Below are 286,660 nucleotides of genomic sequence, written 5' to 3'. Positions count from 1 at the left end.
ATATATATATATATATATATATATATATATATATATAATTACAATTTCATGTAGAAGTTTTTGTATTAAATTTGGATTTTGTTCGCTCTTCATATCTTATTCAGTCGGTAAATTTGTTCATGTTTGTTCAATCGTCATGGACTAGAGAACAATGGCCATACCTTTTCTATTTCTGAACTCTAATTAAAAAAGAAAAACTATTAATTATATTAGTAGGTTTTTCCGTAAATCAATATAACTAATTTAAATTGTAATTAATTTAAGATAATATTTATTAAGTATTCAAATATATTTATTGATTATTAAATTTACAGAAAGACATAAATTAAAAATTAAATTAATAATCTCGATTAAATTTTAAACTCTCAACTAAAAATTAAATAAATAATCTCGATTAATTAATTGATTAAAAAATTTACAAATAAATTTAAATAAGTTATTTTATTATTTAATGCTGAATATTAAATATATATCGTTCATTAAGTAAAGATATTTTTTAAAAACTGAAAAAGTTAAACAGCATTAAATAACACTTTACAATTACGTAAATTCACATGTAACTGAATTATAAATAAACAAATACAGCTACTAACCAGATATAATTAGCAGACACTTTTTCTTGTTATCACGTATTTTTCTTAGATTTTCGATGGTGTTTAACACGCTGCAGTGAATGTCTAATGCCATTCACGGCGGGATACAGAGCGATATTCACCTCATCGGGTAATTTTGTTGCAACCGAGCGAATAGTTACATGTTTAATATTCATTTTATCATTCTCCAGAACCCATTCATCTGGCTCACTGTAAATAAATTAAAGATGCTTTTCTTATTTGTTAATTATATAATTTACTACCTTATAAATTAGTTTTAAGTTCTTGAAAAACTACGAAATGTTTAAATATTATAACAAATTAATAAAATGAATAAAATAATCTAATTATTTTTTAATTAATATAATTTTTATTATAATACAGATTTTAATTAAAATGTAAATCAAAATGTATATATACAGTTTATATCTATATCTAAGAATGTTAACTATGCATCGATAAAAAATTAATTTCTATGAGGTTTGTGTATATACTATTTATTCAGTTTCAATATAACAGAAAAATTAAATTAATTCTATTCAAATAAATTCTATTCAAAAGAATATTTTTTTCTAATATTATTGAAATATTTCATTAATTTTATCCTTATTTTATGTTTGTTTCAATTTTTAATTTAATTTTTCTTTATAATAATTTTTATCCTTAAGAACTTACATGTCTTGTGGGTACCATCGTAGTAGAACTCTAATTTTACCATCCATCTCTACTCTTTTTGCTAATACCTATGAATAAAATATTTGTTGCATCTTTTTTAAAAGTTATATTCTTAATAAATTAATATTTTAATAATAAATAAAAAAATATTAAATAAAATAATAGAAATAAAAATATTAAATTAAGAATATATATTAAATTAAAAATCAATTCTAATTTAGTTTTTACGTATTGAAATAATATATTTTACAAATTTTTTATATATGTAACATTTATTTTAATTTAATATACAATTATAAATAGTATTGGAAGATAAGCATTTAAATTGAAATAATTCAGTTCTATTACAACCTAATTATCTTTTTAGAATAAAATTGAAATTATTAAGAAAAATTAAAATAGCCAATTAATAAATTTTCATTATTAATTATAAATGTCTAATGTTATACATACTTGACTAGTAAGAGTCATCGAGTCTCCTGGAGTTTCAGCCAGTTTACCTCGTGTTCTCATCTTTGCTAACTCTAGTAATCTATGCTGAAGACCTTCCATGACACCAGAATCGAAATAATCGAAAATTCGAGCTGTAATTGAATAAAAACTAATTAATTTTTTGTTTTGTTTATTGAAAATTAATGCAATTGTATAAAGTGCGAGAATAAATTTTAAAAAATTAAATTTCTAAATTGTTATTAATTTAATACCTATACAAAATTTGCTTTACTGTTATTAATATTTTGAAAAAGAACTAATAAATATTAATTACAAGTCAATAACTTGTTGCAATAAATCTATCAAACCTACCAGACCATGGTTGTCTTCTGTATCTTAATTTTTTTCCATTTCTCCTGACAAGTTTTCCACTAACATCAGTACTCTTTCTTGATGTGGTACTGCTTGTTTCTGATTGATTAAAATGACCATTTACATGTCTCTCAAGTGCGGTCTGTAATAAAAAAAGATAATAATTTTGTAAAGAATAAATCTTTTTTCGAATTTATAAAAAAAAAAAAAAATTTATTCAAACATTCAATATTTTACTTGAAACTTTACAAACTCAATTTTAATATTTTAATTTATAATTAAAATAATTGATACAACTTAATGCAATTATATATTAACAAAATATTCTATATCAAAATATCAATATAATATAATATAATATTAAAATAATTTTGAAAGTAACAAAATTTAAAAAATATTAAAATTGCAAATAATCTCATTGTAATAAGTAATCAATAAACAAAAAAATGTTTGTATTTTTGAACTACAATATATTGCATGATTTTTATAAACATGAAGATAAAGATAATTAAATATATTTAACGATACTTTTTCTTGAGTTCAATAAATTAACAGATGATATATTTAAATCACATTTTATTTTAAAATATTAAAATACATATATCTTTTAAATTAACAAATTGTTATTGAAATTTTTTCTTTCGTTCTTCCGTTTCTTTGGGTCATTATTTCTTGTTATTTCGTGAGAGTATTTATGGACAATTACAAATGAAAGTTGAAAACAGTTTTAAGCATCTTGAATTTTTAGAATCTTTGAAAACCAAAAGAAAATGAATTTTTTGAGAGTACAAACTTTCTATTATGAGAAGAAATACTCACATAATTTTTTATATAAAATATTTTATCTAATTTCTATTATTTTATTTTATTTTATATCACATTTTTTATATAAAATATGATAATTTGTTAAAAAATACCAAACGTCAATAAAACTTTTACAATACATAAATTTATAAATTTGAAAGAATAATTAACAAAATGTAAAATATAACATGAATGGTCTTAAATTTATAATTGACTTAAATTTTATATTTTCTAAAATCAAGAAAGAAAACAAAAGTATCAAATAGCGTCCCTGCGTTGATCTATTCAAAGTTAAAATTAATTAAAAAATCATAATTTTTGTAAAAAAACATTCTTAATTTTTCAAAAATATATGACAATAAATGCATTAAAATTGCTATTATATTATACAAATATATTATATGTATATAATTTATTAAAAGATATTACTGTTAAAAATTTAATTTAAAAGATGAAAATCAATTTTGTATATAATTGAAAAAATTCAATTATTGTGCATGAGTACAAAAGAAAAATATGAAATTCTTTGCTTAATGATACTGATAATCTAAATAAAATAATTTTCAGTAGAAACCTATCTAAAATATCTGTCTAAAATAAATTTCTTAAATATTACTAATTATCCAAAGTTACAAAAGCAACATATCAATGAAGAAAAATATGCCTTTCTATTTAAAATACACTTTTATACAAAACAATTGAATGTATATTCATATTTCTTATATAAAGGTAATGCGTATTCGCATCTTCATAAAGGCAATTATAAACAATTATAAACGTGGTTCAACTATGGCATCCGATTATTTATAATCTTGTTTATTTCTATTTCTATTTCCAATTAATAACTTTTTAACTAACATTGAAAAGCTTGAAAACTTAAATAATGTGATTTTAAAATATGTAATTTATAAATGAAAAGTTAAATAATCATAATTTCTAAAATATTAATTTCTGTAAAATTTATATAAAAACATATTTTAAATTTTAAATATCGATTTAGTTTCAATTTTAGGAAATAAATCTTTAGAATAGAAAATTTCAAACTGAATTCTATAAATTTAAATATGTAGAAAACAAACTAGTTTGATATGTTCAGAAAAAAAATACGTACCTATTTTTATTTTTCACCTTTACTTTTTAAACTTTAATTTTAGGTAAAATATTAAAAGTGAAAGTTGAATACGAAAATAATTCTTATATAAAGATCGTGGTTAAATACTAACTAGGTTAAACTAAAGTTTGTCATCTTTATACAATATTAACTTTTACGTAAATAATCTATATGACTCGTATGAGTTAATATCTTTTACTTAAGATTCTTTTCGAGTCACATTTAGGTAAAATATGTACCTTTGATAATTTTCTAAATTAATAATTCAAAAACATACCTGCGAGCTAAACCTATTTCCACATCCATCAACGATACATTGGAAGGGCTTATTACCACCGTGCGAAAGTACGTGTCGCTCCAGCCATCTTCTTGAACATGAAGTCCTACCTTGAACCTTACATCCCTGCCACTGACACACAAAGTTATCGCCGCCTGTTTGTGTATTTATGTGCGCTATCTAAAAATACGATAAAAAGTTTAAGCACTTTTGAATTAATGATTGATTATGTCTATTTAAAGAATATTTAATGGCATGATTAAAAATTAGTATCAAACAAAAATCAAATAGATTTCATCTATATTTTAAATGAAATAATTAATTATAAGCTTTCAAATTGCAGATCGATTCATATAACAAATATTTAACCAATGTAAAATAAATCAAAATATTCAAAAATATTAAACAAATGTATTGAAGTATAAACTTTAATATTTAGTAAATAATTTGTGTTTAAGTTTAAACTTGTGTTTCAATATGCGATGATTAAATAAAAATTACACAAAAATGTATCGATTAATTCATACATTAATAAAATTTGCAAACATAATAAATAATAATAACCGAATATAATTTTAATTGGTACAAAATATAAAATTATAAAATTCAAAACCAGAAACAAAACAATGCAGATGATTAAAGTAATTAAAAAATATATAAAATATTTATGCAATAAATTTCAAAATATTCATATGATTTTAAATGATATTAATATATATTTATAATGAAAAGATGATTTGACATACAATTTTAATTTTATAATTTTAAAAACAGAAAATTAACATAAATTATGAAAATACTATAATTTTGAGCTAAATTCGTTAAACTATGTATTAAAATACTCTTCATATATTTTATAGTACTTTTAAATTAATGTACATAATGCACAATACCTTTCAAAATTACACTCATGCATACATACTTGCAACACTCATACATACTTGCAAATGTTCGAGCAAGGCACTGCTAGTATCATAGTTGATCTCGCACTTGTCCCATCGACAAAATCCGCTATCGGTTGTTGGTCCTCTGTTCTTACTGGGCATCTTTGCTGGGAACCTGATAGTCGCTGGTGCTGAAAGTATAGGTAAAAGCGAAGCAAGGGACGAATTTTTAGATTCGGCACTGTCTCTAGAGGATTCTTCTTCGTCATCGTCATCTTTAATAGAACTGCTCGCCGTTGAGGTTAGACTTAGTCTTAATAGTAAATCCGTATCTTTGTTACAGTTGCTGTTCGTCAGATTATTATTCTTGTTCATATGCATTGGCTGTGGTAAAAGCGAATTGTCCTATAAATCAAAGCGACATACTATTAATCGTTCTTCAATAAATGACTTAATTATTTTCTATGTACGACGTACATACTACTAATCTCTGAATTTATCTATAATTACATTTACTATATGTAAATTTTATATATCTTTTTATATATAATTTTATAAATATTTTATTTTGATTTGAAAAATCAAATTACAAAAAATTAATAAAAAGTATGTTTCTATCTATGAATTTTTATTCCCGAATGTAAATTATTTATCATACTTCTAAATAAGAATTTATCTACATTAGTAATGACTTATTAATTAAAATATTTCTTAAATTTATTTATTTGATTGTTTATTAAATAATCTTTACATCTGATAATTTATGTATTATATGAGAGTAATAATGTTGATGTATATCTCATATTTTCAAAATTATATTTTATATATTAATATATATATATAACTCTTTAATAGCTTAAAATTTATAAAAATTAATTGTGTTTTTGTAAATATTTATTAATAACATCTTAATAAATCATATAAATATCAAATAAATATTTTTGAATATACATTAATTTAATACACATTCTCTTACGTTCTTAATTTGAAAAGGTTTTATAGTTTCCATTGCTTTTAATTAATATATATTTAATTAATTAATATATATGTGAAAGTAAAAATAGAAAAAATATATTAATATATAATTCTGTGGAAAAGGTAGCCACTTCATCTAGTAGTTATAAACGCAGTTGGTTAATTTTTGAACCCAGTAATTGGTAACGAATTATTTTCGATTATTGAACTAATAAAGTAAAAATTATAATGTATTAGGTATAATAAATTATTTTTTGCATTTTATCTACCTCATGCTGGTTAGTTTGTCCGGTAAGTAAATCAGTGGACGTTTTCAAGATAAGATGTGGAGATTCGCTAGGACTAGCCTCAGACGTAAGCCTCAGGTTGGAGATCTTGCACGAGGGCAATGTTGAAAGAACATCTCTAGAGATAGGCAATGACGGTAAACCCCTACAATCAGATGATGTGGTTGTAGTAGTGACAGCGATTGTGACAATGCTCGTCGCCGTTGAGGTGGATGTCATGAATTTTTTCTCATGGTGATGCTTGAGTCGCGATTGTAGACCGTTTATTCCTTGGGCTAGGGTACGTACTTCCCAATCAGTAGTACGGCTGCCACTGTTTGCTCCAAGATGGTATTTCGCCAGACCATTTTTGTTGTTACGCTGTACAGTCGCCGGTCGACGAAACTCGGGCGAGTTCTTGGCTACAAGGATCGACATTTCGCTTGCTTTTTTAAGCTATAGAACATAATTTATATGTGATTAATCTTTGACGGTTATGTACTAAATTAACTATGATAAACTTATATGTTGTCCGGTGAATTATAATGTTCTCAGATTTATGAAATCTTTTACTATGGATACTTCTAGTTTAATATTTGAAACTTACTATATAAATTGTTTATCAAATGAATGAAATTTTGAAAAATAATCAATCCATATTTTTTTAGGTTTTTTTCTTATATATCCTAAATTATAAAGTAGTAATATCGTTATATTATCAATATTCAATACTAAAATTAAAATTTTTATTGTATAGTTAAATTACTGCAATATATTCATAATTTTTATAATAAAAATAAACATATTGATTAACTAATGAACTAAGTCATATACATGATTAAACTGCTACTTTCAAACGTATCTTTCACGTATAAAAGTAAATAATGATAATTAATTCGTTTGCATCTGCATCAATATAATACTAATGACTCAATTTTATTTTTATTAATGATAATAGATAAATTATAATGTGAGAAAGAGAAAATACTGTGTCTAACATAAGTATAATTTATTAATAAAGAATTAACTTATATACAATGGATCTAGCGTTTCTCATATTTTCCAATATAAACTTTAAAAAGTTGTTTTTATCCTTACATTAATGAATTTGTTTTTATTGCATATATAATATACGTTTGTTTATATAATACAATAATTAAATATGTTAAAACAATATAATATATGAATGCAAGTCAAATTTTTATTTTATAAGCACTTAATTTTTAAATTAGCAAACTTATTTCATTATCAATACATAATATTTTGCACATATTGCTTTTAGTTTTTATCGTATAATTGAATAATAATTATATTAATTTTAAAGAATATATTTTGATCTTATAATAATTATTATAGATAGTTTAAATTAATAAGAATTGTATATAATCACACGAAATGAATTTTAAAGAGTATAAAATTTACTTAGTACAGTTTTAAAATTTTTACAATTCAATTAAAGGAAATAAGGACAACTCAAATTTGCAGTTTCTTTTCAATTTTGAAACTTATTTGCAAGAAAGCTGAAACTTACTTTAATTTGCTGGGGTTTAATCTGCGTTTTAAAATATTCGGTGATCTTGCCCTGAGAATCCTGGTGAAGATTGTGGTGATGCTGTTTAATAGGCGCACTAGATTTGGCGTGCCTAGGTCCCGGATCGGCTTGTCTAGGTAAACAACCGTGCTCTGGCTCGGCTTTGAATCTCTTATAACTGTTGGAGCAGGCGGTAGCAGCCAGCGGGGGTGTCCAAGGCCACTGGGGTCTCGGCACCGGCAGCAGCGGCAGAGGCGGTTGCTGCGTGAGCGCCAGTTTACAGCCGGACTGCTGCTCTTGGTGTTGTCGCCCCTGCTGTTGCTGCTGTTGCTCCTCAGTGCTACTATTACTCCCGCCGCCTCGCACCCCACTTACACCTTCATCACTACTAGTAGTGCTACAAGGTGATCCGGGCTCGACAATATCACTGCCACTAGTACTGCTACTGCTACTCAGACCACTGCTACTGCTTCCGCCGCAAGAAACAGCAACACCACTGTGAATACAACATTAATAACTTAGATACGAATGTCATGAGATTATGTTAACGAATGATCAAAAACAAACATTTACGTTCATTTGATTTCATGGAAGTGATTTGATTTCTTTTATACAGAAAGAAAAAATGGTAATGAGTTAAAAGAATGTCGGCTTCTTTTAATTTTTAATTTAACCCTTTAAATATATAAAACATTCAAAGAATATTGTTGTTTTATAAACATAAAAAATATTATAAATGCATAACATAAATTAATTTCTTGAAAATAAACGAAAAATTTATCTGAATTCATAAAATTATATTGTTACATTTATCAATTTTTCAATTTATAATTTAATATGAAATATTGATAATTATTACCAATTGTAAAAATGATATAATTTATTTTAATTATACAATATAGAAATAACGGGTTTTATAAATGAATTATTTTTTCACATAAATATGACATTTATAACTTAATAAATGATTAATATGGCTTTTCAGTAATTTAAAAATAAAAAATTACACACTTATAACATATTAAAAGTCTTATCAAAATAAAAAAAAAGAACTACAAAATCATAATTTAAACAATAAAATCGAGAATTTCGAATCAACAATTTCAATTTAAAATTGTTTTTAGTTTTATATCAAAAGTCTCAGTAAGTAACAATATTAAAATTGAAAATCTTAGTATAAAACATAATTAGTTTTACAATTATGTTTTCGCGGTTAGAAAAATTACTCGCTCAATATGTAGGTCTATACAAGCCGTTAACATTATATTTAGTTCAACAAAAAACAGATCAGGGAGGAAAAAGTAGAAAATATTTTATTTAAAAACCTTAATATTATAAAAGAATGTCAATTAAACTTGCAAAAATATCTTATCATATATACAATGATTTATAAGGCCTCTACTATGAATTTATTCTTTGGGATACATTTAACAACAAGTTGTATATCTATAAAGTAATTGTTAAGTAGAGAGAAAAGTAAAAAAATTTATTAACGAACTTCAAATATTTCATTAGATTAACAATCTTTTCTGACATGTCGATAGTTGCGAAGGTGGGGAGGTAAAAACTATTACGAAGCACCCATTCACTGCCCGACACTTGCAGCAACATCGACCCGTCGCCACGAAGCATTTCGATCCCCCGTTATATTATGGAAGTAGCATCGGTGGCTCCGCTCCGCGCCCATGCACTGTGACTCGCACGATTCATTAAACATCTCTACAATCTTTCTTTACGTTCATACATTCGCAAGGACATAGTGAGTCTTTCTTTCGTGCTATTTTTGCAATTAGAAAACCGCACATTTATTCACTTGATTTTTTACTTTTATTATTTTCTTATTAGATAACTGAAACAAAAATATTTCTATCTCTCTTTATGAAACAGATATTTTTTAATAGCTTAGCAAATTTTTCACTGTATAATTATCCAAATATCGGCATTACATTAGAATTAAATTAACGCATTACCAATAAAACCAATCTTGAATACTTATCCAATATGTAATTAAATATGCTTTACAACAGACTACTTTCAATAATTAAATTATGTAACTTAATGTTCTTGGACCTCGTAATACACCATTGAATTCTCTTCAAATATATTCAAGTTTAACAAGGTTTCACATTTATAAAAGTTATTGTCATCATTTTTATTTTATAGTATTATTAAAATATTGTAAGATCTACTATATCTTTTAACACATCAAAGATTTGCCATTATATTTGGACAAGTTTTTTGTATTAAATAAAAAATTACTGAAAAGTGAAAATTTTAAGTCATCAAAGTTCACAACAAATAAACGATTATTTCTTTTATGATATTTATAACGTATATCCATTATACTTTATATACTTTCATGCGTGAAAAATAATTTTTAATTTCAGTTAACTTTTATAAGTTGAAATTGCATTTTTTCCAAATAAAAACTTTCCTAAGAGGTAACTAAAGGAGTTTCCTTTGCTTGTAAAATTGCATTTTTTTATTACTCCTTTTATTTTTCCCCTAATTAAAATAGTAATAATATTAAAATATAAAGAATACATTAAACTGCAAAAGGTATTCTACATTATTATAAAAAATATCTTAATGTTCAATAATGCTTTTGCAATTTTTATGTACAAACTATATATTACGAAAGGTGTCGTGGTACTTTGATTAACTATTATTAATAATTATTTAATTATTCAATGAATCTTTATTTTTATAAACTTATAATAGTTTAAATTAAATAATATAATTTAACTTAAAATAATTTTATTACAAATACATTAAATAATTATAGAACAATTTATGCATTCAGATTTTATATTTATAAATACTTGTTTTTTTTTCAAATACAATATTTTTAATTTTTATAAAAAATATTAATCGAATCTTCAATATTTTTCTGATAATTTATAAGCATTTGCCTAATAAAGTTATGAAATTGAAAAACATCTATTAAAACCAAACAAAGAATTGATCAATTTTTTGCGAGATATAAGTATTGGAACACACAAAATATAAAGAACAAAATATAATTTTAATTATTTTTAATTATTATTATAAGTATATAAATAGGTAATTAAAAATACAAAAAAAATAGACAGGAATTGATCTTCATCGATCTCAACGATACAATAAATGAAAAAATGCAAAAAGTAGAGAAATAAAAATAAATAAATAAAAACTAGATTTCCTGAAAAATTCTCGATTATTTTAATGCATTAATTATCAATTATGAAGAAAAAGCAGGATAATTTTAAAAAATGTTTATAACTATTTGTGTATTCAATCGAAATTTTTCTACATGTGAATTCATCAAAACGAAACCTCTGAAAATTCTACAAGATTAACTTTTCTTTTTCACGGTGGATTCATTATTTTTAAATATAAAAAAACAGCAAACACTACATACTTTCAAACCTATTAAAATATTATTAAAAACAAAGCTTTCCTCATGATGTAGTTTATTATATTATTCATTTTGTTCATTTTTTTCCCACTATATTTTCATATAAATTATTATTTTAGAGTGGAAAAAAGAGAATGAAAGATAAGATCTTTAATTAAAGCGAAAAGACTTACGATTATTTTTTCATAAAAAACAAGAATTTTAAGTTCACTTCATAAATTTAACTATTACAGTTAAAATGTTAAAAATATATTAAAAGAAATTACTGTGACAAATAAATTCAAACAGGAACATAATATTATAAACAATATTTGCTAGAAATCATTTGTTAACATTGAGATAATATTAATTAATTAAACATTAAAAATTTTAAGTTTAACTGTTTCATAAAAATCATAAAAGTACGTATAATAAATTACGTATAAAATTACGAATAAAATCAATAATAAATTTTTTTTATTTGAAGTTCCTTTATACATATATTTTCGAGATTGATATGTGCTTGGAATTACAAAAAAAAAATATATATACTTAGCAGTAAATAAAATTTGATTAAATGAATTAAAATGAAGATTAAATGAAAAATCGAAGGAAGTAAGAAAATAATAAAATGTATGTATTCTTAAAATATAATGTGCATATACAAAATATTATAAGACACGAATACATATAATAAATATGTAAGTGTGGTAGTATATCATTACATAATAAAAACGAAAAACATGACATTTTATAATAAGCTAATATATAATCTTTTTTTTGTAAATTTTAATTACTGTAATAACAGATATTTGAGTAATTTACAAAATAAAAATAAACATAAATAAACATGAATATTAAAATAAGCAATTAATGTAAATAACACTGGTTCAAAATTTCCATAATTTAAACAATATTAATGTTTTATTATTAATGTATGTTGTAATTTAATTGTTTAACGGTGTAAGTGTTACAATTTAATTTAATTATACATCGGTCAACATCATTTAACTTGATACACTCATATACTGCAGTTTCAAGCTTCTGCTGACATGATTTGCAGGTGAGCATGTTACGACGGACTTGCAAAATCTGAAAGAAAAAGCCTAGCACTTCAAACAGTTTCTCAGGGATCGAAGTTACTCTGGCTGCATATTAGAGTAGATTCGCGATCATGATAACCACAGAAAAATGGAAGCATGCTTACGTTTTCTTTACCATTATCTCTCCATTATTTTATAATAGTATTATCTTCTGTTTCTTGTTGATTAGTGCTTCAAGCAACCATAAAATGACTACCATAGCTATAAAATTGTTACGGAAATTAAAATATTTTTACGTTGCCACCATAAATTTGACTATGATGACTAGCTTATGAACATATACAAGAAGTATATACAATAAGAACATATACATCTACATAAGAATTTTTTTTATTCCCATTAATGAAATTCATTTAGATTTATAGCTATAATACTTATTCTAATCGCGTGTGTATATTCCTTAACTGAGAAAATCTGCAAAAATTAGATTGAAAACTTCACGTACTCGTTATGTTTATTGGTCTCGTAATGCATTCTATGCAACTTACATTATTTATCCAGCCCTTTAGAATTTGTAATCAGTAATTTTTTATCTCGTAGTATTTTTATCTATTCATTTAATTTTTAGTGTAGATCTAATTGTATTATAAATTATAAAAAGGAATTTATAACTTCTTATATTAATTATATATCAATAGAATGTATATGTAATATAAGTTCACCAACTATTCATTCGTATAATATTTGGCATTTATTTCATATTGTAGATTTTCTAAAACAAAACAATTTTGCTTCGTAATGAACTTTTGTTTATATTTATAAAAAAATCAAGTTAATTATATATATATTGTAAAGTAATACAGATTTTTAATATTTGAATCATTACTAAAATAATAAATATAAGAATAAAGAAACACGCCTTTTAAATTATAATGTAATTTGGTACCAGTATTTTTAAATATAATTGATATTTAATTGCTTTTAATGTATTAAAAATATATTTTTTTATAAATTACAACGTAAAAAGCTAATTATGAAATATAAATATCAAATCTTAAATTTATAATTCATCACATGCCTGATTAAATAAAAAAATAATAATTTTGAAACATATGAGTAAATCTGAGTTGTTAAAAAATTGTACAAGAAACTCTTAATTTTTAATAAAAAAGATTGTATATTAATTATATACTTAATGTTACAATATTTTTCCTTTTATGTACTAAATCTATTAACGAAGTTTATCAATAATTAAAATAATATAAAATGCTTATTAAAATATCTACAATTAAAGTATATGTTTATAAAAGTATTTTTAATATGTACGAATAAAAAAAATTAGTTTTAATTTAACATATACATTTTTTTTTCTTTATAAAACTATAAATTTTGCCTCTTGCTAAAATTATTCAATTGTAAATTTCAAATACTTAAATTAAGATCATAAATGGATTTGTTTTTTAAAGTATAAAATTATCTTTAAAATATATTGTATTTTAATTCCTAATTTATAAAAACTTATAATTCTAATGCATTAAATTAATTATGTTTTAATGGTTTTTGAGTAATTTGAAATTATATACAAATTTTATAAATATGACGTACTGGATACATAGCTTACATAGATTATTAGTTGAAATTTTAACTATTATAAATATTAAATTGAAAATAATTATTTTGTACGTAAAACAACATACAGGTATTTAATCAAAAGTAAAAATTTTAAAAATTAATTGTCAAATACAATCATACAAGATTAATATTTCTTGACTTTTCTAAATATTGCAAAACTACTACATTTAACCGTCAATGATTACAACTTCGTATTGGGATAATGATTATTTAAATTAGCTATAAGCTATACAATTAGTATTAATTTATTTTGACATAATCGTGAACTTATAGTCAACTTATATGTATTATTTTTTTAAATATACAAGACATGTTTAGCAAATAAAGATGCGTTTCTTATTCATAGAAGTAATTTATAATTCATATAATGTAGCTGACAATTGAATTTACATGAATATACAAATTTATATACATATGCAAATTAAAATGATGCCGTATTGTTAAGAATATATTTCTGTATATTATATTAGAGAATTTTACTGGTAAATGAACTAACTGTGCCTACTCATATGCACTAAGTATCTCTAATACATAGCTTCAAAAGTGTTGAAGTTTGTGACTAACAGTGAAATAATTCAATTAAATAGATATATTTAATAATATTCATAATCTATAGAATAAACAATATATACTAACACTAAATTAATGGATTTTTTTATGAGTATTTTGAAAGATACATTCCAACATTTTCATATTGCTCACAATGTAGTATATTAAAATTATAAAATTATAAAAAATTATTATTTCAATATTAACCAACAATTACTCCAAGATTTAATAATAGAGCACTCTTAAATATTTAATTAAAAATGTTGTGCTCAATATTTTATAAAACAAATATAAAACTTCATTTCATAAAAATTATAGCTCTTGGAACTCAAATAAATATTGTATTAATAATACTTTATATGCATTCATTTACAATTATTTTCAAAAATATTTTCGAAGTTCAAACATCAAGATGTGTTTTTTTTTAATATCAGTAAATAACAATAAACGCGCATGCACATGCGCGTCCCGTTACTTCCAACGAATCCTATTTAATTTTTAATAATTGTAATTCACTTATTTTTATTTCTATTATGTGTCCATTATAATTGATATCTGCACTAATTTATGACTATAAACGTAAAAATGAACCAAAAAATATTTTGATTTATAAATTAAAATTTCTTAATCTTTTTAAAAACTACATATAATAAATATTTACTTAATATTTAATATAATAATATTGTATATCTATATTTATATATCTATATTTTTATCTATATTTGTATATATATTATTTATATATATATTTAATATAATAAATATAAGAGTTTAAATAGTACATTATTTAATTACTAATAATAGTACATTTTTAAGCACTTTTAAAATTCATAATAAAAATTTTAAAAAAATAAGGATGACTAGTGATGTGCGAACGCAAAAGTATTTTCGATGAATGTACTTAATCATAAAAGCTACTACACAGGATATTTATTTTAACCTTGATCATTGCTCTCTAATAAATAGTTGACTTTTCTCGGATGCACTTTTATAATTATTGGCAAATACGATCCATAAACTTAACAGACAAAAAACTAACGTAGAATAAACAAAATCTACCTTCGTCGATATTTTTACATTTAAATTATACTTGGGTAAATATGTAACTGAAATTATATTTTTAAAGGATTTGCATTAAATATTTAGTATTATATATGTAATATAAATAAAAAACAAAAAATTAAAAACATAATTAACTTATCTAATTTACATCTAATTCTTATCTCTTTAAATCGCTCATATATATATATATATATAAAGTTTAATTAACATTGAAATACTGAAACTAGGTTATCAAGATTATAATATATTCTATATATACTTATATATAATATATATATATATATATATATATATAATATAAATAAATATAAAATACTAAAATTATTTCGTAACAAAAAATATTAATCTAATTTCAAAAAAATGTTGAACATATTAACGTGTCAATCCATTTATTTTAGAAAATATTTTACTGAAGGAGTCTAATTATCTAGATATGAATGAATTTGCGAGTATTGTCCAATTAGTTTAAAATGCGCTTAATATTACATGATGACGAGTAATTACACTGTAAATAATAAATTCTTTATTTCTTTCATATTATCTAGTAGAATAACTAATATTTATTTTACAATTCTAATTGATTTTTTCATATCTGTTCAAATATTATTAAATGATATTATTCATTTCATATTTAGTTATGTATGTTTACTTATCTAAATAGAATGATTTTTTGCATGAATTGGTACATTAATATATTAAAAAGTTTTCAATGTCTTATCAATATTTTATAAAAATATTTATAATAATTATATACATAAAAACATTAGGCATTTAAAAGATAATATTTTATATAGGTTTTTAGTTACTTACAATATCATTAAAGGCTTTATAAAAAACATATTCTATATCCCTTATACATTAATAAACTTCTTATATTAATTAATATACTGTAATATTATTCATATCAAATAAAATTTTCTAGTATACAAGTATTCTCTTACACTAATATTTTTAATCATATTATAATTGACTTAACCGCACTCTTTTAAATTTGAAAAAGCTTGAACATATAACATTTTTCAATTTAGATCAGTGAAGATTTAGTATAACGGACCATGATTATGTTGAATGCTGTATTTCAGAGTATAACATTATATTTCACATCTAAAATTAAAATTCAAAACTTATTTAGTAAAAAATTCTTACACACCCAAATAAAAATAGCACATATAAAGCAAAACTAGAAGTAAAATTAAACAATCATAGCGTAATCGTTTGCCGAGTTATTTATTAAACAAGCATTGTTTCAATAATTATCATATAAAACACAAACAAAGAAAAGCATATTGCATTAGTATTATTAAATAACAATAAAGAACTAAAAACATCGCATCGCAAAATAAATTTTATGCAATGCGCAAGAGTTTGCACTCATAGACTTAATATTGTAAATTTGTTATTCTAAACACCCATTTAATACTAGCTATTCTGTAGTTTATTGATACTGCTGGAATACATGTAGAAAATGAACAATAGTTTCTCCCAATCGTTATATTTTCAAAATCCAAATACCCAGAGTAGCCTTTTTTTGACTATAGTGGAACTGAGATTCCCGTATAAATATAACTAAGTACCCTAGCGTTGTTTCTGACCAGGGGAGAAGCTGTGATCCCTTGACATGGTTACAATAATCGCCGGTTGTGTATAGCTTAAAATAAAAATCACCCCCCCCCCTCTCTCTTACACAAAACAATTAATTGTCTGTACTTAAGTTAAAGTATTTGATTTACAATCCTCGTTTATATTTAATTATTTTTTATTATTTTTATAATGCCAGTATATAAAATTTCGCGCAATAGCTGTAAATGAAATGCAAAAACTATTCCAGGTTTTAATTTTAGTAGAATTCGTTATAAACTTTATATTAAGAAGAATCTCTTTGTCTAAACTTATGCATTGTATTATTAAATTTTTAATAACTATGTACGCGGATCAAAATATTTTTACTGAAGATATTCAAATAATATATATAATCATTAGGATTATATATATAACTTTAGGAATATATAAGGAATATATAACATTAGGAACAAATAGCACCATTACTTTACCATATAATTTTTGTTCAAATTAAATTTTGTAATTAATGATTTGTATAATATGCTTTACTATATGCTGCATTGTTCTAAGTATACAAACATTCAGTCTTAAAAATGTACAACTGATTTTAACAACTATAATATATACTAGGCATATTTATTTTTAATCATGTAACAAACCGCTTACTATCATTTTAAAAAATCACCAATTGATCGTGTATAATCAATTAATTACCAATTTTACGTATAAGAAAATTATATTTACATGTTAGGAGTTTTTTGTTTAGATGATTTCGAAAATCTAAAGTAACTTGTCAATTATCCCATTAGTAAAAACTTCTCATTAATTTTGTTTGAACATATATTTCAGATGCTGCTACAGTATAAGTGATAAAAGTAATCGTTAATCAATTTTAAAACAAGATCATACACATCAGAAATCCTGTTATTCCAAAAATAAGAATGAAATAAAAGGAAATACTAAAAAAATGGTGGGTAGAAGAGGGCCCGATAATAGAGAATTCGGGAAGGGCCCGAAGCAGGAAAATCCTTAACCTGTTTGCCTGTGAACGCCGGCGGATATATTCACCATCACAAACCGACACACATACGCATAGCCTGCGCAGCTGTTCACTCTTCCCTTTCTCTTACATGATTATCGCTTCACGTATTGGTTTTGCCAACCCAGTATTTATGGTTTTTTCATTTTCAATTATTTTATAAGTGTGAGCCAATAGTTTTTTAACCTCACTTGGGATTTCGTGATACAAAACAACGCGTAAACATACTACTGGTATGAGAAAATTAAGGAAAAGTAGGTAATGTTTACAAATTTCTCGTAAATCATACAATCTTTTCTGTACAATATAAATTTGTTAAACAAAATACATGGCGAAATGCGTCAAAATACTGGCATTGATGAAAAATAAAATTCTTGGAACATCCTACATTTAAATGTGATATGGATGCCTAAAAAATGAGAAAATAGGAATATGCGTAACGAGCAGCCGTAAACACGTACCTTTAAGAATGCAGCTAAATGTACGAGTGCGCAGTCGCCAATAGTCCTAGAACGCCAGCGTCGTATTCCTGATTTCCTTTTGTATTTCTCACATTTGATCATTACATATAACTTTTTTTATAAACATATCTATTCTAAGAACAAGAACCACGAAATCGATGATAGCGGACCATTTTTAACACATAAACCTTGTATGTACAAATTCACACGCATGCACTCTGCTTCGACTGAGACTAGACTGCGACCAAGATGAGAAACGTGGGAGCCCCTTTCGTCCTGAACAAGCAACTCCAGGGTTATAACATGGACGGATAGAGGGAGGGAGAGACAGCAGCTACGAAAGAAAGGGAGGGGTACTGATGACTGCCCGAGGGTCGAGTTCTCTTCTTTGCCTAGATGCAGCGTCTTTAGGCGCATTTTACAATGATGTCTACTCGTGTTTTATATTATAGGGCGGCCATTACATCCCATCGTTTCTTAATCTTCCTTCATTCATTCCCTTCCTTTTTTCTATTACCTATAACAATTTGCAAGCAGAAAATAAAATGTTTCAAGAAACATTTAACACTAACGTGATGAATTTATTATTTGTCAATCTATTAATTATTCCTCCTTTATCTCTTAATATAGATTTCTACAACTTATAAATTAAATGTAGAAAAACAAAATTAAAAATAAAAATAATTATTTTCTTGGGTTCAACATTATAATATCAAATTGGAGAAAGGTAAAAATAAAGCATATACATTTCTTGGGATAACTAAGTATAATTTTATTTTATATGTATTAGTTTTATTTGTAATTAGTTTTATATGTAATTAAAAGAAATGACAGATAACATATTTTAAAAATCTATCAACCGTTATGCAGTTAAACATTCAATTATTATTATTTATATAATTAGTATCACTAATTAAATAATTATGTATTCATTGTGAAATGGCTTATTTTCTTTTCACCTTCATCAATTTCAACAATTGCTACAAAATAAATACAAAATACAAAGATTAATAGTTGCTTTATCTTCAGGAATTGTATTCAATGCACTAGTTGAACAATTCGAGGAAGGATATATATATATATATATATCTTTGAAAAATAACAAAATAATTTGTAAGAGAACTGAGCTTAAATCTATCAATATATTAAAAACTTATTTTGAATTTTGAGTTGATAATAATTAGCATATAAAAACTTCATTTAATAATCTTTAAATTTAAACCAGGAAATCAAAGAAAACAAAATTTCACTGTAATCAATTTTGAAAATATAATACGAAAAGAAAAAACTTAGCGCGATGCTTCAAATACAAATAAAAAGCATAAATTCTTCGAAGTTAAACACATAGATTTTCAAATTAATGACTTTTCGATCTATTACTTATCTCCCATTGATAGTTAATGAACCATCAACAGAGTATTTTAGTAGTATACCAAGTAGAAGTGTTAATTATACAAATTGATTATAAATCCATTTTAATTTATAAAAATTCTTGTATTTTTTTTCTCCTTTTACATCGCTAAGATATTTTAAGCTGAAACGACATTTCTTTTTTGTATTATTTTCTTTTATTATTTTCTGGTAATACTTAACTTGTTTATTTTTTATTGTATTTTAATTTAATTATAATATGTTTATATTTAATTTAAATATAAATGTGATTATGAAACATGTTTTTTAATAATTAAATTTTCATTAATTTTCGTCTTTTAGAATGAATTTTTCTTAATATATTTTGAAATTACTTTTATCTATTGCAGAATTAACACTATTTTTAAATTTACCATATAAATACATCGATATTCAACAAATTTTCAAAATTTAATAAATTTAATTTCTTGTATTGGCAGTTGCTTAAAATATCTCATTTGATTTATAATAAATGCAGTTTATTTTAAAATTGTTGAAATTAGCAGATAGGCACAAAGATTATTTATGCATTTTTTAAATTAAACTTGTTTTGTATATAATTTGTATAAATATATCAATTAAGATTATGTATTACTTTTATAACCCTTTTTTAAACAATCAACATATCTTTAATAAAATAAATTAATAAAAATAAAGACAATGTATAATATATAATATAACAAAACTTTTTTAAAGATATCGTTGAAAAACAATTATCCAATGTTTATTTCTTTATTAACAATTACATTTTATTAATAGTTAAAGGTCATCATATAAACAATTTATAAGAGTTATAAAACTAATACTTTAAAAAGCACAATTTGTATTAATTATGATATTACTTTTATATATAATTTGTTAATTTTTAATTTTTAAATTGACTAACTTTTCGATCAATTTAAGAAAACTGTTCTTTATACTATATATAAGTACTAAAATTCTTATCATTTAATCATCATCATTATCGTTTCTAGTTAAAGAATTCTACGATAAAAAAATCAACACCAACGTATTCATATGCAATGTATATACGCGAGGAGGTTATCAAATATAAGACAAAGATTAACTAGATGTTACTTAAAAATATAACTGCATAAAATTAAAGAAAATAATAAAAAAGATTCCAAATAATATTAGAAGGAAAGTAAATAATTACATAAATTCAATAATAAACAACAATAAATTAAATAAATACTACAAAATAAATTTTCTAATGATTAGCGGTAGCGTTGTCATAATTAATTAATAAATAATCAAGATAATACTTTATTAGCTCATCAAAATAAATTTTTCATTAACCAAATTCATGTTTCAATTTACTTTTATATGCCGTAATTTGTAAGGAATATACTATATAAATTGTGTAAACAATTTTGAAACAATTTTGCTACATATACTAGTAAGAGATGTTTTACTAATAATTAAAGAGAAAACAAAATAAACCCGATTCATTTTATAATCAAAAATATTATCACATTCTATATATGTGCATTATACAATATTATGATGAAGCTTATCGTAATAAAAAATTATATTTATATACTTTAAATAAATAATTGTAAATAATTATAAATACTTATATATTTATAAAAATTTTCTATACGAGTATTGGCTGTTCTATTAAGTAAGATAAATAGAATTTTTTATTTAAATCAGAATTTATAGGATAATAATAATAACATACTTATTTTATTGCATTTTATTAATAAATCTGACGTTAAGTAATTAACATTACCCATTAATGTTAAGCCATTACTTGAATTCATTGGAATTTATTAACAATCTCTTTTTCATTTACATTTAATATTTTTGTAGAGGTTGAAGTTGCTTGCACATTTTATTTTGTAATTTTGTTACTTCTTATTCGTATGTACATAAATTATCTACTAACAACAGTTAATAACAAATTTAATGTTATTAAGTAAAAAATATAATTTTTATTTAAATTAAGAATAGAGATTATATTGCAATATTCTTGTACTTTTATATTTGAACTATTATACAGTTAAATATTGTATGATTGTATAAAATTAAGAATGTATTCCAAAATAATATTGTTTTTACATTCAAAAGTAAGAAAACAATGAAAAGTTATTATTTTTATAAAAAAGTTGAATAATGCATATCACTAAAATATACTAAAACTATAACATTTATTGAATTTTAAAATTCAAATTATTAATGAGATTGAAATTTGTAAAAAGATAAAATTCTTCAATATATGAATTTTGAAAGAACTAAAAATTAAACAGCTAATAAGATAAAAAAACTAAAAGAATCAATTAAATAAATAAAAATTGAAATATTTTATATTTCCTGCATTTGCCATATATTATTAAGATAGACTTTTCCTGCTTTCTGTTCTTTTTAAGACTCAGACTTTGTTTATCCATTCTTTGTTCATTCTCATTACAAAATACGGAAATAATCACACGACTTGATTAAAATTTTAGTTTTTTTTTGCATAAATTTTTTCTTTCATTCACGCCTTTCTTTTTCCAACAAAGATAAATTTTTTTTATTCTAATTAAAAGATATTTCTGTAATATTAACAAAAATAATTATTCATGTAGCATTTCTCCAATGTCGTATGCATGCTTGCTTGAAATACAAAAAATTAATATATTTCAATTTATAATCCATTATACTACTAAAAATAGACATTGTGATCTATGGATTATTTCACAAAATATGTTCATATAAATTTTTTCAGAAAATACAGCATCAATATTAAAGATTTAGAATTAATCTTACTATTAGTTCAAGTAATATCTATACAGTTCAAAATATGAATTACTATATTATTTATTATAATTTACAATATTTAAATATAAAATACACGTAGAAAATAAGTAATACAGAAATAGAAAATAAATAATATTTTTTAAATATATTTAATTTAATACATTATTATTCATTGCTAATACATTTAAAAACTTATTTTTTTGTAAAACATAATTTATATAATTCTGTTTAATAATATTTTTAACATTTTAATATTGAAGAAACAATATATTTTACATTCAACATTCTTTAGTTAAGTGAAGATATATATTTATTTAAAATTTTTACGTATTAAATCCTAAGCAGGGTACAACAAATTCCGGCTTGTAAAACTTATAAAAATAGTACAACGATAGAAAACAATTCATTTTCACTTCTAAAATAAAACGAAAGAAATCTATTTATTATATACATAACTCGCCTCCCAAAATCATGAACTTCATCTTAATTTGGTAACTCTCTTTTTCGCTATCTAACTATCTCTGCAATATATTATACTGTCATTGGTATTTTTTACGAATACTATCATTTTTTAATTCTTGTTTATTGAAAAATTGACTCGTAAAATAAATCTATTTACCACAAGTAGTCAATATAACTATAATAATTATTTTATATATTTTTTTAATAATATATTTTAATTGTCAATAATATTTTTATTACACGTAAGAATAATAGTGAGAAATATTATTTTAATATGTTTTTTAAATATTTAAACGCTATTCGCAAGATTCAAATATCGACTTCCTTACCTTCTTTCCATCACTAGTTCCAAATCTTGTTACTATATGCTAACCACTTAGGTTAATTTCACATACAGTTTTCTTCTTTTATCAATCTTTGCATGTGCACCACGTTGTATGCCTTCATTTGCTAATTAAATACTTCATATTCCTATTTGGTCATTCTCATATTTGGCAATATCAATAAAAAAAATTTGAACTCGTTTAAATTAATTTAATTTAATTCATTTATAATTGAATTATTCTTATTATGTAACATATTGACGGTAACTTATAAAAAATATTTCATATTACTTAAAATAATCCATTTTCAAGATTTCTAAAAAATGAAGTCGCCGTTATGTATTTTAATAATATTAAATATTTCCATAAAATTTAGTAAAAATTTATTTTGTAGGAAATAAATTTAAGTTTTAAAAAATGAAATTTGGTATATACTTATCAAAATTAATTTCTGAATGAATGATTGAATTTTTATTAAATATATTATATTTATGATTAATTTCTGGTGAATTTCATAGTACCAAATATTTGAAACTTTCATCCTATTACTGTTGAATAATATCGTTATATTTAAAAAAAAATTTTTATTTTATATTACGGCCATTTTTCTTCATTGCATCTACAACAAAGCATGCATAAGTTAAATTTCTTCAGTTACTTTTTTTAGCAAAATGACACTCTAAAAACTTCTGTTTTATTATTAATCTGTAATATGATTACAAACTGTGACTTCTATATCGATTCCCACATACCTTCAACTTTATTCTCATTCATCAAATATGCTTCTTCTTCTTCGTTGCTTTTTAGCTGTTTTCATTGCTTGCTAGTTCTTGTAATTAATAAAGAATAATAAAGCATAAAGATTATCAAATTAATGTAGTATTTATATTTTTATGAAAATAAAATAATTTCAATGAGTATAATTTTGCATATAATTGTAATTAAAAAAAAGATCAAACGAAAAAGAATAATAAACATATGTAATAGTATGAAACAAAATTTATTGTTATTTATTCAAACAATCGCAATTGTATTAATGATTTTTTTTTCATATCTCTAAGAATATGGAAAGTATAAAATTTTACACTATTAAAATTACTTTCAACTCATATATATTCTATAAATATGACACCAATTTTTATCTTAATAATTCTGGAAAATGATAATGATCCAAAATTCAAATTCGCTTCTCTTCATTGAAATGATATATTTTACAGAGCAATATTTAAAGAAAATTAATTCTTATGAAGAAGCAATGTTTAAATATTTGAAATCAACATTTTTTTTTAATTTAGAGTAAAATATAGTACATTTTATCATTTATTATAGAATAATAATAATTCACAAATTGTTGAAATTAAGAAAAAATGCAATTATTTTATTTAATAGCAAGTAGTCGATATTTTAATGAAAGAATAATATAGTTTTATACATATAATGCCACGGGATTATAACTAAGTAAAAAATCTTTTCTATTAAATTATAAACACAAACAATAGTTAGCATATGTATAATAAATTATTACAGTGTATATTATATTAAAATTACTTGACGAAAAATTTTTATTTTTAATTAAAAAAGAATAAAACCTTAAAGATGTTTGAAATAAATGAGGCAAATAAATACGGGAGTAGATAAATCAATGAAGAGATTTACAAGTAAATTAAAGGATACGAGCATCATAAAAACGGAAAAATGTATTGTAAGAAAGATTAAAATTGAAATTTTAGTTTAAATCTCGAAATTACATCTCCAACAATAGATTACACAACTTTAATAACACAGATACTTCAGTTTTTCCCGCAATTAAACAAAGTATTTATTAATCTCGCCAGCACAATTAGTTTGAAATTGTATTTTCGTTTACGTTAGAAGGTGCGCGTTAATTCCGTTCTTTCATGAACAGGACTGCTTCTTAATCACAAGTATAGAATTTTCAATCTTCTCTTTCTCTATCATCTGTTCTTTATCATTATCCACTTTCTTCCTACATCCGATTGTTAATATTACGTATAACCACTATTGTGATATTACAATACAAACTTTGAAAAGTCATTTCCAATTTATAAGAAAAATGTAAAAAGAAAAGATAAAAAAAAGTATACTTAAAATATTATGACACTACTTTCAATATCATTTTCAATTCAATGTCATTCATACTTATTTCAATAATGATTATTATCTTAGAAAATATTGAATAGTGTTTAATTTGTATTTTTTTTTAGTAAAAAATGAATATCTAAAATAAATTAAAGCGATTTCTTTATAACTTAACAATAAATGATTAGTAGTGATAAACGTTTTTGCATGCAAAGAGATATAATTTGAGTTTTATTGTTAGAAAAAAGATAAAAATTCATTGTTTATAAAAAATTCGATTTATAACGATCAGACAGTGAAGAGCACCGAATAGTTATATTAGAGTTGAAATGCTGGAAACATTCGCCGAGAATTTATTCAAAATGGAATCTAAGAACAATAAGAAAAGAAAAGTGGAAAATCATATATTAAAATTATCGTTCTTTATTTTACTTCTTCTATATAGTATTTATATATATAATATTTACATATACGTTAATATATTATTTCATTGGAATAAATTTGTACAATTAATAAAATAAAATTTTAACTATTTGTGATTGTATTAACAATAAAAATATACTAAAATTTAAAAAGGTGTCGTAACCATATGCATACTGAAAAGTTATCATCAGTCGTTGTCTGAAAGAAGATAATCGCAAAAATATAATTAAAAAATTTTATAGAAAAGATTAAGGTAAAATGTTGATGAGTGATTATTGGAGCTGGAATCTCGAATTCATGATAGAATAATAAAAATTCATAAGGTGACGGAATATATAAGAATATTAGAAAATAATGCATTAATGTATTGTACCAATTACATAATACCGTAAACAATATTATATTTATTCCTACATAAAATACGTACTTATGAACTAAAACTATTAAACATTAACTTTTTCATAAACGATTTTGTCTATTATTATAAATATATTTCGACAATTATTATAATGATAAATATATTTGTTATAAATATATTTGTTATAAATTTCTTATATTACTATGCAACAAAAATTTTAGTATGTTCGTGGTTAAAATTGCAATTTTTCACAACGCAGTGTTGAAAACCTGTAACACACACACACATATATATATATATATATATATCGGTTATATGTAATATAAAAACTAAATATGGTATATTCAAACAATTAATCATATGAGTTTACTAAAAGTACATCTAGTGTATTTTACTTGTTTATATAACTTACATTTTGAAAAACTGAAAAAAATATCAAGGGCAGCTATTATGATACTAGATAAATATAAAATGTTCTATAATATTTATTGTATACATTATTTAATTAATTTTTATAATTTGATACATATATACAAGTGCAAATGCTTTCCATTTTCACATATTATTCATATTGGGTAAGCTTTATTATGTTTCAAATAATATAATAGTTTTCAAGATACATAAATAAAAATGTGATATATATGGAAAATGTTGTGGTAAGCCATCAATTAAGCGATAACAATAACTAATTTGATACACTTGTTTTTTAATGCATCTAATATGTAATATTATATATATACACATATACGTGTGTGTAACCAGTTTTACTTTATCATATTTTAAATAGTGCAAAATTTTGCGATAATTGTTACGATTCGTTTTGTATATTTGTAAATATCTCAATCAAAATTCAAATTTATTAAAAATAAATGTAATGCACTTAAACATAATTGCTTTATAAATTTTATGAACTACGAAAATTAGATCTTTAATAATTCATAAAATTTCATCTTCTTTTAATACTGAATTATTACTTGTAAAATTAATGTAAATTAACTTTTGAAATATACAAAATACTATGTAATATGAAATCAAATAACAAAGAGTTAGCCTAGATAACTTTAATCAAATTGAAGTGATGCAGTATCATAAATATAAAATTCATTAATTACATTTTTTTAACTCATTAAAATAGGAATTTTCGTTTCTATTTTTTACTTTATAGAACACTTTATATGGTTCATTTTTATTAAGATCAGAGTGTATAGATATTTCATTATATATATACGTTATCTAATCCTAACTTCTTTGGAATTGATACGTACAATTTTAAAAACCAAATGAAATACACTTAATCAAGAAAATGAATTGTGAATTTTTCTCATGATGTAATGTTAAGTCAGAATTTGTTACTTCTGATAATAAAATAAATATTGTAATATGTTGCATAATTTATATATGTGAAGAAAAAAAAATAGTCAAAATTTTCTTTAAAATATGATTACAATGTGATAAAAATAACTCGTTATGAATTACTTTTTAATAAAATCCTATTATTGCAATATTTAATCATGAACAATACTTATTTTGAGCTTTTAATAAAAATTAGAATATTAATTTTAAATAAAATCATACATGATATACTACGACCTTTCCTATCTAATGATTTTAGCACGAATTATTTATACTCATTTTTGATCGTAGTAAAATTCGCTTATTACCATATATTAATGAAAAGTCCATATGAAAACTGTTTCTTCACGTTATGACAAAACCAAATGTAATTAACTTATTTTTAAATTTAATATTGCATATATAAACTATAATTTAGATAGATTATTAATATAAGAGCGAAATATATATTATAAATAAATATATATAAATATATAGTTTTATATTTATAAAAATATTTAATAAATCATGAATACTTTAAAAACTAATGAAAGTATGATTTATTTAAAAATATATAAATATGAAATTAATTAGAATGTTTTTTAAATTCATGTTTCTTAAAAAGGCGTGGGAAAACGATAATTAAGACTATTAATTAATCTAACTAAACTAATACTAATTAATCCCAAATTGATAACACATTTTTAAAATGGTCTTTTTTTAAAAAGGATATTATAAAATTGAAACCTGAAATGCTCGTTCATGTGGATTTTCAATTTTCAATAGAATTATCCAAATACGTAAAATGCAAAATAAATATTCAACAACAATAATTATAAGTTAAAAATGCAGTCATACACTTCGTTTGCTATGATTTTGCTATAAATTAAAATAAATTAAAGGAAAATAATATGCGAAATCAAATCTTTACATAAAATCTTTTAAAATATAAATATGAAAAATGAATTTCAAAATTAAATATTTATCAATCTTAAAACTTAAATTGATAAAATTTGATAATATTAAAGTTACATAAAAACTATAATGGAACATTATATCATATAGTGTAATTAAATAAAAAATAAAATGATGTTAACGCTAAAAAGTACCAATAGTACTTAATGCAAATATTAGTTAAAATGTTTTAGCGATCAACGAAACAATTTTATGAACAATTTAAAAATTTGGAATATAATATAACTAGGAATTCAAATTTAACTATAATAAAAATGTATTTTATTCATTAATTTTCACAAATCTTTAAATTATTTAATTATTTTCTAAAAATTACATTAATAATAAATAATTGAAAATAAATCATTAATTTAAATACAATTTTATTAAAATAATAACTTTTTCGTACGCAATAACATACATTTTAAAAAATAAAACATTTCTTATTAATAAATTAACGAAAAATTAGATTTATCTATAACAATAAGTTATTAAAATGAAAAATTAGACCATGAATAATCAACATAAACGAACTTAAATGTTTATTTCGTTGTGGAATATTTTATTAAATTATTCTATATTGAATACTTCGACGTTAAAGCCAATTCATGAAAGTTAATATTTAATATTTTTGAAAAATTTCAGCTTTTAATATTATGTGAATAACATTACAATATAAGGAGTAATTATTGCTATCAAAATAATAGTTCTCCGTTGTAATTTAAATAATGATATATTTAATTACAAATTTTAATGAAGGCATTTAATTCTTTTTTTTTAATAATTTAAATTAGTCACAAAAATTTTGAATATATAAACATATTCGTATGATCTGATAATTATTTATTTTTTATTTGTATTCCAAAATACTGCTCTCATTGTATTAATAATGTAAAAATATTTAAGCTATTATTGTAAATTATTATAAAATAATGAGCAAAACGAAGATTTAGTTAATCAGTATATTAAACTGCTATCAAAATTATTTTGAAATCAAATGATATTATCTCAAAATCCAGTAATCATATTTATTTTTCTCGCTGTTTAGATAATGTTTTTATTATAATACCTTATTGATATTATTAAACGAAAATTTATATTGTTAAATGATGAACAAGCATTGTAGAGTTATTAAAAGTTTATTTGTTTCTGATTTAGAATTAAGTTTGAAAATTAGCACAATAACGAAGTTACTTATTTACAGTGATAAATTTCCAAATTGGTAGAGGATATTGAAATTAACTAGATGTGCAGATATTATATAGGTATTTATTTATATAGTAGTTATTAATTTATATTGATGTTATTGATAATGCATAAATAAAAATAACACATTTTTATCGAAAAAAATGTACTTTTCGAAAATATAAAATAACAGTATCTGTAATTGACAAAAAGAGTTCAATTAAATTGTGTGTCTAATAGTATTCCCCCAATAGTATTGAATTATAGGAATAATATAATAAGATGAAGACCTTCACTTTGTAAATTCTATGTAGACATTGATTTTGTATTCAATGATTTGGATGAATCAACAATTTGAAAATGCTATAATCATGAATCGTTCGAACCCAGCAAATGAACGTGACTACAGTAATCGTTGAATACGTTGCTTCATTAGATGAACTATGGGGATATTTTATAAATAAGTGTTGATCTGTTTTTGCTAATGAGGTATGAAACGATTCACAATGTTGAATTTTGTTTTTAACAATGATTAATTTACTAGTATTAAGATAAATATGCTACATTAATTAATTGGTGCAAAATTATAGTTTAAAAAATTTAGAATATTTTATAATGTATTTCTAAAATTATCAAGGATATCACTAACAATATTTAAAAATAAGTTTAAAATAATTGACTGTCATCGATTACAAATTAGTATAATCAATCCTTTCAACAATACGACTATCAATATTTAATTATATTAGAACTATAATAAGTTCATTACCTGTTTACTTAATCAATTCATTATGCTATATTAATATTTAGCTGAATTAATAAATAATTTTATAAAATATTTTTTAAATTTTGATATTTTATTTTTCGGACTATAAATTATATGTTATGCATAAACATATTCCTACACAAAGTAAGATGTCAGGTTAATATTGATTAGGTCTTTTTCGACCCTTCTTTTACAAGAACTTTTGCAGCACATCTGTAATAAATACAGAATTTTATAATGAGATCCTTATATACGCAGGAATTTGGGAGAACCAGGATATATATTGCTAATGAAGTCTAAAATGAGCCATATAGCACTGGTTCTTCTCATATGCATTTAAGTCTAAAATACTTCCTCGCTTCTCTGAAATGAGTATCTATATCAATTCACATTATAAATTTTAAATTCTTTTATATCGGTTGATAAACTTATAGTATATGTATCAATCAACTACTCGTATCAATAATAATTCAATACAAAACTCAACTTTATTCGATAAAATTTAATATATAAAATTAACGAATATGAATACACATTACAAAAACAAATAACAAAGATGTATTTAGTATTCAAAGTTTATAAATTATTTATAGATTATCTACATTTAATTTCAATGAAAAAAGAAACTGAGTATAATTAGTATAAGAAAAGTACTAAATTCAATTACTGAAAAATAATAAGTTTCTCTTTTTGCAAATCAAATAATGAGATAAAAGAAACTTTTCGTTCAAAAACTTACTAGATTTATTTCCGAGTATTTTTAATCAATTTTGTTTCTATAAAAATATATACATTTTTACAACTAAACAGATCATTTAAATTTTAAAATAATATCTTTGGAAACAACAATTGTTGAAACTTGAAAAACTATTAAATTTATTTATTTTTCTTTTGTTAACTAAATTCTTTTAAATGGTTTTCATTTTAAATAGTCTTATTAGAAACCATCAGATTCATAAATAAAAAGCTACTGAATAACAAAAAATAAACTGTAATAACGGTATTAGTAAAAATATAAAATGAATATTACAAAAATATTTCAGTTATTCACATTTTTCGGATTTATTCTAATACTCATATAAAGCATAATACAATTTTAAACGACTGTTTAATTTTCTTAAAAAAATCATAGACATCTTAAGTTTTCAAATTTATTTGGTACGGTTATTTCCTATGCAAATCAACAATCAACAGAAGGTGCTCCAATATACAAGTATCGCTGGTTTATTGCGAATAATTTTTGATTTTTTTATCTATATCAAATGATTTAATGTAAAATCAAATTATCAATCACCTATGAGTAATAAATATTTGCAATTTTATTCATAACAATCTCGATAAGATACAATTACACTACACATATATTCACTACTGCAAATTTATTTTATATAAATATTTTATGTATTAAATTTTTTATAAATACTACATTATTATTGATGATACTGGTATAATTAAATTAATATTTGTGTATAAAATGTATTATAATAGAAGTAGTTCTTATATAAGAATGTTAAAATATTTTAAGTATTTATTGCTAATATTAAATTTATTATTTAATATTATTTATTAAATTATTATTTATTAAATATTACTAATGATTTAGTGAAATTAAGAAAATTGTTCTGACATTATATGGACAAAAGCCTACGTGATATTAATAGTTAAATTATTGGTAATATGACTATTTAGTGGTAGTATTTTCATTCATGAATCAGAAGTATAGTGCTACTTCATCAAATATCATAATAAAATAATTTTAATTCATTGCTTTATATAAGCTACGAATAAAGATTTTTATTCACTTTCAAATTCATTCTTCTTTCTACAGTTATATGCTTATCATTAAGATTATGGCAACTTAATATTTATAAGATATAATGCATTCTAATATGACCATATATATTATAAATTAAAATACACGGCATCTTACTTTATATCAATTTAAAAAAAGAAATATTTTATTATGCTAAGGTACATATAAACAATATCCGGTTGTTAATTTGCAATAAATATCAATTGTATGCAAATTTAATATAAAACCTCTTTAAAATATCAACCTTTTTTTAATTTAAAGACATTTCTTTCATGTTTATGAATAGAAGAAATTTTTTTTATTATTATTAAAGAGAAGTTTTATTTAAATATATTTTCAAATTAGTATTACTCTATATTATTATTTACCAGTGATTTCGTTTGTTCTTTCCATACTGCGCTGCACGAGTTAGAAACTCACAAAACATCTCTCTTTCTACGGTAGATATGGGTAGCTTCCACTATAATACTACAATAGTTCCCATTTTTTCCTTTTTATTACCTTAGCACGAAACACAACATTGACGTATCTTTTGGATTTGATAGTTATGACAGTTAAAATTAAGGAAAAACTCTCTATTAATGATATTAAAAATATGGGAGAATAAAAGGAATGTAAAAAATAAATAAGTTCGCGCACTTAATACTAAAAGAAATTTAGTTTTTAAATATTTTTTACAAATTGTATATTATGCTATTAATATTGGTCATTTTATAAATAAATGAAAACTTATTTCGTAATATTCGTTAACTTGAAAATGATTACTTTAATAGGTTTATACAGGAATATACAAGAATTAATGGATTATTTATAGTTTCGATATAGTTAATAGATACGTTTATAATTACCATAATAAAATAACGATTATGCAGTAGTTATTCTATTTTAATAATCTATAATTAACTAATATTATATATAAAAATACAACAGATGCATTAAGTAATATATAAATCTAAATACTTTCCACTGTAATGATTTGCCAATTTAAAATATAAAATACTAACAATTTTTTTATTCCATTTAGTGGAATAAATATTAGTGAATTATTATAAATAAATCATATACAAAGTTACAGACAAATGCGAAATACGAAGTATTACATCTTTATCAAATAATATCAAATAATATCATTTACGATTATCGGTGCTTGTAAAATAAAAAATATTTTATAAACATATTGATATATATAAAAATATAAATATATTGAATAATGGTTTCAATTAAAAACTTTTGCTCATGATAATTGAAAGACAGAGAACGTGGCATATCAAAAATAGTCCTACACTGTATATATGCTGCATATCTACATATTTTAGGTTTTTATTAAAATTCAGACTATAAGTTTGTCTTTTCCTTCCTTGTTTTGATTTTATCACAATCATAGATTCAAATGTATTTTGAAAATGTGACGACGACAAAATAGAAATATCGAAAATTTTTCGAAGTACTTTATATTTGATAATAACCATCTGAAGGTAAATACGTTCTGAACGCAAAATATATTTATAAATATATAATATTTATTATGCAAAATATGTATAAGTTTTTATAAAATATGGACTCTATTTATTCATACATTTTTTATATGTATATAACATATCTGTAATCATGTAATTATTAATAGTTCATTTTAAACGAATTTTGCAACTCCATTTTTAAATATACATACATTCTAAAAGGAATATAAATGATTAAAGTCTAAATAGCGCTTTTTAAAATTATTATTTAAAAAACTATTTGTATTAAATATTTTAAAGTGAAGTTTATTGTGATCACAGTTTATTATAACCTCTATAAAATGAAGTAATTCTTCTTTTATAAAATTATGCAATTTTAGCTTCATAATAAATGTAAAAAAATTTGTATAATTTTTCGTATATCGTTTTAATTAGAACAAATGTAAATTTTTAATAATATTTCGACCAAAATTCCAATTCAAAAATCCAAAACATCAGTCCAGAGTCAGGTCCTTCCTTGTTCTAATAGGTTTACGTTAATAATAAATGCAACTTTTGTAATTATGAAATACTAAGCATCCTTCTCTCGAACTATGTAAAATGAGTAATTTCTAATAAAGATTTCTTTAAAAATGTTTTTGTAATTTGAAAATCATGTGTGAATATATAAATTCTAACCACAGCCGTCAGAATCGATCTACTCAGAGTAGGCTTCTTTAATTAAAGGCCATTGAGCATTTTTTTTCCGCTACAAGTGAATCTAATCGTTAATCAAATAATTTTCAGACTACGATGATATTCAGAAATAAATAAATATAGTTTCTTCGACTGCTTAGATCAAATTACCTATGACACTGTTTGTCAAATTACTTTGGATCATTATTTTGGAAACGCATGTTATCAGAGGATTGGAACTTACTTTAAAAAACTTTTAAATTAAGAAAAATATTGTCATGTTAAAAATTTAATACTACTAAATTTAATACTAAAAAAAATATTAATTTTAATCAGTTTTCATTAATTACATTACTTTCCTCATTCAAAAAGCTGTTAATAAAGAAGATAAAATTAAATTAAATCAAATATTTAAAAGTATAAAAGAAAGTTGGTTTTTACTTATACTAAAAGTTTAATAAACTTACACAACCTACTCTAACTCAAATCTACTATGTCTCAAACTTTCAATACCTTTTCTTCTTTATAAATCCTACTTATTTTTGTAATACGATTCTCTCGCAACAGTTAAATTCCCAAAAACTTCCATTATTATGAATAACGGAAATTAAATTAAAATTTTTCATATTTATATGAAATATGCTAATTTATAAAATTTAGTATATATGCCTAATAAATCATACCTTGTTTCCATGCTTCTATGTAACAATTTAGAACAACCTTTTTTATTTAGAATTTACTAACATTCATTTTACAAAAGCGCACTCGAAATTCTTGTTTGCATTTCAATTCTCGATTGCATATAAATAATAATGATATAAAATGCACATTTTTAATAACTTGTGCTCCTTAAAAACTTTAAAATTTAATGTATTAAATGCAAATAATCGTCATGCGTTTAAAGCTTTATTTATCAATATTTTATATTTAGGTATAATATATAATATTTTAAACCAATAAATTATGAATATCTTTCATTATCTATTGAAATATATAATTACATGATGATAATTCATAAGATTTTGAAATGATAACAGGTACTTTGATGTAATTTTATACGTTTCTGTTATAATACCAAATAACAATTACAAATTTATCATTTTATAAAACATACATAGTTTTATAGGTGAATATAGGTGAAGTGCAATATCAAATTTGTTTTAATGTTTTTATAATCATTTTCTAAAATATATAATGCTACAGTAGGTAAAATAGTTATCCGTTATCTATTACAATGTCAAAATACTAATGAAAAATAGTATTATTCATTGATAAAAACACAACATGAACTCTATAAAGTATAAATACATAAATGTAAACTCAAACATTTCTTGAATTTTACATATAACGGATATATAATAATTGTGTATTTGCAGAAAAGTAGATAAATTAATTACACATTTAATTAGAAAAAATAATTGAGTACCCTATTTTGATTCTATTAACATTAAATTAAATGAATCAATTCTTATTGGATCTAAATTCAAATATTTCAATTTTTTTGGAAAAATTCTATAGATTAATATACTCAAAGTTCAATTATACGTACACAAAATTCTTGAAAGAAAAAAAATTGATTGATATTAAAGATATTATTTATAAATAATATAAGTATTCGAAAAATAACTTCTAAAACATGTTGAATAACTCACTCGTTCCAACATATAATATTACCCAATAATTGAATCAGTATATTACTTTACTTAAAATACAAACATGAAAATGATTACTTAATTTGCATTTATTAAAATTTCATTTTAATATAAATTACCTATATGATATTATATTTCATTCATTCAATAATGATTTATAAGTTTTTCTCACCTATAATTATTGTTGATTGAATGAAGTAGGTCATTTTCTACTTAAATGAAAGTTGAGACTTATATACTATAAACTATGTTTGAAAAAATAATCCGAGTAAATATTCCACGAAAATAATCTTAACTATATACGGCCTTGACCACTACTTTGGGGGAAAAATAAATTGCTGCTAACGTATTTTGGAGGTCGATTGAAGAGAATGAATTAAAAATGCCAAGAAACTTAAGAAAAGCTCTGAACAAGATACAACAAGAATTAAGTGCCTTTTCTTACCGTACTTTCAGTGGAGCTCTAATTAATATAAGGTCCATTTATGCTTTATCCGTTCTTCCGTACATCTAGGGTTGGCTTTTATAATTAAATAGATGGAGCTTAATGCAGACATTTGCTTTACTAGCTAAGAAAGGAATCCTCTAACGATAAAACTCTAATTAATACTGCTTTTATGCTATTCTTGTATGACCTGGAATTAACTTGTTCATTCAACTTTATATTTTTATGAAATAAGTACTTACGGTCAATATAACTTTTTATTTTTCATTCTCTTGTCCTTTTATCTTTTCTCTTCCCCTCTCACAAAATAATTGTTTATATATTCTATGTTATTATATTCAATTTATTATTTCTTATTATTTTTTAATTTATTTATTATAGAAAATTCATAATAATCTCACAAATAAAAGGAGAATTTAATGTCTATCAATTATCTATTTATCCGTTATTCATATAAAAATATTTTATAAATATTTAATAACTTCATTTATTAAAGTATCATGCTTAGTATCAGAATTAATGACAACTAAATAATTTATATTATACCATACGTAGTTACGTAGTTATACCGTGTAGTTATCACGATGTAGTTATATATGCTGTTATATACGAGTTACATATTAGCAAATAAAAAAAAATTGTAGAAAATAAAATATCAAACCGAATCATACTATTTTGTTTGATATTATAAAAAGCATGTATAATGTAAAAAAAGGTTCAACAAATAGGAAAAAATTCCATTAGAGTAATATTTATATAGAGTAATATTTTTTGTTTCCATAAGTCTAGTTTCAAGAGATTATTATTGGTTATTATAATAGTATAAAATTGCAATGGTAAAATAAATATTTGAATGTAAGATAGCATACAAACCGACATATTTGCTAAAATTATTTTGTAATAAAATAGTTTTTTGTTATTTACAAAATTCTTTTAAAGAGTAATAGTATCTATGAAAAGTGACTTATCAACATGGAAATTACAATGAAATATATACAATAAAATGAATCAATTTCATTTAACGTTATTAATTACTAATTTTTCATATTTTAATAATATCAAAGAGGATACCAAACCTAGAACTATAGAAATTAATAATATTAAAAAATTATCATTAAACAACTTATCATTAAAATATATATCTATAGTAGTATATATACGTAGTATTAGATTTTGCCTTTGAAAACATTATTATTTAATAATTAGAAAATTACGAATATTTTTAATATATCAAACATTATTTTACCAAAATGCACCTTGTTTATATTGCAAAATATTGTCTTATTTCCATTAAAGAATTTTTTGCGATACGAAGCATATTTAAAATAAAGGTTTTATATTATAATCTTACAATTATTTCACGTAACAAAAATGTCATCTTTGAAAATATTATTCTCTAATACAGCTAGGTTAAGTATTTATAAATATCCATAATTAAAAGGTTGTGTATTGTTAACTGTATACATTTCAATAACCTTTAATAGATTGGCTACCTGTGCAACTTTTCATTTGACGTTGACGTCTTATCCAGTCTGTAACTCTTGTTTGTATTTTGGTGTTTATGTGCACGTACTAAAAATATATTTATTAAAAATTAACAAAATCTATAAAAAAAAATGAAAGTGAAATATCTAAAACACATTTTTTCCAAGAAATGTAAAGTGTGTTTATGTTGTGTGTTGCAAAAAAATGACATATTAATAAAAGCAGTGCGCTCGGGTAACATTAGTCTTATTAAAAATTTAATATCGGACAAAAAAATAATGCGTTATTTCAAATTACACGATAACAGTATTCTTCTTCAATCCGCAGTATCCACGAATAACATTAACATGCTTGAATTTTTATTAACGTTTAAATCTAAGAATATGCTGTTCAGTTCAAAGCAGCTGTCGTTATGTTTGTATACAGCAATGATGAACAATTTCTTGGAGATCGCCAAGTTGCTCATTCGATATGGTGCCAATGTTTCCGAACGACTACCTATACAATCCAGTAGGTTGGATAATAAATACCAAGTACCTTATTTACATATGGCATTGAAATGTAAAGACAAGGACTTGATTAAACTACTTTTAGATCATGGTGCAAATGTGAATGACGTGAACAATACAGGCGAAAATTCTCTGCACCTCGCACTACACACGCACGATCTTACAATTCTCGAACTTTTACTCGAAAAAAGCTGTGATTTACAGGCAATTTCCACTTGGGGTGTCACGATTTTAAATACCGCTATTCTAAGAGGCAATATTAACGCTGTATCAATGATACTCAAAGCTGGAGCAGACATAAAGGCCCAACATCACACTGGACTAACCCCTATGCATTTTGCAGCGATGTCTGATGTAGACAACACGAATATTGCCGAATTACTACTAGCGAGAGGCGTACCAGTAGATGACGGAGATAAAGATCTCGTAAAGCCATTACATCTTGCTTTAGAGTATAATAATAAAAGAATGGTAAGTACTTGCATCTAACCAAGTATATAGATAACAATGAATATTATTGATTATTCAATATTATTATTATAATATTATTAATTAATTTTAATTAATTTAATTAATTTGTCATTTAATATTATTTGATATATTATAAATACATTTAGATTGATATTTAAATAGATATAAATCTAATATATTCATGTAATTTCGAAATAGCATTTTAGAAAATATTTGTAAATTTTTCAATTAAAATATGAAGCCATAAATATCATTGTTTGAATTTTTATTTCATATTCTACGAACACGCGAATCTTTGTTTTTAAATTGTATTGTATTAAATAATGATTGCAAATAAAATTTCCAGATGTATTTTCTTGTAAAACATGGAGCAAATATAAACTCAAAAACGGAAAGCAGTTTATTTCCATTATATTTGGCTGTTCAGTTCAATCACTCATCGACAGTCGAATTCTTATTAGATAAAGGAGCAAAAATAAATGAAGTTGCAGAAAAGTATAGGCTGTTTTCAGCGCTCCATATTGCCTGTATGATGGAATCAGAAGAAAAAATTAATGTATTGTTAGAATATGGTGCTGACATTAACATTGGTAGCTCAAATAAAACAGCCTTTTCGATGATTGAAAATAAATGTACGAGATCCGCTCATATTATGATTAAACACATGGTTAAAATGAATGATCAGCACTTGATGGTGAATGAAAAGGACATGCAAAGTATCTGTAAATCGAAAAACTTAAAGTTATTTTACGAACAATGTTGTAATGAAATAATAAGGATGAAGTACTACAAGGTTTACAATAATATTTCATATTATTATGTATTAATTTGTCATAAAAAAAAATTAATACCTTTAGCCAGAAATTTGAATTTCACTAAAGCATTCCAATTTAGAGACAAGTTAAAAATGTTTCCTATTTATGCTGCTGAAATGAAAGTTAAATTTAGAAGAGCTGAAATTATGAACAAGGCATCACAACGTATGGAGAATTTTTTAAGTACAATATTTCAGTTGTATTTGCCCCGTACTGTGCTGCGAAAGATTGCAACATATTTAATTGTCGAAGATTTACAATTTTAATATTAATTTATTAATATATATAAATATATAATATTATTATTCTTATTTCTGAATGCAACAAAACATTATAATTTTAATAATGAATAAAATTTTTTTAAATTCTATAAAAATTATAACAATTTTAACATAATTTCAATGAGCTAATAATTTTTCGTAATTTGGTTTTATAATTTTAAATCTTATGTATAAATAATATAATTATAGTATAATATAATAAAATCTACGCTATTATTAAAAAATTCTAATTAATTCCAATTAAAAAATTGTTTACATAATAGTTTTTGTACAGAAATTGCAAAAATATATTTCAGAAAGTCAAATAAAAAAAACGAAAGTCATAGTACAATACAGAACATGATAGTGACAACAAAAGTAGTAAAATTCGAGGTATAGCCACAATAATACTGTACCCAATCTTTTTGGATTTTTTACCACTAGAGTTTGAATAATTAAAAATAAAAATTATTCATTCCTGCATAAATCCATTTAATATTTGTTCTCCGTCCTTCATTATTTGTTTATTATCTAACGAGTTATTTTCTTTTTTTCTCTTGTAGTTATTTTATCTGAAGTATTTCGTACAAAATCCCAAGCAAAATTGTTAAAATGACCAGTAGTTCAATGACACTATACAATTCTAATAGTTACTTCTAAATAATATTATAATTTAAAAATATTATTTCATAACTCTTTTAAGCTACTTACTTATATCTCTAAGTTATGCAATTCAATAATTAAGAAAAACAATTGAAATATGAATTATGAAATCTCTCTTAAAAACCGAGAAATATATTAAATTTAAAAGTTTATTATGTAAATATCAAAGGAAATAATATTTACAAATGCATATTACATATCTGTACAATTACGCAGGTAACTAAAAGTTTATATCAAAATTAATTCTTTTTAAAATAATTAAACATGATTCATTTTAAAAAAGTTTTATTTTAAATCAAGTAATTTAAAATTATAAATCTACAGTAAAACTGAAACAAGAATGTAAAAGTTTGTATAAGGCGGTTTGAGTAATTTTTATAGTTGTATTTTCATCATCTATTATTGCAATTTTTTATATCTTTTCCTTGAATTTTATATCTTCTCTTATATTTATATCTTATGAAAATATTACGCAACTGATATTATCTAAAAATAATTATAATTTAATTACCTACAAAAGAGATGTGATCGAAAACAGATGCACTACAGATTTTAATATATTTAAAATAAGCATTAGGAAAATTTCTGTAAGAAAAATATTATATATATTCATTAGCTATACATACAAATTTATTTATTCAATTAATTAAATTTTTATTTAACTTTAATTATATTTATTAAAAATACCTCTACGATTATTATAATGAATTGCAATAATACCGAATTATATCATTAGTCGACATTTATTACAAGCAAACAAATCACTTATCATCTAAGTAAGAAATATTTTAGTAGGAGTATTCTTAGAACAAGATTTCCTAAGAAATTAAACGACTTATTTCTCGATACTTTGAAATAACGGTTAGCATATTTATTTCCGGTTCTGAAATATCTATTTGCCCTCCAAATTTTGTTTATTTTTTTTCCTATAATAGCAAGTTTCCTATAATAGCAAGTACATATATTTTAAAATTTTGTTGGTTCAATAATGAATTGTAGTTTAATTTTTATATGTGCCCAAAAGAATTATTTATTTTACCCTTTAAAAGTATATTTGAATCATTGTAGTTATGCACAATTTATAAACCATGTCTAATGATATAAGTTCTTGTAATTTATTATTAAATTTTTTTTTTTTTATAAATATTAGCCTTCCACGTATACAATTAAGAGTTGATGAGTAATTTCATATAACTGTTTTCAATGATGTGTGAAGTTATACAAACATAATTTTTTAAATAAAACTATAATATACTAATTATTAATAAATTTGATAGTTTTTTAAATATTAGTTAATAGATTTTTAAATAAATAATTGTAACTTAATAAATTTATCTCTCTAAAATTAATTAAAAAATTGATTATATTTTATTCACAACTTTAAAAAATATTAAAGATAAAATTCTATCATAAAAAATACGAATATAAATTTTCGAGCAATAAAGTATTTTTCTGTCTTTCATACACTTATTCTTATGAATACATATGTAGAAGGTAATAAAAAACAACGCGAATCCATAATTTTTGCTTGGACCCACAATTCCAATAAAATATTAATTATTTAAGTGCATAACGATATTTTCTTTTTCGTAGTAGACAGAGAACAGTTTTTTATTATACATATTGTAAGGAAAGAATGAAGAGTGTTGTAAAACGGCTTAATTAAATAAACATAAAATGCTAATAATAGACAAAAGTAAGATAATTAAAATATGAGGATTTGCGTTTTAAGACCGAAGGATAAATTTTTCATTTGCTTCAAATATATAGTTTTTTCTTGGCTGAGCGATTATGTTTGTGTTGTATGAATATCTACACAATACTCTTTAAATACAACTTAATTGATAATGAATTTTTCAACTTGAATAAACAATTAAATTGCCAAAAATAAAAAAATCAATTTAATTCTATTGAATTATGCTTTGTAATTCATCAATTTCTTGTCCATAACTTGTCCTACTATAAAAATTGTGCTCATTAATCGATTTTAAATGTGAAATTGTACAATCAAACCTATTAATTCATTTATACTTCTTTAATGATTAAATATGGACCAATAATCAATTATTCTATTACAGGCTCATCGTAAGACGCATTTTATAAGTTAAATTAGCAAGTTATATGAAATAGTATACAATAAGCTAATTTTAATTATCAACAAAATTTTAATCCATTTAATTATAGATAAAGCATTCATAATAAAATATTCTATTTCATTATTTCATTTTTTTTAATAATATTTATTAAATGTTTTATATTTTATATAATATTACAATATATACTATAATATTTTATAATAATAAATGTTAGTTATTTACAATAATGGTAGGGTCAATTTTTATAATATTCATTAAAATAAAATAAAATCATGAAATATAATATTTTATTATATTTCATTATATTATTGTAAATATTAAGCCTACCATTATTCTAAATAACTAACAATTAATATTTTACAATAATAAACAAAGGTTAAAATTATACTGAGCACATTTAATGCAAAGTTATAGTGAAAAACTATTATGTAAAGCAATCGAAATTAAATATAAAATTTAAAAAACGGGAAAAATAAATAAATACATATGTAGAGAAAACTGAAAGAAAATCATATTTTTCATTGTCTTCGAAATGCTGATTATCAAACCTAAACCAAGTAAAAACAAAAACTTTGCAATCCACATTCATAAATATTGATGTATTATTTAATTAATAAAAAGCACATAATATTTAAAGATAAATGACTATACTATTATTAAAATCTAATAACTAAATATGAATACTTTCCCTTTAAAAATTAATGTTTAGAAAATCAAAGGAAAATCCCTTCAATTTAATATTATTGATAATAAATGTTTTTTTCTAATAATAAGAAACTATATTATTTGTTACTATTATAGATTTTTACGAATTTTATTTATTATTCTAATTTATATTCATATTTTTATTGTATATTTACATTACAGATTATCAGACAAAACACATTTAAAATTCTTTGTTGGGTACTAAAAACAGATTATACATTAACACTTTTATATAAACACAATCGTCTCAAATAGAATAATAAATTATAGCGTTACATACAACAAAAATAGGAAGTTTTCTCTTATTTACATAATTCATATGTCATACATAATACAAAGAATGTAAAACTAATACGAAATCTTTTGAAATATTTCCTTCCTGTATTTATATATTCAGAAATTTCAGTAAATATTTAAAATTACATATAAATATTAAAATTTCATAAAATATGGTTTACACTACATTTAACACTGATTTAAATATGTTAATAAGCTTAAAAAGTTTTCTGCAACATATTAATGAAATTTAAATAAAATATAGTGTTATATAAATTTCTCATATAATTAAATAATTAATAAATATTCAGTAAATACAGTATTTATTCATTTAAATTTTTGAATTCAATATTTTTTAAAAATTTATTTCATTTAAAAGCAAATTTTAATTAAATAAAAATTACGGATCATATCATTATTTATAAATTTCTCATTAACAAAAAAGGATCCATAAAATAATACGATTTTTCCTTCAATTTTTATATATTGGTGTTATTTTATAAATTATAACCGATTTATTAAAATTTTTATAATACATATAATATGTAGAAAGCACTTAAGTGAAGTGTTATTACATTAGAAAATAGCACGATGCTTTGCTTTTCAAAATTATTTTTGTTTACTTAAAAAGTGCTTTATAGAATATAAGACACTATTAAGTGAGAAGGAAAAATCATATATTATCTCAAAATTTATATTATAAACGTACAAAATATATTCTTCTCATTAATTGGGAGATTAAAAAATATTGGGCCTGAGTAAGTTACTGTCAAATAAAATCCCGTACGTTCCACAAAACATGTGCACTGTATCTAAAAGAGTAGAGAAGAGAAGTCGAATAATGAAAACATTTTATCATTGGCATTTATATATAGGCTACTATCTTAATCATTGATATACGGAAAAAATATAAATAAAAAAAACAGACTAATTAGAGGTACTATTGTTTACTTGTAGTACTACTTGTAATGGTAGACGTACTTATTTACCATTACTATAAATAGTGATCAATCTTTCATAAAAAATATTACTTAAAAAATGAATCCCGTTAAATACAGATATAATATATTCAATACAAAATATAGAAAAGTTATGAGTTGAGAAAATACCAGAATATAAAAACTTGATGGATGTAATTTTAAGTGCACATACACAAGTCTCGAAAACTAACAATACAAAGTAAAACAAGATGAAAAAGGATAAGCAAAAGATGTAAACCTGCAAGTAAGAGTTGATTAATTTGAGATGAACGAAAAAATCGATGGCATCTAGAAAAATCTTTTATTTTTTGATCTTATAATTATAATATATTTTTTGTTCTGTTTAATTTTTTAACACTTTATACGAATTGAACACATATAAATAATTCATTACGTTTATGTCGACTATATTTTGATATGTAAATTTGAATATTATATATGTTGACTTGATTATTGAAATTGTAATCAATAATTGTTGTAAAATAATTGTAATATGTTTTTTAATACATAATTTAAGCTATATTTATTTACGTATCCTAGAATTATCATCGAGTCATCTGTATTTCTAAAGAATTTGTTGTAGGTACCTTCAAAATCTATCACATTCTGTATTTGTATTTAATTAAAGAAAATGAAATAATATTATTATTTCTACTCTTCCTAAATTCTCGTAGTGAGTGTAGTGCTGAATATACATATACGATGTTAACTGATTGTTAACAATGAAAGAACTCAATGAGATGAAATGGAACAGAAATGAAAAGGGAGAGAGACAAAAAATCTCCAGTAAAAAGAAAAGACAACAACGGCTCTTGTGGCTGTATATTGGCTCTAGCTAGTACTAACCAACCTAAAAACATTAATTGTAAGTAGAGCTATCTTTGGCACTAATAATATTTTTAATTATAAAATTAGTCAATATTTCTACGTTTTTATTCCTTGTCTGCTAATATGTTAATCATTCCGAAAGAAATAAACAGAAAATTTGAATCTCATTGTTAGTCGAACATTTGATGCACGACATAGGTTGTATTATTTACGAAATTCTTACGTGTTATATTTAAATATATAAGTCGATATCAATAGAAGTAATATGTATAATTAATTAATGAATTTATTTATGAATAATTATTTTATACGTGTTGCTCTATATTAAATATATAATCATAATATTAAGTTACATTTAACAAGGTAAAAAAATAATATATCCACGATTTTGCCATTTTGCTATTTGCCAATATTTCAATTCCATTTTTAATGTCAATAACCAAAGATACGCGGCTACATTCTCTCATTTTGTACATTCTGGTAATTATATTTTAAACAAAGTAAAAAAGAAGAAATTATAATCGTGAGAATGATGATTCAATAATCTTTACATTACAAGTAATAAGAGAATAATATATTGCGCATAGGCGACAATAAATTTGATAGACACAAGACATATATACACTTCATTTAAGCAAATTTAATTATTATATTATGTGCAGTACTTTTTAATATATAATTTTAAAATATTCAATTAACCGCTATGATCTTGTTATAGAATAATATTGTATACAAAATATTATAAACTTCAATATATTCAGATTGTACAAATCAAATATTGTATCATGACATGTAATTCTTAGTTCCATTTATAAATCTTTCATAGATTGTAATAAAGAAAGTTCAATAAATAAAATAAGGTATAATGTAAAATATTGATTAAGCTTTATAATAATTTTCAACTTCATATGTGTGTATATAAATCAATATGATACGAGCATTATTTATTTCATAAATTAAAAAAAAAGTATTTCCTATTATGCTTAAAAAAATTTGTAAAAACAAGTTAATAATTACAAATGATCTAAACAATCAAATTAAATGATAAAACGATCCTAGACTCTTGGAATTCACAAATGATTTCTTTTAAATATCAATAGCAAGCAGATATTATTAACTTAATACTTGTAGTATTTCATTCAAAATTCATCCAATCGAAGAAAGCAATTTTTTATGGATGTTCCGAGATTTACGTATAAATATACTAACAATTATCAATACATTTTATCAAATAATTAATTTATAATAATTATACATCTAATTTTTAATTATATATATATATATAAGAATACATAAGAAACGTATAGAAAACTGAAATAGAAGGAATATAGTACAAGAGTATATAAAGTGCAAATAATACAATATCAGAGAAAAGTATCGAAAAAATTATCGAAAAATGATCTATAATTTCTATACATGAAATAAAAAAAAGATGAAGAGAAAAAGACAGGTTGAATAAGAGAAAGAGAAAAGGATAAACAAGCATTTTTATCTTTATAGAAAAATATGAAAGTGAATTTGTTAGTGTTAAGTCTCATTTCATTTCAAATATTAATAAGAAATTTATTCTAAAATTATTCAGTGAAAATTTATTTGATTAGTTGATATACAATAATTATTTATTCTTCTATATATATATACACAATTTAATATAATTGTAAAAAAATAAATCTAAATAAGTTTTTTACTTATCACGAATTATATCATAAAAATATAATACTAGTTCAATTTTATGAAATTAGAACTGAAGAAAAATTGAAATGAGATTTAAGTTAATTGGTAATGTAAATTATAGATTAAACAGCAAATAATTATGAATGCAGTTTAAATTAATTCTATCAATTTTTATAAATTGTATTCTGATTTCCTATAAATCCTACATTCAAGATATAATAACTAATCTAAAATGTTTTAATGATTACAACTGTGTTATTTAAATTTTAAAGTCAGCACACACGCGGTAATAATTTCCTGCAAATAAAATAATTTTCTATTTAAAATAGTTTCAATTATGAATTTACTCTACCAAAAACTGAATTTGTTAGTCGGATTATATAACCCACCTTTTACAATAATTTCTCCATGTATTTATTTCATTATAGTAAAAAGAATTTACATAATGATAAAAGACATGCTAAAGACACCCTATCAATTACTTCATTTCTCCTCTCGTATCTCGATCCTTAATAGTATTTTATCAATTCACTTATGAAATCTAAATATTTAAAGCAATCCATGACTTGTATTCTGCTCATCGGATGATCATATATTTCCTAGTAAATACGTTTTGGTAAAATAGGTAACAATTTAACTCGACACCGACAACTCTCTTTTACTTTCTAAATACTGCTTATATAATTATTGTATACCAACGTATGTGAATGTCTTATTTTACATAATAAAGTTATGTTGTAATATAATACCGACTATTATTAATGCACTGTTTATGAGGTTCGTACGTACATAAAATGTAGTATCATTTCATATTAAAAGCTTTTTACATTTAATAAACTACCGCGATATTCAATTAATGTTGAAATTTTACGGTGAAATTCATATGTACGTATTTTTTTAGGCTTTCGAATTTTAAATATTTCTAATGATTTATGTTAATGCACTACAACGCAAGTTCACACAAAGTTCTTCAATGTTCAATGTTTAAAAAGGTCACAGAATCATCACATCTTTATTAACCAAAGAAATAAATTTTAATTCTTAGAAGATTGCTATTATAAATGTCTATGTTTGTGATTAATGTAGCTTTTAAATATCTATCATGCGTTTCAATTTATGTATAAATACTATATTTTTTAATGTTACAAATATTAGTATATATGAATAAGTTATATAATAATTTCATCATATATACTCGATTGTCATGGAACCGAATCTCATCCTGAATTATTATCGATTGCTAAGCAGAATTTACAGTGAAATTCAATATTGTTTAAAAGTATAGCAAACATTTATATTTTCAGATGCATTTTTTAATAATTACCGAATTGGTTATTACATAATAATTCTATGCTTAGTACTTTTTCATTATAAATCAGGTTCTTATAAATTTTATATTTTCATTTATTTTTTTGTACAATTACAAAAATTTTCATCAATTTTTATTATCTTATTAATATATATAATCAAATTATATAATATGTAACAGAATAAAATAATATATAATTTTAAATATTAAAATTTACTTTAAAATTTACTTAAAACTTAAAAAATACTAACTGAATTTATTTATTAATACTTACACATATTTTAACAATTTTGAATGTTTACCTATTCATATTTATTATTTTATTGCAATTTATATTGATTAAAATAGTTGCGAATAGAATATAAAAAAAGGTTACGAGTGAAATTATTTTGTAAATTTATATTTAAATTAGAAATTATTATAGAATTTAATCTTTAATTTAATCAAAATATTCGAAATGGTCTTGTTTTATATAAAACTTTGTTCATCAGATGTTAATTTATTTATTTTATAAATTAAAAGAAAATTTTCATTTCTACTAGTAAGAAATTGTTTATGAATATAATGTACCACAAATATAATAGTAATTCTAAGCAAGATTATTGATTAATTCGAATGACTAAATACTGAAATTAAGACATCACTTTTATACAACGAATTTATCAACGATTGGAGTAGAATAAATTTGTAGAAGAATTTGTATATAACTTCTATAGTATTTCTTGTTAGTGTAATATTCTGCTTATTTGATAATAGTGCAGACACGATTATTTAAAAACTATAAAGTTTGCTTTTTTGATAGATTTCAATAGTTATTCTCAGGTAACACGTTAAATTTATATTTTTTGAAACAAAAAACGATCATTTTTCAACAGTGTAATGCTTAAATGCATTTATATAAATACATATATATATCAATGGGAGATACAAAAAGTAATTATAAAATTTCTTATATTCTTAAGTTAACATAATGCATTCAAAATTACTAGAAAGGATGTCGTAACATTCTTTGTTAAAAACATTATTATAAGTGTATTCCGATTTAAGTTCAAAACAAAATGTCTGAGTACAGTAGTTTTCAAATATTGCTAGAATGCATGAATATATATCACGTTTTCTCATACTATTTAAAATTTTTCTAGAGATCAGTAGTACATACATTAAATGCATTCAGAATTCAGAAATTCATCGGAACCTTTTGTCAGCTTTATAAATAACTTAAATTCATCATCATAATTTAAATCAAATTTCTAGGAACAACGAATACAATAAAAATCGTGGACTTCAGTAATAAAAAACAAGAGATTAATAAGTATCTATAGATATAACAATTCAATTGTCGATATTAAAAATTATACATGAGGTAATAGTCAAAAATAAACGAAAACAAACTAAAAGTAAATTTTTATAAAGGATAATATTTATAAATTTATATGAAATATTAAACTTAATATATTTAAAATAGGCTTTTGCTTCAATATAAAGAATATCATTTGTATAAAGTAAATGTAGTTTTTAAAGTTAGTTTGTTTGGTATGTTAGTCATCAATTTGCTGTATCAACAATTTGTAAGAATAAAAATTCTTACCTATATATCAATTCAATAATTAACTTTACTGTTTACTAAATGTAGATTAATATTAGATAGAAATGATAATAGTAGCTCGTGTTGTAAATAAAGAAAAAGATAAAACATAAAAATTGTATACATTTTCCTAGTAATAAAGTAACATCCTAAATAGGAAATTTCTAATTTTGTCGATTTAAGGTTTTATTTTATCCTAAAATTTATAATTATATATATTGTACAAATTTTAGATACATTATTTTTTAAATTAAAATATAACAAAATTCGAAGAAATGAAAGCTTTTTATTTTTATTAAAATGTTTTTAAAATTTAATACCGAAAATATAATCAGTTTATTTTATAATAAATCTTGTAGAATTTTTATTTTACATATAGCTGAATTTCTTATAAAATTTACGAAGTCTTAGGAATATATATGAAATCAATATTTTATTTTACTTTAATTGAATTTTTATTTTATCATTATGAATATCCCTAGAGTGACAATCCTTATTTAGTATTTTAAATCTGTTTCATTGACTCGAATAATAAGAAAACATAGTTTCTTAATAATTCGTAATATGGTAATTAAAACATAAGAAATATAGAAAAATAGTACATCTAACTGAATTTAAATTACTTAACTGGATCCGCAAGCATGAAAATATGATAAAAAGTATGATGAATATATAAAACAAAAAGGAAACAAAAACAAAAATATCATACTTTAACTTTAAGTTTTAGTTCCGTTTTTCGTTTTCATGGCAACTGAGACATATCGCCTGCAAATTCTTTGCAATTAAAAAACCGGTCAAACAGGTTTCCAAGTTCTGGACATTCCGCAAATTTTGTTTATTCCTTTCCTCATCCTACATCGAACATCACCACTCAACACATTGAAATCGAACAAAACAAAGTGATAATGTTCTAAGAAAACAAGCTTACAAAGTTTCCACAATTTTATTATGACTGTTCACTTGAACACAAGAAAACAATTATTTAAATAGAATAAACGGAGTATAGTATTACAGAGGAAAATGGAGGTATAGTATTACAGTATATAGTATTATAGTATATTTATTAATTAATATATATATATATATATATATATATATATATATATATATATATATACTATATATTATACATATTATAGTATATAGTAATACAGAGAAGAATTACAGAGTACAACATAGAGAATAATATTACACAAGGTATTTTCCATTAGAGAAATGGTTGACTTAAGTATTCTTTTGAAGACGTATTAAGTACTGATTCAAGTACAATAATCAACACACATTATATTAGAATTTTTATAGGCAGTTACTGGATTATACTCTCGTAATATACCAAGAAATTAATATCGTAACAAAAATGGGTTGCTTATTTTGTTACTTATGTAATTTAATTGTTACATGTATACACATAAATTTATACGTAATTCATTATTTTTGTTTTTCTATACTTCTTATGCGATTAATTATATAAAAAACATAATCCTTATTTGAATATACATTTTTTGTATTTAGTTCATCAATACATGTTTGTTGATATTGATACTTTTGTTTTTAAACATTAAGAATACAAAAGTTTTGGATAATTATTGATTTATAACACATTATTTATGTATTAAACAGAAGGTAATTTTACAAGATATTAACGCATACTAGTTTGTTCATAATAAATATTTGTTGGAAAAATTAATACTGGTGTATTCCGATTTAAGCATCAATACAAAATGTCTGAGTATAGTTATTTTCAAATATTGCTTGAATGCATGAATAAATATCACGTTTCCTCGCACTATTTAAAATTTTGCTAGATATCAGCAGTACATGCATGAAATACATTCAGAATTCAGAAATTCATCAGAACCTTTTTGAGCATTATAAATAACTTAAATTCATCATCATAATTTAAATCAAATTTCTAGGAACAATGAATATAATAAAAACCGTGAACTTCAGTAATCAAAAACAATAGATTAATAAGAACCTATAGAGATAACAATTCCATTATCGATATTAAAAATTATACATTCAATGGGGTAAGCGGCAAAAATACATGGAAACAAACTGAAAATAACTTTGGCAATATAAAGAATAGAAAAAGAAACAATATAAAGAATATGATCTGCATTTAGATTTTGAAGTTAACTTATTTATTATAATAGTTATCAGTTTGTTTTCACTTCTATTGTTAAATAAAAATAATAGTGAGTTTATAGCTATTGAATATTTCCTTCTATTTTATCTGATAAAGTAATAAAAAAAATGTAGTTTCAATTTTATCAAATTAAATAACATAAAAATGTACCTGTAAAAATTTAAGCTATAACTAAAAGTGTTTGATATTCTTATAGTTAAATAATTATACATTTTTATTTTATGTTAGCCCTAATGTATTATATAAGGTTTTTAGAAATTAATAAATTATTTTACATAATATGTTGTCTAAATAACAAATGGATTATCAAAACAGAAGATGGAATATTTATACGAATATATAATTTAAAGATCAATGTTTCATCAATTAAGTGACGTGTTTTCTAAGTTTACGGTATTAAAAGCCTGTATTCAATGTATATTTATGTTTAACCCAAGTGAATTTACAATTTGAATTTTTCTCAAATTAATTTTTATAAATTCCTAAAAGTTTCATAAATATATAACCAAATTTATCAACTCCTTAAAATCGGGATATAAACACCAACTATATATTTACATATTTGTATATCCATCCACTTAACTACCTAACTGTTTAACATGAATCTATTCAGATATATAAAATAAAACATAAAAATTGAAGATAAGTCATTTGAAATAGTAAGATTTCAAACTTTGAATAAAGTATACCCACAAAACTTACTAGGTATAAAAGAGATCTCATATATATATATATATATATATATATATATATATTAATAATTAAAGAATTATAAACCTAAATAAGTTACTTTTTTCGAGTTTTTGACATCAAAATACATTTCTTTTTTATGAAACATGAACAATGTCTAAATAATTTAAAAATAATTATTTTCGTTTTTAATTAATGTTGTAGAAATCACCAGATAGATAATTGATGATATTTACATTTATTCATTTTTCTAAAAGCAATAAACATGATTTAAAAAATTATTTATAACTTGTTAGATGGAATGTACCGTACAACCATCATTTTAATTGATATATTATAACTTATACTAACTAATTTATATTATATTTTAATCTTTTTATTTATTTTATACATAAATAAGTGTATTCATTTTCAATATATACCATTTTTTAATATAAATTAAAAATTATTAAAATTTGTTTAAAATAATACATATTATTACATAGTTGAATATTACGTAATGAAGAAAAAATAGCATTGCATTTAATCAAATAAAAAAATATTTATGCCGCAAAATTATATGAAATTTTATAAACAATGAATAGTTGAAACCTAACAGGAGAAAAAGTAAACTTTTTGTTAGTTAAGATAATCAATATAAAATCCAACATTCTGTAAGGGGTAAAAATTCTTATATCTTTATTCATATCGGATATAAGTATTAGATAATTTTTGTTACATTTAATTTTCTTAAACTATCTTTATTATTAGAGTTGGTATGTTATAAATGAATATGTAATAATATGAAATGTATATACTTATGCGTAGACTTTATCGATCGTATAATGAAATATAAATATATTTAATAATAATAATTTGTAATGGATAATAGAACTAAATATTAAATGAATTACTTATTGTACTATAAACAAGTTAAAATTAATTCAGTCGTCTTATTAAAAATTACCTTTAATTATACAGTTTCATTAGCTCAATTGTCTAAATAAAGAGAATAGTTATGTTAACATATGCATACATATATTTTTCAATCACTTCACTTTAATTCATTCAAAATAAGAATCATTTATAGATAATCTTCTCCAAGTAATATTTAAATCGGTATGAAAATATAAAGTAACAAATTTTAATTCTGATTACAAATAAAAATTTTTAAATAAGATTTAATTAATAATTAATTGATTGATAACAAGTCTACAAAACTGAAAGTGATTAGCACTGATGAAAGACTGCAATATGTGTAGTTGGCATACGTAACATATAATGTCACAGACAAGTACACATTAAAAATATTTAATTGTATATAATAATGTTAAGTTCAACGAAGAACAGATGCAATAAGTCATATTTAATATATTTATAAAAGTTAAAAAATATCTTAATGGAGTACTTCTAAAAATTCAAATTACTTATTAATTATTTAATCGTGTAGAATTTTTTTCTGTACTTCTTATAATAACCATGAAATGAATGTAATAATGTATATAATACTGATTATATAATATATTATATATTATAATACTGCACATAATTTGACAAAAAACGATAGAGTCTAGTATATATAAGCAGATATAATATCTGTAAAAGTAATGATATAAAAGATAAGGTGACCAAAGCTTATACTTATAGCTATATACTAAATAACTACAGATTAAAAGTTGATATAATTTAGATCAACTCAAAAGAATTGAAATGAAAAAACGAAAATAAATATCAAAACATCCATTTAATATAATATTGAATTTTAGTTTTGAATTAATACCTCGAAAATTGTCATAAATCTAATACAAAGTTCTTTACTAACATTTTCAAATTCATATTCTAAAGAATGACCCTATATTAAATAAATAACTTTGTTTTAAAATCTAAAAAGAAAAGTTAAGAATCAAGATTTGTTATATATTACTATTGACATTATAAACATTTTGAGAATATAAAGAATTTTATTATTAGTTTAATATAATAATAGGTACAGTATTATTATTTATAAAATGTTGGGATTTTTAGAAATAATAAACATACGTTTTTGTATATATCATTATACAGTTAAACATGTTTAATTGACAAGTAAATTAATAATTTAAGGAAATTATTTTAAATAAAGTATCCAGTATGCAATAGACTGTTATCCAATTTATTATTTAATAAATATTCACTGTGTATTCTGTCTACTTAATTAATGCTTAATATTTTAATTATAATTTACTAAATTATTTTTTTTAAATGAATCATATTTTTACAATAAATTATTTTTTTGTTCTACTAAATACAATTAAGCTAGAAAGTAATAGAATATTTTCTTTCATTTCAATTTATTTATTATACGTCTTATTCTCGCAATATATGCTCTATATTATTATTTTATATTTATATCTTGTATATTTTAATAAGTAACAAAGAATTTCAACGTTTATTACTGAAGGTATGGTAAATACAAAATTTTATTAAACGGAAATAACGTTGTGATTGATATTTTGATAAAAACTCTTAATAATTGTTTACATATAAAATTAAACTTCTATTGCGAACGTGATATTGAAAATCTGAATAAATGAATTTAAATATTCTTGTTTTCGGTTTAAAATTATTTATTACATGCATAAGTATAAGCAAAATTACTTGATCAACAGAATAATCTATAAATAAGGAAGAAGAAAAAAGGATTCCATATAATTTAAAAGCTCCAATATACCGCGTAGTACAGGCTCAATAGTTTGGTTAAGAACAATAATCTATTGCCTCGATTATCAGCTGCTCCAGAATACATTATTAGAGAAAAAAAGGATAGTTGACGATATTTTATTTCAAGTATACAAAATTCAAATGTTCATTAATATAAAGCGAGATCAAAGTTAATATTATATTGTGTAAGGGTGAGAATGTTTTTACAATTAAGTAATATATTGTTTCAAATACGATTTTAATAAAGATTTAAACTGAATATTTTCTCTGAAATATTTCAAACTCGACTGTAGTTTAAATATCCTCTGATTTTTTAATACATTATTTTTAATTATTGATACAAAAGAAGAAACTAGATTGTTTGATTTTATATTAAAGAACTTTTCCTTTTACTCGCATATTATTAAAAAAAAGTAAAAAATAATTAAGAAAACAGTAGTATATAAAAACTACTATAAAAAGTAGGCTAATATTACATAATCCATTTAATAATCCAGAAACATTTATATTAAATTAAATATAATTATTACTAAAATAAATATTTACATACCATTTAATTCATAAGAAACTTCAATATATTCATCTATTTACTTCTCATATAAATGCATATATTTATGAATACATTAAAATAAATATACATACCAAACAATGAATATAAATTGTTTATTTAATTATAAGCATATCACTCAACATTTTATTTACACATCCGTATATACATACACATATATATATATATATATATATATTACAATAATACTCTTTTCATACCTTCGATGTAAAGAAATGAATGGCTACATACATGTTCATATATTTTTTATATAAACATAGGGTAATTACAATATCGGAAATATAAATTTGAATTGTTATTCATCAACTTCACTTGACGTAATATAAATTATTCAACAATTTTGAAAAACATTTAAACTTCTTAATTAATTATACAATATAAAATATAAGTAAATTTATGTAACTATAAAAATATAAAAACAAAAAAACAATATAAAAATTTGATTAAATATCCAAACAGGCCAATAATAAAATTCTCTAATTTGATGATAATATTATCTATGCAGGCATCAAACAATTATTTATCAAACAACTTCAATATTAGACAGAGAACTAAAAACAACTCAGAAGTACTTTAAGTTAAACATACCATAGTTAAACAATTCCATCTAGTTAATACATTAATTTTATTAAAATTAATTAAAATCCTTTGCTATTTATAAATTTTTAAGTTGAGTATTTAACAAATAATTCTCACTATTAGAAAAGCGCGATGAAAACATTTTTCCACGTTAAAAATTTTGTAAGTTCTACAACCATTTAACGGTATTTTCAATGACGATTTGTCATGAAATAAATATAAAAAAGTTTTATAATTAAGCTGTTCACCTTAAAACTTGTCAGTAACTAACTTTACTATGCTTTCTAATAATTTATTTAACTGACAAAATTCATATTTTATAATGTCAACATGATTTTTATTGACACAAAAATTATTCTTTACATTTAAACTGTACTTTTCAATTTTATATTTTAACATTCAAATTGAATATCACTTTAGCGAAGACAATCACTGTAAAGAAAAATTATATTTTTAATTACTAATTTTTATAAACATTAAAGTATAAAAATTATGGTTGAAAAAAAGAATAAACACAGTTAGGACAAACATTGTTTATTTTAGAAAGATATTTTAATATCAGTTAGAGAAAATATAAAATAAAAAAAAATTAACGTAACAAAAAATAAGCTGAAATGTATGCAAAATAAAATAAACAATTTACTAGTATATTTTTTGTACACAATTTTTCAGATACTTGAAGAATATTTATAAAAGAAAAAGGAAAACTCAAATAAGATTGATCACGGATTTAGATTTCTTAGATTAACAAAATAAGAAGTGTGTAAAATTGATCGAATGTAACGAATAAAATACAGCGTATTTTCAAAATATCTTAACAAAAATCAGTCACATTCGTCAACAAATTTCTTATTTTCTGGTTATATTACTTCTATTATTCTATAATCGTAGAGAAATATTCTTAAATTCAATTTTTCATGAACTCCTACGACACAGATAGAATAGAACTAAAATTTATTATACAAATTATAATTTCAAATCAATCAAATTAAATTAAATAAATCAAATAAATGAAATAAATAAATAAATCAAATTAAATTTAATGTTGAATTTTATGTATTATTTTATAATAAAACTTAAACTATATAATTCAAACAAATTTTTTTTGATTTGCTAATAAGTATATTATTTAATATTTAATTTCTTTAAATAAAGTTTGTTTAACACAACAATACAATAACACAAAAACACAATAGTGTGCAAATATATAAATATTCAGATATATAATCTTATACGAACGTGGCTAGTTTAAAAATAAAAAAATTTATTTAAGCCTCCGAAAATATTAAAAATTATATTATTTTTAATAAATTTATCTACTTACTGAAAATTGACACTATTTAAATAATAATTAAAATTATTCCAGCAAAGTCACACTTAAATTATTAATAAAAAATATTTTTATGTTCATTCTAATAGTATAATTGTTAAATTTTTTACAAACTTTTTTGAGTAAACATAAATTAGTAAGTAAGAATTGTGCATCATTACCCAATTCTAGACATATTTGAAAACAAACTAAATTGTTTATTATCGTGTATGAAAAAATATTTTTGTAAACTTTGTATATTGTGGTAATTGCGTTAAAATAGTAATGCAATAATACTTCGGAAATTGCTGACAAAAAAATAGAAATCAAAAATAATCTTCTGGTACTTACAAGTGTTTTAAGGAATATTGGAAATGTACCTTCAATAAAATAGACATACTTGAAATAAAAAATTATATAATTATTATTCATATTCACTATTGAATAGTTTACATATATTATAATCTATATATGGGTTAGAATACTTTCCAAATTTAAAGTGTAAATTTTTATATGATCACCTTATCTATAAGATGCAGTTTTAAGTGGAACATTAATTGCATATATAAGCTTTCCTTCCTTAAATTGGTCAGTTATGATATATTAAAAAAATTACTAGTAAAATGATTTTCTAGGGAAGTACTTTTTTACAATGACATACTATTAATACCGAATTTTATGAAAAGAAGATGCGTACAAATAATTCTATTATAGCGCAGGTAACAATATAGTTATGTGATCTTTCTCAAATATTAATTATCTTCTTAACAACGAAAAAAATTTAACTCATAATCTGTAATGAATTTTTATGGAGAAATAATACTTATTCTAGTTGATATCGGTAAGGGCTACCTAATGCTCGTAAATATTACGTACCTTTTTCACATTGGTGACCAATATATTATGGAAATTTACTACTCACGAAATTATTCAGAACATTTAACTGAACAATGATAAGCAAATATTTAAACACGGATTTTCTATTTAATAATTATTAAACACTAACTTTTAAATATTTTAATAATACATTAACGTAAATAACGCACTATAACAATAAGAAAAAGCATTTGTTGTATATTCTAACTTACAGTTACAATATATGTTTTTCCAATCTTTATTACATTAATATATTTTTAATTATAAAATTATGATATAGACATATTATTTATGTTAAAATCTAAGGTATAAAAATAATCAAGTAAATATATTTTATAAATCATATATTTTTCAAATATTAAAATATATAGTTAACTTACAAGTTAAATAAAATAAAAAAATTTGAAATAATTTTCAATATTATTCCACTAGCTTAAACTTTTGAATAAGTCTATACATAAAATGTACTTATGTGTAAAATAATTATATAATGCAATACAACGTCAAGAAATTGCTCATTTTTTTAAATTGAATTTTTATTTTAAGTTTTGTTCAAGAATAAAAATTGTATATGTATCTATATTAATCATATCAGATTTCAATATTTTTACATTTTTATTTAATAATTTAGTCATAATAATTAACGTCATTTATTATTTTATAAGAAATAATTAGTCAATATATTCTTAATGTATTTACCTAAAATTAAGTAATATAATATTATTATAATAATATTTGCTATTATAAAATGATAAATAGAAAATAGATTAATGCATATACTTTGGATGAGTGCAATTTTATATCTTCACTATTTTAAAACGTTTTTAAAGTTATTTATTCAATAACATACTAACTGTTAAAAATATCGTTTAATATTTGTATTTAAATACGTAAAAAATAACTATTAAAAATCAGTACTTAAACATTGCTAAATTAAATTTAAATGTATGAGACTGCTAGTATTATGTGTGTATACGGAACAAGATATAAATAAAAATCTTGGCAAAACTCCAAACTGGCGAATCTACACAAATATAGTTAGCTAAATTAAATTGATTCCTCTATGATATTTTTTAATGCTCGTAAACAGCTAAATTAATAAGTGTATATTCGAATACATATCTTAAAATGATTTTATCATTCATTTTGTCATTTTTAAAGAGTACTATATTTATTATATTCATTTTATATGTTAAAGAAATGTTTTATAGCAAAATTGCATAAATTGTTTTATTAAAATAATTAAATTATTTTTCTATAAATTTAAACACTGATATGACAGTAAAAATTTATTTATGTATTAAACTATAATTTAAAGTTTGATTGAACAGCAAATTAAGAAAAGAATTTTCTTTCTAGAAGTTTATATTTGTAGAGAAGTATAGTACTTCTATGGAATTATATATTCTATAGAATTTTAATTATTTACTGATTTTATCAAATATAAATATAATCGAAAATCTTAGGCTAAATTTTAATCATTTGTTATGCATGCTCTCTGTATAAATTAAACAGTTTATTTTTAAATAGTCAAGTATACTTTGATCTATTTTATAATTACATTATTACATCAATTTAAAAAATTGATATATGTCATGAAAATTACATTTGTAAAAAGAATGCAATACCAAAATTATATGCATTAGGTACGAGTTTATGTGATTTAATATTCGACAGCTCCACAACGGCATAATAATTTATAAATAATTTAATTAATAAGTAATTAATAAGTAATTATTGTTTTATTATTGATAGTAAAATTAATAGTAAGTGTTGATTCTTCAAATCCTTACATATCAATTTAAAAAATGTTGGTACAGAAAAGTTTGAGTGAGTAATAAAAAAATGTGTGTATAATTAAAACAATTTTAAATTAATACATTTAGAAACGTGCCTTATAAGATAATTCGTGTTCTCAGTTGCTCACACTTGCACATTGCTACGAAAAGTAAGTTGAGAACTTATAAACCTAGAGATTACAAGTTCAAATATAATTTTAGTATAAGCCTATTAAGGATACTTAATTTTATATAGGAAAAGAATCAAAAGATACTTATAGCAAAATCAATTCCAGTAAGGTATCAAGAAACAAAGAAAGGGCGTGCCAAGGACTTTTATGCACGATTTTATTTACGTATACCCAGTCTCATTGGCTATTTGAACAAGTCGCAACTGCGGATTATTATGGCCTTTTTCATGTGACCGAGATAACATTACATATGTAGACGAAAACATTCATTTAAGGTTACTGTAGAAATATTAAATGTGATCATTTTTATTTATTTACTTTGTCTTTTTTGGTTTGTTTCTAAATATCAACTACAGCGTTGGACATGTTGACATTTATATACAAAATCGTATACGTAAACAAAACAAAATAAACAAAAACCTTAAAGAAATTTTCTATTGAAAAAAAAACTGAAAATTATTTGTACGTATTTTTATAAAAGAAATAGATTAAATATTTACTTTATTATAAATAAGTTAAAAGAGCACTCAAATTGTATATATGTACCAGTTAATTACTCAGAATGTCTGATCCTTTGAACATCAACTGCGTTGTAACAAAAGTGTAGATAAACAGTATTTAGAATTGAGTATGTTGAGTATTGAGAATTTAAGATTTATTTTAACAACTATTAGTTTTAAATTGTATTTAATGCATAATATAATTGGCTATTGTGCATATAACAACTATACAATGATAAAAACGGCATATTAAAAATAATACTTCACACTAAACAATTTTAAATATTTTTATTTTTCATATAGACCATGTTATAAAAGAAGTTTCTATTATTACATATCCAATGGTGCGATGCATAAAATAGTCTTATTAATATTATCGTTTTAATCAGTTTATCATACTAATTATAGGTTGTCATCATGTTCGTTTTTAATTAGTTTCATTAAATTCAATTTTTATATACTTCAATATTTTTGTTGCTTTCTTACACCAGTTCATTAAGTGTCTCAGCGTGAAACGTGGTATCATATTACAAATCACATGAACCAAGTAAAAATAACAAGCTTACTTGTTTTATTATTTAAATAAAAACTAAAATTATATTTATATTATATTTTCACTTGAAATAATGTTATTATCTTCAATATGTTCAATAACCCCACCATTATCTGCAATAGACAATTGGAATGGCTAAACACGAAGACCAACCAAGGGAATAAATGATATCGATCCCTTATAATTATTACACTTTAAATAATGTATTAAATTTAGTCTATTTAAATATAATTATTTATCATAATATACTTCTATTTCGTTTAGTTTAATTAGTATTTTTTATAATATTTACAGCTAAAATTATATTATAAAAAATATTGTGAAAAACATTATACATGATAAATAATATAAACCATTTTAGTTAATATAAATTTATATAAAATTTTTGTTATTTAATACGAAGTTTTTAATATATTTCAGTATTATATTGACAAGGAATGCAACTTTAATTCTTAATATATATAACGTATGAATTTGAATAACAAATTTGATAAAATCGATTGACTGCTGATATGTATATTTCTTTCATTTTATTAGAACATTGCGTAGAAAGAGTTCCCAAAGCAATTTTTAGCAAATATTAAATAATTTAAAAATTACTTGTTTATATTAAAAATGAAAACAAATTTTACTAATGAAAGATTATTAAAAAATTATTATATTAAAAATCCATTATTTTGTCTACTATAACAAATTTGATACCTTTGATTATTTTTATTTAATCAGATTTAATTAAAAAGATATTTAATCATAAAACTTATTTCCTTTATTACATAACAAACAATCAAGGTGCAATATTTATAAATAAAAATTAAATAAATAGAGAAAGTCAAAGTTTTATTAATTATGATTTCAGCACGTGGATATAAATTTGTTATCGGCAACTAAAATGCATTCGCTTATAATTAATTAAATGAATTTTTCCCAGGAAATGATTATTACTTTTGTAATGTAATCCAATCATTTCATATTCAATGTCATATTAAAAATATTACAAGTTTTAGATTGACTAGTTATTCTATGCACAAAATTTAATGTCTCTTTTTTTAAATCAAAATTTTGTTGAACTGAAATCGTATTTTCAGATGCAATTAAAATTAAATGTTGTATGTAAATAAATAGTATTTATTCTAAAAATACATGAACTTGTGAACATTTTGTATGCAATATCGATCTTTTTAAAAAGAAATATCGTTTGTTCAATAAATGGATTATTTTCGGAAGCGCTAATTTTTCGATTTAATGAAGAATATCGTTATTTGAGTAGTTCTATTTAAGCAATATATTTGATGCATTTAATTATAATACTATAAAGGCTCATATTTTATATCAAAGGAATAGTTGTTTTGCCCTTTTTAAGTCTGTATTTGCTTTCGGATGGCTTTTTATATTATAAATATCATAACATGGCCGAATTAATAATATATTACTTGTCATTAAATTCATTTATTAATTCATTAAATCCAAAATTTATTAATAATTTGGATTTGGTATTATTTAATCAATTAAGCAAATTTAAAAAATATTTTGATATTGATTTGTACAACTGTATAAAATATGAAAAATCAATGTTAAATCAAAAGCACACGGTCCATGTAAACAGTGCTCAACAGTAGTAAAGCAAATACAGATTAGTTAGTTTTAAACATTTTGTAAATGAATTATATGAAAATCCATCTTGATTGAATTTCTATTAGAGTATTGTTTACTGATAATCCATTTTCATTAAGTAATAATTCATGTGCAATACGTACATAGTTGTATTATGCTAATTTTATAAAATATTAGTACTTGGTGCTTAAGATTATTTATATTTATTATAAGTATAAGTATTTCAATAGAATTTCTAAACTAACTTAATTACTTTTAAACAACTTTTTAAAGTTTTTAAAAATGCAAATGAAGTAGCCATTTTAGAATAAAAGAATCAAAATAAGAATTAAAATACTAATAAAGGTAAGCCTCTAAAAATAATAATATTCTTTTAGAATTATCAAATAAATATACAAATAATTACAACCTAGTAACAGGCCTTTTTCGCAACAAACTAGCCAGTTTCGAGCAAAGGAAGTATTTACGTATCCATCAACGCATACCATTAGCTTATTTCTCACCGTAAACTTAATAAACAAGTCTAGCGTTATCTTGCGCCTTATTGCTTCTGCGCAATGAGTGTGCTTTTATTGTCGTCATCGTATTTTACAGCAAAGACAGCGATTGGTGCGCCCTCCAAGACTCAACAAACGATTCCCAAAAAATCGATCCCTACTTCGGTGTTTCTTCGGTTTTTGTATCAACTCTATGTGAATATTTATTGAACGTATTTCAGATATCACCCTTTTTAAACGAAAAGGTTTTTTCTTATAATGTATACTTTGATCACCATTTGATCCTTCTTGGTGTTTAATGGACATCATTAAATTAAACAAAGATCGGCCACTTTTGTTTAGTTTTATGCAATATTAAAGGATACATAAAAATTGTATTACAGCTACTTTGATATTATTAATTAAATTATATATTACATTTTTATCAAAATACGTTTTTCTATAAATGTATTACATAACCGATATTATAAATATACGATTATTTATAATAATAAAAATAACGTTAACAAAATATATTAAAATATTCAATTTTATATATAGAATTGTCGAAACAGTATAAGATACTTACAATTTTAAATAATTTCAATGTAGTATACATTAAATAAGAATCATGAGTCTAATGCATAATAAGGAAATAAAAATATTTTGGCTGAAAATCATATTTTAGACATTTATTTAATTTATACAATAATTTAGGCTCACTGAATCATTTAAAGATTCCTAGATTTTTAGCATTGTAAATTCTATAAAATTAATAATTAGTATTTATTAATTGCATAACCTTAATTGCATTAAATAATGATAAACCTGTACCATAAAATATATATATACAAATATGAATATGTTTAATTTTACCTGTATTACATAGAATACACATTGCTTAATTGTATTTCTAATTTTGAATGTGAAATATAATTGTAAATATTATATTTATTTTTTGTAAATATAATATAAATGTAATTGTATAAAAACAAATTTTTAATTACATTTTATACAAATAGTACAATCAAATAACAACATTTAATTTTCTTAAACAATAAAAATATTTTTTAATGCAGATATAGAAGAGACAAAGCATTAAATAAGAATATTAAAGAAAATTTTTTTTATAAATCATTTATATACTTTTTTATGAACTTAACTGTAAAATCAATCATTATTTTTAAAAAATTCCAATGATTTTGACTAATTAGTAATGTATCTTATCATGTTAATCATTACTTTTTGAAAATATAAAAGTATTTGCACTTTCATATTCTAAAAGCTTAAAATTTATCGTATAAATAAAATCACATGACTTTAACATAGATTATTAGATATCGTAGTTCCAATTCTTGTTAAATAGTAATTATACAATAGCGAAATAATTTCTTTCGAAATAGCAGCAGACCATAAACCAAAGTACATAGTGATTCGTTACATTATTTCGAGACAAACTTATCAAAAGTCGTGCACCTTTTTATTTACATTAAATTAAGACGTGAATTCGATGTACGAATGGAACGGATGGCTAGTGACTTATATCAGTGCATACAGTAAAATGCAATCTAATTTTTATTTTATAAAGTACAAGAATCGATACGAGCAAAGAGTATCGAAAATTATAAGAAACATCTCATGCCACTGAACCGTCTAGGTTAGCTATGGGAGCATTGAATGAACAAATACGAGATTAATAGTGATAATCAAGTGACGGCAAAGGCTTTACCTGTCAGAGCTTTCAGAACTGTCGTATCGATCGGCACAACGTTTTTTGGTGCAAGGCCCGACATTGAAGTCGTCCTGACGCTTAGCCCTCGTTCCCTTTTTTGACTGATGTCCCTCAAGTTGTTGCTCAGCATTGTAATCCTTGATTATCGCTTTAGTCATAATCAACTCCTCGGCCTTTAATTTATCCCTATTTTTATTTTTATCCTTGTCTTTGTCTTTTTTCACTACAACGCCATTACTACTAGCACCACTGGCGTTCTGGGCTTTAATTTTTTTTCTACTCTCAATGTTTGCAATATCACTGCGCTCCACCAACACCACAGCACTCGCGATCTTGATACTGCCGCCAAGGTTGAGTCGTCTCAATTCCTTACGACGTGGAGCTTCCTTCTCAGGCTCCAGCGTCGAGGGCGAAGCTACGATCGCGACCGTCGATGAAGACGACTCCTCAACGAACATCGCGTCTGCCATCTTGCGAACGAACGCACTGAGTCTGGTTTGCCAAGCACAGCTCGAAACATGAAACGCGGCGCAGTCGAGCCGTCGATCGAGACCCCTCCCCGCTGACGTTCGTCGTCGCTGGAGGATCGGCTTGAACGTGACGCCCGTCCCCGCTACCTTCTTCTTTGATATAGGAAACTACCAACGCCCCGTATACTCCGTACCTGTAGGCGACTGCGCGTGTAAATCGTGACGTTGACTCGTTTAGTCGCGCCAGTTTGCTCGGTCACTCCGCCAGTTAAGTGCTTGCAGCTATGAATATAATATTTTTTCCATTTCTCACACACAAACCCGATAGTGTTCACCTCTCTTTCTTTACTCTCCAGTCTTATTCTACGAAGTTCTTTGATTTGCAAAATTTTACCCGTCATGTACACTCGATAAAATCATGTACCGTTGACGCTCAATCTCAAGTACTATTACAATTGTCTATGGCAACCATTACTATGATTATGACTTTTTATTAAAAAATTTCAAATTACGTACAACAGTACAACTGATTTTAAAACATTATATCATATACATATACAGTGAATAAATTATATGAGTAGTATATTAGCCATCGCCTGAATAATATCATTTATTTTAAATAATACTTTTTCAAGCGGACCATACAGATGATCGGAGGATACAGCTATTTTGTTATAAATTATATATTATAAATTAATAATTTTTTGTTACGTATCACATCAGTTTAAGATTTTTAATTATTTCATGAGCATAAACATTTTAAAAAATATTTAAAATTTTATGAACGTAACTATCCAATTATTTATTTTAGATGTTTGCAGCGTATTAAAAATCGATTTACTTTATAATGAATTGAAATTTATTCGTTTAAATTAAATGATATATATAGTCCTTAAATATTTATTAAAAAAAATATTCAATTTTGTTGTCACTAATTAAATAAAGAAGGATATAATATTGAATCTTGTATATGTTAAATTAAAATGTAAATAGCAATGGATCATACTACCAATGATCAGCTAAACATTTTCTTCCACAATTTGGTAGTGAAATAAAAGTGCCCAAAGGTCTAATCTACAGTTTAAACTATCGTCATTTACATATAGAATTATGATTTTAGGAAATAACGTATTCATTTTTCCATCAACTCTATAATTTTACATCCTACTATAATACCAATTCATTGCGCATGCGTTCACTCGTAGCTAGAATTCCACCGTATTCATCGGTTTTTTGCTTACCCACATATTTTTTCATTCCATTTAATCACACCTAGTTATCCTAGTGCCGTTCATCCCTCTTGTCTTTTCTCGCATACGAGTGTGTTACAATTGATTACGAAAATTATTGTACTTTAATTTTTACCTAAGAGAACCTGTAATCAACGAATTTCACGTCACTTTTTTAAAATTTACAACGATTTTCAGGCTTCCCGCATTTTCCAAAATTCTCTTATTTTTTACTAATGCATCAACATAGACGCTTTATATTAAAAAATCGTATCTTTCTATGCTAATAAATTAGTGGTCGTTATTTGTGTTCGAGATCTTGTCAAAAATGAAAGAGAGAGAGGATAGAACGAGGGAAAACTCATCGACATAATAAAAAAATTTATAACTTTCCCTTTTTCAGTTTTAAAACATTCTTAGTACATAAATATAATAAATTAAGCTTAACATTTTTTAAATATAATATACAAACTATATAAATATAGATTGGATCAATTAATGCATTCTTTAATATTTCCTAGAAATTATTATTTAGAAAAAGATTTAAATGCACTTAAATATTTCACCTTTAACCGATAATGTCTTATTAATTATAAAAAATATAAATATAATATTTATGAACTTTTTCATTATTTGTAAAAAATAATAATTTATAGGTTTATTGATCATATAGATTCAATGAACTTTAATGAATATTCAATTAATTAATAAATATTATCATAGATAATCTACTTTTAAAAGATTTTTAATTTTAGATGGAAAAAATATCAATTTGTAATTATTCATTAAAGCGTTATTAAATGAGCGTTCAAAACTAAATTAGAGAAAAAAGAAAAAATATCTTATTGATTAAACTATACAAGTATTTTTAGAGTATGAAGGCAATCATAAACTAAAAGCTTTATCAAATTTCATCCTATTTAGCATTTAAATTTCCCGCCGTTTTCTGCTAACTACTATAAGCCAGTAAGACTTAGGCAATTGCAAAAGATATATTGATGAATATATAATTCATCGGTCTTTTTAATGTAAACATGTGTATGTTTATTGTTATGTTGTTATTGTTATATTTATGTATTATAATCGAAATATAAAGCACATTACAATTTCGATTAGGGAATAACAAAATTTTTAAGAAATTTAGGTTAATTGAATTTAAATTAATGATTGAGCACAATTGAATATAGACAACAAAATTTATCATTGAATTTACTTTGTTCATTTTTATAGATTCCAAAATATTGTTTTGATATGTATAGAATTTATATTGTTATTTTTTGTAGTGTTATTTTTTGTATATAAACTCTATTGCGTTTAATATTAAAATATTTCCAATTAAGATCGGATATGGTGATAAGTGCAGAAGTTTGAACTCTTATACAAATAAACATATTCATTCATATATGTACAGTTCTATGTATTCATATGTATCATTGCATGCATACGATAAACTAATTCATTATAATTTAATATGATATAAACTAATGCAATGATTTCGCAACCTACAAATATGCATGCATACGTAAATAAAAGTGTAAATACGCACGCGCGTTTAGCAACGATAAATAAAAACAGAAATCGAAATACTCGTATTGTTATCATGTATTTCCAGAAGATGCTAATGTAAAAAAAATGCCCTTACTTAATGCAGATTTATCAACTACTTGTTTTATGGCTATTATAAAAATTTAAGAATGTAGGATTTTTAAATGTACTCGAAGTAGCATGCTAAAATATTTATTATAGCATAATAATAGCATACGAAACTATTGGTAAGTGATATAGATGATTAAACTCATTAATCTATTAATAAAATAATCTATTTGAAATAAGAATGTTAAAATAAAAAGAAACTACCTAGCATAGACGTAATAATTAAATTATCTATCGAAGCCTACTAAACTTAATCATAATAAACAGCTGACCTATTAATAATTTATTAATAAAAATCAATCCTACTTAAACGTTTAAAAAACAAACCATATCTGCATTTACATATAACGTGAGTACTTGCGTAATTAAGGTGTAAGAAGTGAAAGTGATTCTTTGAAACAAACTAACAAACGCTATTTTCTTTACATTGGAACTTTTAACTGGTTTTTCGAAGAAAATTGTATACATATTGCAATATTCTATAAATGATATTTGACTCGTTTAAATTCCTTATTTTAATTCCTAAAAGTATCTAATTACATATCATAATAAAGATAGATTAACGAAACAAGCCTAAACAACTACATAAGCAAAGTTGATGACAAACTCGATTCTAGAGTTGTACAGATATATTATGCAAAGCAATTGTATTACAGATATATACATTTTTTGTTCAATAACTAATATTTCTTTTAACATTTTTTATCAATAATTAAAATATTAATATTTTTAACAATTTATCCAATATTTTAGTTTTGTTAATTTCATTTATGATCATTCAATTTCGAGTATTTATATTTTTGTTTTTTATATTAATTATCCATTACATTAACGAACTAGAAAAAAAAACTAAAATAACTATATAATAATAATCATTTGCTATTGCTAATAACTCATTTGCTCTCTGTTACTTTCTTACTATTCATCGTAGTATATTATTTTTTACCTCTGTATATTTTATGTTCCCTTTTTTTGCTTTCTTGATGCTTTTCTATTATTTTCTCATATTTATTTATATATACGGATATATATATATATATATATATATATATATACATATATATATTCCAAAAATTAGACAGATTAAATAATGAATAAGAGACTAAAATTTAATTTAAAGTTCTGTGGATGAAATAACTCGTTAAAATGCGAAACTAGATGAGTATTACAGTGATTTAATAATTCAAATAGTTATATATAATATTGACAAGTAAATGAAATATTATAATAAAATTTTTAGTTCCTAATATGTAATATATCTTAATGTTATTTCTTTAAAAATTTCTATTATTAGTAAATTTATTATCTTAGAAAATTTGAAATTATTTCTACTTTTCCCTACCGAAAGGAAAAATTTTTTATCTAAAATTGTACAGAAATTGTATAAAAGTTTGTATTTCTGAAAATTATTTAATTAATTTTAGATTGTTCATAGTTATCTTTCTACAATATCACCAGCAATATTTTCCAAAAGATCCATTTACAAATTTGAGTATAGTTTATTCAAATATTTACATTAAATCATTTTTAAAGAAATAAATAAATATTATATTGCACAAATATATAACAATAATACAAAAATATAATAAATATAAAGAATAAATATTTATGGTTTTAAAAAATTTATTAAAGTATTAATCAAATATTAAATTAAAATTGAATAAATAACAGATCATTTAATATTAAATATTTTCAATCTTAAATTTTGTATTTGAAATCATCAGTTATTTGTCAACGCGTTCTTTTAGAAGTTTTAAAATCATGGATCAATGCAACCATTAAATTATAAAAATAAATATAAAATTAAAATCTTTATTAATTGATTATAATAATTTTATTCATTAATACTTTATTTAAACAAAAAAATAGAAATATCTATTATCTAAAAATAATAACTAGATATTTTTTTACAATACTTCTTATATAAAAAGCGTAATAAATAATACACCACATTATGTAAAAGCTATTTCAACGTATATAATAATATATCTAATATTATTTTTAGCTATAACAAAACTACTTATTATCTATAACTCAATCCTATTGTATTTGAGATTCATTGTGTTCAAGAAAATGATTTATAATTTTTTCTAGAATCCTGGGAAATCATTTAATTGCTATTTTTTAATATTAATTCGGTACTTACATAATCTATTAATATTATTATTAAGATAAAATTATTTAAATATGGGTTTTGTGATTTGATAATAATCAGAATTGATATTCTTGTAATAAAGTTCCAGTAATTTTTTTTTATCATTTATTATAGAAAAATATTATGTTAAAAAATAAAAATGCTTTTAATAACAGGATTTATCTGATATCTTAAACTATTCATTAGGTACATTTATTTTAGTTCTAAATAATAATTAGAATAAAGTAAATAATCGAAAAAATTTAATCATGTTGATATTTATTAAGCATCCTGATTTTAAATAACATAGCAACACTATAAATAATAAATTATATTTATATTCATATTCTATAATAAATTAAAAATTTACATTTTGTTTACATATTAGTATTTACAGTTCCTTGTTTATGAACAGTTCCTTGGTTCCTGTATATGGTTTGAAAATATAAACTTTATGGTCAATAATTTATAAAATTTCGGAACCATAGTATTATAGTTAGTGTCATCTTAAATTAGACAGAATTATATTATACTGTTACTATGAAGTGACATATTTTGTGTAGTCTGTATGTATAAAAGAAACGAGAAATTTGATAATATTTTTGTAATAAAATTCGCAGTGCAGTTTAGGTACATAAAATGTTTATAAAGATTTAACAGTATTTTATGTTTTTTATTGCATACAACATTAAAATATAATACATTGCTTTATTTTACTAATAAAATTTTAAATATAAAATGATCAAAAGTTTTCCCAATCATATTCTTATTATATAATATGTTAATTGTCTTCATATAGAAATAAAATAAGACTTAATATAATATGCAATTATTTTTATACATTGTTCGTATATAAATTTATTCTTTTAAGATTTGTTTTGATAGTTACATAAGTGAAGGGATATATATTCCTTTATAAAATTATTCGATAACGTATGCATTTATTAGTTCTATTAAATATAAACAAAATATTTAAATAAATAGCATAATTTATAACATTTTAACAAATTAAGAAATTATTAATTTTATAAATTATATCATTTTGATTTTGTAGAAAATAAATTGAGTGTTGATATTTTGATTATTTTTATACAATATAATTTTTAAGTATAAAAAATAATAATAATGATGCACTCAATATTTTATAAATAAAATTTAATAATTGATATGCTTAAAAATATTTAAAATTAAATAATTTAAAAAAATTTGAATATCCTATAAATTTAGTAATTATATAATCTATTAATTATCACGTGTTGGTATTATTTGCTTAGATTTCTTGTAAAAATCATAATATGTTATTTTATCAAATATATTATTATCAATATTAACAATTATATCGCTGATAGTGAATATAATTTTAAATTTAAGTATACTCTAGATAGAAGAAAATTATGTATATTTATTTATCTTTTTACAAGTATATTTTTATGCATAGTTTTTTTAATAAATCTGACTGAATAATTTAAAATACTATTCATAAGCAATTACAAATATAATACAAATACATATTTTTATAATTATATTCAACTAAAACAAATCTTAATGCGATTAATATACTGTTTGATAATGTTGAAATATTTTTTCAAAAATATAAGTATAAAGTAGTCTTTTATTATTAAAGTCTTGTGCATTATTTTATAAGTGATACTAATGATGAATAAATATAAGGCTTTTCAACTTATACAGTACATTGAATTTAGGATCTAACTTATAGTTGTAAGAGAATTTCGCTAGGTTTCACTATAATTTTTCGAAGGTAAATTTTCCAAGCTCCTTTTTAATGGCAGCGATAAATGATACTGCAGAATCTTCAGATTGCAGCTGTGAGTCGGCTAGTACTCGTACAACCTCGACTTCGGGGAAGGTGGGCTTATGAAAGGGTCCGGCACTTAGGGGGCAAGAACCCCAAGCTCCCCGAGGGTGCGGACCCATGTACTCCGATTCAAGAATATGCTTATATATGTTGTTACGCGGTACTGATATATGAGACCGCAATGTTTCCTCGAATGTTGGTGCCACCTCTTCACTGCAATAATTCGTAATTGCAGTTATACGGTTCATATTTTATTTAAATATGATTTTCATTCCATGAATAAAATAGCATATTTATTATAATAAATATTTGGTAAGGCGATGTCGTGTCAAGTGGGATATTCTTAATTAAGAAATGTAAAAAATTTGTTTGAGAATAGCTTAAAAAATTTGAATTACCAATAACATTATGATTAATCTTTACATTTCATTAGCTTATTTTGAATGCAATATATTGTCGAAAAATGGCTTAGATTAAAATTTCATTGCAGACAGAAGGTTGGTTTTATAACATTAAAATTAAATTTCGTTGATAGTGAATTTTTATTTTCCATGAAGCTCACATCAGGTAATTGTTAGCAATCAAATTTCTATATAATTTTCACTTGTTCTTACTTAATCGTTAGATCAACGACAGATTTATCATTGCCTAATGTAAAAAGATTACTTACCTTATGTATACGATCTTTACACGACTTTCCGAATCAAGGGAATACCATTGTAGTGAACACCTGGCATCGGACTGTTGTTGTTTTTCGCAAGTCGATTGTTGCTTTGTCTCTCGTACTTCAACCCGACCGGAGGAATCCTCGAAAAGTTCGTTGAGCCGCTTACGCGCTCGTCCCACAGGCCCTTGAGGCACGACCTCAGATTCCAGCTTTGCTGGCGTTGGCGCGATATTGCCTTTACATGGGTCACATCTTTTCAACGATTGAACTTCTCAAGCTCCACTGATTTATCTCAATAACGCATGCGAAAACATGGTCAAAGCGTTCCCCATTTCTTTTCGTTTATATTTCACCAATCGAACAATTGTTTAATATCTTCGTTTATACAACCAATATAGAATACTTTGACTATGCTTACGCTTAATATACGAATCGATGATATCGATATTGTTAAAAAATTAATTAAAAAAGTTTAAAATATTGATTAATTTATAACCCATACCTTCCACAGCTCTTTTTCTTTTCAAATCCCACACGATGGGCCCCAAGACTCCGGGATCTTTACCGGCACTCAATGTTCTTGAAAAACCATAATCATTTTCTTTCCCAAGATTATAGCCCCTTGCTTGTATTTCAGGAGGTTCAAACTCTACATCTAAGTTCTTCATCTTGATAATATGAAAATTGGTTATTTTTTTATGGCTATGTTCAACAACGTATTCAAAATTACAATATATTTTTAATTGAAATATAATACTACGATAATGATTTTATTGTTGCTATATCGTATTACTATATATTAGATTACTTTTGTAATAGCAGGTGCACTATGTTTCTATGAATCTATAAATATACACGTATAAAACATACGAAATGTGTATATAAAATTGTTACTTAAACTGAAATATGCTAATTTATTTTGAAGATAATAACGATTATTATTTTATTTTTAAGCATAATATCTTTAATATTTAATTATATATTGTAATTATTTTTAATACTTTTTAAACAAATACCAAAGGTCATTTAATACATTTTGTTTTTTTTTTAATACTTGGTTTATGTTGGTATCTTTGATCGTGCCATCCAAGATATTTTATCTTACAATATTTTATATTTTTCTATATTGTACATTATTAAGATTTTGTTTACTTCACCTCTAAATGTACGTTAATTTAATCTTGTATTAAAAATTAGAATCATTAGAATAAAAAATTAGAATCATTAGAAATATCTTCATTTGAATTTTTGCATCCATAATGTGGAAATCAATCGATTAGATAGATTGCTATTCATTATGGTATATAGTACGTTATAGAGTACGATTAAAATCTTGAAACAACATACAATGGTGGATTCGAGGACCTTGGAGAGTGGTTCGACGCTTCTCATACTTGGGAACTGTTTACACGAAGGCATGGACAAATAAGAGTATGGCGATCCCATACTTTCTTCAAGCACTTCTTCAGACAACAAGCTCTTTTCTAAAGGATTGAGATTATCGATTTGAATTCCAGTCGAACCAATAGACTCCGGACTTTGCGAATCATTGACGATATTTGCCCGCTGTACATGCCTAAATACGAGCAAGGGCACAAAATCTTAATTATTAATAGTACGTAGTTATTGCCCCATTCTTTATTCGAATCAGTCAGTAATGGCTATTACCCAACGTATAAAATAAATATCAATAGAATAAAATTTAAATAATTTTCTTTCTGTTATATATTAATATGAAAATGAAAATAGCTTTATAAAAATTCAAAATATAAGTTTTAATATGAATTATTAATTCATAAATAGAAATTTATTTCATTAAATTAGTATTATTAAATATTAAATATTAGTACATATATAGAAGCATTATGTAATAGTCGCATTATGTAGTAGGATTATGTAAGTTATATAAATAATGTTTACAATGACTTACAGAACACTTTTAAATAAAAATATTTGAAGTAAAACAAAATTAAAGAAACAAAAAGCTATTATTAAATGGATCGAAGGTAGTGCATACGTACTCTGGTCTGGAAATTCCAGTGTAGTTTTCCGTATTCCAGGATTCAACATGTTCCTGGCGTCTTTTCAGTTCTTCTAGATTATTTTCTCTGGTAGCATCGCAAACATTTTGTTTGGCGGTATTCTGGAAATATGACTTTGAATAACCTTTGTAAGTCTAAAGTATTATTATATATTATTGCTTTATTGAACTTGCAGATCATTAAATTTTGTTATGTTTCTATTTAGTTTTTTTAAGCTTTGTGTTATTTAAGCTTTTCTATCATCACAGAATTCTTTGTTTTCAATGAATAATAAAACATGTTTTCAGAAAACAAATTTAAAATCTGTTTTTATATTTACAGTTACATTTTTTATATTAATTATTTACTTTAATTAATGTGAAAATAAAATTTCATAAAATTTTGAGAATAATAAACATAACTTATCAAAGAACATATTGTACATAATGTTTGCATTAGAACTTACATAAATATTATCATTGACAATAAATAATTCTCTTTCTTCGAATTTCCAATAATAAATTAAGCATAAGTAAACATACACGTCTCTCGGTCTCAGCAATGTAGGCGGTATTGTCAACATCAGAAGTCATTGGAGCATATTCCTCGTCCTTTATAAGTATTTTATGATTGGGCTGTATAACACCGGAATCCTTAGCGTGCTTGTGTTTGGTGAGAACAAAGAGACCGAAAACGATGATGAGTAACAGGAATACGCCGAGGGAAGTCGCCCCGACCAGTAATAAGGCGTCTCGCTTCTTCGAGAGCGCTAGAGGACGAGATTCTTTTAGATAGGCTGTAATTAACACATATGCAAAATGAAAACATTTTTAATGATTTTAATACTACGGTTCATTTTAATATGAGGCGAATAATGTCTATCAATATGAATAATGGAGGTGAGATGTATTAAAGATAAAGCCGTAATATTACATTAATTTCATAAATGATAATATTATGATACAATAATGATACAATATGAATTTTTAATTAACAAAAATTAAAATATTATTGTATTAATTACATATTTCTAATATACAGAGCATTCCCACTTATTCTTATTTTTGGTAGTGTAGTACCAAAAACATACAAATTCTATCACATGTCTGAAAAGTATAAAACTTTGTTTCTTTAAGATTTTTACATATAAAGAAAATAGATTTTATTGATATTTAATTTTCATACTAAACATACATTAGTTGTTAAATATGAAAATCTATATTTAAAATAATGTTCCACGTTAATATTTTCACACTATTATAAGCAATTTTCAAGTTTAATACGACTTTATTACTTTTCATATTAAATTATTTATTAAATTAAATACTTCATTGAATGTATAAATTTTTTTCAGAAAAATGTAAATAACTTTACCATTAAAATAACAATTATTTAATCGCGTGTACACAATATGAACTATTATATGAATTTTTTCTTTATATTCATAAAAAAGTTATTTTTTTATTTTTTGTAAAATTTAATACAGAGTAAATTTATTATTTCCATGGCATCAAACGAATTAATTTTATCCAAATTAATTTTGTTTTAATACAATAATAGTCTAATTATAATGGCAATTATGTGTATATTAATTATTGATTTAAAATATTTAATAAGAAATCAGGCAGAAAATTGCATTATCTTTTTTATGAATTTCACAAACAATAAATATCAATATAGTTAGTCAATAACATTGACTGTTAGTGTTTAATATAAATAATATTGCCTATCCCAATGAATATTAATATCTTATAAAAGATCTGTATGCTTGCATAGTTAAAATATCCCTTGCCCTCGTGTAAAAGAAAATAGATAAATAAAATAATGACTTACGTTCACTCTGGATGAGTACAGGTGTACCAAGTTCGAGAGCAACCTCCTGGGCAGAGAGCAGCGCCATGTCCTTGGCCGCGGTTTCTGCTGGCACAGGTTTGCCGCCGAGGTGGACCGTATAGATGAGCTTCGTGGCGCCGGTCTCCATCAGAGAGGTGTTATGCATACGCACCTGGACGAGACCGACATTGACGTTGGAGACTGGTTTAGAATGCGTGTCATTCCGACTTTCGAGTTCCACCAAGAGTGCTCGCCTAGCCTTAGCTATGTGCACGGGTCGCATACGTAATAGTGAGACTCTCCGCACTGACGTCCTATTCAACCATATCCGTGATGCTGAGTTTGTTGTCTTATCCCTTATCTAAGGTTAACGTATGCGTCAGCGAGTAGGAAGGTATGCATTTTTTGCGCAATCGTGCCTCGCGCTTAGAACGGATTGTGATGTCTGAATATCATCTGTGTCGCACGTTTATTAGTCAATCAATCATAAATTTAACAACTGAGACACACTACGGGTGAACTAAAAAAATCAAATCGAATACAAATTTAACGTTTATATTATAAAATGAATATATTGACTTACAATTTCATTTACAAAGTGTATTTGAATTTAATTTTATTACAAAATCAATTAAAATTTTCGCAATAATTCAATCAGGTTATAATCAAATGTACATTATTGTTCGAGATTGCAAGGCCTTTTTCAATGCAATATAACATCTGGCAAAACAACATCGTAAATTTGTGTTTAGATTTCAAACTTTCTGGCTCGCAACTATCTAGCAATAGTGTCATAAAACATCTGGAAAAACAAAACAATAAACACGGGAAAAACCCACTCTTTAGGCATCTGTACGAATTCGTTCCGCTCGGTCCCCCCTCCCCTTTGCCGTTGTCTACAAGTTGTCATGCTGTCGCCAGATGCGTCAGCGACAACGAGAGCTCTTCTTGCCGAAAAGGCCAAGAGACGACTACGTCCTTAATTAACTATGAAGCCAAAAGAGGCGCTGCCTTCGCTCTGTATGGGTGGAGTCTCTGATTGGACGAAGAATAAGGGAAGGGGTTCAAGTGAAATTCATGGTCAGCAAATGTATTTAAGGGGCGGATTTTTCAATACTCATCACTCTTGATATAACACTCTCGATATAACTCTCAATGCAGTGCTTATTCAAATAAGTGAAGCGGAAGTCCATTAACGCTGCGAAGGGAACAGTGCTTACACGTCCTAGAGGAACGACGACATACACTCATATGTCCACTAACGTAGTTCAAGAAACCGTCGTTACAAGTTCAAAGGGAGCAACGACAATCCGCATATCAGAGTCCGAAGATGCTGGCAGTTTCCTATTAACGCAGTTCAACACAGCTATCATTACAAGTCCTATTGGCGGGCGACGCATTCCAACGACAAGTGTCCAGTGACAAGCCCCCTTATAAGAAGAAAGAACAAGGAGGTTCCCATTTTAAATAAACCAGCAGTCTTCGTAAATAATATTATTATTACCATAATTACATACTTTGAGATTCAGAGTATTACATCGACAAGCAATCAAGGGCGAAGAAGCTCTCCCCAGAGCAACAGTGCGGAACAGATTCCAGTACGCGTCGTCAATTTCGCGCCCGCAAAAAGGGCGTCTTTTCGGCAACCCTCACCTTCGTTCAAGTTCGGACGCTTATGAAATTAAGCAACAAACAGCGCGAGTGTCGACGAATCAAGCTTCGCGCCGCTCTGCGGTAAAATTCAATCATTACGCTGCATCCGTAACCTCAACCACACACGTGCTCATTCAAACAGCGCTAGTGTCGACGAATGAAACTTTGTGCCATTCTACATTCACATTCAAACAATCGAGCTGCATAGATGAGTATACGTTTTCCACTGCAAACACATCACTTCAACCCAAGAATTATTTCAATTATTAATAATATTAATACTAATCAACCTTGACATCAATAAATAACAGAATAAACAGCATATACATCAGCCATACTTGTATTGTATTATTATAATATTCCTTCCACTTGTGACCTTTCATCGCTACCACACAACACCCGTGGTCTCTGAGTTGTCAACGGCATCAAATTATATCCTTCGAACCGGCCTTGGTAAAACAAGCCGGAACGGCGAATACATTTTGTACAATTATATATACATATATGTTATGTATTTTGTATAATTTTTTAACGTACTATTATTCATAATGTATTAAATTATATATTATCTAATTAAAAGCCAGTATAATAAAAAAAAGACAATGTGGTTTTAAAAATCTCAATATTTTTATGATTTTTAAAATTTAAAATATAATTTTTTCACTATGTTTTAATATAACAATCGTGAAATGTAACACATAATGGTAACAAAAAATTTTAGTGTTATTGTCAATTCTATTAACATTCTGAAATAATGAGATGATACTATACAGATAAATTATTAAAGTATAATATTTTAAAATATAACAAAGAACGATAGAGATGTATTTGGGTTATTATCCAAAATACAAAATTACCTTCAAATCTCCCGTCGTTTGATTCTGCGTGATGGTTTCACGCTTAGAAAAGCTGTTACGCACATGTATTTCAGGCAGTAGACCTAAATGTTTTTGCTGTTGTCTAGTAAAAGCTGCTTTGTAAAGTCTAGCTAGTCGAAGCTCAACTTTTGACGGAACGCTTTCTCCTGCTTTCAATACCGTCAATAACCAATATCTGCAATGATCATGACTTGCGTTAAGCATGACAGTAAAATTATTTTTAAAACTAGGTCGAAGCTATCGTGTACTTATAATTTTTTTAGGGTAATTCAGTATTTTTATTACAAATAAAAATTGAGTCTACGATGATACATCTTCCAGTAAAAAATTAAAAATTTATAATATAAATATGTATGTATTTCGAGCAAAATAAAGTTTGATTTGATAGTAAATTTCATCATTTTATACTATAGAAACTTTAACAAAAAATATCTTTTTCATTGAATTTTTTTAAATTTAATAGTTACTATTTATTTGAGTATTATTATAGTTAATAAATATTAATATATATAATATAATATTATTTACACATTCACAAATCGAAATACACCTTTTGAATTAATAAAAGGTATTGTATACATAATGTCGAATGTATTATATCTATAATAAATAAAATATGTTGAGTCAACAATAGTTACTACAATTTTATTTCTATTCAAATGAATAATTTAACCAATAGTATATAAAGAAAATAAGTTTAACCGTGGTCCAGGATCGTTATCAAGTAGCATATTAACGTTTTCATTAACGTTGTCAATGAATGTGGGTGTCGGTTTAATGCAAGAAACACATTCCAAAGATTGGTGATTGTGCATATCTCCCATTTGCTGCTGGATTGAATCCTCTGTTACATAAATTGTCGTCGTATGTTGAATCGTGTGTGTCTTATAAAGCGTGATAATGGGACTTAGCCACGTAGGTGTGTCCTCCGCAGCTGTCCAGAAAAAGTCTTGAAGATGGACGCGTCGTCCTGGTAAATGCTCAATCAGTATAATTTCATCTTCTAAGAACCGAACGTCAGCGGTGTGTATCGATTTGTAACAAAACATAATCCTTATTAGAAATATCAATATAATCTTTCTAAGATTTTGTTATAATGTGTTAAATTTAGTACAATGATTAAATAAACTATTTTCAAAAATAAAACTGCAACATTACGTTAAAACATGTTAATTTAAATTCTATATCTTACTAATTCTATTTATATAATAAAGAAACAAGTAAATATGTTTAAATTGTGTATACCAATTACATTAGATAATCCTAATACTTCTAACGACAATATGATGATTAATATTTTCATAATATTCAAATCCAATTATATGTTTTGAAATTTAATTTATTATTTAATAAAATATTTTAAAAATATTATTAACGCAATAATGATTTCATTAGCATTTCATTATATTCAATATTAAGTATAAAAACGTTTTGTAACAGATTATTGAAGTATATATAATTAACAACTCGGTTTATGTATATTATTATCTAAAATTAATTAATTTAATATCAATTTTAAATTACATTAATTTCAAATTTAAAAGATGAAATATATTTTTAGTAAATTTGTATCCAGTTTATTTTTTATGTTCATTCGATCGCATCATAAATACTCAAACAAATATATGTATATATATATATATATATATATATATACATGTTACATTACACATATGACTATACTTTCACTCTAGCAAAGACCTTGATGTATTAAAAAGAGTTCAATGTAAATAATAATGAAGTAATTTAAGTTTCAATGAAATATGTAATTTAAAAAATGCATTTAATTTTCATAAATTAAATTTTATTTTATTTATATTTGTTGTATAGTCACTAAATTTTTTTATTTAATTAATGCATTAATAAAAAGAGAAAGAATAATATATTTGCAAATTTTGTTTTGATTATAATGATTTTTAGTTATATGTATTACTCAAGATATTAAATATTAAAATATATTATGAATAATAATTCGACGAACAAGATATCTACGTAAAATTATTATGTAACTTAAAATGTTAACTATTTAATTATTTTAATTAATAACAAATGCATTATACTTATTACAAATTCATTGAGTAACCTGATATTATTTTTGTTAGTCACTAGACCTTGAAATGCATATGAAGTTTTTAAATAATACATATTAATACTTTTTAATTTCTACAGTGACTCTATGTTTGATATACTTTATCATATAATTTTAGTTATAATGATATTAAATTGAAAACTAATTAATATAATATATAATATATTAATTATACATTAAAGTTTATTTTAAGATAAATAAGGAGTTAAGATTCAAATCTTTTAAGATACATTCATACTTTTCATGTTTCAAAGATTAAAAATTAAGCAGCGATCTGTCATTGAACAATTCGTAGTTACGGAAGAAGTGATAAATACGAATAGAATATAAAGATGAAATCACAAACAAGAATACAATATATATATTTAAATTAAAAAATGATGACATGGTAATTAATAGTACTTATAACTTACACAAAAAACAGATACATAAATTAGAAATGATAAATGTATTTAGCATACACAGCATTGTTCAGTATTCGAATACTGATAAAAACGGACAGTATCGATCTGCTAAGTATCAAATGTGTCAAATATATAAACTTCAAGTCTTAATAGTCTGCTTACTAGTGCAAGGTGAGCTAAAAGTTAAAAATTTTATTTGACATCGGAAAACAAATGGTGTGTGCACCTCCCTTTTAATGATCCATTGTTTTTCCTAACTCGCAGGTCTAACCTAATTCCACGGTCTGCTTACTATTTCCTGGTCGGAAGTACCGCAAACGTTTGAATATAATTTCTCAGTTGAATCAGTATTTCATAAATTTTATGCAAAAGTAACTTTTTTGTATAGCTATCAATGATTGTTTTATGGCTCAATGTTGCTAATGATTTTTTGTTAAGATGTTTCAACAAATGCGATCGTAACTTTGGCTTCTACGCTTCGTGTTGAATCATAATTACCATATAGATATATATAATAAAAATCAATGGCTTTTCTTAATTTAGTCACTTTTTATAAATGTGCAACATCTTTTCAACTTCTCTAAAAAATGTTAATGTATAATAAGTATATTAAATATAATAAATAACTTATAGTAATGGAAAATATGAGTTATTTAGTTATTTATTCGATACATATGTACATATGATAAAATATAAACTTATAAACTTATTACATATATACGTAAACTCTTGCATTTTCGGTATATTTAACACGAAATGTAAGTATTAAATCAATAGAAAACTGAGTTTCTATGGTAAATGCTTGGAATTATTTTTAATACTATAAATCCTTTTTAATCTCAACATATTAATAACAAACTATGAAAATCTTTTATTCAACATTCTCTGTATTTAGACAGTTGTAAAAATACTTATAATAAAAGCCAATTATAAAATAAAGCTTTATATGATAAATGTATAATGGATTGTAATTGTAAATATATAAATATAGAATTTATTCAAACTATACTTTTCAAAACCAGCAAAGAAACAGTAAAACTATAATTTATGTGGTAAGTACTAGTATTAATAATAATACTAATAACATGAATAATATTACTGTTAGTACAAATACTGCTACTTAGGTAGTCATTTTATATTATCACTTATTTTCATCATTAACAAGAGTTGAATATCTTTAATATTATAATCATTTAATAGCTTAATAATTAATACACAATTCATTTAAGTCATTGTTTAAATATGATTTAATAATATTTTCAAGGAATAACTATATAAAAATAAATTTATAAAAAGAATCTTCTATTAATTATTAATAAAAATCTTAATATATCTATGAAAGCTTACAAAAGGTATACACCAATAAGAAGATTTGATATACCAATAGCTGTAAATATTGAGTCAGTCGAGATAAAAGGAAGTAAAGTTATATAAGCTAAACAGCTTTTTTATTCTATAAATCATCATATAGAATAAAAACGGAAACTAACTAGAGGATAAATTTATATATATTAAACTACTATTAATATTTTAGTTAAAGGACTAACTTGAAGATACTCTAACTTTAAAAATCTAAATGTCTGGCACTTGTTTCGTGACTGGGGCACCTATATATGCTTTCAAGCATCATCACAATTGATGAGCATATGAATTTTATGAAAGACATATATTTTGTATTTATTTTAAATGAACCGCTATATTGTTATATCGATCCTTTGTGATAACAAAATTTCACGTTTTTTATTTCTAAAGTTTGACGAATTTTTCTTTTTCACTGAATATATTTATTTGATTCATTTATATTATACTGGTTTTTATCATTGAACAAATTATTCGATTGTAATGATGAGTTATATGAATTTTTTAATTATAAGATCACAATTGTAATGTATTTTCAAATAAAGTGATTTATTGTCATCATCATTTCAATTAACATCATATTGATTCATATAATTTAAATTGTACATAACATAATTTCAATTATAAAATATAATATCAATTAATTCATTAAAATTTATCTAATTTTTCAATAGATTAATGTAAATTTCATTTAATTATAGTTATCATCAAAATATTAATTATTATTTAATTACTATTTACTAAATATTATTTGATGCATAATCTAGGCAAGAAGCTTATATATTTATTATAAATATAAGAGTCGTCTCGTTTGAATGTTTTAACGCTCTAATTTCCATTCATTGCGATCTATAATATATTTTATCAATTTACTATATTATTTAATTATGTGAAGTATATATTTATATATTTTAGATTCAATACACGTATAAATATTTAATAAAATATATCTCTTAATTATAAATATTTTATATTTAACGTACAATATTTAGAAAAAAATAAGCAAATATAATTAACGTGAAGTTGCTGTATTAAATAATCAGTTTTCAGTAAAAGTATTTAACATTTAACAATTGAACTCTATCTAAAAAATATATATGTTTATAAGTAGTTCATAAGGATACTATTACTCTAGTACATTTTTCTTAAAAAATCACATTTTTTAAATCGTAATAATACAACAAAAGCCCTTCAATAGACAATATCATAAAAATAATGCACTTTAGCCTTGTATGTGACTCATAAAACCTACATTGCAATATATGTTCGAAGCAGAAAATAAGTCGTGCGCTCAAAAGATGTATTAAAAAATATTTGAATACGCCTTCTAAAGAATTAAAATCCAAAGGATGAATTGTAATTCATTATTAGTTTCCATCTACAAATATGATGTTTTCTCATAGCTGAGTATATTTATACCACTGCCTTTACTTTTATTTTCATTTCTTTCCGTGAATAGTGAAAGTATACTGGAAATAGAACCAACTAAAGCGCATTAATTAATGACCTCGTATTAAGCAGTACCTTGTATTTTTAAAACTGTATATTAGTACATGTTTTCATTTATTTTTTATATTTGTATATACAGGTACGAAGGCCATTTTGGCGATAGTTTCGGATTGTAAATATAAAAATTACGTTAAAGCAACAATTATTTACTTTATATAATATTTAAAATTAAATTAAATTTTCACTAATTAAAATACGTGAAAGAAATTTATTAAATGAGATATTGGTTCATATTTTTAACTAAAAATTTAATCTATATTACCTTTCGATGATTCAACACTAACGTTTCTAATATTACGTTTATAATTTTGTTGCATTAGAATATTAAAATTCTTTCACAAATTCATTGGAATTATATTAAATTACTAAATTTGTCTAGAAGAATATTAAGATTTTAATTAAATAAAATATTTGTTAATACGTAGAAACTAATAAACTACCAATTCTAAGTTGTTAATTATGCGAATTACCTAATTATATTATTTTTTTGTAATACATCGCTCTTTTATATCATTATAAAAAGTATTTATTTCATTATTAAAAATGTGTTATCAATTAATAAATAGGTACTAAATATATTTAGCATTAAAAACAGAAAAATCGATTACGAAACACATTTCATAACTATTCTGCTTGAAATAACTTTTTGTTTTCTTTCTTTACATCGAATAAAAAGAATTCATTTGCCAATGTTTTTGTAAATACAAAATTTATAAAATTCCAAATAAATAAAAATTTGTTTACATTATTTTTGTACATTTTGGTCTGAAACTTATTCTTTATTTACATTGAAATAATTAATTATAATTTCAATACAATTCAAAATATATAAAAAAATATCTTGATATAATAATAAAATTTCAACTAATAATATATTTAAAAATATTACTTATTAAATAACATTGCATTTTATTTAATACATTTATTACACTTGATAGTGTTAGTTTAACTTATCCTTTATTTACAGAAATTACTGGCCAATTGTATTACAACTATTTAGGGCTGATCATGTACCTGCGCCGGGCGGTAATGCAGCTAATGCCAACTCCAAAAGGAACACGAAGTTGACGATGGTTGCAGTTTGGCACTGGACGTAGTAGACGTATGTTACGGCTACCCAAAGCATCGCAAGGCACGCGTTACTTCCAACTGATATCAATGATAATCTTTGAACGGCCGTTAAGTAGTGCTACGCATGCGCTTCTTTCACTCACTCCTACTTGCCTAGCGATCGATTCCTCTTTTAACGAGAGGTCCGCTGAGTATTCTGAGAAAATATTTCTCTACGAGTATTTTCAATCGATTTTCTCAAAAAAATCACTTTTGTAAAAAATCCGTCATGTTAGTTATCTCCTTGAGAAAAAGTGAAAACAAAAAGAGATGAATAATATCGGTAGAAAACCATAGTTAATTTAATAAATTGTACTGCTAATTGCATTGGAAATTCATGATAGTAGACTGCAATAATATGATTAATAAAAATGATTAGATAAAGAGAGAAGCATCAATTTGATAGTGAGTTACGTTTTAAAATAGTAATGTTACTGTATTTGCAAAAAAATTAGTTTCATTTACATTACGTAACACGATATACTGGGTATATGAACATCAAGTACGCACATGCACGTGCGCACAAATATTTATATTTATTGTGATAATATGGAAAATGATTATCTATATGACACCTATACATTAATTTAAAGATTCAGAAACTTGATCGATTCTTTATCAAAATAGTTATTTCTAGAAATTTTTAAATAATAGAAAAATACTGTTTTACAAATATTAAAGTCAGTTTGAATTTTACAAAAAATTGCATTAATTTTTTTATAAAAGATAAACTATAGATTTTATAATATATATTTTTTAATTAAATATCTATAATATAAAGTTTAAAGAAAAGATTTATTTCACATATATTTTTCAAGTAAAGAGATAGAATAAGAAAATTCAGAAAGAGTATGTAATAGATTTATATATTTTTATTATTACTGTTTAATTTTATAGCAAATGCAATAACGCAAATGAATTTTTAAATTTAAACAAATTTTTGAAAAAAATTAAAATTTTTGGTATTTTTTTGTACATCGTGAAATTTATTTTGAGCGGTGACAAAATTCAAGTTGAAATAGAAATGATATTATAAACACTTCCTATTTCTAATTCAATATTTAATATTAGATGATATGATTATTTTTATTAATATTACTACGTTAAATATCACATAATATTAAATAATCGAATAGGTTTAAATTTGAATTTGAATTATGCTTATGTCTAAAATTACGATAGAATTATTGATTGTTCATTATATGACTTGCTTTTATATTATTTATAATGATATAACAATATAACGATAATGCTTTTATGTTATTATATGATATATATATGATAACTTTTTATAAGATTTTAATAAAATATTAATATAATATTAAAATAACAATAAATAGTAGTGGTAGTGGTAGTGGTAGCATGAACAGCAGCAACAATAATAGCAGCAGTAGCAGCAGGAACAGCAGCAGTAATTCATATTAAAAATGATAATTGAAATAATTAAAATAATAATTATAATAGAGATAATAATTCTTGATACATAAATATTATATGGACGCTGTCCTAACAGTTCGTAGAATGACTAATATTTGAATAAGACAATAATATTTTAAAAAGACAATTGACGCAATACAATACAACCATTGCATATTATATGATACGTTATAACCAATATTTTTGTAATTATAATCTTTATGCTTAAGATCTTATGTTTTCTTCTCTTCTCAATGATATTAATATACTCAATAAATATACTCAATTTAGGTACTCATATAAGTTGATACACAGATTTTTTTATATACAAACAGTACAGATTAATTGTACAAATGATTTTCCAGTCTACATAATTTTAAAATTAAATTCTTTTATTAGATTTCATCTTATCCACATTGTTTTCAAAACATATGAAAAATAATAATTTTCAAATTATAAGTCTGTGAATAAGGCTACAAGATAAATTTTAGCATCTTTGTTTTTCTACACTTAATCAGTTAAAAATATTTGTATAAAATTCGGTATAAAAATTCTCTATTTTTTAGTTTATAAATTAACTTCATCTCCATTATAGTATTTTTATTTCCATTTCGTACATTTTTCATGCTTTACTCATTTTAAAATCGCACGCACATTAAACAAATGACATTTTAACCAAGACATATATTTTCAATGAGATCAAATACTGTACGAATTTATTATTAGGTTTATAATTGTTTAAAAAATTACGCAGAAATAGTTTACCGGAATACATAAACATGTATTTATAAAATGTAAAGAATCTATTAAATCATTTTTCATAATTTTAATACATTCGGCATTCGAATTAACATTATGTTGATGTTTAAATAAAAATCGATATCTTTATAAAGGAGTTTATAAGACATTTACCTTTCATCGGTAATTTATGGCTTATTCGTTAATTTTTTTCTTAATTGAAATATAAATAAATTAGTCTCACAAATTTACTTTTTTAAAAGTACCTTAGATTATTCAGACTATATTGAATCATTTTTTAAAAAGACAGACCAGCTGCTCGGTGGATTTTTAACCCTATGCTATGATTACTTATTTATTTATTAACTTTTGTATAGAATAACGATTTATTAAACAATTTATTAAAAATGAAAATCCATATTTAAATTTCTGACGTTTATGTATTTTAATCATGCATGGCACCTGACTTTTTTTTACATTACACAAGACTCTGGTAACCATGAATATTAAAGATTCACTTTTTAAATAGAGATTTTATTTTAACTAAAAACTTTAAAAATCAGAAATTAAAAAGTTCGTATTACTTACATACGTGTACTGAATTCCAATTGAGCCTCATTTAAGTCTCATTATGAGTCTTTATTCTTTCGAGTAATTTGATCCCGAAGATGAATTAGAAAAGCGATTAGCAAGGATTCTTTCCTTTTATCTAAAACGCCTATTTTATTCTATCTCTTGCTCTGTCACTAAAAGAAAGTTTTTAAATAAACAAAAAACTTATCATATTCGTAAAATAGTATAACAGTTTAAAATTTATTAAATGTTGATCATTTTTGCAATCGTATATAGTTTTTTCAAATTTTTATTGAATGTAGTAATATTTCTTTATGAAAATAATTATACAGATGAAAAATGTATTTATCAGTAATTTTATGATATAAGTAAAATTATTATTTTTTTTTTTTTAATAAAAATCATGGTTTCTAATCTTTATAATTGAACATAATTTTTATATTATTACATTATTAATTAATAATACAGTTCGATACACCCGCATAGAAAATTATACTTGTATATGTAATTATCAATTAATTACATTTTTTTATTGTAAGTAATTCTAACAGTATCGTCTAAAAGAGATAAGTTTTTAATGACATATTTATTACAGCCTTTTTACATTTTTTAAAAATAATGCTAAAATATATTCCTTTGATAAAAATGATATCATTTATAAAGGCACAGTGGCAATCGTACGATTCAATAATTAAAATTTAAAATGTTTTTCGCGCAACAGCCGAAAGGAATATTGTTTATATAATTTCAGATCTCTTAAAATATAATGCCAGCTATTACACTTTTCCAATATTTATTTCTGTACTATTTACTTATTTCAAATTTTACTATTCTACGCCTCTCGAATATTGACATAATCGTTTTAAAATTCATTCTTTTTGTAGTTTCAAGTTCGCATTTTAAATTCACTTTACCTTAAAAAAAATAATAAAAAAATAAAAAAACTCTTATGGCCTCTTTATAAAAAATAATTTTCCGAAAATGTGAAGAAAGATAAGTTTATAAAATCTACAAGCCAGTCAAACAAAGCTCATTATATCTAATTGACTGGATAATACTACGTTCTCCCTACATTTCTGCAAAGTATTTTCAGGCTGCTTAATTGATTTAATAATTCTGGAATTTATTTTTAAAATAATACAAATCATATACTTGAAAGTACAAAAAATTGTTAGCGTGATGATTTGCGTGTATATATACTTATATATAAATAAAAAGATTTAGTTACAATTTTGATTCTTATCATTTTGTTACCATATAAATACTTGCATTAAGATTTAAAGAATACAAGTACAAGACTCTATTATGTCCATTCCTTTACATATTTGATTAGAATGAGAGTTGCAATAATGCTGTTAGCACAGTATACCAATTTAATGTTAAAGAATCATCTTTAAATGTGATTTTCAACGATATTACTATTCCAATTTCAATAGATAAAGTTTAAGGTTCTATCTGTTATTATAACTCCAATTATAACTACATTGATTGCATTACGCAATTAACATGAGTTTCTTTATAATTTGATTCAAGCGAGAGATACTTTCTTTGGTGGCATATTCTTCAATAGTTAAAAAATTGTTGATTAAAACAAACAACAATTATAAGTAATATTTAATTTTTATGAAGTGTTTATATTATTTTACGATTTGTAGCAGTAAATTTCATGTATTATAATAATCAATAGTTAAAAGAATGATTTATTAAAGATTGCAATCAATTCAAAGTTTAAAAGTTTTAAATATTTGAAAAAATATGTTGGTATTTTTAATTAATATTTTATATTTAACTAGCTTAAGAGATAGTTTGAATTTAGCTATAAAACAGAAATTTTAAAACGCATAATCAATTCTTCCATAACTATTTGAAGTACAATATCGTCAATTAAGAGTTTGAAACAACTTGAACATCATACGATTAACATACTCGCACGATTAACAGCTGACTGTATGTTTTTTTCAAACTTCGACTCCGAGCACTCTATCGACAACATATTCGTACCTCTTCGGTTCGCCGTCCTCTTCTCCAGTCACTTTCTGTCCACCGACTATTTGTGGTTCACTTTTAATCACATCCCTTAAAATCTTGCTACTTCTGTCACTATTTGTTGCGATGCTCGTATTAATGATGGTTGGAACTTTAATGATAGTGGTAGTCGAAGGTCCACTGATTTTACGACTAACATGATTGTGTACTGCACCGCTTCTACTAAAACTTGTCTTCACCGGTTCAGAAGCATATCTACGATGGTCTTGACCAAGTACTAAGTTTCTTTCCAATGTTAACTCATCGGCTGGAAGTACTGGTACATTTAAGTTTACTCGTGTAAAGAAAGCCATTTTCTCTCTATAAATAAACGAGAAAAGTTGATTTTAATGCTATATATTTTTAGTTCCTTTATAACACATTCAAGTATTTTAATAATAACAATAATTATTAGTTTCGCTTCCTAAGTCTTTGAAATTAAATCTCATTTGCATGGATAAAAAGTTAAGGACTTACTTAAAAGATATGATATCTGGTTTGCCTTTGCCAGCTTTTGTCTTCCTAAGCTTATAAATCTCTTTGCTAGTCTTCCTCAGCATTTTCTCAACCTTTTTATCCTCAAGGCTCTTGCCGTTTTTGCCGTTCTCGGCCTGTTGCATAAGTACTTGAAACTTGTCGTCCTCGAGAAGCCAACTAGCCATGTCAACATCACCTTTTTCGCGTGCTTGCTCGAGCCTCTGTTTGAGTTCGCGTAACCTGTTGAGCTCGTCGTGCAGGTTAGTAAGTCGCGCGTGTTGCGCTTGCAGATCTAGCTCGAGGTCAAGGGAGGTGCGCGTCGTCGCCGAAAAGTGGTTCGACCTGGATTTCGATGACGAAGAAGGTAACTTGCAGTTAAGAACAGATGACGGACGCCTCCAGCGCAATGAGCGCCGCTCTACTGAATTTCGTTGGAAAGGGCCACCGCGACGGTACAGTGGCATACTGCTATCGCTATCACTACGGTTCAACTGTGAACAAGATACAGTTATATATATATATACAGACACACACATACAGACACACAAAAACAATAATACGATATATTTGTTAATTTAGTTCAAATTGGTATTTTATTGCTATTATTTATATTTTATCATTAATGCCGTAATTGTATCATATACATGTTTATTATTCTCTGTAATAAAACCGTAAAGGATATTTACTCGACAGATGTAATGATTTCTGCTGACTGCTGCACTTGGTGAAAAAGTCTGGCTTCTTTTGATCACAATGGAGTTTTTATCGTCGTGTACTGCACCAGGTACGACTCCTGCCGCCGAAAGCTTCCTTTGCTTGCCCTGCTCTGGAATAAAAACACATTCAGTGTTTGTTTCCTTATCTAAGGTGCGATTTGCTACCGCTACTGTTGTTTTCTCTTCAATCAGCTCTTCATCCTCCTGAAACAATTTTTTAACGAAATAATTCTCATTGATATTAAGTTTCTTCTAAACGAATAGTTGGAAAATATAAAACGGTAAAATGCATACATTTTAAATTAGAAATAATCAACAAGCTATGTAATAAATAAATAAATATATATATAACTGATTTGACCGATTTAAAATGATAGATGGTTTAAAGAGCACCATATAGTAAATTTTATACTGATTTACTTTCTTTTACAATATGAAATATTTAATTATAACATGCGTTTATAATATAGTAACATACATGCTATATTAAATAAGATAAATGCAAAATATACCTCGTGCTCTAATACATCTTCAAGGATATTTTCTTCAATCATAAACTCAACAATAATGCCTTCCTCATCGCTGTCCTCACTTTCACCGCTTTCACTTTCACTTTCACCAACCCCCTCCTCTTCTTCCTCAGGACTCTTGAGGCAATTGGCAAGCTCTTCAAGCCTCAATGAAACCGCGGTTTGGAGCTCTTCGCAACCCTGATTACGCGTCAGGGTCGATGTTTGCGAACTTATAATTGTGCTTTCGTCGCTGCTTTCTTCTTTGGTGTTCTGTACGCTGCTGCTCTGACTGCCACTTCGATACATCGAGATATCTGATTCTTGTTTATCGTGCCTTGTCAACAACTGTTGCTGTGAATTTGATAACGACTGCGAGGGCCGAGAGTCACTGTCAGCTGAATGCTGCATAAAACGAAATGATAAGATGTTGTACCATTTTACGCTCGGTGTCTCTGGATTAAAGTCTGCCAGGGAAACTTGAGCTGAACCCTACAAGAATATTTTTGTGTTCATTGGATTTTCTGTTTATATCTGTTTTCTTTTTTTATTTGACAAAATTTATTTAGATAAAAATAAGTTATTGCTAATAAACAACGTTTTAATAAATATTAAACTTACTAAGCATTCCTCGGACTCTTCATTAGTACACCACACATTGACTTGTAATGTTTTTGTATATAGTTTATTTAATGGTACGGCAATGGGGAATGCTTCGCCAAAAGTGGGCTTACGTAAATCCACAACTGGTTTCGTACAGCATACATGATTTACTGATAGTTGCATCGGTAACAAAGCTGCTTTTATATATCTGCAAATATTATGAAATACATATTTTAACATATTTAAAATTTATATATATATTACTGCTCTTACAAACTCAACTTATTATCTGAAAACTTAATATATTGATTTTAATGTTACTATTTAAATGAAAGAGAATAATTGTAATTTAATATAAATTCATCTTAAATAATTAAAAATTAAGAAACATTATTTCTATAGTTTTAAACATAATATATTAACATTATAAATCATATATTATTAAAAAAAATTTAATTTATTTAAACAATTAATTGTAAAGAATATGGAAAACTTTAATTCTATAATTTACTCAGCAATAAAATTGTAGATATATTTTTTAATTATATGCCAAACATATTAAATAATAATAAATTATTTAATAAATTAGTTATGCTTTTATGGTAGATTCTTAAAAATTATTTTACTTTATATCATAATGTATTGATAGTTTAAACTCCATTTAAAATACAACACAATTCGAACATATAATGCAAATCATTAAATAAATCAAAATCTATTACGATAAAGAAATTGATCAAAGAAGTCGGAAATTGAAGTCAAGCTATTATTATTGTCTGATATTACTAGGACTCACAAGTAAATTAATCCACTCTAAACTAAGTTACTTACACTTGCATGCTTTCGGGAATTAAGAGGGCGCCAAGATTTCTTGCACGTTCGATACCGATGTGAAGGAGTCCGTCGCTAACTGAATATCTGTAAACGAAGAAAATATTCTTGATAACAATAAATAAAATTCATTAATTAAATAGAATTTTATTGTTTAATTGCTGAGTTACAATTTTTTAATTATTTATATCTGATTATTAAAAAATGTAAATATAATTTACAAATTTATAAAATATTAAATAAATGATCTTGGAATTGCTTTTTAAAGATAATTCAAAGTTTCTCGATTTAAATGAGTTTAATTGATGAAAAACATGTTTATAAAAATTGGTGATACAATTATTAATTGCATTCTTTATGATTTTTTAAATTCTATTAACAGCTTATTTAATTGATTTGAAATGTTTTTAGAGAAATCAATAAACATTCATTAACAGTTGATTAATATTTATTAAGGGGTAATTATATAAATAGTTATTTAATTTAGTATCTACATCTTTTGAAGTTCTTTGCAAATCCTTCACATTTATTAAAAAATATATTATAAATTATAAAACATTTTTAATACGTTTTATTTAATATTACCACAGATATCTTTTATTCCAAAAGAATTACTTTTTTTATTTATTTAAGTCAAAGAAATTTGTAGTTAAGTAAACTATGTATTTATTTTATTGTTATGAATCGAATTCTCAATTTGTTTGTAATAGTAAATTATAATTATAGAAATTAAAATGTTAATAAATCGCCTATTTTTTGTTGAAATAATTTACTTAATATATACTAAAATACTACATATCAGACTTACCTAAGTTTAATTTGGACTTGAGCGGTTTCAAAGTTGACGTCACTTGTAATAACAGTCTCGGGACCCACTATCCCACAAAACCTCCTGTTGGAAGCCTCAAATACGCCAGAATCTCCGGCGACACTTTCGTCAGACACAGCTGCCGACACAGAACGCGTGTTTGTGCCCGACGAGCTCGCACGTGAGCATATGCCCGTCGGGGGTGGTGTCTCACTTATAGGAGACAATGGTGGCTCCTGTGTCAATCCTATGATGGTAAGGAATAGAAATCTTTGTACAATGGGTTTCATTTATAAGATATTTAACATATGCTTTGATATTGGATTTCGCCTTTTTTTCTTATTAAATTTTACATGTAAAAACAGGTTTTAGTTTAAATTTTCAAATATTTTTTTAATTAATAAAATACAGTAATTTCAAGAGTTTACTGTTTTATAAGTGACAATTGAGAAAGAAATTGAAAGTTAAAACCAACCAATAAGGGCCGGCCTGCCAAGTCCACTACCCTGCGACATGTTACATGATTGTAGATCTATGGGTGATAGGAGAGTGTGTTTAGGTTGTTGTTGGAGTAATTGCTGATGGTGCTGCTGTTGAGGCTGATTTGGATGATGCTGATTATACTCGACACTAGAGCATTGTTGCTCTTGGATTGTTTGCTGACTTAGTCGTAGCTCTACAAGCTTATCTTCCAATTGCGTTCTGTCAAGATGCGTTGACGTTATTGAGGAAAGGAGACGCTGCTGCTGTCGACGTTGCAATTCAATCTGCTCATAGGCCGGCGGTGGACCAATCTACGAACGCAATTTGTAACTTAAATTTTTTTATCTTTATTAGATTATAATTGATAATATTTTAATATATAATTTAATGGATCGTATCGCAAAATTTTTATAATTATAAAAATTATTGTCTTTTTAGATAAACTGGTTAATATTAAAAGAATTAATTAAGGTAATATTATTAATTTAAATAATAATGTTAATAATGCAAAATTATATAATTCATTGGAATTAGTATGTAGTAGTAAAATATATGATATAGAATATAATCATTTTTAAGGATTTGGCTCATTTTTAACCCAAATTTATTTGGTTTTTATTCTTTTTTATTTAAACCACACCATAAAATATAAAGAATATTATTCAATAGTGGTAATATATGAACAAAATTATAACCATGAATTATTAGGTGCATTGCTGAGTATTTTATATTTAGGAAGTATAAACATTAAAAATTTTAAATATGCTCTTTGTAAAGTTACAATTTAAAAATTTATTAACAACAGATCAGCAATGGTTTCAATCTAATTCAATTTCAATTTTAAAATTTCGTTGAAATTAAAATTCTCAAAATATCTTTATAATTTATTTTGTGTTTAAAAGTTATCAATTGTAAAAATAATATCGAATTTCATGAAACAAATAAATCACGAATAAAAGCGTTTAATATTAAAAACAAATGTTTAATACTCACACTTAATTTAATCACAAATTTTGTATAATTAATTATAATTGTTTCTTAAATTTAATCAAAGAGAATTTATATTAGACATAATGCAATGAATATAAAAAATCCGTTTTTTTATTCTAACAAGTTATTCACTAATTTGTTAAATATTGAAATTAAGAAATTTTACTATATATTTTAACAAAGTAATGTAAAATATATTTGTACTGTATTTTGTATGTAGTTTTGATACAAATAACATTTGAACATACTAAATTTTAAGTAATTTATTATCATTCAAAAAATTCTTGGTATACCTTAATAAACTAAGCTGATAAAGAAAAAAATGAAAAAATGTTCAAATCTAATATAAAATATTTTATCAATAATATTATTATAATTTGTAATACAATAATTAAAATACATATGCGGTTGAAAAAAAAATATATATTTGCAATGTTAGAAAGTGATTTATTCAAGGAAGTTTTTTTTTTGCTAATAGAATTTCATTAATAAACAAACACATTTTAAATAAAATAAAAATTTATATGGAAATAACCAAACCTAAACAAATTGCATACAAAAACGGACAAACTTACTGGTGCGTTTTCATAGAGAGGCGAGACTGGAGGCGATACGCTTGACAAACTGGATCTGGGCGAGAGGCTAGGCTGGGACCTGCCGGGTGAGGGTGTGCCGAGGTTGTTGCCAACAGTAATGCTTTGCTCAGAACCCTTGAGTAACCTTTCAACGCGTCGATGGAGATCGACCATATCGACAGGTCGTTCTTGCTGTGCTGTACCCATGTATTGAGGTCCACCATAGATGTCGGTGAAACTCAGCCCTGAACTCAGCGAACCCTTACTACTAGTCGTGCTGAGGCTGCCTAAACTCGAGCTGCTACTGACCGACAACGTGCTCGCCGACAGACTCTTCAACTGATTTTCGAGCATCGCCATCGATCTACAGATACGGATTAAAGAAATTTTTTGTAGAATAATAACTCTTTGCAAGAAATTATAGCGTGATACGAACGTTATTATCATACAGATTTTATTACGATTATAATTTGTAACAGACATAATATACTATCTACAGAGTAGTTAAGTATCCATAATTAATGCGAATATGTAATAATTTTGGCGATTTCATATACCAGCAGTACTATTCATACCGATAAGGATACATTTATCATGTCGTTTATTAGTACTATCAATATATTTTAAAACAGAATTGCTAATATTACATATTACATATTTTAAAATAAACAATAATTATTACAATTAAATTTAGGTATTTATTATAATATTTTACATGATAATTACTTTAGTATGAAATAGGGGAGAATAAATGTAAAAAAGAATAGAAAAAATTCAGGTCAATATTTGATAATAATTATTTATTACTAACTTGAGTGCATCTCTGAGCTGCTGCAGCAGTAGTTGCTTTTCCTCATGGAGCCTAACACGGTCTGTTATAGTTTTGTTGGAAAGCTCAAAGGCATTGTTGAGGTCTTGCTCTAACCTACGTATCTCAGATTGAATTTTTTTCATGTCCTGATGTGTTCTTGTATGAGGAGTTATACTGCGCAATTCGCGCAATAGTTGTTCCTTCTCTTGAAACAATAACAGCTTGTCCTTGTCGCTTTCCGTCTGTCCAGGTATTACCTATAATGTAAATCGAACCTGTTTAATACTTATTCTTATTTAATGAACAACACCTTCTGTAGTTTCGCTATTAACGTACTTTCTATTTTTCCCTTCATTCTACGTTTTTCTTTTTCAAAGGAATATTCGTAAATATTAAACAATTAAGAATATATTTTTTAAATATTATGACTTACGTCTATGGCTTTTTTTTGAATATCACTTAATTAATTTCAAGAAGCTTATTTAACAATTGTCATTTATAATCGAATGATTCGAATTATTTTATATAATTTCTTTGATACGAATTTAATTAATTTAGGCTGATTTATTATTAATCATTCTTGAAATAACTATAGTTCACATTAAAAAAAATTACATAAATTATATTTGTAGTTAAAATAGATAAATTAGAAAAGTCTAACCGAAATTGACACAAAATCATAAAGCCCCTTTCATCAATATTCAAAATAAATAGAATTTTGCTACAATTCGAATCACTAATAAATGTTGAAATATGAAAGAATTATTATTTCAAAGAGGAAGTACGTGTAATATTAGTTAGATGGTCTAAATGATTCTTTGAGCAATGTCTGAAAATGCCGGAAATATAAACGAAAGAAAAGAGGGAATAAAATAATAAGTATTTAGTAAACGCTAACCTTCTCCTCAAGATCAGCAAGTTGTTGCTGAATAAGCTGGATGCGCTTCCGGGCTTCATCATACTGCAGCCTCATTCTAGCCATCTCGGCAAGTCTTGTACCTATGGGTACAAGTTCACCTGATAGATCGGTCTGTGAAGCAGTACTCAGCTTTTCTTGAGGCAAACTCAAGGTACTTGCTTCGGGGCTGCCCTCGCACAACTGCAGCCTTGTAAGCTCATCTTTCAACTGTGCTAGTGACTGCATGAGTTCGGCCTTTTCTTTCTCTCCTGAGCTCAAACTCTTTTGAATATTCCGCAACTCCGTCATTATCGCCTGGGCTTCTGTTATGTTGTAGCAGCCTGCATGGTGCGAACTCAACTTTTGTTCCACGCTGCTCGTAGCATTTGTTTTAAATTAGAAATTAATGAAACAGTACGATCGGAAAACCGATCAAATATTTGTAAACATTTTTCATATGTACTTATTTGAAAATACTTTATTAATCAAATACTTGGAAACAACTTTACAGTTTGTTTGGAAAGTAGATTATGTTTAAAGTATAAATATAGAATACAGAAAGTAGAGTATGCTTAATAATGAATGCTTATTTTAGAAAAATTAGATACTTATATATAGTAGTGATCATAGTAGTTTTAAAATCTTGGTTTATATTTTTTTTACAATATCATTACATACCAAGTAAATTACTAACTACTGTAAGTAGTAATTTTATTCGTTAAATATATTGATTAAATATGTTGCTAAAAGAGTTTATGGTTATAATATTTCTGTATTATTTTTACAACAGATAATCTTAATTAACCTATAAAATAGTAAAGTATACTTTACATTTATATAATATAATGGTAATATACTATATCATTAAATTAATTATAAAATAAAAAGAAGTATGTAATTTTGGAAGAATGATAACATTTAAACGCTTTCCTTCGATGATAATTTTATTTTCAATAAACAACTTCTTTTTGTTAACTTCGTTTGAAATCACTCATGGATGATTGATCATACATTCTTATTTAATTATTTTTGTAAATATTGAAAACTATTAAGAATTAAATAGAATAAATTTTTTTAAATTATTAAATTTTTGGTTTGTACGTGTTTTTTTTATATGTCAAAGTAAAACTACTGAAAATAAAATTATTATCTTCATAATGTACATATGTTTTATAAAATAAGTACAAATAAGTCAATTTATTATATCAAAATTAAAATCAACATTTGTTCACTACGTATAGTAGACTGCACATGAATTAAGCGAATAAAAATTTAAGAATAAGTATATTGATTCAAGTATCAATATCTTTATATTTGTTGATAATGATAATAGTATTAAAATATCTACAATAGTACAATAGTAATTACATGATAATTTGCACTATGTGCGCAAGCATAACTTTAGTAAATGAGAAGGATATTTATAACAGTGGTGTTTTTATTTGTTTAGTCATTTTAATGCACTAAATTTTCTTCATTTTGCGTGTCCTTTAATATTAAATAATTTTTAATTTGGAGTAAGATGTACATAATACGTTGAGGTTGCAAAAAAATACGTTCAAACTGCAGGAAACTTACCTTGCTAAGGTGTCAACACCGCGCTGCGTACAATTCATTTCCGCACGAATTTGCTCTAGTTCACGCTTTAATCGTGAAACTCGCTTCCTGGCTAGCGCCACATCACATTTCAATAAGTCTGGATCATATTTCGTGCTGAGTGAGCTGGAACTCGAGCAAACTGCAACAATAAGGATAAGCATACTTGTGCGTTCCCGTTCTTTAGTTTCTTTTTGGCCTTTTTCAATTTTGTTTACTCTACGCTCATTTATTAAAAAAAAACAGCAAAGAAATATTAGTTTTAGTTTAAAAAAAAGCGATTGAAACTGGGAGGATAAAATTATATTTATACTGATGTTATAGAGAGCTAGCATATCATTTTTTATGAACCTTTTTCATTTATATATATATTTTTTTTTGTGTCAATTTAAGATATATTTCGAAAAAATTATAATATTTAAATAATTTTTTTATAATTTATACAATTGCATTCTAATTTTATACGGAGCATTACATGTTATCGATTACGAGCCTTGAAATTTTAATAAGAAGCGTCTTTGAATTAGAATTCAGCCACTTCAATTCAGTATTTGACAATACTAAGAGTATTGAAATTATAAATTTACATAACGCAAACAGTTATACATATTTATGCATCAGTTTGTGATGAGAAAAAAAATGCATTTAAAAAAAGATACGGTTACATTAGATAAACGAAATCTGATTTCTACTTAAATACAAGCGTTCCCAAATTTACAATATCGTACGAAAAATAATTTGAATTAATATTTTAACACGGTTCGTTATCAACGCGTGGTTATTTATGAATAGAAATTCACAAATAAAAGTAGTTCTGAGGGAAAAGGTATCTCATTTACATCACAAACATATCGCAGTATATTTTATATAAAAAAAGAATCAAGGAACATTTGAGGATACTCACGGCTGCTACGAGAGGTGCCGAGCGTACTGAGGGCATTGTTCAGATGATTGTACTCATCTTGAGCTAAACATAATCGCTGTTGCTTCACGTCATAGATCTCTTTTTTCGCCTACAATACAAACAATTTATGTTTTACTTTTAATTTGATTTATATTTTTCTTAACTATCCTATTTTATTGACATTTTATTTTTAATTGTTTTCTTCCTGTATTTAATCAGACATTAATAATAATAACAAATCTTGATTATAAATAAGTAGTTATGTTTAATTTCTCTTATTGAATAACATAGATTAATTTTTTTTTTAATATTGATATTTTACATTTATTAATCTTCAGAAAAGAAATTAATTTTTATGCAGTCTTATATGGTTCATATATCTAAAATTTAAAAATATAAAAGACTTTTAAAAAATTTCAATATGTATTCTCTTTTGAGAGGTACTCAGCTATTCGAGTAGCTAAATCGCACCATTTAAATATCTGCAGAAGAACTCCTCTGAACCTTATTTGTATATAGATTTATCTCGCAGATAGATTGATAAATTATTATTTCTAGTTTGATTCATATTTATTCATTTAACATTCTATTTATTTTAAACACTATATTAAAGGTGAAAATATTAGTGTTTGTGTTTATGACGTATTATTTTCTATTCAAATAATAATTTAAAATGAGTAACGTATATAATATGTTAATTTTTAACACATTTAACTACATTAAACGGGGCTTTTATCGATTTAAAATAGGTTTTTATTTTTTAACTTAACATTGAATACGTTTTATTTTTAGTGAACATTCATTCAGCATAATTAGCAGCAATGAAATAAAATTTTTATTGCAGATATCACTATTTTCTATATTTTATTAACATTAAATATTAAATGATTAATTTGACATTGTTATTCTAATTTAAATCCTATTTACATAATTTTTATTGAAAATTATTTTGAATTTGGATTTTTCTAATAGTTTAAAAACAAAAACGCATTTTACATGGCACTATTATTAAATTTATTATTAATTTTATTATTAAATTTCATCAGCTGTTGGAATTTACAATTTTTCAAATTAAATTTATAACAAAGAATAAGAAAATACTTTCTCTATTCAAACAAAACATATTAGACTATTATAAATAATTAAGCCAATTCTTATAGCTTATCATTGAGCTTGATAATTAAGAATACATTAAAAAAAGTGGGGATATCAATAAATTAAATTTATTCTATAAATTTATATTATATATAATAAATTCATTAATACTAAAGTTTTATCAAGCTCTAGTTTTTTAATGTATTGTAGTCTTTTAGGATTTTTTCTAATGTTCTTTTTATTTTTTTTTTTAAACTAAAGAATATAAATAATAAAATCAATTATTTAATAATATATTCATTAATTTCGTTTGATTTTGGATCATAAATGCAATAATAACAAGTACTAAAAATAAGACTATATATATATAGTAATATTTCAGATAATTAAAATATATTTTATCACATTGTTAAAAATTAATATTTTGACTAAAAATAATTTGTATCAATATTTTAATAATCATGTATGTGTGTGTGTGTGTGTGTGCGTGTGAATGCAATTTTGCTTCAAAATAGAAAAAACAATTATTTAAACAAAATTTATTTTTATGTTTATATTTTATAATTGAAAATTATCAATTAATAAAACATTTATATATTTTTTTAATTGTGAGCACATTGCAGTAAGATTATTTTGTATTTTAAAATTTTTAAATGAATTTTCAGAATTTGACTATGAATAGCAGCATTTTGAACTGCGATAATTATTTTTTCATATACTTTTCTTATTTCTGATATTGTTGTATTTCCCGTGCCTTACAAATTATTCGGCTATCAGTATTATTTCCGAAGCCTATGCTAGAATTTGAAGTTAATTCAATATTTTATACGGAGTTATTTTTCATGTTTGAATTTTTCTACTCTAAGATTTAGGGTGATATATATAATTTAATTTTTATTATATATAATATATAATTATATATAATAATTTTATTGATTTTATATACGCTAATTATGAAAAAGTCATAAAGAAGCAAAAATACGAAAGTGAGAGAGAAAATATAATATTTAAAATTCAAAGATATCGTAATAGTTAAAATTAATGTCAATAAAGTACAATTAATTATTAGTATTCGATGCCTCTAAAAAAAAAATAATTGTTGAAGTATTATCGAAAACAGTAATTAAAATCCGGGGGTAAATAAGAAAATTAAAACGGAAATTAATGTTAGCCTGGCACACCTAAATTGTAGAGTCCTATAAAAATTATTGATTTATATGATCACGCATATACGCTGTGACGAAAAGAGCGTCTCTCGAATTTCATGAAATAACTTCTCGCCACATCACAGTACAGAAACACCAAAAAAAACTTCAAGGATTCATCGACAATTGCAGCGAAACGCATCGATAATCCAACGAAAGAAAAAGAGAGGTAGAAGGACGGGAAAAACGGGGAAGGGATGGCAAAGGGAAGAAGGGAAGCAAAGAGAGGAAGCAGCATTCCATGCGTCTCTCCCTATTTAGCTGTGCATGGACTGAGAGCTCGAGAAAAGTCGTTCCGCGGATCCTTGTTACTGTAGCATCACTTCAAAGTCAAAACGGAATTCAACGAGAGTATTTCGCTATTGCTTTTATTTCTTATTATTGACTTGTTTTTGTTTTTGTATATTTTTTCATAAGTTTTTATATTGTTAAAGCAACTCTTTTTTGTATAAAATTTCCAACTGAACTATCATTAATTGTTTTCCTAAGATACTTATGGATCTTAAAATATTTAAAAATTGCCGTTTTCCTTATTTATTCTAGTATACGATATTTTGAAAAAAAAATGGAATTAAATGAGAATCTGCAATGTTCTGCTTAAAAATATACGGAAATACAAAGATTTTAAAATAATGTTTTTTAAACATAAAATTTTGATTTACTCTTTCTAGAAATACATATTGTTACTCACCTAACCAATACTTATTTTGTATTGATTTTAGTTTTATTCATAAGCAAAATAAATTAAAGAATTATCTATTTTATTTTTAAATTGGATATTTGGATAAAAAAACTTGGGATTTTAATTTTGCAGTTCACTCTTTTATTCGTAACAAAAGACAAGTTAGTAATATTAAAGAACTTTAAGATTTTACAAAAACTTTCTTATACGTGTTTTATAGAAACCCGATCTAATCCATATTTTTACAATTAGAATAAGAATATGAATGTATGTTTTTATTTATGGTGAGCTTCATTGACAAATTTATTCGTAATGAACTACTTCTTCACATTCATATTTATTTTTTATTTAAATTTATAATGTATTGATAATAAGAAAAAAGAAAAAAGTTTTTCAATTAAAATAGCTAATTAAGTATTGCATATAATTTTCATTTTTAATTTAAATTTATCCTCGTTCATTGAAAGAATACGATTTGATTTTATGAAATTAGCTGTTACTTTTTAATTAATATATTTTAATTACTTTTATGCACATATCAAAATTATATAAAATACGTTACCATATAATTAATCATTTTAATTACTTTAATAAAGTAATTTAATGTCTGGATCAGCGCATGTTATTTAACTTAATATCTTTAAAAATATAAGTATACATACTTTTCATATAATTTTCATTTCTATAAATTGATGTACCAATTTTTTTTCTTTTACAATATTTACAGATATATTAATTATAATTTTATCGAAATATTACATATAAATATTCAATTTTAGAATACTCAAATAAGTATATCGATTACTTGTATTGATTGAATTTACAGCAGATTAATAATTCATCTTAACAATTACTTCATCTATTACATTTAGAATTTTTCTTATTACAACATTATTTTATATTAATGAACATTTTTAATTCATATTACTTATGTATGTTTGATTTAAAAAAATTTTTTTTAACAAGTAAATGAATTTTAAATTCTTTAATAAATTTACATTATACTTAATTAAAATTAAAGTATGTTTGCAATTGAATAATAGAATAAAATATCTAACTGAACTTTAAAGAATACAATTGATATAGTTTACTTTTTAAAGCAATAATATTTTGGCTATTTAAATGATATTAATATAATATCAATGTTAACAGGGAATACAAAAATGGTAATTAAACAATTATAAAAATGCTAAAAATGCAATTTTACTTAGAAATAATATTTATGTTGCATTTTTTATTTTTATTTTTACAAACATTTTCCATAAATACTTTAATATTTTACTTTTTATATATACAATTAGTCAATTTAATTTTTCATATATATTGTCATATATATAACATAATAAACTGAATATTTAATTAATTTTAATATATTTAATAACAAATAAAATAAGATATACTAATTTGAAATAATAGATCTATGTAAATAATTTTAATTATTATTATTGTTATCAATATTACTATTATAATTATTTTAATTATATTTCCAAACGTCGTAAAGCAAAATAATACATTATTAAATATAATTATTCCATATTTTAGTAAGATTTGACAAACCTTTATGCTACATAAATTATAGAAACAATAATTGGATAAATCAATATTAGTTTCATTTCAAGGAATTTCAAATTAAATATATTAATATAATAAACTAATAATAATTATTCAAGAAAATACTGTATTAGGTAAAATATATAATAATGTACTTCATTATATATAAGTAATAATATAAATTCTTATAATAATAATTACACTTTCAATTTGTTATAATTAATAAATACTGCGCATATTACGATCGTAATAATTTGTAGTATAAAATCATATACCGTCTAAAATCAGTCAAATGTTCGTACATATTTCAAAATTATTTTCTATAGTAACAAATATTTTTTTAATTCATTTTAAAAGACAAGTATATTCTCATAAATAAAAATGGTGTTTACATTTAAATTATTATTACATTGCAATTGTTATTTACAATAATACTGTTTCATGAAGCAAACATAATTAATTTTATTTTCCTAAAGAATTTCGTCTCAAAATTTGAAATTTTGTGGTCTAAAATGTATTCTACTTTTATATCAAAGTAAATATTAAATTAAAATAATAAATATTAAGAAATCTTATATATATTTTTTTATTTATTTATTTTTATGAATATGAATAATACTTATTAATTTATCATTTTTAATTATCGAAATATAAAAAGAATTATTATAATCAAATGGAACATTTTAAAAAATATATATTTTTTTAAAGTAAATGAATGCCTAAAAATAACTTCCTATTTATACATTAATATTTTCACGTTTTATTCTTTACTTGAATAACCTTTCACCTCACTGAGTCCATAATTGAAGAAGTATCACCAAACGCGCTTTTGCGTCCACGAAAATTGTACTGCACATATATGAGATGGAATGATAAAAAACCAATTCACTCTGTATGATTCACTTAACACTCAAAAAAAAGAAAATAAATTTTCAATCTAGATGTGGAATTCACCACAATTCTCATCTTTCATCTTTCTCTCATCTTTCACATTTCATCCAAATGGCCAACTCAACACTATATCATCTAATTAAATTTAAGATATAAATATACTGATTCAGATTTCTTCTTTTCACACTATAAGTAGCTTTTTCAATTTTTCAAAAAATTGCTAATAGTAATACCAATGAATGAACAATATTATGCACGATTAATACTGAATAGGCTTTTCGAAGCACGCCATTATAGTGAAATAAACAAGAAATTAAATGCATTTAATCTAATGTAAAGTAAAACATCCTTACGTATTCGCAATAGTAGTATGCAGTAGCATCTCTGTTGTTGCGCCTGTAGCACTGCTCCCAGTAAAATCTCTGAATCTGTTCATCGTTCTCATAATCATTTTGATAACACATTCTCATCTGATATTGCGATACAACATTTTGATAAATCTGTTCCTGGTGTTGTTTGCTCTGTTGTTGTTGTTGTTGTTGTTGCTGCTGATATTGATAGTTCTGATGCTTCTGATTCTGGTAATGATGAATATTGTGCCTATAATATTGTAATTGTTGTCTCGAATGTTGTTGATTAAACTGCTGCTGCTGTGATTGGTGATTATGTAAATGAAACTCCTGTTGCTGCAACAACTGTCGATAGTCATGGCGTGTTTGATAGTTATTAAGAATGCACTGCTGAGGATAATAGACGTGAGTACTGCTACTACTTATTTTGCTAGTAGCACTGTTAACATTGCTATTGCAATGGTCGATAAAGCTGCGATATTGATGAGCCGGTACAAGTACACAGAGAGTATACTGGCGGTCCATGCCGGTTCTCTGCTAACCGCGTCAAGGAACAGAATATGCACGAATTTCTCTGATTTTGTCGTGCGCTCTTAATCTTCTACGCTCTTTGGTTTCACCTTCACTTATTTCTCTTGCAACTTCTTTCCACTTTTACTTACACAATCTTTTTATATCTTTCTGTCTCTTTTTTTTTGCTAAGGCACATACTTCTGTACTTACAAGATACGCATGTATTGCTCTACTCACGCTGCGGTAGAACAGATTCACCTCATCTTCTCGAAGGCTTCTACCAGACTGGCCAGTTACGGGCCCGAAATTCCGATCCCCACCTCCTCTCTTTTGCCATTCTATCTTTCTTCATTCGTTCTCTTTCTAGCTTGAGCAGGTAAGCGCAGACAGGCTTTCAAACAGGCAAGCAAGCAAACAGGCAAGTAGGTAAGCAGGAAGGAAGTCAGCAGGAGGGCAGGCAGACAGACAAACAGACAAACAGACAGGCAAGAGAAATTCAATTTTTAAAGGATCTCTTTTGTCCTTCTTTCATTACTTCTTACATGCTCTGTCTCTTTTCTCTTTGAAGATTCTATATCTGGTAATTCCCTCACGCTCTCTTTCTCTCTCTACCTCCCTCTCTCTCTCTCTGCCTTTCGCTCATTTTAATCTTTCATGCAAACTGACGCGCGTTCTACTCTTCCTCCTGCTTCCATTCTATTTCTTCTTGATCGCTCTCTCTCTCTCTCTCTCTCTGCTCTTCTTATTTGTGGTACCATGCTTTTCTCTTTCCTTTGCGTGCGCATATGAGGGAGCAGGATCATGCTTCTTCCTCTGATGTACGGTACGCTGCCACGTTGCTGCCTTGGCCAGAGTTCCGGCGAGGCTCTTACGGTTCGCGACTGTTTCTTTCCTGACATAAAAAGGCGGGTCTCATCTTGAGGGCTCGGTTGTTCTACAGGAGCGTAAGCGCTGGTTCCCTTTACGAGTGACCGTAGCTGTACAATTGCAGCTCCAAATATTTCAGAGAATTAAGAAATATTTCCTATCATTCATTTTGTTCTCCCTTGTTTCATAAAATCATAATTTGTAAAGAAATATAACATTTTTAACTATATCAGATTACTGTTTTATTTATAATGCCGAGTATGGTAAAAAAAACCGTAATTAAAAGATTTGATAAATCTATTCTAGCTATAAGCGACCAGTATTTAAATTATGATAAATTTTAAGATTAATTTTTTCAATGACATTAAAAATTATCATAATGTTATTCAAAAGAAGTGTATTCTAGTTTTAAAAAGTTTTAAATCTTTTTTTCTTCGAAGTTACTGTATTTATTATCTTTTGATTATGTTTATGCAAACAATGACTATTTAAAGTTTTTATTTTGCAACGATGATTAAATATCACGACATTTGTAGCTTTAAAAATTATTATTTTGTATACCATTCAATACTTCTATACTTCATTTTTTTCTAATTATTAATTTTAATTGAAAAAAACAACATATAGGCTGTAATTTGTATTAAATTGAATTGTTTAAAATTACATATCCTTACTTTTCAATATATAAAACTGCTATTAAAAATTGCATGGGAATTAAATATATATATTTACATCAAATACCGTATCAGTAACTTAATATTCAATGCATTTTTATTTATGTGTTATATTTATCACTACTTAGCTAATATTTCCATAGAAAATAAATAAATTTGAATTAAAAAAAAGTTTTGTAATTTTTCTTATTTGAGAATAGATAAATCAATTAATTTATTTTAACACACATTATGATGTCAACACATTAATAAAACTAGCAAAAGATTTCATATATTCCATTGATTCAAAAATATTAACAACAAATTGTATGTGCAATGATAATAATTATTATAATAAATGACATATCGAGATATTTACTTATATATATGTATATATATATGTATGTATAAAATAAATATATCTGAAGAGAAAATCAATAAAAAAACTTTGTAAATATTAACTATATTATTAAATTATTTAACCTATATAGGAAATTTTAGCTAAAAATATAATTAAATTATATATCTTCAATAATAGAGGTTTTTTTAATAAAATCTATTTTACGATAAAAATTCGTTATATAAGAAATTTCAAATATGTTTGACAGTGAACAAGAATTGATACAAACTATTGAGAAAATCATTTTATTTTTATATTCAATTTGAGTATCTAATCGATACAAGAATCGTCGATTATTTTGTTAGAGTAATTTATTCAAGGTAGTATCATGTTTATATAATAGTACTTAACTAGTACTTAATAATTTATAATTGAAACTGTAGTAGACAGTTATACAAATATATGTTGTTTATGAATAAAATGACAAAAATGTTTGAAGAAATTCAAATATTTAGTATATCATTATATATTCAACTCCGTACTCTGAATTATGAAAATAATTTTTTAGTGTATACATAAGAAAAGAGAAAGATATAGCGACTAGGCGGGAAGGGAGAAAACACGAATGAAAAAGTAAAAAAAAAAAGCGTACATCGAGCACCAGTCTCACACATCCTCGAAGTGCGTCAATACGTGGTCTTATTCCTTGCGTACGATAGCCATGAGAGAATTGGAGGGGAAGGGGGAATGGGCCCCCCGAGGTCAGGGTACGACCCTGCAAAAAGAGAGAGAAGAGAAGCATAGTCCCTCTCTCGGATAGTGTGTAGTAGAACCGACCTTGAAGCGCTCATTATACTTCATCTTTGTTGGAATTTCTGAGTTTGCTAGTGTAAATTCATCGGCATGATTGCGATCATCCGCCAACGTATGTATATATATGTAGGCAGACGGATGCTTATTTTCTCTTATATATATATATATTCATCATCATTCGATCCTTTTTTTGTTTTTGTTTTTTTCTTGGTCTTATAATATAGTTCAATTCTTTTCTTCTTAATGCTTTCTTGAGTATTCAAAATACTGCCGCTATTATTGTTATTACACTCGTAGTCCATGCCTGCAAATCGTATGTAAGGTTAGGTGAGGCCCTTGAAGAATCCTTTTCTCTTACGTGCGAGCACAGCGTTGGAATGAGATTGACTTGTTCGATTTCATTCTCAATACGTAAGAGTGTATATTCTTATTAGCCAAAATACTATAAACGTTTTAATATTTTAATATTTTTTGTAATATTGCTTGATAACATATATTTTTCTAAGTAAAAAATTTAAATATAATATTAAATAGATTAATAATATTAATAATTGTATGATTTAATAATTTTAGCGATGTATATTTTTATGATTTTATTTACACGTCTTCCTATGTTTAATTAAAAAAAATCTATAATTTTACTATCTTGAGTTAAATTCTAAATGATCTATTATTTTAAATTTTGAAGTTTAAGATAAAAGTTATATGATCTTGAACGAAACAAGATTAATTAAATAAAAAACTTCTGTAATAATAACCAATATGATGTAATCACCTTTTTAATAAGGTACCTATGTACATTTCTTTTTCATTTTCGTGAAAAAATGTATACAAATTTTCACAGTAATGCTATTATATTCTGAAAATATACTCAATATAACAGGTGTTATATCCAAAAATAAGAGTATCTCATTCTCGCCATCTTTTACTTTTTTTTCTTTGCATAGAAAATATCGGTCAATATATGCTGTACAGCATTTAGTCGAAAGAATATTATCTACATTTTTTTATATTTTTCTTTGGAGAATGCCACGATATCATTTTAATACTTTTTATTAACTAACGTTGTTTTACAATGAAACGAAAGCAATTATTGAACCTATAACTTTTACTTTACCTTTTTACTTTAGTCTTTTTAAATCAGAATTTAAAATCTTTATTGAATAAATTTTAATTAATATATGAAAATTGAGTATTTTTTGTGTCTAAATCCATCATTCGCATCATTTATATCTATGGATTGTACAGGTCATTTCTAAAATACACTATGGTGTAGTTATATATATTGTTAAGCTTAGTCTTCTAGAAACTAAGTGAAAAAGCATAAATGAAAAGTAAATAACAAGTAAACTATGTATTTGATCCTATTCAATAATAAATGATCGACATGCGGTTTTTAAATATTTTGTAAGTTCCATTAAATCCAAAATTTGTTTGGTGCGTTAGCCGTAAAACAGGATTGTAATAATTGTTCATATAAAACAATTGTGATGAAATATACATTCTTAATTCATAGAACCTCAAAGTTTATAAAAGTTCCGTGTACGATATTCAAAGTATGCAGAAAAAACAAGAGAGTTTACGAAAATGCGGAAGATGCAATTTGATTCTTGCAAGAAGTGAACACCGTGTAACCTCAAGAACGTAACAAACACCTTCCAAAACGAGTTTACTATAAGACAGGCAAAAGGAGAGAGAAACAAAGTTAAAAAAGAAAAGATGAAAATGCACTTGTTCGATACATCAGGACACACGTATTTCGTTTCCGTTTCCTGCTATAGGATTTTATTTACTTTTTTTCAAAAAGAATTGGCAAAGGAATGATATAAAAGTAGAAATATATATAGAAAGAGCGATAGAGCGAGCGAACGAGAGAGAGAGAGAGAGAGAGAGAAAGAAAGAGAAAAAAAAGGTGATAAAGAAGTGGCAAAATATTGTTTATACATTCTATGAAATGTAGAATTTGATTTGCTTTTTGCTGAAAAATTTAAACTTTATTTTATTAAAAAAATATTCCTTTATGATGGATATTCTTTTATGCAGTTTATTTATATGATAAAATCATTTATAAATATATAAAAAATATATATTAAACGTATTAGAATATATACCAATAAACGTGTTATAATAAAATATTAAAAATAATCTAACAGAATATTTTGCCAAAAGTTATTTAATTAAACAAAATCATTGCATTTTATTAATAATGAAAACAAAAATGAATGTTAGAAATTCATACAAATTACATATAAGCAATATTTTATTAAATTTTAATCAATTTTAAAGACGAAAATTTTTCTAATTTAATACAAAATAACTTTGTTCCAAAAATTAAAATCAATAATTTTTTGTTTACATTTATCATACATACAATTCAATTGCTTAAAATACATCAGTCTAAAATGAATCATACTATAAAAAACATCATTGTTGAAATTTCTGATTAAAAAAAGGTAAGCACTAAGTAATTGCAGAAGCATAGATAAAAATCAATTGAATATATATGAAGGCAATGAAAAAATAATAAAAAGTCAGAAATATGGACAATAAATTTTTGTAGTTCTAATCTGTGATACTAAAATAACTAGTAACAATTCTTTTGAGTAGATACGCGATAAGGAGAGTTGAATACATAAATGATTCCAAAATTTAATGTCGATCATTAGTCAAAAAATCGTTTTTTAAACTACGTACATAGGCGTACCAATTTGTATGTAGATTGCGCGTATTTAACGTTGATGTATATGTTATTAAAGATAATCGATTAATAGTTTGAATTCTTGAAAAGTTAATTCTATCAATAAAGTTTATATCAATAAATGTAATAATTGTTGACATCTGAAAAGCTTAAAAATCAATTATTATTGAATTTTGTTTCTAGTATATAATCGAAGGAGCTGAAATTTCTATCTCCGAATAATTAATTTTTATATTTTTTCAAAATAAATTGTAAAAAACGCTCCATAATCACTTCTGCATTATTATTCAAGTCACATGCGCATACAAATAATTGATCAACTTTCAATTTTTATTACATTTCAAATTCTACTAAATCTAATAAAAAATATTAGTCTACAACATTAAATTAACTTAAAAGTTTCTAAATAAATAACCTGAAAATAAAATTACTTATTTTTCATAAAATTGGTTAAATTAAGATATAAATATAAGATATAAATCTTTGTAAATAATAATCATTTATTGATAATTATAAAACTTTAGAATTTCTTCAGTTTTTTTTGCATTGAAATTAATAGATGATAAGTATATCTTTAAATAAACTGTGTTAGATTTTCAATTAATTTCAATTCATTTAATATGAATATTATTATCACAAAATTTTTTTAAATAATACATATAATATTGTAATTTGGATAACTGTTATACTTTTGTCAACAAAATTCATTATAAGGCATAGCATCAAAAACTAACTTCCATTAATAAAAATGAATAATAATTCAGTTTTCAATTTTATTTGAAATGTATAGATTTTTGCAATTTTAACTAGTACATATACAAAAAATAATAAAAAAACAGATATATTTGCTTTAATACAATAGAAAAAGTAAAAGGACAAAAATATTTTGAATTCATATATTTTCTCTCTTACGTTTTATCGCATTTACTCTATCGTTCTATTTAGTTTTAATAACTTAAAATATGTTAAGGTTATGTATATTACAAATTTGTATGATAACAAAAGGTAGTTACAACAATTTAGTTTCATATGCGCAAGTTCTACATTCATATACACAGTTCATATACGTAAGATAGAGAAATCATGATTAGTTCTTTATTCTTCATAAAAAAAAAATTAAAATGGAACAGGAAGTGTAGTCGGTCATTATATGTATACTAGTAAAACAGAAAAAAAATCGAACAAATTTTCTTTTAACAGTATATACATTTCGAAATTCGAAACATATATACAGAGAGGGAGAAAAGGCAGATATACATATATTTGCACGCGCACGTGCTATGCGAAAGAGAGAGAGAAGGAGAGAGAGAGAGAGAATGTAATAATGAATAAGCTCACAAAATACTATTGAAAGTTTTTCATACGTAGGAAAGAGAGATATGAATATTTTACTGAATATCTCTCTGTCCCCGACAACAAATATAAAAAAAAAGAGTAGCGATTGGAGCTAAAAGACAGAGAAAAGAGAGAAGGGAGAGGAACGATGGAAGAGAGGAAGGTTGGAATGCAGCTGAGTGAGGAATTCCAACCCCTCCCGCATATTTATCTGAGCAACTCTCTTTCTCCCCCCCCCCCTCATTGCTTCTATGTTACTTGGGTTAATATACGTGTAAGCGTAAGAGTGTGCAAGGTTTGAGGTACCACAAGAGTAAGGTCCCTTTTATAGTGCGCAACCATCGAAGGGGAAAAATATAGTTGTTTGCACGCACATGGTGTACATTTACGTGTATACCAATTACCCATGGATATTATACCTATATAATGAGAAATAAGATTTCAGTATGGTTACATGCCTAGTTTTGGAATGCCAGCAATGCAAGCGTTTGTTACAATTTGAAGGATACATCTTACTTTAAAAATAATCTTGACTTGAAGGAAACAAAACAAGTAACGGATAAAAATAAGATAAATAAAAAATAATAAAAATATATGAAAATTTTGGGTGTATGTACATAAATATTTATATATATTTATATAAAACAGTAAAGTTGAGTAGAGAAATGTCCATTGAGAAAGATCATTGCTGCAACGTAGTTTTTACTTGAAACTAGAAATAGAGTACAGTATGCATCACGTTTTAAAAGTATGCATTATGTATACATGTTTAAATTTAAGTTTTGTATATAATCAGTCTTTTCTTTTTTATACTGAATAAAAATTTGCTGCTGATGGTGTGATTTTGGATATGTCCATCGAATTATAATTACTTACCATCACATATTCATGTATCTATTAATATGCCTTTTCTATGATCAGAGGGCAGTTCTTTAATTTAATAACATTTTTTTGAAGGAATGTATTAATAGTTTAAGCAATTGGTATTAACGTACATAACTGCAATTTTTGTTATCAAATAAATAGTAATTGAAATAATTAAAAAATCAATATTGAATTTGATCAAGAACTTTACCTCGCTTTAATGTTAAAATTTAAGAAATATTAAATAATGTTAATAATGATCGTTACATTTTTTATTGATTTTCCTATAAAAAGTGTACAAATGTACTTGACGCCATATTCTCCAATACATTGGTCGATAATACCATACATTAATAAATTAAAGCAAAATAAAATTGACATAAAAAATACACTTTTACAGTCACATTTTTTAAGTTCTTTATATCTTGAAAAATTATGCTGGTGTTTATTAATCAAATAAATTCTCGATCTAATTATCGTAGATTTGTCAAAAGATATGTACACTTCAATGCGAAACAAAGTAGACCTTACAAGATAAAAATTATATTCCTTATACTTAATCTTTAAACAAAAGTAGAAGATTTTCCGAAAATGTAAAGTCCCATATTTGACATAGATAATTAATTTTCAAATTTTATAAAGTTTAAAAAAAATAAATATATATATATTTAGACTCTTTTATATCGCCATTTCTTTATTTAATCTTGTAGTTTATTTTCTTATACCGGTGATGCAAATCATATATCGATTATCTTTTAACAGTTTCATTACTAGTATTGACTGGGAAAAGTTTATGAAAGTTTAAAAAAAAAAAATGAAAACAGTCAGATGGATTTATAGATTTATCATTTCATGTAAAAATAACGAAGAAAAAAATGTTGTGATGACTCTAGGATCCACCTGATTAAAATAATTTAATTTGGGGTTTGTAGACGGGCTACCGTCTACAGTTCACGTGATTGTTTGCCTTGTGGCTACTGAATTCCGTGCGTGATAGTTTTTAAACTGATGGTAGCGAGAAAACGGATTACAGCAAAAAAAGTATTGACGAGCAAATAATTCGTGGCTCGAATTGGTTTAGCTTTAGTGATGAGAGCTGGACAACTATGCGTAGGCAGAGAGGTCGGAGCCAGGGCCACCGAAGGTCGCATATTAAATGCCTAGGCCTTTATACACGTAACTAAGTCTCCCTTTTTTACTCTCACACATGCTCACGCGGTTGCTTGCATATATGCACTCTTTTTCTTTCTCTCTTCTATATTTGAATGTGTTATCCTCACGTTGTGTGCTGCTCAACCTTGTGCGCAAGTATATAGTAATAGGCAATATGAAATTCCTTACACATTACCTTTTTATCATTCTGGATAAAAAAATACGAAACAGTAGAAATGTTTAATTATATGAATTCATATTAATCTATTTTACATTGCATTTGTCGTTCTACATTTTCAATCAATATTTTTTTTATTAATACTAAATTTTTAACCATGTTGTAGTAAATATATACCGTATATATTTAAATAATCCACTTATATTAATTATAATTTTATAAATATTACTGAGTATCTAATCCAATCAATATTAAACAGGGAAAGGAAATTGAATATTTTAATCTATTAATTTTTTATTAATGTATACAATTGTTTGACAAGGAAAAGTTACTTTAATTAACTATAACATTATATATTTTTTTAACAAGAAGGTACGGAAAAAAATATAGAATTTGTTTATACAAATCGCAACATCATTTTGTTAAATATGTATTTTACTTTTTATGCAAATATAAAACATACATGCATAACGACCAAAAAAGTATCGAAGTTATTAAAAAAATTTGAATTGTGACTTATGAAATATTAATTACATAATTACATAACAGACATTTTATATAATTCAGTTTACATGACAAACTAAGTGTAAATAACGTTAAAAATATTACACATCTCATAACTGAAACTGATAACAAAGTACTTATAGATTACAATAAAAAAAATGTATTTAAAGGAACTTGCAGGAAATTTTTGAGGTTGTAAAGATTTTTGTCAAGTAATTTCAATTATAATATAAAATTATTTTATGAAGCATATCATTTATTAACTTTATTAAATGCAATTCTGATTACGATTAAGTGCATCACTATTTTAAGTGAAAATTTGAAAGTCAATTTTGACCAATCAACTTACTACAAAGATCACTTTTTAAAAATTCTGAATAAGATGAATGCTATGTATTCTTAAGTATTTGAAAAACTTTTAGAAAATCTGTAATATTTCAAATGAATGTTAAGTTAGAACTTCTAAGTTCTTCACAAAAATATTCAAAGACAATTGTTTCGCCTCGGTTTTTGAAACTTTACTCAGTATACAAGGATCTATTTTGAAGACTGAATATTTTTCTATGTTTAAGAATAATTACATCATTATATTGATATATAGCAAATGAAAGAATAGTCCACGAGCACAAATGTATAAGTTTATAAATACTTTGTAAGTAAGGCAAGAGTAAATCTACTTTATTTCATAATCATAATAACAACTCTTTTCAAACTTTTTAAATACAAATAACAAGTTCTTTTAATAAATCAATTCAGTGGACATAAAGTATCAAGCAATAACGTTAAATAATGACTTATTATATAAAATAATTTATTCACCATAAAACATTATTTAAACATCCTTTTGAAAATTGAGATATCAACTTAATTATTCGTGTCATAATCTTGAATTTGGGGCATAAAATGTAATTATTTTAAAACCGTTAAATATTTTTAATTTTTTGTAAATAATTTATTCATTGCATGAAAAAATTTCAATTTTTGTAAAATCATATCGATTGTAAACCACAAAATTGTACGTATCTAAATGTTTAATCAAAGAAATTAAGATCACGAGTGGGTTCTACATAATTCTACAAGAACGTGAATAATTATAAAAGCTATTTATTTTATCGTGCGTTTTAAAAACAAAACTTATGTGTAATATAATTAATTTATATGGACATGATTAATATAATTATTGGTTGAGAAAAAGAAAAAAAGTGTCAATTATAAAAAAATGTTCAACACTTTTAATTTAAAATTTTATAAATATTATCCTTACTATTAAAATTTGTAAACGGAGACCTAAATCGGCTAAATCAATTTTAATCAAATGGAAGATATACAAAACAAAAATAGGATAATACACCGTATAAGCTTCAAACAAAATTATACAAATGCCTAGTTTCTTTAAAATTTTACCATAAAAAAAATTCATAAATCAAGAATTTTCAGAGGCTATGTTATTGAAAAATTATTTTCAATAACAAATAATAATTTCATTTTTTATATATTATTGAATAACCAATTGTATACATATATCTATAACAAAAAAGTAAGACAAAAATAGTTTATATTTAATTAAATTTTACAATGTTTTAGAAATGCAAAATGGTACCCTAATATTTAATAATACGTAACGAACTCTGCATTAGTTAGTTGTCATAGTTTTCATATAGATCGAATCATGATGATTCATTAATAATGAATAATTTTAAGAAATTAATTATTTCTGTTATTTTCATTGTAAGTAAAAATACTATTAAGGTTTATCATTTAAAATCGCTTCGAAACATTTAATAAAATTTTGTTTTTATATAAGTAGCGATAAGTTCCGTGCATATCAATCGCAACCTTACAGTTTAATAATGAAATAATATCGAATAATTAAAAAATATCGAGTTCTTTGGACTTTTAAACTGAAAATTAAAGAAGATACTGTCATTTATGTCAAATTACAAAATCAATATTAATAGATAACATAGTGATCGCTAGTTCTTTTTTGCAAGATTTTCAAATCTACTTTTACATAACATACTATGATCTTCATAAAATGTAAAATATTTCTTATTCAAATATGAATTATAAAAGAAAATAAAATAAATAAAAAGGCTGCTATGAAAAAAAAATTTTGATTTTTTAATTTCATGTTTTATTATAGATTATAATGACTATAGCTGTATAGAATTAAAAATTCTCAGATATAATAAAAATGTGAAAATTATTGAATAATTATTTTATAAAAGATCATTAAAGACTACAATCACTATATTAATGCATATTTTAAAAGTAAATTTTTCAAAACATATATACATGAATAATAAAAAATTTGACCTCATTTTTTTCATAGTTTTACAATAATATAATTGACAAAAAAACTTAATATATATACTAAATAATAATAAACAGAAATATTAATATACTTGTGATGTATTAAATTACAACCATTTATTATTTAAATTCCCATTGATTATAGTATAAGCCACAATCAATAAATTAAAAATTAAACATATTTCATAAAGAAAAATAATTAATGAATTCATTTGACATCGTGTGCTCTTCGTTGATCAATGTATTGTAAGCCACATAAAAGCCATTCACAAGATTTGACGCAAGATTTTTATAGTTTAATGAACAAGGTATAAAAATAACTTAAGGCGATAATAGTTATTTAGTTCATTTAGCAGCAATACAAATAAATCTTATTTGTTTATTGATGTATATGCTCGTTAATGCAAATCAATTAATCAAATTAATAGAAATATTATATAATATGTTCATAAATTTTTTTTTAAAATAATACTCTTTTTCCCTTTTTACAAATGATACGAAATAAATTATGTACGAAATTATTTTTTTATAATTTAGATAAATCTCTATTTAATTCAATAGTAATTTCGATATTATTTCGTTAAAATGAATATTAGAATTCACAATGTTTCATAAATCATCTGTTGAATTATAAAATAGTAAATTAATTTCTAGAATATTAATTTATTTTTCAGTTAAATTTAAAAGAAGTATAGTTTTCGCCCAGACTAAATAATGTAAACAATTCTGGCCGAACAATTTATAAAGTACAAGCATCATTGAATAGCGAATGAAGATTTTGATGGGACACTAGTGTATACTAAACTTTAGTGTAAACTTTTCAAGGAATTCAAAGAAAAGCATTCTGCACAGAATTCATATTGAGGATAAATCACTTGTTAAATCTTGGTGTTAAAACGCGTCACCCAATCTCTGACGGAAGTCGTGCTTCCTACATTTCTATAATTTATTAAATCTCTAGTGCCACACAAAGAAAAGAGGGAGAGAGAGAGAGCCAGAGAGAAGCAGACAGCCAGAGAAATAATCCGAGATATTCATGTTATATTACCTAATACTTTTTAATTCGTTACAGTGGGAATTTTATTTTATCTGGACTTTTCCAGTGATGACGTATTCAGTTATTTCATGGGTAAATAAATATCATATAGCCTTTATATCGACATTATGCTTCAGCAATGCAAGTAGGTGTAATATAACAATTTTTTTTTCAGGTACGACTTAAAATGAAAGAGATTACGGATTGTTTTCTAACTGCCGTACTTAAAGAAAACATTTTTTTGTTTATCTCCCGCTATCTCTTCCTCTTTCTCTCTCAAGGTATGTATATATCTATATATATAGATAGATAAATGTGTGTGTGTGTGTGTGTGAAATTCCGTACATATTGTACGGAAATTTAGTTACTTTAAATTATCTCGAATTTTATTTAATACTTCTTTTTTCTACTCCTAGGTTGTTATTCAACAATATCGTGTTAATAACTAACGTTGATTACGATACATTAGCTCGTGTATCTTCATTCATTATGATTTTAAACGTTTGATATAAATTATAATAAATTAAGATATTTTCAATGATGCATAAAACATATTTCTCTGAAAAATAAATAAAGTTTTGATTGAATCTGATAACATTTTAAAGTATTTTCACTAAAATATTATTATATTCATCGATTTTATTCTAATTAAGCAATTTAATTAATGATCAATTTTAATAGTTTTAATATATTATATATTATTAACTGTACATAAATTGTAGCAAAATGAAAAATTTCTAATTAGAATGTTATAGATTTTAAGATGCACCTTAATGTATGAAATGATCTCTCGAATAAAGTGTTATGAACAAATATAATTTTGTAACAGAAAATTTATGACAATCTTTTTACATATGCAATATTTTACAGACTTTTTATGAATACAATTTATTATAGCTTAGTAAATCTATGCAATTCTAACTTGGGATATGCGACAATGTTTAATCGGAGGCGTTTATACATTAATACATAGTTTATTTATTATTATTTATTAAAATTTTATTGCCACTGTCATGTTAATGACGAGGTTGTAGAAATGGGATATGCGCGATAGCAACACAATAATATTGAATCAATAAGCGGTCATAAATATAATTATCCGGGATATTCTAGGAGTTATAGGAGGTTATAGAAACAGTACAGTTTGTTCGGATAGTAAATATATGAGGCAAGTCAAAATTTTTATAAAATGATAGGAACAAAACTGTTTATGATTAAATAATTAAATTTATTTTGAAAGCTTAAACAATGCTTAATTGTCTTATTATTCTAAGAGATATTGGACATATTAACTTTAAAATAGAAAACATTAATACGCAATCAAACCGTTTTGCTTGACATAATTATTTTATTAATTGCTAAGTTGTTTTACAATAACAAATTGTATTTGAACACACAAAATAAGTTATATTTATGTCTTATCCATATTACTTTTATTATTTTTAATGCTGTTGTATATTTTTACAGTGACTAGATAATAAATAGATTAATTTTTACATTTTTTTAAAGAAATTTTCTTTCAAAAACAACGCTACGTAAATTCGTTCTATATAAAAGATGGCATGAATACATTAAAATCGATTAATTTGTATTAGTGTATATGTTTTATTTTTAAATACTAGTTTTTAAAATTGCTAATTTATAGTTAAAAAAAGAAGTAGTATATGTGCAACATATATTGTTAAGTTAAACATGATTTATTTGAAAAAATTTATGAATTTATGAAATGGATATCATCGGTATAGAAAAACCCATGGATAACTATATAAAAATGTGAAAGTTTCCAATAAAAAAATCATGAACAAATCTTTTTAGAATAGAATAATACAAAAATTATTTTGACTAAAAAATCGTTTTCTGTTTTTCAATATTTTCATTTTCTTTTCTTTATTATTTTCTTTATTACTTAATATAAAGAATAGTACAAAAATTAATAATTTATTCCACAAATCGTTTTATAAACACGCATAAACAGTACATTTTCAATTGCTCGTTCCTGATTTATAAAATTTGTTTACAGCAAAGTTTTGCTTTGTAATTATTGACCCTGTATTAAACTAGCAATATCTCATCTTTAAATGATCTGTCACTGTAAACTACAAACTATATATTTTTCACAGAGTAAAGTTAAGTTGAAGTTAATAATTATATTTGATCGTTCAATGTTTATTTGCTTTAATATTTAATTGGTGATAGTATTGAATGAAGAACTGATGATTATAATGAATATTGTTTAAGACTGTAGCAAAGTGTAATCTCCTGGAATTTCTAGATAAAACATTTAATTGACGAATATTGTGAGACTTTACCGTTGGAATAAATGGTGTAAGGTTTTGATATCTGTGTTGGTTTAAGTGGACTCATGATTCATTAGATAAACGTGCATTTTTACGAGATATAGAAAAAACAATTTAAATGGATGTTGAAAATAAAAAAATGAGAGGGGTTGTGGGGGCGGAATAAAAAAATACAAAATGCAATCGAGCACTGGTTTAGCGGTAACCGATACTGATATGAATGGAATTTGATGTTTTTACCTAGGATAACCAATCAATAACTTGCTACCAGGCAACTGGAGAGTAAGAGCAAGACTGGATCGGTAGTTTAAAAGAGAGATAAAAAGAATTCAAATCAATTAAATGATAATTATAAACCTACCGTGAATTCAAACAAATTCTTATAAATAGAAAACGTAGAAGAATGCAACTTATTAGTAATCAATTAAAACACGTTATATTATAATCTGTTAATCGGTGTATAATTAATATATATTTTTTTTTTTTTGCAATATCATGAAAGATAATATTATTCATCAATTTATATATATTAATTATAATATGGTTTAAATTAAAATTTTGAATTAAAAATATCATTTTTCTGCAAGATTTATTTTTGTATAATTTAATTTTTAATCGATCACTTAATTGCGAATATATTATTCCGAAGAAATTAAATTTTTAATTATATTTTAATTTATAAAAAATAAATAAAATTATTGATAATAAAAATATAGTTAAAAAAAATGGATTAGTCTTTAAACTTACAATCTACTTCGAGAATTTAATAATCAAATTGAAAATGCAAATGTACAAAAATTAAATAGTATTCATTGTTCAATAAATATTTATACTTAATAAAATATTTTTGGAATTGTTTTTATTTAATCAGATAGATCAAAATCAGATAATTTCACATACAATTGTGTGCATACTTGTTAAGCTTTGTATACTAAGATTTAAAATCCTCTTTTATTGTTAAATTATAGTAATTAGTATTTTTAGAATTAAATAATTGACTATTAATATAATAATATACATTCTTTTATTAAATTCTTTCTAGTATCATATTATAATATGAAATATGGAAAATAAAATAAAAATTACTTATTTTAATGGAGCATAGATTTTTGATAAATATTGTTTCAAAAAATAGTAATTGGTATTAAATACAGAATAGAATATCAGCCAAAAATTAAATATTTTTAGTTATATAGAAAAAACGCGAGGATTCAAATAAAACTTATAAATGATGATAGTTATATTAACTTATAAATAATGTTAGTTATATTAACATCAGTACATTAGAATAGCAAACTTATTAGTAGATTTATGATGACGAATTTAAATAATTGTATAGCGCTTTTCAACCCTCGTTAATGTTTCTCCTGTTTGATTCTCACTTGATTCCATTAATTTTTTTATGTCATGTTGTAATATTCTCTTCTTCATGTATATTTATCTACCTATTTTTACTATGTTACCATATTTTATAAAAACAATGATAACACTATTAATTTTTTTGGGAGCTTGAATAATATATTGTTATAGTCTTAGAACAAACTTATAGATTAATTACAAATATTATTTTTGTATTTGACAATTTTTCTCTGTCCATTATCTTTTTCTATTCTAATGTTTATTATATTGTATTTATCATTTCATTGTTCTGATTGCTTATTTTTATGTTTATTATTTACTTTTTATATTCAATTGCTATAATAGTAAATACTAAACTTCATTTTAAAAAATTATTTTTTATGCTGTAATCATTTTGTCTGTTTTATTGTAATTTTGTAACTGAGTGTAATTTGATTTGTCCACTCCGTTTTTTCTTTAGTAATCTTTTAAATTAATAAAAGTAATTTTAAAAAACAATAAATACAATCAGCAATAAGGTTGTATGAAAATATCTAAATATTGCCATTTACAAATCAGTGTATAAGCTATAAGACACATGGATTATAAAATCATTTACTGGTTTTGACAGAAAAATTCTATCTTAAATCTTGATTTTATTTCCGGCTTGTCTTTAAATTCATCATTTTTGCCTTTTGCTTGTTCGCTGCATACATGTAGTAAAGAATTCGGATACCGAGTCCAGCGTGCGTATCTGACGTGCACTTCATATAAGGCCCTCGGCCATTCCTCCTTCCAATACTGGACTTAGATAGTATTGACAAAAGAAAGGAGAAAATATCCACAGTCTGTGGGAGTTCTACGAGCGTAACTCTGGTAGCTACAATGCCAGAAGAGCTTGTGGTGGAGGAACTGGCGAGGGAGGGGAAGAATCGACCAGAAGACTAACCAATCAAGAACTGATTGTCTTGGCAGAGAAGGGAGAAAGAGTGAGAAAAAGGATGGGTTGGAGACATTCCAATCTCCTCGTGACAGCAGCACATTGCTTATGTACGAAGTTACTGTAACTGGCTTCGAAGTCCCTTCCTTCTTATACACAATGTACTCGCTTTCTCTCCCCTCCTATTTCTCTTGGTATCCCAAACTAATCGTATCCTGTCTAAGGATAGTAGCTTCTTTTTTTTATGCTTTGGGGCTCTTGAAAAGATAAGTTTCATCCTCTATAGTTTTTCTCATCTCTCTCTCTCGCTCTCTCTTTCATGCACAGTTTGAACACGCGGTTATCGTATTTTGTTATTCAGAGTGTCACTGTTGTCAATCTCGTTCAATAGCAGCATACTATGTACATTTGGCTCTTTAATATGCATGCAGCTAACTAAAATTAAAAGGAATAATTTTGATAATAATTCGAAATTTCTATAATAGAAACCAAGAGGACAAAGCACTTTGTCTTTATTGAAAAGTTTTTTAAAAGGCTATATTTTATATATCTCTTAATGGGTTGATTAACAAAAATCTGATTTTTAATTTATTTCATAATATCTATTATTATTCTAAGATATAGTTAGATAAAAAGATTTCGATGAATAAATATTTATTAAAATCTTACATTGTTATTTTAATTAAAACAAAAATTAAAAATCATACATACAAAACCACTTCATAATTAAGTCAATGAAAATGGTCAAATAATATATTTTTTCAAAATTAAAATTTGAATTATTTTTAAAAATTATTAAATATATATATTATTGACAATTTAAAAAAAAATGTATTAATTATAATCAATTTTAATACAGATAAAATGGTTTATCACAGTACATAATTGTATATATTATAAGAATTTACTAAGAAAAATTATAACAAAAAAATATAAAGTAAAACACTCTTCAAGTAAAAACATGTAATTTTTGTTATAATATATCGATAAAATAATTTTTCGTAATGTTAGTTAATGCTCGGTGTATCAAGTAAATTCATTATTGGTTAACTTCCAATTATGTTTACAATTTATATATTTATATGTAATATCATTTATTTTGTAACTGTTTTTTTTTGTACTTTTTACTTTAATTTTTTTCTATTAAAAGATAATTTGAGAGAAAAATTTATTTGTCTTGACGTACTATTAAAATGGATGGATATTTTTAGGATCTCAAATCCTATGGACACTTTTAAAATAAAAAGATGGTTGTGGTCTGCATATAAATCAACTTACCGCATTTTAGACTCAACACATGCAGATGAGATAAATAATGCTATTAATAAAAGAGCATGGGTGTATAAAATATATTTTATGTGTGTTATTCACATAACATTTAAATTAACATGTATTTATCTTTTTTTGTCAATTATATTCATCTAAAAAAGAACATACAATAAATATGCATAAATGATTATAGTACAATAGTGTGCAAGTTTTTTCAGTTTAAAGTGAATTAACTTTCTTACGGAATAGAACAAGTTAAAATTGGTTTAAACAATTTTATCTATATGACATGATAGGCTTATATTATCTTTTGGCAAAGATATATATTACGATAATAAAAATGTTAAAAGTATAAATGAAGTAAATTCTATGGATGTTTTAATTTGATTTATTTTCAATTTTGCTAAAAATATTTTTATAGTTAAGTATGTATCTCTCAATTGCATAAAAAATCTAATGACTAAAATAATTTAGAAACATAATTTTCTTCACATTATTCATTCAAGGTGTTATTATTAAAGCTTTTTAAAACTTTTTAAATCAAATAATCATTTGTACTAGCTTACTTTAAGCGACGTATATGAAATAAGTAATACTAGAAAGTTTATAAAGATAAATTAAAATTTGTATAATATAAACATAATAAACTAAACAAATAAATTATAGAATTGTTTTTATATTTACTTTTATTAAATATTTAATTAATAAAATAATGAAATTTCATTAATATAGTTATAAATTAAACAAATTTAACTAATTTTTAGAATATAGTAGTACTACATAATTGCTTTTTGAATATTTATTTTTTAAAAAATTTATTGATTAGTAATTTGATATATCAAACTATTGCAAAAGATTAATATTATATATATAGATAACGATTTATATAGAAGGATTTTATAGAAAAAAGGAAATGGATAAATAAAGAACGGTTTCTTCTAATATGAAAGTTAAAGAATAAATGCTTAATTTTATAAAGGAAACTTTGATTTAGCAATATTTAAATGCATTCTGTTTTAAAAGCATTTGGATGACATGAATACATTGAAATAATTATCTAAATTTTTCGTACTCGTAATATCTTGAAAGATCAAACTAAATTATAATAGTTCAGTGTCTTCAACAAATTTTTTTTTATTGCTTTTATAAGAAGTAAATGTGTTTTGTAATAAAAATGTGTATAATTATTTAATATTATAGGATATTGGATAGTACATACTCCTTTATTACAGTTACGGTACCGTATTGTTTATGTCATTTAAACTTTTATTTGTATAGCGAGGATGGAATCATTCTAATATATTAAAAACCATGTTTTTGAAACAATGATGCTGATATTATGTTTATTATTTTGCTGGTGATGATGAAAATTTAACATAAAAATTAAAACTTTTACTATAAAATATATTTTAATTAATTAAAATTCTAATTAAATTTTTAGTATCAATATAAATAATTTAGATATAATAAAAGAAATAAAATTAATATTATATGTAATCAGATTTGATCATACTTTTATTGTAATATTTATTATAACAAAATTCATAAACAATTTTCATTGTTAAATTTATGTTCTAGTAAATAATTTGTAATGTTTTCATATAGAAAATATGTTATATAAAACAAACATTTTTACAATTAGCTGTGTATTTTTAAAATGATGTATGAAGCTATTAGTATATATTGTTATATCATACATAGTAATAATCACAATCAAATTTGAAAAAAACAGAATACAATATTGATTTAATCTATAAGTAAGCTGTACATGTCCGTTTTTTGTTACTATCGTAAATGATCTTTTAAATTTTATTTAATGACAATAATAGAATCAGTGGTATAGTACCGATATTTTTATTAAAATACATTCTGTATTGGGTTACACTAATTGTAAGTATAAATGTAAAGAATGCGCATAATATCGATTTTTGCTCAAGCAATAAATAGTATAAAAAAATAACTCAAAAAATAAATAAGTAATTAGCATTTTCCTTTTAACACGTTTTTTTCCTTTTATTGTTTTCTTATCTCAAGTCAAAATGAAATACATGGGTAAATATATACAAAGTGTATTCTTTGAGATGTTTCGAATATGTTATTCTAAAACAAAGATTCTTACGTGATTGTTTTTGCAGAATTTTTACCCTTCAACGAATCATAGAAATATTTTTTATTAGTTTAATTTTGCAGCGGGCATAAGTAGCTGATAATATTTTGTTATGTATTACTTATGATAAATATACTAAATTCATATGTGCAGTTATAAGATAAATGAAGAGGCAAAATTATACGAAAATATATCATTACTTAATATCTTTAATTAATTTCTTAATAATAAAGAAAAGCTTTTTTAGATATTTATTAAATAATAAATTAAATATAAACAAACGATGGCGTTTATATGTGAAATTTTCAACAACCAAGGTAATTTATGATTAATACATAGTAAAAAAAATTTATTATACTTCAACAATTTTATTACAATATTCATCATCGTTATTTTTCATCTCATTTGCACGTAGCTTCACATTACCATAAGCAACTCCGCAAAAAATTAAAAATTCCTTTTTTTATCATTATCTATGACTTCACATTAACAATGCCCATTTTGTAAATAGTAATCTGATAATAGTAATCTACTGATACAAGTAATCTAAATAGTAAATAATTTCATTAAATTTCAAGTTTAATATGTTGAAAATTAGTATTAATATATCATTAATATTTAATAAATTTTTATAAATATTTTAACTGCACAAATATTGTAGTTATTTATTTTATCTCAGAATTCCAATGTACACTTATTATTATGTAATAATAATTGTTACATTCATTTAATAATTTAAATGAATAATATGATGTTTTTAATAAGTATACATCAAAATGAATTAAATTTATTATATACAAGTTTCTTAAACTTAAATATAAAATATAATATATAAATCAATATATCTTTAATCTTCTACTTTTTTATATAATTAGATAGCATGCATATACTAAACACACATATATGATTATTTAAATTTTAGTTATTCAATAAACATTAATATATTTAATATTCATTTATTTGATTTTTTATTAATTTGTCTATGATATTAAAATTAGTTTAAAGATAGCAGTATAATATACGGTGTATTCATAAGACATTTATTAAACACTTATTTTGGCATAAAAAAATGATATGTATTAGTAATCTAGGTTATTTTCCATACCATCAAATTAACAGAATAAATAAATTAATGTAAAAAATAGTAATTTAATAAAATATAAAAACCAATATTGAATATTCAGGAACTCACGAATTCGAAGCCTACAATCAGAAATTTAATAAATATAACTGATCAGTTTAATTATAAAGAATTAATAGTATATCAAAAAACAAAGCTGATTGTTACTATATTTATATATTTTACTTATATAATCGTACATACTGTTAAGCATTTACAACAGCAATTTTTTTACAAAACCTGTTTATCTACAAATTATCAACATTATTATAAATGATAATCAAATAATGATGGTGCTAGCTTCCATTACTTATATTTAATAAATCTTAAGTTAATCATTAAAAATTTATTTAAAATTAATTCAAATTTTAAATGTAATTTGGCGAAGACTATGTAATCCTAATAATTAAGTTCGTTTCTTTTAAATTAGATATTTAAATTAAATTATTGAAAGTAGATTGAATATAAAAATAGTCTAAAATACATTTAAAAATCTAAAAACTTAATTAGTATTTACATTTTATATTTTTGAACTATAAAAATGAAACAAAAAATAATAAATAGAATTTCCGATGCTATAGTATCGATACGATAAATTTTGATTTACTGATTTAATTATCACTTGGTTTTCAAGCATTTTCTTTTTAATTATACTTATGCAATAAATAATAAATTATATTTTTCACTTGTAAATTATAGAATTGTATTATTTAAAATTCTTAATAAATAATATTTATGTGGATTATTTACAACTTTATTCCTTGATCTTAGCTAAGCATATATCAAAATTTAAATAGTTTTTGTCTTATAATCATTGAATGCATTCGAAATGTGCATGTATGTATGGAATAGTTGAAATTTTTAATTTATAGATGTTTGTACATTTCATAGTAAATTGATAACTTAATATTATATATCTAGAAGACAATTTGTTTTTAAGATTGATTAATTGATTTAATTATAAATTTCTTTATTTTAGTGTTTCCATAAATTCATATTTAAATATAATCTGACTTTTATATTGCAAATCTAGAAGGGAAAAAATAAAGTAAAAATAAATGCGAAAAATAAATTTTTTTATTAAATTTTATAGTTTTTAAAATGATGTTTTGATATTTCGATTTTCTTAAATTTACGTATTTGTATTCACATAAAAACGAATGTTTCTACTAGTATTTTGCTTTCAATGCCAATAAAACGATATGGTTTATATTCTACCAAATTTGAAAGATAGTTTGTCCAATTACGAATTTTCTATAAAATCAGATTTAAATTTATAATCCTTGTCATTTTTACATCGATTGCCTTTACAATCGTCAGCTCATGAGGAAAATTGAAGTTAAGCGTAAATTTAGAATCACAGATCATATTATTAAAGTACGATAAGCATTATTATGTGGGTACAAAAGCGAGTCAAAATTTATTCTTTGGAAGTAATTAAAATAATAAAAAATTTTATTTATAAGAAAAATTATTTGTATGTAATATGAAAATCTGCTTCTTTTATAAATAACATTTACTTCAAAATTATAAAAGCCAATACAAATAAAACATAATTTATTGAATAACATTGTTAAAATAAGTACAATGAGAATAAAAAGAGTAATAATACTGTATTATTTAATACTTTTAATAAAAATTTCAATAGTATACTATCATTATGTTTTATTAGCTTCGTATAATTTTTAATCAAATAAATATTTTATTTAATTTTTTTAAATATTTAATAGCGATCCAGAGCGATAATATTTGTAATCATATTGATTTGCAGAAATATATTGTTCTACTTTAAAACAATAAAAATTATCATTTCGAATTTTTTTAATTTTTTGCTTGAAATTAAAAGAAAATCGAATTAAAAAAATTACTGTTTTATCGAAAAATATCTTTTTATAGTTTTAATGTTAATATTAATTCTAAATATTTTCTTATTCTTTAAATTTTTATTATGTAATAAAATATTAAAGTACTGTAGTCTATGAAATATATTAAAAGTTTTAATGAATACCAAAATTTCTATAAATATTAAATACGTATTTATAATTAAAATATGTAATAAACTGGATAATAAAAATTATTTTCATATAAAATTATTTTCTATTTATCATAACAGTTTATTTCTTAATATGCAGTTAAATAGTTTAAAAAAGTGTTAGGTATACGAATAAAAATAATCAAAGGCTTGTTTTTTATACTTACAGATATGAATAAGATCTATAATATGAATTTATTTATCTATTTACTTATTCAACATTAATACTATTTAAATATAATTACATTTTAAATAATACACACGCGCATGCGTAACGTGCGATATCATTGAATAAGATGCTAGACATAAATAAATAAATATTTTGTTAAAAAATTAACTAAGCTTTTATTAAACCTAAATATAATAAATTAAAAACTACTTTTGAATACATTACATTTTATATCTATATAACGATATCATCGTGGTATAAATGGCAATAACGGCATAAGTAACAAATATTTAATATTAAATAAAAAATATAAAGTCAAATTATTTATTATATTATAATATAATAAATAAATATATTTGTTATCCGAATATTTTAAGAATAATTTGCAATTGTGTTTGATTACTTCTATTATTTTAAATTATTTATTTCAAGCGTATCGAGATATTATTTTAAGTGACATTCACTATAGTATTAAATATTAAGGGATTTGAAGAATAGTTTTAAAAATAAAATAATATTTTTAATAAAATTAATGTTGTTATGAATAATTATATATTATTTAAGAGCTACAATATATATTTATATTTAAAAAAAATAAATTCAGTAAAATATAAAGAATTAACAAAATCCCTTAAAAAATTATTTTCTGCACGTGATGAATACGTAATATTAATGTTTTTCTAATAGTCTGAAATAGTTAAACGTCAGAAATTATTTTATAAGGAAATTTTCAAAAATTTTAGACCGATTAATTTACAATGTTCTTTTTAGAAATTGTATTCAAAGTAAAAAATGTTGAAAAAAATCTTACATAATTTTCATAGCAGTATCTCATTACGTAAAATTTATTACGATTTTTCATTCAAAGATCGAAAATACGTCACACTTTATTTTGAAAATACATTAATATATTCTAAGTGCTAGATTTACAGAATTTTTTAATAAGGAACTTTGATAAAATAATTTTTCAATTAAGAAACCCTTGCAACGAAATGACTTTCTAGAAAGGCATGGTTAAAAAACAGTTTAAATATTGTATACATACACATATATGTATAATAACCAATTATATATATGTTATAATAACCAGATTAGTTCAATATTTTAGAATGTCGCCCAGTAAAAAAACTTATGTCAAAGTACTTATCTTATATAGAATCTTAAACAAAGAAAGTGAAATTCTAGCGTGACACTTACTGATGAGGAATTTTAATATTAGAAAAGTGGATATGAATATGACGTGCGAATAGACTGGAATGAGTTCATAATTATTAGAAGAGAAACATCAGGATTCACAGACTTTAGTGTATAAATGCGTAAAGAAAAAGTTTGAAAAAATAAATTATACTAACTGTGCGCTAGAAAGAAAAATCATAAATGACTGTTTGTTGGAAGAATTATTATTGTTAAATTTTCACATATGAAGTAACAGAAAAAAACTATTATTCTAAGAATATTTAATAATTATTTTACAGATATACATGTTCTTGACATATTCCAATAAAATATTAGTTACAAAATTACTATTTTTATAATTCTTTATACTAATACTAGTTTTATTAAAATTATAGATATTTAAATACTTTTGGTAAATTTTATATTTATAATATTTATAATACAATTATTTATAATATTTTAATTGAAAGTACCACATTTCATATTTTCTATTCAAAATTGATGTTGGATATAAAAAATTAAATTATATTACATAATTATACGCATACCTTTACAAAATTTTTTTGTTCAAATTACTTTACTATTACATGAAATCTATTTAGTCTATGATTTTATAAAACAATAAATATTGCAAAAATATTTGTTCATATAATAAATTTTGTTGTACTTATTAAATATGTTAGCTTATTATATAATCTACGACTTATACTTTTCCAATTACGATATCATATACATTGTTTAATATTATATCTATTATATGGTGTTCAGTAGTTATTCTGATTTATTAATGAATGTAAAATTAAGTTTTTGTAATAAAAAGATATTATTTATTAATTAACTTTTAAGTTTATAAGAAAAATCTATGTATCTATATTTTTTATTCATTATAATTCAATTAATTTGTATATATCGAGTAATGTTTATATAAATATTTATACAGGAATTAAATATGACTATAATAAATTTAATAGAATTTTTTAAACTCATACAAACGTTTTAACCAATAATATATTAACAAACTGATAAATTTTATATAAATTTTAGAAAATCTAAAAAATACATCAATTTATTTACAGCATTTATTAGAAAACTTAAATAACTAATTTTGATATTAAAAAGTGAAAGTTAATCATATCTGGATAAGACTGTTAACATTTTCAATGTTTATAGTTAAATGTTTTTACTGAAAAATAGAAGGACTTATGAAATAATTGTTTTTAAGCTTTAAAAACAGTTTCAATTTAATTTAAATTTTTCAAAGTATAAAACTAATTTAAATATTCAAAGAATCTAATGGCAATATATTTTTAAGCATAATTGTAGTAAAAATACTCTATATGTACCGTCACATCAAATGTATGATTCTTGTTATTAGTATGAAATGAAAATAGTTTTAATAATATATAATATATAATAAACTGTATATTATAATTTATATTACAAAATTCTTATATATAATATAAAATATAAAATATAATTATAACAATAATTTACATTTTTGTATAGTATATTAAGTAAGTATATAAATTTAATAGCATAATGTGTTAAAAAATAGTATGATTAAGTAAAATAGTAAACAATAAAATATAATTTCGATTAATATTTTTAATTATAAATTCAACGTTACTAAAATGAATTATATAATTCATGATATATAATTTATGATAAAATTCAAACGTTAGATTTTGTAAAATTTTTGTTCCCGGAGTTGGCTAGATTCGTACTGTTTTAGAAAGCTATAAATACACAAATTAAAAAAATTCACATGTAGAAATTATTAAGAAAATAGAAAACAGAAAATAAGGATAATAAAATAAATAATTAAATAATTTTCACCTATCAAATAAAAAATGGGACATAAATTAAATTGTTTTTATATCATTTCAAGATTCAAATAAATTAGGAATTAAGTATTATAAAAAATAAGTATCATTAAATAAGTATAAATAAGTATCAAAATTAGTATCATAAAAAATTTCATAAAAAGTTTAAATTTTAATTACAGGTATTTACTGTCTGAATATTATTGTTGCAAATTGTTTACTGCAGATTTTTTTAAAAATCATCGCTGTTTCACAGGAATTGACAAATAATTCATTTCACGATCCCATTAAATTCATTTTAATTTTATTGTTACGTGTATTTGTATTAAATACTTTATGATTGTATATATTCTTAAATATATTCGTAATATATTCTTTCGTAAATCTTTAGAATTTTTTGATTAATTATAGTATAGTTTTTAATGAATTAATTATGAATTATATGCAAATATTTTTTAAATTGAAGATGGTAGGTATATGTTTGGAATTCCTTTACATTTATTTATATTTCTGCAGTATCTTATCAATTCATTATAAAATAATTATCGATTATCATTTTAAATTCTTAAAATTAAAAAAAGGAAGAAAAAGTTTTTAAAGATATTTCATTCTATAATAAGCATTAATTTAAATTATTTTTCTATTCTTCAGGAATGGTGTTCATTAATACTAATTCAATTAACATGATACTTAAATTGAAAATAATATCAACAGAAGAAAAAATAACGCATCGATGTATATGTTAAACGTATTTTTTGCTTTGCACCCTTTATCTTCTGTTGTATTTTTTATATTTTTTTATTTTTTCATGCATTGCATCTATACATCTGTTGACTTTTTATAAATGCATTCTTGAAGTCCGATATTTTTATAATGCTTTTTCCAGGATTTAAACTTATATATTAACAAATTCATTTGCCTTTTAAATACATTAAGCGATTTCTTATGAAAATCGGTAATAAATTGGAATGATAATTTAATCATAATTTATCCTAAATTGTTTAATACAAATATTTGAAATCTTCACTGAAAATTTTTATTTGTTTAAATAATATAAGCGACATATAGAGCGTCTAAGCTCTATAATCATTAAAATAAAAATTTAATATGTATACAAGATAATATTATATTTAAAAATTATTTTGGTTTTCTTTATAAAATGTCTTATAATTATATGTATTATATAATAATTAAATTAGCTAAATAAAGTGATGAAAAGCTTACCTCAAGTGCGTCCTGTGCGGTTTGTAAATATTCGCGAAGCATGGCTTCCTGAATAGCACGCCATTCCTGTCTAGGATCTTCGAGCTGTGTTGTTTCTATAAAAAATACCGTTAACCTGATAAGGAGCAATGAATGTTTAAATGTTTATTATTTATTTAACTTACTTATTGAAAAGTACAAAAATTATAGGTGCCCCGAATAATTTATGACAATTCTTCTAATTATGACAGTGTGAATAATTTTCTCAAGATTAATTGAATATAAATATTCATACTGTTTCATTATAAAGTTTTAATTTATATACTTAATAACGTTTTTTTAATAAAAATTATTATTAAATTTATTTAAATATCCTTTTCTTATAAATATTTCGATTTCTAATAATACATATCTTAAAATTTGATTTTTTATTCTTTTTTTATTCTTTTATATATCTTTAATATTAAGCTGATTAATATAGATATGATACTTTACATTACATATATTGTTATAATAATATCGTATAAAAGTGAAATGGAAAGTCAAAAAAATATATTTATATAGTAAAATAGTTAATTCATGGAATTTAGTAAAATTGACAAGTTTAACTCAATAATAAAATATTAATATTCACCTAAATATATAGATGTTTGATTTTCACCATGTATCTATGAAAAATTTATCAATAAGATTTCTTTTAATATTTTTAGACGGTAGTAGTGAATTTCTTTTCTAAAGCTTAAGACCAATTGTTTAAATTGGTGTATGCCCGAATGTAGGAAAAGAGGGTATTAACACCGTTTGTGTCTACTTACGGTTAACATGATTGATATAGTAAACACCCACGTGCTTGTCGTAGGCTTCCTCCCATCCGAGTGGAAGCTCATTACCGATGCAGTCTGCAAAAGTCTGCGGTTTGGTAAATCTGTAATTAGATCCAAATGTTCATATTCTCTTTGATACTATATTTGTTTATCAATCAAAGTCAACCAATCCTCAATAAATCAATGTTTCACGTTCATTTATGAAGTTATATTACCAGTAACTTACTTCAGAAGGTATTGTGATTGATTTCACAAACACTTTAATTTGCTACAATTTTTACAATTTTTTTATGCTATATTTTATGTATATGTGTCCAAAATATTCACATTAATATTAACAAGCTTTAAACATAATAATTATCTAATTATCTAATTAACATAAATAAATGTAAATATTGTATTAATTAAAGCACATCTTTTATGTTTGTATTTAATGGCATATGTAATAGAAAATAATATAAGGTAAGATAGAATTTTGAGTATAATTTTCCACTGCTCTTTATTTTAATTATTAAAATTGTGTTATTTATTACTGATTTAAAAATGTGAATTAAATAATAAACTAAATATTTACAAATGTTTAAACAAAATCCTTTATAGTTCGCGCCTTCCATTTGCTATTTGAATGATTTCATTTTGTTGTTAAATACAATAAATCAATTCATTCAAAATGTTCTTTCAATAATTCGTGACATAAAATTTATAGTATATTAGAGATTAGAAAATCTAGTTTACTGAGTAATAATATTAAAAAGCTTTATTCTATCATAATGTACTTTGTATATGTTATTAATCACAATTGCTAAATGACTTGTGTTTAACACAATCTAAATGATACAATAAAGTAATATACTAGATGTAATATACTAGATTTTGCTAAATTAAAATTATGTTAAAATTACGATAGAATATGTCTAAATATTATCGAAAGGGTAATTATCTTCGGTTGTCTAGTAATATAAACAAATATCACTAAATGCTAAACTAAAGTTATATATAAGCCTTTTTAAACATCGTATATAACATAAAATGTTTCTTAAAAGGCATATAAATATAATAAATACATTAATTTCAAAAACTATAAATCCGCAAATATTTTTGTGAACTATTTTTCTAATCTTATATTTAGAAAATAGAAAAATTTTTAAAAATTAGTACTAATGAACCTATTACAATATCGTTCTTGAGATGATGCCATTTAGAGATTGATTGCTGTCGTTGCAGGTAATGAACTGACCATTGTGACCAAAAATGCTGTACACGCTGCTGTAAAAATTTCCAACGAGACAAACCTGATATGGATAATCCCTTCAGCGATGGCTCGGGAATGGTTGTTAGTGAGCTTCCAATGTGAGAATGTCCAGGTGTCAGTAATAAAAATTCTCCGGGTCTTTGCTCATTGGTTCCAATGGTCTCGAGATGACGATTGCTTCAATTTGTGTAAGCAGGGTGTTGAGTTCTTCAAATGTCAGCATGGAGTCTCGCATGGTTCTTCTCAAATGGTATTTTAAAGATTTTATGATAGCTTCCCACTTGCCTCCCATATGAGGCGCCGCGGGTGGGCTAAATTCCCATTGAGTATTGTCTTGCGAGAGCATCTTCTCTAACAGTTGATGTTCGGCATTGCCTTTGGCAAATAATTTTTTAAGTTCTGCATCAGCTCCTATGAATATTGTATCACAGTCTGAATGTAATGTGTTGGCAATTCCTCGACGGGCTGTAAATCTTCTGTATGCTGATATGAAGCCATCGGCTGTGTAGTCGCTGACTACCTCGATGTGCACCGCAGATGTCGCGAAGCACACAAAAATACAAATCCATGCTTTATGTGATTTTGCGCCTCGGCCCTTCCAAGCCTTTATGGTTATAGGGCCGGCATATTCAACTCCTGTATGTGTGAAAGGTCTAGATGGTGTCACTCTTGTTATTGGAAGTTGTCCCATCAGCTGTTTGGCGCGGATTCCCCTCTGTCGCTTACATATAACGCATTGTGTTTTTTTACAGCTAATCCTCCACCAAGAATCCAGCATCTTTGTCGTATGTATGCTAGCATGAGTTGAGTACCTCCATGGAGTGTGCGTAAATGTGCCTGTTCAATGACGAGATCTGTGAGTCGCGATTGGCGAGAAAGAATAGCTGGATGCTTGTTATCCAGTGTGAGTGCTACTTCTTCGAGACTTCCTCCTACTCTGATTACCCCTTTGCTGGTCGACGTATGCTGACAGCTGACTGAATGCGTGATTCTCTATCTGTTTAGTCTTGGAACAGAGACCTTTCAGTTCCTGAGGGAAATATGCGGATTGAGTAGCCTTTATCCAGAAAATTCTTGCCTTCTCCAATGCTGTAGTATCCATGGTCGTCTCTTGACCTTTTTTTAATCGTGCGATGAAAATTTGACAGAGTACTGTCCTTAGCAATAATTTTGTGAGACCTGGAACATATCTACAGTGTGTACCTGAGGTGAGGTCTTCAATGCTGGAAACTCTGTTTCTCACAAACTCCTTCCATCCAGCTGGATGGGTTTTTATCAAGGCGAGGGTTACTCTCGAGTCAGTCCACATGTGTATCACCCTTACATCCATTTTCAGTTTGGCTTGGATGTAGTGCATTAGTTTCGATAGAATCAGTGCAGCAGTAAACTCCTATCGTGTTATGGTCATCAGTGAAAGTGGCGCACCTTATTTTTTGAGTATGTCAGCACAGTCATGGTGCTGTCCGAGCCATCGACGAATATGTGCATGATTGTCGAAATGGCTATAGTGATGCATCTGAAAAAACCATGTCGCTCTATGGAACAGGTCATCTTTATGTTGTGTGAAGTGGTATTAATAATTCTATCAGGTCGAAGAGATCTTTTCTGAACGTTAACCATTATGAGGAAAGCTGCGATGGTGGTCTCTCGTCTCACTGTAGCTTGTTCAAGCAAGGCTCCTGCTTGATTATATTAGTCTTTATCACAATGGATGCCGTAAAGCCCAATGGATCAAATATCCAAGCCACTTCTGATGACATGAGGCGATTGGTCGTGTTGTCCACTGGAGCCGGAGCCTTTCCCATCGTGAATGAACTATCTTCTGATGAGACCATGTTAAGCCAAGCATTTGTGTGGTAATCATCGATTATATTGAGTTATCATTCCAATTAGCATTGATTGCGAAGATTACATCTTGGTGTGTTACATGCCATTTTACTAACAGGAAAGCGCCCGCCATATAGAAGTTTTGTTATTAGAGTACCACTTCATTAGTTGTTGTTCTGGAGTATTTGTATTTCCAACAATGTCGACAACATAGCTTCCATGTATAGTGGATGGCACGGCTTGAGGGTAATTGCTTCCTTCGTCTTTCACCAATTGGAGAAATGTACTGACTGCCAGGATTGGGGCAGCTTTATTCCATGGATGAATGTTGGGAAATGGTATGGCACTGCTGCTCCTTTCTCGTCTCTATTTAGAATCATCTGTAGGTCCCAGTCTTACTTCTTGGTTGATTTAAAGCACACTGTGATGCGACAGATAATATCGGACCTGTTGATTCTATATTCGAGGAGTTCTTGTCACCTGATGAAGATCCTCATATTCCATTCTAAACTGTTAATATAAATCTCGATACTCCTGATTTTTTGGAAATTTCTTTAGCATGCCTGTAGACGTTGTTGTTGTTTTGAACGAATTACCAAGGCGATTGGCAGATTTGCTACACAGAATTCACACTGTGCATATCCTGGAAGTGTCACAGGAATAAGCATTCTTGTACTCAGTCTCACCCTGTTCTTCGTCTGGTGTGTATTGATTTTCTTCGCTTGGTTGAGGTTCTTCCTATTTCCAAAATTTTAACAATAATTCATATACTGCTGTGGTTTATCATCCTGTGCCCTTGCTTGGTAGGCTGTCGAATCCACAATCTCCATGGGATTTACGGGTCTTAGCACTAGCTATCCAAAAACTGATAATTATTCCATTGGCATTGATGGCGAAGGGATGATTACATGGGGTTTCATAACCTGTCCGTATGTGTCTACTCCAAGAATGATGTCTACTGAGCATAGTGTAAAATACTGCGGATCGGCCAGTATTAATCCCTTCAAATTAGGCCAATTTGGTGAAGTTATTTTGAATAAAGGAGTAATTAGCGTCAGTTTGTTGAGGATGTAACTGAATGGTGACACTGGAGTTCGAATGAGTTGAAAAGAGAGTAAGTGTTACTAATCCTTGCGTTGTTGACTTAGCTCTTCCAATTTCATCAATTACGACAATAGAATGTTTTAGGAGCCATGAGTTGTCTGACAGACTTCTCGGTGACGAAGAAAAATTCAGCACCTAAATCAATAAGAAAGAAAGATTATTTACTGATGGTTTCTGACCGTATTTCAGCCATGGCTATTGTGGAATGAACCAGTGTCTTGACGATTGCTTCCTCAGGTCATTTGGCTTGTGTCCTTGACATGTTGACTTGAGGGTTATTACCAGTACTATCTTCAGAGTATAATGCGAGTCCATTGTATGGATGCCTTTCTAACTCCCAGAGTAAGCGTGCGAGGAAAGCACTCCTGATGTTGCTTTCTTAATGCCCTTTGTGGTTTTATTGTACCTTCTTTGTTCAACATTTTTTACCTTTACTATCATATGTATTGTATTGTTCTGCACAGAGATGGGAGTTCTCGAATCTCCTGTTGCTTCTTTTTCCTGTACTCTTGACAATAAGTTGTTACACGCAGAAATGTGAGAATACAAAGCTCTCGCTGTTTATTAGTATGATGATTTCTCTTGTGACAATTATAGTGATGAACTTGTAAAATATAATATTAAACTCTCACGGTTGCACAGCACTGTTGAGATATACTAATTTTCACTATATCCGGGCAATCGAGGATGAATTTTCCGTGATTTGGCTGACCGGCTCTTCCCGTTAAATCTGCTATCCGACGCTGCGGCTTTGCGGATATCCGAGTCGAAGGATCAACAATCCAATGATCCGGCTCTCCGAAATATCCGGCTCGAAGGACCAAATGTTCGAAAGTTGTAGTGATGTAATTCTTGGCTCGAACTGCCAATGCTTCAATAGCTTAGTTTGCCGCCCGCCCTAGCAGACGCTCGGGAAGGAGTGAGATGTAGGGGCTATACAAGAGTCGTGGGAGTTGGTTAATTATATTTATTATACAATTTATTACACAATTTACAAATGGATGTTGTAGAATCTTCTTGAATCTTATATGAAGATACGATTTCTTGATCGACTTCTTATATAGGAGGTGTCACTACACAAGATGCCTTGAAATCGTTGAATTGTTGAAAATTACACAGGTAAATAATTACTGCACACTTCTGGTTGGAGAGTGTGAGATAATCTTGATGTTGTCTTATGCCGGTTCTGCCGCCGGCTGACAATAATTGAAGAGATAATATGTATCAACGTACTTACAGCGATGTCGTAATTTAATCTCTGATTCAGCGGTGAGAGGGACACGAATCATGTTCGGCGTGACTCCTTTACTCACCAGCATGCACCATTCTTGATCTGCCTTTGCGGTGAGAGGGATACGAATCATGTGCCGCGTGATTCCTTTACTCACCAGCATGCACTATTCTGGCTTTGAATTACTAGAACTTATTTCTGCGTTGAGTGAATTTTTAGGCTTGGTTTCCTTGGACAATTAATTTCTATTACTTGACCTTTCCCTAGACTTCTCACTCTAACTCTGTGTGATTTGTCTTTTTTGGAAGAAAGGCCCTTTGCTGCCCACGCGGAGTGCGTGTTCCTAGTGTCCTCCGCGGACAGCCCTTTGGCTGCCCACGTGGACTGCGTATTCCAATAATCCCCCGCGAACAGCGACTTTTTGCTGTCTTGTTACCATCTTTAAGATCTCTCGCCATGAGTCCCCACTCAAAGAGCTTCTGGTCTTAGTTTTGGAATCAGGGCGCGCCGCTTTTCGGCGGCATGATGAATGTGCACACCCTTTTCCCATTTCATAAGAAATTAGGCTTAGACAAAGAGAATATCGAAGGAGTATCTCTGGCAGCAATGCGTGAAATGGAAGATTTGCCCCTCTCCGGGACTCATCGTGGTGGGGATGATTTTTGGTCAAGCGTCTTCGCTTGGCCTATGCAAGCAGCAACTTTTGTCGTACTTGACAACAATGCATGCGTATGCCCTTGTGACATTGAAGGCACACGTGCGACGCAAATGTCGAGAGTCGCGCGTGCCGAGATTCGGGTTGCAACGGATTTTAAGAAATGTTTTCATTCAACTGTTTTGAAATATTTTAATCCTCAAAATATACTCTTGTAAACAAGCTAGCCGGGTTTTGATGGTAAGTCGCAAGGGTCTTCATTGCATTCAAAACACTTACTACGTCTTTAATACGAAAGGCAATAAATGGCTGTTTACTAGTTCACAGATCTACAAACCTTTTCGAGTCTCATGCAGCCTTGACGAGACTTACTTATTTTTTCGTATCCGTTCGATAATTCCCTTTTTATTAGTTGTTGAAGGTTTTTCTAGTAAATATAATTCAAGAGATTTTCTTTTCACTCTCGAACAACGTGGAGGTATTATTATATTTTATATTTAAACGCGAGGGAAATAATAATAAAATGAATTTTGACAAGAATTTCAACACGAAATCAGAATAAAGAACCAGTTGAAAGTCTGGTACAGCAAATTTCCAAAACAAGCAAAATTATTACCTATTATAAAATTTCAAATAATTTTTTATTCTAAGCTTAGAATTACAATTTTTAATCTGCATGCATGTAAGCAACACGTAATATGTATATTTTTCCTTAATAAATATAATTTTTATGCTTTCCAGATATTCTATTATGGAAATGTCGCTATAGTATATAGAAAAGCAACAATGGGACGCAGGGCGTAGACTAATTATCCACAAACGTTCTCGGTGGTTGCTCATATTCTCTGTAAATTACAAAAAGTATACTTCAATTATTGCTTGAAGTCATTTGTCTTTAATTCATGGTCCAGAATTTCGCCTGTCGACACTATAATTACGTTGCATTGCATGCCGAGTATTGAAACCATGATCCACATTAGAAATGATGTACGCTTGAAAGTATTTTAAATATCTTAAGGTCTATGAATCATATTCATAAAATCCAAGAATAATAATGTAACGTTATGAAAACTTTAGGAGCAATTTAAAAACTTGAAATCATGTATAATATTTATATTTGAACGATGAAATTGTAATAATTCCGTAATATATTATCATATTGCTATATCATCTTTTATATAATTTCTACTTTTTTCTTACACATTTTTGAAGGACTACTTTATGTTTGCATTAAAAAAATTTATACACAATTTAATTTTTAAGTTATTCAAACTTCATCTTTTGATTTCAACTATTAATTATATAAATTAGTAAATTCAAATAAATTTTAAAAACTGTAGAATATGATAAATTTTTCTACTCTTATTATTAATATTTCTACTTTTTTCTTACACATTTGTGAAGGACAACTTTATGTTTGCATTAAAAAAATTTATACACATTTTAATTTTTAAGTTATTCAAACTTCATCTTTTGATTTCAACTATTAATTATATAAATTAGTAAATTCAAATAAATTTTAAAAACTGTAGAATGTGATAAATTCTTAAATAAATTATTAAATTAATAATTTTTTAATAAATTACTTTATTTTTCTAGACTGATTTATCTATGTAATATTATTATATTAGAAATTATATACATTAGAAAGGAAGCTTCTATCATTATTGTTGTAATTGCATTGACTTTGAGCTTTCAAAAGCTCAGCGAGTAATCGCTCTGTAGCGACACTGCGGGTTATGCGTTCTTCTCTTTTTAGTGTAATAGGCACTTCAAGATTTGTAGTTTCCTCTCTTTTCTTCTTCTCGCGGTTTGTCATTTTCTTAGTAATGTAGTATAAGAGAAGAACAACAATGGAATACTTACAGTGCATTGTGCCACAGTTACCGTGTGTCCTTATGAAACTGCAGTGTTGCGATGGTATATGGTCAGAGAGTGTAGTGGCATGTCAATTGGTCGTGTGAATACTTTAGGAATGCATTAACTTCCACTTATCCGGCTCGAATGATTAAAATGTTTAAAATTAGACTATGGACACCAGTTTACTGGTGGGAAAAAAGTGTAGATAAGTGGAGGGTGTAGCGCTTCAATTCAGTATTCAACACATCTGCTTTTTATGCTTGTTTATTGCATTTCTTTTACAACTACACCGTAATGATTCTACGTTGATTATGAGAATCGTTTAGATCTTTGCCGTTCCGTGGTAGCTGCCACGTGGTGTTAGCATGCACTACATGTAGAGGTAGGAGGTTGTAAATCTCCGGATCCTCTTGACGCCATGCGCTTGGTGGTGGATTACTACACTGAGAAGTGGGAGGTCGTAAATCTCTGGACCTCTTAGTGCAGTACCACGCGGTGGTAACCTGATTTTTGGTCTCTTCCATGATGTCATGTGAAGTGTAAGTGTGAAGAAATGACTCGATACTTTAGTGTGGCGTTAAGTAGTGTTTGATTACACCGACTCGTGGAAATGAACACTTGTTGATCTCTCCCTACTAGCATGTCGTGCGTTTAGGCACTATGTGTGGGGGTCAGAGTCAGCCCTTAGTTGAGAAATGCTGATCTTTACCTGCAACCACTAAGTGCGCTCGGGCACTATGCGCGAAGGCTAGTCAGTCTGCTTATGAAAGTTGATACTATTTCACTCGAATATTTTTCGAAATTAATTATACATTATTAATACGCCGATGGTTTATACTTCCAACACCATTCCCTTGCTGGTTATCTTGTTGAATATGCACACGAACTGAAGGCGTGTTTCTTTCGTGGCGGCCGTTCTCAGAGAGAGCGAGTCTCGACGCGTGCTTGCTTTACATATCCACGCGACAGCTTAGTTAACATAGCCACAATGTATAGGTGGTGCTATCCGGAGACTGGATAAATATTGCACGATATTCGTGATAAAGCTTTAGTAGTTTTGAGAATTCCGGAAAGTAAAGCTCTAGAGGTTGGAGAATTCCAAGAAATATAATATTTACAAATACGAGAAATAGAAACATTATAAATTTCCGAGAGCCAAAAGCTTTGGAAAATACTCCGATTCCGCCCATCAGCAATTTTATTAATGAGCCTATCCTTCCCAGAATGTATGTTGATTACTCGAGCGAGGGGCTACTTGCAAGGTGAAAACCGCTCATCTGTGATAAGTAACAACGAACCAACCTTGATATCATCCTGTGAGTGATGCCACTTAGATATCGATTGTTGTGTGAAATAGTGAGGTGACCATTATGACCAGAATTATTGTAAATGTTGTAAAAAGTGCCAGCGAGACAATCCTGAAATTGACAGTTCCTTGAGAGATGGATCTGGAATAGTTGTAAATGAGCTCCCTATAAGGAAATGTCCTGAGTGAGTGCTGAAATATTTTCGGGGTCGTAAATCATTGGCTCTAAAGGAGTTGAGGACTGCCTCGATCTGAGCAAGTAGAGTAGTGATTTCTTCGATTTTATGTCTCAGATGAAATTTTGTGGACTTCAGCGCCGCTTCCCATTTTCCACCCATGTGAGGCGTACCAAGTGGGTTGAGAAGAAGAGTTGGGTTGAAGCGTTATCATGCGAGAGTATTGTTGCAATTCGATTATGTTCCTCTGAGCTTCGTGAGAATAATTTTTTCAATAATTTGTCCGTTCCGACGAAGTTTGTACCACAATCAGTGTACAATGTATGCGGAACGCCTCTGCGAGCCGAGAACCTTCGATATGCCGCAATAAATCCTTCTGTTGCATAGTCGTTAACTACCTCGAGATGTACAGCAGACGTAGAAAGACATGAAAATGCAACACCATGCCTTGTGCGTTTTTGCGTTTCGCCCCTTCTAGGTTTTTATGGTTAAGGGGCCGGCATAATCAACACCTGTAGGAGTAAACCTGTAGGTCGTGATAGCGTGACTCGAGAAAGAGTTAGCTGGCCCATCATTTGAGTAGTACGTCAAAATTCCCCTTTGCCGGGCACATAACACATCGGAAGGTGTGAGATTTCACTAGACTTTTCACCAAGAATCCAATACTGTTGACTTGTGTATGCCAGTGTAAGTTGGGTACCTCCGTAGAAAGTTTGGAGATGGGTATGAGCAATGATGAGATTTCAAATTGCGAATGTTGTAGCAAAATAGCAGGGTACTTGTTTTTTTTGTGTTAATAACACTCTCATTAGTCTTCCTCCAACTTTGATATTTACTTGGGTGTCGACGTACGCGGTTAGGCAGTGAAATGCATGAGCAGTCGGCAAGCTTGCCTGAGACTAAAGGATCTTGAGTTCGTGAGGAAAGTACGCAGCTTAAGTTGCCTTTATCCAAAAAATCGTTGAATTTTCGAAGTCCCTTTGGGATATTTGCTTGATTGGAGATGATTCGTGATTTCTCCTCAAACGTGCAAGAAATCTGATGCATAGAGTAGTTATCCCCAATAACTTATTGAGAGTTGAGTACTTATAAATAATGCCCCAGTATTAATCGGCTGGTAAGCTGCAACTAATGAAATGCCAAGACAAACTTCTTCATCGCCTTGCTCGTCGCTCTGCGTCGGCTGAGTTGGCTACGAGTCTGGTGAGTGCATCCATGGTGGTCCAGTCCACCATAGTAGATGATTTTGTAGCTAACTAGTCTGAAGTAATCTCCTGAATTTGAGTCCCTTGTTTCTCACAAAGTCTTTTCAGCGCGATTCGTGAGACTTGATTCATGTGAGTGTTACCCGAGAATCCGTCCACAAGTATATTGCCTTTACCCTTACGGTAAGTGTGGTCCTGAAGTACAGCATAAGTTTTGACAGCAGCAGAGTTGTTGCCAGCTCCAACCTCGGGATGGTGAGCCGTTTGAGGGGTACTACCTTAGTCTTGGAGCACACGAAGGCAACTGTAGTATTATTTGAGTTGTCGACGATAAGGTATATGACTGCAGCCATTGCCAATTGAGAGGCATTAGAAAAACCATGTAATTACACCGTTTATGTGCTCTCTGTGTTAAACCATCGAGGATCATTTATGATGGTGCGTCACTGAGCAGCAATCTGACATGATAGTGGATCATCCCATTTGAGTTTATGTAGCAACAGTTCCCGTAAGATCATTCTTGCTTTGTTCACTACTAATGAAAGAAAACCTAATAGGTCAAAGATTTTAGCTATTTCTGAAAACTATAGTGCGTTTAGTGAAGCAGTCAATTTCAACTGAAACTGTTATTGAGAATGTGAAAAGATCCTCATGAGGAGTCCATTGTACTCCGAGTATTTTGGTTGTGCATTCGTCAAATGTAATTGATAACTCCTATTTCTTGACTGCGTTAATAGCGGTGAGGACCTCTCGTCGAGTAGAGTGCTATTTTGTCAATGGGAAACCACCCACCATGCAGAGGTTTTGCAATTGGAATACGGTTTCAGTTTCAGCTGTTGCGGCATGTCCGCACTTCCAACTGTCATCGACATATCTGCCATGAGAGATGGGTGTCACGGCCAGAGGGTATGTTTCTCTCTCGTCTTCTACCAATTGCAGCAGCGTTCTGACTGCTAAGAATGGGGCAGCTCTTGTGCCATTGCAGGACATTCGTCATAAAGCTTAGGAAGTTTCGAGAATTCCGGAAAGTAAATCTCTAAAGGTTGGAGAATTTCGAGAAACATAATGTTTACAAATACGCGAACTAGAATGATTATAAATTTTCGGGAGCCAAAGGTCTTGAAAAATGCTCCAATTCCGAACAAATATATACAATTTTAATATATATTTTATTAATATTTGCATTCTAGAACATAGCAGCCGATAATTAGAATTTTTTAAATTAAATTAAGAAAATTATTAAAACGTTTTTATTATTTCTATAATTATTTACAATATTTATATGATAGTTTGATCAAAATTATAAAATATTGTTCCACTAATGATTTACAGCTTTGATATTTAATATATAAAATTTAATAATTTTAGAGCTACAAATAATTATTTCTTTGATAAATCAACAGAAAAAATTGGTGCTTGCAAATCAAAGTGCATTTTAATTATTTAAAATTAAATTATTAATGATATATACGAAAGTGTTCTCTCACGCTTTGAAGTCATAATAATGCATCTTTTATCATCTTGTATTTTTTGCACGAGAGATCAATTGTAAATCTATAGAAAAAATATTTTATAAATTATAATACACTAATAATTTTAAATAATAGATTATTAAGTATTTTGATAAATAAGGCCAGTGCTATAATTATCTATGATAAGAGATTGAGAATTGATAATATTTCTAAAGTACGATTTTCTCTCCTTTTGTCAAAGCTATAATATATATGATTTACATTCTGAAATATTTGTCATATGATAAAAATCTAAATATTTAAAATATTGTTAAAATAAACATCTTAAAAGAAAAAGAAAATATCTTATGCCCAAACTGAATCGAAGTGTTTCTTATTTTTTGATGAATTAACCTTATCTGTATAAGACATACATTGTAAATTACTTTAAAAATTATAAATTTTAAAAAAAAGTTATTTTAATAAGTCTTAATGCAAGAAATAGTATAATACACTCCTAAATCACATTTGATTAGTATGAAAACGATTTATTGAACCAAGTAATATTTCTTATTAATGTACAATAATAAAAAATTAAGTTCTCAAACCAGGCTATAATTAACTTATTATTTTTTAATGAACAGTAAATAATATTCAATTGTAATAAATAACTAATATTTCTTAATGAGACTAATTGAGATATTTCACAAAGGCGCATTAATAAGATATCAGTTTTGAAAAATTTGAGATTTAAAAATAAATCAAATAAATAAATAAATGAACGCTTGTCCAATGCTGGAATAAATAGATACTCATAATAATTACGCAAAGCATATTTCATGGACAAAGAAAATTACGTCAGAAGGAGATGCACAAGTAATGTGAAAAACGAAGCAGCCACGTAGGAATACGTAATATGATGCACGTGTCATCATTTAAATCCTTTTCTAAATATCATTTAAAAACAAAATAATTTAATTGTTCGGCTTCTTGAATGCTGTTTGTTACTTTTTATTGCCAATAATTTGGAATTTTAACAACACGTCAGCCCAAAGGACGCTATTGATGCAATTAGAACTGTCGTTTAAGTTCTACGTAATGTACCAAGTTTAATCTACAATATAGCACGATGAAAAGTGTACAATATATAAAACACTTAAATTGAATAAAACTATCAACTACATCAAGTTTAATCATATTTCACAATAAAGTTTTACAAATTTTCAAATTTGATTCAATCCATGTAAATAACTGCATTATTTATGCTTAAGATACGGTTATATGTACTATATTTGTTGGTAAACCTGTTTGTTTTGAAATTATCATTTGTTTTGTGAATAATGTTATAATGCAAAATTCTATTCTTATAAGCATTCAAAATTTTATATAAATTTGCACGCACGTTATATAATAATACTTAAATTATAAAGCATTTTAGAATCAATTTATTAATGAAATAAGACTCAAAATTTTATAATGATATGTTACAATTCAAAATGTTGAAATTGTTGAAGCTACAATCTTATGCCCGAGCTGTTTATTTATTTACTGGTTCTAGAGTAATTTTCAATAATAGCTTATAAGAAATGCATTTTCCACAAATTTAGTCAAAGTCTAGAATAAAGTATACAGTACTAGTAGAAGTTAATAAATTATTAAAATGATGTATATATATACTAGATTTTTTTTATATCTGGAATTTTATCTTATTTATAGCAATTCTATATATTTATAAATTTAGTCTTATTAAAAAATGAAATAAATATTATGGTATATATATTGTGTATTATAATACACAATTTTTATTTTTGACCAAGTTTTATTTTTTAAAAAGAAAAAATATTTTTATGGAATTTATTCTAGATAATTTTATATATTAGAGTTTCTAATTCATAAACTTTTTTATGTTGGGAAAATTTCTTTTTAAATTCTAATAAAAATGCCATATATAATAAATTTTAAGCCATAATAATATTAAAATTTTTAAAAATAAATTATAGTATTAATATTTATTTCTTATCACTTTTATTTTTTGAAAAAACTAAAATGAAGATTTAAAGTAAGAAAAAAATAACACGTTTTCCATACGTAACAATTTAATTTCAGAATATTTTAGAATAAAATTTTATTTTTATATTAACGCCAATACGTGAAAATGAATCGATCGATAAAAATTGGATCTAATATACGCAATTAGTTGATTGTCCTTTGCCAAAGTGTAAATCTATTCATTATTGAGAGCAATTCATTAATTTAAAACAAATCCAAAACCACCATTTCAAACTTAATTTTTATAAATTTATCAAATACAGCAGAATCTCGTAAAATATTTCAAGGTTTAAGGCGCTCATTGTATATAATCGTAAAAACCTGAATCTTTTTACATATCGCTCTAAATATTGCATGATTCGTTTCCATCTCTACGTCGATCCTCTCGTAGCAAGGACGAGTAGGTATGTACCGAGGCCACGAAATGAGCGACCAGTGCACGCTCCCTAAGGTAGACAGACACAGGTACGCACGTCCTCGTGTGCATAACCCCGCATTCAGCAGGTATGACGCATGTCACTCCACGTTGTTCTTTGGCTATGCTCATATGTTTACATTTGACAAATTTTTCACCTCGTTAATCTTGAAATAATGTTTTATCCATAATTTTTTTTTAAATACCAATGCGTGAAATAGTTTTCCCAAACGTAAAATGGCGAATGCTTCAAAATAGCCAGGATTTAAATGGTTTTGTTTATTATATAAACTTAAGAAATTATTATATTTAAATGAATATGATTATTGCAATATATGTACATTATAGGATTATATTATAAACAATAAGGCTGCATTTACTATAATTTTTTCCTAGTGATTTATGTAGGATTAATTTTTATTCATTATTCACGATGATACCGTTTCTTATATTATTTATTTTAAAACCAATTCCAAGTTCCTATATCTTAATATTTTTCTTTTTTCTTAATAAGTTTATAAGTTTAAAATTGTATTTATTACGTTTACTGGCACTATCTAATATTTCTTTATTATGCATAATAATAATATTCAGACATATACATTTGAACATAAACATTTGAAAGAATAATGAAATAAACAAATTATTCTTTAAATATGTAAACATAAAAATCATCAATTATCGTTTAAATATTTTACAATTGGAACACAATTTACGATATGTATTCTAATTGTGCATTTTTATTTACATAAGCTTTTAAACTTTTAACATGTTAATAGTTTGTTTTATTAAATATTATAGTATACTTCAAATATGCATTATTGTAAGAATGTATTAAAAAATACAAATATTGCAAGCATAAAATATTACTTTATGGTACACATTTCAGAAATTTATTTTTAAATTTGTAATTTATATATTATAAATGAGCAAGGATATAATAAATATTAAAATGATAAAGTTAAACTTATTTATTTATATAGTTTTATTCATGAAGCGGCAATAAAAAAAATTATTTAATATTAAACAATATGGTTTTTATGAAATTTTAATGTTTATGGATATTATAAAATGTTTATTTTAATAATTTATGAAAATAAAAATATGCACATTAATATATAATGCAAGAAAGCTTGATTTTTTTTTAATCTAGAATCTTAAGAATTATAATAATTAAATTAATTGGTTCCTTCAAAAGGATAATCATATTTAAAAATATTGTGTAAAATTTATAGTGCAGACTGTGTTTTTAATCGAATTTTTATTGTTGTTAATTGCTGATTTACTTTATTAAGAAAATATGTTGTTTGTGCTCTGTTTAGCTACTGTTTTGCTATTATTGCCTTTTTATCAAATTGTATTGTATTGTATGAACATGTGTAAATGTATTGTATTGAATTGTATTGACAAAATAAGTAAAAATAAAAAACTATATGAATTGAATATTATGTAATTTTTTAAAAATATGAAAAATTTTATGAAAATTTCTAATAACACCATTGTTAAAATTTTTCTTAAATTTTTCAAGTACTATTTAATTTACGAATATTACTTTTTCGTTGACATCACTTTGAAATGGATCTAAATATATGCAATATAATTTTAGAAAAAAAAGAAATATAAATATGTATATAAACAAATTGGTTGACGAAAGTTTGTTTTTAATAAATTTAATAATGAAAAGTTATATACTACACACTATAATATAATATAATCATACTATATAATATACGTATACTCTACTTAAAAAGTTTTTTTTTCAATGATGCCAAAGTATCAAAACTTTTTATTACAGTTTCAATAATTAAATTTCTATAAAGTAAATATATATTTAGTTAGAAAGAGACAAAGAAAGAAAAGATAGAAAGAGAGATAATATTAAAAAATTTAATTAAATTTATATTTTTGCTTAACCCATGATGAGTATGGACTTTACTGAATGTGAGTAAAGTGAGTACCGGAATGTGAGTGTTTTCGAACCAATCGATAACAATAATTTGATTACTATATCTACATCTGCCACTATGTACTACAATTTTTTTTAGAATTATTCGACGAATGCAAGCTTACGTAAGCATAAGTTGCTTTTTAGTTACGATTATAAACATAAGAAACGATAATTGTTTATTAAAATTTACTTTAATAGTAGCTCTTTTAAATATGAAGCATAATTAATAAAATAAATCAGGAATGAATAAAAGATTAAAAAATATCTATACATATTTTTAAGAAACATAAAATTATATGTTCATTATTATTGAAAATAAAAAATTTTATGCCTTTATTTGTTTGTAATTGCCTTTACTTTATTCTACTACAAATAAAATTTGTCTTAATATACTTTCCATAAATTACGTCGTATTGTATATAATTAAAAATATATTGTTTAATAAAAACATGTTTTTATACACTTTGAATGTGCAAAAATGTAAAGTAACTAGACCAATGAAGTTTGTTTTGAAGTATTGAAGATTTGCAATACTATGAAATTAGAAAAAGTATATACAGTTATTAATGATGCTCATTTATACGTTTTACGTTGAATTTTACAGTTCTTATGATGATTTTATAATATTTAATTGTAAAATGCATGCTTTTACATTATTTAAAATCAAAGTAATAAAAATTGCTATTTTATGTTAATATAATTTCTCGCATTAAAATTTTAATTACATAAAGTACTTGTGAAAAGTAATAATGTTATATTTTTAAATAAGTTATATAATTAAGTTATATAAATTTTTTTCCATTTTATCAGTGATGAAATAAGAAAAAATAAAGAAACATTTTGTATACATTTGAATAGTATAAGAGTATAGAATTATAAATAAATAGAATAAAAAATATGTTAAAAATAAGCAAAATATTCTAATAAAATAATTTAATAATTTATTAAAATCATTTTAAAAATATAATACGAAATGCACAGTGTTCTCATTTCGCTTTATTTGAAATGAATTAACAAAATTTATATGAAAGTATTAAATGCAAATTGAAAAAAAGACGAATAAAGCTAGATGACAGAAATTTTTTAAAATCAAACTCTTTATATACCTCGTATTAATTTTTAATTGACAAAGTTTAAATGAAATTTTCTTAACTTTTTCTACAATTAATATATCAAATTTTTAATAGTTTATACAAATTAATTAACATTTTCAAATTTTTTTAAATCATGAAAAACATGAAAAATTAAAAAAAAAACAAAATAGAAATAATAACGTTACAGAATAAAGGTTCAGTTTTACAATATGTGCATATTTTGTATAAGACCATCAGTGATTCCGACAAAAAAAATACTATCAAAGAAACACAATTGCCTTAAATCTTAAACACACTGGCATCGATTATACTGTCTGTACCGACTGTCTCATTCATAGATTAGCATATAATGTATGGAATTTCGATATTTGTACTGTGATTTTTAATTTATGTCATGGTTTAAAAACTTTGTCCACACTTCATTTAAAATAAAATTTCTTTTCTAATCATAGATGAAAATTTCAAAGTGTTCGTATTTTGTAAAGCTAAAAAATATTTTAGAAGTAAACACTAGAATCGTTCAAGTGATTTGCCGAGTGATTTTTCGACGTACTATATTTCTATTTATTTTTGAGTATTCAATTTCTTTCATTTATCTACAAAGTAAAATATTTGTAAACAAAATTTTTTTTTTTTTTTTTTATGTATGGTTTTATATGAATTTGCAATAAAAAATATGGAATCTGAATTGATTCTGATTTTATACTTCTTTATATAAAATTATTGAATGCATATGATAGATTTCAAGAAATATGTTTTGCGAATATCATAAGAATTTTCAAGTTTTCGTGTTTTATTTTAAATCAACGTATTTGTAACTTTAAATAATCATATAAAATCAATTAAATGTTAACTAAATACTACATGAAAACTTCAGCATAATACAGCATGTATTTTTGATGATTTTTGAGCGAATGATCTATGTGTACATTCTAAAAGTTTCTAAGTATGTATAATTTTATTGAATAAATTATTTGATCTTCCTACAAATAAACAACTTTCGACTAATTTCAGAAATCATATCAGAACTTTGATATAATCAAATAAATTTTTAGAAAATTTGATCGAATAATTTTTATTTTAATAAGATTATTTAATAATTAATAATTAATAAAATTAATTTTAAATAAGATATTATAAATTATATAATATATTTATATCATAATATTTTAGTATATAATAAAAAAATTGTTTTTTAAATTCCATTGATATGGAAAAATGAAGCAGCTATCATTTTTTTTTTTGACATTGTTGATATTGTTCAATAATTATACCAAAAACTTTATAATTCAAACAAATTTTGACAGGATTAATTTTAAAAATTTGACTCGAAGCTATTTCAAAGTTCTAATATATAAGTCAACTGAGTCCAGATAGTGAGTATATAGTGAGCAGATATTAAAAACTATGACAATTTGGCACATTTCGTTCTGCAGTTTTGCTTTTTAACTTTATCCAAATTTCTTTTTATTATGCGATTTCTGTTTATGTACACTTGTTTTATTTCTCCAAAATTTAAATAAAGATGTGAATCCGGAATTACCTTCCAATACTGTTTTAAATATTTTTCCCGTGAAAATTATTGCATTACATTTTATTTTTTGACACAAATATATTATAAAAATTTTTAAACTATAATAACATAATCATAAAGTTATAATATAAATGAATCTATTTTTTTATAAAATTTAAAAATTGATTTAAAGTACATAAAAATTATTTCGAAAATAAATTATTTTTTATTATGTATAACTGATTAATTAATAATTTATCTCATTTGTAGTATTTTAGGCTTAATATCATATTTTTATATTTTAATAATATACTTATAATGTATTGTTTCAAAAATAGTATTTCTATTGATAATTTTAAAAAGAATTAATATTACATACTAACTTCTTACACATTTTTCTATCAAGTAATTAAAATAATTTGAGTCTGAAGAAAAAGTTTGAAATTATATAAAAAAATTAAAAGCTTTTAAAAATGAGTATTAAAAATATAGATCATTTAACAATTTACAAATCCAGAAAAAATTAGTTCATCGTTGAAATATAGTTGTAAAATATTTATTTGGCTCTAATTAATATACAAATATATTTCATAGAGGATAAGCCAATATTTACCTTTTCCTTTATAAAATTATATTTAATTTCAGTTACAGAATTAAAGTTAATGTCAGGTAAAACGGAAAATACAAAAATCTTAAACTGCATCTGAAAAATATTCTGAGTTGGAAGAAAAGAAGGACCCTGATGGAAACTGGTGTTTAGAATGTGCCTTTCACCTGCTTATGAGCTCATAACCTTCCAGAAGCTCTCGCATTCCGTTCTTAACGCTGACCTGAAAAGTGGCCGAACGCAATCTGAGGAAGGGCACTGGCAGCTATTATTGGATAACGTTCAGCTTCATATATTAATTATTCTTACTGAGGTTTTACTGAAACTTTTTTTCAAATGGTAGAGTGCTTTATTTCCAATTAATGAAAATAAAAAATAAGGTATGTAAGAATATATATATATATATATATATATATATATATATATACGATTACTTTATACAATGTTAAGATACATATACAGTGTAAATAATTTATTTTGAATATATGTTTCTAACACGAATAATGAAATTTCTCTTTTTAGAAGTAATGCAGACAAATAATTATTTATTTAACTTTTACAAATATTTATTAAACTTTGAAATTTGTATCAGTGACACTGACATATTTTGTAATTGCTGTGTATAAAAGAATATGTGAGTAAAATATTAAAAATCTGATAAATAATGATTTTTTCCAAAATTCGCTATTATACGAGTAACCAAATTTTTTGTTTTGATGATTGATAATACTTGGCGGGCTTGTGGTTTCTTCTGAAAAACAACACACTTGTCATTGTCTTTTACTGTCTTTTTCTCCCTATCGTGAAGTTTACTTATTGAAACACTATTCAAGAAAAATGAAATCGAATCTATCCAATTACTAACCATAATTAAAACTACAATAGAACACACGCGCGCGCACACACACACATAAATATATGTACGTATATGCAGAGAGCGGAAAGAAATCTTTAAAAAATTATAAAAATATAAATAAATATACAGTATGAACCAATAAATATTTGTGTGTATATATATATATAGTATTACGTAAATAAATATATAAACACTTATATTTTTTAATAATTATTGCGCACTTGGAATACTTATATAAAAAATAACAATTTCTTAATAAAAATACGATAAAAATATAGAAAATTATTTCAAATACTTAATGTCATTAATTCATATAGTGAAACTCACAATATTGTATATAATTAAACATTCAATTTAAAATGAAGAAATTAAAAATAAGTATAAAGTTAAAATCACTGATAGTTGAAATTTTTAAATCTTAGAATATTATACAAATATAAGAGATATTTTACTAAATCTTAAAATTCAATATTGAAAATGTTATTAGTACTTATTTTTAAATGTTCATATCCATCTAAGTATATTGATATAGTTTTTAGTAACAGCACGTGTACCGATAACTTAATCAAAATTGCATTTGTTTTATAAAATGAAAAAATAATAATGTACCTATACAAGTTAATCATAAAAGTGCTTATTAAAATTATTTAAAATTATTTACTTTTTTTTACTTAAAATAAATGGAAAGAAAAGGTATTGAGGAACCAATATATAATTAATAAATAATGAGAAAATATATTTTGCTAATAAGTCTGCACGTTTTCCATTTAAAAATAATACTTAAAATGTGCTTAAGTCAGAATGACGCAAATGTATAAAACTACTGAAATAGCAAAATTATTTAAAAGAATGGAACATCCATTTGCAAGATTTTTCTGATCTCTATTTTTAAAAGTATTACTTTAAACATACAAATTTGATATTTAAATTCATTACAATCATATTAGAAGTTTTATTTTTGAAAAATATAATAGAATTAAATTACTAATTCCTTATTTCCAATAAAAAAATAGTAAAACAACGAAAAAGAAGCAGCTAAGATAGTAGCAGAAGAAGAATAAATTCAAAATGAGAATTGTAGTATAAAAATATAAACATAATATATATAAAATGATGTAGATTTTTGGTAGAATGTTGTTTTAGTCGTTGAGTAGAGTAAGCAATAGTCCAAAGCTAGGTAATTTAAAAGTAATTGTGCACAAAGCTGTTATGTATCAAAAGAATTTAATTATTTTTACGTATTGTATATATAATTTAAATTTTTTTCTAGTAGTTTTGTGCCACTCGGTTTACGATTATTATAACATAGAAATTGAAAGATTAATTAGTTGGACTTTTCAATTCATAACAGTAGTACCTATATAATTGTTATGTGTCTCCTACCTATGCATACATACGGTAATGTACAAGCGCGTAAAAACTCATTAGAATTTTGTAACTTTTCGGTAAAATAAATATATTAATAATATTAATATATATATATATAACTTATATATATATATATAAGTGTGTGTGTGTGTGTGTGTGTGTAATTTTTCATTATTTTATTACTTATATAATAAAAATCATATTTATGATCTTCGTCTTTTAATGATTCTTCTCTTTTATTAATATATTATCTTCCTATAAGATAAAGATAGTAATAAAATAACTATATAACAATTAGTATTTGTACACCTAAAAAATAAAAACATTTGTAAAAGTAAAAAACACTTGAAATAATTTTAACATCTATAAATATTTGCATAGAATGTGGTACATATCAATATTTCTCTAATTGATTTTTTATTTATAATATGCATAAATATTGAAAATACAAATAAAACCATGAGTTAATTAACGGTTTACCTCTAAATACACTATTAATTCTATAAAATATTAGCTATTAACTTTGAAATTTCATACACGATAATTTTAATTAAATTTTCGATTCGAACAAATTATCAAAAAGGTATTCATGTTGCATAACCAGAATCAGTTTGTTCATTTTCAAAAATAAGAAATCACTAATTAATTTTAATTCTAGTTTACAAATCAAAACTAATATTCATTATTCACAATTAATTGACTAAAAATATCATAATATAATTTATATTTATATATCATAATTATATTTATGTTGAGTTTATTTAATTGATTCGATTTAATTTCATATACATTCATTAGATTTAAAAGCGTATTAATTTACATCACCACTTTTTAGAATAAATATTTTTAATGAAATTCTTACTTATATTACTGATTCTTATAACAAAACAATTTTTGAGTATTTGATAACTGAATATTTGACTAATTCATTAGTAATATAAATGATAAGTAAATAAATAATTGAGTTCTTTTCATCTTATATATATTTGTTTTATTGGTTATTCACAAAACATATACGTAAAATAAGCATACAATATTCTTATACAAATGAAATAAAAGAAATAAAGATAATTCTACGCACTTATAAGTGTCTTGAATTATACTGCAAGTTTCTCTAGAATAAAATAGGTTATTTGCTTTTGTAGCTCCTTTCACCGGTGTCAGGAAACTAACAAAAGGATGTCAACTACTGTGATTCTGAAACACGCAAAAATAAGATTGACCGTAACCGACTATTTATCAATCTTATGCAATTGAAGATCATCCTTTAATTCAATTGTCAAATTATGTATATAAAAAAAAAGAGTAACGGAGAAAACGAATGTCAACACTTGTCGGAATTACCAATTGCAGAGCATAATTAAGTGCAATAATAGTAATTAACTAATAAATAGTAATTCACTCAGTCATTTATTAAATTGTTAAATAAAGATTTTTTAATACATACTTATTTAATATATACATGCTTTAATACGTTCTTATTATATTTTACATTATAATTTTTTAAAAATAAAACATATTTGTAAACATTCTCAACATATCAAAAGAAATATTAATTTGTACAATAAATATATGGCGTGATCGTATATTAGAAGTGTAAAAAATTGTTTTATGTTTTGCAAAAGTTTATATAAGAATTTGCTGCGGTTACGTACAGAAAAACTTTAAATCATTTCAGATTAATAACACATTAATGTTTCAATTATTTCCATTTTTATATGGTTAATGAATAATTAATAAAATATTTAATAATAACGAAGATAATTTAAATATTTCAAATATTCTGTATATCAAATACATTAAATTCTTTATATTAGGAACTGGAAACAAAAACTCGTTAAACTATACATAAATATAATTTAAATTCCCAATTATCAAAAAGATGATTCCAAAATTTAGTAGTTTAAATTTCGATATTACAATAAATTAAAGTAAAAGATCTATTAGATAAAGATTTATTTACATCATTGTAATTTTAATGTAAAAATTAATAATTTTTGTACATTACATTTGAAAAATATGTTAATGTATAAAATAGGCTCGTTATTGAATTAATGTCACATTCGTACAATTTTATTTGTAATTATAAACTTTTTTCAATGAATAAATAATCTGATAAAAAAATTTACTTAACTAAAAATAGCATGACGCGTGAATGCATAAACATTTATTATTTTATTAAATTAATCAAAGAATAGATGTACGAGTTTCTTTTTGCTTTGAATGTACATATGTACATGTATTCGTGTTGGTGAAAAACTTATCACTATCTGTCATTTTTATTAATCAAGTAATCAAACTAAATTTCTACTGATGAGATCCTTTTCATTCACAACGCCAACATTTCAGGTATTCTTATCAGTACATCATCCGTGTACATTGATTCAGTTTATTCCTTTAAATACGATTCTTAATTTTCATTGTTCGTAAAAATAGGGGTTCTGTTGTAAACTGTGTTAATAAAGACGTCGAATATATCCGTCGTAAAACATCTACGTTATAATTAAAGAATGGTAGTAATGAAATTAGTAAATCTGCTTTTGAGAAACTGAACATACTGGATCTTAAAATACCACGAATAAGAGTAGCTTATAAACACTAATAATTGTAATGACTAGGATCGATTTTTTTATCTTTTTTTGAGGTTCATATCTTATGATTTTATACATTTATAATGGCTTTTTCAAAGAATAGCTCACTATTGCGTTGTCAAGATATCTTTACAATTACTTTTTTTCATTAATGTTTACAATAAATAGTTCAATATTATATCAATTTAATTATTTTTCACTTACGTTAATATTTATATAATGCATCGCAAATTAGAAAACGTTTACATGTAAATTCGCATATTAAATAAAATGTTATATTTGTTGTGTTTAACGTTAGATGGAAAATTCCCTTTCTTCCATAATTTAATAAATGTTCATTAGTTTTTCTAGAATAATTGAATGGTTGTTCCGAGAAATTAGAGCAAAGCTTACATTGTAGTATACGTAGAATTTTCCGCTAACGCATACATATTTTAAAGTCCATACGTGCATTACAGAAAATTCACGGCAAACATAAAAATTGGAGAGAGTCCATGAATTCCCGTTAAGCCATGTTTGCTTGATTACATGTACGAAATAGTGGATTTGGCTGTTCGTTCGATGAACGAGCACTTAATAAAAATTGATTTTAAATTATTGTCCATATATTCTGAAATTGATACGTTTCAGAGACTTAAATTACATTTTTTTATCATAATTCAAATGTTATTCAAAAAGTTTCTGTTGAAATTTTGCATTTGCAAGTGATAAAAGATATGTGATGTGTTTCGAACTTCTTAATTTGTAACAATTTAACGATAAAATACTTAATTCGTAAATTTATTAGTTGAAATTAATCATAAAATATTGTGATTGGCACCTATTAATGGCTCAAATTACTTATAGATATATGATATCGTATGATCAATTTTTATGCTCTTTTTAAGTCATAATAAAATTTATTTTATTGTAAAATGCTGAATACAAACAGAAAAGTTTTACTTTTCTATATGTAATACAACAATTATTAAGAAAATGTAATAAAATTTATAATATATTTAGCATATTTTTATCTATTTCTTTGAAATTGATATTTTGCAAACATTAAACAAATTTAAATATATCTAAACAGGCAAACTTTACTTTTAACCTCGATTTTCATATTTGAAACTAAAAATAAAATTTCAAGTTTCGTCGAAATTTATATATTTAGCGACGTACGACAATTTCTTAAATATGTTTTAATAGTTTATTATAAGTTCAATATTTTCAAAAATATATATATACATTATAATGATACATAATTAAAAAATACTACCATATTCGAACAGTAATGTGTGACGATATTATACATTTATACTTAAATACTTTACAAGAAAAATTGACTAGTAGTTTTCAAAACGTATTGAACTTAGCATTTTATTTTATAATATGGATATATTCAAATTACTTATCTTTGACATTGAAAAAAATTGTAAATATTTCATATGTACTCTTTGTAATAAGCTATACATTGTATGAGATAAAGTAAGTGAATTCGAGTATGTAGAGTATGAGATCAAAGGTATTCGAAGCCCGCTATAACATCGCATCTAATAATATTATGAAAGATATCAGCAACGCATTTATCAGCCGGATTCAGAGATAATAGTTGTCTGAATATATATTTTTAAAAGATAAATAAAATATCGTCATATAAATGGTAAAGGATATTTGGAATCTTGAATATAAAACGTAATTGAAAGAAATTATCATTATATTAAATAATTTATGACTTCATTTATTATTTATCTACAGAAAAATATTTATTTTTACATTAAAAAAATCTTATATGTTATTATTAATTAATTAATCAATTGCTTTTTTCAAATATTACGTGCATAAATGTAAGTGGGCAATGAAACAAATTTATAAAAACATAAATTGGGTTTGTACATGTTATATAATGCGTGTGTGTGTATATAATTACATAATTGCATCAACGTTTAGAAAAATTATTAGATTAAAAAACCATTTGTAAATAAATTAAAATTTTCTTAATGTAACAATTAAACTTCGATAGTAGCAAATTTTATAATTCATAAATTTATAGATAAATAATTTGATTTTTCACTCTTTAATATTTTTATTGTTATTTTATTTAAATAGAAAAATTAAATAATTGATTATTCCCTAGTATTTTAAATATAAACATTATTATCCGGTATTATTATTGAACAAACAAAACAGCATATTTTTATATTAATTTAATAAATGGTGTTTTATAAGATCTATGTTTATATTAATTATTATTTTTACATATTTTTTTGTTAAATGATAAATTTTTGCAAAATAATTGTAATTGTGATGTGTATATTAATGAACAATATGGATCTAATGTTCAATTTATTTAAAATAATATATTAAATAATTTTGAATTATATAAATGCATTATTTTAAAATGATATTTTAAAAACATGTATTTAAGTATAAGCTAATTGCAATATTTTTTATTTAAATATATTTTTAAATATCCTAGATATAATCTTAATAATTAAGTGAACAATAATAATTTTATTGTTAACTTATTTTAGTTATATCCACATTTAAATATAATTTTTTTTTATTTAACAAATATTTATCTGTATATTTATAGATATGCACTCATCTTGTACAAATAATTATTTTAACATATCCTATTAACTTACTCGTAATAAAAATATTAAAAATAAATATATTATATTGATTTTAAAAATAGATATATATATTAATATTTTTGTTCAAATTTTTAAATGGTCCTCTAAAAATATTAAAAATTATTATTTATAAATATTTTTTTATATAAATGCAAAAAGAAAATAAAGTGGAATAACATTGCAATTTCGATGCTATATTTCTATATTTATGCATTTTTGTGATCACCTAACTGGCAAAGAATAATTATATGATTATAATGTTTAAATTACATAAATAATTCTAATATATCATCTTACAATGTTAATATATTGTTATAGTTTTGGAATATTCATTCAAAACGAAAGGCTCAACGCAATCCTGAATGCTAAAATACGGATACGGTAAGTATTTTACTTTATTTTTTATTTCTTTTTTGTAAGTATTTTACTTTATTTTTTATTTCTTTTTTGTCTATCTCTCTTTCTCTAATGTATGTATATATCCACCTATATTTTTGTTCTGAAATATTGATAAATTAATATCATTAATAGTAGGGGAGAGTTTTATCGTCCATAGTTCGTACCATACAAATCTTTTATTTTTTATTTCTTTGTTTTTTAGATTTTAATTTTTAATCGCTGATATGTCGAACTAGTTGACTTTCAATGTTAATAAAAAAACACTAATATTTATAGCTAATTTAAAAAAAATTCGATTAGTTAGACACTACCAGAAAAAATACAAATGTGAATGTATGCATTTATAATACATCGATAAACTACGACTTTCTATCATACGCTTATTTTTAAAGTTATGATCCAATCCAATTGCACCTATTTAAGCATTAAAATTTATAAATGGTAACAAATATCTCATTCTCCATAGATTTTATATCTTTATAAGATGTGTTTTAAGTTACATTATCCCAAAGCTCTATAATACAATACAAAATTTCCAATAGATAATTCAAGGCATTTGTATTTTTTTCTTTATGAATCAATTATATCAATCAATAATCAACTATAATTGAGTAATATACAAAATTTCAATTATATTAAATCATAATTATTAATATTATAAAAAAAGATTAAATTTTTCATACTTAACTAATTCAGTCAAATATAAAAACAACATCTTTACATTCTAAAAGTAACTTCTCATAATCATTATAAGTTGTACATTATATTGTACATTCAAAAATGATTCTTTAATCTTCAATAATTATCGACAGTAAAAATTAAATAACTTTGATCAGATTTTTTTAGTTTATACACTAAATTATAAATTGTTAAACCAGTACATAAAAACAAAAAAATAAAAAATATAAGAATAAAATATAAGAAAATGATGTTTCATACCAATTCCAAAATTTCATATTACAACTTATTCTTGATAATATTTTATTTAAAAAAAAAATAACTCGGATTCAATTAATTAATATTTACATTATTAAATTAAAATTTTTTGTCTTTAAAACAACATATTTTACAATGAGTTGCTTAGAGTATAATAGCCAACACTAATTTTTATAAAATTCTTGGTGTTAAAAGAACTTTATTTATAAAATTTAAAAATAGTTTTGTACAAAAGTGAAAAAGTAGAAAAATGGTACATTTTGTAAAAGAAATAAATTTTTTTGTTTATAAATTTCTTTTACAATAAAAATAGAAATTTATTTAACTTTATTTATAATTAAAATAGGTTAATCGTATTAATAATCCTAAATAAATAATTTACAAATATTTCGTTTTTTATCATTTTTATGTGGCGAAACAAGATTGTCAAAAAATAATAAACAATTTCATCTCGAAATCTTTTAAAAACTTTATTAGTCATTTGGATAATGAAATTTGAACTTTATATTTTAACATTGATGTATTGTAGTCCTAAAATATCTTAGAAATTAATACTTATTTTAAAATTGTTTCAAATATAGATTAATTGGGTTCATTAGTCTTTTTCTAATAACTTTCTATAGTTCCACAGTTTTATATTGCCATAAAATTAATGCGTATTTTCCAATATTTCATTATTGATTTTTTCATTTTATTTTTTTTTATAATTAAATAAAAAGTTTAAAATACAAAATAAATAAGTAAATATCTATCAATAAAATAACATTACAAATCTTCATATTTTAAATTTCTGGTAAATAGGTAAATAACAACATTAACGATTATTAATCAAAGAAACTTTATTTTCTGATTTAAAATGACTTTAAGTTTATTCATATAATTAATAAGTAAAATACAAAGTACAATGTTATACATACATTTTTTCTTTTATTTGATATTATTTGTGATTTATTTTAATAATAAAATCTAATTCAGCTTATCGATAGAAATTTTGACAAATAATTAATTATTTTTTAATAAAAATTTTTAAACAAATATTATGTCCGTAAATAAAATCATTTTTATCCGATTACGCATATACTTATAAATTTTGCTAACGATATGTTTAATTCAAATATTAATATTTAATGTATAATATTTAATGTAAGATAATATGAGCATTAAATTAAACCCATTAAAATGATATAGACTAAAACGATTGAAAAACATTTATTGGAATTATGCATTCTCGAAAGAAGAATTTGATTATGTTCAATATTCTTTTATAAAAACTACTATCTATAAAGTTAAATCGTTTGAAATTGTTGTTTTTAATAACTAATAAACTAAAATAAGTATTTTTTATCTTTAACCTTGAAAATTTATATATTTTTTATATAATTTTGTTTTTTTACTAAAAAGTATTTAAAAAGCATGAACACTTATTTGTCTGTAATTAAATACAAGTCTTAATATACATACGCATGTAAGTGTTAAAGCCAGAAAAAGGGAGGGAATTTGTGATATGTCTGAAATGTATGATAAGTTTATTGGAAGTAATAAAAGGAAAAAGAAAATTAATTCCATTTTTGTTATGTCAACTAGATGTTTAAACAATTTATATTTTCCAATAAAAAATAAAATGTAGGCCTATTGAAATTTTATGTTTTGAGTTGTAAAACATGGTATTTATAAATAAACTTTCACAGGTAAAATCAAATAACGTAATTAATGTAGGTTATTAGGCGTAAGAAACAACACTAAATATCTATAAATTGAGTAAAATTAAAATATGGAAAGAGGATAAAATAAGATTTATTAATGTAATTAAGTTAAACAATATATTGCACAAACCTGTCACGAGGATCGATCCACGTCGTTTTCCTTGTGTTATGGTCAATAAAGTACATCTTTCCATCGTAGTCCTGCGCGACATCCCACCCTTCCGGAAGTGGTATCTCCCCATTACGTCTCCTTGGCATATTTCACTGCGCTCTAAATTCATCGAAAGCAACAATCACTTGACCGGCATTTGCACATTCCATAGCGCGTTCACGCATTCCCCTCCACTTGCACGCACCCACACGCCACAATCAAAAAAAGCAGCACTACGGCATTCACGCAGTCACATGCACAGTCGAAGCTCCATTTTGAAAATTTTTTTCAATGTATACGCGATTATTTTAATATATTACAATTCTTTTAGCGAAAAACTTTTATCGCACTCCATGAGAAACTATACTACTATAATGATCGAATTTATCTCATTTATTTTTTATTGTATTGGGATAATCACCGCAGATCTTTCAATCACGTTTATCGAATATACATAATATAAGTATAATCTTAAAAGTAAAGAAATATTAAGCAATTGTTTTCTTCTATTTTTGTAATTTCTTTGCTATATAAATCGTTCAATGTAATTAAATTGCGTATTTTCATTTTTTAATACCACAGTATGAAGTTTTATTTTTGATAATGCATTAACATTATTCGAAATATAATTTATAAATAAATGAATGAAGTAAATTTTAGAATACTTACAACAATTATTTTTATTTCTACATAGAAAATTTTTAATTAACTACAGAATTCAATTGAAAATCTCATTTTATTTATTAAATTAATTTTTTGTTAATTAAATCCATCAAAATTTGACTACATATACGTAAATAGATGATAAATTATTAAATATATTTCAATCAATAAAAAATATTTAATATAAATTAAATATATGTATACTGCATAAATTCTATCAATGTTTTTGAGACAAATTTTTTGTACATTTTATCTGCCAATTAAAAAATTCAGCTCAGTCTGTTCGAATCAATTAATTTTTCTAAATGAACCTAAAAAGATATTTTTTTAATTGCTTTCTAATATTTATTAATGTTAATGAATTATCAGTTACAAAAAGTAAAATAATAAACATTTAATTAAATTTTAGCGAACCGCCAGTATAAATATCTAAATTCCTTATATTTAAATAATAGCTTTTTATGAATATTGCTAAGAATTTATCAATCAATATATAAGAACATAATACGTAAGGTATGTATACAATAATTATATTGATTAAACATTTCGCAATTGATGAATAAAGCAACAACTAATTAGAGTTCCGAATAAATAATTTTGAAAACATTTTTACTTTTTTTTTTGTTTATCCTTGTTTTTTATTTAACAATAAAAGAATGCATGCATGATTAATAAATTCAAATTTTAATATAATCGCTCAATATACATCTTAATCTTAATTCTTATAAAAATTAACGATATTTAAACGGTATAAATTCATTTTTCTCTGTTTTAAATGTAGTGAAATCTTGCTTAATAACAAGAAATATCTTTATTCTATCTTGATAATCATACATTTATAATTTACAAAAGATCAAACAATGATATGAAGTTTTGTTAAATTAAAAAAAAATTTTATTTTCACCGAAACATTGTTATTAGGAATAATATACAGTATAAATGATATGATTTCTGAATAAGAGAGTATAAATTGAGTAGCGATTAAATAAATAATGAATAAAGTTACGTATTGTTATCACGAAGTTTTTTCGAGCAGAATTAACGATAAATGAAAATCGAATAATAAAATCGTCTGAAAAAAATATTTATAAATAAAAATTGGTAAAGAATTGAATTGGATAGATTTGTAATGTCGGAAAAAAATTGGGGGCGATGAAAAAGTAGGCCCAGAAATAGATAGTTGTATGTAAAACTCACGCACTCACGCGAAGGGAGATATACGTGAATTTCTCTCTCTCTCTCGTAAGTACGTCCGCCATCATGAATACCTCATTATCATGAGCGGAGTGACGTCAGAGTCCCCGCCTTCAGATTCCTCTTGAGTGGAATTCCACTGTTAACATGATAGTGAGTATAGTTGCTGCTAGCAAAGCGGCTCTCTAAGTCTCCTGTGATATTCTTTGTACATATATGCAAACGTTTATTCACTCTCTCTCTTTTTTTCTCTTTCTTTTTTCTTCTTTCTTTTTTGATGAATTTTTTACGTATACGTATAGGTAAGAGAAAAAAACTGCTAATGCTATCTCTTCTTGTGTAAACAAGAAAAAGCAGCTGCGAAGTTCATTCTTTTTATCACAAAAAACAATAAATGTTTACCTATGATAAAATAATTAATTATACGTATGTACACGTATTGAGCACTGCACTTAACAAACTTCTTTTTTCTTTAATTCGTTTTTCTCCTTATTTTCGAAAATTTATCAGAACAACACTACACTTCACCACTCAGAAAATGAGTTTCCAGAAAAATAAGAACCTATCCTCCTCAGGTTGATCTTTATTTCGTTTAATTATCTTTCTCGCGCATCCGCGCGTGTCTAGCTCGGCAGTACGATCTATAATGTGTTTTCTTTTTTTATTGTTTTATTATACATTTTTCATAAATTATAGACCTTTTCTTTCAAAATATCTCATGCTCAGGAGTATCCATGACTACGTACCGTGATCATTTCTTTAGTTTGTAATTTTCTTTTAAAAAAACTCGTTGATTTTAGGCTGATAAAAGATGCCTCATAACTCGTTTATTATCGTTATATAGACTGACTTTAAAAAAAAAACAGGTAAAATTTCGAGAGAGCAAAGAAAGAAACTGGTTTCACATTGCTTAACACAGTCGTACAGTTTCCTTTTTAACGACACTTTCGCACGGAATTCTTAAGCTCTTTCGTTCCTTCTCAAGCTACAAAAGATGAAAATCATAAAAAATAACCGAAAAAGCACACTTACGAAATTTTTGACTTAACAATTCTACCGCAGCGAGTTTCTATATTTAAACATGCCCGCCTCTTTCGACTGTCTCGAACTTGCCTTACCGAGCGAGTGAGTTTCACGCGTGTATTATCGTGGAGACACCTTAACGCGCGTCATCTCCGCCGTTCCCATTCGGCACTTTGTAGGGCTTGTAAATCCAAGAACTGAGAGTTTCATTTATTATGTGAGATAGTAGTGGCTTTCTTTATCACCTCCCTCTCTTACTCTCGGTTTATCTTTCTCTTATTACGTTATGAAAAGTTTAATACTGAAGCGATATTTGTTCGAGGCGATATCCTACCAGTGATGCTAATTTTCGTCGGCAAATTAGTCACAACTACCATCGAGCGTATATGGCTGCTTTTAAACCTTACGCACTAAAAATATCTGCATACACTCAGATATTAACAAAAAAATCAAAGTTTAGAAATATGAAGTGTTTCGTTCCGTTATCACTTTCACGCAATTTGTTTCCCGTACTACTTGCTACCGCTACTGACTGCTACTGAGCCTTCGTGTGCTGCTGCTGCTGTCGCTGCCTCCGTCATTTTTCTCTCTCTTCCTCTCTCACAATTCCTTCTCGCTCTCGCGCGCGCATTATACGCAAAAGGCATTAAACGCGTTACGACTAGCCATACAGCACATACTTTTTATCCCGTGAATCGAAGGGAACGCATTTCTCCTGCGTATACATAGTATACTTACACACCCTTCGTCTTCCACGTTTGCGCATGCGCGTAATTTAGGCTTGCTGGTCAGGTTGTACGAGCACCTTCTTTCAAGTGCGTGTCTTCGTGTTTTCTTTTCTTCTTTTTAGGTTAGGTGCTGCTTGAATTCTCAGTGGTGGGGACAGAGTTTGCGTGTGCGCTTTCACATTCAACTTTTACTAAATGAAAGATGATAGCTATTTGCCAGAATGCACTCTTTTTATGTTATGTGACTCTCGAGGTTTTAATTCTTTCTCTCATTTTTTATTGTTATGTATATATAATCTGTGACCGAACTTTATAAGTATTGCAGTATTTGCACTGTCGAGTTTGCTGAAACACGCTTTAAAGGAAGAGAATCAGACAAAAAGAATGACAGAAATACAACGAGAAAGGGAGCGAAGGGCAATCGATGAAAAAGCCCAGCGCATATTTACCGCGAAACGAACAAATGGCGCCACCTGTTCATATTTTTAAAGAGGTGTTTCTAGGCTAACGGTTTTAATAATTAAGATGACAAGGGAAATGAGAATGAGTTGGAAAAGGATGAAAAGACATACCGGAAACACTAAACTGCGTCTAATGTATCAGTAAATTATTGTGCCTAACTATAGAGAGGTGTAGAAATGCACAGGCGACAGTTCATAAATACAATTCTAATTATTATATCTCGTGAATGTCATTAAATACATAAATTTTAATTATGAAAATTGATAATTGGATCATTCTTGTTTTGTTACAATTATAATAATTATGTTGAATGAAATGATTTGAACGAAATGTCAAATCAGAATATAAGATTGTTTTTACTACAAGTTGTCGGTTTCAACTCAAATACGTATAGAAAATATATAGTAATAAATAACTTCAGAAACTTTTTAATTTATTTAATAAGGTGAAAAATTAAGAAATCTTTACTTAAAAAGCCTGTACTAAAATTATAAATTTTAATTTATCATCTACAAGTAATAATTTTATAAAAAAGATATGTAAATTTTTATTCTTCAATTATATTTATTTATTAATGATTTATTCATTTATTAATGTTATTTTGTAGAAAAGTATGAAAAAATTGACATTGTTTTTCAACATCTTAATATTTTTAAATATATTTGGTTGACTTATACAGGTACAAATTTGAATAAAAAAGATATATATTAAATAAGTATCTACAACAAAACTAAATGTATACATAAAAAAAAGGTTGCATTATTTGTTAAATTCTCTAAAAAAACCTAATTTTTCTGTTATTAATTAATAATTTATTTAATTTTTAATCATTTAATTTTCTCGAATTTTTCAGTGAAATTAAGTTTGGAATAAAATTTTTGTTATTTATATAATTTATTATTTATTTAAATAATTATAAATTTTAGGTTTTAATGCTTCTAATTTTTCTTTATGATTTCCTAGTTAAAAACTTGCAATTTAAATAATGTTTTTTTATGAGATATGTATTATTTAGATATTTTCATATTAAATTTTTGTAATTAAAAAGAAATCCAATAGTCAACAAAACTTAAATTATACAATGTTCATTTAAATTTAGCTTATACTAAAAATAGTTTATATAAATTAATTTTAATCAAATTATAATTGGACTGTAATAAAATAATTTAATTAATTAAATGAGATTTAATGTTTCTTAGTTGCTTCAGTTCATACACTAATAGATAATTTTGGATATTTGAAACATTTTTAAATTGTTATAATATAAAATTGTTATCGATATTTATTGTTAGAATCAAAAATAAAACTTATTGAAATAAATATAAAAATAGTATAAAAATTTATATTCATTCTGCAATTTTTTTATTTCTTCATTTAAAAAAGTTTGTATAATTTATTCATTATTTAAATAAAAATATGTTATTATACCTATTGCAAATAAACATAAAATCAATTTCCTTATTAATAAAATTATTTTGCTTGATCAATTTATTTACAAACTTAAATTGATTAGTAATAAGGAATTTTTTAAATAAGTAAATACTTGTGAGTCTTAATAAAAATTTTATTTAAAAACTCATTAGTAATTTTCTGATTCATATTATTATCAGGTGAATATAATCTTCAAGCGATCTTTTTCAAGAATGATTATAAATCGTTTGCATTTTGGTGTAATTTTGTATCTGTTACAGTGCATATTGTATAATGAAATTGAAAGAATTTCAGGAATAAAGCTATTTGTTATGATTACTTTAGGATCACAAAATATAAATTTGAACGCTAATAGTTCAAACGCAAGAATTTTGGTTTACTTATGACACTATACTAATTGAAATATTTTTATTAATGTGTATGTCACAATTATTTTTAATTTTTTATATTGTATTTCAAAACTTAGCTTTCTTGAAAAGAATTCAAGAATATATATTATTCCAATTCAGTTGCATAATCGCGAAGATTAATTACTTTGTTGGCATTCAATTTACTAATATACAGTTGAAATTTTAATATTACTTTGTACTTTATTTAATTTAGAAATTATTCGAAATAGATTCATAAAAATGTATAGCTTTGGTTTAATATTAAATTTGTGTGAAATTTAAAAATATAAATAAATAAAACCATAATTAAATTAATACACATCTTTTCATTTACAGTATGTATATAATTATATATTAAAAAAAGGATTTCAAAATTAATAAAAATACATTTTAACAGTACAAACAAAAAATCTTTACATAAAAATAAAAAGTTTTTATGGATCTAAATTTTTTACATAAACATATTAATAGTGTCATATTTCAGTAAAAATATAAAATAATAGTAACTATTCACATAGGTAAATAAATTAAAAATATATCGTGAAAGACTCACCATTCTTTAATGTCCAAATTTCTATTAAAATAAGTTTTAATAGGTAAAGAAAATCAATATAATTATATGAATAATGTTTTTACTTAATATAATACTAATAAATACTTATTTTTATATTATTTCTTTATTTTATTAATATTGGTAAAATTTATTTATTTTTATTATTTATTTATTATTAAATATGTTAATGTATTATAACATGTACAAGTAACCCTATATTTTACACAGTAATGATTGGTGGTACAAGAGAAAATATCAAATTATTTACGATAATTTTATAGAATTTTAATAATGATAGGTGATATCAGTTTTTAGTATATAAACGTCATTTTAAATTTTATATAGTCATTAAGAATATAATATAATACTAAATGTTCCTCTTTATACATCAACAACGGTAGGTTCATATTTAATTTAATGGTATCATTGCGTAAGTATATGTACAACAAAAAGTTTTTAGTTAAAATCTTAGTATACGAATCTATTTAATAAATAAAAAATATAAATAGAAATAGACATATAAAAATTCTTTTCATAATTCTTGAGATTATTGTTAGTTTTCGTTTGAATGTTAAATACATAAAAGAATTATTTTTTTAACATTTTTAGATTTATGAATTGTATTGAATTACGATTTTAATTCTATTCAATGTAAATTTTTTAAGGTAAGTTATTTTCTTCACAGCATTTTTACCAATTTTTACTAGGATAGGATCAATCTAAGAATAATGTTTCTAATAACTGCAGATACTGTGCATTTAGGTAATTCTAATGTATGCTCATAAAATTTTCATTTAATTTGTGTTACTTAAGAAGTTGATCTTGCTTAACATGTTGATGCATATATAGAATATTTACCTATATTCAATATTTATTTTTATTATCAATAAATTATATAAGATTTTTACGGCCTCTTTAAAATGAAATATTAACGATGTAGTTGAGAATAATTAATAGAGAACCTAATATCAAACAAATTTTTAAAATTGATCAACGAATTGATATATATATATATATATATATATAAATTAACATATACTAAAGCAATTAAATCACTTTGAATTAATTAACAAAGATGAATCTGGATATTACATGTGTTAACGAAAAAATTTGAAGTTTTCTACTTATACTGCAAAACATCGACTCATTTTTTTTATTTCATTACTCATTTTATATTAGATTCTTATAGACGATAAAAAGAGACTGTACATAATAATATTAAACTTAGTAGGTCACGGTATAAATGCAAAAGATAATAAATTATGAGGTAGAGTGGTAATCATTTACTACGAATTGATTATTAAAGATTTTTCATAATACGATTTTCTAATATTCAAATACTCTTTATAAATTTGATTTTTTTCAAAAAATAAAATATCAATGTATTTGTCTTTCACGTTATAAATTAATCTACCTAAATTTTAATGATATTTAAATAAAACATTAAGATATTTGAATTTTTTGTTACAAAATAATCTAAGTAAATGTTAATAAAATAACATTAAACTATAAATATTTTACACTATTTAAATTTTTAATACATCAATGATATTCAGCGTTGCAGTATTTGTTTTTGGCTGATGAATCCTCACAACAATGAACCTACATAACTGCATACGACGCAATACTTCGTAAGATTTTGTTGATGCTCTATAACCCCGTCTACAATAATAAGCTAAGATACATCGAACATATTGGAAATGTCAATAAAGTACGAAAGTTTAATTAACTCTCCCTTAAACAAATATGTACTTTTCAATAATTAAGCAATTGCACGTACACGCAATTTGTTTTTAATGCTATTGAATTAATTTTGTTTTTAGTGTGACGGATCAAATTATTCTACTAGCATAAAGAGTAGTTTTTTTAATAATAAATGTAGTATATTTGAAATAATATTATCAAGTGTTATTTGAAAATCAGTTTAAACTTTAATTTCTTCAAGGAAAGCATTATTAATTGAATGCGTTTAATTGAATATGTATGATAATATAAATTCATAATAATGAATATATGTTAAACATACGTTCGTAATATACAATTGTAATACGTAAAAAATTTGTTAATTAACACTTAACTATTTAAATTTAAAAAACTTGTATTTAATTCAATAAAATACTTCTGGTATAGCTTTTATTTTAAATATATAAAAAAATATTCTAAAATTCTATTTTCTTATGTAAAACATAATATATATGTACGAATTAGTAAATTTTTATGCAAACTTATAAATATAAATTTCTTATGTTTTTTGAGTTTTAAGACGATATTAAAACATAAATTTGAAAAATTTAATATATTTAAAAAGTTTTAACTATTTAATAAAAATAATTTTATTTATTAATAAAAATAAAATATTAATATTTTTCACAACGAAGGAATTCTTAATTTTCTTCAATTTCTTCAATTTGACGAATATTTATGTGTAGATGGCGAAATTGTAGAACTCTAGTCGCTGTGAATATGTGTATGTTGCTCTATTGAAATAATTCTGTATTACGCTCTTGCAAATAAATACGTGTATTTTGCCTTATTTACATGCAGCTATTTTATTTATTGTTCTGTATGATTTTATAATGTTTATGAACCACATGATTGAATTCGAAATATGGATAATGTAATACAACTGCGCATATGATGTTAAAACTTCTATTTTTGAGCATGAAAAAGATACGAGATACTATCAAGTACGTAGGCAGCTCTACATTTCTACGGCTACGTCAGCATACATGAAATATACGAATGAAGATATCTATTACAACCAGCTAATAAAATAAAGAGGCCATAAGATAATAAAGATATTTATTGTAGATGTATCATTCGATGAATTCTTAAGGAAAGTCGTACGTATAATGTATTCGATATTTTAATAATTTACTAATAGGTAAGGAAAAATCTTATCGAAAATTATTGCTTCAAAATAACATTTCAATTTATTTATTTTTAATAACAATAAATAATAATAAATATAATTGCATAAACACGATTGAATTCCTATCAAGATAAAAAAATTTTTATTTTTATTTAATATAAGTGTATATAAATATTAAAATCTTTTAATAATTAATTAATTATATTAGTATATATTAACTTATTTGAAAATATTAAAGAATGCTTTATTATTTACATATATAGATTATTTTTATTCCTAATATGGCAACATCTGAAAGTGATGATTTTGAAAGTGCTGATGAAGAACTAAATGCTAGAACTGAACAAACTAATAAATGTAAGAAATATACATCTATAGGTTCAGATAGTGATGATGATTTAGATTATATACCAGTACAATATAATAATGCAGTAAGAGGATCTAACAAAGAGGAGCATAAAATTTCATCTTACCGAAAGAACAATTCAATTTATAAAGTTAATGATCTGGCAGGTTAGAAAATCTTGTGAAACTTTAATAATTTTACTTATAATCATTTATATTAATGTTTTAATTTCATAGCTGACATAAAAGCAGAATCAAAGAGTGTTTCTGATTTTAAAATATCTCAAAATAATATCGAAATTACCAAAAATAAAGAAAAATCAAATAATATAAATTTAAATAGTAAAATTATTTTAGAGTGTGAAAATAATTTTTGTCAATCGAATAAAGATTCAAATACAAATAAATTAAAGGTCATTTCAATTCAACAAGATAGGCCTCAAAGACAGCAAAAAATAAGAGAAACTCAATTATTAGGCGTTATGAAAATAGGTACAGACAAAATTGACAAACTACCAGATTTAGAAATAACAAGCAAGACTACAAGTAGGGAATTTAATAAAAGCAAACTAATGAATGAATCAAGCATGAAATCATATGAAAATAAATTAAAAAATAAAATGAAAAATGAAGCACCAGTAAATGTACCCGAAGAATTGATGTCCAATTTAAAATTTAAAGACATTTTTCATCCAGATGGTTGGGAAAGTTTAAAGAATGATATTGAAATTCCAGATCTTTCAGATGATGTATACCATCCTATAGATAAACTTTCTTCTAGTAATATAGAACAAGACAACTCTAACGTCAGTTGGAGTAAATGGGGAAATTGGGGCATGACTTCATTATTTAATACTGCTACTGTTGGAGTATCAACATTGACTAGTCATGTTAGCCATGGATTGTCATTCTTAGAAGAAACAATGGGAGTTACAGATCATATAAATTTGGTTAAATCAAAAAATCATTTGAAAGAGAAATTGCAATTTAATGGTATATAAATTTATATTTATTTGTATTTAATTAAATTTTTTGCTTTACTGTATATATATATATATATATATATATATATATATATATATATAAATTTATAAATGAATTTTAAATATTTTAATTTATTACATTATGATTAAAAGTGAATTATGAAAAAAATAGAACAAATATAAAGCTATGTTTATCAATATTAAAATACAAATTGTATATAAATATTGTCTTTAAATTAGATTCTTATAAAATCAATAAAGTATTATTTAATTATTTTATTACAATATAAATGCAAGTATACTTTTTGTTATTTTTAATAATATTTAATAATGAATAAGATATTTTTTATGTAACAATTGCTTAGAAGAAAAGACTGAAGAACTAAAAGAAAATGTGCCTTCAACTTTAACCTCATCATTTGTTTTTGGTAATTTTGTATCGAGTGTGTCATCTATCACAAAATTAGTAGAATCTACTAGCACAAAGGTAATTTCTAGTGGACTCGATACCCTTGAGACAATAGGAAAGAAGACTATGGAAGTTTTGCAAGAAGGCGATCCTGGTTTTAAAAAAAAACGAGCATTATTCTTGAATGATAATGAAAAACCTATTCTCTCTCAAATCCTTGAAGAAGCTAAAGAAAAAACAGATATTGAAGAAAAATCTGTAGAAGAACAGCGGCTAACAACAAAAAATCATTTTGAAAGCATTTTTGAAGATTATCAAGGATTAATGCATTTAGAGGCTTTAGAAATACTATCTAAACAGTGTAATATGAAAATTCAACAGCAATTAATTAATCTTGATGGTAGTGAATTAACATCCATGCAGGAAACATTAGACGAAGTTAAAGATTTGTGTGATCTTGGAGATGAAGAAGATGAAAATGATGAACAAGATAAAAAAGATTTGAAAGAAAAGCTGCAAGTGGCTTGTAAAGATTTAGATATTTCTATAACATACGATAAACTTGTAGATGTAAGTTTTACAAAATAAAAAAATTATTTATAATGAATATACTTAAAATATATAAAGAATATATTTTCGAAAAAATTTCACTTAGTATTAATTTGGAAATAAAATACTTCATTATCTTATTTTGTAGCAATATATAACTTTATACTTTAAACAGTTTTTTAGAATACAATTTTTTTTAAATATTATGTTTTAGTTATTAAAATTGATATTATTTAAACAATTTTAAATATGCAATTAATAAACATTTAGAAATTAATTAAATTATTGTTTATTTAGATTTCCAATGATGTAAAGCTTAAATTTTCACAAGAAAATTCAAAAAATATGTTATTCAGAGAAGTTTTTCAAGAAGCAATATTATCTTTAGCCAAATTTACAGGATATTCTATTGAAAGATTTCATAAAACGGCAGAACTTCTTTTAATCAAGAAACACAGAAGTACTGTCAATGAAGCTGATTGTTTAATTCAGTTAACAAACATTTTATCATCTCAAATTTGTTTTATAGCCAATATTCATTGCTATTATTTAAGTAACAATTATAAAAATGAGACAAATAAAAATAATATTCAGGCAGTTCTTAATAAAATTTCTTTGGAAGTAAGTATTTCCATAAATTTCATAAATTTACCTTTTTTATTTTTATTGCTATACCTGTATTTTTTAGGCAACTAATGCAAGTTCATACATCCAAGAAGCATTTAAATTATTAATCCCAATTTTACAAGTTGGTGCAATCTAAAAAATGGTTAATTATTATATAATTATATAAAAATTTATAACTTTAACTACAAATTTATGAAGATCAGTATCTATGAGAAATAAATTATTTTAATAAATATAATTAGTTTTATACATAAAATATTTAATGAAATGTAAGGTTTAGTTTAACTATAGTGTAATATTAATATGTTTAGAAGTAAATGAATAATTTATCTATTTTTTAAATATTTTAGCCTAAGGCAACAAAAACATGAAAAATCAGTGAAAATTAGAATTCTGTTATGTAATAGACTTTAAAAATAATTGTGTTTTTCATTAAAAATTAAAATATGCTAATATATTAATAGATTATCAATACAAAATATAATAAATTCCAAGAATAATAATACAATTATAAAATCAATAGTTTAATTAAAGAAAATTTTAATTTTAAAAATTCTATTTTCTTAATCATTTATATTTATTTTTTCAATTATTTCAATTATACAATCGATTATATATTTTTTTTCCTTCTGAATAAAATTTACATTTCGATTAATTGACAATATATCATTTTTATTGTTATTGACTAAAAATGCATTGTATTTTTAATTAAAAACTGTTTTTTATTAGAGATGTAGCCTTTTAATTTCTATTTTTTCTTTAACTTTATTGTTTATATTAGTATTGTGTGAACTTACAAGTTTGATTTATTTGTAATATGTAAAACAATAAATATATTTGTTTATATTGTATCGTAGATACAGAATGTAGATGTCATACATGTTTATTTAAGTAGAAAGGCATGAAACAAAAAGATTTTTAAATATTTAGTATTTGATATAAGCATAAATATTTAATGTGATAATATATTTTAAGAAATGTTTTAAAAAGAATGTATTTTATTCTTTCAGTGTCTCATTTTTAGATAAATGCATTTTTAAAAGGGTAATATGTAAAATATTATTAAAATTAAATTAATATTTTTAAAATAAATTTATCAAATTACTAAAAATACGTTATTTGGACTGCATATCATATTCAATAGAAAGATTATTGGATCTTGTTAATTCAAAGGTGTACACCTAATAAGATTAATGATTTTTGTACTTTGTATCATATATAAATAAATATTTTTGTTTACAATATGTAACCAGAAAAAAATTTTGAAGTTTGCTTTATATATAGATTAATAATTTATATAAGTGTATCTACATTATTTATTTGACGTATGAAGTACAATTTTAATTGTTGATAGTTTGTAAGTTGAAGATCAAAAATAAATCAAAACAATATTACTTCCATTAAGATTTGTTTTATTATTTTTACTTTGAATATAATTTATATGATATAAATATTACAAATAATTATAAGATTTTAAATTGTTTTAAAATTCTTTAATTATTTTACATTTTATACGTTAACATACAATTAGTGTTTGCCTCTTTTACTACCTACAGGTGGTTTTTGCAACTGAAAATTTGAATTTCCATTCGTGGATGACAGAGGTACCGTGAGATTATTTGGTGAATTAAAATTTAAACCAATTGTTGGAGGTTTCATCGTACTTACTGAAAGATGACTAGGTGTCGAAGTAACATTTCCCCAAACTGTTAACAAAAATAAAATACAAATTTAAATGAAATTAACTTCTGAATATTTCCATTTTTATATTACCAACAAATTTCTTTAAAAATCAAGGAGATGTAAGGGTCACCAGAAATCTATTTTGTCAATACTTGATTTTTAAATATATACCAATTTTTATATAAATTTGTTTAAGTTTTATAAGCAATATTTTCACTTTATCATTTTAAAAATTTATAAAAGCAATAGGAACAAATAAATTAAAGAATTCAATTAGTAATTTTAAATTTACAATTTGTACAAATAAAATTATTTTAAAAATGACACTTAGGATATATTTAATAGTTATATTACCGCAATAAAAAATGTATTAACAACTAAGTATATTAAAATACATTAAAAATATTTTATCACGATCTGTAAAATATGCAATACAATCTTCTTTTTGTTTCATATATAGATAACACTTACAATCTTCTTTGATGGTTTATGTTTTTAACATTATTATTTTAATGTAATTATAATATTTTCTTATTGTTAATGCACTATTGTATGTATTAAAGCATGAAAGCAGTGATTATTTTAAAGTTAAGTTATTTGATAATTAAGTAAATAATTTTATTTATTATTATTTTAGTAGATAATTATAACGATCCTAAAAATGAGAATATAAAATACAAGCAAGCAAAATAAATTTTCAGTACCTCGATAAAAAAATAGAAACAGCCTAATTTTTTCCTGAAAAGGTAAGAGAAGAATTGTAAAATAATTTATTGTTTTTAATTGATGTTATATACTTTTAATAAAAATAAAATTCAGTAATAAGCAAAGTAAATGTTACTCATATAAGAATTAGAAGCAAAATAAAATACAAATGTATTTTACACAATTTATATACAAAATTTTTTATAGAATGTATATCTATATAGAAGAAACTGACAAGAAAATAGATATGGATCCTTGTCAGACCTAAATATTAAATTTTATATGGTATACTAATAAAAAATTTTATATTATAGGTTGAGATGCATTTATTGATTAAATTATTTAAATATAATTATTGATTTTTACCTAATGCATTTGGAGTACCATAATTAGATGTTTGAGTCGAATTCAAATTTGTAGTAGATAAAAAGCCTCGATTTTCTAAATAAGAAAATACAGTATATATATTTGTACATATTTATGAGTATTTACATATAAATCATTTTGACCTTATATTTATAAATTTAATACCTTAAGAAGATATGTATAATAATAAGGCTAGTATATACCTATATAAAGATTTGATGTACCAAATTTATTAACAGATAATTATAATATAAAGATATTTTTAAAAACTATTTAACTTAATTTGAAAAACAAAAATAGAGTATTTCATATTTATATTGCAAATACCTGGACCAAATGGCGTTGGACCACTTGTAATTTTTCCTATATTATTTCTACAAGATTTTTCATTTGACTTGGTATCTTCAAAAACATTTGTGTTGTCTTTTAAAACATACTTTCTAAAATTTAAATATTGCTCCTTTTGTTGTTGTACTTTTGAGTGCACCCCTTGAAGTCTTCCAGCAACTGCTACTAGAGATTCATGTAATTTATTCATTGCCATTGTTAATTCTATAATAATAAAAATAGTGTTAATATTATAATTACTCACTTATATAATATACATAACTATATATGTTAAATGTCTTATTGATTAATAGTTCTGTTAACATTTTGTTTTAAATAAAATAATCATATTATAATAACAAATAAATAATAACATCACTATAATATACATTAATTTCTTAAAATTAACTATTAACAATAACAGAATTTATCATTTAAATATTAATCTATATTTTGTTAAATAATGGACATTATTTTTTTATCAAGAAATTGAAACTTGATAATAAATTTACATAAAAACTATTAAACTTAAAAAAAAATACTTGAATGCATGAAACTCTTATTATAATATGTTATTAATACCTTGAGGAGTTAATGTTTTAGGAGTCAGCATTGTTTGTATGTGTTTTTCAGTTGCTTCAATTTGTGATTTAAATAGCATTAAATCATGCTCGAAATTTCCTGAAAGTTCCATAAAAAATAAAAGTGGTACATTATTTTCATACTGAAGTCCTGTAGGTGTATCATGTGTTCTTTGTGCTATTTCAGCATTCTGTAGTGCTTTAGCTGTATCTTGTTTTAATTTATCAGCTAATGATCGATCTCTTTGAACGGAACCAGCTAATGTAGTAAGAATTTCCATCAGAGAAATTGTATCTTCTGAACATCTATTTAGCGGTCTTGCTGATCCTCTAGCTATATCTGAGCTCAAGACTTTTTGTGTTTTAACAAACTCCCTAAAAATTAAACAAACTTCTTGTTTGTATATTAAAATTTTATATATTAAAATAGAATTAATTGAATATTTTTAAAGTTTAAAATGAAGATTGAGAATTTTTAAAAAAAATTTAATAATGTATAAAATGTGGTGAAATTATAAATGAACTTACTTAAAACCATCGATTGTTTGCATTAGTTCATTTGGTAACAAGTTTTCTTTAGCAGTTGTAGGACTAGTGCTACCTTGTGTAAGACCCTTATTACTAATTGACACATCTAATCCACCAAGTCCATGATTAACTATCACAGCTACAGTAGTAGCTGCTGTTGTTGTTGAGAGTTTTGTTCCAAAAAGTCCACTTGTACTTGAATTTAGTAATGAAGCTGTTAAAACAATATTTTTAATATAAATTGTCATAAATTTTTGTTATAAAATAATATTTAAATATAATTTTCTTAAATGAAATTTATATTACACAAAAAATAGAATTTAGAAATTGATTGTTTCTATAATATATATGTTATATGCAAACAAAATAGATTAATCTAAAAATATCATTGTATTAAGTTACATTATTTTAGTTACAAAATTTATTTAAAATACTACTAAGTTATATAAATTTAAATTTTAAACTGATAATCAAATATTATGAATTAATATAACATAATTAATTTTATAGCCATTGCATTTTAGTTTCAATATTATAGTGCAATTTATACTGTTTTTATTTAAATACAAATACTTTTTAATATACATAGATCTTACAAACGCTTGAAGTAGTAGTAATGCCACCAAAATTCCAACTTGAACTATTAGAAAGGGATGTTGCAGTAGTTGTTATAAACGACAAACTTCCAGTAGTTGGAACAGTGCCAAAATTTAAGCTTCCTGTAGTAGCAGTAGTCGTACCAAATGATAAACCTGTAGTTATCGGTGTACCAAATGTAAGATTTCCATTCGTTTGACCTCCACTTATTAAATTTGTTCCAGTTGTTGAACCTCCAGTAGTTATAAGACTTTCAGTTGTAGTTGGAATTCCAAAAGTTAAACCAGTAGATTTAACTGTTGGGGTACCAAATGTCAGTCCAGTTGATTGAATTAATGGAGGTTTATGATTTGTTTCTAATTGAATTGAATGAGTTTGAATTGTATTACTTTGAAAAAGATTATTACCAGAAGTTAATGTATTTCCTCCCAAAGTTAAAACGATAGGCTGACTAGTTTGTGAAGTAACTGCAGTATTACCAAAATTAAAATTTAATGTTGAAGTCCCTATTTGGGTTGATGGTTGTGCTATTGTTGAAGATGAAACTAAAGTACCAAATGTTGCAGTGCCAGTACTAAAACTTGGAGCTGTTTGTCTAAAATGATATTTATAATTAAGAATTTTGTTATAATTGAGTACCTCCTTTTAAATAAATTGAGACTGAAATATTACAATATTCAATATACAATATATAATGTAATAAACAAATTAAATATTTGAAAAATGTTAGGTTAAATTTTTAAATTATAGTTACATTGATGCAGGGAATCCAAAACTTTGCGTGGCTCCCGTTGTAATAGGAGCACCAAAAGTAAATTTAGACATTTTATATAAGTAAGAAATTTTGTATGTATCAATTTTATAGTTATAAAAATAAAAAGTTGTTAATAATGGAAAAGGACATTCCTGTAACTTGAGGCCACAATCGAAAGTACCTACAAACAAGCTTTATGAAAATGAAAATTAGAAAATAAGAACGATGGAAACAAGAACTAAATGAGAATGAAAAAATATGCTGTTTAAATGCTTTTTTAAAGGGTATTTTAAAAAACGAGTTTAATTTAAATTAATATTGAAAAAGTATTGAGTACCAAACAAATATATAAAAATTTTGTAATTTATTGTGAACCTTAATAATTTTATGTTCAAATAAAATTGTTTATATAATAACCAATTACAAAACGAAACTTTTTTAAAAACTCTAAATATAAATGTTATTTTGTATTAGATTATTAATTAGATTATTTTAACATTTTTAATTATTAAATATTTTAAGTATGTCAAATAATACACGAATAAATATTAAAAACATATTCATATCATTTTTCTGAAATAGGTCAGTTTTTACTCGCTAATTTAAAGATGTATGTACTACTCTAAAAAAAATAAGCATCTATAAATATTATTTAAAAGAACCATCGATGCACTTGATTTTTCTCTCGTTGAATATAGGATAACAGTTATAATTTTTTCATTAAAGACAATTGTAATTAATAAATATTTATTTATTTATTGCATATTAATAATTTACTTTACTAAATGACAAAAGCATCGACTAAGTTATTATAACGGTTAGGCAAGAAATTGTTCGAAGAACAAACATTAGTTTTAAATTCTAAATATTTTTTAATTGACTATGGAAAAAAAAAACTAAAAAAGTCAAATTTGTCAGATTTCCATATGATTGATATATCCCAGTTTTTTCAATTGAAAAAATATCTGAAAATGAAAAATATCTTACATTGATGCCGTTAACAAAAAATTTTTATTATATGACAAAATTATATGACAAAAAGTGTGAAACTAAATATAATTATTGAATATTTTGAACTATTGTTTAAAATTGTTTAAATCTCGAGTGTTTTTTAAAATACAAAAATTTATATTTAATATATATTGGATAAAAAATAATGTATAGATTTAATATATATCTTAGTAAATAATTAAAGTTATAAGAATTTCATTATAAATGTTATACACATTGCATTTTTCGGGCTAAATACATAGCAGAATAGCTATACATAATATCAAGTATTAATCGTAATTTAGCATAAAGCATCAAGAAGAAAACATAATTATAAAATCATTAACTAAGAAAAAAATAATCAAAATATGAATAAATATTTGTTTACTTTAAAGGATTTTTTCGAAAATAAATGTAAATTTTTCCAAGTTACTTATATGGATAATAAATACATTGTATACAAGATGTTAAAGATTACTAATTAAAAATATATCAAATTGTAAAAAATTGCGTTTATAACTTCTTATATTTTGCAAATTGTTTTATTTGAAAATTTACTTGAAAAGAAATTTCTAGTATTAGAAATAATTAATGTTTAACAATTAAAAAATATGTATATTCATAAACTTCATTCGAAAAAAGCAGTCTTTAAGACAGATATTCGTAATTACGTGTTTTTATACTAATTTTTATTAAGGAAAGAAAAACTGTTTTTTAAAATTTATTTATAATAAAATCAATAGTTAAAATTCACTAGTTAATAATCACTAGTTAAAATATTCTGCAATTTGTTCCATAATTATTTAAATTATAAAGTAAAGAAATAATAATAGTAAATTTATTGATTTTAGGTTAGAAGCTTTACAAATGTCAAGCGCAAGTCATATGTTAAAATACAAATAAAAATACAAAAAGTCAATGCATTGGAAATTGATCTATAATAAATTTTTTTTTTAATTATTTAGATAGTCACTCAAATTACTTAAAACTTTTACGAAGAAGTTATATCACAAGTTATGAAGACCGCAGTAATTTGAATTACTTTTAGCACAAATTTGGCGCGTTTATAATATGCTTTTATTGTCGAGTCGGCATCTACGCTTCGTATCGCTAAACCTATTGTACATAGGCTGAGTCAAGCCTTCGCGTCAAAACACAAAAGACGGCTTACTATCTTCGGAATGTGGATCGTACTCGTGTCTTTAGGTATAGCATGATCGAATAAGGTTTTTTTCGTCTAAGATCGCAATTGTGCTTTGTAGCACATATGCGGTTATCAGGAACGAACATTAGCTACATCAGTATCGTGAGTTATTTTATATTGTTGAAAAAAAGAAGGAAGCTGAAGAACAATACAATGATGCATTGAGCATATTATTTATATTGCATATTGCATGAGTTTTCATACATGAAGATTATGTGTGCGTCAATATAACCTATATCTTAATATTGGCTACTTTACAGCTAAGTAAGTTTTTATATTTTGTTTTCCGGTATTTTCTTAAGGATGTTATACACTATTATTTATTTTTGACAAAAGTGAGACGAAGATTGGCTTCCAAATTAAATGGTCCATTAATATTAGGTTTTTTTCGTCCTTTTAATTTGATTATTCACACAAAGAGTATAGACTATAGTTGACAATTCTTTTCATTATTACTATGAATTTTATTTGACATCACAAACCTATATAAAATGAAAATTTCTAAGAACTAAATAGAATTTTGTTCTTAAATAAATAAATTTAAATTTATATTGTAAATATTAATATGTATTGTGTATGATTATATATTATATTAATGGGATCAAATTTTGGATTTTTATTTATTTTTATTTATTGTTAATTGTGGCTTTATATATTTTCAACATTTAAACGATTAATATAAATTATATTTTTAATATTTAACAATACATTATTAATTAAACTTTTTTTTTAAGTAAATAAAATAGTATTTTATTTAATTGTTTTCAGAAACTGTATCAATGGTAAATATACCACTATTGACCATGGATGATTATGGGCTATTAGAACCAACAGATGTTGGCACTATGACTATAGATTATGATCCAAAAGATGAATTCAAAAGACGAATAAATCGTTGGGATCAAGACGAGGTTGTATGTATGCTGAATTTAATAAAGGAAAATAATTTTGTTAGCAGATATTCTGTTACTAAGATGTCTAGTCTTTTGAGCCAATTGATGCTCAAAAAAGGTTGGAATCGAACTGATAGACAGGTACATCAAAAACTAACAACTATGAGAAAGAATTTTTTAACTTGTGAAAGACAAAAATTAATAAATGGTACCTTAAAAGAATGTCCTTTCTTTAAAGAACTTCGTGAAATCTATAGAGATGTAAATAATTCTAATGGTATTGATTCAGAAGACTATGATACAAGTAGTCAGGATGAGTGTTTGATAAAATTTCCAAATGATCCAGTAGACTGGAATAAAGGGGAAATTCAAAAAATGCTTAATATAATCAAATCTATGAAATTGAAAAACGAACTTACACTTACGTTTTTTTCTCCAGTGGCTGTCAGAATGATTGCAGAAGCCATGCAAAATGCTAGCTTTGACAGAAGTATAGAACAAGTAAAAAATGCACTGATTAATTTAAGGACCATGTACATAGATTATAAGATAAGTTTCGATAACAATGAAAATCCGAGAGAATGCATATTCTATCCCTGTTTAGACATATTTTGGGGAAAAGAATATAAAAAGTGTCGCTTAAAAGAGAAACGAAAAATAAGATCAGATGATTCTTGGTCCATTGAAGAAACTATTGTTCTTTTAACTTTAATACAGGATTTAAATATTACTGAAGATGCTTATAAAAATACTGAAAAAGGTGCTGAGGATTTAAGACAAAGTCTAGCAGAAAACGGTTATTGCAGATCTAAACAGCAAATTATGAATAGATTAATTCAATTAAAAACAAATTTTCTTAATGTACATACTTCATATGCAGAAACTGAAGCTCTACAAAGATTTCCTTATTATAATTTGTATAAGAAGCTTTTTGAACGACAATTTACTCATGAAATGATGAATGAATTAAATTTTAGTACCAACGTTCAAAATAATTCAATTGAATTCATAAATTTCCATGAGAAAGCTAAAGAAAAATTCCAAAATAGTAATAAAGGTAATACATTTCTTAAATTTTATAATTTTATATCTGATAAATATATTATTTATTAGTTTATAATAATATAAGTATATTTTCAATTTATTTATAAATACATGTAGACTCTTTATTTAAATATAAGTCAATAAAATTGAAAAAGTTTAATAGTACATTTTAAAATTAAAATTTTTGTCAATAATTAATAAACCTGCAATTAATAAAAATAATTTTAGATGTAGATTGGTGTACAAAAGAAGTAAAACTTCTTCTAAACACAGTTCAAGAATTAACATCTGGATCCTATTCTAATGACAGTTTAGAAGATGAAAAATTACAAAAATTAATACATATTTTGAAGGACGCTGGTCACCAAAAAACTGCAGAACAAATAAAGTATAAATTAGTACAACTTAAAAATTTGTATTTAAAATGCAATCTTGAAGACAGTTCTGAAACAGATATTTTTGAATGCCCTTTTTACAATGAATTACATACTATTTTTCATACACCAGTTTCTGATGAAAGGTACGAATTTATTCAAAATCTTTTAACGGAAAATTTGGATCTGAATACGTCAAAATCCTCTGACCATAGTTACACAAATATTAAACTTGGCAACTCATCTAGTGAAAATACAGTGAATGTTAAAGTGACTGTTGTGCCAAATAAGTCTTTAGATACATGGTTTCCCATTGAAAATATTATTGGTAAGTTATGTGTTATTGTATAATAAAAATAAATATTCATTATTACTAAAATTAATTACTTAAAATAATTTTTTAAATTTGAATAAAATAAATGCAAAACATAATAGTAATGTAAATAATACAAATTTCTATTTAAAATAGTTTGAATGTTCAATTAATAAAATCGAAACTCTTTTTGAATATTTAATTAAATATTTATTGTATACAATAAATAATTTCTTTACTTTACTAATAAATAATTAACATAATACAAATTCAATATTTACAAATTTTTTATTCCAATTAAATAAAAAGTTTTAATAATTCATTGGTTTTAATTACACCAATTAGACAATGTAAAAGTTTATACACTTAATTATTATAAGTTTTGCAATAAAGATAATACTATAGACAAATGAATATGGTATTTTACAATTATGTTAATACTGAGGCAATATATATACAATAAAATTTCTTGAGTGAATTTCAAATACTACTTGGTAATAAAAGTCAAGTATCCTTAAAAATAAGAAAAATTATAAATAAAAATAATCCAAATCAAAAGTATTAAAAAATTTGTTTAATAATGGATATAGTCAGTTATCAGTCCACAATTGAACCAAAACGATTTAATACTAATAGTGGGGAATAGTAGAAGAAGACTGTTAAATTGAAGTATCACAACTTTAGTAAAAAAAATAGATATTACAATTGGGATGTCTGTATTTAAAATTTAATTTTTAAAGAGTTCTTAATTAAAGATCTAGAATAATTTATCTAATAATAAAACTAAATCTTATTTTGTTTTACACATTTTTTCAAACTAAATTATTTAAATAATTTCTACATATGAGATTATAAAGATTAAAAAACTATTCTGTCTAAAATATATAAACTATATTATCTAATACATATTCATTTTACTATTAGAAAAGTATAATTATATATACCCACTCAACTTTAACACTAGTTTATTTAAAATTTAGAAATTTTTTTTTAGATGAAGATAATATAACTACATCATCGCTTAAATTTAATAATTTAAGTACGGTTCATACAAAGGAACAAGAGCAGATTATTGACGACACCTTTCTCGCCATCCTTCCTAACAACAGTAATAATAAAATTGGTGATGATTGCACAATACCTGGTGAATCATTTTTTCTCAAATCAAAAAATATTGTAGTTCCAGAGGAACGTGTGCCGCAAATAATAACAAATGTTGCTCTTGATCAAGAAATAACAACTACCACTGATCAAGAGATAAAAACAGATTATTCAAAAATTTATAAATATAATGAAAGTCCTGACAAACAAGTATCTAATTTAACCATGGGGTATGTTATTAATTGGCATAATATTAGTAAACCCAGCAGCAAATAAAACAATACTTATTTAAAAAAGAATAAATGCATTTAAGAAATTGAAATCTTATTTAATAAATATATAAAAAAATTTTTTAAACAATATGCAGTTGCAGTTATACATTTAATTAACATATTAATACGTAGTTTTGCACAATATATGGTTAGTAATAATAAAAATATATTTCAAGCAAAGTTTGTTTATGTGAAGTAAAAATTTTTAACTTGTAAATATAAAACACCTTAAATTTTAAAAATTATTTTAGGAAATTATTGTATATAAATTTTAATTGTTATGGTATAAATCAATTGTCCTGTAATCACTGCAAATAATCTAAAAATATTTTGTATTACTAATTCTTACTTAGTACTTATGTAATTTTTATTTATAAGTTTTTTTTAATGTGTGATAAGTGCACCATATTTATTTTTGTAATATATTATATAATTTTGGATTATTCTCAAGTGTAATTCCAGAAATGGTTTATTGTTGTATGTGGTGGCTACGATTAGTGATTTAACATGATATGTTAAAATAAATTGGAAAAATTGAACATTTTATTTGATTAAAATCATAATTAAAATAAATGTGTAGAAGTAATAAATCTAATAATTAATTTTAATATTAATTTTTTTATTTGTTTTTTGATAGTCAAACTTTTTTACCTGATAAGAAAGAGGGACCTCCAGCTAATAAGAAATTGAAAATTATGGAAGATGAAAAGATTTTTAGTAAAAATAAATTCTTACTAAAACCTGTGGACATGAATCCTTCTTCTTTAAACATTACAAACACTAAGTTCGTTCGTTTGATTGTTGCCAATGAACCGAACAAAAATAAAGTTAATCATATTACTGCTCATATAGAACCTATGAATATTAATATGACAAACTCAATGAATTCGAGAATAAATTCACCGATCGACAGACCTGATATTTCTAAACTACCAACTGAAAAAATTTTAATAAAAGAAGAGTCAAATAGATATAAATTAGATAATAACATGGAAACGAATGTTATTAAAATAAAAAGTCATGATAGTTTGGAAAATAATTTTACAAATAAAAATTCCTATAATATTGAAAATAAAATATCTGAAACAATAAAGTAAGAATTTTAAACTATAGAACAGTTAATTAATGAAAATTATATTACTTTAACAATTTTAAATATTTAAAGAAATGAAGTAAAGATATTGAAATTTAAAAAGTTTAATATTTAATACAGGATATTAAAGTAATAAAATAAAATAAAATATAAATGATTTCAATAAAATATACATATTAATTTTATTGCTCAGATTATTTAAAAAATATCTATAAATTTTGTTTAATATAATTTTCAATATTCAGTAAACTTATCTAAATGTAAATAATAATACAGATAAAAAAATTTGAAATTGTTGAATAATATATGCAAATTATTTACTTTTTAGGGAAGCGGTACAAAAAATAAAACAGCATAATGAATTAATGCAGCAAAAACATCATGCTTGGATGGAAAAACAATTTGAAATTCAACGAAAGCATAATGAAAATGAAAAAAAAATTCTAACAAATGAATTGAAAGAACTGAGAAATATTATCACAGTACTGTTAGCGAATAAGCAGCCTTTCATGAATAGTCAGAATAGATAGATGTACATTTTAATGACAAACAAAAATACTTTTTATTGTAAGAATTGTCAAGCTTTAAAAATGTACAAAACTCAACCTGTAAATACGAAGTTTAAATTATATTTAAATTAAACTTAAAGCTTAGAAGTGCTTATAAAATATACAATTTTTACGATTTTTACTATGTAAAATTTCGTTCTTCTATTTTTCGAAAAAAATATAAAATTATGTATCTTCGTATGAAATTTAGTTTTTGATACTTTTCAGTAAATAAAGAAACAGAGTATCGTTTTTTCTTTATTTTTGTTATTGGTTATTTATAATATAGTAGAAGCGCTGCTTTCTTTTAAAATACAGGTAATCATATACTATTATAATATTTTTTTTTTAATGTTTACTTTGCCCTATTTTTTTCTTCTTAAAATAAAATGAATTTTAAGTGTGATATTTGCTAAGAATATGCAGTAGAAAATATATAAATTATAATTGTAGAAATAATAAAAAAATTAATAAAAATGAATTTTCAGATTATCTTATGTTTTTTAAATTAGATTTTTAATAGAATTAGTCTTTCAATTTTAAATGATTTTATACAGTTTTTAATTGTAATATTTCACAATATATTTATAATCTTTAATGAAAATTTTATTACATGTATTTTATCATTGATGATCGATAGGACTGAGTCAGTAAATATTTGTTAAATCAGTTGGTTTTATGACAGCAGTAGATTTGAATACAGTACAGTTAACTATGTAATAAAAGTTAAATTATTAATTATGATTTTTATCGGGTCAAATAAAAAAGTATTATTTTTATTTCTAATTTTTCTTTATTAGTATAATTTTTAAAAGTACGTCAAATTTAAATACTGTTATATTTGGGAAATGGATATTTCATCGTGAGTTATTTTAATAAGGTAATGTTTGAACAAAGATGCTTTAGTATTTTAAGTTTGTAATAGAGATTAATTAATATTATTCATATAAAGATAAAATATTTTTTATATTAGAATTAATTTTGAACACCGTGTTTAGATAAAATCATTTATTTCGAATATAAATTAAGAATATTAGTAAATTTTTGTAGGTTAAATATAAGACCATTTTTTGCAACCTTAGTTGTATAATATCAATCGTAATATGTATATAAAAACTTTTTCTTTACAGAAAAAATAGATTTTTAAAAATGCTTTATCGCTCCTATAATTTCTTCAATTTTATTCGATGTAATATACATAGCTGTCAACAAGAACAGTTTTATTTATTGCGTATAGCACTACCAAAAAGGCATACAACTACTTTTATAAAACAACAATTTGTTTATGTGATATCTAACGCTTCAAAGATTCATCATAATAAATATGGTTCAAGGCAACTATACACAGCAATCAAAAGATTGGCTTCAAATGATTTGAAAAGCAAGAATGGAAAATTAGAAAAGGTTGATCAAAATAAAAAAGACAAAACATTAAATGATGAAACTGGACAAACAATAGTTGAATTAAATGAAGAAAAATTAGGAAAATTAAAAGAACGTTTATTAAATATTGAATCAACTGATCCTATTGTTAATAATATAAAAAATTCTTGTATTAAGTTATCTCGGAAAGGAAAGACTAAGACAGATGAAAAAAATGTATCAGTCGAAGAATTAACAGTAAAAAAATGTATGTACTATAAATGTTTTTAATTAATTTTGTTTACAAATATAATTGGTCATTTTTTTCAAATATATGATTTTTTACATTTATGATATAGTTCCACCACGGAAAAAAATAAGAGTAGATCTATCAGCATCATCTTTAGAAAGAAATTTTATAACACCTGCTAGAGCAACATCTGATTTTTTGTTGAAACAGTCAGATTTGGAATCATTACCTAAAACAAAAAGAAGATCACCTTATGAATTTGAACCACCTATCACAGTTTATTGGAGAAAAGATGTTGAAGCAAAGTAAATAGGTTTTTTTAACAGAATTTTGTACTTTTACTACAAAATTTATAATAAAATATATCTATATTATTTTCAGAGCACTGGAAATTTGGGGATCTCAGGAAATATTGTATAAAGAGATATGTAAAAAAGACCTTGAAAGGAAGGCTTATCAACAAAGTAAGTACAATTTATTTATTTCATTATAATAGCATTAAAATTAAGATTTCCTTAATTTACTGTTTAAGCTGTATTTACTGTTAAGAAAAGACTAAGAGACTACAGGCGAGAGCTTGTAAGTAAATCAAGAGAACGCGATGAAGGACTGTTTGGCTCATCTGGTAAAGTTGTTTTAACAGCTATTATAATGTAAGATATATAATGAATAAAATTTATTTCCTTAATTACCCTTTAAGTAATTTTATTTATATTATTTATAGAAACGCAAGTAATTTTCTTTTTAAATTTTGTGCTTGGTGTTACACTGGCTCCCACAGCATGTTTTCTGAATGCATTCATTCAGCTGCAGATACATTTAATCAACTGATATTAGCATATGGAATATATAAATCTGTTCAAGTAAAGATTAACATTAATAAAATATATACAAATAAATATTTTAATTTTATTCTAGAATTAAAGTTTTTTAAATTTAATTTTTTTTTAATAAAATGATTACAAATTTTAGAATATTAATTTTTCCTTACTTTATTATTTATAAAAATAAATATAAGAAATAAACATATTTCGTTATATTATTTACTAAATAACAGGATATTTAAACCTATTTTTGATATAAAAATAAAAGTGGTTAATAATAATATAAAATTTATTATAGAATCCAGATTCAGATCATCCATATGGTTATACGAATATGAAGTATGTTTCGTCTCTAATATCAGGTGTTGGAATTTTCTGTGTTGGTACTGGTTTATCTATCTATCATGGAATTCATGGGATTTTATACCCGAATTCAGTGGAATCATTTTTTTGGGGATATTGCATATTAGGGGGTTCGTTAGTCTCTGAAGGAGCAACTTTATTAGTGGCCATTAATTCAATCAAGAAAGGTGCAAAAGAAAAACGAAAGAGTTTTCGAGAGTATGTACTAAATGGACATGATCCATCAGTTAATGTTGTTTTGATGGAAGACTTTGCTTCGGTAAGTTAAAATTAGTATATAACCATCAACAAGTTAACTTGTTAAGTAATATAAGTATATAAATTCAAAAGATATACAAGATAAATCTTAATATTTATATTATAAATTGTTTGTATTTTTGTCACGATGATTTGACTAAGATTGTAAATTCAAATAAGTTAATTCATACAGTAAACATACAAAAAGTATGTGTGAATTTTTAAGAAAGTAAATATAAATTAACAATTATTTACTTATTTTATTTTAAAAAGTGAATTAATTCATAAATGTTTGTTGAAAAGTTAAGGAAATTAGATACTATTTCAGTTACAGAAAAATAAATTGTATAGAATTATAAATTTTAAAAATGACTTTCCTTTTGCAAAATTTCCTAATAGTACTATTTAATTTCTGATATTTTCACATAAATCTTTTTAATAAACGTATTACTGTATTTAAAATTATTTGTTGAATTTTTGTTTTTTAAGATAATTTAAAATCTAATTATAAGTTTAAACAATAATAATTAATAATATGATATAATATAAGCAATATAAATAAAAATCTTATTGTTATTAATTAAGTCAATAATTTCCATGAATGATATAAAGTAAAATTCTAAAAAATTATATAGTTAATATCACAAAGGTCTATTAATTTTTACCTAGGTTATAGGAGTTAGTATAGCTAGTTGCTGTATGGGTTTGACATCATACACAAGCAATCCAAAATATGATGCAGTAGGTTCGCTGCTTGTTGGAGGACTTCTCGGTGCTGTAGCTTCATTTATTATTTATACAAATGTTGCTGCTTTAGTTGGTCAAAGTATACCACAAGAAAATCTAAATAAGATTAATGATGAATTAGAGTCTGATATTATGGTAATAATGTTTACTTTAACTATCAGTGGACAAAAATATCATTGCAATAGTCTCATAAAATTAATTAATATATTTAATATTATTTTATACCAACTATTTGTTTATTTGAATATATTGAGTATAACCCACAAAATAAAATAAATATAATTGTATTATATTCTACAGATCAAAAAAATTATTTTTAACATAATAATTATATATTGGTAATTATTCAATTTTAATCATTGAAAGTACATATACTTAAAATTAAACATTTTAAATAAAATATTTTATTTATATAGTAATAATTGAATTTTTTTAATTGCCAAAAATATTATATTTATTATTATTTTAATTGTGTATTTTTAAAAGTTGTAATTTTAAATATTACAGATAAGAGCAATTCATGACGTTAAAGGTATAGATATGGGTAATAGCCTTGTAAGATATAAAGCAGAACTTGATTTTGATGGTCGAGAATTGACCAGATCTTATCTAGATAAATTGGATCTTAATGCAATGCTTGAAGTAAGATATATGATATTTTTAAACTACAATGAAATCAATATTTATATAATAGTTGTAATATATTACCAGGAAATAAAAAAACTACAAGATGTTGATGAGCTTGAATCATTTTTACTTAAACATGGAGAGAATATTGTTGATTTACTTGGGGGTCAAATCGATAGAATTGAATTAAAACTGAAGGTAGATTATTTCTCGTAATTAATATTTTAATTTAATTTATAATTTTCACATTAAATGTCATATTATATTGTTATAGAAAAAATATCCAGAAATTCGACACTGCGATTTAGAAATTCTTTAAACAACTTAAATTTTAATAAAATCAATTGAATGTAAATATTTATTATTAATATTATTATTATCGCAATTTATTATGATAGAAAAATATACGTTTATTACATTATCTTATAATAATCGCTTTAATTAAATGACTTAAATAAAAATCTATATAATTATTCTCTTTATATTTTATTATTATATCTTGGATTTATAATTGTATCTTTAAAACTGTTTGATTAATTGAACATATTGTGAAATGAAATATAATCACCAATATTAATGATGGTATTAAAAATCATATATTATATTAATAATAAATAATTTATTATATTATATACATTCAACTATTTATTCAAATATTTTAATAATATAAAAGTAACAAAAATAAATATAAATAAAAAAAATTAATTTTAATAAAAACATATTTTTTTAAATTTTAATAGATATTTTATTTTAGTTAGCTATTTTTTATTAAAAAAAAAATATACATAAAATTAAGTTAAATTATTTATTAAATAAAATAAAAACTCAAAATCAAAATCAAATAAATATTGAAAAATATACAAATGGTATAGTAATATCTATTATAAAATTTAAGTAGACAAAATAAATTAATTTTATTTAAAACTTTCGAATGTTTAACATATGATTTTATCTGCTTGGTGAAAACTTCATGTAATGCATTTTACAAAAATTATATTATATTGAGAAATAATAACTTGAATGTATATTTTATTTCTGTTTGAGCAACCATTTGCCTGAAGTACGTATGTATTATTTTTCACAATTATGCATAAAGAAATATTTTTAAAAATTTACACAATAATTATAATGGATTTCTTATTTATTAATAGACTTGAATTGATAAATGAACAAATTCTTAATAATTTTCTTTGCTCCTATTTTATATAAAAATTTTATATTTAGTTGCTTTTACTAAGATAAAATTTAAATTATCTAATTAAAGAAATTATATTTTTTATATTTTTTACTTTTGTTTCTGTTTTTTTAAGAATTAATGTTTTTTTTAATAATCGTTAAAAATGATGTAAATAACTAAAATCTACTATTATTTATAATACAAGATTTATATTGCATATTAAAACAAGTGATGATTCTTATCAATGTTACAATCGACGAAACAGATGCCTTGTTAGCATGAATTGGGTAAAACGTTGTAAATGGACAAAAGAGATAAAGAAAAAAGAGTAAGTGGAACAGAGTTAACACAAAAAACGGCTAAATTTTTCTACTAGTTAATAAACATCAATGAAGAGGAATAAGAAAATAGTTACAATAAAATTAAAAGGAAAAAAGAAGTCCACTTTAGATTAAAATTGGTAATCGTTATGGTGACATTGTTAATCATAATGAGTAAAGAAACCATAGAATTGGAAAAATGTGTTGAAAGGAATATGTTTAAGAATATGAATTTAAGATAAGTTACAAGCTTTTACTAGTATGCTAAGTTCATTATTAGGTTTGGGTGTTTAGCTGACGACATATTACAGAAGCTTTTCATAATAAAGCTCGTAAAGGTATAAGTTACATTCAATCTCTATATACCTAAATATAAATACAACTTTTTCATTCCGGAAAATAATTCAATATAGTGAAATTTTACCCGAAAGAATTTTATTTCATGCACTAGCTATGTAATGTTAAAGAATTGTAAAATTTATAGTAATCTATACAAACATAAGCAGATGCCCTTGTTCATTATCATGCTGTGGCTTCTAACTACAGGAACTGTAAGAATAAAAATTAGTGTAGTTAAGTTCCTCATATTCTTAAATATTATATTTCTTATTCAATGAAAAATTTTTTTTTTAATTTCTTTTTATTATTAAAGTAATAAGTTTTACCATTTTAATTATTATATTGTTTATTAAATGTTTTTTCATAATTGTTTTTGGGTTTCTTTTAATCGAAGATTGATAAATATACTTAATAAGCTTGATAATTTTAAACAATAAAACATAAGATAAGAAGATTTACTAATATCTGCAATAAAGTTGAAATAATTATATACATTTTATAATTCAAATCAAACTTTAGATAATTACGGTTTTAAATTATTCAAGTCACTTAAAATACCTAAATTATAATTTAAAGACAACAAGTAGCTAATAAATCGCAATTAATAAATTCAAAAACATATTTTATTAAAAAAATTAAATAGTTTAATAACTTAAATAATTGCAATTGTTCTAAGCAAAAAAACTAATCTTGAAATGTTCAGTGCCAAGAAACTTATGAAAAAACTGAGTATGGGATTCTGATATAGAAAACTTTTATTCTCTGAAATAACCACTAACATTATGGGAAATAAAATAAATATGTTAATTTAATAAGTAAATTAAAATAATAAATAATACTTGGATTTGGTGTACAGTGCCGAATAAAAAAATTTAATATGAAAGAATGAATAGTTCGTTTTTATAAGAACGAATATATATCTGTAAAGATTTTAATTTTCAAATAATTATCGGCAATCGGAACTTCAAGTGACTGCAAACTGTATCGATTAAACAGGTACAACTTGTAGCTTCAAAAACAGGACTTTATCGTTAAGTATGGTAAAGGAGTATTAAATTACGTTTTAGATACAATATCTTCTGTACATAAAGAGATAAGAGGCAGTACTGGACCAGATAACGAATTGGATCAGAAAAAGAGAAATTTCAACCATCATGGGAAGTGGAAATTAAGATGATGAGAAACTCTTCTCGAGAAAACAAATTACTAAGTAATAATGTAGGCAAGAGTTAGACTGTGTAGTCTGTTCTCATTCCGTCAATATAATTAAAAAAAAAGTAACCGATAGGAGATTACATACGAATTACATAAAAATATTAAAATTTAATTGCAATAATACAATAAGTTTAAAATGTTAAAATTAATTGATACCTAATTACGATTATTAAACCATAATATAATATGCATAACAACAGTATATATATAAAATTATTTTGCTTGTAATTTTGAAGTTTTCAAAATAATATTTCTGATTGAAATCTTACATGTTATAGATAAGCTTTTATTTGATCCTTAATAAAATGCACTTTGGAAACAAAATAAAATATTTTATTATTAAATATTTATTATCTCATAAAATATGGATATCGTTTTAAAATTAAAGCATTTATATTTAATAAAAAAGTTAAGATAATATAAATATATGTATTTTTTTAAATTATAAAATCGAAAATTATGATTTAATAGTGATATTTTTCATAAATATAAAAGTATTAAGCTTAATATTAATAGTTTCACTCCACTTCCAGTATGTAAATATATTTTAAAAAGTATATCTACGCAAATATATGAATTCTCAATTGTTTATAAAATTTCTAATAAAATTATTTTTTTTTTGCATTGAAAAATATATTTTAAATATAAAAACTATTTTTTTAAACTGTTTTTTTTTTATAATAATTTGAGTTAATAATGAATGTTTAATGAAATAAAGAATTTTAAATACTTAATATTTTTATGAAAAATGTCAAATGATAAAAACAATTATTAAATTAAATTAAAATAAAAGAAATGGAAAAAGAAAGCCAACCCTCTTTTTCCATATTTATCACCATATTTTATAAAGATTGCAGCACGTATGAAATTTTATTTTATACAAACATATATATATTTTTCCTACTCAGTTACATTTATATATTTTATATTAATAAATACTTTACGTCAAATATTTTTTACTATTGCAATTAAATTGTATTACTAGATATTTCAGAGGTTAGTGTTCAATCACTACATGCAGAAATTATAAATTATAAAGTAAATTTCTGATTGTCATTTTTAATTACTCTCACATATAAATTCTTTTATTGCATAAAAGTAGTATTAATAAAAAATTGATTTTTTCTAGAAATTTATGTTATGTTTGAGATTTCACTTTATTTCATAAATATATAACTGATAAATAATTAAGCATATTGCATGGTAACAAATTACAATATTTACTGATAAATGTTTAAACGTCATATGATTCGTAGGAACAACTCAGAAGACATTATTATAAAAACTAACACATTATTTGGCATTCAAATTTTTCGTCAAATGAACTTGAAAGCAAAAGAAAATGAAGAGAAAGTGAAGTCGTATGAGTTGGATCTAAAAATCAATAATCAATTAGTTACAAAAATAATTAAAAAAATATTTTTGCATATCATGACTGATAAGAACATACTTAGATTCAATTTAGTTCTTTTTATTATACATGTTTTGAATACTTATAGAATTGAATTATTAATTACTTATTTTGAATTCTTGTACAAATCTTGATTTAATACTCCTTAATTATGCTTTATTATTTGAAATGACTCCATATCAAAGATAACAGACTTTTTATATATGATAATCAATATCAAAAAAGTATATTTAGTTTTCAAATTAATATATAATATATAAAACTATTAAAATATATTTTATCAAATATTATATTATTATTTTTATTCAACAAACTGCGTTACCGTGGTATATAATATTTAAAATTTTAATGGTTACATTATCGAATAATAAAATTGAATTTTTTGATACCTATGTATCTAAATATTTATTTATAATTTTGTATTTGATTATTTAATGTAGTAGAAAGAGTATTTTCATCATAATAAACATAAATAATCAGATACTCAAGATACCTTAATTTTACATAATTTAGATAAGTAATAAATAGTAATACATAATACTGAAATTTTATGCAGGAAATTAATATCTGATTATTGAGCACAACGATTGAATTTAGTTGTTTTTTAGTTGTTTTATTGCTTGTTACTAAATACTTATCAAAGTTAATTTTATTATAAATATATTAAATCTCTATAATTTTTTATATATTTTTCATACTAAAATGTACAATTTCAATTTATAAAAAATTAATTTTAATGAAACAGCTTACTTGTTTTATTTATAGGTATAAAGTAATAAGATAAATCCAAATGTGAAATATAAATACATATTTTGTGGATGTAAGGAATTTTGATAAAATTTATTGTTGAATAATAGAGACCATTTTTACATAGAGAAATTAAAAATAATTTTCAATTAACTTCATTATTCCATATAAAACATATATGTAAATATAAAAGTAAAGATCAAATTTTTAATTAAAACTTAAAATTCTCATTGTAAATAATGATATAGTTTATTTTAAATAAATATAGTTTCCAATAATTTCTTTTAAATAAATATTCTAAAAATCCATTTAACTACCTACATTTTAATTATTTCATTCAACAATTTTAAATTAAATAAGGTTAAATAAAAAAGAATTAAATGTAGCATTACGATATAGTGTATGCAATTGAAAATTATTATTATTTACTTGTAAAAAGTTAAAACTAAATAAACTAATATAGAACTTTAGCATGGCAGGAATATAAAATTGTTATAAAAGACAATAAAGCTTTATTAAAAAATACTTTTTAATAGAAAATTAATACTATACAAAATTGTCACTTTATGTTTCTATTTATTATCTGTTATTTAACCTAAACTTGATTTATAATTTTTGTTCTTTTTTATTTGCATTGTTTTGTAATTTATTAAGATATAATAATAATATATATATATTTTTCTCTGTCATAACAATAATTCATTTTACTTTTATGTTCTTTTCTTTCTTTTTTTAACTTTAATTTATTCATATTTATTTTTAATTAATCTTTCTATTCTATATCTCTTCACGGTTTTCATTAATTTTTCTCAATTTTTGTTTTATGGTTATCATAAGATATTTAAACGATTCTTAAGAAATTTCTAAATTTACTTTTGTTATCTGTTCTTTAAAATTGTAATTTCATTCTTCTTCATTACTTTGATATTTCAATTTATTATTTTTATTTCCTTGCTTTAAATACATCTTAATTGTTTACCTAACTTAATAACTTTCCCTCTATTTATTATCCCAAACTTATTACAATTCCACTAAAATCCTACAGGAAAAATTTTATTTTCTAAATAAACTAGTGTATTTAATAACTAATAATAAGTGTTGATATGATAATTGTTATTGATATTTAAGATTACTACAACAATCAGTATATAAAATATCAAATATTTATATTGAGTTTTTAATATAATTAATAAATTTTATTTTTAATATAATTAATAATTAATAAATAGACTTTTAAGATAAGCAAAATTAAATCATCAAAAACAAGAAATATTTTAAAGCAGATAAAATAAGATTACAGCATTTATTTATACGTAATTTTATTTGCACGAAAAATAAAATCGCAAATGTAATCATTCAAATAAATAAAATATATATTTTATTTCTTAAATTTCTTTATCAACTTATTCTTGACAAAATTTTGTATTAAAAAAATTATTTATAACATTCAATAAATTTATAATATTCAATTATTTTATTAAAAAGGACATATAAATTGTAATTTGTATATAACTTGTATTTTAATTGCCATAAAAACTGCATAAAAATTATATATTTAAAAAGAATGTATCTTATCGATTATACAGTATATACTGCACTGTAAATTTTCACTATTGAAATTATAATTTAAAATTATGGCCTAAAACTATAGAATAATTATTGATATATAGTCAAAGCTAATATCGACATTACATACAAATATTTCTTTATTAGAGATTTATAACTTTAATTTATATTAATAATAATTCGTATGTATTATCCATCCACAATATTACTATATTCCATCTATACATTAAAAACCACTATTTTTATATAATGGATTTGTACTTAATCTGAAAAATGTTTTTATATACTTTGGTTTTAATCAAATAATTTAAAAAAATTATTTTATACAATAGTTATTGTAGAATTTAGCATTAAGTACATATTAAATGTTAATTTATTACATAATATAAATGAAACTGTTAATAAGAATTTATTGGATCTAATCTTACTTTACACTTAAAAATGTAATATAACAAATAGGTAATAAGCATATTTAATAAGCCAGACATCATAATCTGATTAAAGTAAAAAGTAAGAAATTTTATATTTCTAAAGTTATGAACATATAATATATATTTTGTAATATATATATTTTGTACATAACTCATTTAAATAATACTATAAACTACGTTTTGGAAAAATATGTGTTGAAAGAATGAAATTTTTATAATTTTTTAATATGCTTTCAGAAGAAATGTGAAAAACTCGATTAAATATTCAATTATATTAAATATTCAATTAAATATTCAATTAAATATTCAACTATATAAATGATATAGTTTAATATGAATATATCCTTAATAATATCTAATTTATTAAAAAAAAATTTCTACAATTTTTGATAGAAACTAATCACATACACGTTTAATTTTGAAATATCGTACAAAAGTTCATTGGTATGGAATATCTAGAGAATAGGTCTGCTAATAAGTGGTCGAACTACATTTACGTTCAGGCGCTCAGTGTCGTATTAAATTATAATTTTTATTTTAGGATAATTTTAGACAAATATTTCCAATTTGATGACCTTATCACCTTATTAAAGACTAATAAATTTGTATAATTTGTGATTAATAAATTTGGATTAATAAATTTGTAAATAATGTGGACTAATATATTTATATCATTTGTGGTTATTCGTGGTAATTTGTCGATTAAGTAAATTCAGTTAATCAGTAATTCGGTTATTGGTATACTAAAATTAATATTATAGCAGGCAATTTACCTTAAAATATATTAAGATAAATAAAAATTACTACATCCCTAATAATGGAAAATATAATTTATTGATTGAATTTATATTCTTGCAATTTGGCAATAATGTTAACAAAACTACCTTACAAATATGCAGTTATATAATTTAAAATAAATAGCTATAAAATAAAAATTATAAAGATATTATTATACTTATAAACGTCGAAATCTTCAAGATATATACAAAATATTTAATATTGTTTTATTTTAGTATAATATTTAGAATTTTGCATACAAATATTAAATACAAAACATTTTGAATATATTAACATATAAACTCAATACTGTATATAAAATTTGAATTATGTATATAAAATATCTTTCAACGTTTATTAGAAGCTTGAACGATATCATGTTATATAAAAAATAAATACCGTATTTTTTCATTAAAAATTAAAAAATAAGTTACAAAGATTCTATTATAAAATTACCTTATAAAATTCACTTCTAATTATATAATAGATGTTTTAATATGATACTGTGAATTATAATCTTAATAATTATAATTAAATCAAATGAAATATTTCAATTTTTAGTTACTTTTTTCAAGGAATTTTCATTTTCATAAATTTTCCCTTGCTTAAATAATATTATTGTATAGTAAATTATAGTCTTACTATCTATAGTAAGATCTATTTCAAAATCAAATAAGTTTCATTTTGTTTTTTGTAATAGTTCTTGTAAAAGTAAAAGGTAAGGGATGCTCGAATTATTTGTTTGTCGCTTTTACTCTTTCGAGCAATTAATTATAAAAATTGTTTCGTAATCTAGTATAGGTAACTGCAATAAAAACTTATTATATGGAAGCAATAAAATTGAAGTTTACATACGCAAAGCTAACACGTTTGTAGAGGGACGAAACTAATCCTGTTCGTATTCTCTTGCTTCTTAGGACCTATCTTATATTTGATACAATATGAAGAATTTAATATGAATATTAATGAAAATACTTTCTTACATATTATAATTTCTTCTAGTTTCTCGAAATGAAATAATCGTTACTATAATATAAAATTAAATATAGCATAACACAATCTTGACACTTTGTTATTAAAAATGTGTCATTTTATATATTAATACCCAAATTAAATTTTTATTAGAATTAAATAAATTTACAATTAAAACTTATTTTAAAAAATTTACAATTAAGCTTATAACAAAATAAGAACAATGTAGAAATTATTAAATATTGAAATAAAAGAATAATATAAATAATTGAATAAATAAAAAAAACTATAAAAAGTATGAAACGTAAATAGTTAATTATAAATTTAAGGATAAAATGGAAGGGCTTTAAAGAAAACAATGATATTTAATATTACTGAAGCGAACAAAATATTTTATTATTAGATATTATAGTACAGAATGTTGCCTGTGACATTAAAATAGACCATCTAATACATATTTTAAGTAAATAATCATTTTACGTCATATTTAATAATAATCTTAATAATAATGATAATCTGAGAACTTTTTTTGTTTTTAATGTTTAAAATTTGTATATAGTTCTATTTAATATTTATTACTGAAGCACGATATCAGGCAATGTACTCAATCAACATTTTTTATTTTGTTTAAATAATAGGATGGACTCTTTATTTATTTAAGAGCAATAAATCATTTTTGAAAATCGACTCGAGAAATTGGAGATCAAACTTTATGGAAAGGCTAGCAGGGTAGTTTGGAATGTATATAATTTTGAAATGAATCGTACAAAAATATTGGAGTCACACTATCCTTATTATTTCATATGCTTATGCAAACTCTCACACTGTAGTAAATTCTTTTAATTTTTTAGTTTTTGTTAATGCACAGTCTGTTGAATTTAAATTACAAGGATCTTAAAATATGTTCATTATTTTTATTTCCTTTATTTATTTAATATAGGAAAAATTTTCTTTAAGATATGTACCAATAATATCAATTAAGTAGTAATATATTATGAAGTAATATATGCACCTTTGTTTTAAATGTAAGAGAAAATATTACCGAAAATTAATATTTATTTAAAAAATTAAGATTTTTATTTTTCCGATTAGCAATAATAATATGAAAAATATTAATTTTGATCAGTTGAAATAAAAATTAATACAAATAAAAATTGGATCAAAAATTAAAAAATTAATTTTGATAATAATTTTTTTTTGTTAAAGAAAAATAATAATAAAAGAGATTTATATATTTATTTAATAAAGTAATTAGAATGACGTATTTTATAATATACTATATTTAAAAATTAGAAATTTAAAATATGAAAAATATGAATTTTTTTTTTTAAATTTAAAACATTTATAATACAGAAATTTATAAACACTGAAAAAAGAAATTGAATTACTACAAATTTTTTTCTAAATACAGAAAACGAAAAACCATAAAATATATTTAAAAGATTTGTTTGGTAATTTACTTATGTTTAAATGAACAATTTGCTTTTATCATCAATATATATATATATATATATATATATATATAAGTCCGTGATCATATTGATTTATTAAAAAATCTTTTCACTATTTTATATATGAGTATTAATTCAAATCGATCACTTTTTTTGTTATTGACCAGTCTATACGTAATTTAGATTGCATAGATGAGTTAATGATTCCTTTTTCTTCTTCATCTTTATCTTTTTTAAAAAAGTAGTCCATCAGTAGAAAAGAGTTGTATATGTATATGCTTACACTTCGCTTTACTTTTATTTTAAGAGAAAATGAGTGGTTTTGAGTTTGACGAATGCTGAAACGCAGAATAAAGCTTATTCTGTATCGCGTTATTCTTTGTATTAGCCCATTTTTTAACTTTCTATTTTTTTTCTAGTACTTTTTATTAGATTGAAAAATCTCAAGATTCAACTTTTATTGATGATATATAAATATATGTCACAGGCTAATACTTCATAATACAGCACAGCACAATCATTGTCATATGATTATTAGATTTTATTTTTTTATTTTTTATTTTTTATTCATTTTATTTATGTCTGATAGGTTTCAGATTATAATTATAGTTTCAAGTTTTAATAATACAATCGTAATAATATATAATATATATGCAATATTAAAATTGACAAGATATATTCTATTAACTAGGCACACTAAGTTCATAACAAGAAAAAGTTATTTTTTTCTCATCTTTTTTATTTGGACATAATTTCAGATACACGTCAATATTTTCGCATTCACTGCTTTGTAGTTGTATTATGCAAATATTCTTCTTACATATTATTCTATTTGAAGTAGCTCATGTACAATTATTCATTTATTTATGTACATTGATGAAAATAATTAATGTTCTTATCGTTGATGCTCAATATATCAACAATAACGCCACCGTGGCTTCTCATTGTTAATAATAATATTTGTTCATGACGCAAAGAAATTTTTTGAATAATAATTTCAGTAGTTATTTTTACTAAGTATAGCGATAATAGCTTCAATATATAATTAAACATATTACCATCATATAATACGTTGCTTTGAATACATATTACACTACTTTTTTACGTCCCTAAAATACCTCTTATTAATACATCGCACTTACTAATCATATAATAATAACTATTCGCCCTTTATTATTATATAATATTATGGAAAAATAGAAACTGTTGACAATAAAAAATCAAATGTAAACAAAGTATTAGGGGCTACGGTGAGGTGAACTTTTTACTATGACGCATGTTCCTTTAATAATTCCTATGATAAACAATTCACACATTTATTGATAACATTTTTTTATTAATTGATACATGTAACAACAAAAAAGATTAATTGTCTCATTCTGTTTCTTCAATTTTTATTGCGATTAATTCTTTCGTGACTTTGGATTTAAAAGTGCAAATAACTATCCGTAACTCCCAACACCTTCAACGTTTTTGGTTATATGTATAGTGAATATGCTTTTTTCATATTTTTCCTTATCTAAATTTTTATTTGATATCAATTTATATATTAATGTTCAATATATAATGTTGAATATCAATATACAATGTTCATTATATAATAACGTAATCACAATTTCTTTTGTAATTTATAATCAGTAGGAATTATTTGTTTTTTTCTTAATATGTAGCTATTTTTTTTATGCATCTGATGATTTATTTTTTATAAAGTCAATTTTCAACCTCGTAAAAAATGTTTGTTTCTTTAAAAAGTTAAAAAATAGTGTTTATAAAAATCAATTTTTTTGCCATATTTATTAGATCTTAATTATTTTTTTCAACAACATATTATTTTTTTACTACAATTGCATTGAAAAACATCGTTTCATTAATTTTTTATTACCCTTTACACTTTTTTGAGGCTCATTTTTGGATTTCGGAAGAAAATGTTACTTTTCATATTTCTGATATAGAAATATCATTTTTGTGCCTCTAAATTGATAAAAATATATGTATTAGACGTGATCTTAGATTATTAGAAGAAGGAGCTTGTTTTTGATCAAAAGAGTAAGTAGTCGTTAAATAAAAAACTTATTTTTGAAAAACTATAACTGTATCATTTTCCATGGTTACCGATTGATTGATATTTATGTTTTCCTTAATGTAGCTCTGTTATTTTTTTTTAGAAAATAACACTAATTAATTATTTGTTTTGTCTAAAAATAATTTATCTATTCAAAATACAATTTATCTATTCAAAATACAATTTATCACATTTCTTAAATTTTGTATATTTAATTTATTTTTGATAATTAAAAATATTTTATTTTGTACCAAATAACAATCGATTGTAACAAGAAATTCGATAGTTATAGATATATAACCAAATTTTATTAGATTTTATTCAATCGGTAACGAAAGATTTTTAAACTAAAAAATAATATTTCAGAATTTAACGTTACATTTGATTTAGCCAATTAAATACAAGTAAATTAGATACAATAAAATATAACTGTATTTTATATGATAAAAACATCAAAAATAATACTTTTTATTTTTATTTGTAATTTATCATTACCCATAATTGAAAAATTTAATCAATTTAAACAAAATTGGTTATGCATAATACAAACTAAAAAACATTCATTTTCTTGTTTTCTTCGTAAATATTACATTCTGATAAGCATACTGCTAGTTGATTAAAGTCTATAATTTAACGTACAAATATAATAGAAAAATATAATTGGTGGAAGAATATAGACATAGAATAAAGTTAGATTTAATTATTTGTATCAGCTACTTCAATGTATATCTCCACATATCGAAATATGTGAGTTTCACGTCGAAAAATTGATTTTATACGCATATATTTTTATTTTCACCATTAACAGTTTTCATTACTTTCATTCGTGCCTATATGCTTATATTATCTTACTCAATTTGCGCTTTATCGTTTCCTTCCTAATTTTGTAAATTAAAATGTTATAGTATTAGGGGCTTTTATATCAATTTTGAATAAAAAATTTTTGTTTATTAAACATTTATTTTCCCCTTTTTTCATCCTACCAAAAAAGGTTTTTGGTCCTTTTTCTATAGTGTACATTTTTTGCTCCCATTTTTTGGAATGTTTGTAGTTTTTTCACTTACTTCACTTAATTGTTATAATGTTATTTTTGACAACTAATTGTAACTAACAATTAGTAGTATTTTTGTGTTTATGACTACCGATTTACGCCACTTTCTGGGCTTAGACACTCGGTCAGTAACATCAATAAACTTTGCAACTTAGTGGACTTCGCTCAAAACCTTAATCATTTTTCACTTAGTACAAAAATCAACTATGTCATATTTTTATAGATAATTTTTTTCAAGTAGCATCAATACCTTGTTATTTCATTTCTCATAAAAAAGTTTAACATATTAAATGTTCCCTATGTGCCTTTATTCGTCTTTGCCATTCAAAAAGTATGAAACTGCTTATATAAATATTTTATACATATAATATTTTTTTAATACACATTTTATGCTGGTTAAAGCCCTATGATAATAAAAATAATAATTCCTGATAACAATATTCTTATAAACGGATGTATTTTTGGCTGATTCATAACAATTTTACTTTATTCTTTATTTCGTTAATAGCTTGTTTAAATCTTACATCAGAATATTTTAATAATTTTTAATTAAATTGGAACACGAGCCAACCTGCTGCAAAGGACAACAATGTCGAGATCAGTGCGTAAATTACAAGAATAACAATTCTACGTGTATATTCTCTATTAATAAAAAGGATATAGTGACTGTACATTTATGTATGGATAAATAAAATTTATGACAAAAATAAATTTCATTTTAAAAAAACCATCATATGAAAAATTGTGATAATATGGATAAATTATCTTCTCACTGTGCTTTAAGAATAATCAAAAACTATCAATTTTTAATGTTTTAATTGTAATTTTAATCTGAATAGTCTAGAGTTCAAATAATATATTCATTATATCAAATATTTAAGAAGTTTAGAAGTGAATAAATTGAAGCTTAATCATATAAATTTTTAATTTCTTATAAGGCAGTATGTGAGTTAATTTTCGATGAGAAAACTAAAAATCTCATAAAAGAAAATATAAGATTAAATATATATTTCATTAAAATCTGTATTTTAATAAATGTGCATAATTTATTATGAATAGTTGACTATATAAAATTGTTTATTGTTATTCATAGAACATTTTGTTATTAAATTCCAAACATGAGCTTACAACACAATATAAGTATACATGTAAAAGTTAAAAACTTTTATTTACTTCAAACATTTGTATGAACTTGTGTTTATATGTGTGTTCATGCGTATATGTGCATGCTACGTGTGCATGTTTGCTAATATAGGCTAATTCTACACGCAACAAAGTACACCAATTATACACTAATATAGACATAAATAGAGTCGAATAATTCTTTTTTCTAAAAATATTTGTTCGGAATATTTCAGTGTCATAATAATATTATGCATTAGTACTGATTTTTATTTGTACATTCATTATGTTAGAATTACAAAATTTTGAGAATAATCAATCTTATAAAATAAATATATATATAAAATTGAGCTTAATAAAGTGACACTAGAATTAAACAATATTTCTTATTTTATCTATTTTTCGTTATATCGAAGACTTCTATTTCATGCTCTCGACTACTAAATATCATGCATCTGAAATTAATTCATATGTTATAAATATTGTATTATAGAGATTTACGAGATTTCTATCTTAACTTTTGAAATCAGAAAAAGTTTAAAGGCAATCCACCAATTTAGATTTAAATTTATAACTATTCGCACAGTTATGGATATTTAAGGAGTCTTAGTTGTAATTATTACTAGAATATTGTTTAAAAAAAAATTTTTTTTAATTATTCTTTCAATTTATAAGCATCCATACTTAATGATAATTGATCATATCTGGTGATAATGTTGCATTATATTTAATGTAGGTTTTAAAGTATACTTTATTTAAAATTTAAGAGTAAAGATGTATATGTAACCAAACTGTGCAAGTTTATTTTTTATTTTAAGGAATTTGCTTTGATAAAATAACTTAGACACATTCTATAGTATTTGATTTGAGTAATACTTATCATATATAAGACATTAGAAAAAGTTAGAATTTTAGTTTCAGTAAATTTGTATCGCTTAAACTTAACAATAATATGTAATTGATCTTATAACTTAATAATCTATTCATATTATCCTTAACTATATTTGCCTTAATATTGAGACCATCATTTGACGTTATTTGTAAACAATTTCATATATTTCAAAATTCAAATGAAATAATTATTTAAATATACGGGTTAAATGACGGGTTTAAAAATTAATATAGTAATCACTCACTTTCTTGTCAAAATATTTCAGTTCGATGAAAATAATTAAATAATATTTCAGGGATTAGAAATATTGTAATAGTAAAATTTAATGAATATATAATAGTAATTAATATGATCTTATTTTTACTTTTTTCCCATAATTTTTCACATATGTCGATTGGCAATTTACAAACTAACCAATCTGAAAGAGATAAATTAAATAGCCATTTATGCATAAATCATCTTTGTTCTTTGTTCCAACAAGAATATATTTTTTATTGTTTTTTTTCACTTTTTTCTTTATTTTAATTCTAAAAAATTATAAGAATATTGCATGTGATAGTTCGATGCCAGGTCGATATCAAATTGTTAATCTGTTTTATACGTTATTTTTTTTAAATTTAAATTTTTGCGATCCTTATAATTTTGTATTTATATCTAAAATTAATTCTACTTAACTTAAACTTTTCTTTTCCCTTAATATTATTGCTTTTTCTTCTACTTTAATAGTTTTTTGTTTAATAATGGAAATGCTATGAAAATTCAATGACATCATTGCTATAAAAAGTTAATATAAAAATGTTATGTAAACTCAATATGTATATATATACAACTTGAATAAAAAAATCAACAATAGTAATATTTTTTGCATATGTTGAATGTATAAATGCACTTGAAGTTATTAAATTTCACGAATATAATCTTTATTCATACTTAAAACGAGTTCAAAACGTTTGTTTTGTACTGTTACCAAACAAGAAGATTAATAAATTCATTTCTTTGTTTAATTGGATATAATGTATGTTATTATTACCGAAAAAAGAATATAATTGAAATTACATATTTCTTCATTAAATTTTGAGTTGAGCATTTTTACATTAAAAGAAATATAATTTAAATATGATTACAATATATATAAGATATTATATTCTAAGTGAAATCACTAAATTTTAACTGTTTTTCTTTTTTATCATTTTTAATTACTGAAAAAATCTTGTATAAGTATATATTATTTTATTGTAAAAGATAAATTTTAATTATAACAGTTAAAAAATGCTATAGAAGAAGAATCAATCCACTTGTTTAACATAAATACTTGTACGAGTATTATAAATGCCTATGTACTTATATAAGAATTACACAATAGAATTCCAAGATTTTACATCTATAACGTATTATACAATAAATTAATTTCTTTAATTTGAAATCGTTCATTTTTTACTTATGATATTTAAAAATAAATTGTTAGAATGTTTAATATTGATCATTACAAGAATCATTACCAACCTTATACCATATTAATATTTGCAACTTTTAACGTAAATTATTATTACTTAACGTAAACTATTAATACTTAATTAATTTATTTCATTTGTTACAATTTTATTACAATTTATTACATTGATTATAATTTATTTAACTTCAATTTTAAATAAATAAGACAATAATTTACTTACCATAATTAAAATAGTTATTATTTGATTATCAAAAGCATAATTTTATAAATGCCTTTCTAATAAAATAAACTGTAAAATAGTTGAATAATTCAGAACTTTAACCGACCAATTTTAAACATGCAAATGGAACACATAGAAGCACAAAAGGCAATACAAATCTTTTATAAACCCTTTAATAATGTTTAAATATATATTTCAACTATTTTGTAGTAAGTGGGTTATACAGAAAATAATTGTAATGACGACAAATATTTTAATGGTTATACTTCTACGACCACTAATATGAAATTACATATATTTGGTTATGATGGACCAAAAGTAACTGATTAAGTTCTACTTACGATGAATAATAAGTACAACTGCCGATAATACAAAATGACATATTCTATAATTATACTTTATTCGTGCATTTGGTATTATGGTGAAGTGTTCAATGAAGATTTTCTAACTTTCGGTTGATAGGAGTTTGAAATAAAGATGCGTGCTATTCTTAATCTCGATTATAAATTGGTGCTTACATGTTTAAAAATTACATCATTTCGATCATATAAATTACAAACACACGCATTATCAACTGATACAGATTAAATATAATCTATTCTACTCTATATACGCTAACTTGGCTTATGATTAATACGTTTTGAATTTCTATTATTCATATATGTTTATGTAAATGTACGAAAAATTATATTCTTTCATTCACATTTACTTTCAATTGAATAACTTTAAAGTATTTAGAAAATAATAAATAACGCTAAAGTAACGTTTATTATTATCGAAAGATGGCGGTAGAAAAAATAAAATTTATCATTCAAAAGACTACATATTGCATTCTACTATTGTTTTCATTCTCAGAGCGTGGTTTCCATCAATAACAGGTCAGTTAAAACTTTTTAATACTACTACTACCTTTCTTTTACTTTCGCGTACAATTTTGTTGTTGTAACTCAAATACGATTAATTAAAAAAAAAAAACTTACAAATAGAGAAATACTTTATTTACCAAGTTTGACGAGAAAAATTAATCGCTTGTTTGTTAATAATGCAATTAATAGATGAAAATATTATTTAAAAAATAGTAATTATTCTAAGTCGTTAAAATTTGAAAAACTTCTGCGAACATGTAAGTAATGATATAGAAAAATTAATATAATTATATATAATTATATTTTGTTGAATTATTTGAATTATTTCGATATAATTATAAGTAATATCTTTCTATATTTAGATAAGCTCCACACATCTTGGTTTTCCACTGAACTTCTAATCGACTCGATTATTGAGTTTGTATTATATAATAGAGCATTCACTTTCTAAATAATTTAACATCTACATCTAGATCTATATCTACAGTGTGTAAATGTTGAATCACATATTTCGTGATTCAAATTACCAACATTCGAATATAAATGACAGAAAATACAATTATTGGAGTCTTGTTTTCACAAAAGAAAATTGAAAATATGGAATGTAGAGAAGTATAAGAAAAATAAATATATAAACTGTAGTCGTTCTTGTAACTATTGAAAAATATATGACTAAACATATATTGATAAATCTTTTTAAAAAAGAAATCAATAATCTGATTTTTTATAGTACTCAGCATAGATTCGTTGTTTTTAATTTATAGTAAAAATAATCTGTTTAAAATCTAACAAACACTAGTATTTACACTATTTGATGTATATAATTTACCATTTGTTTGCTTGACTTTTATTTAACAAGTAAACACAAAATGCGTTAAAAAACTTATATTAATAGTTTGATTTTACTTTTAAAATATAATACAGATTAATTTTTTTAAGATTAACTTACACAATTAAGATTATATATTATGAATAGTAAAGTAAATAATAAATTCATATTTTTCATATATATTAATAATATCGGTGAATAATTTTTTATTAATATTTTGTTATAATTTAATATTATTTTATATTTGTATTAAAAAGAATATTTATAAATAATTTTTATTTATAAATCATTATGTTATGAAAGACAATATTCAATTGTTTCATTTCAATTAGTTCAATGAAATTTTATTTTTCATCATAATACTAAAAATATTGACATTAAATAATATAATGAATTATGAAAATAATAAAATAATCATTATTAAAATATAAATTTAATTACAATTAATATTTATGTATAATGACCATATTTTTGTTTGAAATTTTTATTCTTTAAAAATATCTTTGCGATAATTAAAATATTTGGTAAATAATAAAAATCTATTGCAATAATTTTTTGTATAATATTATCTTAGTGTTAACACTTTTCAAATTAATTGAATATTGTAATCTATATACATGTTTCAGTCGAAATAGTACTCGTAAGATTGTAAATATTAAAAATATACTTTTATGCAAACAATTGATATAATATAATATTATGAAACTGTGGTAATTGATAAATCCCTTTTAATTTATATATGGAACAATATTAGCATTCAATATTTCATAATCTATACACATATAAAAAATCGTTATCATCGCATCTTATACTGTATTTTTTATAATTAATCTTAATAATTATTAGTATATAAAATGAAAATCATTTGAAAATAAATTTTATTCGCCAATTTATAACCCTTTTTCTTTCTATTTTATCAAATCAATCATTGAATAACTGCAATTTATGAGTAAATTGTTAGAGTGAATGATTATTTAAAAATTGGTTGATTACAATAAACTACTTTGTTCACGTTATAGAAAGTGAAAATTTTAATGTATTTTTTCTTTTTTTTGTATTTTTTTATTTTTTTCGTCGTGTAAAAATGTTGGAAGGCGTAAAATAATCCATCTTATACTATTTTTACGTATATGTACGTTAGTTAATTTTAAAAAAAATTGGTGCATCATTTAATATAATCTCATCTATTATTTTCATGCGTATTTTTCAACTGTATTTAACTGTATTACAGATCGTTTAAATATAGACACTGATAATAAAATATATGTTTTTGTTTTATAACTTTTTGGCATATAAATATGTAGGTGGAATTTTCAACAAGCATTTTAATATTAGAATTTCATATTATGTTATCTTTCTCTTATTATTTTCTTTATTTACTCATAAACTCAAAAGATTACCAACAATGATGATACAAAAATGATTACATATAATAAGTTGTTAAGAACATTATTACGGCGTTATTACCACTATGAAATTTTTATTATTATTATATATATTAATTCATAATATTTATTTAAGTAAAAACTTTTCACATATAGTATTAAATTTTAAGTAGGCAATAATTCAATATCAATTTTGTATGTGTATTTTTATTTATTATTTCTTTAATTATTTATTAATGAGATAGTCAGTGTCATTGTTTTATAAGAATTTTTGTTTTACATTTTTTTATATTTTATATTTAATATATATATTTATATTTATATTTTATTTTTAATTTTTATATTCATGGCAAGTGCTATCTTCTCCCATTCTCTCATTCTTTTTCATTTTATGTATTTATGTATGCAACAGACTTTTAAAAATATGTCTTACGAAAGGTTTGAGGTGAACAGCAGGTGTATGTATATAAGTTCGTATATTTCGCACCTGCAAATATATGCCTTTAAATAATAATCATTAAAACTTCATTTTTAAGCAAAATTTATTAATTTAAAATATTGTATTAACTCTTTTAAGTTAAAAACAAAAGTTATTATTAAACTGTTATTACGAAGAAAAATATTTTTGAAGGCGATTGTGTTTTTCAACTATCTACCATAGTATTAAAATATCTTAATATTCTTTAAAAAAATAGTTTTTTTTTAATTTTGATAAATACTCTCATTTATTATTTATCTATTTATTCATGAAATTTATATCCAATAAATAATTATAGGTATTGCATTTAATGAAAATATTTTATATTCATTTTTTTTTTGAATTTTAAGAAATTGTATTTCTTTTATGTGAATTGGTTATATTATTTTACTAATAACATATTTAAAAATATTTTATAATTTGTATAATTTTTTGTATTCTTAAAATTTTTTGATCTATGAAAGATAAACGCATTTAATTACATAATTTAATATTTTAGTCTGATAATTTCACAAATTTAATGTCAAACCAATATCACAAGAAAACGGTAATTTATAAAAAGTAAATTATTTTTAATAATACAATGCATCACAGGTGCGAATCAATGACACAACTAACTATTTCAATTATTCAAAACTACATTCTACGTAGCACAAATGACTTTTTTAATACTTATTCACACTTTCATCACATATTACTTAAAATATTTATTTTGAAAATTTCAGTTAAAATAGTAGAAAAGTAAATGAATCAAAATTTTGTACCAATAATAAACTGATTGATAGAAAATGATGCTAATAATGTTTGCATCAAAAAAATATTTTTGAAATGTTACAATTTATCGTCCTACATTAGATCCTTATCAACTTAAACTCTCTTGGCAATATTCTTATGATTAAGATGGCTTTTAGTTATAGTATTCTTTTTTTTTTAACCGAAATTTTTGTCATATATTTATTATTTGACTCACAAATGCATTTCTTAGATTTTTAATAATTGTGATGATCTTTTTTACACATTTTTGTAATTATAAATCCTTACACCTATATATAAAGTATAATTTTGTATATTCGTGCAAATAACACGTGTAAATAGTGTATAATAGTGTGTATTATACATAGATGTGTTTTTAATTTTTTTTTTATGAAAAAATGTCTTTTACTTATGTAAATTAGTATCTTAAATATTTCATTGTTATTTGAATTAGTTCTTTTCATGAATCATGTATTATTTGTAACGATATAAGAAATTTATCATCTATCACTTGATATACACTTTTTTCAAAGTTTTTAAGAATTCATATAAAGTAATAGCTAGTCTTTTATTATTAGTAATTTTTTCTTTTTTCTTTGATCAGAGTTGCATATGTTTCGTCATCCACTATCCATATGGTGTGTCTATAGCAAATACATAGAAGACATTCATATTGTTATATGCATGGATATTTTTGATAATTCTAAATATTTATAGGCCCAATTATTTTATACTATAAAACATGTGCAATTGAATAACTTAGCCTTTGCGAGAGTAGAAAACGATTGCAATGATCACAGTCCGTTTCACAATTAATTTGTGAATAAGTCTTTTAGATAAAATACTTTGTATGGCTCATGTATGTATGTGCGCATTCAAATATGTTAACATTATCTTTGCATGTAAGTAATTAAATGTGATTACTATTTCTAAATGTAAAACATGTGCTGTACATAATGAATTGTTGTAATTCTGTAATATTTTACAATAAAGAAGTGAGAGGATAACAATTTCTTAATGCAATGTCCATGTTGACACTTGAATTTGAATATTCTGTGATAATGTTTTTGTCAAGTTTAAAATTAAATATAAATGTACGTGTAGATTGTGCGCAGTCACTGGTATTTATAATTACTGTCAAATGTTAAAACGTGTTTCTAAAAACGAACGTCAACAATTAGAAATTATAAGCATGGCTTAATGTCATAAATAATCTGAAATTATTTAATTATATTTGCCAAATATAATTTCCTTTAAATTAAAAAATATAAAATTAATTTTATAATATATGTATAATTATTTCACGTTACTAGTATATATAATTGAAGTATATTTTTGATTTTCCTAATCATTTATTTAATTATCAGACCAAATAATTCTTATCATAAGATAAAGAAATGTGTTTATTTTTTTCATTTTTTTCCTTTATTTCTCTTCTATCATTCAGTCTTGTTAGTGCGGCTCATTTTTCTATTACAGTATTATAGCCTCTTTCCTTGCACTTATAATCTCTTACTTTCCTAATTAATTATGATTTATTCTAATGAATAAAACTAGAGGAAATAACAAAATTTAACTTACTTTGTTTTCAATCGCTATTTGTAAAATTTACTTTTTATAGTGCTCATATTTCTTGAAAGTACATAGGTTACAGAACATATTACACAAAAAAAGAAAAAATTTATAAAAGATTCGGTGAACTTTGACTGCATTTCATTCAATTGTGTAGTATATTTTTAAAAAGTCGACATTTCTTTCATTATAATTTTCTAAACATTTATCTTCTTATTTTATTAATTATTAATTTCTTTTCTTTTCATTTTTATTTATTTTCATTACTTTTTCTCAGTTTTTTATCAAATAGATTGTATTTACTTCAGTACATCTATTGCCTGGAATCCAGTTTACTTGTTACAAATCAAGTTTTTAATGATTTAAATTCATATTTAAAAAGTTTGAACAATTGAAATTAATAGTTTGTAAAAAAAAAGTTCTATATAGAATTTTAAAGCCAATATAAATTTACATTTTACATTCAGATAATCGAAGAACATTTTTTTTCGCAATTATACAACTTCATACATAATATTCAGTTTTAATTTATAAATTTGTTATTTTCTTAAAATAATGGTCTAGATTAAAATACTAAAATTCATATAGCTGAATATAATGATAATATAATAATATTATATATTTAAAATAAATAACGATCCATTAAAATATAACAAAATTATGAATAATTTTTTCTCCAATAATTGCTTTAAAATTTATTTAATTTTAAATTTTTAATAAATCGTTGTATATCCGTTTATTGTTGAAAAAGTGAAACAATTTATATGTTGTTTTAAAATAACTATTGTTACTATATAATTAAAAATAAAATACTATGAATACTATAAAATATGAACGATAATCAGATATGTATGTTGTACAATTAATTAATTTTCAGTCGAACATACATTTTTAACACAAATATAGCAATTTTTAATATTATAATTCTTTCTAATATTTTCTTTAATTAAAATAGTTTGATTTTGAGTCTAAATAATCTAAGTAAAAGGAAATTAAGTACATCATATATTTGTCTTTATGAATAGTATATAGCTTTAAAAATTTTAATATATATATATATATACTGTGCTTCTTGGAAGCTGCAAAAAGACTGGAACGACGATACTAATATATATCACTAAAAAATGCAAATGTAATTGTTCCGGCATGGAAAAAAAGAAACATCTAATGTTTGCATTGCAACCAATACCTATACATACATCAAGGAATAAATGTTCATTCTGAATAACTGAAACTGTCTTTTCCATTGATCTTGCCTAGTAGCTATTTTATATATTCCGTCAATTTATGCTCTATATGAAATAAAGTTTCATTTTTTTTTAAATTTTCCTTAAGCTCAACCAAATTTTCAAATATGTACCACGAAAAGAAAAATTGTCATTAACCATTTATAAACCTTTACGTATTACTAATTTATAAAATAAAGTTCAGTTTTCTGATAAAATAATTTGTAACTTCAAATAAATAACGAACAAAATGGATACTTAATTTATTATAAATAGTTATAATTAATTGAAAGTGTGATATTTTTGTGTAGTTTAATGTTATAGTTAAAAAATAGATGTATTGTGAAGTTTGAATAATATTGATTAGAATAATTTATAATGTAAAATATTTAAATAGTCAAATATCTAATTAAAGGTTACTAGAGTTATTAGGAATAAATTTATAAGATTAAATTATTTTATTAATTAATTGAGAGTCATCAAATAATCAAGAGCATCAGAATACGATTAATAATGTAAATGGTTGTGAAAAATGAAATTCTTGTTTATCAGAATATACACCGGAAATAATGACATATTAGAATAAATAAACACATAGAATTCTTCTGAAATAAGGGATTTCGAATCAAATCTAAATACCTTGAGACACATTTCATTATTACTTTTGTATATTACAAAACTTGCATTGTTATATTACACGAAGGAACTTGTTAATCAACTTGAAAATCCGCCAGTATATCGAAAAACCTGACATTACAATATAAAATTTTAAAACAAATAATAATCACCTTTTTGTAATCTTTAATTAATATAAGAATGAAGAAAAGAATTACAGTGGATTTTTAAATAATCAAGATAAAAAGTAATAGACGTTTTTCATCTCGTTTCTTAGACAACCTATATATTACCAATATATTTATAGGTAAAGATATTTAGTGCTTTTAGGCAAGCGATCAATCATTTTTCACTAAAGCGATTAGTTGAATAGAAAAAACATTGTCCAACTCCAGTACTACGAAAAATCCTTCGAAATAAGTTTCTTTTCAGTTTATCTACATTGGTGATGTTCCCTAAAATAATTGACATTAAGATATATACGTATGTGTATGTTTATATGTAAACACGCTTAAATATATTGGACAATCCGGCATAACCTCCAGAAACATCTTTTCCAATATGATATTGGGTTTTCTTTTATCTAGCTATTGTTAAAAGTTTCTTATTTAAGCTTCATAGCTTTTTGGAAATTAATTGGCATGAAAGACTGTTCAATTCCTATTCCAGTCCGGTATCTGCAGTTTCTTTCATATATATTAGTTGAATCACAATGTAAGGTAAACTTATTCCCACTTATTATGAAGACATTTTTTTAATTCATAGAAAAAATGCTATTGATCTACTTTTCGGCATACGGCTAATTAACAAAAAAAAAACAATAAAAATAAAAATTAACAAGAGGTAAATTGTTCAAAAACATTTATTGTTCTCCACAGAGTAGTTTACAAAAATAAAACTTATGTATCGCACAGTAAATAAAATAAAATGACCAAAATGTGTCAATTGTTCACGAGCTCGAAAATCAGTCGTCGATATTAATCAGATTAAAAAATATTCATCCTGCGCTTGAAGACGTTAAAAAAGAGCGTACTAAAAGAATATACACATTTAACATTCTGTAGTATATATAAAGCAAGTATAAATTACAAAGTATTAATCGTATTAAAAAGATAAGGATAAAAATGATCGACTGATTTGGTTGATTTCAACTAATCAATCGTTCTCACTTTTTCCGTCAATTTTATTTTGTATTTTTTCCCTCTTCCTTATTTCTAACTTCGTTTCAATTTAGAATACTATTTCTTTTTGTTCTATATTCATACTCGTTTTTAATACTCTCATGTCGCGCAAAATTTCATATTTTATACACAGCCTGTGCGTACAGTATCGTCAATCATTACACGGTTAATCTATGAACCTATAAATATTTTTCTGTTCCCAGGTTATTTATTTTTTTAATTCTCCTCAATTCATCGCTTCTTTTTTTGTTATTTCTGTATCAGTTTTTTGTTAATTTTTTATGCTGAAAATTTAAAAAAATACATATCTCAATCTGATTTGCTGTGCGCGCAATGTTTGTGAATTTATTTTATTTTTTTATTTTTAAACTCATATACAACACCCTTACTATTTAATGTGAAATCCGTTAAACAACGCACTTGCTTATTCTTTCAAATCTACTTGCAGCAAATTCTTATTCTGCGTCAACTTCCTTATCCTTATTAATATTATTATCATGTACCTGATGCACATTACGCAATAATAATAGTTAATAATTATAATAATAAATACTATCAATAATAATAAATATTTAAATACATGTATACAAAGTTAGTAATTAGATATGAGTTAGGTTTGACGGAATGAATCACGACAATTCTTACATGGTAATAAAAAATAAATTATTTAAATGTAACTTTGTGTTTCGCTTTTAATTTTATTTCTTTTTCTATTTATCTCTCTCATACTCTTCCTTTTAATAAAAAATAGAGTTCGTAATAATATTAATAATAATCTCAATGACAATAGCTTAATTAGTAATAATAATAATAATAATGCATAGTCAGAATCATCGTTCTAATAATTGATAGCCGTTTCAGTAATAAAATCTGCAATTTTTGTAAAATTATAATGCAACTTGATTATAAACAATATTTCCTTTTTACGATATAAATAATTTTAGTAATAATAGATACATCAAATAGTAATATGTTAATAATCATAATGATAATAATGGTTACAATGATATATCCGAATATATCATTAATTATTTACGCTATTAACTATTATAATTATTAAGTAATTGGTTTTTTTAGTTTAAATACCTCTTTTTATGTGTATCTGGTCTATATATTGTATCTATACACAATACGAAATAGCAAAGATTTTTTTCAAGAGGCCATGACTAGACATTCAATCATTATGTATAAGTATACACTTAAAATTTAATAACAAGATGGTGGGCGGCACCATGAAATGGCCAATGAAAATTTCAACGCTTTTAACCTAAACTACAATACTTTTCTTACTTTCAATAAAAATGTTATTTCTCAGGTATTGTTTTAAATTAATGGTTTCTTCCTTTATTTTGGCTAAATTACGTATCATTGCGAATTTTGATTTTAAATATTTTAAAAAAGATTATTATGGCTTCATACGATTTTCATTGTGATTTTTCGAATTTACGAAAGATATTGATTACGAAACAATTAAACGCGCCCACGTATCTCAACATACGGTCGAAAATTCCTAAATTTATAAGGTTTACAATAGGATTTTTTATTTATTATTAACATCAAATTATTACTTGACTTTATACTTATAATAATTTTCCCACAATATGTCTCATTTTTCATCATGCATTCGTTAAAGTATGATTGAACGATGGATGACTTTTTATCGGTCTGTATTTATTTTTTATTTTCAATATTCTTATAACAGGAAATCTTATGACAAAAACGGAAAATGTATTACTTAATATTTATATTTTCGTCTCGTTATGTTTCTCTTGAAATCAAGCAACGAGAAACAGTATCTTCTTATCAAATAAAAATTTTGTGCAACAACATGTGTGTGATATATAATAACGTTTAACAGTATCTTTCAATAAAACATGAAAATTAGAAAAAAGAATATCCTACCTTCTGCGACTCTTCTTTTTAGAGTAATCTATTTATTTTTAAGTTTTAGTCACATCCATGGACGGACCTCTTATTAATCATTCAATATCTTCCTTTCAAGAAAAATAATGTAACTTTATATATGTCGCGAAAATATTCCCACACGTCCGTAAATGTTACAATTATTTCATTCCTTCACGAGCAGGTTCAATTTCATTAGCCAACCTTCTGAAAATCAAGTCGAAGTTTATTCCACACCCTCTTTATATAGGTAAGCTTTTCAATTTAGCTTATGTGTCTTTTTCTGCAAAATTATAACTGCAGTATCGCGTTTGATTGACTGGGTGGAAAGCATTTGATTAAAACCATTCCAAATTTATTTTAATTTTAGTTTGATTTGTCAGTCTTGCCAGAAACTAAATAATTAAAATATGCAAGTAAGTATTCATCAAATACCCTCCTTGTATATTGAATAGAAGTCATGTTTTCTCTTTAATGCTCCATTTTTCTGTTTCGATCTTTAGCTTTATTTTATTTTCAGCTTCAAAGATTCAAATCCAACATTTGAATTTCCTTGAGTTGTAAGTTGATTTCGATTCGATGTCATTTGTTGTAATGCATTGTAACTATTCATTGTCGATAAAACTTGTGACTTTTTAGATATTTTTTTTTTGAAATGACAACTCTTTAATCATGATTAAATTAAAAATTGAGTTGCCCAGAATTAGTTTGAATTATATTTGTTCAAAACTTTATTTACGTTATATTTACTCGTGTTAGCTCAAGTAAAAATGTCGTTAGTTTTAGTATTATTTCTTTAGCATTTGTGCACATGAATGCGCAACCGTACTTAAAGAATTTATGTTTTTATAATTATTAGAATAACGAAAAAAATTATTCGCACTATAAGTGAAGAAGTTCTTATTCTTATCTTCATAATACTTAAAATATCCTTAACATCTTACAATTAATCACCTTAATCCTTAACCATCGAATTTGGCGTATTTTTCGCTCCTTTAATACATTAACTAAGCATGCAACAATATAATGTATGAAGTAATATTAATATTAATAATAATGAAAAATAGTGATTAACTATGCAAATTCTTCCTTTTCGAATTTTCATCTCTTATTTAATTTTCATTCGTTCATAAGTATAACATTATTTGGGCCCGGGAAGAATAGTATATATATTTTAGTTTTTTTAATTACTAACTGTATCGTTCACAATTTTTAAGAACACGAAATGTTCAGAAACTGTCTCATGTTATGATCCTTCTGCATTTAGCATGCATATAATGAAGTCTTAGTTAGAGAAAAAAATGTTGGGCGCTCGCTTTTTTTGCGCGCATTTTGCGAACGTACAAAAATATATGTTGTCTATCCGCTAAAGTCTAAAAATTTTATTTTTTTTGTTTTTTTTTTAGTTTTAATAACCAGTAATTAATCATCGAGCGCCACAGAAACTTTCTCCTCTTTTTTTCCTTAACTTTTCATCATTTTTAAAATATTTTTATGCACATTGTAACTTTTCCCCATGCTGTTATTTGTTTCTTAATTTGTTATTAATTAACAATAGCTTATTATTGTTTGTTAATCTTAAGATTCAGCTTACGAATAATGCATTGAGCTCATATCATTATATATAGACTAATTAAACGATGTCTTGGATAACGGTACATCATCTATGTTCTTGCGTGCTTCATTGTATTATAATTTATTGTTAAAACCGCCACGTCAACACACGACTAGCATCTTTATATCACGACTTTGTTACTTTTTGTAACGTTCCTTACACCATTTTATTATTTTCAATTAACAACTATCTTTTTTTTAAAGGTGCAAAGATGAACTGGGCGAGCCGATTCTCTTGATAAGCCGTCAACGTCTTCGTAAAAGCTTCATTCGGATTTTAACTTGATTAAAAATAAATTATGCACTCGGCTAGATCAAGGAAATTCGCTTTTTTTGTCCCCAAGCTTTAACAATTGATATGTGAAACACGAAGATTATTAGAATTCCGTCAAAGCGTTGATTTTAATTGCGAACGATAGACGCCGACGAGTGACTTGTCTGAATCACTTAATTTTTATCAAGGAGCATTATCTTATCGAGTATTATCTTATTGAAGATCTGTCAACTTTTCGAAATCTAGTGTAATTTATAATCTTGAGTCGCATGAAAAGACACATTGACAATTTGGGAATTACATAGTTCGGAATGCCTGCATATGAAATATTCAGAGGATTAAAATCGGCATTTATCCATTGAGTTAAATCTTACATAGACATTATTTTCCACATGTAATAAAAATAAATGCTTAATTAAATTTTGGTTTATTAGTCATCATATTTTTCATTCTTTTTTACTAATAATAAAAATCATGAAATCAAGAGCGAAATGGAAACTTTTCACTGTTCAAAATCGTACAACCCTTTTCATTATCCTTTTCTTTTTTTATAAAAATTAGTCGAATTTCGATCGAAAAATTTCGATTCTTTCTATTCGTTAAAATATTTAAATTTTTTTATAATGTATGCACTATCATATTTACGTATACTGATTGAAACAGTTTTTTGGTATGAATAAATTCAACGTAATTTCTGCTAAAATAATTCTATCACTGTTCAAACTTGTAAAAAGGTAATGCAATCAAGAAAACAGCTCGCACCAATTACTCTCGCTCCAACTTTCATTGCATATACATATGAAGAAAAGCATATTAATATTATAGTTATAAAATTCGCTAAATATGATTATTTTTTACGCTTACATAGAAAAAACACAGCTAATTATCGACCATTAAATAAACCGGAATGTATAGATATTCACTTTTATCCTTCATTCATAAAACAAAAGATTTTCCACTTTCTCATCGTTCGTTGCTCAAAATTGCGCAGATTACTGTTATACATCGATAAAATTGTGTTGCACCGAAATCTCCAAATCAGCATTGTATATTACTACTGTAGATGTGGAATGTTCGAGTTCTTTATGTACTTTGTACTCTTTGAACCTTATTTTATAGCAAAAAAATCAATTTTCATATCCTTAAAGGGTTCATCATTCTGACAATAAGATTCGGCAACTTTTAATACTCGCGTCGTTTTTTTCAAGCCTTAGGAAAACAAATGTTAGGGTTCAGATATTTACGGATGTATGGATAAATAAGGCAACTAGAGGATATAGACAAAAACACATAAGGCAGATGAAATAAAATAAAAACACAGTCGGTGGAATAATGTGAATTGAAAATATTATTAAAAAGCATTTTACAACAAAAAAATAACTAAAAAACAAACAAAAATACGCTTTACATTTAAATTAAGAACAATTGGGTTGTATCATTTAAAATAATAACATAACAAACCATACAAAAATGAGAGTAGTGTTTCGCGTTTATTTTCCCTTTATCGTATCGCGTATGCAATGATCTTCATACCTTTTTTTTCTTATTCAACACTTTTTGACTACCGTATATTCCTTTTTATTTCTTCATTTGGTTTCAATTCTCCTCGAAACTTGCTTTCTACTCATGTACGTTACACAACATGCACATTCAACCAAATATATATGTAAAAAATTGCAAATTTACGAGGATTTCGAGGAAATTATCAGCAGTTCATAACGAAAAACCCAGGAAATGTATATATATAATTCTAATATAATCGGTGCGTGCACGGACGGATGTGAAGAAAAGTCAAATTCATACACCATATACTTTGGTGACCGCATTTTCAGCAACAATGGAATGAATTATTATAAATTTGCTCTAAAATTAAAGAACAAAATTGCAACGCGATACCGGAAAATCCGTCGTGTATTTAATTTGTTGCTGCGTATTTGAAATTGAGATTTATTGTACACAAAAATTCACAACGAATAAAAAACAACATTTTCCTATCAGCGGATACTGTTCGGTTAGATACTTAATAATAATTAAGTTAATATTTTTTTCAAATTTGTCTCACGTTACATTGTCACAATGTGACAAAATTTTTATTCTGTATCCGTTACAATATATTCCACGTCGTTCAACTTTTTTGTAAAAAACACAAACGTAATAATTAATAGTAAAAAAAAGAAGATAATCAGTTCTTTGAAATGCATTTGACTTATCTATTCCTGCATAAAAAATAAAGATTAAGAAAGGATTCGAACATCCACATTATTTATACAATATCGCGTTCTTTTTCATTCTGAAATTCAATGGAGGGAATCAATGAAAGAAGTGGGTAAACTGAGATCCTGATAATTTATAATACTATCAATTGTTAAGTTGTTGATTTTTTAGAGTGGCAAATACTGAACTTCAGTCGATTCTTTAAAATAACACATCCGGCTAGATGCAAAAATATTGTATAAGACATAAATTGCTCATTATATAAAATATAAGGATAAAATGAATAAGTGTATGGTATCACGATAAGTTAGATAAAATAAATAAGTACATATATGCATTCGACAAATTCACAATGCTACTAAGAAACTTTACTTTGAAAAAAAAAATCAAAATACATTACTTGCAATGCCATAGAAAATGTAAATACATTAATTTGAGAATAAAGTGAATATATACGTTTCGTTAATTTTATTTCTTATCATTTGAAAATAGTCAAAATGTCTTTAAAATATGTGCTTCAAAACAGTTTTAATGAGCTTGTATTGTAGAAGTTAGAAACTATTTTTAATTCAAAATATTGACAAACTGATTGCTATTAGACAATTGTTAGGTTCTTGCATTTCATATTCTTTCAACAAAATTTGTGACCTGATTAAACGTTAAAAATTTTCAAGATTATTTTAAGAAAACATGTTAAAAACTTTACAGATCACTCATTCGCTGATCAAACCTATCGAAGATAAATTGAGCTAAGATAAAACTCACGCTACAAAGTTTCAGTAAACTATTGAAAAATGTATGGAAAATGAAGAACCTCCCAGATTTGCCACTTCTTTCGTATGTTAAAACAGTAGTACTTTCTGCTTTCTATATCGTTATTCTAATTGAAATTAAATTAAATATAACGTACGAAAAAGCACTGAAGCTATATGAAATACGGAAATATCGCACGAGACAATGTAAAGAATGTGCGAAAAATTGGATAGCTATTAATAAGTATTAATGATTAATGAATAATAATAATGATAATAATAATAATAAAAAAAGGCGACATGAAACCGCTTAATAAAAAAACATGCATGAAATCGACGCGTGATACAGCCCAGCGAAAATAACGCGCGACTCATCCAACAGTAATAACAGTAATAATAATAATAATAATAATAATAATAATAATAATAATAGCAGTAGCAGTAGCAGTAGCAGTAGCAGTAGTAGTAGTAGTAGTAGTAGTAGTAGTAGTAGTAGTAGTAGTAGTAGTAGTAGTAGTAGTAGTAGTAGTAGTAGTAGTAGTAGTAGTAGTAGTAGTAGTAGTAGTAGTAGTAGTAGTAGTAGTAGTAGTAGTAGTAGTAGTAGTAGTAGTAAAATTTTGATTATCTAAAGATCCACTTTTATCGATTTGCAAGGACAGCTTTAAGTTTCACTATCATTTTATTGTTTTATTGAGTACATAATAGTTTCACAAATACAAATTGGCAAACATTAACTGATAAGAAAGAAAATAGAATTAAAATCATAAAATGAAACAAAAAAGAAAAACCAAGTTAACAGACAAAAATAAAGAGATATAGGAAGAAAATATAAACTCTTAAATGAATGCTATACAATTCATTACTTACTAATAGAATACAGCACTACAAAAAAGAAATAAAAAATTTAATAATACCAAAAATAATAATATTCATGATAAGAATAGCTAAGATGCGACATGATACTTCTAATATTAATAATAATTATATATAATAATAATGTTTATGAGAATAATAACGACGATGATGATGATAAAGTAAAAACACAACGGATGTACAGAAAAAAAAATCATACAGAAAATGAACTTAGGTGATCTCACTTTGTAAGAAAGTCACGCGATTCGAGTAATCGCTTATTTCTTATTAATTAGAATTACAATTTAAAAAAGGTATAACGAAAACACGACGTTTGTATACTCATGTAATTGTTTCTTCTGTTTCTTTTATAATTGTTTAAATATTAAGACATTATTTAACTCACTTTAATTAATAGTAAAATATTAAAGAATGATCAGAGGAAAGAAATTATTGTGTGTATTCTTAATTATTTAAAGATTAAGACATTATTTAATACATTTTAATTAATATTAAAATAATAATAAAAGAACGTACAGAGGAAACAAAGGCCCAAAGAGTTTCAAAAACATCGAATGGGCATGTAATACTGAAGGGGAACTCAACTTCATTCCCTACTTCCTTTCTCATCCATCTTATATTTACTTGCATTATAACGAAAAACAATTGTCACGTCTTGTTCTTTTATCATAAAATAATTGAAGCATGTGTCAGAACCTTTTATTATTTATTTGTTCAGAAAGGTTAACACTGGTAATCATTGCTTTTACTACTATAAGTTTCATACGATTGTCATCAAGCATGAGAAGAAATTTGCTCCATTTTATAAAAATATATTAAAACTTGTTCGAGTTATGATCGATTCCGCAATAAAAACAAAGTTAATTTATGTAATACTATTCTTACGCTGTAACGTTGAAACGCCTCAAATAATTCCATAACTAATATAACAATTTTTTGTACAAATTATAAATAAGATTCTTAGTCGACAACCGGCGATATCAAAATTAAAAAAAAAATGAATAGATACAGAGGGATGAAAAAGAAAAAACAAATTATTTGCAACCATGCATTGAGGCATTGCGGTAAAAAATCTAGTAATAAAAATACAGCATAGCAGCATATTGAAGACATTAAATGGAAAAAATGCCTATTTTTCAAACAGTATTATTTTCTTGCTAAATTTGAAATTATAACTTATTAATTGCTAGATTTACCATTGCTAGGTTTTTTTTGTTTATTTGATTTATGCATTCCCATAAAAAAATAACGGAAAAACACATTTGCATATAACCATTAAACTAGAGGAATTTGACACATGTTCGCACATCTTTCTCTGTTTCACGCACATTAATTGGCGATCGTCAATTATGACAAAATAACAAAATACAATCTAACCAATAAACACGACAATACACAAAAAGCTCTAATTGGGTCGTAAAATAAAAAATAATAGTAATTGTAATAAAAATATAATATAATGAAAAATAATATTAAAAAATATGAATAGTTCTGGTGTGAGTGATCATAATTACATGGGCTCGATAATTAACGACGATTATTACAAATGCAAATGTGTGCAATGAAGAGCTACGTATGAGGGGAAAATCTCTTTCCATTTAAATTTAAATGGACCGTTTAAATTACCGTTTCATCACTGCGTCACTTCGCTCAATTTTTTTCTTTCTGTTGCCGGAAAATTACTTATAAATTTTCGTGATTTATGTTAATATTTAAGGTAAAATAATTAGAAATAAAATTATATTAAATATCAACAAAATCAATGTTCAAATAATTATTAAAGTTGATATCTCTCTCTCTCTCTCTCTGTTTCTGTCTCTTGTTCGCTTGTATATCATCGTAATTTTGCATATCATGTTCATTATTTCTTTTGATAATTGGTTACGCCTCGAGTATGTAGTCAAGTTGTCAATAGAACATAGAAAAACATACAAAATATAAAAAAAACCTTTACATATAAAGAAGAGATATTACACGCGAGAATGATTTTTTTTTTTGTTCAAATTTAGTGGAGTTAAATGATCCAGTAAGAGATAAAAATGGGAACATATGAAATAAGGGATGGAATGAAGGTAAAGTGACTAGTGGTGGCGAGTTCTACAACTAAACAACAACAACAGTATTTTCAGTTTATAACAATATTAACAAGTAAGTTTTGTCGCGCGTTTATTTCATCTTCAATTCTTTTTGATCTCTTATTTTCCATTCCTTTCTAATTCTCACAAAAGATCACTTTTCTCTCCCTCTCTCTTTCTCATTTTGCTTTCTTGCATATTAAAAACAAAGAATATCGTATAAATTTCAAAATTTAGATTTTTTAAAAAAATTTTACTCTTATAATTCTCATCTATATATTTGTTTTTTCATTAAATTTAATTTAATAATATACTTATATCGCTTGGTGTGTTCATCTTATTTTATTTAATTTATATATCTCTAAACAATTATCGATGTAAAAATCTATCTCCTCTCTTTCTCTCTCTCTCTTTCTCTCTCTCGCGCGCGCTTTCTGTCTTCCTTTGTCTCCTCCTTTTCCACCCGCCTATTCTTTCTCCAAATATAGCATAATTAAAAATCTAAAATTCTAGTATACGAAGTAACAATGTGCTCTTTTGTAATATCCATTTAAATCACTTATGAAGTGCCTCCTATCTTTTACCTAGCAATTGTTACAAGATTTTCTTCGCGTGCTTAGATAAATAGAAAAAAGTAGTAAGAGAGCGAGAGAGCGAGAGAGTGAGAGAGGAGAGGGAGGGGGAGAGAGCGAGAGAGAAAAGTGATAAAGGAGAGAGGAAGTCAGTAAGGCAAAGAGAGAAACGTTCTCTTATTTAGTTATAAGGAAAGTCAAAGACTACAAGAAAGAAAATAAACACTAAAGGATGAAATAAAAAGTGACTGAAAAATGAGAAAAGGCTGTAAAATGAAAATACGACAAACAGAAGGAAAAGGGAGCCGAAGTAGACATTATCGCAGAGAAACGAGAGGTCACAGCTTACGATAGACACACATTTGTGTTGCTAGAAAGTCCCTCGACGAAGTGCCGAGTTGGTCCAGTACAAAAGGGCGCACATAGGAACACGTCAATACTGGCGCTGGATACGACTCTATATGCCGATAGGAGGAACTTGCACGTAGCGGTAAATATAAAGTCGATAATCCTTGCTCGCAAGCACGACGCTTCCGTCGTCCATAAGTGCTACGTCAAAACACTGAGCATGCTTAACCTTGGATTCGAGAGCTGAGACCAGCTGCCCGTCCTGCGTAAAGATCGTAAGATTGAAATTATTATGGTTATCAGCAATTAAAATTTCGCCTGCGGCGTTTATACCAACGCCAATCGGATAATTAGTAATTCCTTCTCCGCCGATCTGTCGGAGATAAGATCCCTCATAGTTGAAGACTTTAACACAATGGGCGCGATTATCGCTTATAAATATTTCTTGTTTGTCATTGACGACAACTCCGTTGGGGAATTCTAGGTGCTTTGAGCAGCCAAACTTTTGAAGAACATTTCCTGCCTGATCGAAGATGATGACCCTCATGACCTTGCATTCGACGACAACAATGCGACCCTTGGAGTCGACGGTAACGCCTCGCGGATGCTGCAAAATATTGGCACCGAACTTGCGCACAAACTGTCCATATTGGTTGTAGATTTGAATCTGATGTGTGGGCGAACGTTCGGTGACGATTATATCCCCCGAAGTACGCACGACTGCAACACGATTCGGATAAAGTAATTGACCGTCTCGTTTTCCGCACTCTCCGAATTGAAATTTGAAGCGGCCTTCCTTATCAAATATCTGAATACGATGATTATTGGTATCTGCGACGATGATGTCATTCTGCGCGTTAACCGCAACCCCGGAAGGTTCCGTAAACTGACCCTCGAGCACTCCGAATTCGCCGAATTTGCAGTGATAAATCATTTTCTGACGCTTAATTTGAGACTTAAGTGGAAAAATAGCCGCAGCAGGCATAAGTTTGGAAGTAAGCTCGAGAACCGAATCGGCTGGAGCGGCTTGTGTAGCCGCGACCGCTCCTGGCATGGGAAAATGATCATTACCGGTGACAGCAACAGGATAAACTTCAGAACCGCCGTTGCTCCACTTTTCGTACGGATTGCTCATACCATTGAGATTAAGCTCGCTAATACTCGTAGAGAATGGTCCGAGACTGTTAGCTGAGGAAAAGCGTTTAGAGATCAGGCTGCTACTGCTTTCAAAGGGTGAAGGTGAACTACTAGGACAGTTGGAACCGGTTGAGGAAACGAGACCATTGCTGTAGGGCCGATCGAGAAGAAGACCACCTAGAGATCCGGCACTACCAGGGCCGCTACTAGTACCGCTGCTACTGCCACCACTTCCGGGTCCACAATTGGTACCGACATTGGCAGCAGAACCTCCAGAGCCAGCCCCACCGCCGACAGCCGTAGGTCGCGCAATGGGTGGTTGTTTGCTCGGACCAGCATTGCTATCGCTACTGCTGCGTACATATCCAAAGGTATTGCGTACACCCACTTGAATTGCTTGATAATTGCTAACAAACTCAAGGTCAGCAGCTTGACTACCAAGATCGGAGCTGTAGCTGAGCATAAGTTGGAGCTTTGAGTCAAGAAGCTTTTTTACCATTAGCACTTCTGTGACAGTCGTGTACTTGGTCAATCGTTCAACGAATTCGCAAGTCTGCTGAATTCTGTCTGCTAGTTCATTTGCTTTTTGCGTGAGCACGCCCCAAGATATTTGTTTAGCTGAAAATATAGACTCAAGTTCTTTAAGAAGCTCTTGTTTACGTTCCTCTAGCATTGATCGATAAAATTGGAAAGTATCGTTGATTTCATTTTGGGCCTTATGATACTGGACCTGAAGTCGTGCAGCTCCGTGATCTGCAGCTTTAACAGCAGTACGTATTTCCGTGGCCTTGGCTCGGCAATCTTGGACGGCGCGTGCCAAGGCTTCAATCTGTTGAGGTCCAGCTTCTGAGATATGGGCACAATCGTGATGAGGGCTGGGATGCTCGGTTAGAGAGCACTCTTTGCACGCAGGCACGCTACAAGTGCGACAATAATACTTGATAAGCTCACTTTTGTGTCGAGGGCAGAAAAGAGCTTTCTCAGCGCCACTAGCACCTCCATTAACGAGAAGCGGACTTCCAGAACCAAGGCTTGGATTCGTGGTGGCAGTTCCAGAAATTTGACCGGTGCTGGACTTAGACTCACCGAGGCCATTGCTCGGGGTAGGATCGCCAAGCTTGGCCTCACCAAGATTGAGGACCCGATGGCCCTCAAAACAATGCATAAACTGATGAGCCATTACGCAGTTAGGGCAGAGGAAGTTGGCGCAATCGAAGCAACGCGCTACGGCGTCGGACTCTGTGGACTTGCAGCCCGTACAACGGACACCACCAGTGGCCGTAGTCAGCGTTTGACTGTTATGACTGGACTGTTGTTGTTGTTGTTGAAGTTGCTGCTGTTGTTGCTGCTGCTGTTGCTGCTGCTGATGATGCTGTTGTTGGCCACTCGAAGCGGTGATAACGGGGCCGATCGAACTGTTAGAGGCACTGCTACCGCTGGCACCGAGACGGCAATGCGTACAGGGCGCGTCGTCGGACTTGACAAGAGGAGTGTCAAGACACGAATCACAGCTATCAACGTCGCAGATGGCTGAATCGCTTGCCGGCGGTGAGCTACCGCTCACTGTCAATGGGGAAAGCGAGCCCAAAGAGCCGAGAGAATTCGCGCGCGATTCCAGCGACGGTGTCGGCGAGGCCATCTTCAGTCAACCGGCATACCTGTGAACACAAAGAGGTAAGCTCAGTATGACGTGCAAGCAGGGTGGATATGGCGAAGATTAAGTTTAGCTGTAACCAAACATTTTAATTAAACATTTTAATTAACTCTTGACTTATAAGTTAATTTATTAATTATATATTGTGCTAAATACATGTTACAGTAACAAGTAATACAATAAAAATAGGCTGATATATACTTTTAATCTATCTCTTATTTATTAATATTTTTATCTGTTATTTCTCAAACTTTGTGTGTACGAAAGTATGAGATTTTTTCGTTATTAACGTTTTTATTGAATAATATTGTTCCTTTCCTTTATAAAATAACCAATGCTGTAAAAGTAATCAAAATGAAACTGTAAGATTCTTGCTGAAATGGAAATGTAATCATACCTGATAAATTATCAAAATGTTTATCAAAATATATTTCAAAACGTATAATCTTGAGATGTTCATACGATACTTACAAATAAAATAAAACTTAGAATATATTGTTCATCACAAAAATAACCAGAACATCACTTTCTTTGTACCTATCCCTTGCACTATTACGCGTTTAAATAATATTGGAGTTTATAAGTAGGCTACGTAAATGTACACACAATGTAATTGATAGTGATAAATAGAATGTATATAATAATTTCATAGTGTATAAGTGTAGGCAATTATAGCAAAGAAAATAGTGTTTGATGTGGAATTCCCACGTTTGCACAATTTTTATAAATTCCTCTTTTTATATATGTGTATATTTATCTTTTAACTGCTCGTGTAATTTCTTTGGTAAAATTTTTCAATTATGTAATACAAATTTTTTGAAGTGTAATAATAAAAATAAGAGATATAATTTATTAATTTCATTCTAATTAATATAAATCATTGCACAATAAATTTACTTAAACCTTTATACGTCATGTATGACTATTGAACATTTCTAGCTATAAAGAAGTTACTCCAACCGTCATTTTTGCTTACGAAGTTCAAAATAAAAACAAGCCACAAAATTAAAAACTTCATCCTTTTGCACTCATTATTTTTCCACTAGCTTTATTTTCAAAGTATATGAGCACATGAAAATATCACTTCGATAATTCGGCAAATGTTCAAATTTATACATATTCCTTCTAACGCATATAACTAACCAATAGATTTTGATTTGTCTGACTACTAGCTCTTGTTTTCGTTTTCCCTTTATCTAAGAAAATTTAAATATTACACTCGTACTACACTTGGATTGTGTTATACTTAACAGAAAATTATTTGGTTATTAATGCTCCAACTTCATACTTTCATTTTGCATTTCAATTCTCTTTTATAAGTCTTGATCACTTTTTATTAATAATAATAATACTAGATCGTGAATCCCTTTTATATAAAACAACAATTAAAATATATATTATATTACTTTATACTACTGTATAATGTAATTTATGTTTACAATTAATACATTACACTCAATTAACATTCGTAATTTGAAAATAAATTATAATATAAATAACTACCTATATTATTATATTGTTAGGTTAAAATTTGATGATTAATTTAATTCGTAAATAATTCATACTAAATCTGTTCATCTAACATTTAATTAGTCATTCAAGAGAAATTTTTATTTATAGCATTTAATTGAAATAAAAATATTTATTTTATTGTTCTTTTCTAATATTAATAATATTTTAAATGAATTATTTCATAATTTTTTTGTTAAATTTTTTACTGTAGTATTTTAAACTTTAAACTTTGTTAACTAATGTTAAGCTTTAGTACATTAATTCTTATATAAATATTCTTTTATTATTAGGTCTGCTTTCGTTATATCATTTTTCTTTTTAACAACCAATAATGAATACGTAAATATGAAAAATATGTCTAATAATTGAATTAATTTCAATTGTATATGTATATATTTTTAAAATAAGAATTGAAGTATAATTTATGTTTAGTTGCAAATACATTTACAATTTTTTAAAGCTAATTTATTATAATATAAAATAAATTTGAAGTTCTTTATTATTTAATTAATATTTTTATTTACAAAATTCTTGCAAGTTGTTCATTAAAAAATCTTCTAATATTTACTAATCAAAAACTGCGCTTTTTAAATATCTAAAAATGCAATTTCTATGGTAACAAAATATAAACAAAATTCTTATCATAATGCAAAATTATTCCAAATTAAATATGTGCAATCAAAATATTAATATGCTAATTTTAATAAATAAAATATAAAACAATGAATAGAAAATTAACTTTGCCTCGAACATAATGGAACTTAATACTAGGTAAAATATTTAACATTTTTCTTTTAGTTGACTGTTCCCTTTCTCTGTCTCTACATCTTGTTTTATTCTTGTCTCCCCTTTCCTTATACTGATATCTATAGTTTTTCAAATGCGATATTTATTGTATAGTGATAATATTTCAACTCTTGGTGTTCATACTATACGTAAAACAGTCATTTTTGACAGTTATTCTGATTCAATCTTTTTTTTCTTTTTGAGTGTTATTTTTTTTCACTGGTATACATCTATATGATCGATTTCTCGCTTTGAAGACAATTTTAGTTTGAGCGTGAAGTAGTTGGGAGCATTTAACCTTGAAGTTTCTGTACTATAACTTGAAGCTATTAAGTAATGTTAATGCTCTCGGCGCACTTCAAATTCAAACGTATTTAAATACATGTAAGGATATATTTTATTAATTTATATATTTTTTCTTCTTTTCATTGAATGTTCATGATCTGACTCAATGAATTACATTTATAATTTTTTATCCTATTAATATTTCATAAATTCATTTAATCTTTTCTAAAATATATTCAACTATTCTAATATAGTTGAATTATTATTGACAAAACTTATTCAAAATTGGAGAATTACATTGCGATTATATAAAGATAGATATTTTTTCTTATAAACCGCATATAACTTTGTACACAAAAACTCAAATGCTAGGGAAGTTCGTTCATAAAATAAAAATTTAAACTGATAAACTCGATTAAAAAAAAAAAAGAAAAAGCGAAGTATGAAGGAGCAGCGAACTCTTAATCTTCAGAAATGATCTTAAACATATCAATTGTAAATTCTTTGTATTCTTTGTATTGAACTTATATTATTATATCATATAACCAGATTATTCATATTTTTATAAAAAAATTTCACTAGCATGATATAATTAGTATAACGCTATCATTTATTTGCAGACTTTAATCTACTCTTTGCTTGATGGTATTGGATTTTGATTATTTCAATATAAATTATGTAAATCTGACATGATATAGTTTTTTATTATAATAAATACTTTATCGTAAATTCGATAAACACTTACTTGGTTTTAAAAATTTTAATTTCTTTTATATAAATAATTAGTTCTAAATATAGGGATATTTCATTATTTTTCTAGTGCCATAAAGACAGTCAATAGTCAAATAGCATAAATGAATAAACTAAAAATTATATACAGATTATCCAATTGAATTGTTATGAGGCAATACAAGATGTTACAACGAATGAATTATAAATATTTTCAGTAAATACCAGCATTTTTTTACAATTTTTGAACGTTCATATAATTTTAATCTTTTAGTTGAAAAATAAAACTTGAATTAATTGTCTATTTTATAAAGAATAATCCAACAAGTTTTCTAACTCATCAATGAAATATACTATCCCCCGCATGTTTTTATATTAATGATTACAAATAATAGCATTCTGTTATTCTCAATAATTAGAATTTTAAAATTATTTTTTTTTAATTATTCTCAATTATTTTAAAATCATTAAATTACGATTTTATAATTGTGCAAGAAAAGAAGAATATGCAGCATTCACTCATATGGCGAAACAATGAGTGTCATTACTGCGGAGAAATAAATGAGACAGAAGAAAGGAACGAAGAAAGACAAACACAAGAATCATCCTGGAGATTTACGTAGAACTTCGTGCAGGAATTTCGATTGCGAATCAGCGATAAGGAAGGTTAATGCTCCTCCGGAAAGAATTTCGTTCTTTAACCTCACTTTTTTTTTACCTACAGCCGAATCTCTATTTCAGTTTTCTATCCTTTCTGTATAAACTCGATAGAATTATTCAGTTCCGTACTGTGCAGTTGACATAATTTGTTTAACAAAAATAATTCTATCCCATTATTATTCCTTTCATAAGCAGGATAAACTTCATCAATATTTATAAAAGTCGATGAGAAAATGACTAATTATCTACGTTTCACTTTCTGTTTTTTTTACTGCATTCTTGATCAAATAAATAGATACGCTTAAAAATTTTACTTTAATATATCTTTATACAGCAAAAACTTTTCGTAAACCAAATTTTAGGCTTTCTATTGAAGAATATAATTTAAATCACAAATCACTTAAGGAAATATAATGAATCAAAATTTTATTTAATATAGGATTAATAATACAAAATTTCAAATCATCAATAGAACTACTGATATAAACTTCAATGATTTTTTAAAATTCGTAAAATAGATGTTATTGATGACATCTTGAAAATGAACTTTTTTTAATGTCTTTGAATTGATATTAAATTGTTTATTTGGTAACAAAAGAAAAGTCAAATCACGTACGTACCTCTTGAATTAAAAAAAAAAACAAATTAACCAAAAACTTTATATGTATTAGTATTAAAACTTTTTAAATAGATATTTAGATCGATTCAAACACATTTAGGGTAAAACAAGAATAAAAACGATCGCATGTAACACTTCAAGAAATTTGTAAAATAATCTTTTGTTATACAAATCAATGCTATGAATTTTCAAAAGATGCCTTCGACATTATTTTATTAGAACACCGTTGTTTTTAAGCAGGAATTTAATGACTTTTTTGTATTTTGAAATAAATGAAGTTACTCGAATATTTAATAATATATTACTACTTTTTACATCCTCTCTATACGTTAATGCTAGATATAAAAGTGCTCTTATATTTTTATTATTTTTTTGGTTACATGGAGTATAAAATGAATTTTTTTCTGTTAAAAATGTCTATCTAAAAATAATCTTAAAATAATAGGTAAATTTTACATAGTTGATAGATATAACAGTTTAATAAAAATATATAATGTTAAATGTTATAAGATTATTGCAATCTTATAAATAAATTATGGAAAATAAAAAAATTTTTAATACTGGAAATTATTGATCTTAATTTTACTACATTACTGAACTACAATTTTATTTATTAACTTCAATTTCAATTATTTTTATATCTACTTTCGAAAAGTGTACATCGTGGAAATAATGCGGCGTGTAAAATGAAATAGCAAGAAAAATGAAACTTAATATCTATCAGAGCTTTTAGTAAAACAAAAAGTCGGGAGAAAACTATTTTAGTTTTTGATATAATATTGCGCAATTCTTTCAAATTCCATGTACATAATCAATTTAATTTTACTCTGTTGCTGTTTCATACGTCTTTTATTTGCTAATATTTATGTTAAACGACGTGTGAGACTCTTTTCTCTTTATTTTTTTTTGTTCTAGTAAGATTTATCATATTATTGAAATAATTAAACGTCAATGAATGGTACTATGTCATGTTCAATGTTTGTTCCAAACGACATTTAAAAAAAATTTTTTAAAAACAAAAAATATTGTATAATTTAAATGAAAATCACAGTTCGCATTTCGATGCATTCTCGTATACTAATACAATGACTACATCTGTAGGGTAAAAAAATCATTTCAATTTGATTCGTGCAATAATTTATAAAATGTTTGAATACTCGTTACAAGTTCTAAAATAAAAACTTGCAAATACACTATAAATTCTTGATTATTAAATTATATTTAGACGAATTTCAAAAATAATAATTTTATAATAATAAATTTTAATCCGAAATAGATTTGTTACGTAAAATTCATACAATGCACAACTATGACACAGAACGTATGTTTATCGCTCAATAATGTAAATTCATGAGAATAAATAGCAATGTATAAGGGAATTGATACATCGAGTACAAAGACAAAACTAGAAAATACGATGCATCTTATTTCCAATGTAAATCAACAAAAATTTAAGACGGGAAAATGACTGAATGTTCGGTTTGCGAAAGTAAAATAATGAATGCTTTCTATATAGTTATATAGGCAAGACACGACGAATAAATGAAATTCGTCTTTTGAAGAGGCAGACGCCGGCTGCACACATAACGGACATATGCGCGCAAATGCTTAGTCGAGAAGTGTATATCGGTGATCAGGAATATTGTGTATGTGAGGGGTGCATGCACCCCTCACGTAATCGATGCGCGTCGCGTCAGCAACGCGTTTTCTCCCTTCCTCACTACACAAACCACACTCACACTCATGCACATGGGTTTGTGCATGCATGCATACATAAACACACACCGTTTCGTTCTTTGAACCTCCGTTCACCACTGCACGTCGATCGATTCCTATCCACAGAACATAACCTCCAAGGCCGGCCGGAAATCTCACCTCCAAAGCTGAAAGCACGTTTTTAAAGATGCCGGCGATGAACGCCAATTCGTGAGCACTGAATCGACATGTACTGGATGCACCACTTCTTGGCTAGCATCTGCACACAAAACTCGCGACGATGACGATGCTGCGTACTTATAAACCGTGGCAACGCGCGCGCGTGGGTAGAGAGCGACGCTATTCCCGAATCGAATGAAAGAGGCCGCACGCGCCGTACAATACGAAACTGCAGAGCACAAGAAGATCTTACGAAGCCTTCACCCCGCGTGTGTAGACTGGCAGCAGCACTTCTCTCCCCAGTTCCCAGTCCCCTACCTCAAAAACTTCCAACGATAGACTCGCTCTTTCTCATTCTCTTCTTCTCTCTTTCTTCTCGTTCTCCCGCTCTTCTCGTCATCCCTGTCTGTGTTGATTCCCTTTTTTCCCCACCCGTGGCGGTTTCAAACAACTGTCGGGCTCTTAGGCTATCGAAGTTGGAGGGGGTTGAGAGAGAAAGACGCAGCGTCGAGAGCTCAAACGCAGTTCGTTCGCACGAGCGACCTTGGATGCCGGAGAAAAAGAGAGCATGAGAGAGGGAGAGGGCCTCGAAGGTTCGACTGAGCGCAGCGCCAGTAGAGCCATATCCATGTATTAGATACACTGCTGTGAGAATTTGCGATGTCCAGAGTATTACGCTATTTGAATGAGACGGTCATTTCATTTCTCCCTCCCTTTCCCCCCTCTCTCTTTCTCGCACAATCCTTTTCTATATATCTCTCCTTCTTTCTCCCAAACTTTCTTTTATACTGTTGTGATGACAAGCAAAGAAATGAGAAAGCCTGAAAATCCAAGGAAATTTTTGATCTGAAAAATTTCGTTCTCGAAAAGTGAGCAATATTACTTTTTCGATAAATTATAATAAAAAAATTTTGAAAGCGGTAAATTTGAATATATTAATAGAAAAATGTTACATTTCTTATTTCGGTTTGATTTTTAAATAAATAAATACACTGTTATAACTAAATTGTGTATTATTATGTTGAGAACTGTTACTCTGATTCAATGGCAGATTAATTTTAAAATAACTATTATATATTGATAATGCAACATTTTATTATACAATTAACAGATTCAAATGAAATATACCGTAATATGAAACACTTCAATTTGAAAAAAATTGTTTTAAACATTTTAATGTACTTAAATAGAAATTTAAAAAATTTCTTTTTTTTAAAGAACGTATATTTTGATTATTGCTAAACAATATAATTAGTAAAAATTAATTCATTATATGTAATAAATATGTGGCAAAATACCATTTCGTACAAGAATCCATGTTATCCTATCATGAAATATTCATTACTAATTATAGAAAATTAGCTAATGCAAAACAACGTAGTGTAGTAAGTAATCTTATTAACTACGGTAAATTTTATGCCATTGTTTATACAAGCATTGGACACTTTGTAAAAGTTGAATTCGTATATATAAATTATAAATATATATCATTTATACTTATTATTGTAAACATTTTGTAGTTAAATGTCATTAGTAAAATATTTACAAAAATAATGATATAATAACATAATTCTTCAAGATCTAAACTTGTGTAATAAAAAGTAGTTTTTTAATGATCAATTCTTTATTTTAGTATAATTACGAGTGTCACATTAACTATATATGCATATATATATATATATATATATATATATATATATATATATATATATATACTATCGTGGGTATCAATGTACTAAAATTAAAAATTTCTAATTAATGTCGCAAATTTTTCCCCGTAGTATAATTTTTTTCTCTCTTATACGCTATTTCACCGAAGACCTTGAAAGTATAGCCTAGCTCTAGCCTAACCTCTGGTCGTACGTTACCGACCAACAGCAGCAATAGCCCTCAGGGGACAGAAGGAGCTAAGTAAGTGGGGGAAGAGTCGAAACGATGGGCCGAAAAGTGCCAGACGGCGTAAGGCGTAAGGGTGATAGGGAGGGGGGTCAATGTTCGGGGTTCTTATTTGAAGGTGGGTGTACGTTAACACGTCTAAAGTTTCAACCGTGACTGATACTTTTGGTTATCCAGCTGCAACCCATAAACTTTTGCCAGCATTAAAAATAAATGTTAACGTTATTAAGAACTCTAAAACTACTTGCAAAGACTCGTTGCTTTCTAACGTATTTTACATTCCACTATTTTCTAAGAATCCTTCAATTTATAATTTATACTTTGCTATATGTTTCGGTATTAATTAATAAGAAAGCAACGAGTTATTTCTTATAATTCTTTATTAGAAACAATATATCTTTATTATATACAAATCTTTTACGATATGAATTATTCTATTCATCAAAAAATAATTTCATTAGTAAATAAATTATATTAGCATAATATACTTAAAATTGAATCGAATTGTAAATTAATATATGCATATACAAATTCCTAAGAAAATATATATTTAGCATAGTACGTATAAAAAGTAATAATTTCATATTAGTAACAAAAATGTTATACAAATTTAGAGAATTTCTAAATTTACCGTAAATCAGTGATAAATAAAATGAAAAACTACAAGTTGTAATAAAGCATTATTATACCATACCGATATTAGAATTAAACTAGATCAAATAGAAATTTTAACTTTACTGCATTGCTTTCGATTAATGCCAATTACTAATTGTTTTTTAGTCCTGCAATCAGGAAAAATGAGCTATCGAGATAATACTAATTTATTATTAATTCATTGATTTTTCAGAGGATTGGAAGACAATGAAAAAGGTACGCGAAGCAATAAATCATCGAGTTTCTCAATTCTCAAGTTCATTTAGTGGCAATTCTTCATTTTCTTCATGTATATACTTGTTCGAAATTTTCAGAAAAACCCGGGCGCAGCAGCAGCAGTACTAGCACGGGGGTATACACCCTCTCGTTGGCGATGTGCCTTCTGTAGAGGGTACCGGGGACGAAGCGTCTCGTTGTCATGGCAACAGTGCTGCACATCGACCGGTCTGTCTCCCGGGATGCAGGGGGGATACGACGACGCGTTCCCTGGAGAACGGCTTTGCCTAATGCCGGTGCATTGCCTTTGGAGTGTTATGCTTGTTTTCGATTTTATGAACACCAATATCGCATTTTAGAAAAATCAGCTTACTATCCCATAACTTTTTTTGGGATATCAATATCTCTTTAATAATATTCTATTGACTAAGACATTGCATACGATTAATTGACTAATTGAAGAAATTATATATTATTACATAGTAAAGTTATAGAAACTATGATAAAAAGGTCGTTTTTATTCTTTAATTTAAAATTATAGCCAATTTGCTGTTATCCATACAAATTGTTAGCCATATATGCTAACGTACTATAATATAATATTACGCAATACAATATTAACAATAAATCTTAGAAAATATAAGCTTTTAATTTATAAAAATAGTTTCAATAATAATTAAAAATATCTAACTTCTTAAAACAACACTCATATTTATTATAGGAAACATAAAACTAATTTACAAATTTGGTTAAATTACCTACCATATTGCTTTGTAATTTACATTAAAATAATCATTTTTCTGAGCACTGAAATACGAACATCAGCTTACAAAATATCAAACAAAACCTTACATAATTTACTCTTTAATATAATAAACAAAAATTCGATTAAACACTGACAAAAATAATATGTAAACGTTATAGATAAATATCATGGATGATAGTGTTACAATATTGTGGCCTTGAAAACCTGTATTTATGGTCACAGCATCATTTTTATTATTTTTGTTTTTTTTTTGTAATAGTGAATGTTTTAATGAAGGGCTGTATAGGACAATACATAATATTTATATACGAAATTAAATTAAATTAACGTCAAGATTGCAGAATTTTTAAAAAACAATCCATGTTGTCAAAAATTGGATTTAAGTGGCATGGTAACTTATTACGACTCCCCACTCAAATGCACTACTTCCAAGAAGTCCAATAAGGCCAGACATTTTTGATGAGTCTCAAAATCTCGGGGCCTTTCAGTTTTGATTTTCAAAACAAGTATATCGTTCCTTCTAGGGATTATACGTTCTGTTCAATCTGCTTTTGTAGATTAGTCCAATAAATTTAAGTACTAATATCAAGTAACATGTAGCAAGAGGAGTTTAAAGAATCTTTTAGAAGAGACAATTATCTCTGCTCTTAGTAAACCTATATTTTTGAGAATTTGCGTTTTAAAATAAATGTTAGAAATATTCGTTATTAGATAATTACCGTTATTAGATCGAAATCAATTACATTAATGTTTTGGAATGATCAAGAGCATTAATCTCAGAATAATATTTTTAAACTGATATGGTTAATATAGTTTTTAAAGAAATGTAAATATTTAAGTTTTTAAATAACAGTCTATACACAAAATCGCGAATGATGAATAGAAAGAGACAAATATTTAAAAGTATATTTTAGAGTACTCACAATATTCATTAACAAGTAGATATTTAAAAAAATATATATATAATTTAAGAACTGAAAAATTATCTTTTTTTAATTAATAAGTGTTGCACCCCGTAATGAGCCAAAAATATGGTTTTGTTTATATTTAATTGAAAAGCGTATTCATTTTTAGATAAATATAATATTTGACGTACATAAATTAGTAACTATAAATACTTTAAAGTAACTTTATTTAATTTAAAGTAACTATAAATTAAGAAGTACTGTATATTTTAATGTGATTATTAAAAATATGAAAACAATTATTTTAAGATTATAAATATTACGATTCAAGATAATAAATCTATATTATTCCGTAATTGCACCACTATATTCTTGAAATTATGATATTGTAGGAATATCTATTATTGTGTGTAAGTATTGAAATGAATATTGAAATAAATATTAAATAAATATTGATATAGAATAATAATATTTACTGCCAAATTTTATTTCCTTATAAAAACGAAAATAATTTTGTATGCAATAGTTTAAATTATCTATACCATTTATATCTGGCTATTTCTTTTAGTAATATAATAAAATAAACATTTAGTAGATTTTATTAAAATTCATGTTTTACGAGATGAGTTAATTTTTATTATATATTTGAAAGAACTAAAATTTGTTTGCTCGGTTATACGAGTTTAAAGCATTAGGCATCTTAAGAAAAATATACAAAGTGATCTATATTGAGTATTGTGAAAAACATAAAAGAATTCACTTAAAACAATATTTAGGTATTCATAAAATAACACGATATTTGAAAATTAAAGATTTTATATTATTTGAGCAGGAAAATCCTATCAAACTAATATATTTTATTCTCAAACTTTTTTTGATTATAAAAAATGTTGTAAATGTTAAATTTTATATCAACTAAAAAATATTTTATATTCTTCCGTACTTAGTGTGATTTTAACATTTTCCTTGCAGCGATTATCAAGTATTTACCAAATATAATTTAAATAGTTTAAATATCCATAATTATATTGTGGGAAAAATATTGGCGGGAATTTTAAAACAAGGAAACATTGGAAAAATTTTTCCTTTCAATTCCACCCGTCAATAGAATCGAAGAATACAGGGTAAAAAGAAAATTGATGATATGTGAACGAATAATCTACTGTATGTGTAGATAAGTTGAACTAATCGATATTGAAGGATGCTATCAAATAAAAAACAAGGATAATTGAGAGAAAGGGAATGAGCAAAAGAAACGAGAAAGTTATTGAGCGGGGAATCGAACAGAGAGCGAGAGAGAGAGAGAGAGAAGGAAAATTGACTAGACGCTCGATCGATCCAGCCATCGTCTACATAAATACACGGACGTGCCCTGGTCCGTAAACCGCAATTATTTTTATTGTTTTCCCGCGGATATGGCAACCCCCTATTCCTGGGATTAGTGTATTTTTATGCAGACAGTATTAACGTTCGCACGTGTAATAATTTCATTTTTCGGCATTCGCCTGTTCATTAGCGTATTCACATATTAACTCAATTTGATTTTCTGTATATTAATAGAAAGTACATACTTTGATATTTATATAATTTCTGAACTAATTCATGAACTTATATTACGTCTACATGTTTTGATGCTTTATTTTTTTTTTCTTATAATTTATGTTAATTTGTAAGTTTGTTTCTAGATTTATTTAAAGTGGGATAATTTTAAATATATAAGCGTTATTAGAATTTTATGTTGTATATATAAAAAAGGTTCACTCGTATTAAAAATAATGAATATATTCTAAACGGGATTATGAATGTTTTTATATGATGATATTGCTAATCTATATACATTACTTGTCAAATATATTTAATAAACTTTTCTTTTAATTTGTCATAATTATTTATACCAACTATTTTTTAATAAAAGAATATTATTTTGATAATTTTAATATATAATACAAATCGTTATTATAACATCGAATTGAAGGTACGTTAATAAAGCTGCGAATTATTAAAAAAAATTTCAGTTTTAAAATATAATTTTGTATATGAAATTAATTACATATTAAATGAATTATTATATTTCATCCTTGATAAAATTTCATTAGGTAGTGTTCGATATCTAAAGAATATCCGTTATTTTCAATTTCTATATTCCAGCATAAATGTTTTTATAAGATTTTCAATCGTATTGTACAGTATAATCACTAAGAACTTAATTCCATTAGTAAAGTAACTTATTATATTTTATGCATATATAAAAAAACAGTCAATAAAATGAATTTTTTATATAAACATTTTTAGTAAAATAATATTTAAAACTCCATTAAATGATTACATTTAAAATTGTTGTTATAAATAAAAAAAAACTCTATATATATTTATGATAATTACGATATATCTCTAATACAATAGTTGATTATTTCTATTAAACATTTGTCTTAACAGATTATCATAATTCTTTATCTTCCTGTAAGTAGATTTTTATTAATTTTTAAAACATTTATGTACATACATGAATTCAAAGTAAAAATTTAATTTATTATTTGTCACATTAATCGTAATGATATTGATTTATATTTCCATATTGAAACTACTATCATTTTGAAAGTATGTAATATTTATATAGTTTTTACAGTATTTAAATTATTTAAAATAAGTAATCAATTTTTAAATAATTATAAATTTAATTATAAATGTTCAATATATTTTTATTTCACAGGAATTACATTTTTTTAGATTGAAAGAATAAAAGTGATATATTTATATACCGTGTTTGTGGGTTCTTTCCTTGTTATTACTTATTTAAAAAATTTTGCGATTCTCGTAAGTCACCTGTAATAAAAAATAATAAATAAGGATTAATTAAAAAAAAAATTTTATTTGTTTTTGAATATATAATATCAGATTATATCACTTATAATAATAATAATAAATTAATTTTCATCAAATATGTATATATTATATAACATTATTAAGTATAAAATAAAAAGTTACAATTTTATAACAATTGAATTTTCCATTGCTTTAATATATGAAGGTACAGTTACAGTAAATCAATAGTTCAAAATTTTTATAGTTTTATGGTTTTATTATTTTTATAATAAAAGTGTGGTAATCGAATAAATACTAAACTTAATATTTCAAAGTTACAATGTAGTTAATTACTTTAGCAAATATAGAAATTAAACATACATTAAGTTGTATTTATTAAAAGAAAAAAGAATTTTTCATTTAATTACAGCGGATAAAACAAACATTTACCACTTAAATAAGATTTACGCCTATTAATATTGATATATTATTTTTTATATTTTTAAGTCCATTTTTTTATTTATAATAATTTGGTCGATTAAACTTAAGATAATAGTGGATTATGTTAACTTTATAATTAAAAATATCAGCCATTTATGAATATAAAACTATACATTTCATAATTATACTATATTGAATATTTCACATTATGTTATTTATAATCATGTTTACAAAACAAATAAATCCAATGCCTTATTTTTCATAATTAACGCATAAATGATGTGTAATTAGAAACATTTCTATTGCATCTTTTATATTTAAAAATTTGTGAATTTCAAAGTGCGATAATGCAATATCAATACATCAATTGTAAGTATTTTCTTTCTTTTTATCTTACATCAAGTGGATTAATTCTTTCTAATCGCTTCTAATAAAATTAATTAGTTTTTTAATGTTTGTACTGCAGTAGTCAGGGGCAAGGGGAGTAGCACGAAGAGAGGAAAGGGGCCATAACATCGACGGGAGGTCAGTGTACTTGAACGAACTTCAGCCGCGGAAGGTCACCGCTTTTGCTCTCTGTCGTTGGCCGCCGTTGCCAATTCAGCCGGGATCGATCGCCGCTCTCTCTTTGGTTAGCGTGGGGTAGCTGAGGAAGCTAGCGGATGGGTGGCTGGGTGCAAAATAGAGGGGGAAAACAAGTTCTCCCGCCCCGTTCGCAGTTTCGCACTAGACGCAATATTGATCGGGTCGAGCTTGGCGTCGTTTCCTTCTCCCTCCCTTTCGATGTATATCTCTTCCTCAAAACGCTCATCACGAACCCTCTTGCCTAGGTATCCTTACACTCGATCGTCTAACTCCAAAGGTTAAAGTCTATATACAATCTGTCTGTTATTGTTCCTGATTAGAAGACTAAAAGGTGTGGGTTCGATGATGTTCTTAGATGTATGTAATGAGGTTACACATAAAGGGTTACAATTATGAAATTTTTCAAAATTTAAATATAGTTCGAATATAATAGTTTAAAAACACCTCTAATCTTAAACTATTGATCGCTATATCAAAGATAGATATGGATTTATACTAAAGAAACCGCACAAAATTACATTTTAATTACAAATATATATTAATTTCTATTAAATAAATCAATGTAAATATAAAACAAATGCTGATATTACCGTCATAAACTTTTCTAACCTTCTCTATTTTAAACGAATGTAAATTTATTTAATGTACGTAAAAATAAGTAAAATATATAATGATGTAATACCTATGCAAACAAGAACATTATTTTGCAGACAATGGCGTGGAACTTCGTGATTTTAAATTTTGCTTTTAATAGATGTTACTCAAATAAGTATTAGTTTTTGTCTCATTAATATTCAAATAAAATTGAATTTATTGGATTTATTTGAACAAAAAGATTTTATGTATTAGTTGTTAATCAGCACTTAAAATAGTAAAATGAATTTAATAAAAAAGAATTCTAAAAATAAGAATATATTATTATTTTATAAAAATATATATTTCGCATTTCATTTTTGATGGAAGGTCTGACTTTTTATCAGTATAACTTCTGAATTTTCCATATAATAGATATTCAGCTACTAGTTTATCGACTTGGCTTCAACTCCAAATCTTTAATAAATAAATATTTTACGATCTGGCCTAGAAGAATAATTATTTTTATTTAATCTTATATACTGTTGGATTATATCACGCCAATTATTCTTGGAAATTTATGTAAATTTATTGGTTCCAGATATGTGATTAAGGTTAGACAATAGATTTATATAAATATTATGGATTTACAAAATAGTTAATTAATCAGACAATTTTAATTATAGTATAGTGTCATCTACATCTATATATTCTAATTATAGTAAGTTTTTATTATAAAATCTTACATTTTTTATTTTTATTATGAATTAGTTTGATAATTTGATTCAATACATGTATATGGTTTGTACTACAAAGAAAATAATTATACAATGATAAACATAAAATATACAAACTAGAATGTTTTTAGTGAATTTAATTACACAAAAAATATCATACATTCAAATACTTTATAATATAGTACTATAGAAATAAATCACATTGAGACCACATTAGTGGCTAATCATGTATAAAAAATTTTAAAATGGAAAATGATACGAAGCATAGATGTTTTAATCGGATCTGTATATTCGTTGAAATAATCTTTTCTTGATAATTAAATAATTATAAAATAAAGCATAGAACGATTCAAATTAAGATCATAATCTTTTTTACGAGAATAAAATATTATAAATTGATACATAGAATAATTTTATTTCAATAAATTTCATTAGTTTTTAAAACTCATTAGTATTTGAAATGCATAAGATAAGAATCAGTATAAGTAATTATTTTGTAATAAATTACATCTATTTTAATTTTTTATTTGATCAAAAAATATTTATTGACTTCATTTGAATTCGAAATTAAATTAAAAATGTAAATAAATCAACATTTGTTATATATATTTAGCATCTTATTTTTTAATTACTGATTTTAATAAGAAATTAGATTATATATGCTTGTAGGTCATTCCCAGCGTTATTGGTGATATAGTATCATGGAAATTAATATTTCTTTTAATGATTAAATATTCTGATATTAAATATTTAACAATGTATTAATATAGAAATAATAATATAATAAATAAAATTAAATAAATCTAAAATTTTATTCAATATAAAAAAATTATGATTCTGAAATTTTATTGAATCTAAATAAAATTATATGAAACTAAAATCTGATCAAATATAAATCAAATTATATAAAGTAAAATCTAAATTAATTCTATTATATTGAATTTATTAAAATATTAATGACTGCTCTACAAAATAAATTAGACATTATATACATAACTATATCATGTACGTATGTAAACTAAACCGGAACTCACTTTATTATTAAAAGTATAATTAAAAGACAGCAGCATTATTGTAAATATATTTGCTTGGAACAGTAAATAATAATATCAAATACATACTTATATTACAAAATATAAAGAAATAAAAGATATTATTTAATAAAACATATTTAATATTATTTATCTATTTAGTAATTATTATTTTTATTTTTCAGTCTATCATTTAGTTTAATCAATTTAATTCCATAATATAATTTTAATATTTTATAGCTATTTTTAACAATTACGAATGTGAAACAATTTTTGTTTAATATATGAGTAAATTTGTGTGGATAATTTTTCGGTGTCAATTAATACCAAGAAAAATAAGTATAAGTTTGATGTATATACATTTTAATAGAAAAATTAGACAATGTTATATACATATATTTATTAACTACAATGCTAAAATATATCTTATTTTCCGATTACTAAGTAAATTATTCAATATCGATGTCCTATAAAAATATTCCTACCTTTACAAGTTTCTTATGTTTATAACTTATTACATATTATTACACAAGAAATAATTATTATGTACAAAATATTTAATTATTTCTCTGATATCAGTATCAGTAACGATATTAACTAAAATGAAAACAAATCAAGAATAGATTAATCATCAGAGAGGTACAGATAATGAAAAAAACGTTAAAAAATGTTCATTTTTATGTTAATGAATGAAGGTATAATATAAATTTTTTTAAATATTTAAAATTATCATTCTCATAAAATTTTTTCTTTTTTATAAAAATTTATTATTGTTATTAGGAAATTATGAAGAACAGCTGAATTTTATATCGTTTTAACTTCACTTGTTAAGTTCGAAGTCATTGAATTTTATTCTATTTCATAGGAAAATTAATTTTTCTTATTAATATTGATTTATGGTCGTGTATAAATACTATAAAAATTTAATTATAATTTATATTCGGTATTTAGATAATTAATTTATTTTTACAATATAATTGGTTTAATAAAAAAATTGTAAATCGTGATGAATATTATTTCGCACTTCACAATTTCATGTTCAACTAAATCTTAACGAATAATAAATTAATTCATAATTTAAATTATCAATGTATTTAAACTAAAGAAAACTGTGGAAAAAAATATTTTTTTAAAGATTAATTACGATGAAGATAAATAATTGTACAGTATGCAATCAGTTTGGTAGTATTTTAAATTATTGTTATTTTTATATTAAATAATAATGCCATGAAAACTAAATTAACAAATAAAAAAATTAAATCTATCATTTTTATAACAAATTATAAATTGTAATTATAGTATAAAATAATATATAATGTAAAGTATGGTTTTTAAATTAGAAGAAAATATTTCAAATAACTATTATTTAATTATCAATAAATATTTTATTAAAATAATAATAGATATCAAATTATTTTTGATTTTACCAATGTAATCTTAAAATATTCGTACAATAAGAAATATAATTGAGCAACTGTCTCCAACTAACAATATGATACATTCAATTCTTATTAAGTGACAATTATGATTAACTGAAATTTTTGTGATAAAAAAATACTTAAAAAATGTAAACTTTTAAGTAATATCTAAATATTGCTTCCTTACTTTATGCCATTCAAATATATTAAAAATACAAGTCATTGAAAAATAACTTGACAGAATTTATCAAATAAAAGTCAGAAAAAGCGTGATAAGTATTAATTTGTAATTAAGTCTATTATGTTAATTCAGATATATGATTTAGTATATAAGTTTATACAAATGATTATAATTTTTATATTAAATACTTAAATATCGATTTACAAATTTAAATAATATTTAGAAAGTATAACAGTGTATAAATTTTATTGTAAAATTAAATGAAATATTCGTAATTACTGTAAAATGTAGCTGAAGTATTTAAAATACATTTCAAGGATGCATATAAATTGTCAATTATATTTTTTAGTAAGTACACTGTCACATTACAATTTATCGATAAGAATAAAAATTTTATAAGTTTTTACTACTGTTCAAAAATAGTTTAGCTATTTATGAAACACAATATATTTATGTTATTTTTAGATATTCAACTAAATAACTAATCTTTATTAACAAATGTTAAACAATTTTATTAACCGAATATACTAAAATATTCTACTCATAAATTTAATAGTTGATCTCTATATTTTAATCGATGCGAAACTATTGATCAAGAAAGTGATATATTTCCAACTTTAAAATTTCATTATTCACTTTGCATTTTGATACTTCGTTTTATATGTTATATCTTTTTTATCCCTTCTAATTAGGCCCTAACTAATTAGGCTCGCATTTAAGTTTTATTAAGTGATGATAATAATACATTTTTTATCTAGTAAAAATTTATCGTCATAAATTGAAAAACATTTATCTTTATGGACTTACGAAAAATTAAAGTTTCCAAATAAAAAAAATTATATAATGAAAACAATCATAGTATTTAAAATAGGAAGTGGTATAATTTTTATATTAAATAAAAGAAAAATTTATTTATTATATTTGTTTATTATATTATATTATTATATTATATTATATTATATATTATTTATTATATTTATTTATTAAATTTATTTATTATATTTATTGTATTTATTATATCCTAAACAAATGCTTTGATCGATAATTTGTATTGGCGTAGAATATAGAGGAATAGAAAATATACTGAAAAATTATAACATAATAAATTAAAAATCTATTTATAGTTTCGACAAACATTAAGTTTACAAATATTGTAGTACCTATAAAGAGTATTTGATTATCACAAAAATCAGTAAAATGAATACCTTTATCAATTTTTTTATAAAGTGTTTTATTAAAAAAAAGGAATAACAATAGGTTGGAAAATTATTGAAATTAATATAAATATGTAAGTTTTATTTTTTAAATTTGTTTACTCTTTTACGATAATGTTATAAGAATAAAATTAAATATATATTTGTCCGGAAGTTATTAATTTTTTATAATTATTCTCAAATTTAAAAACAGACGACTTGCATTATTTCAATTTTACACATTCTCCATAATATAATTTAATATTACTATTCAAAATAAAAACTATTATTTTAATACGATTCAAATTAAAATTTTATTATTTAAGTTTAAAATTTATGAACGCATATAGTTATAGATTACATGACAATACACTGGCTAATACTTACAATAATATAAGATATATTTCAATGATTCACTATAGTGCCAAAAAATATTCGTTTAAAGCATTTTTTATAGTGTAAAACAGGATGGTTTAAACCGTCGTAAATATTTTGGTTTCTTAAATTTTAACTGATAACCCTTAAAAAATAATAATTAATGTTTTTAGAGTGCTTGTTGTAAAACTATTCAATTTCCGTATATAAGAAACTGATAATTTGACATTTTAGAATTTAAACTGTATTTATTATTCCATTATTAATATTGATATAATTTTAGTTTTTCCGTTTCTCTATAGTTGATAAAATATATGGAATATCGATATAAAAAGAATTAATACAAAGTTAATCACACTTGACTAAAGGTGTGGTTCTTTAATAATTAAATTTTATGTAATGGTGAAATAATTAGTAAAAGTGAATAATTAGTGTAAACTATGAATAATATTTGTATTACAACAAATATCATTATTAATTTAATGCTAATAAAGAAGTATTATTAAAAATTATAAATAATCTTTTTACAGTTCCAATTATCTTATCACCAACATTTTAACTTTTAAAATGATGTAGCATTGTAATAATTATTTAACCCAATATTATAAGAATATTTTAGCCAATTCTAAGTCATGATAGTCATCGTAAGTATATTGAATAAATAAATTTAAATTCGGTTCATACATTTATGCAGTTTCAAACTATCTAAATAATTTGTACACTAATTAATCTGTCTATATATATATATATATATATATATATATATATATATATCAAGGAGTTACTTTGTTCAGTTAAGCATTCACTTTAATTATATTGTATAATTTTATAGTTTTCCAAACATGTAAATATTTTTTATATTTATTGTAATAATAAAATAAAATAGTTGTTTATAATTACTATAATATTTATTATTTGCTGATATTCAAAGAAATCATATCATAATCAAGACCATTTATCTTATTTAATATATTTATCAGAACATGCTGACATTATGAACGTTAATTACGTGTGAAATTTCCTGGTATTAGCCGAATTTAAATAATTATGTGTAACGGTCATAGTTCAAGTGATTATTATAATATTAAATACATTTTTCATAAATCAGATAAGTTATAATTGTAAGATCATTTTTATTGTATTTCTGGATATTGTTCCACGTATATCGAGGAGAAATAAATACAAATCTTTATATATATATATATATATATTAAAGTCATTTTTATAAACATTAAGTATTATAAATATAAGTTACTGTTTGTTTTCAGTTTAATCTAGCGAAGACTATAAAGAATAATTAACTAAAAATATGTATTCATGTATGATATTCTGGTCGTCTTTTAATACTTTCTAGTTATTTGATTATTTGTTATAATTCATTATTGTATAATCGTTTTATTTTTTATTTGAAAATTAATAATAAAAACTTTTAGTTAAATTTAAATATGATTTAATTATTTAAAATATTTTTTTATAGATTTTACATTGGGTATTTTTATTTAGATTAAATTAAATTGAAGTAAAATGAATTATTTTTCTATGATTATAATTCAAATTTTACACTGGATTCAAATAATTCTAGCATTGCAAATCAGGTTTTAAAAATCATCAACAAAATTATATTTATATTATTTAAAACATCACATTCCTCATATGTATTGCATTGATAAATGTTTGCTAAATATCTTGTTTTAATTAATTATAATAAGGAAGACTAAATGAAAAGTTAATTTATATACAAGATAAAACTTCTAATTTTTAATTAACTAATAAAATAGTGAAATTAAGTGAACATATTAAAAAAAATCATTAAAAAATTTTGAAATTATTTATATAATATGAAAAACTATTACAAATAAATTAAAAAAATACGATTTTAAAAAAAAATTATTTAAAATTTCACTTTCATTATTTACGGTAGCTGTTAAACATCTCAAATGAATCATGATCAATCATCATCAATATTTTTACTTAAAATTAAGTATTCTCGAAATAAACTTAGTAGACTAAATATATTCTGGATATTTTTAAGAATCATATTTTTAAAAGTTTTTTTCCACATTATGCAAGTACAGTAATTGTGATTACTCGATTTAATTTTCTTTTTTCAAAATACACAATTTCTTATAATTAAATTTATATTTTATTAAAAATAGCTACGTATCATATACAACTTATTTAATCTCCGAATTTGCCTGTTAAAAGATATATATTTTCATATTCTATTATAGAAGCATTATAATTAACTAAAATTTATTAACTTTATATAAAATTATAAATATTTTTAAAATATTTTCGAGTTTATACATTAAGGGGCATTTTATAAAATGATAATATATTTAATTGAAATTTTATTAAAAAATGTTCAGTATACTTATAGAAAGCAATTGATGTAGTTAAATGAAATATGTATAGATTAATTAATTTTTGCATGTGTTATATTTTTAATTTTCTTAGTTTTTAAATGTATTATATTTTTTGCAATTTCTAAAAGTAAATTAAAAAATTATCATGGAATTATAATATCATAAATAAATGTTGTATTTTATAATAAATAGAAAATACTGAATTATTCAAATAGATTTTTCTATGTTTCAATAATAAATATTTTTGATTTTACCAATTCAAGCAGTCATAATATCAATGAAAAATAATAGTGAAATAAAAAATATTTTTTTTATTATAATCAATGATAGATTACTGCTGCAACGGTTATGTTTAATATTTTCATATCTTTCGATAGGTAATGTAATTCATGTATAAATAAATAGCATGTATTTTTAAGAAAATTAATTTTTACTACAATTCCATAGTCTATTTATTCCTTACAATTTAAAAATTACTCCTGAAACTATTTAATTAGACAAATTTAAAAATATGAATATTCAAGACCATTAATTGTTGGAAATATTGTTTGGTAAAAATACTATACAACATTTCAAAATAAAGGTAATATTGGTTATGTAATAAAATATCATTTAATTTATAGTATATTAAATTACATAGAATAAGCGCATAATTGATATTTTATATACATAATAATAGTTATGTTATTGTATTCTGATTTTCGATAATTAACAATATTAAAATTTAAACTGTTTATTTTTTTTTATGCATAATATATATTCCATATTATTGAATTTGTCAAATTATTGTAATTGCAAAGTATTTTGTATTAAGTAGATATTTTAAATTAAAACACTACCAAAATTTATTTATAATTATTATTTTATTTATTAAAATTATTTTCACAGCTATACTAGATTTATAAAATAAATATTTGAGAATATTGTCAACTTATAAATAATGTAAAATTTCTATTTTACTGTAACATTACATTATAAATAAAATAAACGGTTAATCTTATAATCTATGATTAAATTATGTTACAAATAAGATCATCTCCACATTAATTTAATGAAAAAATGAATAGTAGATTATGCTCAAACTGTATATAATTTAAAACTTATTTTTAAAGCATTGACTCAAATTATATTTTTATTCGAGATTGATTTATTTAATTTTACTCATTTATGCTTATTTCAGTTTATAAATGGAAAACCACAAGAATCAATAATTCTAACCTAATAAAAAACTTATTGGCAGTAAAATTAGATTAGTGTTCGGTAAGAATGAATCAAATATCATTCGGTCTTACATGAAACTTGATATACTTTCTATCCCTACTACACTTATAAAATTAATATTAAATAACATTAATTACTTGAACTTTATTTTTATTAGCTAGAGTTTTTATACTTTAATTTTATCAAATATATATAATACCTTAGATTTACTTATTCATTATGTATGTTTTCGTACTTGTTTGCTTAGTATTTATTAATTTTACTCTAAGAAGAAATGATACTTTTAAAAAATTATACTAAAAAGATTTTTAAACAATAAGAGGTTACTTTATGTTTATTTTTTAAAAACAAATTTTCAACGAAATTATTATTTACAGAAAATTTAAGATATTTTAAGATTTCATTATTAATGAAATTATATAAATTATCATTTATAAAATTAGAGGGTATTTTACTATTATTAATATATACTAATATTTATTTCATAAAACGAAAAAAAATGTGCTGTTTAAATTTTCATGATGAAGTAATATATATTCTTTATTACATTAATATAAAAAAATAACACAATTCGTTGTATTTTATTTCACATTTAAACTAGTAATATCTTACTTAAAATTTATCTTAATGGCAATTCCAAATATATATATTGTAAATAAGATTCTAGCATTTTATTGTAAAAATTTATTTATAATTTTTTTAATCAGATTTTTGCTTCACCCTAGAAAGAATTTCTATTAATTAAAAAAAAAATTTATTTAATTTATATTCAAAATGATAATATTTTACTATAGCGTTCAAATATTTTCATTTTAAGAAATGAAATAATGAATATAACGAGACAATAAGATTTTTATCAATCATTGGGAATAATGAAAATAAAACGGAATAGAATTTCTAGTCTATATAAGAAAATATTAAGAGATATAGCACTTAAATACTTAAACTAAAAGTTTAATGTGTTTGAAAAATTCTTTGACTGATAAAAAAGTTATTTATCAATAAAACAAATGTAATTATAAGAAATAGTTGAAAAGTAAATAACTCCAATGTTACAGTTAAAGTGGCAGGAAAATTTGAATACATTTTTTGCGTTAGCTTAATGCAATTTACTTATAATTATCAAATAAAAAAATAATCGAAAAAAGTATGCAAGATGAATTAATGAATTCAATTACTATAAAAATAGAAGCAACTTCTTTGTTAAGGGGGCGTCCATTATTCTCTCAGATATAAATTAACGATGCGACCTATATTGAATTGGGTACGCAAATATATTTAATATTTACTTTAATACACAACTGTAGACAATCTCGAGGTGCCACTGATAGATATCCATTAAAAAATATTCAATTTTTCCAAAACTGTACTCAACCATATTTCAAATGTTTATTATTACATACTAGTGAGTGAGTAACTAAGGGAAAGAATAAAATTTGCATTCGAAGACGAAAGTAGATGAAAAAAATTTTTAAATATCGAGAGCCTATAGGTAAATAGTGTTTTAACATTAGATTGCATTCACATAACCAACTTAAGCTGATTAAATATTCAATGTATTGTAATACGTGAATTTTAACGGTATTAAAAATAAACTTGAAGAATTTAGTAATATGAAATTTAACAGTGGGAGACTAAATGCATTCATATATATATTTGTATTTTTTTAATTTACATGAAATTAAAATAGCTACATACGTTATTTACGTATGAATGAATTCAAATATTTTAAATTATCAGCATGGGTACTCTAAATTTTTAAATTGTACTCATAAATTATTTTAATAATACTGCTTTTATTGTTTTCATTGTGATGTAATTATTTTATAGGAAATTAATATTATGTGTATAAAATATTACAAATTCTTAAAAAAAACAAAATATAAAAAAATACATTAAACATGATTTTAATTGTAGTATAAGAAAAATTTGTAAACAAAAATATATGCGTGTTTCTAAAATTTTTAATGCATTTTCAGAATATCTCTAAGAAATGAAAATATTACAAAAAATTAGGAAAACATATTTCTATTTAGTTGTCCAATTAAAATATCGCGAAAAAATTTACTGTTCTGTTTCTTTCTATTTGTGTAGAATATTTGGCGTAAATTGAAACAGACAACACGGTGAACCGAAAATAAATTAACAAATATACAGTATTTAATAGTTCCGGAATGTGCTTGTATACAAGAAAAAAATACTTCCCTCGTTAGAAATTATAAAATGAACATGTAACTCAGGACAAATTAAAAATAAGCAGACATATACATTGTTTGTACAATAAAGAGAATATTTATTCATTTTAATTTTTTTAATAACAATATAACTTATTTAAAGTAAATGTAGAATTGACGTAATACAAAATTTGTAGAGTAATCAATTAATAAAGTTTGGAGAGATGTGTAAAATAACTATCTATAATATTGAAATAAAGATTAAAAAATAATTATCTACTTATCAAACTAATTAATATACAATAATAAAGTTGCAATCATAGTAAGTGGATATTATTGTTAATATAATGACTCTTTTATTGTTAGTTGGTTTTTTAGTTTATTTTATAAAAGTAACATAAAGATTTAAAATAACGCTATAATATTATAGAATGCAAATTTAGATTGGGTTTTCAGTCATATATCTTGTAATTGGAGTACTAGAATTTTTATAAATTGCATTAACTTGCAAGAAGTATACAAGTAATTTATTATATTGATTAGTATCATGCAAACGCAAAACAGCCAAAAAAATTAACATCCAACTGAAAGAAAATTTATTTGATTTTGATTTGATTTAATAGTACAAATTTTACATAATACAGTAAGTTATATCTCATTGACCAATCTCTTGTGTTATTTTAAGCGAAGAACCATTACATAGTTTTCGGAAACATTAGCTCTGAATGAGCAGAAGGAATTTTATTTACTATGTATTTTATTTACTATATATAGTGAATATGAGATCAATTCAAATTAATATTAAAAATTTATTATATTATATTATATTATTATAATTTATTATTATTATATTATCAATAATCTATATGGTTTAAATATATCAAAATATATAAATTCTACGAATAAACAAATTTCTAATTTTAATATTGGGTTTTGTATGTATGTTTTTATTTTTATTAATAATTAAAATTTTGATATAGATATATCAATATGAAAATGATAATGATATTACATATGTATGTATAATAAATACAAATGTACGAGACAAAAGTTTTTTATACAATTTTTATGTTTTTATTAATTTCTATTATTATTTTTGTTAATTATATAGTAGATATTTATCTATAAACATACGATTTATGAAACTAAATTTACATAATATCAGTATTAATTGCAATCTTTGTATGTGATTAAGAAATTAATTTTTTAATTTAATTTTTAATTTTTTCTAAATATTTAAATGTTGTAAAATTTGTATACAAAATCAACATTTTCATAATAAAGTTAGCTTGTATTATTTAACAATTTAAATATCTATATATTAATCATGGTACCATCATTATTTGTAAGGCGATAATACAAATAATTTGAATTATTAAGCAATTAATCCCAAATGACAATATAATTTTTTATAAGTGTTCACTCGATTTTTAGAATATTATTCAGAAAATGCACATAATTTATTTTAAGTATTACAAATCATGAATACAAACTTATTATTATTGAATTAACATAATTGTTTTAAGACAAAAAATAATCATAACATTTCTGAAAATATTCTAGAAAAAAGGCAATTTCAATGCAAAAAGAAATGAAAAAGCATGCCCGCAACTAACATTGAATTGCATTAAAAATGTGACTTTCGATAAATTTGTAATATAATCACAGTCAGGTTATTGCGTATGTGAATCACATTGACAGAAGTTGGCACTTAGTATCGAACAAACGTACATATAGTTTCCAATATCTGCGATGGAGTGGTGTGGATATCAGTATGTTCAATAAACAACACAATTAACAAAACTAATGTGGTACAAAACTTTTTATTAAATAATTTGAAATCCCATGATGCATTCCATATTACATACATACTTTTATCTTGTATTTCTTAATACTTTTTTCAATAAAATAATTTAAAATTAGAAAATAATTATTGAGTCTCAAAAATAAATTTTTTTTTATGATTAATAACAATATTGTTACATTGTTAATATAACAGTATACAAATATATTGTTAAGTTCAATATTAAAAATTCAATAAATAAATTACGTTTATCGCCTTATAGGACATTATAAATGCTAGAGTCACATCTATTAGTATAATAGATATATATTTGATATTTAAGTAATTTTATTTCTTATTATATGTATCTATTTCTTTTAGTATAATAAGAAAAGTTTTTAAGAAATTGTGTTTTTAATACTTTCTTACAGATATGTCTAATGTAAATAGAATATTATTTTTAAATTATTTTATTCATTTTTAGGAAATATAGAATTATATTCAAACACATTGGTTTCTTTATTAATATTTGTTTGTAAAAAAGACTTTTATCGTCATTAAAGATACATGAAAAATAAAAATAAATTAAAACGATTTAAAAAAAAATTTGTTTAACGGCAAATATTTAGATTACTAAACTAAGATATTTTATGAAAGTTTACTTTTCCTAGAGTTATTATTACACATTTGTCTTATGTAAATCACAGAAAATAATTAATTAATGGAAGTAATTATTTTAATCTAATTGAATAATCATCAACAAACATTTTTATTTGTATACTATTTTTTAACGTTGTTATTTGTATTTATTTGCTACTGTTTTTGGAATATTTTTAGTAATTTCATTTTATTTGCCCGCATTATTAATATCCAAATTGAGCTTAAAAATAGGAATTTTTTAATTCTATATATAATAAATTATAGAATTATGAATATTACTACTAAAATAAAAAAAAGAAAAATAAAGTTAATTTTTATATTAATTAACATTAAATGATAAATATAAATCACTTAACTTTAAAAATAAACATATAAATTTGAGAAATATTTTAATCTGATTTTTTAAAATCTTATTTTAATCTCATTGAAGTCAATTTTAATTTCATACTAATAAAAAAAATCAGTTTTATTATTAGTTTATTTTTTATCTTTATACGACTTTATTTATCGTTCTTTAAAAAAAGTTCATCATGGCATAAAGAAAGTTTTAATTCAATAGTTATGTGGCGGTGGCTTTACCAGTTGTAAAAAAGTTTGGTCGAATTAATTATTAAATTTGTCTTTTCATAAATATTAAAAAATAAAAGAGATCATGTAAAAAGTTGAAAGCTACATAAAAAGAAATTATAGTTGTAAAAAGGAAGGTTAAATAATTAATGAGTTTTTATCCAACATTTAAATACGGTACACTTTCATTGTACCTATTGGAAACACAACGCTTTATTTATATTAAACAGAATATAAGTAATTACGAAAATTGGAAATCGGCATTGAATAAAAATGTTATTGAACGTGAATAATTTATAATAATGAAAGTTATCCCATATGAAATTATTGTTGAATATATTATATACAAATTTTCTTAAAAAATATAGCTAATTTTTTTTACGAATCATACAAAATAGAATTCTTATTTCCCTTAAAAACTGTTTCTTTTGTATATATTCTAACTTCTGTATGTATATGTATAATTTTTCAATATACAAGTATGCAAATGCAAATCAGACAATACCGTACGAATATTTAAGAGAAATGATGAATCAATCATGTACATGAATTTTTTTCAAATAGTAGTACATGACAAATTTTAAATTCTGTTTTTTATTAAATACTCATCAACTGAATTATTTTCAATATCTACAATTTCAATTACACTATAATTATAGAACTTCTGTTTTTCCATTGCACAATTCTTACATTTTTTTTTCAATTAAGCTTTTTATTAAATATATGTTTTATTATTAAATGCATATTAACTACTTTCTTCATTTTCTTAATTACATAATAATGAACTAAATATAATTATTTTATTATAACTCTATTTCAATGTAGAATATATAAATAAATGCGAGGTAGTTGAATTAAAAAGGTTATTTTAGATTTTATTCAGGACAGCAGATTAATACATAAAAAAATTACGCATGCTTCGAAAAATTCTATTGAATGTTTATAATTTTGTATAAAATGTATTTTGGTAAAATAGTTAAAAAGTAAATATTCTTATGATGATTCTTATAGACTATAAAAACAAGAAAACTCTTATTTATGAATATCTCTAGAAAGCAGAAAATTCTTGAAATATTCTGAGTAGAGCGCTATATAAAGTAATGAATAAAACCCAATTAGAATTTTGTAATTTTTTCTGAAAATTTTAAGGCTGAGATAAATTTTCAGCGAAAAAAAGTATTTCGCATTAGGTTAAGATGGCAATATAGAGGAAGAAAGGAATAAATTCTTTATTCGTTGTTTCATTCACACGGTTGCTGGCTAGTCGCACACAATGTAGCCACCAGTATCGTCCACCCTACGTAGGTGAGGTTTGGAGCAGTTGCTACGGGAGCTATGGGCTCGACGTTCCCAGGCAAGGGAATGTAAAAGGTTGAAAAAGAAGGCGGAGAATAAGCAGAGGCTAAGGCCACCGGTTTTCCCTTCTACTTCCATTCCTCGCACACACTCAGGTTAAAACGACATTGAAGACATAGTATTTTGAGTAGAACATCTACCTGCAGAAAGAGAACAAGGGAAGCCAGGGAAATCTGAGGGTGCGAGTGAACTAAGCTATAAAAGATATGGTTAAAGCAAAGAATCAAATGATGCTGAGAGATAAAAATAGAGACGGAAAAGCGGCGAATCATAGGAAGACTATTTTACGTTCGATGATTTAATAATTACGAAAAAGACTTCGAGCTTTTCGTATTTTTTGTTAAGGACGAATGCCTCAGAGAAAATGTGACGCGGCGTTCAAATATTTTTATTTACTTTATAGGCTTTTATATTTATATATATATAAATACGACATTATCAAGCCAGACTTTTATTATTTAGTATTGTCATAATTGTTAAATCCATGTTTTCATATTTAATTTGAATAATGGGTACATTTTTTACTGCATATTTTTTATATAGTAGATATTTATCTTTACTTATTGAATATATTAATAACAGAAAAACTAATTCTATTTTTCTATTTATTTTGTAATTTTCATTACTAAATACTTAATTCAAGTATCATTGGATATAAATTAAATTTTGAATAACATGATATTTCACAACAAATGATAGATAGACATAGTTCATGAAAATGAATAGAAGCTTGAATTTTCAAAAATTCGATGATTGGCAAAGGGTGACAAAATATATTTATGTATCACAGACGTATACTAGATAATTATAAACAGTGTCCTACGAATTTCACAATTCGAACAGTGGAAACCACTTGGTGATCAATTTTTGTAAAACATGTATTGAATTGGTGTTTAGCCTATGTGAGTAACGTAGCTATCCTACTATTGTTTATCCCAATATATAATGGAAAAGTTTGTGTTTTAATACAGAATTTAAAGAAGAATCTAGAAATAAGATAATAGGATAATTACACAACATATTGATAGATGTTTTATTTATTAATACATTTTTACCATATTCAATATATTTAATATTAAAATTATATTTAACAATTTAAGATATTTATTTTTCTTATAACTTTTCATAAAATAAGAGTTATTTTAAAGAAAATCTTTTTCAATACTGTTATTATGATTTGAATTAAAAAATAGTATCTTAAATGTATTGTAAGAAATAATTAATGTTATTATTAGATTGATTAATATTATTTCTATTTGAACATTTTCAAAATAAGTTTTACAAAATTTAATAATGTAGCAAATCAAAATCTTAAGAGTATTTTACGTAGAATAATTAAATTTAGAATAAATAAAGATGTGCTTATAATTTAGTCCTAATTTAATCACATCATTATTTCAACCATTTCAATAATAGAGTTATACTATGAGAAATGGTAACACAACGTACCAAAAACCAAACTTTCTTATTAACGAAATAAATTGAATTCTAAACTGACAATTAGAATATTGTCAAGCGAATATCATTTTTATAGGTCTCTGAAATTGAAGATCTTTCGAAATAACAATGATATATAAAATCGCATATAGGATAGATACAGTATTGGATAGATACACCACGTTTAAGTATTCAATAGTTTTAATTTTCAAGTACTGCAAAACTGTTCCTTATTCCAAATGTGCTCCGATGAAAATGTGTGTACGTGATTTTTCCTTATATAACGTTAGACCTATCTCTACACGAGGAAAAGCACAAGTAAATTTGATTTAATTTACCAGTCTATCTTTATCAAGTGTTGATAAAGATGAAAATGATCTTTGCTGAGAGTTTGGAAAAATCGTTGTTCTTAATTTTTCTGTTTTGCTCATTGATAAAATAATCGATGACTTCTATACATTTCTATACATGACATATAAACATCTAGACGTTTTTGGATTAACTTATAATAATATAGTTAACTTAAGATTACTTCTTGGCTACATTTGAACATTTGCTAATTAAAAATTATCGGTTAATTTGAAAAAAATTAATAATTGAACAATATTATATCAATGTTGCAATAATACTGTTAATAGTAAAGTGAGATATACAAATTTTATTAATTTTATATTTAGATTAAATTAATTGAAATTATATAATACGCCATACTATTTTCTCTAATTTTTTAAAAATAGTTGAAACTAAATTAGTTTAAATTTTTTGTATATATTTATTGTACAAAAATGAACGTTCGAAATAAATACATTTATTTGTACTAAAACCAATTGTTATTTTCGTAAATGCATTAAGTAATAACATTATTATAACGTAGAAACGCTCTCGACTTAAAAACATTTTTAACGAGTTTTTAACTTAAAAAAAATTTATACATAAAAAGTTATAAAATTGTACAGGGAAGGAAATTACAAAAATGGTATATAAATAGCATGATTCTACGAAAACGAAATACATTTTTAGAACTAAATACAATTAAAACAAATTCAATACGTAATTACATGGAGAATATTGTTTAAATGGGTAGTTAAAATTTTAATTTTATTTATGAAATAATCGATGAAATACTGGCATTGGTAGACCTGGAAACAACGATTAAGCCTTTGTTATCTTATTTAATAATATGAATTAATTCAGATAATTACAGATACAGATTACACATACAAATTAATTCACGCAGAAATACAATGTAAATTATTTATTTATTATTTTTCGTTGTAATTGATGTTATATACAATAATTCCGTTAAGTACAAAAATTGGCATTTTTTTATGTAATAAAAGCTATAGTATAATACATCTGAATTAAAAAACGTTTATCAAAATCTTTTGCAAATTTTTATAATTGCATAATTTGCAGAATAATTTTTATAATTCATAAATAATTTTTATATAATCAATTACAATAATATGAAAATCTGTCAAATATTTTGGTTAATGTAGTTATAGATATTGAAATATACAATGGCCTTTCATAAGTTTTTAAAATTGATGTGTTCAATACAATTAATTAATTTTTTAAGGTTTTAAATTGTTTTGTTTTTAAATACTAATATGTAAAAAATTAAATGTTACTTAATATAGAAAATTGATAAATAATATGACAGAGGTGCATTTTTATATTCAATAAAAGTTAAATTATGATTTTAAATTTAAATAAATTTCTAATTAGAAGTCAAGGATATATTTATTTTTAGATAAATTATTAAATTAAATTATTTAAATAAATTATTTACATGAAATCTCTTTAAAATTAAAACAAAAATTAATTTGAATCGACAAATAATTTTATAACTTAGAGAATAAAGACCATATAATGATATAATAATTTAATAAATTTTAGAGTACAATAATGCAGATTATAAAATATAATTTTGTTAAAATAAACATATTTCATGATATAAATGGCTTTGAAATTAACAATTAATTAACGAGGGAATTATTATTATATATATTTAAATGCCTAAGTTATCAAAAAAGTGAAAAATGATAAAAGGGAGAATTTTCTAATTTATAAATTGTATCACATTGCAATATAAGCGTATATATGTATGATAGATATAAAGAGAAATATAAAAAGACAGAAAGAATATTTTTAATGATAGTAGATGCATGAATAACAATAAATAATTTATACTAATATATAAAGAAGACAGTATAAGTTCAGAGTGGCTAAAGCGCCACTTAGGTGTTTTGTTCTGGCGAACCAACATCCGTTCTCACATTGACTTCCTTCGCTTATTAAAGTGCGGTTATGTATAACTATCATATGTGCTTCGCTGTTCTCTTTTTCTTTCTTATCTTATATTTTTACTTATCCATTTATAATTTTATTGTTTTTTTACAGTAAACGAAAATGTGATACTAAACAATGAATTGTATAGTTTCCAAGGAAATTTTAGAAATTCTATAAAATAACTAGGTAATATTCTGAAACTAGGGCTATCACAAATTAAAATGTAATTCACGGTTCCATACGTACACATATATATTAAATTTCAATATCAATGACATTGTCAATACATAATAATTATGGTTTTCATTAAAAATTCAAATTTGCTTGTTTATTATAATATCATAGTACTTCACATATAAAAAATTTATATATTTTAATTTGATTGGTATAAATTAAATTAAAATATGAGTGATGAAATTAAATTTTTTTATCTGAATTTTCAAAACGTAATTTTTATATAAATAATTTAACGTAAATGTATAACGATTAAAGAAAAATATTTAAAAAGTATGAGGTTTGCTGAATTTTGTTAGGCATAATAAAATAATAGACGTTACAAACAAACATTTACCATCTAATAAAAATAATAAAATAAAGTATAATTTTCTGTTTGTATTATGATAAACAGTTTATTCTTTCTTTTTGTGACTGCTTTTGGATATTTATTTACCTCCATTGTTTCTTTTTCTATTTGTTTTCTCCTTATTCTTTAACGTACTTATTCTTATATAATACACAATAATTTTGACATCATTTTTGACATCTCGTCTGTTTTGATATTTCATTAATGAAAATAAACAATATGAGTAACTTGAATAAAAAAATTTAATAATTTATTATTATTTTAATTAATTTCAATTTACAATAAAAACTTTTTACTGTTCGAAGAAACTTATTTTATTAAATGATGTTAACAAAAATTCGTTTACTTATCGAGAATAACATTTTTTTATTAAGAATTATTAGTTATTAATAAAAGCATTAATTTTTAAAAAACTTAATGTTAACAAAAATTCGTTTACTTATCGAGAATAACATTTTTTTATTAAGAATTATTAGTTATTAATAAAAGCATTAATTTTTAAAAAACTTAATGTTAACAAAAATTCGTTTACTTATCGAGAATAACATTTTTTTATTAAGAATTATTAGTTATTAATAAAAGCATTAATTTTTAAAAAAACTTAATGCATATAAATTATCTAATAATTGTTTTTAATTTTCGCCCTAAATGCGGTTCATTAAAACAGCAAGTAAATGTTTTCAGAGATCGTTCATGCCGCAGTTGAGGTATAATGATTTAGTAGGCAATCCGATAATAAGGATTTTCCGGTCTTATTTTATACTTACAATTAAAGATTTGTTCCAGAATAAACAACTATTTTTCCGGCTTTATCATTACTCAACTTTCCTTTTTATATAATTTATGCACAGTTTATTCTAGCACTACTTTCTATAAGATATTTTATTAATTCCCATCATTTAGATTAATATTATTTTAGCTATTTTGTTAATATTACCATTTTCATTTACCTAACAAACAGAAGACAATAACCATTACAAGAAGTTACGATCATACGATAATTTCTAATAACCTACTATTCTGAAAAACTTGCATATTCTGCAATATTGAAGTAGAATGTTTAATTAGAATATAAAAATTAATGTATTCATCCAATATATTTAATTGTTATTGGACATTGAAAGAAATGGATAAATAACTTTTGTTTAAAAATCTGTACGACAGCAATTCTACAGTTACTAATATTTCATACCTTTGCAAGTAAACATTTGAAATCAGATAATTTATTTTATAATGAGTATAATATTCTCAGTAACTTACAAAGTATGTATTTAAATTAATATTTAGTTATATTTATTAAAAATAATATTTATGTATCTTCAAAAATTGACATTATTTTTCACAGCTGTGAAAGTGAATTTAAGAGCAATAAATAACGATATTTATTTTATATAAATTTGAGTTTGAAAGAAGCTTATGATAACAAAATTAAAACCATCGAATGTTGTAAAAGATTAAATTTTAAATATAATGTTAACAAAATTTAAGTATAAGAAAAGAATATAAAACTTAATATTAAAACTTGAGTAAAAATATTTATAATCTACATCTATAAAAGTCATTTATGATCGTATTATAACAAAATAAATGATACTACGTAACTGACTAGCAAAGAATTATATTTATAAGATAACGTAGACTAATATTAATTCACTAGTCGACTTAGCCCAACAACTAAGTTATTATATAAAATAAAACACTTCCATTTTTTACATCATTTATACGAACTAAATCGAATTGTAGTAAATTGTACATAAAAAAGCGGCAGTGAAAGGATGGTCGTCAATAAAATTTATTACCTAGATTTATCGTAATTTTTAAAACAATATTTCAGTTTTTTAAGATACAATATGGTTTATTCCTTATAAACTGTTTTCTGTAAACAACCAAATTTATTTTAACAGTTATTACATAATCGGATACATTTTATACGAGTGAGATTGAATTTTGAATTTTTTGAACGAGATTGAGATTGAATCGGATACATTTTATACGAATGAGATTGAATTTTTGAATTTTTCATATTTAAAATATTTTCCACAAAGGAATAATTTATAAATAATTAATTAAGCGAATTTTGTGTAGTTGATGCTTATGCATGCAGATGTACTGTTATTTTGTCTTCAAATTTTATTATATACCGTTAAAACATATGATATGAAAATGCTTGGTATATTTTGTAAGATATGCTACGTTATGAATTTCATATATTATAATTTGAGATCATTAACTATTTATACAAGAAATAAATTTCGATAGTATATAATAAATGGTAAAAATTATGATTTTTATAATATCTGATATAAAAAATGACCAGGCATGTTATTTTATTAATATATATATATATATATATATATATATATATATATATATATATATTTCATACTGAATATTTAAATACAAGAACATGAACTTACCTTAGAATTATGTCTTAGTCTGTTTGTCTTTTTAATTAAGTATTTTAGATAATCTGAAAATATGCTTATGCGCGTTCTCAGTCAATTAGTTGATAACTGTCATGATGCTAGTTGTAAGTTATCGCAATACTAACCTGTGGTGACAAGTAAAATTTTAGTTAGTTTTTATTAATATTTATTCGTAATTTACTTAACCTTTTATTTTCTTCATCTAATCAATTAAATACTGAACAAATATATCATGAATTTTTTAAATAGAAGGGCAGTATTGTCTAAAAAATTTATACATGTTAAATGAAGCGGATAAAATTTAAGCTAAAAATATATAAAAGTTCAATATTGTAATGTATAATCAGACAGAAGACAGAATAACCGTAATTTTTTGTAAAACTTAAAATAAATAATTTTTCCTGTAGTCAATATATATACTTAATAATTGCATATTAAAGAAGTATGAAAAACTCAGAAACAGAGACATTGTTTTTAAATTAAATAATAGTTTTTAAATCATCGATATTTGTTCAATTTTTATTCACTAACTCGGATAATTTTATAACTGCAAAGAAAAAATATACATATAATGTATATATAAAAAATGAAATAATTTTTACTGATATTACTATAATAAAAATGTCTGATTTTAATGTAAAAATAAATTTTTTAAAAATATTTATAAGTCATCACGTTTGGTATTGTTAAATTATTATATTTTGTTATAAAAGTAAAAAAATTATTTTACTTCAAATATCTACAAATTTAGAAAAATTCCTTTTATAATTAAAGAATATACAAATTTTAACATATTCATTAATGTATTCTTACAGTTTTACCAAATTTTTAATATAGCTGTACCACAAATTGATGATCTTAATTTTAATAAGAGTAATATAAAAAGGAAAGGTAGAAATATCTTAAAGGCTGATAATCAATCATAATAGTTTTCTAGTTTGTTTCTTTTTTTATCGTTTTAAATTATAGCATTAGATTTTTAAAACTTTTTTATTATTGCATGATATATTTCTTGAGTAATCCTTTTAAAATCGACAATAAATATAAGAGTTTCAGAAAAAGATTTATAAAGATAAGATTTTTCGGCTTTAGTTTATTTAAATTATAAACCAAGGATTTATTAGAATTTTTTATTTCAAATAATATACAGTATTAAATAATTATAATTTTAAAGGATACATCTTAATGTTACATGGTGTTATAAACTTTATATTAAGTTTGATAAAAACATAAAAAGTTGAATTTCTTAATGACAAAATTCTAAAAGTTGCATTTAGTCCATAAGAAACCTTAACATATTTATGAATCTTGAATCTAATATTTTTTAATACAGTTTTTTAATGCTAATGAATGAAAAAATAGATATGATAGATATATATTTTTTACTGCTCTTGCCACACATAGATAATTTGACGAAATACTAATCAAATGAAGAGTGCCAATATTAAACGTTATATGATTAAACATCAGTAATTTTAAAATCATTTAGTGTCCATTCAATATATAATGCATTATTTTGAATATTTCATTATGATTCTATATTTATAATCAACTTTTGAATACATATAATTAAATGCTCTTTTTTTCAGAAGACATATCAATAAGAATATTTTTTATTATTCTTTATGTAATATTACACGATATTCATTGAGTATTAATAATAGCAATGTAGCAATAATAATTCAATAGAAATTCAATATAATATAATATATAAACTATCTACGAATAAAAGACTTTTTGAGAACTATTAGCAACTAATTCGTTTAGTAAATAGTGGTTTAAAATGTTCCTCTAACATTATGTCGAAAGCAGGAAAGTGTTGAGTGACTTCTTAGGTTCCTCAGGTTTTTCCTGATGTTATCGGATTTCAGATCCCACATTGAAAAATGTTCTTGTGATTATTCTAATTTTTAATTTTTATTTTTTAATGTGTAATACAAAAACTCATTTATATTCAAATTGTGGGAATGTTATAAAACAAATCATGGGGGAAAAGTGTGTGGGGGAGGGGGGTTAAAAGGAAGAATTTGATTGGAATTTTATAGATAGGAATGACAAGTATGACATAACATTTCTTAATATAAAAATTATTAGAATATTTTTGCGATTGAAAATTAATAAGATTTATTTGCGAATGAAGTTTCCAATTAAGAATTATTATTAGTTAATAGTAAATTTTGTATATTGTATATGCAATAATCACGTTTGATACAAGTTTAATAATTTATAATATTAATTAAAACGACGTAAAAATAAAAAACTTATATGGCCTAAATATATAAATTTTTCCGAAAAGTATTTTATTAATGTACTTTTAATTATTATAAAGTATTATTAAGCATTTTAAATTTAATTCATTGAATTACAATATAAAAGTCACTATTAATGTATTATATTTATTTTATAATAATAAATTTACCAAAATAAAATAAACAATTGTATGTACTAACACAATGATTATTATTCAAGTAATAAATTAATTAAAATTAATTTCTTATTAGATTTAAAATTTAATTTTTCTATAATAATTACAATTCATAGAGCATTAATATTATTTAAAATTTCTGGATTTAAAATAATATCATATTAAGTTTTTACTTTCCGTATTTATTTTTATAAAATATTTTTAAATGTTCTTCGCAAATTGAATATTACAAAATAAATATTAGATGTAAATATATTTAAAATAAATATTATTAATTATCTATCTGTATCTTCATACATACATTTTTTTTTCTTAAATATAATATATATGATGAATGTTTGTATGTATGAATGAAAAATCACGGAAATTAATGTAACGTGTTTAAAATATTAGAAATAAAACGTAATAGATATTAGAACTATTAGAAACAAAGTGTAATTAGCTTTATAATATTATATAGTAAAATTAAATACAAATAAATCTAAAAAAAATGTAATAAAATAACAATAATAGTAATAGTAATTTTAAATATAAATGCAATGAAGTGGTTATTTATTTTATTAAAACTTTGTTATACATTAAAAAAATTGCAAATTAGAAAATGAAAAATAAATAATTAATAAAGATTTTTACATAAATATTATGATAAAATTAAAAATTTTTAAATTAAATACAAATATCAGATTATTAAACATATGCTTATTATGATATTGAGCTTTATCATATGTGGCAAGTCTTTCGGATTATTCATTATTTGATTATTTTCCCAATACCCATTTATTTCCTAATGAAATCACTACAATTTCACTTCATTTTAATAATTATAAAATTAAAATGAAAAATAAAATCAATATTTTAAGCAATTATAATGGGTTATTAATGCTTATATTAAAATATGAGATAATGGTAAATATAAATATATTTTTTATAATATGTTTATATAAAATTAATATAAAATTATTATAATTAAAAAAAATCCTAATCGATGCTATTGCTTTTATATAACCTGTATAAAAAGTTTTTATGCCAAGAATCTATAGAATTTATGAATTAAAATTATAAATATTTTTATCTAAATAATGAAAATTTTTAATTTTCATCTCCTATAAATATTTATCCCTGATCTCATTTATATTCACATTATTAAAAAAAAATGTATATATATTCATTTTCCATTTCTACTTTACTATTCTTTTTAATTTTCTATTTTTAAGAAATTAATTTGAACGAAAGTGTAGTGCAAAATAATATATAGAACAATTTCCGAAATATGAAAATATTAAGAATATACAATGGTTTAATTAATTCGCGTGATATTTTAATATTTTTTTAAAATAAATAATTTCCCGAATAATGCAAAAAATTGTATTATACTAATGGCTAAAAATTCTACTGTTACAAAAATAGATGTATGCTATGTTATGTAAAAATGTCTTAATCTCTGTCTTACCAAATATTAAGCAATCATATAAACTAATAAAAAATAACATTTAACTTTTACTAATATTTGACTTCTTGATCAAATATTTTGGTCAGTAATGCTGCCTTATTAATAAGTAAAAACATTCAAATTAAAAATGTATTATTTTCGCTTGATTGAATTTTCATAAAATATTTAAAGATGTCTTACATTAAACTTCAATTCATTTGAAAGAAATGTTTTATTTGTAATTATTTTGATGATGTGATGGATTATGTGTATATTATTTTCTATACTATATATCTATATATCATAGAAATAATTTTTCATAGGTTTAGAAAATTATATTATATAAAATATACAATATATCTAATATTTAATAATTCTAATTATGCATCAAATTTAATATTTTTGGAATTTAAAATCTATTTCTTATAAAGTTTTATTAAATATAATACAAATACACTATATAAAATTTTCTTATTTATTTTTCAATAGTCGTTTATAATCAATAATAAACTAATAAATATAATTAATAACAAGAACATTGTTAAGTTAATGCTATTTAGGCTTAGTAATTTAAATAATGGGAAATGTATTCATTAAAAAATATTTTCTGAATTCTGTGTTATTGTAATATTTTATTTAAATTTATTCTTAATTAAATAAATAATATTTATTTTTATTTAGAATAAAAATACTTTTAAATTAATCAGGTACAGGCTGAAAATTATTTTATAATTCGTTTTAGGTTTCATATTTACCTATAATGATGCTTTTATTTTTAAATTAATTACTTAATATAAATAATAATTTAAATATTTTCAATTAAATTATATACTTAAATTGATCTAAATGCAAATACTATTCTATAATTATAAAAAATATTATACACTAATTATAATTTAATATTCAAATGAATTGAATAAATTTTTAAAATATGAAAATATAAAATTCAACATTAATGGTAAAAAATTTGGAAAATGTATCTCATTTTGTAAACTCAAAGTTTCTCAATCAGTTTTTAAAAAGAGTTCTGTGTAGTAAGATGGAACATGTGGTTAAAACCACACATGAAAAAATAAAAATTTTAATATATTTACAATATTTCAAAATAATAAAAAGAGAAACAATTTATAATTAGATTTCTAAGTATATTAAGATTATATTAATATTTTATTTTTTTTTTGAGTTTAATTTTTTACAAATTTGTATTTACTCTAAGCTTAAAATCTTAGTACTTTAAAATATTATTTTAAGATAGATAATTGATTAATGTATTTCTCATTCAAACTTTGCTGCAAGTGAACTTTATAACTTTAACTTTTTAACTATTAAATTTTTATCTAAAAGAGATATCGTAAATTCAAATATTTAATAATCATATTCAAATATTCTCAATTAATTTTTATACTTATATATTTTGTTCTTTTAAATTATCTTAAGCAAAATAAATCTGTATTATATATATAGAAGTATTGGAGAAAAATTTAAATAAGATATAATATTTTTCATGTAAATATTGATTGTTATAAAACTAACAAAATTGGAATAGCTTTGTTTTTTTTATTTAAATTATATAAATAAATTAATTTATTTGTTGTTATCAATTTTTTTGTTTTCTTTATTTGCCTTACAATATTTTATTTCATTAATACATTGAAGGTAGTATAATATGAATTCTAGTAGAATCAGACCATGTGTATTTTAAAAACCTATTTTTATTATTTATTATAATATTTATAATGAGTTAATATACAAATCGACAAACTACAGAATTTAAAAAAGTATTTGAAGTCTTACATTGTTTACACATAAAATATTATATTGCATTTGCTTTTAATATATTGAAGACCCTAATAGATTTATCATTACTAGAGTAGTCAATTAAATAAGACAACCTTTTCATTTTTTAACAATTTATTAGTATATTAAATTTCATTAATTTCAGTGCAACGACTTACACTGAACTTATCAAGCTTAATAGAACTAGATATAATCAAGCACAATAGAACTGTTTAAACAAAAGAAATTCGTTGTTATACCACTAATTCTAATATAGCGAGTTCAAGCATAATCAATTTTTTATTTATATATAATTCAGCTTTATTCAAAGAATAAAATATTAAACTATATTTAGTAATATAATTTGATAATTATAATAAAGTATAATTTACTAATTTATGAAATTTTTTGAAATTTTATTTATAAAATAACTATATAAATAAGGAATAACGAGATTTATACCAATTATATTTATTAATGTAAACAATTCATATTTATCTCCATATTTAAAGTAATTCGCCTCATACATTTTATTGTCTCTTTTACATTAAAATTTACACACTACAATTCTATGGGGTATGCCCATACAACAAAATAAAAAACTGGAAGAAAAAAATGGTGTACCATCAGTATTTTATTTGTGGTGTACTATTAGTAAACCATATAAATTATAAAATTTGTTACCTAGATATTTGTTATGTTATCACAATTATTCCTGTATCGAACTAGAATAAGTTTCAATAAATGCATTAACAATAACAATGTTTTCAACTTAATAGTATCTGCTTATTTACTATAAATTAAAATTTATAATTTATTAGTAGGTGACACTTATTCTCTTATAAAAAAAACTTATTAAATAGTTAATAGACAAATACATATCATAAAAAACCATGATTGTAGCCAAAATTAAAATCACGATAAAAATCTTAATTTATATATTATAACAATTAATATACATAATTTTTTTAATAATAAATATTATACATATTATTATTAAGTTATATAAATATTATACAAAAATAAAATATAACAAATTTTTGGAAATAAAAATCAAGAGGGATAAAATTATAGCTTGTTATTTATATTAATTATTAGCATTATAAAATGTATTAAAAGATTCAAATTTTATTTATAATTATTTAAAAGTCAATAACTTAGAAATGAGATTGATTCGATGGGCTTTACAATTAAATAAATTTTAATTATATAAAGTAACAAATCAATTTCTTAATTAGATTTTATATAATTTAATTATACAATTAAATATTTTTTAATTAGGACCAATTAATATAAAGTATAAAATTGTCATTGTTTAAAACATCATATATAAATATAAAATTTAATAATGATCTATGTGTAGGATGATTTTTGTAGTGCACTTTTTTTATATCTCACAAATATATTTTGTATAAAGGTATTATAATATCGATAGAAAGGTTCATCTGGAGAAAAATATTTATTTTAATAGAATTAGTCCCTTTATGAGTGATTTATGCATTCATATTTTTTTATTGAATAAAATCAATTTTCGGATATATAAAAGACCATTTTTTATTTCAAAAATACAGTAAATGATATAAAAAAATAAAAATACTGACAATTAATTAAAAAATGGTTAATTCTTACTTACTCTACTTTTATCTCAATAATCCAATTTAAAATTTAAATAATATATAATTTCTATTTGCTTTATTAAATCTCAGTACATAAATTTATTGATATAAATTAAACTTTAGTTATATATATATTTAAATATTGGTAATTGTATATTTTTTAATAATTAGATTTAATTGAGTTAGCCTGTCAGTTATTAAAAAGTCGTTTTGATAATACATATCATAATTTATAATTCTAAATCAATGAATGTATTTGGAAATTTTGATTTTATTTATTATGTTAAATTTAATTTTATTTAAACGCAATTAAGTTTAATATACAGTGTTTACAAGTCTTAAAACACGACAATACAACTACATAAGAATCTTAATATTCTTTTATTTTATCAGACAGATCAAATTATAAAATATTCTAACTAGTAAATATAATTTTATTAGTTTTCGTAAAGTTATATCAAGTAGATAAATAAAATAACCTTTTATATCTTTTTAATATAATAAAAATTGAAACAAATTATGAATCGAAAGTTTTTAATTCTATCAAAGAAAAAATAATATTACTTTATATATTATTTGATATTATAATGTACATAATAAAATACGGACATTGTATTTTTCGAAGGACTATCAAAATATAATTTTTGATTTACCTAGTACCATATATTGAACTTTGTATATATTGAAATTTTGTATCATATGTCAATGAAATTATAATCTGCTCAATTTAATAGCTAAAGTATAATTAAATATTTCGTAAAATTTCAAATAAATATTTTCGTCAATAAAGTATTTGAATGTGAAGCACTTCACACGTCGAAGTTTAATCTAAGATATTAAGAGTGCCACATTCGATGACTCGGTACAATACTATCACACTGTCATCGACGAAATTATCTATTAGTTCGTGTAATAAAGTCGACGTATTCAACATACGCAGAAATACCAATCCTGTTTATAAAGTATTCTTGTCGAAAATAGCGCGGAATTACTTTGTAACTGGATGTACATGGGATACCAATACAGACGCTCCAATGCCTTCCTCGATATACTATTTTCAGAAAAGTCTATCAATGCAATGAATACGATATATGATTCACCTGCAAAATGATGAAGTCTAACATTAAAAGTTTCTATTCATCGAAGGCCGCTTTTATTTAAAATAGTTTTAATTTGCAACATGTTATCCTTTTCTTAACAACATTTAGTAATTCGAAATTTACTTTACCTGTTTCGTAAAAAACGTTAAGAACTTCTTATAAAATATGAAATATGAATGTAATTTTATTAGATAATTATAAATTTCAAAATAATTATTTTGTTAAATCATAATTTTTTAAATATTTCCCAGTAAAGAAACCATTCGAACTTTCTGAATTTGAAATTTTTCAATTCGAAGTTAAATATTTTTCGTTATATATTTTTAATAAATATTAAATTCAAGTACATCCGTTCATTTTTAAGCCATGGAGGGTAGAATACGAAATGTATCATATTTTAACTTATAAAAGGGAAATAAAAATTGATGAGTGAAAAAAGTAAATAGTAGAGTATACTGTAGTTCTAAAAATTTAATTTTAATTTTTTTTACAGAAAAAAGAAATGAAAATATTTTATAAACTTAATAATATATTTTGCTTCAATTTAATTAATTTAAGAAAACTAATCGTATACATAAGATGAATTTTACTTTTACATAATTTATAGATTAAAATTTATATAAAATGAAACTGTGATGGAACTATTATATGTTATATATGTTATAAAAAAAAAGGAGAAAAAATAACTTTACTAGTCTATTATTTAAGTAGCATATAAAAAAATTTAAAAATTATTAATCAATCAAAAAAATTGATTTGATTCTAGAATAAATATATATTGATCATATATATTTAATATAAATTTTAACATAAAATCATACATTATTATAATTCAATTAGTAATACAAGATTAATGATTTAAAAACTTCTCAATAGATTTATGTTATTCCAAAGAAAAATTCATTAGTATTTATATTTAGACGTATATTAACTACAAAATGTACATGAATGTTTATTCAAAAGGTAGTTATTATTGGAAGGCAGCATTTGTAATATATTTATAAATACAAAAATAATAATGAATATGACAAATAATGTACTTAATAATTACCATATGTTAATGCATTTGTTTGATAAAAAAAGTTAATAATTCAATTAAATATAATTTTTCAATACACATTTCGTTATGAAGAAAGCTAATCAATCGTTGATAAGTTATTCATTAACTCAGAATTGATATATATATATAATAAAATATAAATGCTAAATATAAAAAACAAAAAACTTATTGTAGTTTAAAAATATTTGTATAAAAAATAAATAATATAAGATTTAAGACAGAAGTTTTATAATTTATATTCGATATTTAAAATCAAACTTTCTAAACTCTTGATAAAATTGGGTGCAAGACAAAATATTGTCAATAAATATCAAATCTAACAAACTTTTAAATATAATATATCAAATTTGATTTTAATAATTTTAAAAATTTATCATCAATAACTCTATTAAATAAAATGTAGCAAATTAATGTAACATAAATATTATATTTAACATAATGAATATACAATTAATGTTAAAATTAAGCATATCAAAACATCTACTTAATTTTTGAAAATAAATAAAATATTAAAGTAATTATTAAAATAATAGTATTTTATTGATTAACACAGTATTTTCATTACCGAAAACATTATTTTATTCCATTATGTTTTAATTATTCTTGCCAAATTTCATATTAAGTAAAAAATAATTTTTTCTTTTAAGAAATGGAACTTTACAACAGTAAAGCATTCAAAAAGTATTAAATGTGAAGCTGAGAGGATCGATACAAAAATCCTACAGCACCGTAAGTCATCCGCTTTCATCCATTTCCATTCGTTTGATTTCTGAAAATAAAAAATAAAAAATTTAAGTGAAAAAAAGAAGCAAATATCAGTGGTCTCGATTTAGTATATTTTCTTGGACAATTGAATTTATATAACTCTTATTCCTTCATTCGCCTTGGAATATTAATTAGCGATGATTTCTTTGTAATACAAATGAACATTTACAATAAATTTAGATACGTTATTTATAAAAATGGTTTAATGGATATAAAATCCATTTTATTATGTATGATTACAGAATAAAATTGTTACTAATGTAATCAAATTATATTTTTAATAAGCTTTTTTTAATCCGTGTAAAATAAATTTCAATAATTATATTTAGTATTAAATAGTGACGTGATCATGTAGGTATAATAATGTACATAGTAATTAGTTTTTAGATAATTCGGATAAATTAAATAAATATAATAATATTTATAATAAATGGTTGAAATAGTTTAATTTATATAAAGTATATTATATTGAATTGTTTTTAATTGTATTAAATCCATGAAAATAAATGTATCGATTGAAAATATTCTTATAGTGAATATCTCCATGATTAGACCATATTGTATATTAAAATAGTAGTGCAGATATTTATTGAAAATTAAAAGATGTTTTGTCCAACAGAAATTCCAAAGTATAACAATTCAAAAAAAGAGCGACAATGGAGTAAATACAGAGTTTTTAAGAGATTAATTTACAAAATTTCTTTTACTTTTAAAAGTACTGTCTATTATAATACAATCAACTGTGTATAGATCATAAGAAAATCAGTTTATAATATAACTTTTCTCTCGATAATAATTCGTCTCGATTATAAGAATTACAATTATACGGTAGGAGTACCAGACTTCAATTACTTATAAACACGTACAATACTAATGACTACTAATATTTTCTTTTATATTATGCGCTAGCATTATAATCGTGCATTTCGTATAGTAGTCAAAATATCTAAAAAAAAATCTATATTTTCTACTACATCTTAATGACTTCGATTTAAAAAAAATATAATTTTACCTTTATAAAGTGAATAAAATAATGATACTTAGTAGACAGAGTTGTTTATAAATTAAACAATTATTTATTTGTATATTAATTACATGTATTTTAATTACGAACTATATAAAATTCCAGATACGAAAATTGATTCAAACATGTTTCAATAAAAATTGTTAAAATTTATTGGAAAAATTAGATTTACAATAATCATATATACAAATTTTTTATAAATAAATAATTCAAAAAACGTCAAATAAAGTGGTCAAAGATGATAACAGGCAAATAAGATAGCAGAATGTCAAAATATTTTTATTAACTTATCTATTATATAGATATTCTATAACATTTTACTAAATATTAATATAAATAATGTAAAGTTATGATACAGATAATATAAAGTTTAAAAGTTGCCACACGAAATATTTTATAAATAAGGAACGTATAAGTGAGTTTCAGAGGAACATATGAGTTAATACAACATTTTTTAATACTAATCCTAAGCTAATGTTAAATTAAAAATATGTGATAGCTAATATTTAATTTAAACTCATCTTTTTATAACCAACCTTTTTTCATAAAATTATAAAAAACAGTTATTTTTATTGTAAATTTATTTCAAATAAAAAATAAAGAATATATATTTATGTTACAGTCGATACACGGATAGATGAATTACAATAAAAATTAAAAAATAATTTATAAACAACATAATAATATAATTATTGCTATTTTTTACAATTAATGATTATATTATGTAAGTTTTATATAAATGGCAAATTGAAAAGCTATTTCTTCGTAATAGCTTCAAGGTTTCGTTGGAATACATGCAAAAATAAATCGAAAGGAAAATGAAAGCTAAATTTTATCATGTGCAAGTATGTATGCGGTAGCATTATAGAGAAAGAGAAAACAGGTCGTGGATTAAAAAGAAAGACTAGTCGTATAATTCAATTTATATTATTGATAAAAAAAACTCTTAAGAAATGATGAAATAGCCCACTAGATTATATTTATTAATATTAATAAATTCATTACAATTTAAATAGTTTTATAATTGAATTATAAGTATTGTTTTGAGCTTTATAAATTTGCCAAAATAAAGCAATCCATTTATCAACAGATTTATTGATTTTCCAGTTCAACTTAGCGTCAATCTATAAATAAAGTATATTTTGTAATGAGATAGTGTAAGAACGTAGAATGAGAAAGCTACAGGTTAAAACAGTTAGTGTATACGCTTGTGACTGCATTATCTTCAATGCGCAGTGCTAAAAAATTAGTAAATGAATTCATAATCTGTTATATTTTTAATTATTTTATGTTAAATTGTTTTACTC

The 286,660-nt window shown here is 24.0% G+C and overlaps 8 protein-coding genes and 1 long non-coding RNA gene across 10 annotated transcripts; 3 read left to right on the top strand and 6 right to left on the bottom strand.

Moving 5' to 3' along the window:
• Positions 1-27: 27 nt before the first annotated feature.
• jing (AE binding protein 2 jing) lies at positions 28-6,839 on the bottom strand. Its single transcript, XM_011505251.1, has 8 exons — positions 6,393-6,839; positions 5,206-5,553; positions 4,265-4,444; positions 2,073-2,214; positions 1,722-1,852; positions 1,269-1,336; positions 594-803; positions 28-179 (listed from the first exon to the last, which is right to left on the bottom strand). Exons 1-7 carry the CDS (start codon positions 6,825-6,827, stop codon positions 626-628), a joined length of 1,482 nt encoding a protein of 493 aa, XP_011503553.1. The 5' UTR covers positions 6,828-6,839; the 3' UTR covers positions 28-179; positions 594-625.
• A 66,367-nt stretch (positions 6,840-73,206) lies between these two features.
• LOC105366735 (uncharacterized) lies at positions 73,207-87,058 on the bottom strand. Its single transcript, XM_011505273.1, has 10 exons — positions 86,819-87,058; positions 81,146-81,446; positions 80,423-80,618; positions 77,913-78,171; positions 76,622-76,875; positions 76,072-76,201; positions 75,406-75,659; positions 74,555-74,726; positions 74,062-74,293; positions 73,207-73,640 (listed from the first exon to the last, which is right to left on the bottom strand). Exons 1-10 carry the CDS (start codon positions 86,928-86,930, stop codon positions 73,319-73,321), a joined length of 2,232 nt encoding a protein of 743 aa, XP_011503575.1. The 5' UTR covers positions 86,931-87,058; the 3' UTR covers positions 73,207-73,318.
• Positions 87,059-91,407: 4,349 nt separating this feature from the next.
• Positions 91,408-169,843, bottom strand: kibra (WW and C2 domain containing protein kibra). Its single transcript, XM_011505250.1, has 17 exons — positions 169,378-169,843; positions 167,497-167,637; positions 137,197-137,306; positions 136,403-136,497; positions 101,868-101,976; positions 100,946-101,105; positions 99,368-99,740; positions 98,470-98,726; positions 97,659-98,022; positions 96,086-96,404; positions 95,611-95,857; positions 94,803-94,889; positions 93,990-94,179; positions 93,372-93,860; positions 92,830-93,063; positions 92,144-92,634; positions 91,408-91,987 (listed from the first exon to the last, which is right to left on the bottom strand). Exons 2-17 carry the CDS (start codon positions 167,622-167,624, stop codon positions 91,600-91,602), a joined length of 4,041 nt encoding a protein of 1,346 aa, XP_011503552.1. The 5' UTR covers positions 167,625-167,637; positions 169,378-169,843; the 3' UTR covers positions 91,408-91,599.
• Positions 169,844-177,097: 7,254 nt separating this feature from the next.
• On the top strand, positions 177,098-179,955 carry LOC105366717 (protein FAM114A2). Its single transcript, XM_011505249.1, has 5 exons — positions 177,098-177,345; positions 177,415-178,170; positions 178,526-179,139; positions 179,416-179,739; positions 179,807-179,955. Exons 1-5 carry the CDS (start codon positions 177,114-177,116, stop codon positions 179,879-179,881), a joined length of 2,001 nt encoding a protein of 666 aa, XP_011503551.1. The 5' UTR covers positions 177,098-177,113; the 3' UTR covers positions 179,882-179,955.
• A 1,276-nt stretch (positions 179,956-181,231) lies between these two features.
• On the bottom strand, positions 181,232-185,488 carry Nup58 (nuclear pore complex protein Nup58). Its single transcript, XM_011505248.1, has 8 exons — positions 185,287-185,488; positions 184,940-185,127; positions 184,619-184,828; positions 183,936-184,149; positions 183,409-183,782; positions 182,827-183,051; positions 182,500-182,574; positions 181,232-181,451 (listed from the first exon to the last, which is right to left on the bottom strand). The coding sequence occupies exons 1-8, from the start codon at positions 185,355-185,357 to the stop codon at positions 181,273-181,275; spliced, it is 1,536 nt and encodes a 511-aa protein (XP_011503550.1). The 5' UTR covers positions 185,358-185,488; the 3' UTR covers positions 181,232-181,272.
• Positions 185,489-188,254: 2,766 nt separating this feature from the next.
• LOC105366715 (uncharacterized) lies at positions 188,255-193,174 on the top strand. Its single transcript, XM_011505247.1, has 5 exons — positions 188,255-189,430; positions 189,646-190,119; positions 191,099-191,446; positions 192,129-192,570; positions 192,899-193,174. The coding sequence occupies exons 1-5, from the start codon at positions 188,260-188,262 to the stop codon at positions 193,098-193,100; spliced, it is 2,637 nt and encodes an 878-aa protein (XP_011503549.1). The 5' UTR covers positions 188,255-188,259; the 3' UTR covers positions 193,101-193,174.
• Positions 193,175-193,940: 766 nt separating this feature from the next.
• On the top strand, positions 193,941-197,905 carry ZnT49B (solute carrier family 30 member 9). Its single transcript, XM_011505246.1, has 11 exons — positions 193,941-193,998; positions 194,249-194,748; positions 194,840-195,035; positions 195,112-195,194; positions 195,263-195,383; positions 195,455-195,593; positions 195,853-196,176; positions 196,824-197,036; positions 197,409-197,543; positions 197,613-197,726; positions 197,803-197,905. The coding sequence occupies exons 2-11, from the start codon at positions 194,268-194,270 to the stop codon at positions 197,845-197,847; spliced, it is 1,851 nt and encodes a 616-aa protein (XP_011503548.1). The 5' UTR covers positions 193,941-193,998; positions 194,249-194,267; the 3' UTR covers positions 197,848-197,905.
• A 36,286-nt stretch (positions 197,906-234,191) lies between these two features.
• On the bottom strand, positions 234,192-243,959 carry brat (tripartite motif-containing protein brain tumor). 2 transcript variants are annotated; one of them, XM_011505245.1, is made up of 2 exons: positions 243,521-243,959; positions 234,192-237,058 (listed from the first exon to the last, which is right to left on the bottom strand). In XM_011505245.1, exon 2 carries the CDS (start codon positions 237,037-237,039, stop codon positions 234,373-234,375), a length of 2,667 nt encoding a protein of 888 aa, XP_011503547.1. In that variant the 5' UTR covers positions 237,040-237,058; positions 243,521-243,959; the 3' UTR covers positions 234,192-234,372. The 2 variants fall into 2 exon arrangements, with proteins under 2 accessions (XP_011503547.1, XP_011503546.1); XM_011505244.1 differs by lacking the exon at positions 243,521-243,959 and adding an exon at positions 243,431-243,509.
• Positions 243,960-250,745: 6,786 nt separating this feature from the next.
• LOC105366711 (uncharacterized) lies at positions 250,746-284,163 on the bottom strand. The gene is made up of 3 exons (XR_913017.1): positions 284,130-284,163; positions 274,150-274,283; positions 250,746-250,780 (listed from the first exon to the last, which is right to left on the bottom strand). It is a non-coding gene; the product is annotated as an uncharacterized LOC105366711 (long non-coding RNA).
• Positions 284,164-286,660: the final 2,497 nt, after the last annotated feature.

The sequence above is a fragment of the Ceratosolen solmsi genome, unplaced genomic scaffold (assembly GCF_000503995.2).
Source record: "Ceratosolen solmsi marchali unplaced genomic scaffold, CerSol_1.0 scaffold5, whole genome shotgun sequence".
Classification (NCBI taxonomy): domain Eukaryota; kingdom Metazoa; phylum Arthropoda; class Insecta; order Hymenoptera; family Agaonidae; genus Ceratosolen; species Ceratosolen solmsi.
The sequence above is the reverse complement of the archived record's forward strand: the minus strand, read 5'-3'. Positions and strand labels throughout refer to the sequence as shown.

Coding starts and splice junctions, on each gene's coding strand:
- jing (XM_011505251.1), bottom strand. CDS start 6,827: ATGTCGATCCTTGTAGCCAAGAACTCGCCCGAGTTTCGTCGACCGGCG. Junction 5,554..6,392: donor GACAAACTAACCAGCATGAG/GTAGATAAAATG, acceptor TTTGATTTATAG/GACAATTCGCTTTTACCACA. Junction 4,445..5,205: donor CCTTGCTCGAACATTTGCAA/GTATGTATGAGT, acceptor TCGTATTTTTAG/ATAGCGCACATAAATACACA.
- LOC105366735 (XM_011505273.1), bottom strand. CDS start 86,930: ATGCTTTGGGTAGCCGTAACATACGTCTACTACGTCCAGTGCCAAACT. Junction 76,876..77,912: donor TGTACTCATCCAGAGTGAAC/GTAAGTCATTAT, acceptor TGTTAATTACAG/CCTATCTAAAAGAATCTCGT. Junction 74,294..74,554: donor AAGAGCTGTGGAAGGTATGG/GTTATAAATTAA, acceptor ACCCATGTAAAG/GCAATATCGCGCCAACGCCA.
- kibra (XM_011505250.1), bottom strand. CDS start 167,624: ATGCCAAGGAGACGTAATGGGGAGATACCACTTCCGGAAGGGTGGGAT. Junction 94,890..95,610: donor CAAGTCCAAATTAAACTTAG/GTAAGTCTGATA, acceptor CTTCGTTTACAG/ATATTCAGTTAGCGACGGAC. Junction 91,988..92,143: donor CCAGATATCATATCTTTTAA/GTAAGTCCTTAA, acceptor GTTTATTTATAG/AGAGAAAATGGCTTTCTTTA.
- LOC105366717 (XM_011505249.1), top strand. CDS start 177,114: ATGGCAACATCTGAAAGTGATGATTTTGAAAGTGCTGATGAAGAACTA. Junction 177,346..177,414: donor TAAAGTTAATGATCTGGCAG/GTTAGAAAATCT, acceptor TTAATTTCATAG/CTGACATAAAAGCAGAATCA. Junction 179,140..179,415: donor CATACGATAAACTTGTAGAT/GTAAGTTTTACA, acceptor TTGTTTATTTAG/ATTTCCAATGATGTAAAGCT.
- Nup58 (XM_011505248.1), bottom strand. CDS start 185,357: ATGTCTAAATTTACTTTTGGTGCTCCTATTACAACGGGAGCCACGCAA. Junction 185,128..185,286: donor TTTGGATTCCCTGCATCAAT/GTAACTATAATT, acceptor ATATCATTTTAG/ACAAACAGCTCCAAGTTTTA. Junction 181,452..182,499: donor TGGTACTCCAAATGCATTAG/GTAAAAATCAAT, acceptor TTTTGTTAACAG/TTTGGGGAAATGTTACTTCG.
- LOC105366715 (XM_011505247.1), top strand. CDS start 188,260: ATGGTAAATATACCACTATTGACCATGGATGATTATGGGCTATTAGAA. Junction 191,447..192,128: donor AACCATGGGGTATGTTATTA/ATTGGCATAATA, acceptor AAACTTTTTTAC/CTGATAAGAAAGAGGGACCT. Junction 192,571..192,898: donor AAAATATCTGAAACAATAAA/GTAAGAATTTTA, acceptor TTTACTTTTTAG/GGAAGCGGTACAAAAAATAA.
- ZnT49B (XM_011505246.1), top strand. CDS start 194,268: ATGCTTTATCGCTCCTATAATTTCTTCAATTTTATTCGATGTAATATA. Junction 196,177..196,823: donor TGATGGAAGACTTTGCTTCG/GTAAGTTAAAAT, acceptor ATTTTTACCTAG/GTTATAGGAGTTAGTATAGC. Junction 197,037..197,408: donor AATTAGAGTCTGATATTATG/GTAATAATGTTT, acceptor TAAATATTACAG/ATAAGAGCAATTCATGACGT.
- brat (XM_011505245.1), bottom strand. CDS start 237,039: ATGGCCTCGCCGACACCGTCGCTGGAATCGCGCGCGAATTCTCTCGGC.